At 39.5% G+C, this 243,469-nt stretch overlaps 2 protein-coding genes across 2 annotated transcripts; both read left to right on the plus strand.

Annotated features, from left to right (window-relative positions):
• Positions 1-50,984: 50,984 nt before the first annotated feature.
• wdr11 (WD repeat domain 11) lies at positions 50,985-164,582 on the plus strand. The gene is made up of 29 exons (XM_081351297.1): positions 50,985-51,208; positions 56,851-56,962; positions 68,723-68,876; positions 73,291-73,464; positions 74,658-74,850; positions 92,020-92,185; positions 96,705-96,807; positions 97,358-97,562; positions 104,127-104,227; positions 105,388-105,567; positions 110,111-110,195; positions 123,244-123,350; positions 131,312-131,387; positions 133,974-134,082; positions 135,671-135,795; positions 136,851-136,998; positions 139,790-139,896; positions 140,099-140,213; positions 140,603-140,774; positions 141,489-141,597; positions 143,388-143,450; positions 143,686-143,751; positions 145,524-145,713; positions 149,419-149,514; positions 157,820-157,985; positions 158,586-158,683; positions 161,281-161,426; positions 162,031-162,110; positions 162,763-164,582. The coding sequence occupies exons 1-29, from the start codon at positions 51,111-51,113 to the stop codon at positions 162,972-162,974; spliced, it is 3,756 nt and encodes a 1,251-aa protein (XP_081207423.1). The 5' UTR covers positions 50,985-51,110; the 3' UTR covers positions 162,975-164,582.
• An 804-nt stretch (positions 164,583-165,386) lies between these two features.
• On the plus strand, positions 165,387-224,833 carry LOC308681673 (exportin-5-like). The gene is made up of 36 exons (XM_081350754.1): positions 165,387-165,568; positions 170,298-170,419; positions 171,146-171,218; positions 171,312-171,449; positions 173,324-173,512; positions 173,653-173,679; positions 176,027-176,212; positions 179,139-179,215; positions 180,291-180,320; positions 180,422-180,515; positions 180,607-180,678; positions 180,779-180,904; positions 180,994-181,084; positions 182,043-182,171; positions 185,000-185,070; positions 185,159-185,314; positions 187,823-187,864; positions 187,947-188,036; positions 188,263-188,462; positions 188,569-188,641; positions 193,698-193,879; positions 202,118-202,218; positions 202,673-202,763; positions 202,929-203,074; positions 206,813-206,823; positions 206,930-207,031; positions 208,367-208,514; positions 213,776-214,257; positions 218,514-218,689; positions 221,592-221,695; positions 221,786-221,845; positions 222,163-222,245; positions 222,343-222,450; positions 222,959-223,096; positions 223,630-223,794; positions 224,574-224,833. Exons 1-36 carry the CDS (start codon positions 165,467-165,469, stop codon positions 224,721-224,723), a joined length of 4,335 nt encoding a protein of 1,444 aa, XP_081206880.1. The 5' UTR covers positions 165,387-165,466; the 3' UTR covers positions 224,724-224,833.
• The last annotated feature ends 18,636 nt before the right edge of the window (positions 224,834-243,469 follow it).

Here is a 243,469-nt window from a genome sequence, read left to right on the forward strand (position 1 = left end):
GGCAGAAAGCGATGCATAAGGATGTGTAGTGTAACGACAAATTTTTCCAAAGTGTTAAAGGGACAACTTAATGTTAAAGGGATAGTTCAATTTGAAAGTAAATTTTGGTATGTTTTAGCTTACCTCAAGGGCATCCAAGATGTAGGTGTCTTTTTTTCCGCAGTAGTTTCAATTTTGATATTTTTAGGCCAAACCGTTCTTGTCTGTCAGTCGTATAATGCAGGTCTATGGTCACGGTCTCAAAGAGCATGCACAGAGTCCAAATTAAAACAATTCCCAATCGTCCAAATTAAACAATTCCCCATCGTAAGTACACATTGATGGCCTAAGACACGAAACGAGCGGTTTGTGTGAGAAAACGAACAGTATTTATATAGTTTTTAGCTCTTATGCACAGCCACGTCCAAGTGATCTGAGGGCGCGGGCGCTTCCTGCTGTGTGACGTGTGCGCAGACTGGTGCATAGATATATATACAATAGATGTCGCCTTGTCTACGGCAGTTCATTGGAACGAATGTCTTTAAGGCGACATCTATTGTATATATATCTATGCACCAGTCTGCGCACACGTCACACAGCAGGAAGCGCCCGCGCCCTCAGATCACTTGGACGTGGCTGTGCATAAGAGCTAAAAACGATATAAATACGGTTCGTTTTCTCACACAAACAGCTCGTTTCGTGTCTTAGGCCATCAATGTGTACTTACGATGGGGAATTGTTTAATTTGGACGATGGGGAATTGTTTTAATTTGGACTCTGTGCATGCTCTTTGAGACAGTGACCGTATACCTGCATTATATGACTGACAGACAAGAACGGTTTGACCTAAAAATATCAAAATTGAAACTACTGCGGAAAAAAAGACACCTACATCTTGGAGGCCCTTGAGGTAAGCTAAAACATACCAAAATTTTATTTCAAAGTGAACTATCCCTTTAACAGATAATTGTTATAAACTGGTACTACCAACAAAATATTAGTGCATTCCTGGAACTGGGCGTCATTACAATGGTGTTGTTATGAGTCCAGAACCTATTTGTACTACTGTAGAAGTTTGGTATCATTCTGGGAATTATTAGTGGAGTAATTTACGAGATACATCATAGGATCCATTAGCGCCTGCACTAAGCCATCCGGCTGATATCTCTAAATAAGCTCTAACTTTAATAATGTTCAACCAAGGGGAAAAAGGCTTCTGGGGGGGGGGGTGGTGTTTGGCTCGAGGTCATGGTGCAAAGGACCCTAGGTTGATTTTACTCCGAACCATCCCTTTAACAAAGTGTTATTAAAATGTGTTACACTCATTTAGAACAGCGTATTTTGCAATTTAGATTGCTTTAAAAGATCATGCATCTAGCATTGCTTTGTTTAATGAGGAACTAAAAAATTACTGGAGTTAGGATTAGTTAGAGTTAGGTAAAACTGGATTGTTCACTGCATTATAAAATGATACCAAGGTCTTCAGTCCTGGACAGGTCTCTTTCTCTTGCCCATCTGCCATGCCCTGATATCATTGGTTGATACCATGTTTGCCAAAATATGCAGTATCCATTCAGAGCACACTGTGTGGGATATATTATCCCATAATGCAATGCAATCGACTTGAACTTCTGTTTCCTTAGTGAAGAATGTAACTTAAAGTGATATAAACAATGTTTGTGATTGAAGTCTCATTCTTGACTCATAATTAAGATGACTGGATGACTCTTACTGAATTAAACATACAATAGTGAGGTCCCTCGGTAGGGTCAACATCGCACAGCTGTTCAATCCAACACACAAAATGAATCTATATGAATATGAAGCAGATTCTGCCCACGCATCTCAATTCCCTTAACATCTGCTGCAGAAATTATTCTCAGCTTATGTCAAAAGTGTTTCATTAATTTTAATGAAACACTTTTGAACACCTTTTCAATAACTTTGATGAAGATGGAAATGATCTCTTTAATAGCTGTCCTCATATTGTCTCAGTAGTTGTGTAATAGTAGCAGAGGACAAAATTACTTCTAAGCTTGTGAAAACGATCTATTTTGTGTTTCAGTAGCAAGGCCAGCATGTTTAATATTTTGTGGTATTCCCCTGGAAAAGATGACGACTGATTAGTTTAAGTTTGTTTCAAACATCTTCTTGCTGGATTTATTTTTGGAAGCAAAGAACAAAAGCATCATCCAAAGGACGTTTCCCTGAGGGTATGGCAACACAAATAGTAATGCAAACATTTTTTTCCCCTGGTTGGCATACCTGATTTTCATATTTTAGAGAACAATTGTTGTATTTATATGTTCCAGTTCTGAATGTATTGAAAATAGCATTGAAAAACAACAGTGGTCTAGACTCGAGTGATGAATATATTTTGGTGCTAAATGCAAATAAAGTTACATATTATATAAAAAAATGTTTTTAAATAGTTGAATTTAGCATTGATACATCATGTGTTTGCTGCTCTGCCATCACACAGAAATGATCATTTGTGTTTTAAAGGAATGTCAAATACTTGTATCACCATCTGTAGACTGTACACAATCCTTTTCTTTTTTTCTTTTTTTTTCTGCGGCAAAATGTTTGTGTGAGATACACCCAATAGAACGGACAGCCCAAAACAAATAGAAAAATGCCCATGATTAAATAAGTATTATTAAAAGCTTCCCAAGTACAACACTGAGTTAATTATCTTACACTTTGAACTTCGAAATTAATTGTTTTAGATCAGTGTTACTTATCTTTTTTTTTATTCTCTAAGGATGTACATCCATACATTTACAATTGGTATATTAGAAAATATGAGTACAAATTAAAACATGCACAGTGTTACAGTACAACAACAAAATCCTGCTGATTTAATATCTAAATGGGAGATTCTTGCATTTAGTGCTGTGGAATGTATCTATCATATTATTTAATGTTTTCCTTCATTTTCTTTTGGGATCTGTAACCCATAAAAAAAGAGAATGTTTCAGAAGTAACAAATCTGAGTCATGTACATAATGTGATTTGTGTTGTGCAAAGATCTTTTTATATGTATTTGCAGATATTCAAAATACATAAATACATGTTTATGCAGACATCAGAATGTTCTAGTTTCTACGGCAAGTCCTTCTTTTATACCCAACAAATGTTTCATAGTTGTCTTTTAGACAGAGGAAATGAAGTCTCTAATAGTCCACTGTCATTGAACACGGCATGCCAATTCCATTTGTGACAAGAAACCATTTTATATGGAGAAGCATGCCTGGCTTCAAAAGCACTTTGAATTGTATTTTGATGATTATACTTACATGTACAAATAATTGTAATCAAACAAAGAAGTGAATAAAGAAAAGAAAGTGTGCTTAAGGCAGTATTTTTTCTTTCAACAAACAGTGAAGCAGCTTGAGTTTGTTTCTCTGTGTTCTCATTGAAAGTTGTGATGCATCATGCAACCATAGAATTTAGGCTGTGCTTCTACAAGTCTTCGAGCTCTTCTATCGAGTGTCGCCACTCAATGTTTGATCACAAGTACAATGCTGTACCAGGTGAGCTATCAAGCAAGTTTTCTACATCAAAAAAGCTGGTTATGTGATGCAAATGTGAAAATGTATTGGTTTACAAATGATGCACTGTGTTTTGAGGTTATTGCATAGTGTGAAAAGGTTTCCCCGCCACTAGTGTTCATTTCAGCAGGAAATTGCAGTGAAAAGTAATTTAGTTTACCTTCAGTAATTACATTTATGATTAGCTTGTAGCTTGTGTTTATGCAAGAATTTCAGGACAATCTTCTAATTCTTGTTGCATCATCACACTTTTTGCCGTGATGTCAATTTATAATGATTTTTTTTGTGTGTGTGTGTGTGTGTGTGTGTGTGTGTGTGTGTATGTGTGTGTGTGTGTGTGTGTGTGTGTGTGTGTGTGTGTGTGTGTGTGTGTGTGTGTTGTGTGTGTGTGTGTGTGTGTGTGTGTGCCATAAACAGTCACACTGAATTTTAAGCATGACCATTTTCAAACCTGCATTACTTTGTGACAGACTCATACAAAGATAAGCTGTGAAATGTGCAGCACAAACTATTAAGATCAAACTCAAATAATCAGGGAGCTTGTTAAAAAATAAACTTCAGTAACTCATTTCTAATGCTGAGATCATTCAAAAGGATACACACACACACACACACACACACACACACACACACACACACACACACACACACACACACACGGCCAGAAACAACACAATGCTTGACAAACTTTTCGTCTGGTGTTTACGAATAATTTAGCATCTATCCTACCTGGTGCCTAATAGAATAGACAGAATAGAAATTGTGATCTCCTGAGCTCAGCACTGTTCCACATACAGTATACATTCATAGACTACAATGATTTTGAATTTTAGGACACTATATCACTTGTCAGACAATGTGGAGCATTGATGAAACATATAGTCACTTTATTATTTATTATCACAAATATATGACAAAACATTAATGTTTTCTTTAAAAATTAGGGTTAGAATTTCATTGAAATGCCTGAACATGTCCATCTGAGTTTTTTGGCCAGTGTCATGGAATGTGGTCAACAATTCTCAGCTACGACCTCCCTCTTCTGAGGTGAATGAAATGCAGCATTTCTTTGACAAGGGGAGGCTTGTGGCCTCAAAATTAAAGGTGAATGACACAGACATAGCATCACAGGCATTACTATGTGGTTGTCCTGCATTCTCAATAAACAAGCTACCATTAATCCAAAATGCAGCTGCAAGAGTTTTTACCAGGTCAAGAAAATATGATCATATAACACCAATTTGATCATCTCTACTCTGGTTACCTATTAAGTTCTGGATCAATTACAAAGTATTGCTACTGACCTTTAAGGCCCTAAATGGTTCCGCCCCTGTGTATTTAACTGATGTTATATCGCCCTACAACCCATCACGCTCTTAAAGGTCACAAAACTCTGGGCTTTTGGTAGTACCTAGAATGTCTAGTCCATTAAAGGAGGGAGAGTGTTTTCACATTTGGCTCTGGAATAGCCTTCCTGATAATTGTCATGTTTGGTTGGGTTTTGGTTCAAGTTTATGTTTTCATGTCTTTAATTTTGTAATTTGCTGTGGCCATGTTTCATTTCATGTTTCATGTTCCTGTTATGTGCTTCCCTGTTCATGTGTCTTGGTTCAATGGTTCATTGTTTGATTATGCACAGGTGTTCCTTGTTAGTCATTAATCTCTCTATATAAATAGCCTTCATGTTTCATTGTTCTCTTGTCTAGTATTGTCTTTGTAACCTGCTGTTGGCAAGTTTAAGTCCGAGTTTAAGTCCGGTCAGGTCTTTGTTTATTTTGTATTTTGTACATGTTTGTATTTAAATAAAACTGCACTTTGGTAGTTTCGCCTTCAGTGGACTTGCGTTACAATAATGTTCGGGGCTCAGACACACTTTCCAAGTTTAAATCTACCGGTAGATTAAAGACATTTCTTTAGCCAAGCATTCACAAAATGCATCTCATAACCTTGCACTCTAGTTATATCAGATCAAATGCACATTACTATCTTTTGCATACGTTATGAACAGCAGCTACACTAATTATATTCAATTTGCTTTGTGTCTACCTCCGGATGCCCTTTCCAAGGTAACTACATAGTACTTCTAGCCTGACAAGCCAGACCCATATCAAGATGTTGGGTCTGGGAACACACCATTGGCAGGGCTCAAGCCTCTTTTTGAAAGATTTCAGGTTACCCAACACTTGTGAAGAGAGGACTTCAACAAACACCACTGCCAAATTTTCTATATATTGTAATTATGATCATCACAAGTTTTATTTATTTATTTTTCTCCATTCTGTCACCTAATGGAGTTTTGGTTCCTTGCCACTGTCGCCTTTGGCTTTTGGCTTGCTTAGTTGGGGACACTTAATATTCAACAATATTATTGATCTGACTGCATTGACACCACTATATGTGAACTGAGCTGGATGATGACATCACTGTTTTCTCCAGAGCGGCTATATATATAAATTAACTAAATTAATAACTTTTTACAACAAAAATGAACCATCACTGAAATTACTAAAGCTGGACTATGATGCTATTTCTTCTAGATCTGCTGTACAGCAGAAACAAACTTTGTTGCATTATTTTCCTGTTTTCACTGTAAAGCTGCTTTGAAACAATCTGTATTGTAAAAAGCATATATATAAATAAAGGTGACTTGACTTGACAACTTGTAGTAATTGCCTTAATGAGCATATTGTTTCTGCCTAAATGAATACATGATGTTAGCTAACTGCATGATTTGTATTATCTTAGAACTGTACATTTCTAATTCGGACATATGGACATTACTTGGACGTAATCACCTCTGATTAAATCTAAATTGTCATGGAGAAATTTGAATTGTCTGTAAAGCTGCTTTGAAACGATATGTCAAGTCAAGTCAAGTCACCTTCATTTATTTAACTTTTAACAAAATGAATTGTTTCAAAGCAGCTTTACAGTGATGATAAGAAATTACACAGTAACAGAGATTGTTTTGGCTTTACAGCAGCTCTAGGATACAGTTATTGTCCAGCTAAAGTTAGTTTTGATTGATTGATTCACTTCCGTTGCGAAGATCATTAGTTATCAACTTAGGGGCCGCTAACACAACACCATTCTAACAGAAAACCCTCAGCGCACTCAAGATCGCACTCCCAGAAATAGGTTCCAAAGTGAAAACAATTTTCAGTTATCTCTGCACAAACCTACGCAACCTCTGCGCAAACCTCTGCGCAAACACCGACGTCACGCACATGCGCATCACATGTTCAGTCCATAGGTATGCGCATTTTAATATATATGTGCGTGTAGTCCTTTTGTACAAATCAACCCTCAACAAACTACTTGTCTGACCTTAAAAATACAGAATTATTTATTGCGTCCACGTAGCCACATGGTGACTACATTTTATCAGTACAGAGGTAAAGGGAAGGGAAGGAGGCCTTCAGAGGGGAGAGTCTAGTTGACACTTCAGGACTGCAATGTTTGGAAGTTTTGTTTTCCTCCAGTTGCGTGATAGTTCTAACATATTTGTAACACGGAGTCGGCTTTGCAGCCTTGGCTAAATGGCTTTACACAAGCATTGGCTTTACACGAGACCAGATAATGATCTGAGATGTCTTCGCTCTGCTGCAGAATTTCAACAGCATAAATTTTTTGATAATTTTTTTAAGTTCTCATTTATAAAAACAGTATTTAAGTGTATATACTGTATGACCTTGCCCCTGATGTCATCTGTCAGTTGATAGAAAAATACAGCAGTGATGGGATAAAGACCAGAGGGGCAGTAAGTGGGAATTGTAGAATTTGGAGATGCAGAACTGCTGTGGGTCAATCATCCTTTTCAGTGAAAGGTGCTCATCTATGGAACACCATGCCTGTAGATCTAAAGTTGCAACCAGAACTCACAGTTTTCTCTACAGAGCTGAACCAATGGCTGAAATCTTTACAGCGATGTGAACATTGAGTCTTTTTCAGATTAGTTACGTTATTTTTATGAAGTTGTTTGTAAAGTTGATGTGTTTAGGTATGTCAATATGCCATTGTTGATTTGTTTGGGTACAACATATACACACATGTAAACATGTATGTATTTGTATTTGTTTTGTTTCTTGTGATGATTGTGTTTGTGTTTTTATTTTGGATGTTTTTATTTTATGTAAAAGCCTAACCAGGGACGCGGGACGCAAACTAGCTTTACGCTATATGCCCTATGTACACGGCATCGGTTGTGTAACAATGCCTAGTGTATTGTCCCTGTTAAATAAAAAAAAATAAAAAAAAACCTTGATTCCATGTGATAATATTAGATCTAAAGTATGATTACGACAATGAGTGGGTCTTGACACGTGTTGTCAAACTCCAACAGACTTCAGAATGTCTTTAAATGCCAATCCCAATGCATCTTTTTCAATATCTACATGCATATTAAAATCACCAACAATTAGGACCAGCACAAATCTCAAATGTGATTTATCATTTACACTAGATAGTGTTACATTAAGCATCAACACTTCAAAAGAATTATATTTGAAACTAGACTTCTTAATAATTCTGAAGATATTACTATAAATTACAGCAACACCACCCCCTTTTTCTTTCAGACGAGGCTCATGTTTATAACAATAATCTGGGGGGTGGACTCATTTAAAGTAATGTAATCGTTTGGTTTTAGCCAGGTTTCTGTCAAACACAGCACATCTAGGTTATAATCTGTAATCATATCATATCAAGTGCTTTTGAAGAAAGGGAACGAATATTCAGCAACCCGAGAATTATTATTTGTTCATCTGTATTATATCTGTTTTTTGTTTGTTGAACATCAATTAAATTATTACCCTTTAATGGGTTTGAGAGTTTTTTGTATTTCCTAATTCGGGGATCAGAGTCTCTATATGATGATATCTAGGTGAAAGAGGCTCTATGTGATGGGATTTATCTGACCTTGGTGACGCGAGGCCGCTAGCAGACGGTCGGTTTAGCCAGTCTGTCTGCTTCCTGAGCTGAGGCCCAGATTGTCATGTTTGAGCTCTAAGACTATGTGCCATATTACTAGAGAGAAGAGCAGCACCATCCCAGGAGGGATGAATACCATCTCTTTTCAACAGGTCAGGTCTGCCCCAAAAACTTTTCCAATTGTCTGTGAATTCTATATTATTTTGCGGACACCACTTAGACAGCCAGCCATTGAGGAAGGACAATCTACTAAGTATCTCATCACTCCGGTGAACAGGAAGAGGGCCAGAGCAAATTACTGTGCCTGACATTGTACTTGCGAGTTCACACACCTCTTTAACGTTAATTTTGGTGATCTCCACCTGGCGAGCATCATAGTGCCGATGTTAATAATAATCTTAGAGAATTTACGATTAGCATTAGCCAGCACTTTTAAATTTGCTTTGATGTCAGGCGCTCTGGCTCCCGGCAAACATGTGACTATGGTGGCTGGTGTCTCTATTTTCACGTTCCGTGTAAGAGAATCGCCAGTAATTAGAACCTGTTTAATGTTGTTATCGGAACGGAAGAGCTGTGTTTTGTCCCGCGACTACATCATATGCATTGTGAAAAGCTCTATACAAATAAATGTGTATTGCATTTAACATAACATCATTAGGGGTCACTCATTTTTAATTAAATAACTAATAAACAGTTACTTTTGCTGACAGTTTATTGATTGTTTGTTTTGCCAAGGGTCTATCGTAAAAAAAACATGGCTATTGACCAGTCAGCCCCAAGGACTGGAACAGTCTGTTTTATAATTTATATTAATAGTTTTTTCTGTGATTGTTATTATAGTAACCATTGCTTTCAAACCAATAAATTCCAACAAATATCATTACTAACATCAAACATGACTTCTCCTTTGTGATGGCTTAATTGTAAAACAATTTGGTTACAATTACTGGGGGCCTTTTGAATGAGAGGCCAGAGCATATACATGCAATAGCGCAGTGATCACTTATTTGACTGAAAACTGCGGCTTGATAATTAGATGGGGTATTAGTCAAAAGGGGGTCAATCAGAGTGGATGATGAGGAAGATTTAGGATTACGTCTGGTGGGCTCAGATATAATTTGAGTAAGGTTTAGAGCATCAAACTGTTGCAAAACTGTATCTGGGGCATTGATCATATCCCAGTTTAGATCACCCATAAGTACAAATTCAGAGGATATGTATGGAGCTAGGAGTTGACTAAAAGCTGTGAGTGCAGAGGCTGGATCTAAAGCTGCTCTATAGCAAACAGCAACAGAGAGAGAGAAAGTAGTTGAAAGCCTAGGCTTTAGTGCCAGTAGTTCAAGTTATTTAGGAACTGACTTAGACAGAGCAACAGTACATTGCAGATGATTCTTATCATAAATACATTTCTTAATAAAATCAAGAATCTGTGATTTTTTAATTATCTTTAACCTTTATTTAATTGACAAATGTACAAAGAAAAAAAGTCCAATGTTTTCACTGGCCAAATTAATTGTATTTTGTAAATATAAACACATTTTGATGGCTTTAACACACTTCAAAAAAAGTTGGGAAAGAGGCAAAATAAAAGTGAAAAGTTAAACTCATTTGAAACCATCCACAATTAGCAGGTGAACTGGTAATATATGAGGGTATTGTGTTTGGGTATAAAAGGAGCATCTATCAAAGACTAGGTCTTTGCAAAGATGGGTCATGGCTCACCACTTTGCGCCAAATTTAATGCGGGAATTGTCAAACAGTTCTAAAACACCTTTCTCAATGCAAGATTGCAAAGTATTTAGGTCTTTCACCATCTACCATACATAATATTGTAGAAAGAATCAGACTGTGTAGGGCAAGACAGGAGTCCTCTGTTGAATGTGCATGACCTTTGAGCCCTCAGATGGCATTGCATGGCAAACCGTCATGCTACTGTGTTAAATATAGCCACATGGGCTCGGGAATACTTTGGAAAACCATTTTCACTTAGCACAGTCTGACACTGCATCAAGAAATGCCACTTGAATCTCTGTTATTTGAGGAGAAAGTTATACATCAGTTCTATGCAGAGATGCCCGCAAGTTCTCTAGGACAGAGCTCCTCTCAGAAGATCCAAAACAGTAGAAATGTGTGCTGTGGTCAGTTGAATCCATGTTTCAGCTTGTCTTTGCTTACTCTGAGTTATCAGTCCCAAAGACGAAAAAGACCATCCAGACTTTCTGTGACAGGTGCAAAAGCAAACATCTGGCATGGTACGGTGGTGCCTCAGTGCAAACGGCATGTGTGAAGGTATCATTGACGTCGAGGCATATATTGGGAGTGTACAGAGACATTACTGCCTTCAAGATGACATCTTTCCTGGGAAGCAAGACAATGCCAGGCCTGATTCAGCACATGCTACAACAGAGTGGTCTCTAGAGACTCCACACCATAGAAGGGATGTGCACTGCCTGCCTGCAGTCCAGATCTATCTCTTACTGAAAATGTATGGCCCATCATGAAAAGGAGAATCAGACAACGATGACCACAGACTGTTGAGCAACTGTCTTGTATCAGACAAGATTGGGCAAAAAATCTACTTGCAAAACTGCACTTAGTTTCCTCAATTCCCAAACATTTAAAAAATGTAATTAGAAGTTAAAGGGATACTTCACCTCTGGAAAGATGAATGTGTATTTAAAATGGGTCATTTATGTAGAAGAAATGTGAAATTATTTTTTAATTTGGAGCCTTCTAGACTGAGAAAAGCCAGAAAATTTATTTTTGGCTTATGTGGATGAAAGACAACAACTCCCAGAATGCACTTGCTTCGCTGCCCTAGGAGGCCACTCCCAAGCCACGCCTACCGGTAAGAGCGCGCAGTTTAAAACAACAAGGCTAGGCTACTAGTGAGTCTCCGTGACGAGTCTGCCCAGGATTTCGAGATCGCCCAAAATGTCGGGGATTCGGCTTTTGCGTTTTACACTCGCCGTTCATCATGTTTACTGTTGCGAGCAGGATGAGGCTGAGGGGCGCGGGAGAACGGCGCGAGGCCGGTGGTGTCATTACTGATTGCACCTGTGAGACGCACCGGTCTCGTATCTCTCACGGAGGAGCGGGAATTTTCTTAGCAATGTTAAAACGCACATCAACCGATCACTTGTTTAACGTTCATGTAAACACTACATTCAGATTCACCAATCGGAATGAATTCAGTTAGACTGAAACAAAAGGTGTGCATGTAAACAATGAATGGCGACTGCAGAAAGCAAAAGCCGAATCCCAGACATTTTGGACGATCTCGGTGGCCGGACATGTCCGGGAAAAAGAGGATGGTAACCCCTACTACTCAGCTTTCTCCACAGAACAAGAGCCTGTTAACTTAGCTTCCAAATAAAAGATGGCTGACACTATGTGTACATTCTGTGAGTGAGATCCCACTATGGGCGGGATGAAAACATGCGGGACAGCCCCTACTACTTCTCTCACCTCTGGACAAAAAATCCTCCGATGACCCAAAAATCGTAATTTTGCGTCATCTGAGGATTTTTTTCAGACAAAAAATATGTAAGTCTCAGGGGGATATGACGGTGGAAAGCACGGTAATTCGAAAATACTACAGGTTTTCTACTAATACAAAGCTTAATGCTAAATCCTGAAGTATCCCTTTAAGGTGATGTGACACGGTGGTAAGCATGCCTCTGTCCCAGCTGTTTTGGAGTGTGTTGCTGCCATCAAAATCAAAATTTGTTTATATTTGCAAAATACACTTAAGTTGATCAATGAAAACTTGAAAATCTTCTCTTTGTACTTTTGTCAGTTAAATAAAGGTTAAAGAGAATTAACAAATCACAGATTCTTGATTTTATAGCATTTTAGAAAATATTCTGGATTTGCGGTTGTAATACATGTATCCATGAATCCATAATATCTGTGTTTTTTCTCACCCAACCCGCGTTAAAATCCATGGCCAAATTAGTACCTACTGTTTTTTGACAAACAGGTCGTGTGGTAATTTAATTGCCGTCTGAATCCACATCTCTGAGTTTTCAAGAAGAGATTCAAAATCCACTGTTTAAATCCTTTTTGATCACTGCCGAGCACCGTACGTAAGATGTACACTTTTATTATTGAAATGCTGGAAAGTATTTCCAAGAACAATATTTCATCGCAGCTCGACCTCAGTGAACAAAAATGGGAAAGAGAAGAAAGCACATAAAAATTTGAAATGGTTATTATGGCAGCAATATATGATACAATTTAAAAATATGTAGGCTAGGCTATTATAGGCTATTATAGTTTGGATTATTTTGTATAATATCCCATGAGTCCTAATAAATTCAATTTCAACTATTTCTGAAGTGCTTCTTTTATAAAGAACACCACTTTCTCACATAAACAGTCCCTGCACGAGAGAATAATTGATTCTCGAGCCATCGATATCAACAGATTCAGCAGCATCGCCACGGACAGCACCGGGTAACGTCGCACGTAAGAAGGTATATCTTAAGCGGCTTCCTAAGGCAGGGATCAGCAACTCCGGTCCTGGAGGGCCACTGTCCTGCAGAGTTTAGCTTCAGCCCTGATAAAAACTCACCTGCCTGTATCTATCTAGTAATCCTGAAAACACTGATTGCCTTGTTCAGGTGTGTTTAATTAGGGTTGGAGCTAAACTCTGCAGGACAGTGGCCCTCCAGGACCGGAGTTGCTGATCCCTGTCCTAAGGTATGGTTTGGGGAACACGCCTAGAAATGGTATACCTTCAGTTAAGTTATACCTTAATAGTCTTCGTAGCGCGCTAAGAGACAACGTTATCGGGAAACCTAGCCCTGATCAGTTCTTTTTAAGTAAAACGTTGTATTTTGTGTCCTTTTTGTGTGTGTGTTTATTTTGGCAGCATGTATACCAAAGATGAAAAGTCTTCCAGTAACATTAGAATAACAATAACCTTCAATTCAGGATCAAGTTTGGCTGTTTTAAAGTGGTAGACTGAATAATTTACATTAATTGTGCCACAGTCTTCAATGGTATTCTGTCAATCGATTGCCATGTCCCACCATTCCATTTAAAGGAGTTCAGTTTTCTTCCAGAGGACAAAAAAGGAGCACGTGTTCAAAAGTACTACAAAGCCTGAAGTTTAATGGAAACTGAAGTGGTCTTATGAGCAAAGGTCTGTGTGTATGAGTCACGCTTCAGTATCCATTTCAGCCTCTCTCGTCCCATTCAGAGCTTTCAGCATCTCCCAGTGCAGGCAGACATGGCCTTTAATTGAGGTGGAGTGTATGCTGCTCTGCTCTACTTTGTTTTCCCTCACAGTGACAAAATGACAAAATTGCACAACCTACAGTTGCAAGCTAAAGAGAGATACTAGTTCCTCTTAGCTATATAGCTCCTGTTATGTTTCCTAATACAAAACTAGTAGTGTGTAGTAGTGAGCATCTAAAACTAGGCAAATGCCTCCTCTCTGTGTTTGGGGTTGTTGGAATCTATTCTATTAGGCCAGAGGAGAACTACAGAATCGACTGCATACCAGTCACTCATTGGTCAGCTGCATGTTACATCTTTTTTGTCTCCTGTTACAGACTCTTGTCCTTTATAGAAACTGTTGTACTGTATGCTTTTTATGAGTTTTTATGATTTCTTGGGGATGTTAAATGATAATTAATAGAATTCAGTCATACAAATCAATTACACTTGTAGCAATTTTGGAGTAATTATAGTGCCATATTATTAATGATTTTTATAGTAAATATTATATGACTGATCTCTGTGGAAATTTTGGAGGGTTTGTTGTTTCTCAGAAAGTCATGAAAATCAGGACCTTTCACTGTGTACAGCTCAACACAATAGAAAACTAAAAAAAAAAAAAAAAAAAAAAAATGCTGTTAATGAATACTGTGCAAAGTGAATTACCTTCAGCATATCCTCACTGTGTCAGTTCTGAGCTCACGACAGGAAGTCCCAGGCTAAATGTTTCAGAACTTCCTGCAGGACTTGTGTGTCCAGGAAAACTCTTCCATTCCATTTGTTATCACTGTAATGGAGTGTAGCCCTATGAAAAATTCGGGTATTTCCTAAATCCATTATTTTTATTTTGGTTATTTTCTTTAAAATGTACGTTTCATGTTGTTAAAAATGTTTAAATAATGTTTATGTATGTTAAAAAAAATAAGTTAGTTAAAATTCACTTACCTAAAAGAAAGATCCAATCAGGGGTCAGGGTGAGAGGTCGCGAGGAAGCAGGAAGATAACGTTGGGAGAACGACACAAGAGAAAAGGAGAGAGACACATGAGTGAGAATTGCGCTGTGACTGGCACGGTAAAAATTGGTAAAACACCAAGTTAATGCGTGTGATTGTAAATGTAATTGTAGACTTCATGAAGAGTGAGTTACGGACATTTGACAAAGTTTACAGTGTAATAGTTAAAGCAGCACTAGGTAAGAATTCCGTTTTGGTCAAACAACGACCCCTAGAGTCACTGTGGACTACTTGTATTTAACGATACTGTCGTAAATACCACTCACGCAGAGCAGTTTCTTCACTCACGGCCTGATCCCCTTCCCCCTGTATACCGGTCCCTGTTCAGTCGGATGGAAGCTGTAGTGGAAATAAGGTGTGGCTCCTTTAAGAGCTGCGCGCGCCCTGTTGAACTGTCGCAGTCTGTATTGTATGTGCGCCTCGAACACCCCGTAAGCGGGTTGTTTCTGTTTGATGCTCATTCTTGTGTTTGATGCTCATTCGATTGGGGAATAAACACAACGCGTTACAAATCGTCGGACATCGAACAAGCACAGCTAGCCTCCGAAGATGTCTACTAATCCATCAACAAGAACGCCAGGTGCTTTTTAGCTCACACTAACAAGTGAAAGCTTGTCCGAGTGATATACAATATAAGCAATATAAAGTTACTTACAAGTCCAACAGCATGTGAGGACGTGTTGAGGGAAGTGAGGTAGCCTATGCCGTAAAGCAGTCGAATTTTGTAGTTCTTTTTGTTCTCGGGTTACTACCCGAAACCCGAAGTTTAAAAGTACAATTAAAAACGATACAGACCCCGTCAGGCTATGGCAGACGTGTCATTCAACCTATTGTAAGTCGATGTACCATCACAAGAGTCTTGGAAATATATTATGAAGGTTGAAAAGTTACCTAGTGCTGCTTTAATGGTTGTGAAGGACTCGGTTAGAGTTTTCAATGAGGAGAAAGAGTGGACGGATAGTCAGCACGATTCAGCTATAAAGACTATGCCAGCGAGTAGCCTGCTCGGTTGCCCTTTTGTGCATCGTCTGAAAAAACACTTATCTCCAGAGCCATTCCCTGCTTAGCTGTCGGACGACGTCTTCAACCACCAGCATCGCCAGCACCGCGTTGCCGCGGCGTGGACGACGACAACGACCAGCACAACACAGCAGTGAGTTTTTTTGTTTGCTGCGCAACTGTGCGAAACGGCCATTGTGTTTAAGGTCTCTCCGCTCGCAAGCAACACTACAGGCCTGCAACGTATCCTCATCTGACTGTCTGGGGTATTCATTTTATTTCATTGAGTGGCCACTTAGTCATTTGCCGGCTTAGTTTTACTTTTGGGAACTGAATTGTGTTTCATTTGAATGCACTGTTGATATTTGATCTGTATATATGTACATACTATTTTTCTTAAAGTAAATAGTTAAACGTATTTCTGTGGTAGTTTTGCATTACATTGGGTTTATAATATTGGAGGATTTTGATACTTAATGCAAGCTAATATAATAGTCATTTAAAAGGGGTGAAATATTACTGTAACAATAATGTTGACATTTGACTAACCGAGCACTTGAAATAATTCCCTACAATTAGTGTTATCATCTAATTTAGCAATAAAGACACTGTATTGCCACTTTTCATTCAATTAAAAGCAGTTATCAAGGTAAACGGTTACAAGTAGGTAATAATTAGAGAATTACATTTAGAGCATTAATTTCTCAATAAACAGGAATTCGGGGAGCGCACCCCACACTAATAGCTAGACACGCTAGGGGGCGCTACAGGAGTAACTGTAAATATATATTTGCCTAGGGTATGAAAATGTATCTTAATTAATCTTTCATTAACAGCAACATAGTGTCGGCCCAGATACGGCCCACACCTGGTACGCATTGAATCCACATGTACCAGATGTGGTCAGGATCTGGGCCGACACTATGTTGTTGTCTGGTTATTAAAAGCTGAAGTGTGAGTGACCAAGACACAACTTCTGACTTAACCAAAGGTTTGAGTTTGTGGTGTGAGACCTGTTTGCAACGAGGATTGAATTTGCTTAGCTGGTAATTAAAAAAAAGTGGCTTTGACTTCAAGTCATTGGTAAAAGGTAATTGGCAAAATTTAACTACTTTTACACTGTTGCCTCTGGTTAATTGTTTTAGTCCACGGGTTGAAGCGGCCCCCTGGAATGTAAGTTTTGGGCATGATTGGGTGGGTTTTTAATGCTGATTAGGCGGTTTTGTTTTATTACTCAGACCTGGAAACCCCGGCTGCATCAGTAGCTGACACTAATAGAACACCCCCCAGGTGTGACCATTATCTGAAGCCTGAATAGAGACGTGCCAATTTATTGGATAATGGTGCTGACACAGCCCCTCGAAGCACTGCGTGCTCCATAAAAAGTGCCTGCACCATCACTCCTAACACTCCTAAGGTTTTGAAGACATCAAAACAACCAACTTTAGAGTCAGAAACCTCTCAGGGGCTGACTCCAAAGGCTCAAACGGTAGCCTTGTCATCTTGAGAATCATAGAGTGATAAATTCTCTGAGTTTTGACCCAAAACAGTCTCATGTAAAATAGGCCTAGCAGAATCACCGGTAAAACAGCTACCATGAGACCCAAAAGTCTGCGAATCAGACTCACATTAACGTCCTGCCCTATTCTGAAATGATCTAGACAGGTGTGAAATGATGAAGCACAAGCAGGAGACAGCCGTGTCTAATTCTACCCCTAGAAACACGGTCTGCTGCCTGGGCAGTAGAACAGTCCTCCGGGATTCATCCTCAAGCCCAGACCTCACAAATCATCAAGAACCTACTCTTGATGCTGACACACCAAGTCCTTGGATTGTGCTACAATCAGACAGTTGTCAAGGTAGTTCAGCACACAGGTGCCCTGGAGTCACAAACGGAGCCAGAGGAACAGCCATGAACTATGTAAATGTGCAGTGTGCTAAAGCCCTTTACCCCTTTTCTATGGTTCTATGTCAACCCAGAATGTCAAATTTGGCAGAAGTCTCCCCAGAAGTCCCCCATCATTGATTTGACGGTTGTTGTAAGAGAAGCCACATTACAGGACTATGTGTCAACTATGTGACACTGCCAGAATTTTATCTGAAGTAAAATATGATCGCAACGGTCATTTAATCGACTGTCGGCGAACATGTCAAACTAGTGATCAAAGAATTCAGATTTTGGTCAAGGATCCGAGGAATCTTTTAGGATTCCCAAAATTTGTCTCAGACAATCAAATCAAGCCCAAATTCGTACAGTATGTTACCAACTTCTATTATCTTGTTAGCTCCCCTGTTTGCCTTTGTATGTAAGCCTGCGTTTGCTCCTGTGTAGTTGTCTATCGATGTCGTTTTAAGGTTGGTTGGTCATTATACTTCATCTCTGCTGCAAACGACCATGACAAAAACAAAGCTATACAGAGCTAGAAACGCAATTCACTCAGGCAGGAAACCGCTGTGCAACAGTGAAAACGGGCCGTCCGGAAACAACAAGACCGTGCAGAAAGAATTGAGCAATCAAATCAAGCACAAAATCGTACAGTGTGAACCCGGCTTAAGGCATGGCTTTTCTGAGCCAAATGCCAGGAAGACTTAATCGCCAACCTCAGGTCAATGCTCCTATGTGGTACTGGTACCGCATCTGCAAAATTGCCTTGCAGTGAAGTGCAGCACCAGCCTGACCGGCAGCCAAATATGACTTACCAATGTTATTCTGCAGGGCTAAGATGGCAAGGTAGGCTGCGACTTCCTTGAAAAAGCTAAAGGATGGTGAGAGATAAACAGCAATCATCTTTTCACCTGCTGACATCACCGTATACCCCAGCTCCATTAAACCCACAATGGTGGAGAAGTCAACAGTAGCCGGATTAGTGATTCACTGAGAACGGCTGATACCAAGACCACACCATGTGCTTCCAGGCTGGGACACAGCTCATTATGAGCAAATTCAAATGAAGAAATGCAGCTGATAAGATCAGATGAGAGAGAGATAGAGATAATTAGGTCTGCACACTCTCCATCACCTCAAGCTCAACATTGTACCCCAGAGCCCTATCTCATGAGGCGCCTTGTCAACCTAAAAAAAAAAACAGTGACAGGGAGTGACTGATCTCCCTTCTTTCTTCAAAACGAAGGCAAGCTGACAGCAATGCACTTTAACTTGAAAGTTTTCACAGTGTACTTAATCAGAAGTACCTCTGAGTGCTGCTCGAGCATGAGAAATTCCCAGGCGCTTTACACACTTACCGTGTCTGTCCTCACTCATTATAAAGCACTGGTGACACAGTCCCCCGAAGGGCAGTGTCAGCATCATCAGCCAGTGACTTGGTGTATTTCTATATGAACTTCAGACAATCCACTCAACTTGGAGGAGTTCCCATGGTGTCATCTACTGATGCAGCGTCAAGTGAAGCTATAAGTGTCTGTGACAATTTATTTTCAGTGGGGCACAACAAATCAGTTCCCAAACCTTCCACAAACATTCCAAGTCATTTTATATCAAGAAAAACTATGTATCTTCAAATTCATAAATGAGTTCCAATATAATGAATGGTGCACTTTAACTAAAGCCAATCAGGAACTCATCTGAATTATCATCTTGACTTGAACATCAGTGATGTTCCCTTAAAAGAAAAGATGCATGACAATCTTTCATTTGTCGGTGACTTTACTGTCAAGATCTGGTTGTCCGTGAATAAATACATTTTCTATTGAAAGCATTGCTGTATGGAACATTACGTACATGGGCTGTATGTTCAACATTTCTTTTATGCATTTACACACAACACTGCACAATGAATGCTGCACAGTTCAACTACGCAACATGACACACAGTCTATTCACAATATAATAAAGCATCACATGATCGTGTTAAATCCTAAATTGTCATTACAGAATAAAACTAATTATTTATTTCACCCTGATCAATTAGAACAGTTGATTGATAATTAAAGGTGGACACTCTGATCATGGCCATGTTGTGTGTGTGGGGGCAACACACACGTGTGCTCCAGCCCATCCAGAGTCCAGTGATGTCTCCAGCCCCTGAGCCCAGCCCAGAGAGCGCAGCCGTAATTCCCCCCGAAAAATAATTATTTTTTTGGAGAACCCAGGAAGACAATTTTTTCTCCATGCTGCCAGATCGACGGCTACGGAGGCCGTCCCAGAGCCGTCTGTAAACATGTTAATGTCACATGTATGTTTTGTGTCCAATTGGTTTTCATTGTGTTGTGTTTTTAGTTGGCTTTTCCATATTTTATATTAGTTCAGTCATCTTCGTTTCCCACCTGTTTGTCTCCATAGTTACTGATCTGATTAGAGTTTTCTGTTCAGGTGTTGTCTCATCTATTATCTTGTTAGCTCCCCTGTTTGCCTTTGTATGTAAGCCTGCGTTTGGTCCTGTGTAGTTGTCTATCGATGTCGTTTTAAGGTTGGTTGTTCTGTTCTGAGTGTGATTTGAGTTTGTTTCTGAATAAAGACTGCTGCCCCTATCCTGCTTCCTCTCTGTTGCAACCGACCGTGACAAAAACAAAGCTATACAGAGCTAGAAACGCAATTCACTCAGGCAGGAAACCGCTGTGCAACAGTGAAAACGGGCCGTCCGGAAACAAGACCGTGCAGAAAGAATTACTGTAATTACTTTTCCGTCGAAAAAATAAGGGATTACTCTTGATACTTTTTAGAGAATTAGTACAGTAATCTAATTACATTTTTGAAGATGTAATTAGTAGCTAGTAGTTCATTACTTTTTTAGAGTAACTTACCCAAAACTCCTCCCTTCTCAGACATAGAAGTTCAATCAGCTAGTTCAGTAGTCAGAGCATCAGGGAGTCAGACATTTTAAGGGCTGTCTCAGCTGCAAAATCCTTTCAGTGTACTGAAACATTTGCTCCCTAAATAGTCCTACAATGCACCATGAAAACCAGGAAGCATCAGTGCAATATGTTCCCTTAAAGGGGTGGTAAAACACCTTTTTTCGAAGGCTTTGATTGTGTTTGTGGGGTGCACTGTAACATGTGTTCATGCTTCGTTTTTAAAAATTCGCATTATTTTTCACATATTTAACCATTATTCTACACTGCTCTGTCCCTCCTTGTAAAAACGGTCGGATGATTTCCGGGTTCTATGAAGCCCCCCCTTCAAAATACGCAATGGGCTCAGATTGGTTAGCTGGCCCAGTGTGTTGTGATTCGCTAACCGCCAAGTGCACGTTGTTCGGAAAGGTCACGCCCCCTTATCTTTACCGGTAGTTTGTGCTTCAGTAAATAACGGCGTCAATATTGCCATACCAGTTTGAGCCCGAATCAGACCCAGAGAATGTTAGTGGAGAGGATCGAGCAGAACCTGTTCAAGAACAGCTGTTAAAGGACGTTTCAGAAAGGTATGTTTTTTAAGACTGCAGATCGCTATATGACACTGTTACTTTTGTATATTTAGAACGATTGTAGCTAAATATCTGTCGCCTGAACTATTAATCCAATACGAACACTTAACATTGGCTTTACAACAGTAGCCAAATCAAACACAAAACCATGTTTAGCATGCCTGTAGATAAACAAGCATGTAGATAATACATAACTATAATCAAAGAATAATTTACACTGATCACATAAACGACAACAACCACGAACATTCCAAGTTCGCTACGCTGGTGATATTAAACATACGTTTGTATGTGTTTGTCAGATAAGTATGAATTAACATTAGCATTTAACAAACTGGTTTGTGGAGCCAAACAGAAGTCCTTCGTTTAGCCTACTTCCTTGCTACAACGTACAATTAACAATATGAACTATTACAGGAATTATTACAGGGCCACTGTCCTACAGAGTTTATATCAAACCCTGATCAAACTCACCTGCCTGTAATCTTCTAGTAACACTGAAGACTTTGATTAGCTTCCTCAAGTTTGTTTGATTAGAGTGGAACTAAACTGTGCCCTCCAGGTGCGGATTTGTGGAACCCTGCAATAGATGTTTTTCAAAATACAAACCATTATTTAATTATATTTCAGCATAAACATACATCGCTAGGCAGGTAATGGAAATAATCTAGCTAACATTTATAATTTAGTTACAGATGAAATGTTGCACGTATATGCATCAAGCAAAGCATTTATCATAGTCCACTTGAGAACGAGTGAGTGAATTTGGACGATGAGTGCGCCGGAAGTGCTGCTGCTTTTGCATAGTTTGTGCTTGCTGTTTAATAATTATTTGACACTTAGCAAACTGGCAGCTCCAGTAATAAAATTAATAAACTTATCTTGAACTTTGTCATTAAAACTATAAACCTCAAATCAATTAAAAGGAAGTTATACAGTTTGATATTACGCTGTACCCACATTGGACTAGTGGTTTGGAAAACTGATGGATGCTGCCATCTTGGCAGACGTGGGAATTCATTTGGTGCGCAATTCTCACAGTGCATTATGGGTATTCTCTAGCCATTGAGCGTACATCGGTTTCGGTTGTACACTCGCTATTGCAGTGCATTGTGAGTTTGAATGATCGCACACGATAGCGTCCACTTTGGTTTCGGACACCACTACAAATGATATTGGGGCGATTTCAGACACAGCCAAAATGTGCCTGTTGGGGGCTCCAGTAACAGAGTTGAGAACCACTGCTTTATTACCCCATCATAATGACATTAAAATAAAGAATAAAAATAAAACGTTTTTGATATTTTGTCAGTTCAATACTTTCTGGCCCCACTACTATTCAGTGAGGAATTATAAAGTTTACCAGTATTTGTAAAAAAACGTTTGTAGAAAATTAAAACTCTACTGCAATTTCCCTACTATTTTATGTGTCTTTAGAATGAGTTATAAAACCTTCAACTGAGAAAGTCTATATGTCTATTATTTGGGTTGCCAGGCATTAAGTAAACTCACGCTACCAGTTCCTAGGTGAGGATACAGATAGTTTGTCGTGCTGGGAGAGATGACCCAGTGCAGTGACAGGCAAAGCATTGCAATGCAGCGTAAAGAAACCCAAACTATTCTCTGAGCGTGCATTAGATCCCTACATAAACCTTTGATGGAATGTTCCCTGCCCAGGCAGATGCTGACGTTCAAAGAGAATGGCTTTCATTGCTAATTAAGCCGCTGTTGTGGTGCCCTACTCCATCTACTAAAATCGAAACAGTTTGTTTTTCTAGGCCACTGGTCTCTTTTTCTGCATTCTACTATACTCTTGTGCAGTGTTGAAGAGTCACTAACTAATTGAACTACATTCTTCTGAAGCACCTCACCTGCTATTCCAGAAGAAGCTACTATTTCTAATGAATAGCACTGTACAGTCTGTTTTCCTATTTTTCCATCCTATTATCACACACACTTCTTGACTGAGGCAATAATCAAACATGCATGCCCAAAATGTATGTATCTCTGCACTGGGAAGCACTGGGTATTCATTTATTTTTTCTTTAAGCTCCAAAAACCATTCATCAATTGCAGTCTCTGTGCAGACACCTAACAAAGCAATTTACATATTTTTGGTAGCAAAATACAAATTAATATTGTAATATTTATTATATAACAACAAAATAATAATGTATTTAGTTTGCATAGTATTTTGCAGTTTCATGTAGTGTAAATGTATCTGTTCAAATGCAGTCCCTAAGTGCAATCCCAATTGTGTTCGGCGCACATAAATACTGCTCTAATTGCAGTATATTTATTTTAAAAGATAGTGTACCCTATCCAAATAGATTTTAAAAATATTGAATCACTTCAAATTAGGTGTTTCAGTTTTGAAATCAGTTATCAGTTTTAAAGCAGAATCCTACATTAGTGGTTGTTTTCCATGATGGTGTTTTGAAACACACGGTGACTCATATCAGTGATTTGCAGATGGTTTGGAATTCATAATTTTTTTATGCATCTGTTTTTAAGCAAGTCAAGCAAAAGTGTGAGTTTTATTTGTGCTGCTTACAGCTGATCTTCCCTTGTTCTGCTACTCAAGGACGCAATATGTCTAATATCCTTTACTTCAGTATCATCCATTATCCAGCTATGAATCATGTTACACATAATTCAGAGGAGAACAGATCGCGACTGCCCTCCCGCATCTGCAGTAAGAATTTATAATGCCTCTGGGAAATATGGTCAGATGTAATGGAATGAGATTCGACTACCGGAGAGATATCGTTAAAACATGGTGTTCGCATTTATATTAGTGTCATATGGAAATTCTACACATTTACTTTTAGCCATTCTGAACAAAATTGATTTCAGCCATTGTCACAGTGAGTATGGAGTAACAGATAATTTACTGTGGAATGTTAAGAGAGGTGTTCCCTTTCCATTACAAAGAAATGGGGGCGAATACAGCAGATAAATCGACACTCTGCACAGCTTGGCAGTGTGATGTGCCAGCATACCTAATCACCATTCCAAATCGTTTAGCTTAACTTCGCCTGAGCAACTGCAAGTCACTTTCTGCTATGCTTAAAGCCAAGAGAGCCAACAAAACAACCCTCTGCCAAATCACCCTCCAGCATCTCTGTGTTGGGTTTGTGCTGTGTTGAGGTGCTGGAGTAATCCCTTTAGTCCAGAGGCAATCTGCTTACATGCCGAATGACTTTCCATACATAATTCCATCTTTGCAAAAGAGACTCCACAGAAATGTCTCACCTAATCATAAGGCTGCAGCTGGAAAAGTGCCATAGTTCTGAAAAATTTTTGGGTGTTAAAATTACTTTCCAAATCTATGATGATACTTTTGCAAAATTGAATTTGCTGTAAAAGGTATTTAGGCATTTAGAGTAGGAAATGTGTGTCCTTTTTTCAGTTACTTTTCCTGCAAGAATAGAAGTCAATGTAAGTCCCAAGTTAGCTGGTAAACAAGTCAAGTCTGCATGTGTGAGAATCTGTCATTTGCTTACTTTAAAACAACTGTGCACATCTCTACTCGAGAACTGTTTTCAACACTCAATTTTAGATATTAGATACATGGAATCACATAACACATTTGTTTTCATGATCAGACAGAAACAATGATCTATTCACAATAAAAGAGATCCAATAGAAAAACAACTAAGGTCTATTGACTGTCTAATCTGTAAAGGGATTTGTCCATGGGTTCTCCTCAATTTATTATTTGGTTGAGCAATATCAATAATACTAACGTCCATCTTAGCTCTTAATTATTTATTATTAAATATACCATATATCATATCTCAACGATTGCTTGTATCTTTGCAAAACGTAAACTTTATTATCCCTCAACTGTAATCTTCTGAAAACAACATCAAGCTGCTTTGAAACAATATGTAAGAGCTATACAAACCAAACTGACTTTACTTGACTTGACTTCACCTTTTGTAAATGATGACAGATTTTTCACTTTTGGGCAAATCATTCCTTTAAGCTTGTGTTAAATTAACTAATTTGTTTAAAAAATAAGGCACATACTGGTCTGGTTTTGAGGAAGTTGATTTTATTTTCACTGTTAAAATTTACAATAGTTTCACAAACTGTTCTTTTCCTTCCTACAGTATTGCATTTGTTGAGGAAAAAAGTTGCCATTTTGCAATGCCCTGTCTGTGAGAACTTCTAAAGAGCTTCTCTGAAAAATATCAATCAGCACAATTACCAAATTGGATTGTTTCAAAGATGGACCCATTTAGGAGAGACATGACATGCTGTACCTAACTATCTGAAGTGCCATCAAAGGAACACCCATACTGTGAATGATTATGGTGCAATTACTACTACTTACAATGTCGCACAGAGGTAGAATTGCACCTATGAGAGATATGGTATATGAGCACACACCACAGCCCGCCATTACTGACAAAACAGGGACTTTTCTCTATCTTCCTCTTTATTCTCAAGCTGTAAGAATATACCATCATAGCCAGCTGGGATTGTAGATTAAGAGCCTCTAGCTCTGAGGCATCATTATGGCAGCCAGTTTTCTTCATTAGTGATTAAGAATGAACTCTCGTGTTTCCCACTGCATTCATACAGGGAAATTAATTTACAATGAGCATAAATGAAGGGGCAAATTACAAGCGCTGGTCTATTTGAAATCTTAAAGGTATTGAGAATAACGGTTGCAGACAGGTCTAATACAACATCTGTTTTGTACCCAGTGGTGGTGAATTCGAGAGTCCATGATCACTGTGACCCATCAAAGGACTATCTGAAAGGGAAAATACCCTACATGTTTATATCATAAATTTAGATTATTTATATTGAAAAATGTAATGTATTATTCAAAACCTCACATACAGTGGTTATAAGAATTTGCTTGTTTAATTTCATTCTACTATATTATTATACTGTATTTTAATGTCTGCTTCCTGTTTGCTACTTCATTTCAAATGTGTGTATAGACAGGCATGTAAAAATTGTCTCTCCCAGTATAGGTGGTGAATAAAATAGTAGCAGTGACAATGAGGGAACATTCCAACAATTCCCCCAAGCTTTCCTTCCATCTTCAGCTCTATTAATGCTCAAAAACTGTACCCTCATTGTCTTTCCATTTTTTCTTTAAAAAAATCATCCATTTCATAATTTATCATTTTGACATCCAAATTATTTTCTCACCCTTTTGTTTTCACCACCAGATAAATTTTGCGAAAAGTGCAAAATCTTTATAATCAAGTTTAGTGTAGCATTAGCAGGTGGATAATCCATTAATTAAGAAAAGAGTTAGTTTAAGTAGATCATAAAGTTGTATTAGACTGGTTAAAGGTGCACAACATTTGTCAATCTTTTTGTAGATATTGCTGCCTGATATTGTTTCTAATGGAGAGGCATTTGATTCTGCTAACTTGTCAACTGCCATTAATGTCTTGGTTTTATTTGCATGAATGTTCAATGAACAAGTTTCAAAGAACAATCGTTGATGTGTATGTGTCACATCATACACATGCACACTCACACTCATCATACACATACACTCTCTTCTCGAAAGAAGGGGGTTCAGCGTCTGGACCTCGTGGCTCAGGTCCTGCTCATGCTGAGGCAGAGCGGCGACGTGCGTCATGGGGTTCTCAGATGGAGCTCGCCGATCGCCTTGAGAGGGGTGTAATCCTCTCAGACGATTGGTCGTCTGACGAGGGTGAGCTGCAGGTGGATGATTTTTCTCCTCCTAGTCCCACAGAGAGTGCTCTTCTGGACAAGCAGGAGATGGCTGATGAGGGTGGTGATAATCGGATAGATCCTGAATCCTCTCAGCCACCCTGCCCCGTGATTGCTGAGCTGGTGGATGTTATGGAACGCACTGTGGGCAGGCTTCAGCTGCCGTGGCGGCACGTTGGGGGAGAGATCGCTCACGGTACACTTGACGAACGGTTTCTCCCCGGTCATAATCCACCTGCTCAGGTGAGCCTTCCATTTCTTGGGCCTGACCTAAGGCAAGAGTCCAGAGGCTCTGTCTTCGGACAGACAGGAAGTTGGCCAGACTGAAGTGTCCCATGTAAGTGACGCCAGGTCTGGCATTTCGGGTGAGTATGTTCCCCTGAATAGTGATTGGCTGGCGCTCCTTCGGGTTCCCTAGCCACATTCCCTAGAACGGACTACCCTGAATGTTCCCTGTTAACATTCTACAGAGCCGGACTCAATGATGAACTCAAAACACAACCCCCCCTCAATGGTCCTTAATGGACATTTTGTTTATAGAGTTTATAGAGCTGGCTCTACAACTAAGTGGATCCAGTTTCACAGTGCATGAGGTGGAGGAGGATCCGGTTGTCCCAGAGCTCCTTAATCCGTTGTCCAGTCAAGTCAGTTGGTCTCAGAGCTCCCAAACTCCGGTCTCATCTATGTCTCTCCTGGAATCAGTACCTTCTGTCATTTCCATCCCAGAGCTGGCATTAATAGACTGCCACACCCTGTAATGGGTTCTCACCCACTCTCCTTACACTGAGGTATCTCATTCATCACCGCTCCTTCGTCTCCGCTGGTTCCACCCGTATTTTTGGCTCCTTTGTCTTCCCTAGTCCCCCAAGTCTGTTATCTCCTTAATCTTCTCTGGTTCCCCTAAGCTTCCTGGCCATCTTCATCTCCACTGGTTCCGTACAGCTCCCTGGCTCTGCCCCCTCCATTGACTCAATACACTTCCCTGGCTCCATTTCCTCTGCTGGCTCCACCCAGTCCCACAGCCCTGCAGCCCAACTCCTCCGCTGGGCCTATCAGGTACTGGCTCTGTCTTCTCCAAAGGCTCTGTCCAGTTTCCAGGCTCTGCCTAATCCTCCTGGTCTGCCAGTTTTCCTTGGCCCTCCAGCTCCACCGACGTGACCACAGTCTCCTGGCCAGTCTATCCCACAGTGGACTCTTGGCCACAGCTCAACTCAGCTCCAGCTACACCAGTGTCCATTATCCCTCTGGATCCACCTTGTTGATCCAAAACCAGACAGATCACATCATTCAAATTCATACAAAATCATCACCTCCTTAAAATGGTAAAATTTTCTCAGAAGATGATGCAAGTACATTTATTTGTTATCAATATCACAATACAAAAAACATAAACCTCTTCCATAAAACAATTTCTTATTCTTTCTTTTGATTTTGGGGTGAATTATGACCAACCAAACAAATTCTAGACAGTTTTCACCTAATTCCACTCCTACTCTAAACCCCACCACTTCTCTCAACAATATAACGGCACCCATTTCATCCCGTGAAGAACCACATGGGACTTTCAGAGAGACCCACATCCAAAGAATAGCAATTCCAACCACCAATTAAGCCATCAAAACCAGAGTGTCCATTTCCAGCTATCTACCCATGCCTGTTGTCTTTGCCAAGACTCTAAAAGATGTTGCAGAGCCAGAACCCCCACACCACCCTAAATACTACAGAGCCAAGCAGCACCCACCTCATCTAGTGAAGAAACGCATGGGACTTTCAGAAAGATCCACATTCAAACAACAATGCTACCCACCACCAAGGAAGCCCTTAAAAACAGTGTTCTCTTCCAGCTTCCCTCCCATGCCTGTTATCACTCCTTCACACAAACTCTATCAAACTATAGTCAGAAAAGAAAAACGCAAAAATGTTAACTTCAAAGGTACAACAGCTTGTCACTGGGGAAGTGCCCTTAAAATGACAAGTTTGTACCTTATCAACCCTTAAAAGGTGCATTTTAGACCCTGATTAGTGATTAGTAGGGATGTGACGAGATCTCGTGGCAAGACTAAAATGCAACAAGATTTCTCCTCGAGTGAAAAGCTGTCTCGTCATATCGCCAAGACAGATTGTGAGGGTGAAATTGACCTAGAATATGCCACGGTTGCCACCGCTACATTCACATTACATTCCGGTGCCCAGCGTGTCACCGCCTCCACTGTCGTTTTGCTTTTTTTATAAAAATAAAAACCATTGTAAAATATTGTAGACGTCTGCTCTGCTCACCCAGCACGAGTTTCAGTCGCACACAGTGCAGTTGGAATCACAGTTCACTGATTGTGTGACAATGGCGGACTATTCGTTGTGCAATAGAGCCTAACATATGATAAATTAATGATGATTTGGTAGAATGCGCGCTCAGCACCGCTGCTCCCTATACACAGAGTACGTGCGATTGCGAATTTGAAAGTGAATGTAGTGCTCACTGATGCACTGATGTCTCCCAATATTAAACCTATCTCTGGACTGTTTAGTTGTGGCTCTGGTCACTGTTTTGGTCTCTGTTTTCACTTTGAATATTGAGAGAGTACTCTAACGTCTGAAGAACGACAGACAAGGGAGCCTCCGTTTCTAAACTTTTAATCGGAAAGCAAGAACAACTGTACACAAACGCACCAGCTTAACTCACTCGTTTGTTTCTCTCTACCCGGCCTTTTTCTTTTTCTTAACCCTATAACTGCCAGTGCAAAAAAATCCCCCCGCAATTTCACAACAATTATAAAGAGTCTGTGCTCTACAGAACTTTGATTATCACTTAATAAAACTAATAAAAAACTGTTATTTATTTTTGTTTAATTATGCTGTTTTTATTTCTATGTTCAATTTGTGGAAAGGAGTTCAATTCGGAGGTCACACACAGCCTCAATCAGAAGTTCTGGAAGCTCATAAATGTACAGTAAGAAATCATATGAATTATGAAGTAAAGAAAACCATATGAAATCATACAGGAGAAAAGCCAGTCAGTTGAGTTTGTGGCAAAACCTTTTACAGTGCTTTTATATTGTTGTCTTTCAATGCATTTGATAATTCATACTCATAAAGTAGAACAGAAATAATATTCATTACAAGATTATTAGTTAAAACATTTCAAAATGCACCTGCAGACTGCAGACTCGTCACCCATACAGAAAAAAAAAATATTGAAATATATTTTAAAGTGTCAAAAATATATGTGGCATATATTCCAAATACATTGAAATATATTTGCATTGTTGTTCACTTATACAGTATTTATAATTTTGAAAAATATTCTGAAATATAACAAAAATATATGATGTTAAGTGTGAAATATATTTACATTTATAACATGTAATGTAAAATATATGACAAAATATATGGTCATAAAATGTTTAGCTTGCTAAAGAAGGGTCGAAAATGTATTTTGATCATAGTAATTCCTCTACCTTTTCCCCTATACACAACAGTAGGCTAACATACTGTATTTCACTACTGTATTATGACACACAGCTATAGTAAATACTGTACTTACATTTAAATGACTGCAATGTAAAATGACAGATAGTTGCTTTCCTAGGACTATTAGCCCATATTAGGTGGCACGTACCAACACTAAGTGCAATTATTAGATTTATTGTTGTTTTATTGACATCTTTCCTGAAGTCATTTAAATATTGAAAATATGCAAATTATTTATGATGCAAGTATAACAGTGACACTCCAACAGTGAAGTACACTTAAACATAGAACTCGGTGTCTAACACTGCATACACACACTATTAAATAACTGTATTCAATTCTGTAAAAATAAATAGTTTTTCATATACAATATATACATTTTTTGTACATTTATATACAATATATACATTTTTAAATTTCACATATTTCAAATGAAACAATTTGCAAAAGTTAAAACATGTATGAACATATATGTTGTTAGTAAATATATTGACATACAAATATATTCACATATTTAACTAAAATATATTTTCAAAAAAATATATATATATATATTTACATATATTTAACTAAAATATATTTATTGGTCCAATTTTGAACATTTGCATATATTCCAAAAATATATTTCAAAATATATTCTGAAAATATATTTCAAAAATATTTATTTTGTGTATGGGTAATAAGACAACTTGTTGATTTATATATGGGAGGAGACAGTTATCTAGGACAAACATCTGTAATGACTGGACCGATCAAACACACCATTGTTACACTTAATCTTCACAACTCCTCACCCAAGCAGACTCCGTGATGTCTGGTTGCCCCTCTGTGAATGATCACCCTTTTTCTCGACTCATACACTTCAAAGACACTTGAAACATTGATTGTTCTCAATGAGAGAACAGTACATGCGCGCCGGCAGGCTCCACACACACCGAGCCATGTGTACCTTCCTCGAGCTTAACAGAGTCAACTAACTCAAGTTCACCATCGCTTCGTAACTTCAAAGAGGAAAAAATCGATTGTAACTTCATCACCATCAGCCCGAACTATCGAGACTGTCTCCTCGTCTGTATATCCGGAAGCTTTTCATCAGCTAAGGCAAATGCAAGTATCGTACGATATACTAAATCGCTGTTTAGTTAGTCAAAGTTGTGAACCCCTTTGTTGACAAAGGAGCTTTGTAGTAAGGAACTAATTGTTCTTCCAGGAGGCTAAATGACTCTTTTCATAGCTTCATTCCCTGTGGGCAATTGATGTTGAAAAGACATCAAATTGATGTCAAACATTGACGTCAAAAACCAGGTAAAAAATGCAAATCAAATTGAGGTCAAAACTTGACCTCAATTTGACATCCACATACCGATGTCCAATTCTCGACCAAACACAAAAGTAATAACGACACAAAAGTAATAAAATGCTGAAAAGATGGAAACTTCTTGAGTCTGCCGCCTTAAACTGTTATAGTTTTATAGTTGTTGTATAGTTGTATAGTTATAATGGTATCACTATAAATGTGGGTTACAGCAAAAATGCTGTTTGTAATGAATTACAGTTGTATTTCAATGTTGTTAATCAACAAATCAGTATCATTTTTAGTAAATGTAATAATTACTTCACTGCTTCTATTTCAGCGTAAATACATTTAGAAACCAGTCCAAAATTGTTATTTTCTTATTAAGTTAAAGTCCACCCACGGCGATTGGGCACATGCACAACGGCTACACACAGTTCAAAATGAGATGTGCAAATGGACAAATTTCGATGCCTCAGTTAAGAAAAAATGCTATGTAAACTAATCATACATTAAACCAATTTCAGTGTGGGTATTAACTTTCTCTTTTCACCTAATTAAAACTGAAATACATTGCCTTCCAAACTGACCCTAAAATGATATGCAGCATCTTGATCAAGTCTTGACGAACTTTTGACGTCAAATTGACATCAAGATGGGTTCCTCTGTTCTGTTCCGGTTTTTCAGTCATTTTCACTTTTCATTCTACCCATGTATGCGTGATTGTGTGTGTGTGTGTGTGTGTTTGTTTGTTTAGATTACTTACTGTTTTTCTGTCAGGACCACTATCGTCAAATATAATTGACAATTAGCATACAATTAGGATTGGCGGTATGGTTCTGTTCTGGGCAAGAACTAGCATGAATAAGAGCAATAACCCCCCTCAGGGGAAACAGAACAGAACCAACATGAATGTATTGCAGATATCATTAATTCAAGATTTTAAAGTACAACATCATTCGAGAATTTAGTCTGATTCAAAGGGGAATCAGAAGGCCAAATCCTGACTGAAGAGAGGAGGAGCTGGGGAGGGAGGAGGGTAATTCGCTCCTGAGAAACGCCATATCTGCTGATAATATTGAAGGAGCTTATATATGAATACAGTGATAGGTGTTGTATTCCTATAGGTAGAGGATCAGCTGAGTCACTGGTGCGAGCTTGACTAACGTGACCTGCCAGAACTGACGCTATGCTTAATGTGTTTGTGATTTAGTTAAATAAAACTTTTGTGCACATTCGTGCGAGTTGATTCTGGTCTGCTTATAAATCAATGCCAATTTTACGATTATGATCACAGCTACGTGCTAAGAAAGAGTTATTTTCTGTGGCCATGGAAAATATCCTTTCTGAAGAGTTGATAGACAATCAATACTGAGTGTTCCCTGGACAAACAGAATAATTGATGGAAATGGTAATTCCGATAATTCAGATACATGAAGTTAATTCGATTAACTGATCCAAATATTTACAATTAATTATAACAAGTTATGATTCATTATTCATATTTCCTTTTTGAGCCAAGTTTAAAAACCCAGGATAAGACTATGGGTTAAGAATAGTTAAATGGGCTAAAACATAAGGTTAGAGCCTAAAATAGCATCATGCAACCCATCTCACTACTCGTGTCTCACGTATTTTTCTTGTCCTTCTTTACTCAGGTTTTTCTTTTCTTTTCCATTGAGAGTCTTGTTTTCTAAGTTAAGTTTTATTTTTTGTTATTTGCAGCAAAGCCACAGTCCACAGAATCCAGACACACTCAATTATCAGGAAGACAAACACCTGCCTGGATGAGTTGCTCTTCCTCCACCTATTCACAAGGCACAACTATGGAGAAATAAACAAAAGTGGAAGACAACTTCTCCATTTAAGTCACATACTGGGTCTGTAGAAAGTCAATGGTAGGTTATGAGGGGACTCTTACAGTAGGTACACTTATAGCTCATCACATGCCAGCTGTACAGTAGACTGCTTTATTACAGACCTAAACCCAAACTCTCTGGAAATTGTAAATGAGGGCTCAAATGCAGAGAGATGCTAGAGATTAGAGAGATTATTGAAAATCACTCAAAACTCAAACAGGTGCAATGCCATCATCTCGAACAAAGTAAGGGACAGGCAGAGTTCGTTACACATAATCTGTGCAACAAGGCAATCTGAAGGGTAATCTTAGACATAGACATCAAACTTAATCTTAGACATCATCATCCAACAGGTGATATGGAGCAGAGGAGATGGACCCACTGGTTGATGCTACAGATAACTCATCATCCCATCCATTAAACTGTCTGGAGTGACACAGGGAAGAGACTCAGGGGGGTATATTAATCTGGTACAAGTCGGATATTGCCCACTCCATCAAAATAGTTAAAATAAACCAATTTTATATATGGCTAGAAATGAACAGGAGTAGGAACTGGAAATGAATCAGACAGGGATAACTCGTTTAAACTGACTGAATTCGAAATTAATGCTCACGACCATAAAATCAGAAGATCCTGTCGTGTGGTGACAGACTAACTAACGCCATAGCAACTGGAGAAAGAACCATTAACATGTCGGAAGGACATTTAAAATGGGTTAATACAAGGAAGAAAACAAAAAACAAAACAAAGAAAAGAAAACACAGGACAGAAAGGGCATCTAAACAATCCCAGTCCTGACATATAAGTTATACAGAAAACATTATACATCTTTAATGCTATTGACATAACCTTTTCGCCACATAGACTTTTCACCATCAAACTTTTTATATGTTATACTTTGTCTTTGATAATACTTAGACTTTCCTGTTTAGGCAATGTGACATTTATCATGTCACAGCTTTCTCTCAATCCGGTCTCAGTTCTGTCAGCAGACATTACAGCTGACTAAAACATTTACCCACTAGGGACAAATAGAAACAGAGCTTAAAAAAGCCAGACCTGTCAATCCAATCCATTGCTCCCTAGGCTGAACCATATGGAGTCAGTCGGAATGAGAGACAGCAACTTTTTTAAAAGGTCAGGCGGTTGGTCATCTGAGTTATTTTTCATTGACGAGGTCCTCTAATGGTCCATTTTAAACGTAACCAATTAACCCCATGGATTACATTCAACCTAACAGACCCTTTATCATTACCAAGGGTCTAATAAAATAACAACTGAATTATAATAGGCCGCTTAAATGCAGTCATGTAAATGATGACCTTACTGTAGATGTTGCTTTAAAGTCGTACATAGCAGATCGAACAATATTTTGATAAACATCTAATTGCCCAGGGCAAGGCAGTTTATATCCTCCGTGGTAAATTCACATGCCTTGCTTCAAGTGTAATTCTGGGCTTAATGGCACTGTTGTGCATTAATGCTTCACTCAAGAATCTATGCATTAATTTGGCTCCTGTTCATCAGGCTTAATTATAGCCATTAAATGAATCAGATGAGCTGCTACAGTCAAGGTCACTGGGGTTTTGTATGGAGAAGGCTTAAGTGCACTATGGAGAACAAATGGTTAGTCTAAATTTGTCAAGACAAGAATGAGTAATACATCACAAAGGGCCCTTTGAGCACTCCAAATCTAATGCTGAATAATTAATTATTAAATTCAAGTATGACTAAAAGCAAATGAAAAAATAATCTGAAGTTATGCCTCTAATTTACCATATGGCTCTGAATTGTTTTCTCAACTTTGTAGAGACAAAACCATCAAACTGAATGAACTTTGTGGCAGCAATGCTAAATTAAATGCTTAATTAAACTATTGTTTGTTGCAACTACGCCTTGATTATTGATAGACTTTTTTAAATTATTGATTTGTTGATTATTATTTTTGATTATTATTATAGCACTGACAAGACTCCCAACATTTCTTTCATGGTGCTGTGTGCAAATAAATCCAAACAGAGAGGTTAACAGAATGAACTATCAAGAATAACTTCAATACACACATTGAAAAGAACACAGAAGCTTATCACACAGTTACCGTTAACAATGACCAACACTAAACCGATGAAACCAAGGGCTTACAGACAAAGAGAATACAATCAACAGAACAAGGAACAGGTGCAAAATAAATGAGAAACTATGGTAACAATCAATGAACTAGAACTCAGGCAAAACAGTTTACTCTTACATTTTAATAAAACATTGTGAACATTTTGTGAATAGTTATAATAATTTGTATTTAGCTAATTTAGACAATAATTACGGGGATAATACTCCCTGTAATTCACACCATGGAAAAAGTATCTGCACAGTGAAATCTGAAGATAACTAGTGACATCATCCTTGATCACATACACCTCAACCAGTTTTAGAAGTTAATCAAGGCTATTCGTTCCCTATCGCATTGAAGTTTATGTGGAGGAATCTCCTCTACTGAGTTGAATTAGGTGTGTGTTAATAAATCAGCATCAAATCAACCACCTTGCACAGTTCCCAGAGAAAAACAGATGCTCCATCTATCTGGGGACAGTGGAATTATTGGACATTAAAGAGTCTCAGGTGTGATAAAGCAGGGATGATCCCTGTTGCTGCTGCCCCATATGCCAGCCCTGCCTCAGTGGATAAATCTGAAGTCAGCCATCAACGGTTATGCCATGTTCTGATAATTAGTCTAATAAGTCTTCCAGGATATCTATAAGCAGATGGGCTATATCTTTGCCTGAATTAAATCAACAGCTTCCCTGAAGAAGAAAAAAATGTGACTGAAAAGCAGATGTGTTGAGTAGGATGTTTCTGCCTACCGTTATTTCCCATTCAAGTTCATCCCTTTGCTTGCTGTTCCAAAGATGATGCCATACACACAACTGGTTAAAAGGTGGACACCTTCTATGAGGTCTGGAAATGTAAATACTGTAAATATAGTAAACCCAAACTACACGGAATTCTATAGTTAACATTAACAAAGGATCAGAATACAGTTGCCAGACCTGTTTGGAGTGCTAAATACAGTTCCACAGAACCGGTTTCAATTTTAATATATTTGTCAAAAATGTAATAGTTAAGTTCCCTGCTATCTTGATATGTAGTCCTGTGTTTCATTTCAGTTTGTCGGATACAGTCTTTGCATGTTTTCTGCATAGCTGTTTCATTTTTTTTTTTTTTTTTTTAGATACTTCCTTCTTGGATTATTTCATTTTTAACAAACACTGTTAAGAGACCCAGAGCCCATGCATATTCCCACCATGGAACCTGAGCCGACGCAAAAGCCTTCCACAGACCCCCAGCTTAGGGAACGGTCCGTCCCATTGTCATCGCCCTTTGTATTGTCTGTACCTGAACCAGTTCCCAATGATCAGTCCGTTCTGGAGAAAGAACTCATCAATTTGCCTGTCATGGAACAATAGCCTTTATACCATCCCCTTAAAGTCCTTCCTGCTCCACTGGTCCCGTCCGGCATGTTAGACTCTCTGGTTTTGCTGAGTTCCCTTGTCTTTTTCCCTCCGCTGGTTCCGTCTGGCGTTGGTGGCTCTCTGGCTCCCTCCAGTTCGCTGCCATTTTTTTTTTTCTGAAGACAAACATAAATAATGATGGAAGCCAAAATATTAAATGTCATGAAACAAAGTAATCCACTGCTGACTTTAGCAATCCTTGTTGCATTCAAAAATTAACTCAAGATGTAATAAAGATATCTCAACACGATACAATTCTGGTTCTTTACTATATGGTATCTTTAATGCGCGTTGTGACAAGGTAGAGGTTTAAACTGCCACAAAACACAACCACTAGAGATGGTGGAGCAGGGTTGGCAAAAATGATCTTTTATTCAGCCAGGAACTTAGGATGGGCTAAAGGAATTCAAACACATCTTTTTCCTGGTCCAAAATTGGATCTCCATGTGCAATTTGTTAAATTTTTACCCATTTTTAGGGGTCGAAAACCAAAATGTGGTTCACTTTGCATACATCTGATACTTTTTGTCTGAAGAACAAATGTTGAAGTTAGAAATATATCAAAAAATGCATAGAATATACAGTACCTGCTGAGTGCCAAAAAATATATTTTTCCAAACTTTGTATGCCTGCCCTGTAACTCGAGTGTTAAAGATAGCTAAATATCCTTTTAGATTCTGGTTCTTAAACTTTTCTTTTGTCAAAACTGTTGAATTTTACCAATTTTACCAAATGTGGTCATTGCATACAGCAAACACTTGTTTTTAAAAAGGAATGTCTGAAGAACAAATAATGTTCTTTACTATTACTATTACTATTACTATTACTATTACTATACTATTACTATTACTATTACTATTACTATTACTATTACTATTACTATTACTATTAATGATGTTCCGGAGGTTAGTGAAGAAAGAACTTTGACAATGTTGTGCTGACTTGATGGGCTGGCAGATTTGGGTGCTAATTAACTGATTATTTTAACAGGAACAGTGAAAATTATAAGGAAATGGTCTATAACAATATTCAGTTAATTAAGAAATCATTTTGATGAGACTTGCTACATATTGGGTTACATTAACTAATGGCTTGATCATAGATCATGCATAAAACCATATCAATACAAAACAATGTTCTGGATGTGTGTTCATCCTATGAGCCTCTAGGGAGATCCGTTTGGACCATTCCTCTGATGATACAGTTTGATTTATGAAGATGGGGGTTTATGATCTAACTCTTTTGGTTTAACCAGGCTTTACATATACATCAATACATCTTTCAAACTCAGGCTTGAAAAATTGGCTTTCTCTCCTCTTTTAACCCGTCCGTCAAGTTGTGATGCTGAATGTTTTGAGTAGCGTTTAAAGCAATCTTTCAGATGTAAATTCTTTGTTTTTCCTTTCAGTCCTTTCAGCAGAGCCAATTTTTCATCAGAGGTTTAATTAGCAATTATGCAAAGCCTCATCCCACTCAATGCTTGACATATTGACTCAACATGCATTCTTGGCATTAATGTTAACAATTACAGTTACACAATTACAACTTAATTTAAGGGCAAATATTTATGAATTCATTTGAACATTATTTATTTTTACACTCATTGTCACTTCTTATCACTTTATTATTTTGTTAATTCCTGTTGATAAATGTGCACCTGTTGACGCAGGTGTTGCAAATATACATGAACATACACAGATATTGGTGCAAAATAGGCTATTTATTTATTCAGTGCTGAAAATAAGTTTCTGTAATATTTAAATACAAATTTTGTAAAATTAGTAAAGATAGTAGCGATGAATACAGTTGTCTGAGGAGATGAGAGGTAGCACATTTAAAATAAAAAATAAATAAAAAGTTACAATATTATGTTGTTCCTTGTGGCTGAGAATACAGGGCAGGAGGTTGAGCATTACAAGCCAAGTTTCTTTCAGTCATATTTGTAGAAATAGTTTAGTCAGTCCAATTCAGATTTCTGTAGGAATGCATATTATTCAGCTTCAAGTAAGAATGTAGTTCTGTCAGCTCTGAAAAAAAAATATCTGACCATGTTCAAATGCATTCCATAGATAACAGCACAGGAAAAAGTCTGCATTTTATGTGCCTTTGGTGAAAGGTCTACTTTAAGGTCCGAAATTCTCACACATTAAAAAATACATACAACCTCACGTTGTGTCAATCACATTTAAACACTGCCTTCGAAAACTTTCATCCGTCATAAAAAAATTCGGATCGGGTTTGGTTTTCTGCAGTTTTCGCATCCATTGCAAGCATTTTGAGAGGTGACAATTCAGAGCAACTGAATGACGGATACGGAAAAAAACGCATACGTAAAATTCAGACTCGGTGTGCAAGGACCTGGCTTCGTTTTTATTGTGGAGGACAGTGTCAACAGAACATCGGTTTGTTAAGCCAGCTTTTCAAAAGAGCCTAACAGTATTACCCTGGGACAATATACATGCCAAACCACTCTAAAGCATCACTGTGACTCCTTATTCCCTATATTGAACAAAAAGTGCTTCTTCAAAAGCCTCTTGGTTATTTCTTTGTCACTTTTCATTAATAATGCATTGTAAAAGTTGAATGAGCCCAATACTGAAGAACTGCATAAAGCAAATAGCTAGGCTACCTCTTTTATGCGATATACAACACACACACAAACACACACTATGACAAAATGAAACTGTTATATAATCATGCAGATAATGATGTTGGATACAATGTAGAGTTATAAAGAAAAGATTAGCACTTATAGCCTAATAGGTGTGAATTGCTGAAATTTAAATGTCTGTGCTGATATGAAAGGCACATAAATGTAAATCTAATGGATTAAAATTATGCCTCTGCAATGTTGAAAACTTTCTGTGCTTCAACAGAATGATTTCAAGGTTGTTAAAATTCAGTAATTTTCAATTCTTTCCAAAGAAAAACAGCCCAAGGGTACCACTGGAGATGGCAATAAAAACAGAATCAGTGGCTCCGGAACCACACCAGGACAAATTACTACCACCACAGCACTGTTGTGTCGAGAGAGAGAGAGAGAGAGAGAGAGAGAGAGAGAGAGAGAGAGAGAGAGAGAGAGAGAGAGAGAGAGAGAGAGAGAGAGAGAGAGAGAGAGAGAGAGAGAGAGAGAGAGAGAGAGAGAGAGAGAGAGAGAGAGAGAGAGAGAGAGAGAGAGAGAGAGAGAGAGAGAGAGAGAGAGAGGAAAACCTAATCTCATGCTTTGGGAATGAGTCTGGGGGCAACTTTGCCTCAGATTGCTTCCACAACCTAATTTTCTTCATGGCAGGAGGTATAGTGTTTACTGGATGTAATGAACATTATTTCCGATGAGAGTTTATGTATCCAAATTTGCATATGACCGCATTTAATAATTTTCATATTATAAATGATTATATTTGTCTGTTGTGATGTCTTAAGGCCCTGATATTCACGCCAAAGTTCTTCGTTCTTAGGGGTAAACAGAAATTCAAAATACCATTGCAGCGTTATACTGTTGGTGAACAACCCCATGCATCCCACACATACAGTATGAAAATATGTGCTGCGCGCTTTCCTCTCAGTAATAAAATAAACACAACAGATATGAGAGTGGTGAGAAAACATCAGTAAAGAAAGCATCTGATCATAGCGATGTGGATATGTTTGCTCAAGCTCTGCAATTCATCATTCCATGCAAGTCATGTTTATTTATTTACCTCTTCATACATAATGTTTTAAAGCAAGTAGTTCTGTGGTATTAAAAAGGAAAAAACTGTGTCAGTGTCGTTTTTGAATAGAATTACAAATATTTATTGAAAATGAGATTTTCCCCTACGCACCTGACTTAAGTTTACCTGGGGCATCTCCAGTCGACACCCAAGCGTCTACACTCAACACTTAATAATATGTATATTATACTCTGCGTCGAACGACGTCTCGTCCCTTTTTATACTAGTACTCGGGAACAAGATCTCTAGTGTCCTATAACCTGCAGCGCAGCATTAACTAGACAGACTCCAGACAATACCTTCGAATATGCTTTAATCACGGCCGGAGGATCTCAGACCAATTTCAGAGAGAATCCCACCAGCAAAAATAATACAACAGTTTTTATAGAATAAGAGCATGGCAGTAGTCCAGCGCAGAGGCTACACTTTAGCTACATCCCAAACAAGTGTGCCGCACAAGTCCTGAAAAGTGAAGCCAAGGCATATATATCACCCCCTGGTGGCTATGATTTCTAGATGATTTCTATCATTTTAGGTATAGTTCTCATCACGCAGACCTGTGTTCAATAATAAATCCAATAAGTTTGTTTTTAGTTTGTTTTTTGATGTTATAAAACGTAAGAAACATAAGTGTGTAGTGTCATGATTGACAAGTGTGCTTGCGATTGAGTCCTTTTGTGTGCGTGGGCAGGACCTACAACAGTCTACCCCAGAATTCATTGCGTTCTGGATTACACTTTTAAATGTAAGTATTTGGTTTCAATTTACTCGAATATCTAATGATACAAATGTAAAAATAAAAATGTTCTTTAAAGCGGTACAAATGTTGACATCTTATTAAGATACGATTTTATATAGTTGTATACTCTTTATAATGTACATAAATAGACCATGGTGAACATATTTAGGCAAGTTGTTAACCCTGCGCTTGGTTCGCATTAATTTACATGACAATGGCATTTGTCGGCCTGAAAACAGTATTCAAAGTGCAGGTTTTTGAAGCGATAGCAGTATTGTCTCCATGTAAACTACAAAAACCTAATTTATTGCCAAAGGTGACCTCATGCACATGCGTACTAGGTGTCCAGTCTATAGGTGCGTAGTGTTTCTTTACAAAGTGACATCGCCAACTACTGGCCAGGTAGCAGAATACAGCGTTTTTAATGAACAGGGATCATTTTGGCAACGTTGTCTATACATGAAAACACAAAGGAAAAACTTTCCGTTTTTAGTACATCATTGTCGTGTAAACGCACCCTTAGATGTGGCAAGCTCTTTCAGGACTCTTTTAATTAGCGCTAAACTTAGCAGGCACACTTGTTTCAAATGAATCAATTTCAGAACCCCTTTTGTTCTCTTGCCATCTTTTTGAATCTGTTAAATAAATCGCTTTTGAACTGCATAGTTTGGATTCTGCTATGTGAATTTGGCACAGCCCTAAAAATATTGCTCCATTGCATGGCTTCAAAATGGTTGGCTGTCACGGAAACAGTCAGCCAAGAAAGAGGATGAACTCAACAGCGGGTCTTTATTGATGGGTGAGCACAGCATACAACACAGGTGAGCAGAGACAGAAGGAAATAATTATGTGGATGAATGAAGTATGAAACACAGTCCTTTTACTTGCAGGTGGGGAACAATGAGAAATGTAATCAACAGGGAAGTATAGAGTTACTGTAGGAACACGCAAGGAGAACAGGCAAAGAATTCATGGGTGAATGTACTCGGTATATGCAATACTGATGTTCCCTTTCAAAGGGGAACTCGCACTGCGTCGAATGACACTTTGGGGAACGCCTCAGGCGTGACAGGTGTCTGAAATCACAATCAAATCACGACAATCCTATTGACCGGCGACAGCCCATGTAACATTAACGTGCGGCCTGAAAAAAATCATCCTTGCTCCTCCAAAAATAAAATCCAGCATATTTCAAAATATTTCAAAAAATCAAAACCTGTCTGCCTCTGCTAGAAATCTTATAATGGGCCGTGGTTGGATCTTCCATCAGGACAACAGCCTGACATCAAACATCAAAATCAACACAAAAATGGGTAACTGAGCACAAAATGAAGCTTCTGCCATGACCGTCCAAGTCCCCTAAACTGAACCCCATAGAAAATGAGTGGGGTGAACTGAAGAGAAGCACCAACATGAACTTGTGAATCTGAAGGATCTGGGGAGATCCTGTATGGAGAAATGGTCTCTGATCTCTTGTCAGTTATTCTCCAAACTCATCAGGCATTATAGGAGAGAGACTCAGAGCTGTTATCTTGGCAAAAGGAGGCTGCAAAATAATTATGGCTAGCGTGCTTTGGAGAAAAGCATTTATTTCATTATGTGATTTCCTCCCCACTTTCAATTCTTTTGCTTCAGTGAAAGGTTAGATTTTTGAGAGATTTTTTTTAAATGAAAGATCAAAAGGATAAACAATGCAGATTTATTTTTTACAGCCATTTTTGATCATATTTACCAGGGGTGCCATTAATTCTGACCATAACTGTATATAATGTACAGACTGTGTTTGTCAGCAGACAAAAGCTTTGGTAGTGAAATTACATTTCACAAATAATCTGTTTTTTTAATCGAAAGTTTAAACAAATAAATAAGACAAGAACAGTATGCGAATCTCACGAAAGCACTGAGTTATCAGTGTGGAGCTTTCAAAATGCATCTTTTGTAAATTGTATCACAGATGAAATGTATCAAAGCGATTGAAAACCCTGTAAATTAAAACGGTTAGCTATTGCAGACTCAAAGGCGGCCTTTCTTAGAGCACCGTTTAAGCTGAAAAAGTTGCCATGGTGAGCAAGAGTTCTGTGATCAGTTTGAATCAACCAGCAGCTAATGAACTTTTAACTCTGTCTGATGTATGATTCTTTTTCTCACTGTTCTCATTACGGATGTTTCATCACACACCAGCAGCCGGCTCCTCAGGCTAGCATGGTTATTAAGACCTAAACCCAGTGAGATGAAAAACTAAGAGAAAAAAAACCCTCACTTCTTTGGACTTATTGATTTGCCTTACCGGGGGCGAGGTGTTCGACTGCCACTCTGTTAGGCGAAAGCCACCTACAAGAAATGGATGTTGAAACATGAAAAGAAAGAAAATTGAGATTTACGCTTCTGTGTTCCAGTGTTTTGTATAGAATGGTAGGCTATGGATTCGATCACAGAGAAGTGTCTTAGTCATTTTTGCTCTAAAATTTCTGACGAGTAAAAGCAAAATATGTGTTTTAATAATTGTTTTTGAGAGTTTGTTCAAATATATGATACTAATAGGGATGGTTGACTTATATAGCAAACACAATTTTAACATATTGCTACATTTACAAAAACAATTGACTGTTTTTCAGTAACAAGTCAAAACAAGTAATGACCAGTGCTTTTTGGTGAGGTTAATCCTTCTTTATGAACTCTCATAGGATCTATTGTTTAAACATATAGATATCTTTTGACACTTATGCTGCTTGAAATATAATACTTCTCTACTATATAGTATGTGAAAAAGAGTAGTATGTTTGAATACATAGTAGACACTTTACTATCCCATGAGGCCACAGGAGGGGATTTATGAATAGAGGTGAAGCGATGCAACTGATGCTGGTAGGTCACATGATAATGACAACATGGCAGATGTAATACGACCGAATTTCATTCATACCACCCATATTTATACTATATAGAGCATACCTTTTTAACAGTCGCAAAGTAAATTCAAATTCAAATGTAGTCCCTGCTCAGATAGTATGCGATTTTGGATGCACTGATAACTGCGATTTCAGACTCAGCGTTAGTGTAAGTACAGGTATTTTTTCACAATGACAATTTTCACATGATTTAACACCCAAGTGCACCCAAATTCAACTTATTTCTCTGTGCAGGAGATTTCTGGGTTACTCTTTAGTTACAGTGTAATAATACATTTAAGTACTGAGTAATATCAATTAAAGTTTGGTTTAAGGTTAGTTGAATATTTAAAAAATTATACATATTTGTCCGAAGTAAGTACATGTAACGCATAACAATGACACTGTAAAATTGTAACGTGAATGTTCAGTTTTGGTTTTGTTTCACTGTGTTCTGTTCCTGTTTTGCCTGACTAAGTTAGTTTCCTTGATTGTTAATTAGTTTCGACACACCTGTTTCTGTTCAGTTTGATTACACTCTCCATGTATTTAAGCCCTGTGTTTCTTTAGTTCCCTTGTCTGGTATCGTCTTAGTTTAACATGACTGTATGAGTTTGCTCTCCTACAATCTCCTGAGTGTTCCTTGGCATCTGCAAATTTTATGATGATTTGGAAGAGGACCTTTCCCTGATTCTCCCGCTAGTTCTCCCAGCTCTAAGGCTACGTACAGACTGTCAGTCCAAATCTGATTATTTGTGTATCTGAGGTAGCGCTGCGCTGTTACTAACGGTGGTTGAACTTCACTACTGAAAAGCTATCTGATTCAGAAAACACCTACCACCACGCTACTGAGAAATGTAATTAAACTAGTAGCGTCACTAGCGACGCTACTGCCCAACACTGGATAGTGTGCATAAAATGTCCCTAGTACTCGATGACAGATGACATACTCACCTTTGCCTGTATCACTTACTGAAACGCTTAGTTCCATAGAAGATGAAGACAATGATTCAATAACATAAGATTTAATATAATACTTAGAACAAACAGCCAACATATGAAACAGCGTGCTAACACGAACAATACCAGAACACAACTGAATGAAAAAGAGGAACTTAAATACATGGTGGTGATGAGACAATGACAAACAGCTGTGGTGATTATGAAGGTGTCCATGGTGACTGATCAGTGGTGGCAAATAGAACTAGGAACACACGTGACTAACGAAAACAAACAGAAGGTCCATGAAAACTAAAACAAACAGAACATAATGGTGACCGAACACCCCCTCCCGGTAGGCGCAACCTCACGCTGTAACAGAAGAAGTGAGGGAAGGATGGAGGGGGCTTTGGAGGTGGCCGAGGTGATGCCACAGGCAAGGAGGCAGGAGATGGTGAAGGGATGGCAAAGGGTAGGTATGCCGGCAGAGGAAGCTGGAGGAGGTTCAGGCATAGGGCAGTGACTGGGAGGAGGTGGAACTGAAGGGACCCGGGTGATGCAGATGGTGATGAGAGCCTGGGAGGAGCCTTGAGCAGGGGCGAGATGGTAGATGCCCAGGCCACTGCCAGAAAAGTGCTCTATGGTGGCATCGTTTGAGGCAGAAGCCATGTGTCACGGATACATCAGCGTCAGCGCCAGACCTCTACACTCCGCCCACTCGTTCTACATCCCCTGAGTTCTGATCACCTGCACCTGTCATCATCACCTGTCGCCAATCTCCTGTCACTTCACTCACTGTTTAAATACACCACCAGTTCCCTCATTCAGTTGTCAGGTCTCGTTGATTCAACATCGACATTCTGACTCACTCAAACTGAGACGAAGACATTACCACTTACCTGCTTTGTATACTCACCTGTATCTTCTGATTACTCAGCCTGTCCACCGGATCTTCGGTCTTCATCTGCCCACCTGATTCAGACCGCCTGACTTCTTCCGTTCCATCTCATCCATTGACTCACCCAGATTAGTCCACTTCTCGTCAACTTACCTGCCGTGACTGTTCCTTTGTGCAAATAAACTTCCTTGTAAACTTTACCTGTTTGTGTTGTTCTCAACGTTTCGGAAACGTTGTGTGTTAATAAATATTATTTTTAAATTGCAAGTTACGATTGTGTGCGGGAGTTCCTTATCTGTTAAGATGGAAGAATGTGCCATGGTGGCGTCAGGAGCTCCTTATCTGTTGAAACGACCCATCTGTTTGGTCTTATTATCCTAAGCACCTATCACTTGCAGGTGTGCGATGGAGTTTGTTCACTAACATTCTTCCATCTTAAAAATATATATCAATTACGTCATATGCTCTCAATGACAAATGTAAAACAATTAGTTCATGCGTTCATGACATCAAGGCTAGATTATTGTAATGCTCTTATGGGTGGTTGCCCTGCACGCTTAATAAATTAACTACAACTGGTCCAAAACGCAGCAGCTCGAGTTCTTACCAGAACCAGGAAGTATGATCATATTATCCCTGTTCTGTCAACACTGCATTGGCTCCCTATTAAACATCATATACATTTTTAAATATTGCTGATTACTTACAAAGCAATAAATGGTTTAGCTCCGCAGTACTTGAGCGAGCTCTTAACGCATTATAGTCGTTCACGTCTATTGCGATCTCAAAGTTCTGGCCAGTTAATAATACCTAGAATATCAAAATCGACTGCTGGCGGTAGATCCTTCTCCTATTTAGCACCAAAACACTGGACACGATGGCAACACAGTCCTGAAGTGTCAACTAGTCTCTCCCCTGTGAAGGCCTCCTTCCCTTCCCTTTACCACTGTACAGATAAAACGTTGTCAAAATAGTTCCGGTTCACATGGATACTCTGAAGCGATAAATAATTCTGTATTATACATTTTTAAGGCCAGACAAGTAATTTGGTGAGGTCAATTTGTAAAGAAAGACTACACGCCTGTGCGCATATTTATTCAAACGCTCACACCTATAGACTAAACACGTAATACGCATGTGCATGCCGTCAGCATTTTCACAGGTTTGCGTTTTTAAAGCTTGCGCAGAGATAAAAAAAAAAAAAAAAAAAAAAATATATAGGCTATATATATATATATATATATATATATATATATATATATATATATATACATACAGGTGCTGGCAAATCCAGCAGGATTTGCACCTGCCCACACTGCCAAAATAACCAAAACCTGGTTCAATGACCATGGTATCACTGTGTAATTACTGTGTGATTTCATGTAATATTCTAATTTTCTGGGATTTTGATTTCGTGGGTTACATAAGCTGTAAGCCATAATCATCAAAATTATAACAAATACAGGCTTGAAATATCTCACTTTGCATGTAATGAGTCTATATAATATATTAGTTTCACCTGTTAAGTTGAATTCTTGAAATAAATCAACTTTTTGATGATATCCTAATTTTATGACCAGCACCTCTATATAAATTTTCTTCTTGGAACCTATTTCAAGGTTTGCATTCTCGAGCCACCAGGCACTGTTGTTGTGTGAATGAGCGGGCCAGAGCGCGTTAAGGGTTTTCTGTTGTGTTAGCGGCCCCGAAGTTAATAGCTAATGATCTTTGCAACGGAAGTGAATCAATCAAAACTAACTTTATCTGGACAATAAATTTGAAAGAAAAAGTGATAAAATGATAAAAATGATCAAATAAATGAAGGTGACTTGACTTGACCATGGTGACGGCCGGAGGTGACGCTGCTGGAGCGAGAGCCCACCGCACAGCCAAAGGTCTGAGGTGAAGGAGTGACGACGGAGACCCTAGCGAATGTGACTGAGCCACAGCGACGACCTCACACAATGCTGGTGTGGGTCCAGAGGGCAGGGGGTGAGCTGGGGTGACCGAAGGCGGTGGCAGAGCCTGAGGGATGGCTGAGCGGGCCGCAGATGAAGGGATGGAGGGCTGAAGCGCAGCAGAGTCTGCAGCGCAGGTGTGGCAATGTCTGATGGAGCCGACTGATCAAGGGAGCCCAAAGAGTCCCAATGGCCGATGGTCCAGCGTATGTGAAGGAGTCTGGGAGCTGGAGCGATATCTGCCGAGGCTGCAGGCGAAGTTGTGGGCTCCTCTTTCCCAGGCAGAGAGATAGATCCGTGCCACTGAGAGGAGTGGTGGATTTGGAGGGAGTGGTGAGAGGTGGTGCCGAGTGGGTAAATTGAATGGCTGAGAACTGAGGATGATGGAAGATGGCTAAAATTAGTCCAATGCAAAGGGTCCACTCGTCTATAGTGGTAGGGAGAGGGAGGCTGGGTGGGTCTGATGGGACTGAAGATGAAGAATCATTAGCTTGAAGGGTTGAAAGTGGTGCTGCCAGTCTTACTCTCTCAGTGGCAGGAGGGTGGGCGGGACTCTCCTCCTTGCCCTCCGGTTCCACGGAGGCTCCCTCGCTGGTGGGTGATGCAGCCGGCACGCAAACCTGGTCAGACTCGCGCATCTCAGGCTCCGTGGCGACGTTGGTCACACATCCTCGGTGGCTTGGGCTCGCAACGGAGAAGGGCTCGAAGTCTGCAGTGAACTCAAACTGCTTTGTTCCGACCGGAGGGTTCTGGCTAGACACTGGGTCTGGAGTGGGGTTGGTGACGTCCTCCACGGTGAATGCTGATCCACAGGAAACCCACTCCACATAATTGGCGAAGCTCCCTTGAGGAGGTTCCCCGGACAACTGCTCTCGGGTGGTGATGTTAAGTCCCGCACATAGAAATGCGCAGAGGCAGTCGTCCGGGAAAGTTGTCTGAGGCACAAGATCCAGAAAATCTATTAAATGTTCCTCAAGGGAGCTCTTTCCCTGCTCAAGGCAGAGCAGCTTGACTGCAGGGAAGTCCATAATGGAAAAAAAAAAACTAAAACCGAAACAAAACACAGAACAGAGACGATCAAATAGAACTAGGAACACATGTGACTAACGAAAACAAACAGAAGGTCCATGAAAACAAACAGAACCTAATGGTGACATTAAACCCTGCAGTTGAGTTCATCCTCCATCTGCACATCTGTTGATCCGAGAATTACAAATGTTTCTGTTACAGCTTATATTCATTTCTTTATAAGAATTTTTTTTTTGCAAAGAGGGAAATTAGAAACAATGCAGAAGTTAGCAAAAGCGACTGAATATATATTATTTGCTAACCAACTATTTGTTCTAAGCGTTTAAATATTACATGATCTTCTATATCAGGGTTCTATTAGAGTTGTTTTACAAGCACAGCAACTAAAATAATTAGTTCAATATAATGAATAAATAATCTTTTCATTACACCCATATCCATTACACATTTTGATATAATAACTTTGACATAATTTGTTATCATTGCAGTTTTATAGCTGTTGTATATAATATAATAATAATACATATAATTTAATCAAATATTCATAGTAAAGTATTAAAATAGATCCCTGAAAAACCTATATTCGTCATTCTCTAAACAGCCCATTCATCTGAATCATTCACCATCGTCCTGATTACCTTATACAGTCTCACAACATTGTATTTAGTGAAGTAAAGTTCTTTATATATATATATATATATATATATATATATATATATATATATATATATATATATATATATATATATATATATATATATACAGTATATTGCTACTTCTCTTTAGAGAGGACTATAAAACAACTTGACCAAATGCAAATTAACATGATGTTCCAAAGTACTGGAAAAAAATAATGTACAATAAACTTTTAGATACTTTCTTGTTGGTGTGTATTAAGAGAAAGTTTTATGGTATGAAAAATGTTATAATACTAATTAAATTAAACGATAACTGAAGCATAAATTGTTAATGATCTGCTTGTGACTTAAACAGTAACTAATTTTTTTATGAAGCGCAGTGAGAGCATCTATTATCATTTGGATAATTACTGTTATTGAATAATATCAGTCCACAAATCTGACATGATGCAGCCTGGGATCATAAATCATTTACTGTGTTCATTCATTTGGTAAGAGGAGCGCGACTGAGTCTGGTTTCTCCCAATGTTTTTTCTCCGTTTCTGTCAACTGATTGAGTTTGGGTTCCTTGCCACTGTCGCATTTGGCTTGCTTGGTCTAAATTTTTCTTAATATTATCAATTTGACTGCACTGACACAATCAGATGAGAACAAAATTTGAACTCAACTGAGCTGGATATTGACACCATTGTCTTCTGTAGCTTTATAGAGCTCTGAATCTAACTGATGGATTTTGCTGCATCGAAATGGTTATTCAAATGAATTGAATCAACATTGAAATGACTTGAGCTGATAACAACACTATTGTCGTCTCTAGCGCTTCTTTACAACATAATTTGTCTCGTATTTGGTGAAGCTTGCATCATTGACTCTATTTTCCTGCTCGGTGAAGCGGCTTTGAAACAATCTGTATTGTATAAAGCGAGCAATAAAGGTAACTTGACATTGTACTATCAATCACACATTCAATGACAAAAAAAAAAAAAAAAAAAAAAAATATATATATATAGGCCTGCTAAAAAAAAAGCTAAATAAGGAAGCAAATAACTCAAGTCAAGTGAATAAAAAGGAAGACAAATATGCTATATAAGGCTAATGATTCATGATGCTGAATTTATTATTAGGGTACTGGATCTGGTTAGTTAAAGTGAAATCACACAAAATGGCAAAATATATTCATTTGTGCTACTAGTATGATAACAAAAAAAATAGTTTTTTAACTAATATCTTAATACACTATCAGGGCGGAACTACAGATTTGACGGAACCTTTTCTGAACGGAACAGTAATGGGACGCACCGCAAACACTTCCTAATAACACAGCTCGATCATTCATTACATTTAAAACGAACCAAAACATTCCACTTTTTCATGTAGTTTTGACATATGGCTTCAACCATGATTCCGTACACTGTCAATATTAAACTGGCCGCAAGAACACTGACCGGAACCGTTAATTTACAGAACAAGACAGCAGTGGACTGGTGAGTAGCTTTAGCCTCTGCAGACTGTCAACACATTCAATCATGATCTAACCAACAGAGTTTGACGTTTTCAACAACATCATAATCATCATCATCAACAACAACACATTGCTTTTGTAGACATGTGTTTCGTAGGATATATATATATATATATATTTTTTTTTTATGTTGTTGTTGAAAATAATCTCTTAATGTCACCAATGTTGCATTTACTTAATACAAAATACAGTAAAAACAGTAATGTTGTGACATATTATTACAATTTAAATGAACTGGTTTCTGTTGTAATATATTTTACAATGTATTCCTGGTCAAAGCTGAATGTTCAGCATCATTACTCCAGTCTTCAGTGTCACGTGATCCTTCAGAAATCATTTCTAATATGATGATTTGGTTCTAAAGAAACATTTCTCATTATTATCAATGTTAAACACGGTTGTGCTTCCTAATATTTTTGGGAAACTCCCCCCCCCCCCCCCCTTATTTAGCAAAGGCACATTAATTACATTGTTTAAAAAAGGTAGTAAAAACATTTATGAAATTTATAAATATTACATAAAAGTTCCATTTATAATAAATGCTGTTCTTTTGAACTTTATATTTATCAAACAATCCTAAAAAGCATTCACAAAGTATACATATTTTTTTACATCTTACCCCCCCCCCCCAAAAAAAAAACAACAACAAAAAAAACAATTTGAGCAGCTAAAACTGTTATCACCATTGATAATAATAAGAAATTATCTTAGATTGATTTCTGAAGGATCATGTGACTCTGAAGACTGGAGTAATGATGCAGAAAATTCAGCTTTGATCACAGGAATAAATTGTACTTTCAAATATATTACAGAAACCAGTTAATTTGAATTGTAACAATATTTTTCACAGTATTGCTGTTTTTAATGTATTTTTGATCAAATGAATGCAGCCTTAGTGAGATTAAGAGACTATTTTCATAAACATTAAAAACTTTAATGTGTCCAAACGTTTGACTGGTACTGTGCATATACCGAATATGTTTATACTGAACATACTTTGTGTGTGTGTGTGTATATATATATATATATACACTCACCTAAAGGATTATTAGGAACACCTGTTCAATTTCTCATTAATGCAATTATCTAATCAACCAATCACATGGCAGTTGCTTCAATGCATTTAGGGGTGTGGTCCTGGTCAAGACAATCTCCTGAACTCCAAACTGAATGTCAGAATGGGAAAGAAAGGTGATTTAAGCAATTTTGAGCGTGGCATGGTTGTTGGTGCCAGGCGGGCCGGTCTGAGTATTTCACAATCTGCTCAGTTACTGGGATTTTCACGCACAACCATTTCTAGGGTTTACAAAGAATGATGTGAAAAGGGAAAAACATCCAGTGTGCGGCAGTCCTGTGGGCGAAAATGCCTTGTTGATGCTAGAGGTCAGAGGAGAATGGGCCGACTGATTCAAGCTGATAGAAGAGCAACTTTGACTGAAATAACCACTCGTTACAACCGAGGTATGCAGCAAAGCATTTGTGAAGCCACAACACGCACAACCTTGAGGCGGATGGGCTACAACAGCAGAAGACCCCACCGGGTACCACTCATCTCCACTACAAATAGGAAAAAGAGGCTACAATTTGCACAAGCTCACCAAAATTGGACAGTTGAAGACTGGAAAAATGTTGCCTGGTCTGATGAGTCTCGATTTCTGTTAGGGCTGAACGATATTCTGTTTTAACATCGACATCGCAATGTGCGAATGAGCGATAGTCACATCGCCGGAACATGCGATGTGAAGGGTAGTAGCACCCACAGTGTATTAAGAGAACGGTAGCACACAGTAAACACGAGTCAAAATCAGCTATTTGGGACTATTTCGTCTACAAAAAGGAGGATGTTGACCAAAAAGAGGTACTTTTCTGGAGTGTTATAAAGTTGTGGATGGTTGTCTTTTTTAAAAAGTCTTTTATTTTTCGTGTTCGCATTTATGAGGAAATAAATGCGACCGTTATGAAAGCGGCACAGACTGCTTTAAAACTTTCACAGAGACCTCAAACAGAAAGCACAAAGCCTTTCGTTAAAGCGAATTTCGTTTTGTATTAATTGTATATCCAATTTCCTGGAACTACAATATTGCAGGAGCAGCACGCGCTATAGTGCTTTCACATATACTGCGTTTGCAGTTTGTAGGTTAACCGATCCGCGGCTGTACCAGAAACACATACTCACTATTTTTTTATTTCAAATCCAGAAGTTATCAGCAATTTTTATTTAACTCTACATGAACGCGTCACTGCGTCAGCACCGAAAACATAGAGAGAGAGAGAGAGAGAGATTTTGGAATTCTAATTTTGGAATAAAATATTAAGTGGCCTTTTTGTCACTTGTAATGAAGCTTGCTTATTAGTGAAATTATTAATATCATGGAATGGTAATTATTGACTTTAGCCTGGATTGATGGCTCGCAATATCGCAATATATATCGTTGGGAAAAAATATCGCAATGTAAATTTTTTTCCAACATCGTGCAGCCCTAATTTCTGTTGAGACATTCAGATGGTAGAGTCAGACTTTGGCGTAAACAGAATGAGAACATGGATCCATCATGCCTTGTTACCACTGTGCAGGCTGGTGCTGGTGGTGTAATGGTGTGGGGGATGTTTTCTTGGCACACTTTAGGCCCCTTAGTGCCAATTGGGCATCGTTTAAATGCCACGGCCTACCTGAGCATTGTTTCTGACCATGTCCATCCCTTTATGACCACCATGTACCCATCCTCTGATGGCTACTTCCAGCAGGATAATGCACCATGTCACAAAGCTCGAATCATTTCAAATTGGTTTCTTGAACATGACAATGAGTTCACTGTACTAAAATGGCCCCCACAGTCACCAGATCTCAACCCAATAGAGCATCTTTGGGATGTGGTGGAACGGGAGCTTCGTGCCCTGGATGTGCATCCCACAAATCTCCATCAACTGCAAGATGCTATCCTATCAATATGGGCCAACATTTCTAAAGAATGCTTTCAGCACCTTGTTGAATCAATGCCACGTAGAATTAAGGCAGTTCTGAAGGCGAAAGGGGGTCAAACACAGTATTAGTATGGTGTTCCTAATAATCCTTTAGGTGAGTGTATATGAATATATGAATGAGATAGAGAGAGAGCCTATTTATTGTCTTTACATTCATCATAAGTCAGTGCCAAAAAACAGTGTAGTTAATATTACAAGATTACACACATAACACTCTTGTCTGGTTTTCATTAAAATCCATACGCATTGTTGCTAAATTATGAAAAAATGGACAAAGATTTACTGCTTTCCCAATTGTTCCGTTTCAGTTTTTTTAAACTGATAGCTCCAGATCTTTGCATTCAATTTGTATTCTAATATTTAGAAAAATAAGTAAAGTTGTGATAAGTGCTTGTGATGAAGTAGAATGTTGTTACAGTGAAATCAGTGTAGATTGCAGCAGCACACACACAAATCTCTTATTTATTGTTTGCAGTGCTTCAATTTAGACTGCAAATATGCTTGTATGGTTCTGATAGGGTGATACACACACATATAAACATGATTTCTGAGTTTGTTTGGCATTGCTGATAAGGTTTGAGTTGTCACCACCAGTGTTTCAGCCTCCGGTTACTACAGCGGGGAAGTTCCTGTAATAAATGTTTGTTCCTCATTGTTTCAGTTCCTCAATTTACTGGCCATTATTGTCAATCATAATGCATAATTTCTGGGTTTTTTTGGGGGGTGGATTTTGAGTCAGATACATAACTTCATATTTAGAACATTATTAATTCTATCCTACAATACTGTGTTTTTAATTGTCCATTATTTTGTATTTATGAATGGTGTGCTGGATGTCCTGTCAGTTTAGGCCAGTGTGACTGGAAAACATTGAAGTGCTCTGAAACCTTGAAACCCTTACTTCATCAGATCTGGCTTTAGGTTATTATTTTGTTTGTCTTGTGTACTTCAACAGGCTTTGAGTTCTGGCAAAGATACACTTTCCTTTATGATGTCTGTGCTGCGGGGATAGACTAGGTGAATTTAGCAGTCTGACTTATTGAATATTGTTGATAAGGACCACACAATATTGGAAACAACGGACATTGCGATATACTGTTTTACTGCGATATACTGTATATTGCAATATAAAAAACAGTTTCACTAGATGACTTGAATAGTTTTAATTAATCATTCTAGGATTATTGGGGGGATTTTGTAGGGGAGTGCATTGCAAATAATAAACAAAATAAAAGCATAGATAAATACAATAGAACACAGATACTAATGAAATGAACAGTAAAATAACACTGCATAGTCTTCACTGTATACATTGAATATATTTCATCTTTGTTAAAGCTATGAAAGTGATTTTCTCTTTGTATTTTTTTTTTTTTACATTAATGACAGAGAGCAGCAGGAATCTTAGGCTACTGTCACTTTAAGAGCTAATGCACAGATCCAATATAATAATACACATTAATTTTCTTTCTCAAATGTTTATGTTACCGTAAGCCATAAGCGACTATGTTTACGAGGATAGTCGCCGAGACGGGCACTTTATTGTCCATTAAAGCACGCACACACACACACACACACACACACACACACACACGGAAGAGAACAGAATTAGGTGTTCGTGTGCTTTCTGCACGGCTCTGTTGCACTTAAACTGTTTAAACTGACAGGACCTAAAACACGTGCAAATGATAAACTTTCACTCTATGATGGTTAAACTTCGCAATTAATCTGTGAATCGCGTGCGCTTCGAACCGTGGTGCCTGGTCCGAACGGATCACGGATCAGTTACGATCTCTATACCTGACATTGCGTACATCGCTATATAGTTGTTAGACCGATATATCGTGCAGCCCTATCATTGATCCATGCATTTAAAAAAAAAAATACACTACCGTTCAAAAGTTTGGGGTCAATGAGAATTTATTATTTTATTTTTGGGGGGAAAGAAATAAAATACATCAATACTTTTATTCATCAAGGATGCATTAAATTGATCAAAAGTTACAGTAAAGACATTTATAATGTTACATAAGATTCTATTTCAAATAAATGCTGTTCTTTTGAACTTTATATTAATCAAAGTATAAATAAAAATATAAATAACTGTTTTCAACATTGATAATGATCATAAATGTTTCTTGATCATCAAATCATCATATTAGAGTGATTTCTGAAGGATCATTTGACACTGAAGACTGGAGTAAAGTTTAAAAGCATTAAAAATCTTACCGATCCCAAACTTTTGACTGGTAGTGTATTTGTTGATGGCTTGGTTAGATCAACAGTTTAATTGTCATCTGATCATAAAATGTCTGTTTTATGATGTAACCTTAAAATAACCTTAAATTGGTTGAATCTCATGAAACATTCCAATAACGTGCCTGGGTCATATTTCAACCTATTGTAGGACATTTTGTTTAAAGAAAATGAGGATTTATTGGACCATTACATTTTTTGTATTGCAAATGATTTCTAATTTCCCATTCATATCTGTAATGTGAAAAAAAGCATGAAATAGGCTTTTATTATATCAATTGTTTTGTAAATGTATTTGTGCATTAACTGTCCACATTGTTAGATTCACCCTGGTACTGTTTTCATCTTCCTTCTCTCTTTGCTCAGGGGATGGCAGGGTCTGATCGCTCAAGGCTGTCACTCCAGTATCCTCATCATTGACCCAAATACAGCTCAGACCATTCAGGTCCTGGAGAGACACAAAGCCAATGTGGTCAAGGTGGGTTTTAAATATTTGTTCTTCCGTTTGTCACACATTGTTCACTTGACCCAATATAAACGCTGAATAGCAGATGTGTGCTTTTCTTGGTTAATTTGTTGAAACTCTGACAAAATATTCACCATCAGAGAAATTGTTAACCATGGTAACAAGAATCACTGCAAAAGGCTGTCTACACATTTGACCGTCTAAAGCTTTGCAAGTGACGTAATCAAGTTGGTTTCCCTATTCTCTCAAAGAAACGGGGTTCCCATGGTTACAGAACTGGGAATAGGAGGGAATTAGGTGTGGGTGTAATGACCAAAATCGTATGTCACGTTATGAGAAATTATATTTCACTATAACGATATATATCACCATAGAGTCATTTTTGTTATTTTATTAATATTTTTGTTATTACAAATAAGCAAATTACAAACAACAGGACAAATACAATAGAACAAAGATAGAAATGAATGAAACTAAGTTTTCAAGTACAGTATGTTTATTTAACATGTCATGTAGTAAGAAACACTACAGAAATTGAACAATCAAATTCAAAAATAAAACACTGCATAGTCATTACTGAATGTATCATTTGATTCTTATTAAAGATTCAAGAGTTGATGCATCCTGTCACCGTTTAAACGGCCCTGTCAATCATCTAGTCACAGTTAAAATCATCCACACTCAGTTTGATTTAATTTAATTTCCTACAGTATCGGAGAGAATTGTAGTAGCACGTTGATCTGCCAGTTGTGGGTCTTTCATGCGGAGTGTGTTTGTTTGCACAATGATGCATGTAAAAGTTAATGACCAAACGCATCTTTATAAAAGTTCACAATGCTGTTGCTGATGAAAAACAATGTGGATGACATTGAATAATTTTTTTGGGTCAAATTAGATACTGATTATAAATCACTCAAACCTTCATCTAAACGTCTATACTTTTGTTAGAAAAGGTACCAAAAAAAGAAGACCAAAAATCCTCAATCTCTTTGACAAGAAAAAAAAAACAGACTTGTGAGTGTGACTGACAGGAGCCAGAGAACCCATATTACAAGTGACATCTGAACCCGGAAAGAACTTTCTTTTTCCGATTTGTACTTTATTGATTTTCTCATTTGCAAACAAGAAATTATATAAACCCGCATGTACTTAACATAAACAAACAAAAAATCTGTGCATAAAACAACACAGTTAACCAATAAATGGTAACAATATAATAGTAACAACATAAATAATAAATAAATAAATAATACAGTTTGAAAACAACAACAAAAAAAAAAAAAAAAAAAAAAAAGAAAGAAGGGGTGTTGCCAACATAAGTTCCCACTATAATCTAAATCATATTTACCATGACCGTTATTTTTTATTTTATTTTCGTCCTGCCACATGTTGCTACTACTGTGGGTTACAGAAATGCAAAAACTTTCCCCATTTATCAAAATATACATCAATCCTCCCGTGCACACTATAGGAGAGTTTTTCAAAGGCTGCGACCTGCCCTAAATCTGAAAGCCACTCAAAAATCGGAGGTCTTCCGGAAGATTTCCAGTTTTTTACAATAACACGTCTGCCCAGCATAATGCAGCTCTGTATCCACTGTGATTCATTTTTTTTAACATGACTTAAAGGCCTAGGGTCACCAAGAATGTATAAACTAGGACAGAAATCATACTGAGTCTGTGATATCTTTAAAATATAGTCATGTATCTCTCTCCAGAAATACTGGACTTCTGAGCATTGCCATAAGACATGAAATAGGTTGCCTTCCTCTCTCTGGCATCGCCAACATTCAGGATTATCCTTAAAACCTGCTATAAACAACCTTCTGGGTGTCCAGTAGAATCTGTGTAAAATTTTGAATTGTATGAGACGCGTTCTAATATCTCTAGACATCAATTTTAAATTACCAATGATCCTCCCCCATTCCTCATCTTCAAATGAGCATCCCAAGTCTTTTTCCCAATTTATCTTAACCGCAGAGCTAATATTTTGGCCCATCTGACTAATAAGTAAGGAATAATATTTAGATGCCTCGTGACCAGTGCCCACAATATTCCGGATCATCTTGAGAATGTTTTTACCCCTGGGAACATAAGAGGGGGAGGCAAAAATGCTTTGGAGCATATGTCTCATCTGAAGATATCTCCAGAATTGATCATTAGACAAGATGAATTTTTGTTTAAGTCTTCCAAAAGACATCAATGCATCATCCTCAAAAAGATCTTCCAGAACATTGATATTTTTATTTACCCATTCTTTCCAAAACACAGGTGATCCACCTATTAACAACTTTGGATTGGCCCAAATAGCAGACGAAGTGCTTAGAAAGGGGTCAACCCCTAAAATACAAGAAGTTTTTTTCCAGACTGTTTGTAGATGGGAAATAATTGGATGATTGCGCACTGATAGTGGTAGTTTTGTTATCAGCAAGGACTCAAATGGTAAATGTGGACAAACAGATTTTTCCATGGCTAACCATGGCGGAGCTCGCTCTGGAGGTAACATCCATTGTCCCAGGTGCCTCAAACCAAATGCAAAATGATACAAAGATATCTTGGGGAGACCCAGTCCTCCTCTCTCAACTGGTAGCTGCAATTTCTCTAGCCGCATTCGAGGCTTCTTCCCATTCCACAAAAACTGTTTGCATATCCTATCAAATATACTAAAATATTTTGAATGGACAGAGATGGGCAGTGAGCTTAAAACATAATTAATTTTAGGTATGGAGTTCATTTTAAGTACATTCACCTTGCCCCAAAGGGAAAGAAAAAGTGGTGCCCATCTTGCTGTGTCAGCTGAAATTTTTTCTACAAGGGGGTCAAGATTGACTTTAGCAATATCCTTCAACTGATGGGGGAAAGTAATTCCTAAATATAGAATGCCCTTGTCAGGCCATTTAAATGCACAGGTCTGAAACAATGACTTTGGACAATAAGCAGTCAGGGGTAAAGCCTCTGACTTGGACCAATTGACCTTGTACCCAGAAATCTTTGAGAAATTATTTATCATACTAAGTAGTGCTGGAAGTGAATTAGCTGGGTCCGTGACAAAAAGCAATATATCATCAGCATAGAGCATAATTTTCTGAGTTGAGCCCCCCACAACTACCCCAGGGAAGCTGGCATTTCCTCGTATTGCCACAGCTAATGGTTCCAATGCCAAACAGAAAAGTAAAGGGGAGAGTGGACACCCCTGACGTGTGCCCCGACCCAGTCTGAAGTATGGAGAAATGACACCGTTGGTTTGCACAGCAGCCTCTGGATGTTTATATAAGAGCTTGACCCATTTTATAAATATCGGGCCAATTCCAAAAGCTTCTAATGTTGTGAACAAATAAGGCCACTCAACACAATCAAAGGCCTTCTCGGCGTCAAGTGACACCGCAGCAATAGGAGAGTTATCGTTCCTAACGGCCCACATAACATTAATGAAGCGTCTGATATTATCAGAAGAGTGCCTATTTTGTATAAAGCCGACCTGATCAGGATGTATTACAGTCGAAATGACTTTTTGTAAACGGTTGGCAAGAATTTTAGAGAGTATTTTGACGTCTAGAGGAATCAATGAAATTGGTCGGTAGCTGGAACAGTCGGTTGGGTTCTTTCCCTTCTTTAAAATGACTGAGATCAAAGCCTGGTACAAAGTTGGGGGTAGTACTTGCCTGTTGAAAGCCTCCTCATACATATCTTTTAATAAGGGTGTTAATTCTGAGTAGTAACATTTAAAAAATTCGGCTGTAAACCCGTCTGGTCCTGGAGCCTTCCCTGTTGGTAAATTCTTAATCACTTCTGAAATTTCATCCTCTGTTATGGGAGAATCCAAGAGATCCCGTTGATTCTCACTGAGAAATGGTATATTAAGTCCACCAAGGAAGTTTTTTATTCCTTCCTCAGAGGAACTACTGCTAGAAGTGTATAAATTTAGATAGAAATCCCTAAATGCGGCATTAATATCCATGGACTTAGTTACAAGGCATCTCCCAGGGGGTTGAATAGCACATATTGAGGTAGAGGATTCCCTATGTTTAATATATCTAGCCAGCATTTTCCCTGCTTTATCTCCAGATTCAAAGGATTTTTGTCTAATTCTGAACAAGTCAAATTCAACCTTCTGAGTCAGGATATTATTATATTGATACTTTAGTTGTACTAAGAGTCTAAGATTACCATTGTTCATTTTCTGTTTCAAATTATTTTCTGCTTCTTTAATCCGCCCCTCTAGTTCAGACAACTTATTGCGCTCTAACTTTTTCTTAGCTGAGGCGTACTGTATAATGACCCCTCTAACATATGCTTTAAGCGCCTCCCATGCCACTCCTACTGATGGAGCTGAATTTAGATTAGTAGATAAATAAAAATCAATTTGTTCTTTGAGTAAATCTTTAAATGCTGGAATATGTAACAAAGTGGAATTTAACCTCCATCTGTATGATCTTTTAATAATGTCCAATGGCATAAGATCCAGGAATACTGGTGCATGGTCTGAAATCAATATGTTGCCAATTGTACATTTTAGCAGGGAGGGTACAATGTTTTTAGAAATAAAAAAATAATCAATACGTGAATATGTGCTATGTGGTGATGAAAAGAAAGTATAATCTCTACTAGATGGATTAAGCAACCTCCAAGCATCAATGAGGCCCAAAGAAGTACACACTTGTTTTAACATTGAGGCTGATCTAGGGGTCCGGGTGCTGCCCGAATGACTGCGATCTAAAATAGCATCTACTACCACATTCATATCTCCTGCCCATATGATCGGATAGTCACCTAGATCACTCAGAATGCCTTCTAACGTGGCAAAAAAAATGGGGTCATCACTGTTTGGAGCATATGTATTGGCCAGAATATGTGGTTTCCCTTGTAACTCTGCCAGTGTAACTATGATCCTACCTTCCTTATCATGCTTTTCCTTTATACATTTAAACTGCAAGTTTTTATTCACCAGAGTGATTACTCCTCTACTCTGACTGGAGCCGGTGCTGAAAAAGACATGTCCAACCCAATCTTTGCATAATTTCTGTGACTCCTGTTCAGATAAGTGGGTTTCTTGTAGAAAAATAATATCAAGTTTTCTACACTTCAGACTGACAAGCACCTTTTTCCTTTTAATAGGATTCCCCAAACCTTTAACATTCCATGTGGCAAGACGTAGATTACAACTATTTTGGACTGACTTGGCCAGTTATAAAAAATGTATTACTGATAATCTTAGGAACCCTAACATGAAAGTGCAAACTGAACTGAACCAACCCCCAAACAAAAATAAAAAAACAAAGAACAAAAAAACAAAAATGCAAACGAACACCTTTGTCCGTGACTGCACGTTGAATGTGGTACATAGCTGTCACTGCTGGCAGCACTACATAGCTACAGATAACTGACAACTGAGATCTAAATGCTAAAATAATAAAAGTTATTATATTATTATTCCCTTATTCCCTTAAAAAAAAAAAAGGTTATAAAAAAATTAACTATAGGCGAATTATAACAGGACCATGTAATACAAATGGGAGGCCCGCAAAACCAACATCTGGACGTAACTTATTTGTTTAGGCCCAGTTCAACAACGGTCCTTTAAATATTGTGCCATTTGTAATATACATCCAAAATAATATTACCTTGGTAGTCAGAAAAAAAAGTGTCTCCAGCAGGGTAAAACAAGAAAAATGCAGTCAGTTATTCAGGCCAGTGAAACCGCGTAAACAAAATAACGCCATTAGGTAGTATAGCCGGTGCTCAAAGACTACGAATAAAGGCCAGAGCTTTCTTGGGATCATTAAATCGTTTAGGACCGTCTTTTAAATCGATCCTTAGCGTAGCTGGAAAGAGCAAAGCAAATTTGATCTGACGATCGTGTAGAGCTTTTTTGCATTCCTTAAAGGCGTTCCGTTTCTCCTGTGTAATCTTCGAAAAATCAGGGAATATCAGGATGGAATTGCCGTTCCATTGAAGCTGTCTCTTCTCTCTGGAAGCCCGTAGAATCAGATCCCTCGTTCCGGAACGCATGAATCTAGCAATAACTGCTCGAGGTCTTTCGTTCGGCAGAGGTCTAGGGGCAAGTGCTCTGTGCGCGCGTTCAATATCCCAGCCATGTGATGGAGTTGGCATACCTAGTATCTGAGGTAGCATCTCTTCGAGGAAAGCCTCCATGTCTGTCCCTTCGTTGCCCTCCGGTATTCCTAGAAATCGCAGGTTATTGCGTCTGCTTCTATCTTCCATGTCCGTGATCTTATCTCGAAGCACCTCAATTTCGGCCATCCGAGCGGGGGGGTTGGATTGCAGATCCCTGTCATTTGCCTCCAGAAATTCCACTCTCGCTTCGACATCGCTGATTCTTTCCATTAGTGCTGACAGTTTCCCTTCCATAGAAGTGGTGGCCTTGCGAATCTCTTTCAAGCTTTGCATTTCCTCGGACATTTGTTTTAGTATGTTAAAAATACTCGCGATGTCCTCGGCTACCTTCCCCTTGCTCGCGGCGGGGTTGTCAGAGTTCGTTGGAGAAACTGATGCGTTGTCATCTCCGGCGCCATTTGGGGTCGCATCGCCGCCTCTTAGGGCCTTTTTTATGCTCGATTGCACTGTTTTCTGCTTACAGGCCATTTTCTGTAACTTTAGACTTTTCCCAACTTCTTCCAGAAGAAAAGTTGTCGAATTAACCGTTTAGGATTATAAGTAAGGATAAATAAAATGTGCCGCTACAAGCGGTGTTAAACTACGCTGCCATCCACCTCGACCGCGTCACGTGACTCCGGAAAGAACTTTCTTAGTTTGACATTTGTGAAATAAGTTGTATGGAAAACCTTAAATTGATTCAGACTTATTCTGGCACTGGATGACGAAGAATTAACCCTGACACCACCATTCAAAGCTACGTCCAAGTCCCGTCTCCCATCGATCTTTAAACTGAGAGGTAGATAGCAAAAGAAGGAAGAATTACGATCTATAAAACACAGAGCCATGTTTATGTGTTAGGAAGTTCTCATATAGAGAAGATTCAGACAAATCTGGAAAGGAAGATGAACTAAATTATGCACTTGGTAAATTAGACCTTGGTATATTCAAAAATAAAATAAAATCAAGGTCAGAAAAAGATGCAAAAACTCCACCAATCAATAAATCAGAAAAACATGAAAGTCCTTTTCCCATAAAACAAAAGCTGTGAGAGCACAAACAGATTGCTATTGCAAACAAGACCATAGAGAGAAGAAGCAGCGAGTGTAAAATGTTATTTAAATTGCCTCCAAATCCTAAGAGAAGAGCAGTCAACTGAATTTGTAGAGTAATTTGAGGGACGACTAGATAGGATTGTGCTTCTTACCCTTCACCGATCAATATGAGGATAATTATACAACTGTGAATTTTGCTAATATTTGCCACCCAGCAATTAACCAAAAAATAATGAACCTGGGAAAAAAATGAATCTGCCTTGCCATAAAGCATCTGATCATAGCATTGTGCGGATATGTTTGCACGAGCTCTGCAATTCAGCACTCCAGTCACATTACATTTATACAAATAGATTTCATGAAAGCAAGCAGCTTCACAGTATTAAACACGAAAAACCAGTCTCAGTATTGCTTTCTATTAGAATGACAACTTAAATTTCTGCTATAAAGCAGCTCTCCTGTGTGTTCATGTCTCGCGTCTGACCTCGACGACTGAACAGAAGAAATGAGCCGGAGATTTCCACGACAAAGAAGGCGGAGCCTCTTATAGCCTCATGCCAAAACTGACAATTCGTATCATTGTGGAATATTGCAGTATTTATTATAAATGATTTATCCGTGCACATCATTATTTTTTTTAATTCATGTGACTCGTACTCTTGAATCAAAATAACTTCCCCTCCCTCTTGCCGCAACTATTCTCTTCGCTGGTCACTCAACCTGTCACTCACATGAGATCCACCAATAGCAAACCACAACCATCCAAAATCATTTCCCGCCCCACATTTTTTCTTGCTTGAGAAGCCATTTCACTCGGGTATATAGGGAAGAAACAGTCACAATAAGGAAGAAAAGGATATTGCAACCTCTGTTTCATGGCGACTTTCAAGACATAACCCACTGTGTTTTCATGAATACTCCACACGATGGCCATTTTGACATAATTGTGTGTGTTTTTGACCATTCAAGTGCAATATGTCTTGAAAGAGAACTGAATTTCGGGATCGCATGGCACAGCTGACTCGATTGTGCAAAAAAGCATTCACTGAATGTAATCATAATTCATCATAAACAGAATTAGAAGACATCCTGAAGTAACTGTGGTCATTGCAGACAGCAGAGGCTGGTATCTTTACTCAGTGTTGTGTTGCAGTGCTGACTGAGAGGCTGTAGTTTATTCGAGCTGGTCTGTGTGACTGCAGGCTGCTTGACTCATGAGTTATAGCCTTCAAAGAAGCCTGCATTTGCCAGCAGTAGGGAGCCCTGCTCTCTGACTTTGTTTTCCTTCCCCGCTGTGTGCTTTCATAGTTTATACCATGTGACCACCACCATAGCTGCAAAAATGCAGGCCTATCCACTTTATTCTGCAATGTAGAAGTAAAATATTTCCTATGAATGTACAAAACCTCTGATTCATTAGGCACCTTAGGGAAATATCTAGATGAATAACAAAGTGCAGTAAACGGTAAAAGTATTTGTGCTACAAATCTGTGTGTTTATGATTGCTACAATACATTAAGATAATATAAGAAGTAACAGTTTGCAATATCGAGCCGTTTTGTAAAGCCAAAAATAACTGGAAATGACATTCAAGTTACAAATGTCTGTGCCCACTCTGGCATTACAAATATGGTGGATAAAAGAGCATAATAATATAATATAAATAATAATAAAAAAAGCATAATATTTAATATGTGAAGCCACATTGATGTACTACATTTACTCTGATGTACTGGTCTTTAGCACTTGTGTTTTATTGGTTGTTCATCCAGTCCCTAAGGATTTCATTGTTGTGTTTAGGGCTGTCATAATTCCTCGATTAAATTCAAGAACTCAATTAAAATAAAAAAAACTCAATTGCAATTTACCCGGCAAAATACCGTAATCGCCGCATTAAGGATGAGAATCCATGAACCACATTATTAAAATTTTTTATAAGGCTGCACGATAAATTTAAACCATTTAAAAATCATAATATAGCATAGTGCTATAGTGTGATTCAATTAAATAAGTGTATACAGGGCCTAAACCTAGCTTTTTGCTACACCTGCCAATGGCTGGTGATTTAAGAAAATTACCGGCCATGAAACGTTTTAGGCAAGAACAGGCAGTAATGACACCAACATTTTAGATACCAGTGAAAATACTCAATTATCTAGTCCAACTTCGATAATTTCGAATAGTAATTAGTAATTAACTATTATAAATAATATAAATTTAAAACATTATTAATAAGTAAACAGTCAAAAATAAAATAACAACAAATAATTCAATTAATGCAATAGCACAAAGATACAAATGAAATAAACCGTGCTTTATTAGGTAGGTTTTTCAAGTAGGTCTGACAGTAATTTTCAGCTTTATTTTTAGAAATTTAATCAAATGTAAAATAACACTGCATAGTCTTCACTGTATGAATTAGACATACATAAATCCTTAATTAAATTTACAAAAGTTATTCAGTCATGAGCAGTGAGTGATTTTCTCTGTATTTTGTTGTTTGGTTAACATTGGTTAACAAGGGTTAGTTCACCCAAAAATGAAAATATTCTCATCATTTACTCTCCCTCAAGTTGTTCCAAACTGGTATGAATTTCTATTTTCTGCTGAACACAAAAGAAGATATTTTGAAGAATATGGATAACCAAATAGTTGATGGGTCCCATTGACTTCCATAGTATGTGAAAACAAATTCCCCTGGAAGTCACTGGGATCCATCAACTGGTTGGCTTGCAGGCTGTAAAGGCTAGAAACTAGCATTTTTTTAATGAAAAATAGCCGCCTACATATTTAGAAACAATAGCTACAACATGACACATCTGTAACACAAGTCTATGGGCCTAGCGAAAAATCTATTCCCTTAACAGATCTTTAGAAATTCTACAAGTTAGTCAAAATGTACCATGATAGCTTTTACTAGAATAAAACGTGCTAACTAAGAGTGGTCATGAGTAGTTTAAAAAGCTTTTTCATTTATGTTGGTTAGAGCCCGACCGATATATCGGCAGGCCGATATTATCGGCCGATATTAGGCATTTTCAAAACTATCGGTATCGGCATTTATAACGGCCGATAAATGAATATTTCAAAAATAAAATAAAAACGGACGAAACACCCTTCAACCATGTTATGAGTGTTGGCGTTGTATAGTTTGTCCACCAGAGGGCACTCTACACCGTCCCTGTTGGCAACACTCGTGTACAACGCGCCACACATTCTGCAACCTGCTGATCCAGCCCGAGTCGGGCAGAGAGAACCGCGAGTGAGATCAGCGGTGAACTGTGTTCATGGTGAGTTGGTCACGACTCACGAGACATACATTGCTTGAATAACAATTAAAAGAACATCCCTATCAGTTCTCTTAACTCAAATAAGGATGACAAAATTCGTGACTATCATGTCCAGTTTTGCTGCGGTTAAATAAGCCGAGAGTGAAGCGGAACAACGCGACGTAGGCTATATTCACATAAAATGTTAACACTGCAGTTCACAAAAGTTATCTTTCGAGTATTATTGTGCTAATACTGTTAAATACACACAAGATTTACATAAACAAAGTCGGTTGTCTGAAGTAAAGGCAAAAATTAAGAGAAAATCTGCTTGTCAAATGCGTGTACATTAGACGTGTCGTGCTCAGCTCTTAAAGAGACAGTAGCAATTGTAAACACATTGCCGCTTGTCCTTAAAGGGATAGTTCACCCAATAATAAAAATGATCTCATTATTTACAGGCACTCTAATGTTGTTCCAACTGTATTAATTTCCTTCTAATATTTTTCTAATATTAATAGTTTGAAGAATGTGGGTAACCAAACAGTAGCTGGTCCCCATTGACTTCCAAAGGAGAAAAATATACTATGGAAGTCACTGGGGTACATCAACTGTTTGGTTACCCACATTCATCCAAATAACTTATTTTCAACAGAAGAAAAAACACATAAATAATATTGCTACTGTATTATAATATACACATAAATAATATCGGCCGATATATCGGTATCTGGCTTTTTTTATCGGTATCGGCATCGGCGCCCAAAAATCCATATCGGTCGGGCTCTAATGTTGGTGCAGTATGATGTTTTCTCCTCTTCTCGTCAGTCTTTATAGTTTATGTGGCTGTTTTAGATCATATTTGACTTTCGATGTACCATTTAACAGTAGTACATTTTCAATAGAATTCAAATGAGTCTCACATTTTATCATCAACGTCGCTATAGAAACTGCAGATGCAAATGTTATCACACTGTGTATACAGTGATACAGTTGTGTATCAGTCATATTGGCTTCAGTCATGTGCGCAGATAATTGGTCCCAGTTCAGTTTGGTTAGTTCAGTAATGTTTCCATTACCCATGGTATACAAATTAGGGGGGTTGTACTTGCTAGTTTTGGTTATTGGGAGGGGGAAAGGTTACCTCTACATCCATGCATACTACTCTACATTGAAACTGAATGACTTCTGGTCTGTCGCTTGTCGAGAGATAGTAGAAAGTTGGCTTTAGGCTCTTTTGACTGGACCAAATGCTTAGCAACATGTATACAACCACTTAACAACCAGAATGTACAAGTGGAAAAACTTAGTTGTGTCCTGTTTTCACTGCGTTAGGTGAAATGGTCCAGAGAAAACTACCACCACAGTCTCAGCTCACCCTACTCTCTGCGCCTGGCCTCTGCGGATGCGGCAGGGAAGATCATTGTGTGGGATGTGGTGAGTGGAATGGCACATTGTGAGATCCAGGAACACACCAAACCTATCCAGGGTAAGAACTCTTTTTTACCAAGCTCATGTTAAAATAAACCATCTCTGTGCTGGTTAACCAAAGAATGGGGAAAAACAGATGAGATATTAAATATTTAATATACACTATATGGACAAAAGTATTGGGACACACCTCTTAATTATTGAATTCAGGTGTTTAATTCAATGCCACTGTGTCTAAAATCGAGCACCTATAGCCATGCAGTCTGTATGTACAGCTATTTGTAAAATAAAATGGGTTGTTCTGAAGAGCTCAGTGAATTCAAGTGTGATCCTGTGATAGGATGACACCTTTGCAATAAGTCAGTTTGTGAAATGTCATCCTTGCTAGATTGGAAAGTGGAAGTGTTTAGGAACAGCAGCAGCTCAGCCACGAAGCGGAAGACCATGTAAAGCCACAGAGTGGAGTCACCGGGTGCTAAGGTGTATAAGGGGCTGTTTACACCTGGCCACTTCATGCGTTTTCTCAGATCGGATAGCTATCCGATCGTGAAAAGACCAGGTGTAAATGCCCTCTGAAACGCATTCGAGACGGATTTGAATCCGATCGCTCAAACCACTTCAGGAGGTGGTCTGGGCCGCACTCCAGACGAAACTGGACAAGTGTAAATGCATCTGGTTGTTGAAACCACATATGTATATTGTACTCCTCCCAAAATAATAAAAAAATAAACGTGTGAGAGCGTGTTATAGGCTATATGTTATAGCCAGATATGACGACGCTACTGCAACACGCATCACCGCAGATGAGAAGCTGAGCATATATTCATTAATCCAACGTGCAAACTATCGCAAATCAAAGTGAAAGTAGGTCGTAGACGCTTAACACACAATCATCATCATCATTAAAATAAAGAAATTAAATGATCTTACCAGGGCTGTTACTGCTCTCTCTTATTGCGGTCTTTGATTTTGAAATTTTAGCTGATGATCAATAAAATGCAGTTCATATCTGTTGCTTTCGGTGACGAGCACTCCATTAAATCTGCATATAGCGCGGGAATTGAAGATCGGATTTATATCCGTTTCGCAAAAACACATTTATGTGACCAGGTGTAAATGGAATCGTTTTGAGAAATCAGGTAGCTATCCGATCTGAGAAAACGCATAAAGTGGCCAGGTGTAAACAGCCCCTAAAAGTGGCCAATGCTCTGCTGATTCCAAAGATGAAGAGTTTCAAACTTCATCTGGCATTAAAGGGCCCCTATTATGGATCTTTGAAATTACCTTTCATGTAGTGTGTAACATAGCTCTAAGCGAATGAAAACATCCTGCAAAGTTTTACATCTGAAAGTGCACCGTATATAAAGTTATTGTCTTTCAAAAGTAAGAGTCGACTCTGAGTCAATGAAATTAATCGTTTTTTAAACGAGTCATAAGCCGTTTCGTTGTGACGTCAAGACAAAACGTTAGAATATTGCCCGCCCACTTATTGTGCGTGCAGACACCAGGGATTAACTTGAACACCCTCAAACCTGCAGCTGATTCCTGTGGACACTGGATAGCATCATGTCGAGAAGACGCTGTGCTCTATAATGTGAAGGTAAAGCCAGTTTTTTTTCACTGACCAAGGACAAGCATGTGAAGAATCAGTGGTTAAAGTTCATCTTTACCACGATATCACAGCAGTATAATCCCAAACTTTTGCTGTTTTCCCTTTATTTTACTGACGACTGCTTCTCAAATCTCGGAGTTCAATGCAGGATTCACAAACCGCTTGCTCTTGAAAGATGGTGTTCAAAATACTTAGTTTTGAGTTTTATATTGTGTAGGTCTCCTGCTAACTGGCTAACTCACGTTATCACTGTCTTACATAAATACTTCTGCTAATCAGCTGTGGGCCACTATTACCTATAACTGTGTCTATTAATGCAGATTGTCTGTCGTTCTCACTACTTTAGAGGAAATATTTGTTTTACCAACGTTTATGTTACATCAGATCATTCACGCTAGAGCTCGGCTAATGTATACAGTGTATATGCACTGTTATTGATACAGTTTCCACGTGTTCACCGCAATATATTAGAAAAATACTCGGTAAATAAATTAGTACAAGTAAAATAATCGGTTTGTTGATGGACATGCACTTGTTAATGCTGATGGTGAGGAATTAAGGCCCGTTCACACCAAGCACGATAACTATAAAGATAACGATAAAGATAACTATATATGTGTCCACACCAGCGACCGATAACGGTCTTTTTATTCTAAGCACGCGCGCGCCCGGATGATCCAGGTCCATTTTAAATGCGCGAGACCTTTAAATTAGAATGGATTCTGATTGGCTGTCAGTGTTTTATCGTTTGACAGCTGGAAAAAAATCGTTCTGAAAGTGATCCCAACGATATCGTTCCTCATATCTTTATCGTTATAGTTGTGGTGTGAACTCTGTTATTCTTTAATATGGAGAACGATTTTTAGAATTATATCTTTATCGTTATCTTTATAGTTATCGTCCTTGGTGTGAACGGGCCTTTACAGTTGCAACATCTCATAATGTTAATAGTTGTCATAATTTTCAGTGTGCGGACTTCACACTTCTTTATTTTATAACATCTCATAATGTCCCTCAAACTGAGTAGTGTATCACTGAGAAACACTGAGTCCTGCTTGAGTCGTCCTTGCGATGGAGGTTCGGGTTGAATCGCTATTAATGGGCAGTTTTGATTTCGACGCGCTGTACACGGTAGGCCAATCACAACAGACTGAGCTGTCTGGCCAATCAGAGCAGAGTATATCGCGGAAAGGAGGGATTTAGAGAGATTGATTCATTTGACGAGTCGTTTGAGAGTCATTGAAAAATGTGCAAATATATATTATGAGGAAATTAAACAGTTTTTTTTTTTTTTTACCTTTGATGTATGTAAACCTGTTGTAGGAGACTCCAAAACAACATTAGAAAACTTTAAAATAGCATAATAGGGGAACTTTATCAGCAGAAAAACTGTGCGGCGGGAGATTCATGGAGTGGGTTTCCATGGCCAAGCAGCTGCATGCAAGTCTAACATCACCAAGTACAATACCAAGTGTCTGATGGAGTGGTGTAAAGCATGCCACAACTGGAGTCTGAAGCAGTGGAAATGTTTTCTGTGGAGTGATGCTTCTCTGTTTGGCGATCTATTATTCGGGTCTGGGTTTGGTGGATGCCAGGAACACCTGCCTGACTGCATTGGCCAACTGTGAAGTTTGCTGCTCTACTGGATAAACATTTCAAAACCTTGTGAAAAGCTTTCCCAAAAGCTCTTTGATAAAATTGGAAAACAGAATAAAGTCAGTGATCAATGAAGAGCATGAAATACCATCTTCACTATTAATGTCTATTTATTTAGAATGCTATCAATGTCATTAAAGTCCCTGTTGGTGTAATGGTCAGGTTTCCCAATACTTTTGTCCATATAGTGTATATTAATCATATTATGTATGATTTTATTTGATTGGTTGATATTTATATAGACTTCCAGTCAAAAGTAGTGAATTTATATCATGAATGATCAATGGATTTTTAAATAAATGTATCTATCAAATTTATATATGCATCTTGTTTACTATCAACAGCAGTTATGAATCTTTGGTGGAAGAAAGTTGCTACACACATAAGACAGCTTTTTTTGGGAAACACTTTTCACTATTTCCTTATTTATTGACATACTTGTTCCGGTTCTTATAACCATCCATTTAGATGTTTTGCTTTGTGACGTTATTGCAATTAATTAAGAATTAAGTATGTTCAACCCAAATTCTTATTACCATAATACATTTTATATTTAATTGCCATGATTCACATTCTTGTTGTGATTTTCATGAAATGCTCATTACTGTAATAATGCTGCCTTTGGCTTGCTCAGTTGGGGATATTTTGGGGATATTTAATTTTCATTTTATCAATCAATAAATTCCATTAGAAACAAACCTTGTTGTATTATTTTAATTGAATACTGTGAAGCTGCTTTGATACAATCTGTATTGTGAAAAGCGCTATACAAATACACTGGACTTGACTTGACTTAATATAGTAACTATTTACTGCATTACATCAAAAATTTCTCTAATACAATTATATTTTTACATTTACAAGTAATATGTTAAAGGTGGTGCAGCAAAAACTACCTTAATGTATGAATACATAACAGTTAAAATGTATGCATATTTTTTTTCTATTATACATTTTTCAATACAGTAAAAAGTATTTTTTTTTTGCATTACCGTGATGAGAATTAGGACCAAATTTGTCAGTTGGTGGAAGTTAAGACAGCTTTATTTTAAAGCTTAATTGAGTGTGTTCTTTCTTTCTTTTTTCAAAATTAAAAAAATAATAATTTTACACTGAAATGCCCTTGAAAAGCTTTGTGAGATTCACTCCAATAAGTCTCTGAAACTTCCAGAAAACGAATGAATGAATGCAAATCTCTCCTCAGATATGGACTGGTTGTGGGCTCAGGATGCTTCACGCGATCTTCTTCTGGCTGTCCACCCTCCCAACTATATTGTTCTGTGGAACGGAGACACTGGCACCAAGCTGTGGAAGAAGAGCTATGCTGAGAACATACTGTCTTTCTCCTTTGACCCCTTTGAGCCCTCCAATCTGGCATGTGTGTATTCAGTCACATTTATAATTGTAATTTGTGATGCACAGACGCGTAGATCATTATTAGTGATTTTCGAATTGCATACTAATTCTTCTTTTGAATTTGTTCTTTCTCTTTGATTTGTTCTGATTCTCACAGCTTGGACTCTTTGTTGTAATGGAAAAAAAAATCACTTAGTTCACTTTCAAAAAATTTTTTTTGATAATTTACTCACCCCGATGTCATCCAAGATATCCATGTCTTTCTTTCTTCAGTCGAAAAGAAATTAAGGTTTTTGAGGAAAACATTCCAGTATTTTTCTACACAGAATGGACTTCAATGGCAACCAACTATACCAATGTTCAAAGAAGTTTCAAATGTCCGTCTCAATGCAGTTTCAAAGTCTCTACACAATCCCAGTCGAGAAATAAGGGTCTAATCCAGCGAAACTATCTGTCATTTTCTAAAAAAAATAAAAATAATATATATATATATATATATATATATATATATATATATATATATATATATATATATATATATATATACTTTTTAACCACAAATGCTCGTCGTGTACCATCTCTGAGATGTGCCACGTATTACGTCATCACGGACATTTGAAACTTCTTTGAACATTGGTATATTTGGTTGCCATTAAAGTCCATTCTGTGTAGAAAAACCCTGGAATTTTTTCCTCAAAAACCTTAATTTCTTTTCAACTGAAGAAAGAAAGACATGGATATCTTGGATGACATCGGGGTGAGTAAATTATCAGCACAAATCTTTTTGAAAGTGAACTAATCCTTTAAGGCCCGTTCACACCAAGGACGAACTGTAAAGATATAGGTTTAAATATAGTTCTCAATATTAAAGAATAGCAGACTTCACACCTCAGCTATAACAATAACGGCACAGAGAAACCATATTGTTGGAATAACTTTCAGAACAATTTTATCCAGTTGATGAATGATAAAAACATCCTGCTATAATGAGCTCGAGCATTTAAAGCGGCAGATTCACTTAGAATAAACAGAATGATATCATCCGCTGGTGTGGACGCTATTATAGTTGTCTGTATAGTTATCATTCTTGATTTGAATTGGCTTTTAGTGCATACTGTATGTTTTTTTATAGTTTAATGAACTATAGTTTAACTGTCCATTCGCTCAAGTGTTTCTCTAATGTCTGCCATTTATTCCTTCCTGTCTCTGTCATAGTGCTGACCAGTGAGGGTATAGTGTTCATCACAGATTTCTCACACTCTAAACCACCGGGCAGTGGAGGCAAGAAGGTTTATATCGCCAGTCCTCATGCCAGCCCGGCCCACAGCAAACCTGCCGCGGCTCAACCCACTGGTGCCAAAAAAGCCCTCAACAAGGTCAAAGTGCTCATCACCAATGAGAAACCCACGTGAGTCTAGCACACCCCAGAAACACCATAGCACTCTGAGCAGCACATACCGAATGTTTTAATGACAATTTGAAAGAAGTTGGAAAGAGAGTGTTGAGTATTTCCAGGCCTGTCGTGTGTATGTGTTTGACATTAGATGCATGTTTGACCTTGCATTATCTTTGTTTGTAAGCTGGGTGAGAATGACGCTGGAAAATAGCTCGGGACCCTTGCCTACATCTAGTATTTAACAGTATTTTTAAAGAGCAACCCCTTTGATGACCCCTTTGAAAAATGTATGACACAAAACAGCCTTAACTTGTTAGCCAGCAACCCCACTTTTGAAAAATCCGCAGAGATGGCATACCCAAACTAAAACAGGTACAGTTCATGAACCCTTTGCACTAAAAGCACAAGTATGATCTCATTTGAAAGCTGACACTTGGCAGTTTATTGTAAATTTTACAATGAATTATTTGCATAATGAAAACAATAGTTATAAATAGCTTCAAAATTTTGTAAAGTTATTAGAAATATATTTTTATGAAATATCTTCATGAAAATAAAATTGAAGTTGGCATTGTATCAATCTAGAAATGCACTGCAGCTAAAGCCACGTCTGACCATGTTATATTTCAAATCTGAAGCTAAGTCTAAAGCACTGTATTTAGTTAAATTAGACTTACATTTTTAATTAAAGCAAAAACATGTTAAATTATACAGTGCTGGAAAACATCAATTCTGTTGGTTGGTAGCCTTATTTCTCTGATGTTTGATTTACACAATTTATGATAAAATTCTATATTTCATAAAATGGAACAAATTGTCATGAAAATGTTTTGACAGTTAGAAATGGTATTGTGTTGAAACGGATACTTTCAGAAATTTTTGTTTTGGAAAAGTGCAACAAAACGACGGTGGCAGTGGCGATTTCTTTTTTTTTTTTTTTTTTTTAACCAGTGCGGTGGTAAAGGGCCAACCACTGACAGGTGACACTAATTGTAAAAGGTCAGAAGAGCGAATTTTATCTTCCACACAAGATATGAATAGCTTTTTGATGCTGTGCTGCCGAAGAAAACGAAACCGAATTACCTGCGCCTGTGAAATGCGTTACACAAATAAACTTACCCTAACCCTAAACGTGTCCAACCAGCACAAACTGTGTAAACATTTTGTTTGTGGTGAGATAAAGATTGGAACTAATGAGATAATGTTTTTCTCCTTCGCCATTCTATAAGATGCGAATACAGGGATTAAAAGTGAACAAAAGAAAGGAACATTTATAATCCCCTCCTAAGGGGGACGTGAGTGAGAGTTTGGGAAAGAAACAAGAGATTCCATGTCCAGAAGAACAGGCTAATTCATGGAATAGGTTTTTGTTCAATTTGTGGAAAATCAGAAAACAGAATACTAAACCAACATATGACTTAATTATATTTTAAAGCCAATCCCTAACCCTAACCCTAACCTGTTAGGAGCGCAGAACCTGGTGACACAATTAGTGTGACAACAACAAACCACAACTTGCTCCTCACACAGCGCCTTCAAGATTAAAATTAGCGCTAGATTGATTTGTTTGCTAGCCACAATTTCAATCCCGCATGTAAATGCAGCTCACCGAACATGATGTAAAGCTCCGGACGAGTCGGTTGCGTGCATCCGTTTTTAACGATTCTTGACTGTCATAAAGTCTGACATTAGAGATCCCACAGTGTGACATAGCTTACAGTTGGGATCATGCTCAGTTTCTATTCAGTTTTTATTAATATTTTTGATTTTGAGTTGATGAATTAATTGAATTAATAATGTATTTATTTTACAATGGAAAGGCAGTGCAAAAATGAAAATTCTGTCAGTAATTACTCACCCTCATGTTGTTCCAACCCTAAGACAGAACGTAGGCTCACTATTGGACAGCATCACACACATGACCTACGTTCTGACGTTACAACCCAGAAGCGCTGCGCTGTTACACTACGTGAACTCACTCAGAGGCTCACACAGAAGAAAATGAAGAGTTGAATAAAGTTGTTATTTTTTTATTTTTTTTGCGCACAAAAAGTATTCTCGTCGCTTGATAAACTTAAAGGGTCATTTCACCCATTTGAACATTGTTTTTTATTTAAAGTGGGTCATATATGTAGTCGAAATGTAAAATAATTTTTGAATTTGGTGCCTTCGTGACCGAGAAAAGACAAAAAATAACTTCAGAACGCATTTGTATGAAAGACAACAACTCCCACAATGCACCACATTGCACAGCTCCGCAAGCCACTCCCACTAATCCAGAAAGCGCATATCTGCCTATAAGAGAAATCACTCTTCCGTCTACAAGGCTAGCTACCACCAGAGCTTGAAATTCATTTCACATTCACACAAAATGTCTAGTTAGTTGGCGAACTCATATAGTGCATTACTCCTCGTTTGTATTTCTTTTGAAAAGGTGAATTATTGCATGGTACCTGGATGTTCAGTCAGAACATATGCGGTGCGAAACTAGGATAGTTCACAACACAAACGTCCGTGTCCTCGTCTGATTCAGAGATTTCGTCCAGGAGAAATTGTCATCGTTGAAATTCTTTGCCGCAGACGGACTCTATCTCTGTGTTCGTAGCGGTTCGTAGCTGCATTGTGAGATCACCGGCGCCACCGGTCCGCCCTAACCCGAGCCAGTCCGGGCTCCTCGTCCGCGGCAGGCAGGTCTTCTGCCTCGGCTGCTCTTCGCTATAATGCGGCTTGTAAAGGTAGCCACAAACACCTGATTCAAGCATCCGACTTCCGAAATCCTCTTCCTCTAGTCTATATCATATTGAGCACTCTCCTCCGCTATTGTCATAACTTTACATCTGTCTCCACAGCGCCTGTTAGCTTAGCTTCAAACAAGATGGAGGATATTGCTTTCAGTTTCAGAGAGTAAAGTCCCACCCACTGATCTGTAATAGGTCTGTAGCGTGAGCGCGCCCCACCCTGGGAAAGATGAGAAACTAGTGTCTGTAGTCTTAACAGAAATCCCCCCCTCTAACACTTCCTCCTACAATGACGCAAAATGACGATTTTTGCGTCATTGTAGGAGGAAGTGTAAGAGGTAAATAACAGATTTCTCCCGTCTCAGGGGAAAATGAGAGAGTGTTGCACGACCATTCAATAGAATGACTGGGTTTCTAACAATGCAAAGCTTAATGCAAATGGGTGAAGTGTCCCTTTAAGGTTGAGCCACTGTAGTCACTTGGACTATTTTAAACATTGTCTTTACTCACTTTCTGGGCCGGCAAGTTTCAATTACAGAGAAGTCTATGGAGGAGAGAGACAGCTCTCAGATTTAATCAGAAATATCTTCATTTGTGTTCTGAAGATGAACGAAAGTCTTACGGGGTTGGAACAACATGAGGGCGAGTAATTAATAACAGAATTTAAATTTTTGGGTGAACTAACCCTTTAAGTTAGGAGTAGGAGCAATAAACAAATAAATTAATGTAAAATTTGTAGGTGGCCAAAAGGAGTAGATAACGGATATTGATATATATATATATATATATATATATATATATATATATATATATATAATATGCATTTTTGCATTTATCTGTGCTTTCATATACAAATAGTTAAAAAGAATATAAAGCTTGAGACCCCTGTTTCTGAAGGTAAGAATCGCATCCTGTATGAATGATCCTAGTCTTTTCTGTGATTTCTGCATCTGGATTACCTTTAATGTAATTTTCCATCTATAATGCAGCCCCAGTGCTCAGAGCTACAGGAACACTTTTATTTTCATGCTCCATCATGTTTTCCTGCTAGACTCGTGTGCAGACAGAAGTGGGATGATGAGGCCAGGACACATTCACTTTCAGTGATGGGGGAGTAGTCATGGATCTCTCTCTCTCTCTCTCTCTCTCTCTCTCTGTCTCTCTCTCTCTCTCTCTCTCTCTCTCTCTCTCTCTCTCTCTCTCTCTCTCTCTCTCTCTCTCTCTCTCTCTCTGTCTCTCTCTGTCTCTCTCTGTCTCTCTCTCTCTCTCTCTCTCTCAATCTCTGTCCTTTGACATTCAGTCAGTCAAACTGTATTTGTCTGATTCCTCCTGATTCATCGTTCTGGTCTTCCTCCATCTATGTGCTCATTGTTTTGCTCTATGATGTCAGTGGGAGTTTTTCATGTGGTTTTATTTTCCATCGATCGTGTCTCTCACTGTCTGATTGAATGATAGCAGGTCTTAGTGGAGCACCTCGTCTCACTCTTCTTCTGTTCGCTGCTTTCTTATTAGCAGTCGGGTTTCCCCAACCCACGTCCCATTGCCTCCTACAGTCTGATTGATTCAGCTTATTCCCAGAATTGATTTCCTTCCTCTAAACCAAAAGAAAGCCCATTCAGATCTCATTAGTCCTGCAATTTAGATGGAATAGATAGTGAGAGAGCAACAGACACAACTGTAGAGTGAATTTTAAAGGGCTCATATCATAGTTTTTTTTTCATTCCACTAATAATAGCATTCAAGTTTTGCAACAAAAACAATCATAATTTTGTTTTTCATGACCATTTTCCTCCTTCTTTATGGAACGTTACTGGCCCAAATCAAAACATTCTAGTCTCTTTATATGGCTCGGCTCCCTCCTGTAAGTCTATCAGAACGTTTTGCCCATTTTATCACTAGGAAAATGATCGTAAGTCATTTCAGAAAACTTATAGCACACCTCTCTTCAACAAGCTGCATCCTTTGAGATTTGGTTTATTAAAATCCCTAATTCCCAATTTGAGCAACAGTTTATGCTTGTCTTACACCACTTAAATAAGAACCAGTAAGGAAGTTAATAATGAATGGTTGAAGCCAATAGCCTTGTGCTTAGCGCTCTGACACACACTCGGGCAATCCGAGTTCGAATCCTTGTTGTATTTTCCCATCACACTCTCCACTGCATTTCCTTTCTGCTCTCTACACTGTCAAATGCATTTGCAGTATTTGACCTTTAAGTAGCGCTTTAACCATAGACTTTTAGTAGTCTTATAGGACCTACAGTGCCTTGCGAATGTATTCATACCTCTTTTTTGTTATGTTGCAGCCTTATGGTAAACTGCTTTAAATTACTTTTTTTCACACATCAATCTACACTCCAGACACCATAATGACAAAGCAAAAAACAGATTTGGGTCTCAAGACATTTTGGGTATGATGCTACAAGCTTTGCACATCTGTTACTTTTGAAATGCGACAGTCTCAGCTTTCAAACTTTTTTTGTAACGATATTCAAACAATAAAGGCTGTTTTGTCACTTTTTAATGTGGTGTGTGAAAGATTGATGTAACTCCTCAGTTCAAGCAAAGCAGGAGCGCATGTGAACTGATAATCTCTTCCGCTTTATTAATAGTTACAGCATGAAATAAACATAAATGAACATCAGAAGGTACGTTGAAAGATATAGTGCAACTATATTGTATCTTCACTTAGAAGAGGCTTGAGTCTGGCCAGTCTGCTGTAAAGCCCAGATCGGTGGAGTGTAAGTTTTTCCCAACCTCTATATGTGACCCTGGATCACAAAACCAGTCACATGTCGCACGGGTATAGACCCTTTTAAAGTTGGTAAACATGGTGACGTATTTGTGTGGGCGGGGCTTAGCTGGAGGCAGAAAGATCCCTCTGGCCGCTTCACTAACGCTAGTTTGCAAGTTTTGTTAGCTTGTTTTTTAACAATGACTGGAGAAAATCCGATTTTGTCTTAATGTGCAAGGTCACTCACTGTCCAGGACCGCGATTGTTATTTGCAAAAGTTAATTTTAACGGACGGAACCAGATGACCGTACACGCGCAGTCAATGGACGATCTGACAGGATTAACGTTAACGCTACCTCCGGTTGAGTGGCCTGACTTCTACACTTACCCGATAGAGAAACCGAGGGTAAAGAGAAACTGAGGACATATAAATATATTTAGATGCCTATATAATATAACTATGTGCTGAATGGTCATGTAAAGACGATCCGCAGTTCTGCCTAGCCAGCGCCAAGAAGACAACAATGTAAAGAGTGACACTACGGTGCAATTTTAATGATATGAATATTTTCTAGAAATAAAAATTCCAGATACAGCATACTAATTTTTCATCGATTCTTGCACCCAACAACACAACAAGATGACATTTAATAATAAAAATAATAATTTAAGCTCCTTATTATGTAGCCAAATCTTGCCTCCAGCTAGCGCCGTGACTTAACTGTGACGTCGGCGCAAAAGGGGTCTATATTTGTGGCAAAAGCCAACAATACATTGTATGGGTCAAAAACATTTATTTTTTTGAGTGAATGCAGCACAATCGTGAACATAAATGGACAACTTTAAAGGAGATTTTCTCAATGTTTTGACTTTTTTCCACCCTCAGATTCCAGATTTTCAATAGTTGTTGAACCATACATCAATGGAAAGCTTATTTATTCAGCTTTCAGATGATGTATACATCTCAATTTCCAAAAATTGACCATGTGACTGGTTTTGCAGGGAGCTTGACCAGAGTTACCATCAGCTTCTTGGTCACCACTCTAACCAAGGTCCTTCTCCATCGATTGCTCAGTTTGGCCAGGACAGGTCTAGGAAGAGTCCTGGTTGTTACAATCTGCTTTCATTAAAGGGATAGTTCACTTTGAAATTACATTTTGGTATGTTTTAGCTTACCTCAAGGGCATCCAAGATGTAGGTGTCTTTTTTTCTGCAGTAGTTTCAATTTTGATATTTTTAGGTCAAACCGTTCTTGTCTGTCAGTCATATAATGCAGGTCTGTGGTCACTGTCTCAAAGAGCATGCACAGAGTCCCAAATTAAAACAATTCCCCATCGTCCAAATTAAACAATTCCCCATCGTAAGTACACATTGATGGCCTAAGACACGAAACGAACAGTATTTATATCGTTTTTAACTCTTATACACTGCCACGTCCAAGTGATCTGAGGGCGCGGGCGCATCCTGGTGTGAGACGTGTACGCAGACTGGTGCATAGATATATACACTAGATGTCGCCTTGTCTACGGCAGTTCATTGGAAAAAATGTCTTTAAGGCGGCATCTAGTGTATATATCTATGCACCAGTCTGCGTACACGTCACACACCAGGATGCGCGCGCGCCCTCAGATCTCATGCAGCGACAATGAATGCTTTTACTAAAGCAAGAAACCCAATTAACACAATTCAACACGTCTCCTTTCACTGCAGCCGCAGCTGTGCCACATACATCATCTCTAGCAGAAGCATCCGCTCTCGGTTTTACATGCATTTTTGTAGGACCTTTTGAGTTCTCCCGAGCACGGAAACCCCGGGGATTACGGTTTTCCCGGGGATTTGAAATTAAGGCAAATTGTGTGTTTTTGTGCAAATTCTACAGGAAAGAAAATGCAAAAGCATAAATGGCTCTTGAAAACTTGTTTTGAACAATCAAAAGTATGACATACATTTCTTTAAGGTGATATATACAAAGTATTTTTCATTAAAAATGATTTAAACCCACATTTATTTATTTTAAAATCATGATTTTAATAGTATGAAAATTATGAAAATAATATAATAATATTGAAAATGAAAAAAGAAGAAGAATTTTTGATCATAAAAAAAAAAAAAAAAAACTGTCATATTCAGCACAGAAAAAACGGGGCCCGGGTTAGCCAGAGTTAACTGTATAAGCAAATGTAGGCTAAATACAATGCATATATAGTCTACTCACCAAAACTACTGATTATTTGTACTCAAAATCCATCCTCCTTTCTTTCCTCAAGAAGACTTCAATTACACTGTTGTACAGGTTATCTGTGCAATGCATTTCAGGTCCAACAATAAGTCCCTTTCTATCGCCATCAAGGCTAATGCTGAAAGTCGAGTCTGTCCAGTCTTATTTCTGGCATAGGTTTTAATTCTCTTTAGGGCTGAGAGTGTCCGCTCGACAGAAGCCGTGGACATAGTCAGCGCCAAACATGACGATGTGTACAGCTGGCCCATGCTCTCACAGGGTTTTCTGCTGAGGGAAAATCAAGGAGATCAGATGGACTTTTGTCTTCAAAACGTCATGGCGGACATTACAGTCAGTTCTGTTGACAGATCGAACAGTTTTCCGTGACTCTGTTAAGATGGAGAAGGCGGTATGGGAGGGAATATCCAACCATTCTTCGTGGTCTTGAAATCTATTCCGTATCTGGCAAAGAATGTTGTCCAGAACAGTGCTGTGGAGTTGGTGATAGTATGCACAAAACTCCTTCACCCTTGTCAGACAGAATTGTACATCCAATGTTTTGCTCTGTAGTATTGCAAAAAGCACATCTGAATACTCAAAAATCCCATTAAATGTGTGAAGCACAAAATAAAACTCAAAATCATCCAGATGTGCTTTAAATGCATCAGCACAGAGTCCTCGTCACACTCATCATGATGTTCCAGTATGTTGTGAAACAGCTCCTTTAGGGCAGCTCTCTTCTCTAAAACTGAACTGACCAATCTTGATGTGTATTGCCACCACGTTGGTGCCACATGAGGAAGACGCCGCTGGCATTTCGTCCAGTATTTGCATGCGCCTAGGGGATCTGGGGTAAAATGCAGCTAGGCCATTTAGGTGGGCAAAAAATATCTTGCATTGAGCTTTGAGGCTCCTTGACTCAGTACTAAATTCAGTTGATGTGCATAGCAGTGTATGAATAAGGCCATAGGTGCCCTCTCCTTAACTTTAGATAACATGACAGGTGCGCCATCAAAACACTGTGCCACAACTTTATCTAGACATTCATATTCCTCCACGAAACTGACAATAAGAGCAGCAATGTCATCGGCTCGCTTGCCTCTTGAAACCTCTTCAAATCTGACAAGTCACATAACGCAGTGCGAGCTGCGCTGTATTACTCGCGTCTGTCATCTCGTCCACCATAACAGCGACAAAGGGTGCTTTATTAATCTCCTTTTTATCTCTTCTCCCATCTCTTCAGCAATGCCATTAATCAGGTCGTTTTGTATTTTGCCTGACGTCCCACAAAACACGTTGTTCGTGGACAGGTGGTAATGTAAGTCTGTGTTGTTTTCAGCAAGAAAAGAAAGAAGCTCCAAATAGTTGCTTATATTTCTGGATCCAGCGCTTTCATCGTGTCCCCGAAATGAAAGTTCTTGTTTACCCAAAAATATGACACAATCTATCAATATTTACAATATTTCACTATTTTTCTTCACCTTTTCGTTGTGGAGCTCCGTTTCCCTGCGCACCTGTTCATTGAGCTGTAGATCCACTTGGGTTGCTTGTAAATGTCTGGCTGTGCTTTGGTGTCTTGGTTGGACAACTCAAGTTTGCAAACCCAGTGTGGCTCCAAACACCAAGTGCAAATAACAGGCATTCCCAGCAATGCAATTTGCAGCACTCCTCAGAGGCTCCTGTGCCAAGGGTACCACATTGAAAGTGACGGGTAAACCCTTTCCCCGGCTGGGACAGGCTTGCTTGCTTCGGGATTGGCCAACCTTTCCTCACAATATCCAGCTTTTCTTGAAAAGTCCGTCTTGAAAATGGCTTTGTAAGTAAGCGATCTGCGAATCAATTTCTTCTCCTCTGTCAGACATTGTGGTTTGAAAAATGTAAGAAATTGTAGTCTGCCTCGACCCAGATTCCACTCCTAAATATATTTTAGAATGAGCTCATCCCCAAAATGGCTTACTTATCATAGAGATGAAAGAAAGTCAGGTTATATTGTTTCTTCACCATTTGGGTTGATCACATCCTGAGCAAATGGTAGTCAATTGTAGATTGGGACTGGGTGTGGGACACAGAGAACCTTCTCAGACAATGGGGTGTCACAACTTCATTAACATACAGACCACAGCTGTTACAACAAGGGCAACTTCATTTACATTAAGAGTTGTAAACTGTGACAGGATAAAAGGTTTGAGATTTGGATGTTCTGGGTTCATTCTGACGCCGGTGAACCCAAGGTGCTTCCTGTACCCTTGCCTCTGCTATGCTGTAATAAACTTAATTTTTGAGATCTTCAACATCCACATCATTTTTTCTTACAAAAATAAAAACAGCGATATTTAACTACTACATGAATATATTTTATGTATCTTGTACAGTTCGCTACAGATGCGGTTTGCTAGCTCTGAATACTAGGAATAGTACGCACTCTGACCATCCAATCAAAGGACGTGAAAAGGCAGACGTTATTGTAAACCTGCTAGATGGCCACGGTGTCGCCATCTCGAAATCTGATTGGTTGATTGAATCTGATTGATTGGTTAAACCGCACAGTTTCATTGCCATTCATTTTTAAGCCACAGGCGCCCGCTCTATTGATTCTGAAGGCCTTAAGGCAGATTTCTTTGACCCTGGCAACACATGATGGCTGAAATATTATTTATTCAAAATAATTCCTTCGTTAATAATTCGTTACACATAACTTTATTATATTAAATATTAATCAAAAATGCTTCACACCTTCACAAAATCCACACACCCAACCCAAAATCCACACATTTAACACCGTAAAAATGACATAACAGCTTATAGTGTTTTGACCTCGACAACCCAACTGCATTTTACCGCAAACTTGCGACTAACGTTAGTTAACTTACCAAAGAAGGAGCAATCGCTTGTTTGCTAAGGGTTGGGACTCCAACATTAACACACTGACAACATTGCATTCAGAATAAAAATATTTTTTTGATCTCAGATGATCTCGTTTTCATGGAGACAGACATAAAAGGGAGGGGCTGTGTGTGTGTGTGTGTGTGTGATTGTGTCAGAGACGGAGGGAGAGAAGGGAAAGGAAATGCAGCTGAACGAATATGCTGCGTGTTTTAAATAGCGTAAAAAAAAAAGAATAACGAAACGCAATATGTGGCGGAAACACTGCTTGGTTAAAACTCTCTTCCACAATCTCCACCATCTCCTGCATTACAGTCTATCCTTATTTCTACTAACCATCTGTCTGAGTCTGATACTCCGTAACACATGGGCTCAACAAAAGCGTCAAACATACTTTCCCTCACGGAAGTGGCTTAAGAAGGAAAGGAAGCCACTACACCCTGAAAGACCATCTAAGACCGCAGACAGGTAACAAGAAGGAACAGTCACAGGATAGAAAGGTCTCAACCGTCTCGTCCCATGCATAAAACTAGAAACAAGTGAATGCTTACCCAAAGACATATTCCCTTAAAGACAGACCAGACTTTGGAGGGTGGCGTGAAAAAGGGCAAATACACTTCAGTGGTTTAACGGCAGACTCAGGAGCACGATGGAGCTCTTTGACTGCCTCGGGGGTCAAACCAGCTCCTTTATCCACGTGCTTGAGAATATCTCTGCTTTGTAACTCTGTGAGACAGCCATAGTGTGCAGCATTACCAGCTGCCATGTTAGAGTTCCCAATCCTGCAAGCTTTTGATGGCAGTTGAGGCCAAACTTACAGGAAGAAGCTGGCGAACTTATCCTCGATTGCTGGTATGCTAATATACATCTGATGCACTGAACCAATTTCATTGGTGAAGTCAGAGGTAGCTGCATTAGTAGTATACCAGTCTGCTTCTAAGATCTTGCACTTTGCCACAAGGAGAATGTGAAATGCAGCTACTGAAGTACAAATAATAGCAATGAAATAACTTTGAAGAAAGCACAGGCCATATAAATATCTTCTTAAAGGCGTGATGACGTGGATATACAATACAATGGATTGGCGTGTCTATACAGGCTTCAGACAATCGCTACCACCCATAGAATCAGCCACTATCGTAGCATCGAAGTCAACCTATCAAAGGGAACATAATGTCTGTGCATTTTTAGCTGTAATCATTATTTTTTTCAATTCACTCTGCCCACTCTGTTACAAACACTTTTGTAAACACGGATGATAGTCGGGTCAGCCTTGACTTTGGGTTTTAATGATGCTGTCGCTGTGGGTAGTGTGTATTTTTTCCTCGTTATGGAATAAAGCCTCATATCTGTCCTCTTTTTTTCTCTTCGCAAGCCGAAGGCCACACAAGCTCGAGGGCCCTTTTCAGACACAACTTCTCTCTGTAGCGTAAAATAGACAAAGTGGTTGTTAAAAAAGAACAAGAGTGTGTGTGAGAGAGCAAGAGCATGCTTGTGTTCTTCTGAATGCGCATGTGGGAGTGAAGAATGAGAGACTTAGCTTAGGGGACACTGTTATGGATGACCACAGTTCCTCAGGACCACACACCTGACCAATCCCACGCTCGCTGCCAACCACATACTCCCTGCCAACCCTGACTTACTTCGTGCTCTTTTAGTTCCAGACAAATCCTTTAATCATGATTTTTCTGTCTTGCACTTCCTTTGCTCTGGCATTTTAAGCCTGATAATTTTAAAATGTCCATACAAATAACTAGGGAGTCTGCAAGAATGTTTTCTCATGCGTGCTGTTCAGGCCGGCTTCTTTTTTTGGAGTTGTGTGGTCAAATGTGACAGAGAAATATTTATTGAGATTCACCCCATATGATTTTGACTGATTTTTTTATCATATATTAAATATATGTGCATTACTATAAGTGTACTTTGTTGTTTTGTTTATTTTATTTTTACAAAATGAAACAATTAATAAATGTTTCTGCATGCCAAAGATGCTATCCATAGGGATTAACGTGTTTAACCTGAGACATTTCTTCAACCAAACTCAGGTCATGTTCACACTGCAACAAAATACATTTGTCAGTCCTGCATTTGAGACCTTAACATGGTTGTGTTCACAAACACAGTTTGGTTAATTATCACATTGGGCCCACACTATTTGTAAATTGCTTGTAATTTGTTTATTTGTTATTACTGACTGTTTGCTTGAATGTTTTGAAGCTATATTTAGTTAATTGAAAATTACATAGAAATTACAAACATAAAATTGTTTTTATTTATTATTCCTTTGTAATTATTTAAAAAGTACTTTTAGTAAATAAGTAAATATATATATATATATATATATATATATATATATATATATATATTTTTTTTATTATTATAATTTTTTTTATTAAAATCGTTTCAACTAATTACCTAAAGGCACAGTGTGATAGAGACCCGAACGGTCACGAGGAGAATCGCACCATGAAGTAAAAACCAGGGCGATGTTGGCATCCAAAAAGATGTTTAACAGCAGATGTGCAAAAATGTGCAAATCGATATAAAAGAAATAAAAGATGTTATTAATAAAAACTAGAACTGTTTTGTACTGAAACAGTACAAACTCTCCTCTTTATCTGAGGCCAGAATTTCAGTGCATTTTTGCAGTGCTTTAATAACCTTATTCAAATCTCAAAAAGCATGATCCACCCAATCCCCCTTCCACTAGTGACGGCTGCCTGAAATACACACATTTTTCCGCCTATTAATTGGATAGTTTTTTTTTTTAATTAACTCTTGCTTTACCATGATTAATAAATACACAATATGATTAAGAACAAGAGTTAAAACAAAACAATAAGTACAAAAAAATAGGACGGATAAAACCAACACATACATTTGCACAATATTTCCAGAAATAGCTAAAATGAGCAGTGAGCACTGCAGTTCATGCTCTCCTTAAGGCCACTCCCACTCAGCTAAAACGAGAAATATAAAACAAATAGGAACAGTAAAAACAGTGATGGAAGGCAAATTCAGTGTCTGTCCATCACACAGTATGTAATGAAAAGTATGTATGAAAAAAGTGTCCCGATCAACCCCGAATTCACCCTAAATTTCGTTGCTAGCGGTCGCTTATTCAAAACTATATCAGCGTGAATGAGCATGGATTCGGTGCAATCATGGGAGTTGTCATCTTCACCTCCACAGCTGAAAGAAAGCAATCCGATGGGACTCAGGCAGAAATCATGTTTCATTGATGAGCTAATGTATTAAAGTTTTATTAATGTTACTGTGGTATAAATCAGGGCGAAGAGAGCCGGAGGAGCGATTTGCTAATAAATGGTAAAAATGGTAAATGGACTGCATTTATATAGCGCATTCACAGACCTATGGCCACCAAAGCGCTTTACATATAGCCTCACATTCACCCACTCATTCATACACCGACGGCGGTGTCAGCCATGCAAGGCGCCATCCAGCTCATCGGGAGCAGCTGGGGTTAGGTGCCTTGCTCATGGACACCTCGACACTTGGTCAGGTGGAACCGGGGATTGAACCACCAACCTTCCGGTTTGTAGACAACCTACATGAACCACTGAGCCACTGCTGCCCCTAATAAGAGACAGATACCTGTGCGATACACCGGCCTCGAGTCCCATGGGATGACGACAGTGAAGAGAGAGAGAGGACCAGGCCTGGGATATTTTACGTTGCTGTTTTAGGCCTTGTCCACACGAACATGGGTATTTTCAAAACCTCAGCTTTTTCTATGCGGTTTGGCCGTTCGTCCGCATGCAAATGCAGTATCAGGTCACTGAAACCGAACCTTTTTGAAAACTCCTGCCAGGGTAAGTAAGATTTTCAGAAACGGAGATTGTGGCTCGTGACGTCGGAGCGCGCACTGTTATCTTCTTTGTTTGACGTCAGATTGTGCGCCGGTATCTCCTTTGTTTACATGAGACGAGTCTGTGCAATGGCAGATCTAGCCAACATTTTGCTGCTAATAACAGGGGCTTATCACATGCAAACAGGGCTTATCACATGTATACAGATACATGCACCGTTCTCCCATTATATTGAACAGAGGCGTCAGAAATGCAATACTCCGCAGGACACCACTTATGACAACGCGGTGTTAGCCTACCGGAACGGGTAATAACCTTTTTTCAGGCTTTTGATTGGCCAACATGGCTTTACGGTTAGGGTTATATCACCACCTGTTGGTTTGGCATGCTCTTGACAGCACTTTCATGACATGTTTTTGTGTTTTCATGTGGACGTACATTTTTTTAAACCGTACTTGTGTGGATGAGAAAAACTCTGTACGTGTAAACTAGGCTTTAATTATGCTTATATGCCTCATTCAGCCGCTGGCGCTCCTCTCATTTTGTTGTTTATGTCTATTGCGATTAAAGTTACATTTAACGTTTGCCGGTTCCCGCCTTCTTCCTTCTTCACCTTCGGAAATTGAAGGTAATGACGCAATGAGGAGAGATCGTACACTGGTTAAAATAGCTGATTTCTCTGGATTGTAACATTGTTGGAAACGTTTGGGATAATGTAAGTACTCAAGTCAACAAAATATATAACACTGTGCTAATGGTTTTTGGATATTTTAATACAAAAATCCTACATATAGTGCCTTTAATAAAAAAAATAATAATAAAAAAATGTAGACCAGGAATGGTCACACAGTATCGAAACCGAAATGAATCTTGAGGTGCCTAACGATTCCCAGCCTTACTCAAGTAATGACTGCACTTTTCAGTGTCTTCTATATCAGATGTCCTCAAAAGTTAAATAACCACTAACACAACTTTCAGAAACACCACTGCTTGTGACTGCTTGGGATTCTAATGCAGGAATATTATAATGCCATATACAACTAGGCAAGATGAGTGTTGTTAATAGCTGTTTTTGCATAGTTTTTTTATTGTTGTTTTTTTCGTTCTAGAAACAATTTTGCATTTCTTTGTTCTCATTTCTTTTTTTTTTTCATTCATGTATTTTGAAAGCAACTGGATCACAGCATGTGTAATTTATACATGCTTTTGTTTGTTTCATCTACGGCTCTCCCAGAGACAACATTAGTGTGTGTCAGGGTTGTTATGTACAAGTTTTCAGAGGGAGAAATTATAATTTCCTGGGCTGCAACAACAAATAGATAAAATTGATAATAAACGATAATGGGAAAAACAAACAATGAAAATCGATTGAGTCTGCACGCTGTGCATGGAAAACATCCGCCAGTCACTTTACTTTACAGTCGTGAAAAAAGCATTGCCATGGACACATCTGTACTGGTTCATTTTCTGTTTCATGTAATTACTCTCACATGACAGGCAGTGCATTTATCATTTAAAGACACACACGCATATATAATGTTAAAAGGAATGAAGTGGACAAAAAGAGCATGCAAACCTATTAAAACTAATGTAATGGCAAATTTTTTGTCAGTCTTCACTTAAATGCCACATGATCCTTTGAAAATTATTCTAGTATGCTGATTTGCTGCTCAATAAACATTATTTCTTATTTTTGAAAACATTCTGCTTAAAATTTTCTGTGGAAACTGCGATACATATTTTTTTCCAGGATTATTCAATGAATAGAAAGTTCAAAAGACCAGCATTTCTTTGAAATATGAAACTTTTGTAATGTTATAAATATCTTTGCTGTAACTTTTGATCAATTTAATGCATCCTTGCTAAATGAATGCATTTAAATCACACCACCAGCAACAATGCTAAATCAAGACATAGTGATAATTATCCAACCCCATACATGCAGACACTGGCAATATCAACAACTCAAGTGTTGATTGCTGTATTTCACATGGAATTAAAAAAACAAAACAACAATTGTGCTTCCACTCCTTTATTATGAGGTTAGAATTGTTGCATTATTCCAAATGAATAGATTGAGTTTCACAAACAAATGTAAAGAGAATCACAAAAATGTATCAAATTCACAAATAAATCGATTAAGATCCACAAACAAATGAAAGAGTTTCACAAAAAAAAATGATAAAACTCACAAATAAATAATATGAGATTTGCAAATTAAAAATATATATTTACAAATGTTTTCTGTATTACAAACACAACTCTGCCTGGCATTTATTTGTGAACCGCTTTCTGTGCATTTGTAAATCGCTGCAAATCTATTTATTTGGAATAATGCAACAATTCTAACCCCATACTTTATCTCTTTATGAACTTTTTGATGCCTCAAGGTTGTAGTTACGTAGCTGTCAATGGAGGAACAGAATCTCTCAGATTTCATTAAAAGATCTTCATTTGTGTTCTGAAGATGAACGGGTTTGGAACGGCATGAGGGTGAGTAAATGATGACAGGATTTTCATTTTTGGGTGAACTAGCCTAACCCTTTAATTGAGAAGCACAAAAAGATCAAGTTGTCAGATAGTGACGACACCAATTACCCCACAGCAATTGACTACGCAAGACCATTTACCATTGAACACCTTTGGATAAAGATGCATGGTGATCTGATTTGTGTTGTAGAATTGTATGCAAAAGCTGGTTGGGCCATGTATAAACACTGAAGCAGGATAAATTGATGTTTTAAATGTGACCTGGCTATTTGTGTGTGTTTGTTTGCAGGGCTGAAGCAGTGACTCTTAATGACTGTCTCCAGCTGTCATATCTGCCATCTAAGAGGAACCACATGCTGCTGTTGTACCCCAGAGAAATCCTCGTCCTAGACCTGGAGCTCAGTCAAACCGTCGGAGTGGTCGCCATCGAGCGCTCCGGAGTGCCTTTTATACAGGTGTGTGTGTGAGCGAATGTAATAGACGGCGTGCTTTAATAGAATGGGTACCTTTTTTAGTTTGATAAAGTGATTTTTTTGTGTTTTAATGAACTACATTGTGCCATCTGAAAAAACAGATACAGGGATCTAGGTACAGTACACACAGGGCCTAAAACAATTTTTTTGCCACACCTGCCACAAAAGGAAATTGACCGGCCAAAAATATTTTTTATCAGCCATGACAAAAACAGTCAGTTATGACACCAACATTTTAAATACCAGTGGAAATTCACATTCCTCCAGATACCACAGCTAAAACTACTAGCTTAACTAATATAAATTTAATAGCCTACATTTTAAAAGACAAGTAAACAGTCAGTAATAAAATAAGAACAAACAATCAAATTAAAAGCACAAATAAATACAATACAACACATACAAATAAAATAAACAGTGCTCTTCAGCCAGGTCTAATAGTTTTCAGGTACCACAATTAAATAAAGTAGGCTAATCAAATAAATAACACAGCATAGTCTTCATATCCTTTTAAAGTTCAAGAGCAGTGAGTGTTTTTTCTTTGTCGTTTGTTGTTTGGTTAACATTAAAAATGCAGGATTATTAGGATGCTGTCACTTTAAGACCGAATGCACGCACGGATAATGTGTTTTGTGTTTGCGTTCACTTAAGACATAACAAACTATGTTTACTATGATACTCGCCGAGACAGGCATTTTTTGACATAATTGTTACTCGCCAACTGGCGACTGACACTATTTCATACAGTCGCCAATGCACTTGGCTAGTGTAAATTGTAGGCCCTGAGTACACACATTTACACAAATAAACCAAAAATGAACCAAAAACATGAATCAAAAACATTTCAGTGCAAGACACATCAATTTCTTTGCTTGTCGTGCACCATAAACACTGGTGGCTGTTAACAGACACTCATGCCACACAGATAGTGCTTCTCAAATGAAGAGCATGGGAGACGTGATTATTCTCCTTATGCTAAACACGAGTAGAAATGCTTAAAGAGACACAGAAGACCCTTGACTCTGACACCTCATTTACGGCACTCATTTAAGCAGATAGAGAAGCACTTATCAGAGATACTGCCATACAGACAGAATAATATTGTCACTATAAATATGGGCGAAGCGCTATTGTTCTGTGGTGGCTAAGCCCAAATACGGCTCGAGTGCTCAATGTGGAAAACATTAACCCAAATACATCACTATTCCCGAAAAACCCCCCACAAAAATACTACCTGCAACTGCAGATATCAATAAGCTACTCTCTGATAACTCGAGCAGCAGGCCTGGGAACACTGCGGATAGATACCTAACAACAGTTTTTGAGTAGTATGGAATTTCAAAGTCAATACCGAGCCAAGTGTAACTGTATAAGGAGTAAGTAAGAAGGCAAAGCTTTATATATATTACACCTTTTAAAAATATTGTTTAAAAAGTGCTTTACAGAAGAGAAATACATGTGTGCATTCACAGAAATGAAAATCATACATACACATATGATAGAGATAAGATAATAAAATGAAATACAATAAAATAAATCAAGGAAATGTCCTAGTGAACAAAAGTGTTTTGAGATACTTTTTAAAAGTGCATATTCAGCCAGTCGGTATCGGGCCGATACTGAGCTCATGCTCCGATACCAACAACCGATACCAGGCAGCGTTTGTACAGTACACTTGTGTCCAGACAAAGAAACATGGACCACAGAAAGTATAATGGGGATAAAAAAGAAGGCTGTCTATTAAGTAAATGTATCTTATTAGTGGAATATTAAATTAAATATAGTAACACATAGCTGTGGTGGGCGAGCTGATAAGAGAAAAACGAGCAGTGGATTGAGCGCGCAGCGGCACAGACGAGTACCAAAAATAAAAGTACTGGAAAAAGTGGTATCGGTGCATCCCTAGGGCGGGCTAGCAAATAATCCAAAAAATCAAAGAAAATATGACCTCCTACAATGGGACGTTTCGTGAAACAGTGATTTTGAGAGACGCCCGTTTCCAGCCTCAACATCTCCTAATTTTTTTGATTTTTGATTTTCTGAAGTAAAAATGACACTTTTCAAAGTTTTGATAGTTTCAGGGGGCTAAAATAACAGACGGAGCTGTTTTTACACAAAAAGTGTCTAGAACCGCCCATGTCGTTCATAGACACTTGACACAATGCCCAGTTCATGCATTTTATCAAATTAATTCCATATTTACACAGTAACAGTTGACATCACCTGTCCACTGTTTTTCACAATTATTTACACATATGCACTGTAAACGTGTGACACAAATGGCAGTTGTTTTTAGAATGATCCATTTAAATGTAATTTCTTGAGCATCTATGTGCATTCGATAATGCCAGTGTGTCTTTTGAACTGTTTTATTGTGTGTTGTTGATTAAATTTGTAATTAAACAAATTAAATTTAAAGCTTCCCGCCCTCCCCTCAATCAGAGTTCAGGCAAACATGCGCGCGCACACACACACACACACACACACACACACACACACACACACACACGCACGCACGCGTATGCATTAAGTGTTATAAAGCACTTGTCAGGAAGGCAATTTGCATGACTGATGGTGCAGCTGCAAGCTCTCATACTCTGAATCTAGGTTGACCGTGGGAGCCTGGCATAAGCCAGTAACACACACTGAAGGCTCACACATTCGTCCTAGTTCTTCTCTTACCAGAACCCAAATACTCACAACCAACGCTTGTTTTTAATATTCAGTGTACATAGAGGCAGATATGTGGTCCATTTGAAAATGCAAAACAGATATTGTTAAAAGAACAGTTTACCGAAACATGAAAATTCTCTCATTATTTACTCATTATCATGTTGTTTCAAAACCATATTCATTATTTTTCTTGGACAAGGAGTTGTGTAGCATGCTCCGATAGGAAGGATCCTTGTAATGTTAAAGGAACACGCCGACTTTTGGGGACTTTAGCTTATTCACCGTATCCCCCAGAGTTAGATAAGTCCATACACACCCTTCTCATCTCCATGCGTGCCGTAACTCTGTCTGACGCACCCACCGCTAGCCTAGCTTAGCACAAAGACTGGAGGTAAACGGCTCCAGCTAGCATACTGCTCCCAATAAGTGACAAAATAACACCAACATTTTCCTGTTTACATGTTGTGATTTGTATAGTCACAGCGTGTACAAATAACAAGGTCACATGAGACACAGCCATCTTCTAACCGTATACATACTGGGAACTATATTCTCAGAAGGCGAAGCACTGCTACTTCTGCGGAGTGATTTACTCCAACTCTGAGCGAACTCTCTGCTCCTCACCACAGGCTTCGCATGTGCTGCGATCAAATCACTCCGCCCAAGTAGCAGTGCTACACAACATGTAAATAGGAAAATGTTGGCGTTATTTTGTCACTTATTGGGAGCAGTATGCTATCTGGAGCCGTTTACCTCCAGTCTTTGTGCTAAGCTAGGCTAGCGGTGTGTGCGTCAGACAGAGTTACGGCACGCACGGAGATGAGAAGGGTGTGTATGGACTTATTTAACTCTGGGGGATACGGTGAATAAGCTAAAGTCCCAAAAAGTCGGCGTGTTCCTTTAAATAAGGAAAATCTGCAGTTCTAGCTATGTGGTCTGTGAAATTTAAATGATCGTCAATCACAACTCCAAGGTTTCTGGCTGTCCTGGATGGAGTTATGGTTGACGAACCTAGCTGGATGGAGAAGTTGTAATGAAGCGTTGAGTTGGCTGAGAACACAAGCAGTTCTGTCTTTGCAAGGTTGAGTTGAAGGTGATGGTCCTTCATTCTGGCTGGCTAATAACTGTCAGTGTCCTGGTAGTGGGAAACTTCTTGTTTATTGCCTTTTTTTGCTATCACATATTTTAGTAACCATCATAAATTAGGTATCATCCAGAAGCTTAAATGCTCCAAATCCATCCTATGAAGACCATTTTGAAATTGAACATTGCGTTAACATGGAAATTGTTTAAAACCTTTTAGCGGGCTTAATGTTTGTCATATCTACTTCAAATTTGCAACACAACTTGGTTAAACGTATGACTTAGATTTTTTTATATCAATCTAAGAACTCGTTTTTTTTGGTAAAATATATATTTTGTATATATAAGGTTTACTTCAGTACATTTGCTTTAATGTAAACTTAAACTTCTATAACTTTTTTACATTTTCCTATTTTGAAGTGCAATCACTTCTGCAATAACCTGCTGAGTTTCTTTAAAAAGAGAGCAACCTTAGGTCTGTATTCCAAACCATTCATGAATTACAAACATTTAAGTTCAGATCTGTGCTAAACAGGGGGTGACAGTTAACAGGTTAAGTATTAAAAAATAGCATTAAGATCGACAAAAGAGCTTCATATTTGGTGCTTATATTGCATTACACCATGCCTTATATATATATATATATATATAAATTAAGACTGTACATTTTTGTGATTTATATGATGCCTCAAATTTGGCTGGGAAAACACTGAAGCCTCTAATGCTTTCTGTCTTGTGTGTGTAGGTGATTCCTTGTGCCCAGAGAGATGCTCTCTACTGCCTCCACGAGAACGGTTGCGTCACCCTGCGTGTGTGTCGCTGCACAACACCTTCTCCTAATGAATCAGGCAAGACAGCCTTTGTTCCTTCACATCTGTTCTTCAGTCTGGGGCTGAGGCATATAAGTCATTTTACATCATAATTATGGTATACATAGTTAGTTAGATACTTTTATTGTCCACAAGGTGGAAATTTGTGTCTGGCTTCTCCATACAGACATCAACACAACAAATTCAAACTATATACACACATAACATTTCATCGTACACACACAAATATACATTCCCATATGTACATCTATATATGCCTACAAATCCATGTCTACTTCATTTCAACTTCATGACATTTACAGTTGGGACAAATGACATCTGATTTTGACACATTTTTCCTTGCCCATGGTTGCCTAAAAACGGCTCTTTGACGGTAACAACTGGAATTGAGAGTGTAGGGGATGAGAATGATCTTCTGTAATGCTTTGTTTTATTTGTAATATATGAATATCATTTAGTTGCTTTTGTAATCGTGTTTTCTACATTAAGCACTTTAAATAATTTTGCTTTACATTTAGCACTCAGATTTCCATACCATATAAAAGTCCCTGTTTTGTGGTTGTTCCAGTGACTGACCCAGAGCAGAATGTCCAAGAGTTGGTATACGATCTCCGCTCCCAGTGTGACGCTATTCGTGTGACTAAGACCGTGCGGCCCTACCGAGTGGTGATCTGTCCTGTCAATGAGAACAGTGCCGCCCTGGTGGTCAGTGATGGAAGGGTGATGCTGTGGGAGCTCAAAGCTCATGCCAGCAAAGTTTCATCCAACCTGAGGTACAGTTTTTCAAAACATATTAAAGTACTGAATATGAAAACAATGGGTTCTTCAGTTTCACATAGACAATTAATAAATCAAAAACCCCTGCAAAACCTGTTGGTTGAACTGATTTACAGTGGTAGACATGTAGCAGACTTACAAATTTTACTATAATGAAGGCTTTGCTGATTTTACTTGCTATACTTTCTTGGAGCATCAAAAAAACGTTTAAATCTAATTTAATTAATCGGACTTATTCAGCATATTACTTTCTGACTTAACCAATGGCGTTAGTTTTCGATCTTGTTATTGAGAAGAATATGATTTCACTGGTATTGGTATCGACTACTGAATTTTCATATCAGGACAACCCTACATAAAACACACCAATAAATTCTGATTAGATTTTTTATAGCCGGTTTTTAAAAGCACAATAAAAAGATGCATTTTTATGAAACTTAACATGCCCAAGATATATTTCATCCCAAAATCCAGATAAAAAAATAAATAAGAAGTTATATTTTGCCAAAAGAAATTGAAACCTGTTTGAGGACCATGCTGCACTGTGATATTCCCATGGTCATTTAAAGGGGTCATGACATGGATTTTTTAATTATTTTTAATGTTCCATATATATATGCAGAAAAACAATTATTTTCCACATTCATTCTGACCCTCTATCTGGAATGATAAGTTTCTAATGTCCGGCTCCTCAGTCATTATAATGGCTTCTATTTGATTTTTCCACGACATTCTCATTCAGTGTAGGCATATGTCAGCTGTTAAGCGACTGAACGCCAGTGGGTGGGGCCTATGGTGCGATGATGTAAAACTATTCGTCGATGTCTTGCTCTGGAGGCGGGCATATGCAAATGTATTTTCCCGTGTGATGTCACAGATCCCTCAATATCAAAACAAGTCGTTTTTGGAGCTTGATTAAATAAATGCTTTGTTTATAATGAGGAGGTTTTGAGCTATGAAAAAATATTTTTTTAATGGTACAAAGACCTCTATTATGTCAAAAGATCAAGGCAAATTTGATTTCTCATGTCATGATAACTTTAAAATTCAAGTCATCTTTATTTTAATAGCGCTTTATTACACGGCTCTGTGGAATACTTGTTTCTGATTGGTCAATAGCGCTATCCAGCGGTAAGTTATTCCCAGATAACAACCGCTGAAAACAGCTAACGCAGGCTCATCTGGGTTACTGACGTCAGCAGCGCTATACGCCTACTAGGAACGGTTTTCTTCGTGGATGTTTTGCATTTGATGAGCTAATAAAATTTTAAAACTCAGTCGAATCAATATTTTGTGTACAGTTATTTAATTATGCCATCCAGTATCATGGACTCGCTCTCTCTGGTTTCATACAAATGCAGCGGCTGCCATTTTGTGACTATTGTTTTGTACACAGTTGGATTATGAGATAGAAACAGCTATGATTTTAAAACGGTTTAATCTGAAATCAATATATCTTATCCCCATAATTATTTATGTGGTGAAATGCTGTGTATTAAGCGATATGTATGACTATATACCATATCTCTTAAATGTCCGTTTAGTTTGAACTTGCCGCTGCAACTGCTCTCACCGCAGAAGCTTTGCGTTTAAAGACCTAATAAAATATTTCAACTCAGATCAATATTTCATGTCTAATTATTTAATTATGTGGCAAGTAGCCGTGTAATAAGCGGGAAAATGTACATCCAGCCGGTGGTTCTCTCAAACTAACCCCCTTCAGGCTGATCAAGACCTCTGCTTCGCGTCGGGGTCCTCACCATCCTGTTGGGGGTTATTTTTAGAGAACCACTGGCTGGATGTACATTATCCCTTTGTTGTAAAGTTTTTCTTTCTTCAAAGCAGAGACCAGGAGACAGTTGGGATCGCGTTCAACGGAAGTTATTCTTTATTGAGAACTCCTCTGTACGTGGCTGTAGAAACTTCCAACATGATCTGTCTAAAACATTATACATTGTAGCTATATACATTCCAAGGGGGAGGGATTACATAGAGGCGGGAACTCTGAATAAAGCATGCAAATGAAGTGGGAACACACCCTACTCTGAGTCCAATTGAATCAGCATAACTATTCACATGCTGATACTGGCCAGGAACTCCAATTCCAAAAGCCATCCCAGAGCCATTAAAGACAATAGGTGAAAGTCAATCAACCTAACGACTCAACGTCTGGGCTCCGAAAGGTGAGAATCAAGTGATCTGACTTATTTAAAACACAATAGAGAAAACAAGTCTGGCAGGAAAGGAGACTCTTTGCTGGAGACTCAATAATCATCTGAAATCAGTCTACTAAACTTTATCAGTTTATATACTATTGCAGTGGAAAAACTAAATTAAACTTTTAATAAAAATGTAATCCAACACTTCCCCCTTTGAGAGTTCTAATAACTCTCACAAAAATACAAATTTATACACTTAAAAGTTAATTCTTGTAACTTGTGTAAATTACAGGCACGTGTAACTTATTCTGTGTTGTGTCCTTGATTTACATGAGTGTCATAGTTCTTCTCAAAACCATAACTGTTGACACCTGCGACGCAGGGTGTAAAATGTCATATAAACTACATGATTACACAGAAAACCATGTAGCATAAGAGTGGAATTCTTGAAAGTCCATGGCGCCTGAATAGCTGTGAAGTCTGTTTCCTGTAGCGTCCATTTCCCACGTAGAGTCGCTCTGATGACTCGTCCCTCATGAGGCTTGTTCATGGAAATCTGAGGTGATGCTTTACACCAGGTTTCTGCTTGCGAAGACATCAACACATTCGAGTAACACAAGAAAACAAAGAAACAGCAGAACAGCAATATTCATGCATAGACTTCATCCTTCCATAAGTCATTTGATCGTATAGTGGTTTTAAGTCTGATTTAGACACATAAAGTTCATTCTTGTAACTGGTGTAAGTTACAGGCACATATAACTTGCTCTGTGTTGTTCATCTGTAATTGCATGCTGACACAGAAACAAACATGCAATTTAGGGTCCGTGAATTTTCTGCGTTGTGTATTTTTCATTTTCTTTTGTGATAGTTCGTTCAGCAGTGGGTCTGGTTGTCTTCTTGAGGTTGGGGCTTCATACGCAGATGAGACGGTCGCTGCATATGGATCTTGAAAAAGCCATCAAGTTTTATCTGCACACTGTAAGACAGAAAACAGAAAAACAGAGAGCAGTATTTCTTCAAAACACTACGGTTGTAGCAGTTTAAACACAATGGTTCTATCGTTTTCAGAGTGTACTGTTGTCGTTTCATTCTTTCCCTATTTCTTAATTGATTTGACACCTATGGACCAGTGAGGTAAGGATGGACTAAATGAGGAAAGGCCTATGAGGTAGTGTCTTCACCCTGGATTGGCCCCCGACGCCTGTTGCGTCAGTTCTTTCCAGGGCCCTCACTGAACCGTGTCCTATTCTGTCCCTGTGTTGTGCACACACTGTACAGTGTGTGAGAAAATTGGCACATTTTCATTCTCCAGTGAAACATCAGTCTTAATAGACATCATATAGAGCATGGAGGTCTGATTGTAGTGTTCTGCAGTGTAACATTTATGGCTGTGAGTTTTCTGAATGTCCCCCAAACAAAGGCTGTGACAGTCACTTTCCTTTTGTTCTATTAAACAAAAAAAAATAAGTCTTTCATCTTTGTTGTAAGTTACTGGGGAGATTAAGCAATCACAGCCCAAATTGTTAACACCTCAAAAAGCTTACCCACGAGTCCAGTGACGAGGGGAGGGGTTGCTTCAAAGTAGCAAACAAATGTAGCAAGAGCTGCATAACATTGTTAACTTGTCTTAAGTTATTTTTATTTTTTCGACATTCTTTTCCAAAATGTCCGTGCTTGCCACAGTAAGAACAACTGGCTTCTCTAGGACTTTTGCGTTTCTTTGGCTTCTCTGAGTTAACCTTAAAGGATGCTGCTGCAATTTTTACTCTTGCCTTGACATCAAAGTCTCTTTCCCAAATAGCTAAACTGTCCAAGTTGTCTTGCAGGGTTCTATTTGACCATGTAAGATCTAAGAAAGGCAATGCATTTCTATGTTCTGACAAAAGACCATCGGACCATGTGCGAACTAGAGGACCATTATGACCTAACACTTTCTCTGAAGTGTCGGCAATTCCGCTGTAAGCGGCAGCGGTCTGGCAAAATCTTTCTGTGTACTCACAAACAGTTTCATCCTCCTTCTGTACACAATTAGTGAGCTTTGACCAGTCCACCTTCGGTCCAACAATGTTTTTTAACACTTTAACAACTTCCTCTCTCAATTCATCTTTACTGGCCTGTTGCAGTTCAGAATTATTTACAGCACTTTCAAAATCATTGAATTCTGACTCAGTCAAGATCTGTGATATTAGCTGGGTGACTTCAGCTAGAGTCATATCATAGAGCCGCATTTTGCTGATCAATGCTCTTCTAAACTCAGAAAAATTTCTTTGCACTGATGGCAAACTTTCAGCAATTCTCTCAATCTCTTTAGGACCTAAAGATGTTTTGATTGCTTGTGGCTGCAATATGGGGGTTGCAAATGGAACTGTATCAACACCTTTTCCCTGAGGCTTTTGTCTAGCTACGCACACTTCAACTGCATTTACATCTGTATTGACATTGTCCTCTATACTATCAAAAGACTGTAAATCAGGATAGCTTTCCTCTGACTGTTGGTCTTCTAAATCACATTTGGTTGAGGCTTTGTTATGGCCCACGTTTGTCTTGAGACAGGACACCTGAGTCTGCAATTGTTTGATCTGTTCTTTCAACTTAGCAATACACTGCGCTTGTTCTTGTGCAATGGATAAGCTAAATTCTCGGTGACAACCGATGATGCCTTTCAGATTTTTCTTCCTGATACATGCACTCAACACTTTCTTGCAATCTTCAATTGACCACACTTTCTCTGGATCAATGCCAAATTTCTTGGTTAAATTCAATCTGACTGGCTTAGTCACGATGGAGTCCATGTGCTCTGATAACAAAGACTTGAATTCACTATCTGTCCAAAAAGGTGTAATCTGTCTAGTACTTTTCCTAAACATTTTGTGAATTTTTTTGTTACCACAAACAAACACTAAAAAAAACTTCTCTCTACTGTCTTGCAAACATAGGGTACAATCTTATTAGCACAAGAAGCTAAATCTAATTCTAAAGCTAATTCTCTAGCTTACAGATAGGTCTTCTCTAGCAAGAGCATACACACAATATTAACATGTAACTGTTAATCTTCCCTGCCAACAACAGGGGGTAAATTTCATCTCTAAAAGAAAAACTTTTTTAGAGGCTTATCTTTAGTTAACCAAACTCTACAGCTGTTTGTTAACTTCTTCTCTGAACGGCGCAGAGGAAAACATTTGTACTGGTCTGCATTGGTTCTTTTAATGGAGTGAAACTCACCGAGTCTTTCATTTGTAGAGAAAGATTCCGTCTGGAAAAAAATCAGTCTTTGAGATCTTTTTGGAGCTTGAAGTTTTCAATCTGGATTCAGAAGATTCAGTCTGGAACTCAGTCAGCTTCGTTGAGATCTTTGAGCTTGAAGTTTCAAGATGCAGTTCTTTGAGTTTCCTTTTTCTCCATCCGGGTCACGGCACCATCTGTTGTAAAGTTTTTCTTTCTTCAAAGCAGAGACCAGGAGACAGTTGGGATCGCGTTCAACGGAAGTTATTCTTTATTGAGAACTCCTCTGTACGTGGCTGTAGAAACTTCCAACATGATCTGTCTAAAACATTATACATTGTAGCTATATACATTCCAAGGGGGAGGGATTACATAGAGGCGGGAACTCTGAATAAAGCATGCAAATGAAGTGGGAACACACCCTACTCTGAGTCCAATTGAATCAGCATAACTATTCACATGCTGATACTGGCCAGGAACTCCAATTCCAAAAGCCATCCCAGAGCCATTAAAGACAATAGGTGAAAGTCAATCAACCTAACGACTCAACGTCTGGGCTCCGAAAGGTGAGAATCAAGTGATCTGACTTATTTAAAACACAATAGAGAAAACAAGTCTGGCAGGAAAGGAGACTCTTTGCTGGAGACTCAATAATCATCTGAAATCAGTCTACTAAACTTTATCAGTTTATATACTATTGCAGTGGAAAAACTAAATTAAACTTTTAATAAAAATGTAATCCAACACCTTACTTATATAAGGCAGATTGTTTCAAAGCAGCTTTACAGGGATCAGCAGGGAAATAATGATTCAATGATTCAAACATAGTTCAATGCGGCTGCAAGAGCTCTAAAAAGAAAGAAAAAAATGTAATTGTTCAGCTTCAGTGATGATTCAGTTCCGTTTTAAAGATCATCAATTATTAAATTTGTTCAATTCGGCTATAAAGCAGCTCTGGAGAAAACAGTGATGTCATCTTCCAGCTCAGTTCAGTTCTCGTCACATACTGTCAGTCCAGTCAATAATATTGAATATTAAGTAAAAAAAAAAAAAACATACTGTTATTTAAATTGTGCAGTTGTAGTCAGATTTCTTATACTGTTTATATGTTTGTTTTAATAAAATGTATTGTATTTTTCATGTTTTGTGATCCACTATACATTTTGTTTCTCTCAGTTCTGGCTTGCCTCCTTTGTATTCTCCTGTGAATTTCTGTGGGACACCTTTACGTCAGAATCAAAAATGCATCCCGGATCTTTCCCTGAATACAATGATTGGTAAGATAGCCATCCGACCCTGACCCAAACAAACACACACACACACACACACACACACACACACACACACACACACACACACACACACACACACACACACACACACACACACACACACACACACACACACTCACACTCACACTCACACTCACACTCACACTCACACACACACTCACACACACTCACACACTCTTTTCTTTTCTTCCACATGATTGCCTTATCCTGGCTTCTAAATATAACTCATTTAAACAGTCTCAGGCTTCATTCTCCTAGCCTTTGAGTTGAGGAGATATTTCCAGGCTGAAGACCCTGTGGCCTCACTCTGCTATCTGTCTTTTACAGTATCTGCACATCTTATTTTCCCTTTTAGAAGCCCAGCACTGATAACACTCATAGCCTGTGGCCTGGTTTATCTCCTGTTGTGTCTTTAATCATAGGCATTTGGTGGGCGTTTGGGTCTTAAAAGAAGAGTTCTAAACCTGAATTATTTTCTTTCTTCTTTGGAACACAAAAAGAGGATTTTGAAGAGTTATGCTGGTCACTCTTTTCCAAGCAGTTACAATAAATGGGGACTGATGCTTTCAAGCATCAAAAACAATGCAAAAGCACTATAAAAGCCGTGCACAAACTGAGGAGGACTGTGGGTGTCGGTCAAATATCAAATATTTGTGTACAAGTTAATTTGAATTATTTATTAATATTTTATTTGCAATTGGTTTATATATATATATAAAAAAAAAGTAAGCAGTCAGAAAGACTGAATTTAATGAACTATAATACAATCATTTATTTCAACATTTTAATGTCATTTCAGGCTACATGTTCTTTAAAATCATTAAAAAATCATGCATGTTCATTTTTGTTACTGTTAAATCTATTTACTGTTGCATTAATAAGTTCACATGCCACTTACAGAATCTCTAAAGTGTTAATAATTTTAACAAAATAGGAGGGTCATAAAAATGTGCATGTTATTGTCTTGTACTATCCTGAAAAGGCTATTTTACATAACAGATGTTTTCATATAGTCCACAGGACAAAATAATAGCTGAATTAAAGATCTGGATGTAATGGCCTGCTTCTCTCTTTTCGCTCAGCTGCCTCAAAGAGCTGCTCTGTTGTTTCATTTAGATCAATTATGTGATCTGTCGCTGTTCCAGGTCACAGTCTGATTTCTGGAGTGGACTCCCCGCGACCCCTGGCAGATCAACAGGAGGTACATCTGAAGTTCCTGTTGACAGGGCTGTTGTCTGGCCTGCCCCTGCCCCCCTTCTCCCTGCGGATGTGTCCTCCGCTCACCACCAAGAACATCAACCACTACCAGCCCTTACTGGCCGTGGGTGAGTACTGCACATGCAGAGACCACACACTTTCCCCCTCCATTATATAGCTGACATTTAAAAATGCACACACACACGGTAAAGTACTGGTGTGCAATCTCAACTCTCATCAAATAGAACAGATAAAGACACTTTAAAGACCTGGACAGTGGCTTTGGGTGTTGTTTGTCTGTGTCATGGGCGTCAAGCCCAGAATCAGTTTAGTTTGGCAGAAATGCCTTTTGTCTGTAACTGATCAGGAGTTATTCGGTAAAAGTTGGTTATTCTTAACTTCCTTTAACTTCCTTTTAATTTCCTTAAAATGTCTGTCTTCCCCCTTTCCCTCCTCATACACAACTTCAGTCTATCCTAGAATATATTTTTCTGGTAGCAGTTCAGCTAAAATACGATTGGTCTCTTCATTGCCCTAGCTTTAGAAAATGATTGGCTACAGGAAGTCTATTCAGAGATTATGTTATCAAAATTGATAACAACCCCTGCATCTGTATTATTATCTTTCAATATGTGCAGCATTCAACGAAAAAAGTATTGTAATAAAATGAATTATAGAGAGTAAATCACGGAAACTTCTAAGACTGGCCATTTTAATATCAGCATAAGGTAGGATACATGTTTAGATTTCTCGGTTCATTTACGTGGATTTATTATAGGTTGCCACTTCTATAAACTCATGTGACATTCATTTAAATAAGGTTTTTATAGTATATAAAAATAAATCATTAGAAAACATATGTGATGCTTGCAACCACAGCTCGGCCTTGTGTAACACCCACTTCTAGAAAACACACACACTACTACTGACACATAAAATCACAGAGTCAGGTGTTCAGGATTGTAAGTCAAACATTGTTTAGAAAACTAGTCCGATACAGTCATTCATTTAATCAATTCATTCAAATCACTGATTCGTTCAGGAATGAAGTGACTGCCTAAATAAATGGGCCATTGAATTACTGACTCATCCAATTCTTTTAAAAAGGCAGATTGATTTAGTAAAATAACAGCGGGTGTGTTGCTCGAAGACTCAAAATAGTTCTGCTTTGGCTTTGTTTGGAACTATTTTCATTGTCAAAATAGAAGAAAAAAAAATAACACAATATTAACTTATTGAACTGCTGTATAAAATCATTATCACATTTGCAGTCGTGCTGATATTCAAGAAAAAAAACTACACTCATGCTCATGTGATATTGAGGAACTATGTTATATTATATGAATATTAGATTTTTTGCCCCCATATCTTGAATTTCGGAGGCTTTCTAATTCTGCATTTTAATAAGCTACAACACAGTGAAAGGTTTTTTTTTTTTTTTTTTTTTGCATACTCTGGGTGGGTGACATACTCTATAACATCGGTTTGCACATTGTTAAAACAAGTTTCAATATTATCGTAGACAATACAAATCACACCCCAATATGACACGCTGGTCAGTTGAATGATGGAGTTCAACTATTGATATTCCATTCTCAAAATCACGGTAGCATATCGTGTATTAAGAGTGCACATATTGATGGAGTTTGTTTTTTACACGAGTTACATTTCCAGTCTTTCTGTGAGCGCGACCTGATTTTTTGACAGCAAAGTGAACGAGCCAAGAGAAGCAAATCATATGAGCTGAAATGAAAAAAATGTGATAAAATCTAATGCAAACGTCATTCATCACAGCATTTCAAACCAGCAAGGCCATAGATGTTCCGTTTACTCAATCATCTCTTAATTAAACGTTCTGCAAAGATTGAAAGCTTTGCACAGATATTAAAAACTCAAGAGCACAAGTCACAAAAATATGAAACTTTGTAGACTAATGTATGATTTCAGCTAGCTGTGGCTAAAAATAGAGCTCCAATTGAGTTACATCTGTTGCTGAGTACCAGAGAAACGGAAAATATTTTACAGCTTAAAGACCTCCTAAATATGTGAAAATCTGTTTTATTGCATTGTAGAAATATCAATATGTTTTAAATGAGGTTTCACCCAGTTCGATCCACGGATCTTGCAAATTGTAATTTAAGCTCTGTGATTGGTGGTCTAATTTTCTCTACTTGCCATCTCATTATTGGAGTCAACACAGCGGTCCAGTCTTGATGATATTTTGTAGCTCCTCGAGTGCACTATACATCCAATTGAACAAGCACACTGCAGTTGTCAATACCCTGTAACGAGAATCCTTCTTGACAGATGCATTTCTGAAGTATCTCCATAGTACAGTTTTTGCCTCAGGGAAGATACAGAACTTCAAACTCTCTTTCTGCTTCAGTGCTCAAGGACTGTTTCTGAATCATTCCCAATGGTGGCTTTTTTTAAACCATCTCAAAACTTCAAAGAAGCGATCTTGACGAGAGGTCATCTGGCACTTGAGGGAAAGAAGGTCCATATGCGACATTTGTATGTGTGACATTTGAAGCCAGACAATTGTGCAATTTTGGCTGCATCAGAGTCAATCTGTTTAGTCTACGTACAATACATAATGGCATGCATCTCTCTTTGAATAGACTATGCGCATATAGTCTGACACTGTGGTGCCTGCTACAATTACCCTGTGTACATTATTCTGTGCCAAATGATTCTATGGACTTTAGCAAACATCTCTTTTAGAGTTACTGCATATTTTGAAACGCATCACAGTTTGATTATGGGTTGCACACTAGTCGATGCATTGGGTCTGTGCTGGCTGTTTGCTGGTCACGACTTGGCTTGTTTGATTGTTTTCAATTGAATTTAATTGATGTATAATCACAGTTTAATAAAACACATTAATAAATATGCAGGGATCTATAACTGCAATAACTAGAATCATGATTAATTGATTAAAGGGATCCTATTGAGGTTTTTTTACGTGTTCATTTTTCTTTTGAGTGTAATGTTGCTGTTTAAGCATGAAAAGGCTTTGCAAAGTTCGAAAGCACAGTCCCTCCGGCGGGAGTTTTCTCTATATCAGTGCGCACTGTTGCTGAACTCGCTGAAATGCCTCTATAGCTGGTATGCGCATCACCGTCACGCCCATTAAGTGGCAAAAAGACTGAGCGGCAGCATTTGTTTTCAGTGTGAATGCTGCGGAAAACACACAAAACGCATCTAAAATGGGAAAGAGCTTTGCGATTGCCTGTACAACTAGTTTTGACAAGAAATATGAGGTATATTTTTACAGACTGCTGAAAACTACAGAAAAGAGAAGCAAATGGATCGCTGCAATTCATAGAAACAACTGGATCCAGGCAGTGAAAGGGGGATTTGCAGTATCATTTTGTGTCAATATGTTGAATTTAGGGGTAAATTCATACCCTATTGACATCAATTAAATATTTACCATCTTATTCTGCATAATTGGATGTTTTTAAATGAACACTGACAAAAGCTATTAAGTTTTAAGGCTAGATGATATGCTTATATATATATATATATAACATTGATATAGTAAGTGATCACCTGGATTTAGACCTATATTGTATTTATATAAAGCATTCACAGGCAAATGTGCTTATTTCCCCGCTATCTAAATCAGGCTCATATAAATGTCAGGAAACACGATTCCTGGCTGCATGTCAATATTCATGGATCACTGGATCTTTAAGTTGTAAGGAACACTATATCGAGTCCAACCTTAAGTTTAAACTGATAATCATTTGTTTTATTCAAGTTTTCGCAGTTTCCCCTATTAAATCCAGCCACTCAGCAGCTCTTCTGCCACTCAGTCCGGCTGAGGGAGTGTGTTCCAGCGGGAAAGTGACGTCAATGCAAACCCTCTAATGTAGTCTTGAGTTTTCTTCTGAGAAAGGCATACACAGAATAAAGGGACGGATCCCCTGAGTTAGTAGTGTGTTAAACTGGCGGTTATGGTAATGTACGGGACATTTCCCAAACTCACTCGAAGCGCTTGACCAATAACTACACACTGCTCCAGCCGACCAATCAGAGCACAGTGTGATTTTCAGAAGGAGTGGCTTCATAGAGACAGGAACTAAACAGAGCATTACTGACAGACTGGGAAGTGAGTAGCTGCAACAATGGAGAATATGGGGAAAATAATGTGTTTTTTGAACATTTCAAGTGTGAAAACATTCTAGTAGACCCCTAAAACAAAATCAACACTTCGAAAAAGGCCATAATAGGTCCCGTTTAATAATTTTATCTGCACATTTCTACTCGCTCAAACAAATTAGAAAAAAATGTACCCTCAAACTCAACTGGCATACCACCTCAGCTGTCCCATCACTGAAACTCTCTGAAACACTTCACTACCTCTCAGACTACGCAGTCACTCTTCTCTCATTTTCCTCTCAGTGCTACATCTATCAACCTCCACTGACGGGATGAATGATGTTCTGTTCAGTCTGAGCAGGCTGCGTTATGAACAGTGTCATCAGAAATTACTCATGAAAATGTAGTTTGACAAGTTTTACAATGATTATTATTATGTATTTGTAATCAAAGGAAAGAATTGTTAATGCCTTAACAAGCATAATTCAAGTAATTCAATCATGTTAACTAGCCAATTACAGCATTCATGTGTGTGTGTGTGTGTTTTGCATGTTTACCCATTAGGTACAAGCAATGGCTCTGTGCTGGTGTACAACTTGACCAGTGGCCTCCTGCACAAAGAGCTAAGTGTCCATTCCTGTGAGGTCAGGTAAGAAACCTTTACTCTGTAATAATATAACTACACACCCATTCATGAATAACTTACTCACTTAATACCTAGTTTGATTAAATTTTCACATTAAAATAGACCACTTTTTATGTAACTGACTTAAAGTTATGAAGTCTTGAAAAAAAATCAGATGACTAACTTTAAAGACTGCTCTAAGCAATTTATTCAACGGGATCATGGGCTGTGTCCCACTACACTATGCGCTTTTGGAGCATTCATTTCAGAACCTGATGGATTTTCTCCTTTAGTTTCGTTTAGGCATACGAGCATACAAATCACGCTCGGATCCACACCAAAATAATTGGTTTGAGAGTGCAACAAACTCTTGAGTGGTTTTACTTGTGGTAAGAAAGCTATCAAGAATCACAATGAGTTTTATCTGCCAAGTGTGCACAAACACAAGGAATTTGTTGTGGTTTTCCAGAAGCTCTGGATGCATGCATGCATACAGACATATAGACATATATGACATGACTAGAAATAACATTTAAATAAGACCAAGAAAGATAATAATAATAATACAAATAATAATAACAAAGTGGTATACATCTGGAACAGAAGACTTATGTACAGATTTGTACATTATGTACTGTATATACAGCTGTATAATTTAAAATATGATTATGTATTACATAATATCCAATTATTGCCTCTCTCTCAGGTACTGAGGTATGAATTATAGAAACAGGTAGTAGTTGCTGTGTTAATAGTTTAGGCTGGAGATAGTGGGGATAATGGGTAAAAAACAAACAGTTTTAATGCCTAGATGTTCTAGTGCACATAGATCTGTAATCCAACCTAATGGACCAACGAACCAAGTTGCATCATAATTCATATTGGGAAATGCATTACCTAAACATTGGCAATGTCTAATTCTGACATGCATTAGGTCCTAAAAGCCTCGTTCAGACTGTCAGTCCAAATCCGATTTTTGTGCATATCCTATTGGAATCTGATTATATTTAGCAAGTGTGAACAGCAAAAAATCACATGAAATGTGATTTTTACAAATCCGTTTTGAGCTACATTCATATGTGGTTTGAAATCCTATTGAACATCTATTTTTTTTGTCTGATTTTGCGTGGTTTGTCACTTTCTCACACCATGTGAAACGTAAACATGTCACGTTGTCTGAGGAAACATGCTGAAAGTCGCTGCAGAAACAAGGTTGTGTTGTTACAAAATGCCGGTCGAGCAGAAAATTGCAACAATAATGGAGACATGTTTTAAAACCGGCAGAGACGACAGCACCGAGTAAAGCCACACACATATCAGCCTCCTACATTTCTGTTGTTTTTGGCTAATGTCTACCAACGGCTCAGAAAAAATCTGTAGCGTTGAGCCCTGCTCATCGACACCAGGCTTCTGGAGAGGATGTAGACTCGTACACAGGAGAGGAGGCTGGAAGGTGCAGAGAGATAAAGAAAGGTGTTACATGAATCAGTGGAGAGGAGCCAGAGTAATGTAGCCTATCTGTGTTTACATGGATGAATTATGGACCATGATGGATAGATGCCAATGTGCATTTTTTTTTTTTTTATACAGTGTTCCTATCTCTATCTGGAGCATTGCAGAACCTATGCAGAATGCAGGGTTAGAGCCTCCTGCTGGCATCACTAACACATTTTCACCTATTTTAATTTTCAATAACTACTAGATAGACAGCTATCTAGCGCTAACATGTTTCACATTAGATAGTCGAAAAGTTTTGAATAACAAATGACAATACTGCTTTTGGGACAGCCTGAACATTACATTATTTTATGATTTTGCAGTAAATAATTGGCACACATGAAATGTTCTCGCTGAGTCTTGGTGCCATCTTGTGGTGTAAATGACTGGAAAGCACTGAGGTCGGAAGTGGAACATTTCGGCCTGGATATTCCCACCTCACACCACTCGAATGCGGCATTAGGATCACTATAATCTTCCAAACAGGTGTTTTGGAGCTAAACTCTACAGGAAGGTGGTCCTCCAGGAGCAGGATTAGACACCCCTGCCATATTAATTTTATTTCCAATGGTTTTTCATAGTTTTGATGACTTTCCTATGTGTAAGGAAAACTGTTTCCTGGTCCAAGCCTCGTTTCATTTGAGAATATCTCAACAGCCGTTTATGAGCACTATTTATTCATATCGCACATTAAAGCTAAACTTTAATGAACTCATGCTGTACAACACAGTCTCCAGGCTCACTGCCTCCCAGACATCCATGTTTTAATTATTCAAGGGTTTAGGATTATGACTTTTTGGTAGTATTACATCACATTGTAAGTGTATATTAGCACCATTTGTTGTTTTCTTTTGGCATCTGACCCAAATACGGTGACTCGTTACGTCAGATTTATCAAGTGGATTCTTTTTAAATTCTTTTAAAGTGAATGTCTTCATTGTATACATTTTTGTCTGCTGTAAACGTGTTCCCTAAAAATTATTCCGCAGTGTCTCCAACTTGCATTATGATTCACTGAGGATTGTCGAAAACAATCTCAAGAGATGATGAAGCAGCCCTCCATCTAAACTCATAAAATGAAGTTAATCATTCTGTTCGTGTGTTCACTGCAGAGCTCAGACCCCATGACACACCGGCCGCCCTCATTTTTATTAATTATCTCTCCCTTTATTTAAGCAGGCACCATTTCCCCCTAATAAATTAAGCGAGAGATTTAATCAATTAAGTCGTTAAGCAATTGATTGAAAACAAACACCATCCATTGTCTCTGCATTGTCTCGGCACTTTCTTGTGAAATGGAAGCCTTTCAGAATGTTTGGTTAACTTTTATTAGGGAAGGTTTTAACTGAGGAAGTTTTGTCAACACTGCTCCAATGACAATGAAAATTCTGTTTAAAAAGCATTGTTTAATGCCTTTCTGTATCCTGTATGCAACGTAATCAAAGGCCCCAGTATACTTTCAAGCATAGTTATTTTTTGTTCTTTGCTAGAGGGCAAAAAAAATTGGACCAAGTGACCGTATACTGTTTTCAAACATACAGTCCGCACTGGTGGGCGCAGGGTTTTGATTATGTAAAAATGTTCTGTGTGTTATGCTCTAACAACAAACACACAACAAACATTGGCAGCAGTGTAGCGGCAGAACACACCCACCTATTCACATAATCATCACGGACGAATGGTAGTTCGAATATGCTAGCCAAAGTTTGGCGAGCTGTTTTGAACTACTGAAACAAACTCCAAATGAGCTTTGTTTTGGCCAGATTATGTTCAAAATTATGTCAGTTTGTTGTTCGATTCCTCTTGAAATATATCGGGGCCTCCCCCATATTTTAGGACACCATGATCATGCTTTAACATTGTGTTTGATGGGTAAGTTCACCCAAGAATGAAAATTCATTGTCGTCATTTACTCATGTCGTTCCAAACCCAAAAGACTTTCACTTATCTTTAAAACACAGATGAAGATATTTATAATGAACTTTGAGAGATTTTTGTCTCTCCACTTAAAGTATATTCACTAAGTTCAAAGCTGTCATAAAGACATTGTAAAAGAGATCCATATAAAATGCACATTCAAATTTGGTAATCGGAAGGCAAACCATACTTGTTTTGTGCTTGAGAACAAACCTCATTAGCTACTCGAAAGCTCAAACATGCTGCGTAACACGAGAATGAACCTCATTGGTCCTTGCTGAAGCTCAAACGTGCTGCGTAACTCAAGAATGAACCTCATTGGTTCTTGAGGAAACTCAAACGTGCTGCGTAACTCGAGAATGAACCTCTTGGTTCTTGAGGAAACTCAAACGTGCTGCGTAACTCGAGAATGAACCTCATTGGTCCTTGCTGAAGCTCAAACGTGCTGCGTAACTCGAGAATGAACCTCATTGGTTCTTGAGGAAACTCAAACGTGCTGCGTAACTCGAGAATGAACCTCATTGGTCCTTGCTGAAGCTCAAACGTGCTGCGTAACTCGAGAATGAACCTCATTGGTTCTTGCTGAAGCTCAAACGTGCTGCGTAACTCGAGAATGAACCTCATTGGTCCTTGCTGAAGCTCAAACGTGCTGCGTAACTCGAGAATGAACCTCATTGGTTCTTGAGGAAACTCAAACGTGCTGCGTAACACGAGAATGAACCTCATTGGTCCTTGCTGAAGCTCAAACGTGCTGCGTAACTCGAGAATGAACCTCATTGGTTCTTGAGGAAACTCAAACGTGCTGCGTAACTCGAGAATGAACCTCATTGGTCCTTGCTGAAGCTCAAACGTGCTGCGTAACTCGAGAATGAACCTCATTGGTTCTTGAGGAAGTTCAAACGTGCCGCGTAACTCGAGAATGAACCTCATTGGTTCATGCAGAGGCTCAAACTAATGTCTTCACCTTAAGTGAATCCAAACACACATAACAGAAAATCTACTAAAATCTGTATTAAACACTCATATACTCACTTGCAGCGGCTTGTCTGTATCACCCAAAATATTCATCCAAAACATAAATTGAATCAATAATAAATTATAAATGTGTTCAGCATTCTGTAACACATTTTCAAATTTTCTATGAAATGAAAATAAAGGAGGCATTTATACAGCACTTGTACTACTGTACACCCAAAGTGCTGTACAATCATATCATGGGATCTCTCCTCAACCACCACCAGTGTGCAGCATCTATCTGAATGATGTGACGGCAGCCACAGTACAGCAGTGCCCGTACTCTCACCACACACCAGCTACAGGTGGAGAGGAGAGAATAGAGCCAATTCAGTGGATGGGGATTATTAGCAGGCCACGACTGGCAATGGCCAATGGATGGAAATTGGCCAGGACAATGTGATTACACCCCTACTCTTTTACGAGTAGTGCCATGGGATTTTTAATGACCATAGAGAGTCAGGACCTCGGTGTAACTTCTCATCTGAAGGACGGTGCTTGTAATGCCTCGTTTCCACTGAGCAGTACGGTACGGTACGCATTTAATAATAATAATAATAATAATAATACATTTAATTTGTAAGCGCTTTTCTAAGTACTCAAAGACACTTTACAGAAAATTATAAAACAGATGTAGCAACATAGAAAATTGTAAAGCAAATGTAGCAAAAAAAAGAAAATTAAACACACAATTAAATTAAACATTAAAAGCAATTTTAAAAAGATGAGTTTTTGTCAAGATTTTGAATTTTGACAGGTCAGTGCAGTCACAGATTTTTTGGGGTAGAGAGTTCCAGAGGGTGGGGGCAGCAACAGAGAAGGCTCTATCCCCCCAGGTTCGGTGCTTGGTCCTGGGAGGTAGAGTCAAGAAATTTGCATTGGAAGAGCGGAGGCAACGAGATGGGTTGTGGCGGTGGAGCAGGTCAGTAAGGTAGGAAGGGGCCTGGTTATAGAGGGCTTTATGAGTGAGGAGAAGGATTTTGAATTGAATTCGTTGTGGCACCGGGAGCCAATGAAGGTTCTTAAGGACTGGGGTGATGTGGTCACGGGTGCGGGTGTGGGTGAGTAGACGAGCAGCAGAGTTCTGAATATATTGGAGTTTGTTTAAGCTTTTCAATGTTGTGCCATACAGGATGCTGTTACGGTAGTCGATTCTGGAGGTGATGAAGGCGTGGATGAGGGTTTCAGCAGCGGAGAACGAGAGTGAAGGACGGAGTCGGGCAATGTTTTTTAAATGAAAAAAGGCAGTTCTAGTGATTTGTTTTATGTGCGGTTCAAAGGAGAAGTTATTGTCAAAGATGACTCCGAGGTTGCGACTGTGAAGGGATGGAAACAAGGTGGAGTTATCGACAGTGAGAGAGAAACTGTGAGTGGTCTTGGTGATGGATTTGGGACCGATGATGATCATGTCTGTTTTTTCACAGTTAAGTTGAAGGAAATTAGAGTGCATCCAGGATTTAATGTCAATGAGGCAGTTGGAGATAGTGGAGTGGGTAACGGAGGTAATGGATTTGGTGGAGATGTAAAGCTGAACATCATCGGTGAAAACAGTGAAAGTTTAGACCATGGTGGCGAATGACGTTACCAAGGGGAAGCAGATATAATATGAAAAGGAGAGGGCCAAGCACCGAACCCTGGGGGACACCTTGGGACAGCGGAGCAGTGGAGGAGGTGCAGTTGTTAATGTGAATGAACTGTTGTCTGTCGGTGAGATACGATTGGAGCCAGGAAAGGGCGGTGCCAGTGATGTTGAGGGAAGATTCGAGGCGGGAAAGAAGAATTGAGTGGTTTATAGTGTCAAAAGCTGCTGTGAGATCCAGGAGGATGAGAATGGTGAGATGACCAGCATCAGCGGAGAGGAGGATGTCATTGGTGACTTTAAGGAGGGCTGTTTCAGTGTTGTGTTGCGAACGGAAGCCAGATTGAAAAGGTTCGAACAGGTCATTTAAGCAGAGGTGGGTTTTGAGTTGTTTGGCCACAGTGCGTTCCAGTATCTTTGACAGAAAAGGGAGATTGGAGATGGGCCGAAAGTTTGACATGATGTCGGGGTTGAGTCCAGGTTTTTTAAGGATGGGAGTGACAGCAGCCAGTTTGAGTGAAGGGGGAATTGAGCCAGTGCTGAGAGAGGAGATAATGATTTCAGTGATGAGTGAGGAAATAGCTGGTAGACAGTTCTTGATAAGATATGATGGGATGGGGTCCAGGACACATGTAGATGTTTTCATTCCAGTTATGATTTTGGACAGCTCCCCTGCCGACACAGGTGAGAACTGGGACAGGGACAGAGAAAAGAAGGGAGCGTGAGCAAGTGATAGGATGGGAGTACAGACAGTATTGACAGAGGAAGAGGACAGGTTGTTATAAATGGTGTCAATTTTGGTCTGAAAAAATGAAAGAAAAGAGTTACATTTTTCAGTTGTGAAAGAGTTGGTGGTATTATCACTGGGTTTGAGAAGTTTATTTACCGTTGAGAAAAGAGCCTTGGGGTTGGTGGAACCAGAGTGTATGAGGTGTGAGTAGTAGGTGGATCGGGCAGTCTTGAGAGCTTCTTTATACTGCTCGAGGTAATCTGTATATGCTTGTAGATGAACAGATAAATTGGTTTTCCTATGGAGCCTTTCAAGCTGATGCTTTCGGGATTTCATTTTGCGCAGATCCGGGGTGTACCAGGGAGCAGAGTGAGAGAATGAAACAGTTTTGGTTTTAATGGGAGCCAGCTGATCGAGACAGATGGAGAGTGTTTCATTGTAGTAGTCAGTGAGATCGGAGGGGTTATCAGTCTGCAGTGGGGGGATGGAGGATATTTTGCTAACAAGAGAGGCTAAAAGAGCAGGAGTAGAAATGGATTTAAGATTTCTGAAGGAAATTGACCGTTTATTCTTAGTGGTCATAATGGGGAGATCGATGTTCATGGTGATTACCAGATGATCGGAGATGTTGAGGTTGAGGCTGGAGAGGTGAGATATGGTGAGACCAGTAGAGCAAACCAGATCCAGGATGTGGCCACGGCTATGAGTAGGAAAGTTAACATGTTGGGTAAAGTTGAAGCAGTGTAGCATTTCCAGGAATTCAGTGGCAGATTTGCAGTTAGTATCGATGTGAAAATTAAAATCTCCCAAAAGCAGAACAGAAGGTGAAATGGCAGATAGCTGAGTCAAAAAATCAGATAAGTCAGCGAGAAAGGAAGGATTTGGTTTGGGGGGGCGATAGATTATGGCAGTGACCAGAGGAGTGGGACCAGAGAGTTTGAAAGTGATGTGTTCAAAGGACTGAACAGCAGGGATGGAGATGATGGATGTTTTAATGTCCTTTCTGTACACTGCAGCGACACCGCCTCCCCGCCCCTCAGGTCGGAGTTTGTCCATGTATGTGTATCCTGTGGGTGTGGTTTCGTTGAGTGAGAAGTAGTCCAGGGGTTTATGCCAGGTTTCAGTGATACAGAGGAAATCCAGGTTATTGTCAGTAATGAATTCGTTTAAAATGAGACTTTTATTGTTGAGTGAGCGAGTGTTAAACAAAGCCAGTTTCAGGTGACGTTGCTTTGTGATGGATTGAGAGGACAGAGGAAGGGGGCGGAGATTAGATAGGAGCGCTTGTCGTTTGTTGTGATGACGTAGTGAGGAAGTTGGAATGCGCGAATAAGACCAGATGGATGGAATGGAGTTTGAAGTTGAAAAGTTGTAATTGAACATACGACCAGAGCCTCTATGTGGAGGACGGCGAGGTAGTCCAGATTCTTGAAGGATGTTGATGTTGTCCGGACGAAGGTGGTTGTTGAGTGGGCGGGAGTCGACAGCAGAGCATAACGGTGGCATAATCCAGGCGTGGTGCGCTAGCACAAAGCTAGCGCTAACTTGATCCCAGAAGCCGGGCGTCTCAATTCCAGTCCAATTTCAGCAAGTATGTAACGTTAAGTTCTAAGATTTCTTCGCGATCAGAGTTGTTGATCTGCTCGAAGGCCACGGTTGAGTCGGGCACTTGTTGCTTGTTCTGGTGTTTTGTCCTTCGTGAGATTCCCAGGACAGATATCCGCTTTGATTTTTCATTCATGCGTTATCCGTTGTGAATTCAGTATGAGATGACTGAGAGGATGAATGAACTTGTAGTAATAAAATGAATACTGATTAAGAAGAATTAAAATAGATACACATTAAACATTAAGACATTAAAACAGAGCCGGGCGGAGAAGCGGCAGCCAACATGCGCCAGCGTTTGAGTATTTGCGTTTATTTGCGTTTCCACTATCAAAAGTTGTGAATGGTACCAAAATGCCGAACCGTACCGTACCACTTTTTAGGTACCCTTCCATTGGGGTACCTAGCACAGTGGAACGGTACTAAAAGGTGGAGCTAGACTCACTGCAGGACGTTGATTGGTTGACAGAGAACCGTCACTTGCGCGTGCTACAAGGGGAATGACAACATAAGAAGCGCCATTTTTTAATATACAGTTTAATATAATAATACTGTTACTGTATCACTAAATGTAATTTTAAGAGTTTTTCAGGCGAGAATGTAGTTGTTTAAAGCTCAAATCTGTGGTTTATTTATAAAAATGATAATTTTTTTCCCCCGGTTGTGAGATCCAGGCGTTCAGCGGGGCTCGGCGCTCATGTTTCCCGGCTGGATGAGCCTTTCGTCGGCTAATCTTCTGACGTTCGTCGCTTACTCCGACGGTAGTGGTTAAACATGAGATATAATTCGTCTTGTGTAGACCTAACGGGCGATCTTTGCTCTCGTGAATATATAATGAGTTCCCTGTCAATCGTTTTGGCTGAGGGCTAAGTTTAGTTTCATAGGCTAATGTTATGTATTTAACTTTACTTGTAATGTTAGACTAGAGCGCTGCATTTGGATATTTGACTGAATTGTTTGCTTTATTTCTTATTGTATAGCTTCTTGTACCTTTTACTTAAACTTTTATATAGGCTATTATTGATAAAACTGAAATTTTACAAAAAGAAATATGGTTTCTTGTCATTTTTTTATTACAAGATTATCACTGATGTTTACTGCAACATTTGTACAAACGCATATATTGCCTGGAATATGTTTAATTTTTTTTTATTTAAACGAAAAGAGGTAACGTTAGGGTTGTGTTTTAAATTTCGTTTTGTTATAAATAACGTTAGAATAACGTATAACGTGCAGTGAATAATCAATATGCGTTCCGCATGAACCACATTTGTGTCCCTATAATGTTTAATTTATTTAAATGAAAACGAAAAGAGGCAGAGTGGTGTTTTATAACAGATTTCGTTTTATTGTTGCTTAAAATGTACAGAGCAAGTTAACAGAGGTAACCGGAGTAGCAGAGCGACGCTTTAAGAACGCGCTGTACCATTTGCATGTAGGAGTCGCACATGGCGTGTACAAACTTTGCGTACTTGATATTGAGAAAAGCCTAATGTCAGCGCTTGTCTTCTTGTAACAAACATGTCGAGGAGCAAGAACAAGATCTGCTGCATGTCATCCATTGTAGTTTACTATGTTCTTCTTCGAGCGAAAATGACGTTGATCGAAACACCACGCCTATCAAGTAAGGGTACTGTTGGCAGTGGAAACGCTAGCCAGATCATGGTTAACAGACCCGAACCGTACTGTCCCGTACCGTACCGGACTGCTCAGTGGAAACGAGGCATTATAGTATAGTGTCCCCCGCCACTATAATGGGGCGTTAGGACCCACACAGACCACAGGGTGAGCGCCCCACTCACTAACACCTCTTCCAGCAGAAACCTGGATTTCCCAGGAGCTCTCTTATCCCAGGTGCTGATCAGGCTCAACCCTGCTTAGCTTCAGTGGGCAACCAGTCTTAGGCTACTGCGTGATATGGCTGCACTATTTAAACCCAACATCCCACTCTTGCTTTTCTAATATCTTTATTATCTAAAACTGCTAGAGGGAACCAAAAAAGGATTAAAGGATTGACATCAGTCAGAAAGAAGGTGAAAGCAAAGGTCGGTCAGGGGGGCAGTGTTGGGGAAGGCTTATCTCGTTCTTTTCACTTATTTGTTGGAGGATGTGTGTGGGATTTCTTCTTGTTCATGGTGAAATATAGATGTTAAATGTATTTTCACAATTTGACCGCTCTAGTCACATGGTAATCAATGATCTCCTGCTTTTTTCAATGATGAGTTTGTTGAACCTCATCTTGATGCATAAAATCCTTCAGATGCATTCATTTATTCATCTGTGGCTAAAAAAATTGTCCTATAGTGAGCAGGATATATACAAATTTAGCGTATGGCTTCTACAGGCAGGTACTATATTATTATGCCTGAATCCTCATCAGCTCTTTACAATTTTACAATGTAAATCTATGATGAAAAATGGAACTGCAGCGCTCTCTAATTAAGAGCCATTGGGGCAGATCTCAGACTGCCCCGCTTATTTTCACGTTACCTTTCAGCTATATCTATATTAATCTGCATCAGGCTTTCCTGTAGCTCAAACAGTAGAGCGTTGGCGCTAGCAACGCTAGAATCGTTGGTTCGATTCCCAGGGAAAGCAAGAACTGACAAAATGTAAAATGTGTACCTTGAATGCAATGTAAGTTGCTTTGAATAAAAGCGTATGCCAAATGCGTAAATGTAAATGTAGTTCAGTAACTAGTTGGCATGTCTGTTCTTTGTATCAAATTAATGAAAGTTTGAATGTGAATTCAATAGAATATAAAGCTTACAAAATGTTAATCAAACTAGCGCTAAGACCCAGAATCTACCCTACCTAAAGTTACGGCCAGGAGCCGCTACCGCTCACTTGTCATCATGCCACACATGCACAAAGTCTTAAACTTTCCCCGGCCCTATGCCCTCAATCCATAGAGGCTCCTCATTACCATATCATTTGCATTTTTTTTTCAGGAGAAGTGGCCTAATTAATCAAGTGGCCATTTTATGTCTCATTAGTGCTCTCTTCTTGGATCCCCCAGCCAGGACACACCAGCCCACAGAAAGTCCATTATTCTTTCTGCCTTTCCTGAACACAGACTTTCTCTAGACTCATTGTTTTGTTTTTTTTCGTTTGTTTTTTTTATCAGTCCGGTTCGATTTATAATGAAGGCCTTTCACGTTTTGATTTTTTAAGAGCATAAGTAGGAATTCTGAGGATGCTGTTGTGATATATGTGTTTTAAAAAAAGTGCAGTAAGTGGAAAAAGAGGAAATTTGGAATACACAGTCGGGGTTTGTTCATACTTGGCATGTTTGGTTGGATTAAAATGAACCCTGGTGCGATTGCTCTGTTAGTGCGGTTAATTTGAATAAGTGTGAACGCTGCCAACTGAACCCTGGTGTGCATCTAACAAGTGGACCAGGATCGCTGAAAAGATGGGTCTCGGTCCACTTCCAAACTAACTCTGGTGTGGTTTGAATGAAATATAAACGCAACACAGACCAAAGACATGTAAAAAAAACAACAACAACAACATGATGTCACAAGTTGCGACCCTAAAAAGTACAGAATGCTCATGCATACCTGTTTTCTCTCATCATAGTCGCGATGTTGCTCATCACAGTTTGGTACAGACCATTCGGTACATGGTTTTAAGCGCAGGGTGCAAGTTCACTTAGGTCGTGTCCGAATTCACTTTTGCTAGTTTAACGATGGGAAAAATGGTCGGCGCGCCAGGCGCATGGTCTAAAAGGGTTATCCCTATTCTCTTAATGAGTAATGGGTGTGTTTTGGGATTAACTTGTGTTAAACCAATCAGAGTCTCATCTCCCATTCCCTTTAAATGCAAGTTGCGCTCGCACCATGGCAGATTCGCTATTTACATGACGGAATTTGATAGTGGAAAGACCGAACGCGCAAACGGATCTGCTCGTGCGCGAGGTAAAAGTGCGCAAGCAGACCATCTACAGGACAAGCCGGATTCCACCATATCTTTATGTACAATATTTGGCATGTTTGTGTGCTGCTGTGCGTCCCTGTGTGTTTAATAAGCAAAATGTACGCGTGTTGTGGACCTGCCTATAGACGCACATTACTAACACGCTCTTTAAATAACAAAAAATATATATATATTGCGCCATTGCCTTTAGACCAGGTTTCAATTGGTCAATGGCTCAGTCTATGCCTCAAAATAGCAACGCTCCAACAATGTGCCAGAACACACCTCGTTTTCAGACCAGCAGCCCATGGGCACACAAATGGTCGCAAATGCATTTGCTATTTAAACAACGTGGCGCAGGACGTGAAAGTGATAACTGCGTCGGTCTGAAACTAGCAAAAAACACTTGTGTCGTGCTTGCCGTTGCATTGCGCCGGGTGTAAGATAGGGCCCATAGTCTCTTAAGGAGCTATAACATCTGATATATATTAAAATAAAAGTGATGAAAGTTTTTTATAGCCATGCTCTAATTTTTAAGCTCCTTCCCCAGCCCACCAAGAGTATTTTTCAAAACTAACCTGCAAACAACATTTTCTGTTAAGAATTTGTCATTGTATTGATGTCAAGGCCATGGGCACATTAAAGTCACGAGTTGTCACTTATTTCTAATGTGAGCAGATCAGCCAATCGTAATGTCTTGAATGTACAGTAGCAAAAATAGCAAAAATAATTCTAGAGGTCAGAAAGAGGGGGAGTGGAGATTAATACATTTTCTTCTAATGTTTTTCCCTTGATGTCCTTGTCTCTTGCAGAGGAATTGAATGGGTTAGTTTGACTAGTTTTCTGTCCTTCGCCACTTCTGTTCCCAACAACCTTGGACTTGTGAGGAATGAACTGCAGCATGTGGACTTACGCACAGGTAAAGCACACACACTGACACACATTACACACTGGTATTTTATCCTGATTGTACATTGCTCAATCTCCTTAAAGTTGGGTGCATTCTGACTATCAATGTTCATTGGTATCAGCTGGAATGAATTGTTCTGAAAGTGAATCCAATTATATTATTCCAACGAGTCATTATCATTATAGCTGTGATGTGGATGTCACTGTTTCATTGAACTAGTTATTGTGTGAACGGGTCTTAACTCATCCCACATCACATGTGTGGCTTGTTATTATGGCTCTAAAGAGTGAGCAATGATTTTTCCAGACAGGTGTGAATTACATCTGATCAAAACTCATCAATTTTTATATAATACCTTCAGATTAAAAACAAATGATTATGTCTAACCTTATAGGCCAAGTACATTTCACACTGTTATTGGCTACATTTTTCCTGTATTTGCTTCATATGACTGGATGTTTTGGGAAATCTTATTGGGTCATGTGCATGAACGGTGTGTAATGTCAAGTTAAATACAATTTCATAAAAAAATGAAAATAAAAACATGTTTCAAGACTCTCACATTGTGTTAAATTACATTGCTCTCTTTTTTGTTAATTAAGCTTGTGTATCAATATTAGTTTGGTCATGCAGGCATTGCTTGGAAACTCCAGTGAAAGAACTTAATGAATATTGATGCACTATAATCAGCTTATTCTCTGGATGATGAGCAGTCTCACACTTCAGTGTATCTGTTTTTCAGGCTATAAACTAGGCCTACTATGCAAATGTCACATTGAAATTTAATTAATTCATTAAAGCTGCAAGCAGCATTGATCGGGACCTCGCACGTTGGTGCACATTTGGGGTTCGGGTGTGTTTTTGAGCATTCCTATACCTCTCAACAAGTACTTCCTGTTTCAAAATGCCTGTGAAGAGAGATGTGTTTGAAGTGTGTGAGTGGCGGTAGAAGTGTAGGAGAGATAGCTTGTAGAAGGTGTGAGGGAATCGGGTCTAGAAGGAAGGTTGAAGAAGGTCTTCTGCCTCTGTAAGGGGAGAGGAGGAGATTATTAGCTGTGGATGTGATTAGTCTGAGTTCCCAGATGTGTGAAGTTAAGAACTGACTGCTGATGGTTGTGGATTTGTCTGAGAAAAATGTGCTAAAACTTCAGCTGTTAAAGAGGTGGTGGGAGGTAGTGGAGGGGCTGATAATTCTAGAGTTCCACAGAAAAAGAGAGAGGACCCAGACATACACTTTAGATATACAAAGACGGTGCAATCACATTACTATGAATAGGAAAAAGTTCAATGTGCAATATGGCAGAATAAGTCCCAACTTCTAAATAAAAGAGCCAGTTGCTAGTTGGTAAAGTCATTGCATCACTGCAGCTGCCATTAGCAGCTTCGATTGCCATTGAAACGGTGTTTTGAGATGCGCATTGACTGGTCCAGCCTGAATTATAAGCTTTTTTTTAATGCTATGAGCATTAGAAACAAAATTCATGTCAGATCTTGTTACTGATTTAAAAAATGTTATTTAAATGTGAGTGTGGCAAGTAGTTGAGATTTCAGGATTCCTACATTCAAATAAATAGGACTTGGATTGGAAATAAATTGGTCTTGGACGCTTGAAATATCTGCCCCGAGGGCGGAGGCTTTGCAAATATGGCCGCCGAGAGATTTTGACAGGCTAGCAGGATTGTGTCCTCTTCTGTGTGGGATGTTAGAGTGTTTTTGTAGAGAGGAATGTGCTGAAAACATGTTGAATATGGACACATAGATTATTAAAAAAAGTAAGAAGCAGAAAAAGAAAATAGATACTTAAGTGCGTTGTCTTTGCTTTGTGGACTCACGCAGGTTTTACCCGAGTAGGTCTTGACACAAGGAAAGCTAACTCTGACACGGATTCCAATTAAATATATGGCTCATCAAAGCTTGTGTTAATACCGCTGTTCACGCCTTTATAATTAGCAAACCAAAACGCAATAGCACACGAATGACTTTAATCGAAACTACTGCCTGCGGGACAGTTCGGCACTTAAGTGCAATAGATATAACAAGCAATAAAAATAACGGTAACACTTTACTTAAAGCCTTTATGTATAATGCATTATAAAAGTATTGATGCTTTGTAATGCACTGTATAATGCATTGTATGGTCTAAATAATTGTAACCAGAATTATAATAAATTATATAATACACCTTTAAATGCCAAACAACCAATTTCAGATAACTTACATTATGAATATCTTTATAATGCATTATACATAAAGGCTTTAAGTAAAGTGTTACCAAAATAACAAAGCTGCTTCTTGCTGACAGACATTATTCTGATAACAAACAAATACAAATTAAAATAAAAAATAGGAAAAAGCAATAAACAGTAAAACAAATAAATCCCCTCTAGCAGCAAATATTCATCTTAACGACAGAAACGGGCTAAGCAAACACTTATGTGCTGCTGCCGTCTCCTCTTAATCGCTTTTCCTTGAATTGTTTAAGCATAAACAAACGTATAAAAAAAATAATAAAGTTTTTAAGTATTTGGTATGGTTTGATAAACTCTATATCAAATAGAAAAATCTGAAGGGCTGTTTAAATACTCTTTTTCCACCATATCTTTATGTACACAATAATAATCTTTTACATTGTAATCCTTTTATTTTAAATATATGCCATGTTTGTGTGCTGCTGTGCGTCCCTGTGAGTTTAATAAGCAGAGTGTACGTGTATTGCATTTATTATTTATTGCTCAGTCTGTTTCTGTTTTTTCTATTTCAACAATGCGCCAAAACACACCTTGTTGTCAGACCAGCACACCCATGGGCGTAAATGCATTTGCTATTTAAACAACGTGACGTAGGACGTGAAAATGATAACTGCGTCGGGCTGAAACTAGCAAAAAACACTTGCATCGCGCTTGCCGCTGCATTGCGCCGGGTGTAAGATAGGGCCTTTTGACTTCTTTTCTTTGACTTTCAGATTCCGCAGCTTGTTGTGTTTGCTGGAGCCACATTGACCGCATTATTTCTGTCTCTCTCTAAGCGCCACCTACTGTCAAAGCGTGAATTTGCATTTTTATTCATTCGGTCTCCTTCACTCCTTCCGCTATGCTTCTTGTTTACGTTGGGGTTGTTCACATCAGAATACACATTTTTACCTCTTTACACAGCATATACACAGTGTTGTTAAATTTAACAGGCTGATGCAAAAAGTATTGTAAAAATCAAAACAATTTGTGATAAGGTATCTAGAATCGTTTATGATATTTTGAAGTGCCCATTATAACAATACCATGCATGTTCATTACTGCGATATATCATATTACAGGAGACCAGCACATGTCTACTGAGTTGAAGTGGTTTATATTCATTCTGTTTTATGTTTACAGAACTTTACTTGTTTACGACAGCTTGCTTTTGACAGCCTGATAGAGAGTTTTCTGGGTCATCTGTGTGCGTGCGTGGATTGTGTACGGCATGCAAATCCTGACATGGCCTTTTTATCAGTGTTTTGTTGTTGTTGATGTTGTTAACTCTCCTCCACAGTCTGCACTCTTTTGGTTGATTAGCTCCCTGTCTTCATTAGAACAGGACTTTAATTAGGCCACTCTTTCCCTACAAACTTTGTGTCAGTGAATATCACACACTTGCACACACTTACACAATCCTTCACACACTAGCTAAACACTTGACAATCTGGAGAGCAAATCAGGGCTCTGCAAACTCTCAAATCATTGAGTCGAGAGAGTAGGATATTGCTGAATATACAGGTCAATCGACTTAATTTTAGCACAATATTTTGCATTTTATACATAAAAATCACAGCAACCCACAAAAATGTTTTTTAAGGTACTGAATGTCAACTAAAAAAGCTACTTTTTAAATATTTTTTATGAAATAAACCATTACTATATGTTGTAGATAATCTACAAGAATCTAGAAATATAGTGAAATTAAATTACTTTTATATCATACTGTGTTTTATTTATAGAGCATAAAAAGCATGTCATACATTTATATTTATTTAGCATTGAAAGGTTGCTTACCTGGCTATATTTCATGATGTTTCAGTCGATTTTACACATTTTAGTCTGTCAATAGTTTAACTAGTAAAATGTGTACAAGCTTATATGACAATAATATGTTAACTAATGCAAGTAAGAATAGGCCTAAATGACTTACGATGATATCCTCTGGATCAAGCCACACAGTGCATCCTCCAAACTCGATGAGAAGCAGAGGAATGAAGCTTGATGGTTTATTTATCGACGTGATGGGGGCGTTTACAGGTTTGCGTGCCTCACGTGGACGATTACCGTGTGATTAGCTTATGTTGCGCGTGGTTGTGTTCACATTCAAAATAATGAGCTCGGACGCTGAAGATTGTTGGTTTCATATGTATTACATAAACAGAGAAAATGTGTTTTCCATATGAATTACTTCATTTAAAAGTAGACTTCAAACTTTCTAAAGACTTATCTCTCATGTCTGTGTGGCAAGTATTCGCTGAATTTCGGGAACACTTTTGGACGCATTTCAGAAAAAAGTTCACAGAGACGGCAGAAAGCACACCCTGTTTAATTTCTTTATTTTACAGAAGCACAACGTTTTGTTGTTATTGTGAGTGTCCTCAAAAGTAAACCCTTTACAATTTCGAATGATGTATTAAAAATGGAGTTTTTTAAGTCGATTTAGCTGCTATATGTGGAAAAAATCCACAAAAATGCGCGGGCACGTTTGTCGACCCCAGGGGGTTACTTAAATCAAATAACTTTCAGTGTAACTCAACCACAGACACAAGTTAAACACTGAGTGAAAGTCTTGGATGCAGTTCCAAGCAACATAACATTTTGTGACTTTGATAGACCGTATAAACAGTATACTGTACTGTCAATTATAGCACCCACATAAAAGTCCACAATAAACTGATGGTACTCAAACAGAATAAGCTTTTTACCTCCCATTATTTCTGTGGTAAATTAATTTACTATGGTGCTATTACCATTGTAGTGGACAGCAGGCAGAGAGGATGGAGAATTTTAATTTCCATTTCCACACAACGGTGTGGAAAGGTTTCAATTTGATGGGATTGGAGTTTAGTGGACAACACAAACAAATGCTTTTTGCCTTCAGATAAAGCGACATCTCTCAATCACAGATCGACCCCCTCAATCACAGGAACTGCTTTTCCCCCCAATTCTAATGATCATCAATTCCTTAGGAAAAATTTTCAGGAAAAACTAGTTTTACCATAAGGCTGAAGCCATAAAGAAAGGACAGATCTTCACAATTCTTCAAAGTTCAACATTACGCAATCATGTTTTGAGATGTTTTCAGCACAGTGCCTAGGTTAATCCACAATTGGTTTGAAAAGTGAGCTATGCATTGGTAAAACTTTGCTGTTCTAGCTGTGAACTGTGATCATATACAGCTGGCTAATCAGAGGTCTGTAAAGTGTTTATTGAGGATTTATATGGACATGGTTTTGCGTGTTTTATATAAATTACTTACCTCGGGTATGTGGTCACTCATTTAGAATACGAATTCATCAACATTAGAATGAAGTTAAGAACAAATTCATGTGCGTACGCACGCGTTGTGAATTAGGCGGAAAGGTTTCGTGAGAAGTTCAAATGTGCGTGTAAATATGAATAATGTACGCAATTAATGAATGAGACCCATTGCTCTTAAGTACATCACTTTGCAGTGCAATTTTGTGCTTGAAAGGGACATGCATGATTTATTAACCATCTTTCTTTAAATGTTGCTTCATAGCACTCCTCCAAACAATCAGGTCCGTGTGAAGTATTTGGAGAAAAATGAGCAGTTAGAAAGACAATGAAGCAATAAGTAATTTAAGGCAGTGTGTTACTGTGATTTATTTTTGGGCACGGGATGTTTATATAGATAATAAATGTAAACAAAAAAATAAGCGAGCAAATTTGGACACGGACATATATCCACTTGACAACTTCAACCAATGGACACTTTGTTCCTTTGCGTTTGCAAAAGAGTCTCTTTCAAACCGTCAGATCTGCACAAGGTTCACACACATACAATCCAGTGGCTCTCAGTCCTGGTGTGTCTCTGATTTACCAAACATAATTTATATCATTGGTAGAAGTGCCAAATCCTGAAGATGTAATAAATAAGTTGTCTGCTCCTGCAATTGGTGATTGTTTTGTTTTTTTATTCTGCTTTTTGTTGATTATTGAGGGAATAGTGTGAATGATGAACAAGTGAGAGATTTCAGACACCGGTTGACACCAAAATGGCACAGTTAGTTGTTTTACGTTAGTTTTAAAGGGGTCATATAATGCCATTTTTGTACAAGCTAATATGATTCTTTAGGGTCTAAATTAAAAGTTTGTAATATACTTTAATTAAAAATTCTCATTAGTATTGTAAGAAAACACTAATTTTACCTGCTCAAAAACAGCTCTGTTTTCAGCACGCCGTTTCAGTGCATACAGCTTTAAATGATAATGAGCTTTGCTCACCCCGCCCCTCTGTTCTGTGCGTACACCAATTCTAACACAATAACCACGCGTTGTTCATTATAAACGTGGGATTATGAATTATATTGAGAACGTCGTACATAGAAAACATGCCGTAATGTACCCGGAGTGTAAACCTTAGATGCATTCATCATGAAGCGTGCAGCAAGGTTTGCAAATTTGCAAAGATTAATATAAATACTAATATAAAGGTTAATAAAACATTACACTCACATCTTCTGGAGGTTCAGCAGTAACACGTTGGTACCGATCCGTTTTTTCTCGTTTGTAACGCTGTCTGATGTGAAATGATTCACGCAAACAGGAAAGCACAGATGATCGTGGGGAATCCCCGTGAGGGAATCCCCGCGTCAATCCTTTGGGCATATCGCTTCAAAAACAAAACTCAGCCACTGCATCTTCAATGGCTCAGATTTAGGAACATTCAAATGACTGCTGTGTTCCTTATTACACCGAAGAACAATCGCAGACGCCATTATGCTCATAGACAGCGCTCCAGTGAGGGTATCAACAATGACGCGCGGACTATGATTGACAGCTCGCTCATGAGCGAGGGCAGGTGTGTGTTGAAACGCTGCAGCTGTCAATCACAATCGTGGGAGGGGCGTCCGACCGTGTGACGTCACACGGTCGAACGGCTTGATTTCAGAGAGGTTCAAACATATAAGGAGATTAAAAAAAAACCACTGGATGGATTTTTATCATTTTATGATGGTTGTGTACAGGCACTGCCAACACACATTTCAGTACAATCAACTTGTAAAAGTGCATGTACCATTATATGACCCCTTTAAGAAAAACTCTTTGTTTCCTGCATTTGTTTGCAGATACTGTACCACTTGGTTTGATATTTTGTTTTTTAATTTGATGACATTGACATTTTTAAGTGTGTCTTAAGTGTCCAAATAGTTTCACTGTCAGAATAATTAGGCTGTGTGTCCACCAAAGCATTTTTCCCCCAGAGGCCAGCATCATTTTTATTTTGTTTTCAATAGGAGCGCTGCGTAATTACCAAAGCCAGCAGTGTGACGAGGTGCTGCACGCTTGGTGTTTTCTTTTCTTTTTCTTTTTGCTGGTCAATGAGAGAGAAAAATGTTCCACTATGGGTAAAAATGCAGGACCTGTCGCTTTTTACCCAGCTGTGGACGAGGGCCGGAACAAATATTACATTGACCAACCGTCTCACCCTGCTTGTACAACAATGGCGAATTTACAGAGTATTAATATAAAAATAATGCTTGGAAGAAAGTTTCATTAGCCATGGGTTTACCAGGTAAACAGTTAAACACTACACTTCCCAGCTGGCCATTTTCAGAAGCGCGCCTCAGCTAAAACCACTTTGGTGGACACACGGCCTAAATCTACCAGTCCCATAATTTGTATGTTTCGTTTTATATTTAAGAGAACATTCATTCATTTATTTATTGTTTGTTTGTTTGAATAATTAATGTTTTGTGCTTTCTCTCTCAGGGCGGTGCTTTGCATTTCGAGGTGAGCGTGGGAATGATGAACCAGCCATTGAAATGATTAAAGTGTCACATCTGAAGTAAGTAACATAAATTCTTCTCACTCTGGCGCAAACACCTCAGTGAGCACTTAAACACCTTTCCCTCATTAGTGGTGTCAAATACGGACATGCAAAAACTACTCTCTGTAATTATTTGGTATTATCTGGACGGTGTCTGGGGTGCACGTTCACCATCTCTTTCTACTTCCACTCTCACATTGCAGTACTTCAGCATGGGGACGTCCTGAGTGATGTCTCATTCCTTAACCTTGCAGTAGAGGGGATTTTATTTATTGTTTGCCTTTATCTCCTTTATCACTTTCCAAACTGCAGTTTGAAACCGTTCAGTCAAGCATGAGCAAGTCAGTGTCTGCTGGTTGTCAGCCAACCCTAAAGACACATTTTCACTGTTTACAACAAATGACAGACAATATTGATTTCCATTGGAGAGTCTCACAATGACTGTGTAGCTCTGTGAATGTGAATGTGAATTTTTAGATCCATTTTAAGCTTCAAGTTGAAATATTTACACCGTATTGCAACCCTTACAAATGGGTGAGATGCATTCCATTGAAATAAAGACTATGTGCACAAGGTGAAAATTACCCATAATATTTTTTTTCTTAAACCCTAAAATCCTGCTAGAGTGGATGTTTATGAACAAAGAAGTCCAAAACAATTATTTACATTGTTTAGCATTGTGTAGTAGTGGTTCCTAATATTGATAATAAATTGGCTGGGAACCACTGGTCTAGTCTAGAGCAACACATTACATAAAACGTATGATTAAAATAATTTAATGCACAGCTAGCCGTGGATTATCCCGCTTATACTTTGACTGGAAATGGCCATCGGGTATTTTAGCTATGAATCATTATATCTAGCATTCTGCCTACTTTAAATAAGACAGAGATAAAGTAGTTAAGATTACTTTTTTTTTAAAGAGAGTTTATGTGTGTACTACCTGCATTTGTCTGATGTCTCTGAATTGCTAATATTTTCAGCAACGATGGAATAATGTCCTAAAAAGTGAAGCTGTGAGTGTAATTACTTTAAAATCAGCAATGTTACTCACTTGTTCCTGAGAAATGTAATGTAGCAAATCAGTAGCGAAGCTATTTACCCAACACAGAACGGTGAATAAATTGACTACTAATGGTGCATATGTAATGGTGCAGAAAGGCTTTGTTGCTCAGTCATTCATCTATCCATTTTATTAACCTATGTAGAGACTATGTTTCGGGCCATAAGCAGGAAAACACCCTGGACTAATGGACAGTCCATCACAGAGCTAACACAGCCATACGTTCACACTAACACAAACACACATTCACAGCAAAAAGCTTTGTAGATTTGTACCTACATTCAGACATGTTAAAGTTCCCCTATTATGCTATTTTAAAGTTTCATAATGTTGTTTTGGAGTCTCCTACGACAGGTTTACATGCATCAAAGGTCAAAAAACTGTTTTATTTCCTCATAATATACATTTGCACATCATCACATTTTTCAATGATTCTCAAACGACTCGTCAAATGAATCAATCTCTCTAAATTCCTCCTTTCCGCGATATCCTCTGCTCTGATTGGCCAGACAGCTCAGTCTGTTGTGATTGCGTGTCCTGAGGCTTCCTACACCTTAAACTAAACACAGTAACAAACAATGACGTCGATTTTACCATATCAATGCGAGCGTGAGCCCGATGATGAAACATTGGAAGAACTAGTTATTCAACCCGAACCTCCATCGCAAGCACGGCTCGAGCAGGACTCAGTGTTTCTCAGTGATACGCACATTATGAGATGTTGCAACTGTAATTCCTCACCATCAGCATTAACAAGTGCATATCCATCAACAAACCGATTATTTTACTTGTACTAATTTATTTACCGAGCATTTTTGTAATATATTGCGACCAACACGTGGAAACTGTATCAATAACAGTGCATGTATACAATGTATACATTATCCGAGCTCTAGAGTGAATGATCTGATGTAACATAAAAACATTTGTAAAACAAATCTGTCACATTATAGAGCACAGTGTCTTCTCGACATGATGCTGTCCAGTGTCCACAGGAATAAGCTGTTGGTTTGAGGTTTAAGTTTTCCCTGGTGTCTGCGCACACAATAAGTGGGCGGGCAGTATGCTAATGTTTCGTTTTGACGTCACAACGAAACGGCTTATGACTCGTTTGGAAAACAATTAATTTAATTGACTCAGAGTCGACTCTTACTTTTGAAAGACAATAACTTTATATACGCTGCACTTTCAGATTTAAAACTTTGCAGGATGTTTTCATTCACTTAGGGCTATGTTACACACTACATGAAAGGTCATTTTCAAAAATCCATAATAGGGGCCCTTTAAGAATATTTCTGACTTTAGTTAACTTTAGACCTTCTTGATGTGAGACAACAGATCTACCCACTGAGCCTCTGTCCCGGCCGGTCAGTCAGTTAATCAATGCTAACTTTAATGAAGCCAGATTGTGAAACGGTCTACAGTAGAATTCCAAAAAGTTGGATATGCTTACTTTTAATGTGGGATACTCTTTTTTTTCCAGAAATGTCAGGTATAGTCCAGAGGATGAAGTAAATGTATGTGTACATGGTCTTGTTTAGGCAGTACCTGGTGGTGGTGTTCAGAGATAAACCTCTGGAGCTCTGGGATGTCCGCACAGGAACACTGCTGCGCGAGATGGCCAAGAACTTCCCTACTGTCACTGCCCTGGTACTGTGTCAAACTCACACTGCTGTTCTGCTTATTGCTTAAATAGTTGCTTATTGTTTTGAACTTCTATGTGTCTGTCCGTCTACATTACTGTTTAGCTTTTTTAAGTATGCACTGCAGTTTTATTACAAGTTTTTGAACTGAGAGATTACTCTGAATCTTTCTCTGCAAAGAGACTGGCTTTATCACCACACAAACCCATTGAAGGGCGAAGTCGCTGTGGGGTTTTGACAGCAAGGCCAGTAAACATTGTAATGGCGCCGCTAGCGATGATTCTCAAATAACCCCAACAATAACCTTAGTAATAAATGCAGTCTCTCTCCCGGCAACCTGTCTGCCAGCTCATTTGCATCTTGATTACTTCCTAGGGGTAAAATCTGTGCCGGCGACTTCTAGCGGTCAGAAATTACAGAGTTTGAAGTGCTTTTAAAGCACAGTAATATCTAGGTAGCATCTGGCAGACATAGGAAAATTGGGGAATGTTTGATGCGTTACGTCCCATATATTCCAAAGAGACCAGTTTCATGATTATAAGCAAAAGATTTTTGAAATTATAAGAAAATAGACATTTGCTCTAATCGTGATCAGTTGGTGGCACTGTTCCAAAACTGGCAATAACAAGTTTCATGAAGTAGCGGAGATGCATATTTAACAGTTATATTTGTTGTTGCATTATTCCTTTAACATCCAACCTAAAAAAAATACACACCAGGTGAATTAGGAAACAAACATTTTACTAATAGATATCACCATACTTGATTAGAGAGAGTCTTTTTTATCAGTCCATAAATCAGAAATTACTGTCAGCCAAAAAAAAAAAAAAAACATTTCCAAAATGTAATATAAAATTAGACAAATTATATATGAGCAGACACCTCTGTAAAAACCTTCCAAATATAAAATAAAACTGTAAAGGCAATACTGCATGAATATCTGAGTTTGCTTGAGGGAAAATCCTCATAAACCACTCTCATCTATTACTGATCTCCACAAAAGTTTGTATGCTTCTTCAGAATGATATGTCGCATATCCTAATTTGAACCCCTAATAATAATAATAATCAAAAACAATAGGGTTTATGACCAAATGCAGTTTATGACTAGCCTGGCTCCGCCCTCCTGCGTACTTCCGATCAATTTTATTTCCCTTCAGTACTACGTCTGGGATTGTGGTGTATTCTTTGTTTTTCTCCGGCAAAATTTGTGGCGGCCCAATCAGCGAACAGAGGGAGTGGCTGAGAACGATGACGTTGATGTCGTGCGTTAGTTTGAGTTGTAGGGTTACGTCACGACCAAAGGTTAGCGATTGGTTATGGCAGATCCAGAGTGACTCTGGCAGATCCAATAGTTTTAAACTTCAACAGAATACCCGCCTACAAGGAAGTTAACGCTTGTCAATGGAGAGAGGCCAGACTGTCTGTACAAATGAAATGTATGAGAGTCTGGTAGAACCAGGCTAGTTTATGACCCCCTTCAAAGAAAACATTTAATCCTCCATCATATATTTTCACCAATATTCTTTGAGCATTTGCTTACATTAAAACTGTCTGTGCAGTGACTCATGATAACATTTCTTTGTGTGTAAACAGGAGTGGTCTCCTTCACATAACCTTAAAAGTCTGAAGAAAAAGCAGCTTGCTGCGCGTGAGGCCATGGCCAGACAGACCACCCTCGCGGATGCGGAGCAGAGCAGTGTCGAGTCCTCGGTCATCAGGTCTGACGGAGGCAAAATCACTGTCATCATTAACTCATCTTCTTGTTTTTCCTGGAGAACACACACAAAAAAAAGTCTTATTGAAGAATGAAAACATGCAATGTCAAGCTCCGAAATCTACATAAAAGTAGCATAAAACTCCTGAACTGTATTACAAAACTTCTAATGTACACAGATTTATAATTCATTTGAAAAATGATTTGGACCATTTCAGATCTCTACACTGAAACTGAAGTCCCCTCTCCGCTGTAGCTCAGATGTTATTTGCGCTTACGCACATTCAAACTTGAAGATGCATTGCACCATGTTTGATGACATTGATAACATTGATTCTCCTGTGACCAGCTGTGCCTTGACAAGTTTGAACATGCTGAAGTATGAATGAGATTACAGTGGAGGGGAACACTTTCAGTGCACTTAAAAAACTGACTAAAAAATTTGGATGACTTCAAGTGACTTCAATGCTTTTATTCAACTTTTTGAGCTTTTTGTCATTGCCAACTCTCCACTGTTGTTGTATAGAAAAATGTGTCCAGTATGTTCTTCAGCTTTCTTATTTTGTGTTCCATGAAAGAAATTAAGTAACCGAGGTTTGGAATTACATGATGGGTAAATTATAGATTTTGTACATTTTTTTGTCTTTTTTTCTTTTTGGCTAGACTTTTGCTAGAGTCTAACTTTGATTCACTAATCACTGGTACTTGGTGCTGAATTTCAGGAACATTTTCGGATGCATTTCAGAAAAAAGTTCACAGAGACGGCAGAAAGCACACCCTGTTTAATTTCTTTATTTTACAAAAACACAACGTTTTGTTGTTATTGTGAGTGTACTCAAAAGTAAACCCTTTACAATTTCGAATGATGTATTAAAAATGGAGTATTTTAAGTCGATTTAGCTGCTATATGTGGAAAAAATCCACCAAAATGCGCCGGCACGTTCGTCGACCCCAGGGGGTTACTTAGATCAAATAACTTTCATTGTGATACACACTCCAGTCTAAGTGGTTTGCTGTTTGCATCAGAACTCTTAACAACTCTGTGTTGCTGTCTGTCAGTATGTTGCAGGACGCTGAGAGTAAGTCTGAAATGGGTCAGGGCATATCGGCTCGAGAACACTTCGTGTTTACTGACACAGATGGCCAGGTCTATCACATCACTGTGGAAGGCAACAGCGTGAAGGATGGGGCACGTATTCCACCTGATGTGAGTGTCCTTATGTGTTTTGCTTCTTAGTTCTGATCTACTGTCTTAAAAAACTAATTCTTAATCATAATATGGTAAGTTTCTATTGATATCGAAGGCTATATGCTTAATATGTAGCTCTGATTGACACATTTTGTATCGGGGGTCCCTTGTCAAGGGGATCCTTGCCCTGAAAAACGTTGAAGACCCCTGCTTGGACGTATCATAATTATTTTGATAACTTTTTGTCGTATAGTCTATAGTTGCTTTGTACAAGGATTGATGAAGATCTGGCTAATTATTATTAGTACACGCCCTAATAATAACAATAAACAGAGCAGGTCCAAGAGGGTCTCGCACAATCTGTCCATGGGCCCTTAATATACAGCTGGAAATATCTAATCTATGTCAACTGTCAATGTCACATATAAACATCATCATGACATTTGTCAAGAAATTGCTTGGGAATTTAGACAATTTCCTTTGTTTTGAATAGAACCTAGCATCCATATTACTAGTACATTGGCTATTTATTAGTACTTATAAAATACATATTAATGCGTTATTCTGCCTGACCTTATTCTACATCTCTGAATCCTAGCCAATACCTAAACTCAACAACTAACTAACTATTAATAAAGCAGTGATTAGGTGAGAGTAAGATTAGTAAATAGTGAGAATTGGACCCTAATCTAAAGTGTGACCAAAATGTGGTCATGTATTCAGCAAGTCAGTCAAATGATCTGTATGTTGTTGGTGACAATTCGATATATAAAGCTAAAAATCAGTTTGAAACCATCCTGTACACTTAATTTATTCATCATTTTGAATGCTAGATTTCCTCACACATTTTGTGAGAAAGTGAATGTCGCACCCAGTTAATCCAAAATAATTGTTTAGTACATAAACCTTTTTAGCGCAATTTTCCACCGGACAAAATTGCGATTGTTAACTCATGATTTCTGTTCTGCCTGTGCGCACCAATCTTGCACTTCTATCTACTCCTCAACCAGACCACCTAGAGACTTCGGGTTTTCAGCATTATGTTAAGGAAGGTCTAATCTCGGGAACGCACAAAAAAAAAAATCCAGGAAAAGATTTACTATCTCTTACTATTGTGATCCCATGACGTCAGAAAATTGCGCTAAAACACTCACTGAGTTTTTATTACTTGTTTTTTTTTGTATTCCTGTTTTGTCCCATCACTCAGATAATAATCAGTCATACATGAAAGCAGATTCTGTTTTCAGATTAACAGTCCTAGATACAGAATGTCATGAATACAGCTGTACACACTCTTCTGAATGGATCAAAGGAGTTTTCAAACATTTACGCCTAATGTTGAAAAATCTGCAGTTTTCAACTTTTGAGATGAAAGAGGAGATGGAGAGAAAATTGCTCCCTTCATCCTCATTATCCTTTTATCTCCTGCGGGGCTTTTTTTTTTTTTTTTTTTTTTCAAAAGCCACAATGCCTATTTCTGATCGGTTGTTCAGATCCATTTCACTGTTCGTATTTTGAGTTTGTAAGCGACCCATATACTGTATGCTTTCAGCATAACCAGTGACACAAGAACTCATATTCTTGGTCACCAGTGTCACGCTCCCTGTTCTTTTGTTGCATTAATTCTGTTCATTCAACTGTAATTTCTATTAAAAAAATAAGAGGAATGAAAATACTAAACAAAGATGAATTATATGAAGATGTGAAATGAATAGACTGAGAATTAGATAAAAACATGAGGACAAAGTTTTCCTTTGGGGATAATTGCAGTTGAAAAAATTTAATCACAATATTTAGCAATGTATTTTATTGTAGAACTCAGCATATTTCAAAATATTTAAAATCGCTATGCAGATATAGCATTAAATATGTGTTCTGAATTTGTTTAATCTGTTGGCATTTGTCATCACTCTATGGACCCTATTTTAATGGTCTAAGCCCATGGTCTAAAGCACAGGGCGCAAGTTCACTTAGGGCGAGTCCGAATCCACTTTTGCTAGTCTAACGATGGGAAAAATGGTCGGCGAGGGTTGTCCCTATTCTCTTAATGAGTAATGGGTGTGTTTTGGGATTTTGTTAAACCAATCAGTGTCTCATCTCCCATTCCCTTTAAATGCCAGTTGCGCTCGCGCCATGGCAGATTCGCTATTTACATGACGGAATTTGATAGTGGAAAGACCGAACGCGTCTCCAGAGCACAAACGGATCTGCTCTTGTGCGAGGTAAAAGTGCGCAAGCAGACCATCTACGGGACAAGCCGGATTCCACCATATCTTTATGTACACAATAATAATCTTTTACATTGTAATCCTTTTATTTTAAATATTTGGCATGTTTGTGTGCTGCTGTGCGTCCCTGTGTGTTTAATAAGCAGAGTGTACGCCGTGTGTTGTGGACCCGCCTATAGGCGCGCATTAGACCAGGTTTCAATTGGTCAATGGTTCAGTCTATTTCTGTTGCCTCAAAATAGCAACGCTCCAACAATGTGCCAGAACACACCTCATTTTCAGACCAGCAGCCCATGGGCGCACAAATGGGCGCAAATGCATTTGTTATTTAAACAACGTGGCGCAGGACGTGAAAATGATAACTGCGTCAGACTGAAACTAGCAAAAAACACTTGGCTCGCGCTTGCCGTTGCATTGCGCCGGGTGTAAGATAGGGCCCCAAATGTTTTAGTGTTTGAACTTTGTTTTTCCTTAAAACCTTTTCTTTTAATGGAACATTGTGACAGCTCTATTGGTGTTGTGGCATATTAGCTGTGTGCTATGTCTTTTATGCAAGAAAATAAATGTCTTTTCTCTTTCAGGGCAGTATGGGGAGTATTGCCTGTATTGCATGGAAAGGAGACACTCTAGTTCTGGGAGATGTAGATGGAAACCTCAATTTTTGGGACCTAAAGGCCCGTCTTTCAAGGTACAAATGTATACATCACTAATAACTCTGCAAGTCAAACATGTCTCCGGTCATGTACATGCGTAAACTGATTTAATTGTTGAACTCTTCACCGTACTGAAGTGACACATCATAAGGGACTGAGTTGAGAAAAGTACAACTGTGTTCATCACACACTCTTTTACCGTGTTGATACAATGTCACACACATTTATATTTTTCAGGGGTGTACCTACACACCGCGGGTGGGTGAAGAAGATTCGTTTTGCTCCAGGGAAAGGCAACCAAAAACTTTTAGTGATGTACACAGACGGTGCTGAGGTCTGGGATACCAAAGAGGTGTGTGTGTGTGTGTGTTGTTTATTATATTATGTATTTATTTATTTAAAAAAAAAAAAGCTTCATTTTGCTTCAAGTCCTTATGAAGCAAGTGCCACCATCTTAGCAGTTCCCCATAGCAGCCATTTTCTATCCAGCTGAAAAAGCTCAAAAAATCTGATTTAACTCTTTCAAGGGTTTTTGACAGAATACAATATTTTATATCCTGGGAAACTCTCAAGTGTGTTTGTTGCTATATAATGTATACACAACAGTTACAGTAGTTCCGGTCCTCAAATTGAATTGGATGAGAGGCCTTTGAGAGTGCAGATGAACCACCAGTTTCAGTGTTTGGACTTTTCACTGCCTGTATTTTTCTTGAAAGATAATGCTGTCACACACTCCCTCAGGTGCAGATGGTGAGCAGCATCAGAGTGGGGCGTAACGTGAGTTATAGGATTCTGGATATCGACTGGTGCACGTCAGATAAAGTGGTGCTGGCATCAGATGACGGCTGTGTGAGAGTGCTGGAGATGGCCATGAAGTCTGCCAGTTACAGAATGGATGAGCAGGACCTGACAGGCGAGTGTTTTTGGCTGAAAAAAATGTCACAGTTTCAAATGACTCAAATGGATTTCAATCATGACAACTCTCCCGGTAGTTTATAAAATATTTTATTTATGTAAATGGAATGTACATATGTTTGGTGGACTAGATTTGCTACACTGCTTCTTAGGGCTGCACGATTATGACAAAAATCATAATTGTCGATTATTCCCTTGAAATTGTAATTGCGATTATTCATTATGATTATCACAATTTACATTGAATGTTTTGAATAGCTTTATACCAGTGATTCTCAACTTGCTTTGCCAGGGGACCCAAATATCCCCATGGTCATCAAGCCATGACTAACGTTTTTAGGAAATATATATATATATACACACACACACCATATATGCCTATTACAATACATTTGTTTACACAACAATTGTTGACACACACACAAGTACTGTCCCCCTTTACTTAACATTCACATAAATTGTAAGAATATGACTTCTGCTAGAGAGTGAATGTTTTTGTGTGAACTATCCTTTTAAGAGCACTAAAAGTCAATGGGAAGTCCCCATTAGGATAGCTGATAAATGTGTGGGGGACCAGTCATCCTTCATGTTTGTATGTGCATATGCTGACACTTAATTTATGAAATTTGGTTAAGTGGGTCATGCCATCAGACAGACTTGTTGATGTAGAATAGACTGTGATGTATGCGTGGCTCTGTGGTGTCTGTTTCAGATCCAGTATGGTGTCCCTATCTCCTGCTGCCACGTGCTGCTCTCACGCTGAAGGCCTTTCTGCTGCTGCAGCCGTGGTGCGACACATTCACCATGGACATCTCGCAAATGTGCGTGACGGCTGCATTATTCTGTCACATCCGTTTCCATTCAGAAGTCATTCACAGCACATTTTCATCCAGTCTGTTGTGATAACTATGTCTTCACTGAAACTTTTCGTAACATTTTAGTTTAGGGTCCAGTTCTCACTAATAACTAGTTGCTTATTAGCACACATATTCGTTCTAACTGTTAATTAAACTATTAATAAGCAGTAATTAGGAGTTTATTGAGGCAAAGGACATATTTAGTAGTGAGAATTGGACCCTAAACTAAAGTGTGACGAAACTTTTTTGTTTTTAAATTTTTTTCTGTAGGGATGCACCAAACATTTTTTTGCACTGAGTACAATAACCAGTACTTTCTTTTTGGTACTTGCTGATTTCATCAATTTTCCAGCACAGTACAGAGGGGCTGATGGATTGAAGATAGTCTATTTATTTTCATTAAATGTCAACCCCATTAATAACATCAAATACAAGACACAATAACTGATCACCAAGGCATCATAAAATCAAAATATATTATTTACCCTTACTCTTACAACCAGGAATCATATCATTGACCCAATTAGTTTAGTAAACAGTAAAAATGGCATTGTAATCGAGTGTGCACAGCAGTGACAGGAATGAGCCAACACTCTTTCCTAGTTTTATACACATAAACATGACTTTTCATGTATTACCCGTCCCATTAATAACTTAACATGCTTCCAAGTTGAAGGCTTTTACATTTACTATTTATAATCCTTACTATGTTATATGTTCCCTGCAGTTGCTAAAATGGCATATTGTTTCATATGCATCAATTTGATCCACTTGGGTTGTTTCCTGTTTTAAATATTTACTAATAATTAATTCATATCCATTAAATGAAATTTCCTACAGGGTCCTTGTGATTGTGGAAAACCTGGAAATATCAGGAACTCATTTTGAGTGCTTGTGTAGTGTAAATCCTCCCAACAAACAAGCTGATCATTTCAGCAAGTAGTTCCGGGTCGTTCTTCATCACATTCTGTTTGGAAAGTTGGAAATGTGTAACTCTATCAAAATACGCCATGACATAAGCAATTTTATTATTGTTTTGAAGAACAAGAAATTTAGTTTTTCTTTTGTGATTTCATGCTTCAGAGAGTTTAATATAAATCCTTTTTTACAAAGTTCACAGACATGCATGTCAATATTTCAAAGGGAAATGTGTATCTCTATAAATCCCTTCACACAGATGTATTGTATGATCTTTTTTCTTTATTATTGTGGCATTTAGATACAATTCTGTGAATAGATTTGCAGATTCCTAGAGCGAATACTTGGAATTGTGATTTCCAGATCTGGAAAAGTCATAGAAATGACATAATCCTTTAATAATAAACTACATCATTTTTCACCTATATATTGCCCTTTTCGAGAGATTATATAAAGTCAAAGTCTTGTAGTAGCATGTATGTTACAAATTCTGTTGAATTGAATTCTGTTTATTGGAGAAATTTACACACTAATACTGTAAGTATAATTGTTTGAATAAGTCGAATTAGTTGATGCTTGACATACAAATATAAATTTTCCCCATGGGTCTTCGTTTAAACGATTTGATCATGAACGCCTGAAAGCGTCTTAGAAAAGTCATGGAAATCCAATGATCAATCAGTACGTCTGGTAACCCTTAGTTTGGACAGTTTATTTTTGTTTAGTTGGTCTATTCAAATCTTTTCTTGACATACTTTCTACAGTTGAACAGAAACTTGATTCCAGACAAAAGATGAACTCTTCTGCTGACTTGTATTGTGTGCTTCCATCCTTAGAGACTACAAAGAAAAAGATGAAATCAAGGGACTGATCCAGGAACAGCTCAACTCTCTTTCTAAGTATGTTCACTCCCAGAAATAAGCACAGCACTGTTTCTATAATAACTCTGTAATTCAAGTATGGTATTCAAGGCCATTTCTTTGCCTTCAAAGAAGTACCTATTAATAAAAGCAGGAACAAAATGATCCTCAAATAGCTCACACTGTTTTATGTGAAGAGCTTTTTAAAAGCGCATGCTGATGTTTTCATTCTGGGTCATGTCTAACTAGTTTTTTTTTCTTCTTCCCACTCAAGTGACATCAAAAGTGTTCTCCAGGACCCAAATCTGAACTTGCTGCAACGCTGCCTCCTAGTGTCTCGGTAAGTGTCGATTGAGCAGGGTTGTGCACCAATTTAATTGAGAATGCATTCCAGTTCAGTTTTAAAGGATTAGTTCACTGATATCCTGATAATTTACTCACCCCCACGTCATCCATGATGTTCATGTCTGTCTTTGAGGAAAACATTCCAGGATTTTTCTCCATATAGTGGACTTCAGTGGGGTCCAACTGTTTGAAGGTCCAAATTGCAGTTTCATTGCGATCCCAGTTTCTCTACACGTTGAATAATAGTCTTATCTAGCCAAACCATCAGTCATTTTCTACAAAAAGATAAACATTTATATACTTTTTAAACACAAATGCTCATCTTGCACTAGCTTTGCGATGTTTAGTTTCACAAAGGTAGGGTAGGGCCTAAAACTCCATCTCATTTTTCCTCCAAATTCAAAATCGACATCGTTGTTTTACCCTTTTTGTAAATGGCGTTTGACTTAGGCCCAATCCCAATTCTACCCCTTACCCCTTCCCTTTCCCTACCCCTCTGTTTTGCGCGTTCACGTGAGGGGTAGGGTTGTCTCGATTCTCTTTTGGTTGGAGGGGTAGGGGTAGGGGTAGGGGTAGGGGGAAGGGCCAGATAGCTTTTCAAACAACGATTTTTCGGGACCACACTTCAAACGAAGGGGTATGAGAGATGTCCCTGCATACACTGGCTACATAGGCAACATGGCTGCCCAAGCGAAAAAGGAGACCCATAAATGTAAGAATTTTTGGCATTATTAAGTATTTTAACGACAAATAATCATTTGCTTTGTTGCATTCAATCTTGTATTCATATATACAGTCATGTTCTTCAAAGAAAAGTTTGCAAAATAATCGCTGAAGTTCGCTAACGATAGTCAAGTCAAGTCATCTTCATTTATATAGCGCTTTTTACAATGCAGATTGTCTCAAAGCAGCTTTACAGAGATAAGCGTATAATATAAGGTAACAGAGATTGTTTCGGCTTTACAGCAGAGTTAAGTTATTTCCATCTAAAGTTAGTTTTAATTGATTTGGTTCCATCGCAATGATCATTTGTTATTAAATTAGGGGCCGCTAAGACGACACCATTCTCTCTACACAGACTTTAAACGCGAACCTGTGAGAAATGCTGATGGCGTTCACATGCGCATTTAGAATGGGTTCTAGTCCCGCAACATATTTTCATGTCTGATAGCTGGTGAGTGTAATTGCGGCAGGAAATTGTCTTATCTTTTACCAAATGTCTGCTATGCATCTCCTGTGACGTAGGCGCTAGCGACGATGTATAATGACGTGTAATGGTTTAGGAGTGGTGTCCCATTTCTTAGGGGAATATTTTCACCCCTATGCCTTGCCACTCTGTTTTAAGGGGCAAGGGTAAGGGGTAGACGAAGGGGTATTAAATATAATTGGGATTGGGCCTTAGTCTTTGCACGTTCGCTTTGTAGACATTAGGTCGGTACTTCCGCCTATGTCACACATGACCTTTCAACCTGATTACCAAAGCTATTGCAAAATGGAGAAAAATCCTGGAATGTTTTCCTCAAAAACCTTCATTTCTTTTCGACTGAAGAAAGAAAGACATGAATATCTTGAATGACATGGGGGAGAGTAAATTATCAGGAAAGAATAATTCTGAAGTAAACTAATCCTTTAAATTAAATAGAACCCTGCTGTATTTGTTATTTATTTGTATTTGTAATTTAGTGGTCCAAGCACCTTCACTTTGTTGTTGTTGTTGTTGTTGTTTTTGCCTTGGAGTTCCTCTCATTATTATTAATATTTCATCAGGCTGTTTGGTGATGAATCAGACCTTCAGTTTTGGACGGTGGCTGCTCATTACATCCAGTCCTTTTCTCCGAGCTGCCAGCCCAGCGGACCTGTCCCAGAAGGCCAAGCGGCAGCTGAGGGCCCCCAGAGCACCCCTGGGAGCCACCTGGACATCTGCCATGACACCCTCTGTGAAAGCTCCTTCTTCCAGGTATGAGCTGCTGGCGTACTGAACAATACATGAATATGAGGATTATGGAAGAGGATATTACTGCCTCAGAACCAAGAATGCTTTAAATCCTAGTTGCAATAATTTACGAATTCATACATAGTGATTGTGAGCGAGCACAGATTTGCCTGAGATTTTGAGATTTTGATGCCTAATAGAGACACTTTAGACATGTACCGAGCAACCACCCAAAACACCCTACCATTGTGCCCGCATGAGAAAGCACACCTCACATCTACTGAATGTGCTGTAGTTCTATTCTACAGTTTACTGGATGACATTAATGGAGCATCAGTAATTAGACTGGGATTTGAAGTATACTAGTGAATTGATGACACAATGATTCTTGAGAGGTCTTCAGAGACAGAGGCCCTGAATATTAACACCGCAATATTCAGCAGGACTTTAGGGGTTTAATTATAATAGCCAGTTATTCTTCCTTAATGGAGAGAGACTGTCATGCTGAGTTATTTGTAAATAGTGCAGTTTACGCCTAAAATTAAAAACACTCCATTATACAGAACACATTTGCTTTATTGTGAGAAAAAAAGTACATTATTGCTGCACCATTATCAGCAGTAAACCAAATATGTTTCATATCATTTGTGAGTGCAAAAAAAAAAAAGCCACAGTATGCATTGCTCCTGCAACAAAGTTGTTGTGTGATCGCCAGGGCGTTGTTATGCGGTCCATAAGGAGATCCATGTGGTTATTGAGTATTCTGTGTAGTTCTTATGGTGTTGCTTCAGTATGTGGGTTTTCTGGATGGTGCTAGGTAGTTACTTACTGCTCCTGGTCACATCTGTCTTATATTCCATCTGACGTCCATAGTGCCATAGATTACCAACCCTCATGATGTGTCTTCCTATATGGTTGTTTAAGAAATGAAAAGCAACACACTCCATCAATTAGGGTTAGAAGAACTGTTGCCAAACGTAGAAACATAATAATCACTGCAATAATGATCAGCTGGAAATGTTGACCACAAATACAGAAGTTTTTCCAGATTGTCCGTCACTGCATTCTCTCTGTGTTTACGATTCTTTGGCGCATTTAGCCACTGCCAACGACGCGCTGGATCCTTCACTGAAACTGAATGTAACTCAGTCCCTCTAAACATTTACTCTTTGAATGCTTGCATTGACTAAAGGTTTGCTAAGAAGTATTTCCTACTAAAGCAAGGTGGTATTTGACTCTGGTTAAGCGTTTCCATAGCAGACTGGTGGGAGTGGGCTTGGACGGCAACATGCCCAATGCATTATGGGTGTTGAAGTTTTCCTACTTATTTGTCAAAAGGGAAGACAACAGACATTTTTCTCTGACTTCGTTCTTCAGGTTGCACTGATTTCAAGTTTTCTTTTGCCTTTTTACTGTAGAATTTTTATTGAAATCCAAATTTGGCAGCAGTAAAATACCCCTTTATGGGAAAATGCATTGAAGAAATGGCCTTTCATATTATAACAGATTTGAATTTCGCAGAATGCAGTGAGAATCTAGAATGCGTAAACCCAGCGTGATCGGCTGGCGATTTGATTTCGCCCTGTAGCTCAGGCTGGAAGCTGTACATTTATCTCTGCTGCTTCCTTTACAAATTTGCGTGAACCAATCACAAACTGGCTTATCCACCTGGCGCTCTATTGGCGGGTTTAATCCAATCCAATTCCAGGGCCGTTACGCCTCTCTCCAATTCCTTTTAACCTCTCGACGTCGAAGATGCTCAATGGCTTCTTTTTAGCAAACGCTCGAGTGGGTGTAAATACCACTAACTTTCATGTTTGTTTTTTTGCATAACCTGCAAAAATCGCTTGACTCCATTGCTGCCTCTGCAAACCGCTGTTCAACGCAGTTGGTTACACGTTTCCTGCCTGGAGTTTTCGCATTGCTCTGCAAAGTACGTTACCCGGATTGTTGCGTTTCCAGATAACGATGGATCTTAGCACTTACGAGGATTTTCTGTGAGCGACTTTACGAACGTTCGTGTTCATTTCACGTGCGTTTCACAAAAATGCACTTAGCACGATCGTACGCAGCTGTGCTTTAAGTGCTACTTAAGAGTCGCTGTCCGTGCTGAAATGTCACCGTGTAGAATGGCTTGTAATTGCAGCACACGCTTGCAATTTTAAATGTTTAACCTAACTGTTTTCATCTGATTTGCATTTTCTAAGAGGCCAATAATCTATAAAAGCACAAACCTACGAGGGAAAACACCAGCAAAATGCCTGAACCAAAAAAAAAAAAAGCAAAGAAAATAGCTTTTTTTTTTTAAGAGGAGATTAAGGTAATTTTAGAGGAGGTGGAGCTATACAAACATATTATTTTCAGCAGGTTTAAGGGAAGTCATACATATAAACAAAAACAAAAAATCTGGGAGGATTTTGCTAGAAAACTGACTGCAACTAGGGGCATTAAAAGATCAGGGAAGGAGGTCAGGAAGAAGTGGCAGGGCTTTGCCAGCCTTGCTAAAAGGAAAAGGGCTCTGCAGAGGACAACATTTAATAAAACAGGTGGTGGGACCAATGATGGCCAACCAAGAAATGCCCAATACATGGCTGGTTTTCGTGCATGTCAGCAAGTCATTGACAGATGTTTTTTTTTTGTTCATCCCTATTTTTCCCAGTCTTTGAGGCATATTACATCTTTTATTTATTTTTTCGTTCATTCATTTAATTTTGATTAAAATTATTAGATTAAATTATTTATATGTTTTTGTTTTGTTTTCTGACCTTTTTTAATTATTTAATTTATACATACTATGCCCGTTGATCACGCCTCTTGTGCAGTCGAAAATACAGAACAGACTCCCCAGACCAATGTTCAATCTTAAAAGACTAATGAGACTCATGATCTGCAGGGCCCAATTAGCAAAGTTTGTTTTTCCAATATGTGGTTGAGAAAGCTGTCCGTCTGAAAATGTTATGCTTCTAACAAGCATGTTTTTAAAGACACCATCTATATTTCATTATTTGCTGATTTCCAAGATATTGTGAAATAAAGCCGGCTACACGAGTCACGACTTTCAAAGTGGCTTTGTAAAATCACACTGCATATTTTAGCTGTTTGTCTAACAGAAAACTGAAAAACAGCATAATGAAGCTGTAAGAGTCGGGTGTCATTTGAAGTGTTAATTGATTATTCAAATTAATCTCTGCCTGTTCTCTAGTATTAACATGAGGGGAAACAAATATGACTCTTCCCCCTGAGGGATCAGTAAGGTACATCTATCTTCAGAAACATTCTCTCCACAGGGGAGCAAGAGTTTAATTATTTCAGTCCTGATTGGGCTGCTTAAAATCTAAATATGGATCAGATCAAAATAGGATTTTGTTCATTCTTTTGAAATATAAGTTCTCCTCAAAAGAGTCAGTTTACAAGCAGCAGAAATACGCCTTCATGCAACGCACATTCAGTAGACGTAAGTGTTGTTCACTCTGCTGCGTGTAGTAGCCTCATATTAATAAAAAATCTCAATATTGACCTGAGTTCTGTTTTCGATCATGCACTGTGCATGTTTTTGATGACTTGAGATAGATGCAAATGCACTGGCTAGTAATGTGTTACAGTAATAATATTACTTTCCCCAATAATGGTTTCTGTAATGAACTACTAAAATTTTTGTATTTCATTCAGAACATTCATTTACGGAACACAAAATGACATGCAAATCGTATTTCTTTCTCTGTCATTTAGAGGTTTCAGCTGGAGCGAGTTCGTCTACAAGAAGTGAAAAGGTCCAGCTACGAACACACCAAAAAGTGTGCTGACCAACTGCTGCTGCTGGGACAGGTAAGTACCTGCACACTTCTGATGGAGTTTACATTACGTCATTATCAAAAAAAGAAAAATATTTGTTATTTATATATATATATATATATATATATATATATATATATATATATATATATATATATATATATATATATATATATATATATATATATATATATATATATATATAAAATAAACAAACAGGTTGCCGCTTTTTGCCGTCTCTGTTTCCTTTCAGTGAACTTATTTTTGGAGCAAAAATGCAGCATATAGTGTACTATTTGTTGCATAGTTTTTTCTTTTGTTTTGTTAATCTGTTAACTCTTTAAGGTAAATATACAGTATTTGGCATATTTATTTCCTTTTCTCCAAAATTATTTATTTTTTCGACACCCAAGCATCTCCAGTCGACACTTAATAATCTTTATAGTCTAGCACTGCGTCTACAGTCGACAACTGACTTCGAGTTGGACGACGTCTCGTCCCTTTTCCTATAACACTATCAAAGTGTCTAGTAAGCTTCCCTTACTAACCTGCTGTGCAGCATTAACTAGACAAACTCCAGACAATGCCTTCGAATATGCTTTAAGAATCAAGATTGGTTAAGAATCAACCAGCAAAAAGAATACAACAGTTTTTATAGAATAGGAGCATGGCAAAAATGACATGAAACATTCCTTATTTTCCCTACAATTTGATTGGTTCTTCATATGCAAACCCTTCTCTTACTAGGTAGAAGCAACTTAGATCTCAAATCATTAAAAAAATGGAAAAGGTTAGAAATTCAGTTGATTACTCAATATGTCATGAGACTATTCTAGACTGTTATATTTTTGTTATTACATGGCTTGGTTGAATTCTAATGTAGAATGCGGTCTGTTATTTCTTGATAACAGACCGCTGCTAAGTAAAACACACCGTTGCCATGAAAAACAGAGCGTTGCTATGGACGCAGAATTCTAACCGTAGAGACGGAACAGACTATTTTCTTTAGCGGAAGCAATACAATCGTTTTTAAATCAATAAACTCCTTTTTAAATCAGTATTTTGTGTCAAATTATTGATTTCTTTGGTAGGTCAAGTCAAGTCAAGTCAAGTCAAGTTTATTTATATAGCGCTTTTCACAACACAGGTTGTATCAAAGCAGCTTCACAGTAATAAATTAGAACAATACATCAATGTTTGTTTCTAGTGGAACGTCTACGTTCGGTAATGCTGATCAATAATATCGTTGATTGATTAATTCAATTAAATATCCCCAAATATCCCCAACTGAGCAAGCCAAAGGCAACAGTGGCAAGGAACCGAAAAACTCCATCAGGTGACCTAATGGAGAAAAAAAAACCTTGGGAGAACCCGGGCTCAGTCGGGGGCCAGTTCTCCTCTGGCGTTTATGAACTAGAGGTCGGATTTAACTGTAGGATTAAAAGTATTATATGAATGCCTGGCTGAAGAGATGCGTCTTTAATCTAGTTTTAAACTGGGAGAGCGAGTCTGAGCAACGAACAGTATCCGGAAGACTATTCCAGAGTTTTGGTGCTAAATGTGAAAATGCTCTCCCTCCTTTGGTGGATCTGGATATCCTAGGTATGACCAAAAGCCTCGAATTTAGTGATCTTAAAGAGCGCGATGGATTATAGGGCGATAGAAGATCGGTTAAATAGACTGGAGCTAAGCCGTTTAGGGCTTTATAAGTCAGTAGCAATACCTTGTAATTAATACGGGACTTTATAGGTAACCAATGTAGGGATGATAAAATCGGTGTTATATGATCATATTTTCTTGATCTAGTTAGAACTCTAGCGGCGGCATTTTGGACTAACTGTAGCTTGTTTATTAAGGATGCAGGACAACCGGCTAATAACGCATTACAGTAATCTAGTCTCGAGGTCATGAATGCATGAACTAACTTTTCTGCGTCAGAAACTGATAGCATATTACGTAGCTTAGCAATGTTTCTAAGGTGGAAAAAGGCTGTTCTTGTAACATATGAAATATGATTTTCAAAAGACAGGTTGCAGTCTAATATAACACCCAGGTCTTTTACTGTAGAGGATGAAGTAACAGGACATCCTACTATGTTAAAGTTGTATTGTGAGAGGTTTTGTGGGTGGTTTTTTGAACCGATAAGTAGTACCTCTGTCTTGTCTGGATTTAATAAAAGAAAATTATGCGTCATCCAATCTTTTATATCTTTAACACACTCTGTCAATTTGGATAATTTAGCGTTTTCATCTGGCCGTGATGAAATATAGATTTGAGTGTCATCAGCATAACAATGGAAACTAATTCCATGTTTCCTTATAATATTTCCAAGTGGCAGCATATATATTGAGAATAATAGAGGGCCTAACACAGATCCCTGCGGCACTCCATAGTTTACTGGAGTTATGATAGATTTTTCTCCATTTAAATAAACAAAATGGTAGCGGTCAGATAAATACGATCTAAACCAGCTTAATGCTTGTCCTTGAACACCAGTATAATTTTGTAGTCGATCTAAGAGTATTGTATGATCTATAGTATCGAACGCAGCACTAAGATCAAGTAAAACTAATATTGAGAAACTTTTCATAGGTGTCATTTTCTTGTAAGAAAGAGCCCAGTTGAGCGGACACAACTTTTTCTAGTATTTTAGACATAAAAGGTAGATTTGAAATGGGTCTATAATTTACTAGATTATTCGGATCTAATTGTGGTTTCTTAATGAGAGGTTTTATAACTGCCAATTTAAATGTTCTTGGAACATGACCTAAAGATAAAGACGAGTTAATAATATTGAGGAGAGGCTCTTCCACTACAGGTAACACTTCTTTCAATAGTTTAGTTGGTATGGGATCTAATAAACATGTTGTTGTTTTAGAGGAAATGATAAATTTATTTAACTCTTTTTGTTCTATAGTTGAAAAGCACTGTAATTGTTCTTGCGGCGTGATAATTGAGGCTGAATTATAAGGCGCGATTGAGGATTGAACGTTTACAATTGTGGTTCTGATGTTTTCTATTTTCTCAGTGAAGAACTTCATGAAATCATTACTACTAAACTGTAATGGAATACTTTGTTCAGGAGACATCTGTTTATTTGTTAGTCTCGCCACGGTGTTAAATAAGAACTTAGGATTGTTATGGTTGTTTTCTATTAGTTTGCGTAGATGCTCAGCCCTGGCCGCTTTTAGGGCCTTTTTATAACGTGACATACTGTCTTTCCATGCGATTCTAAAGACCTCTAAGTTGGTTTGTTTCCATTTACGCTCTAAATTACGGGTTTCTCTCTTTAGAACACGCGTAGTACTGTTGTACCATGGTGCTTTACTTTTCTCTCTGACCTTTTTTAATCTAATGGGCGCAACAATATCCAATGATCCAGAGAGAATGGTGCTCATAGTGCTAGTTAATTCCTCAAGTTCATCTGTTTGTTTGGGTTCACTGAGCAGCTGAGACAGATCCGATAAGCTGTTTGAAAAATTATCTATGGTGGATGGAAGGATTGTTCTGCCTAATCGATAACGCGGCGCAGCATGATATATTACAGGAGTACGTAATATGCAAGTTACCATGTAATGGTCAGTGACATCGTCACTTTGTGGAATGATATCTATATCGGTTGGATCGGTTCCATGTGATATAATTAAATCGAGTGTATGATTAAATCGATGAGTCGGTCCGGTAATGTTTTGCTTGACCCCAAAGGAGTTTAATAAATCAGTAAACGCAGCCCCTAACGCATCATTTTGATTATCTACATGGATATTAAAGTCTCCAACAATTAATGCTTTATCGAAGTTAACTAATAGGTCTGAGAGAAAATCTGCAAACTCTTTTAGGAAATCAGCGTAAGGCCCAGGCGGTCTATATACGGTAGCCAAGGCTAGAGATAATAGGGATGTTTTTCTATCATCTAAGAGCGTAACATTTAGTACAAGTACTTCAAATGAAATAAACTTATAACCCGTTTTCTGAGTAACATTGAGAAAATCTCTATAGATTGTTGCAACACCGCCGCCACGACCATTCAGACGGGGCTCGTGCTTATAGGAGTATCCTGATGGAGTAGACTCATTTAAACCGAAATAATCATTTGGTTTAAGCCAGGTTTCAGTAAGGCAAAGTACATCGAAGCTATTATCTGTGACTATTTCATTTACAATAACTGCCTTAGGTGTGAGTGATCTAATGTTTAAAAGACCTAGCTTTAAAAATTGTTTTTGATTACCAATAGCAACATTTTCTGGTTTAATAACAATTAGATTTTTTCTAGATCCTGCAGTAGATTTATGATTTGATCTCACTAAACGAGGAATAGACACAGTTTCTATGCAATGTTCTACACTATTTATATCAGTTAAATTGGTGCAGCAGAGACTATGATTTGGACTTTTGTTTACTAGTCAAAAGGTATTTAACATTTTGGAGATGTTATCTGACAGAAGATCCGATCCGAATCTGTTTGGGTGTAAGCCATCAGCACGGTAAAGCCTAGGACGCTCCCAAAACAGATTCCAATTATTTACAAAGAGAAGTTTCTGCTCATTGCACCATGACATTAACCATTCATTAAGCGCAAATAATCTACTAAACTTTTCATGACCTAGTCGGTACGTGGGAAGCGGTCCTGACACAATAATCGTTATATCAGGCGATGTGCTGCGTACCGTATCGATCAGATTCCTGAAGTCTTTCTTCAAAACTTCCGTCTGGCGCAGTCTGATGTCGGCCCCTCCCGCGTGCAGGACAACGGTTCCGACGCGCTCGTTCAGAATCTCGGGAACGTGAGCAGCGACTTCGGAAACACGAGCACCAGGAAAGCAGTGACTATGCACCTTACTTTTATTTAACGTAACGTGTACGTGTCGAACGATGGAATCGCCGATGATCACAGCATCGCGTTCTGTTTCGCGAAGAGGGGAGAAGCGGTTTTGTGTGGATATCTCGAAAACCGGGAGGGTCGGAGAGAGTTTTCTTGGTCTAGACCTGACTCGCGACTTCCGCTGCGGAAAAATCCAGGCTTCGTGATGGCATGTTGGAGCCGGAGTGAACGAGACCATGGCTGATCGCGACCTCGACGTTCGGGACCGATGTTGAGGAACGCACGGAGTAGACGAGGTCGGAGTCAGCGGGTTAGTAACATTAATCTCTGATTTGTGTGCCTCGGCGCGCGATGTTTCGAGAGCCAAACGCCGGTCTATCAGCTCGGCTTTTCTTACTAAAAGGTCGTGGATCTGTTTCTCAACAGCTTCCAGCTCAGACTGCACCGCGTGCAGCTCAAATGTGTCCTCACCTGCACCAAAAGGTAGACTACTTACATTTGATATATTCGCCATTTTAACAGATGGACAGTAAGTTAAGTTAGCAACGACGCTACCAGTGGTGCTATCAATATTAATACTAATTTATGGCTTAAGTCTTGGATATAATCCGTCTTTTCAGTGGTACGGGTGTAGAGTAGACGCACGATAGGTGAAAAATGTTTGTTTGTAACTTAAATGAGTGCGGAGAAGACGCGTTCAGCCGTGATCCACGGACGTAACCTATAAGAGTATCCAGCGTTGGATCACAAGGCTTGAGACGCGTCTGCTCAACAATCCGCGTTATAACTATGAGGTGAGGAAAAGTAGAAAATGTTCGTTGTAAGTGAGTTTAAAGAGAAATCAAGAATTATAAATCAATCGATGGAGCTCCAAAGACAACAACGCGCTCAGACGCGACGCATGCGCATTCGAAACAGGAAGTTCAGCATTGAAAAACCATAGGTAGCCATGTAATAAGCAGGATAATGTAGAGCGAGGCGGTTGTTATAGCGAATACAGTACCTCCGCTTCGAGTCGGGATCCTGATCAGCCTGTCGGGGTTGTATTCGCTATAACAACCGCCTCACTCTACATTATCCCTTACATATTGTCTAGCCAGCATCTCAGAATTTTTCACTGGTTTCGACACAATCTTCAGAGTACATTTTGTTCAAGTGATAGAGTGTTAGGCCTAAAGGAGAAGTAAGGTTAATTGTTAGAGTTATGATTAGTTTGATATACAATTTACAATTTTATTTATTAAAAAATCCATCACTATATATACGGTATATTTGATTCTGTTTTGGAGAAAAAAAACGTCTCGGTGAATCAAAATCTGTGCAATCACTTACTGTCTGAGTTGGTACTAACCTTGAATTTGAATTTACCTCATGACTGTTAAAAAGTATGTTTAATATAGTATGTGTAACATAGGACAAAGAAACACAAGTGATTAATGAAAAACAAACTTAAAAGTCCATGAACTGAATTAAATTTAACGTAACGGTGTTCGAATTAATGTGTGTAGTATGAATTAAATTCTGACATACTGCATCCGCCATGTTGTTACTGTCACGCAGAGGTGGACAGTAATTTACTTGAGTACTGTACTTAAGTACACTTTTTGAGTATCTGTACTTTACTTGAGTATTATTTTATCTGGAAACATTTACTTTAACTTCACTACATTTGAAAGACAAATATACTTTTTACTCCACTACATTTCTGTCAAGCTCATTGAGTAGAAAGTAACGTCAGTCAGGGGATGATTTTGGTTGCAAGGGTTGCATTTTGTTTGGAAATGAAAGTCGGGTTGACGTCAGAACTCGACTGATGTTGGTTTCTGACGTCAACCCGTCTGCCCAACGTTGGAGATTAACGTCAATCTGACGTTGGATTCTGACATCAACTTGATTTTCATTTTCAACGTTGAGTTTGGTCTTCTAAATGCAAATTTTGTCATTGTTTTGGAGCACATTAGCTTCTAAAACCATGTGCAAATGTACAAGTCACTACCACTGCTTAGTAACCAAATCGCTGGTGTTTCTGACATCACAAACTACCTTGTAACCAATCAGATCAATGTGTGATCGTCAACGAGTGGATCTCTGAGCTGAGTGAGTGAGTGGAGGCGGGGCTCATTTGCATATTCATAGAACCGTGCATACTAAATGAGGCAAGGGTGTAGAGTTACATTCAAGATATTTTCAGGCATAAATATGTAATTTTGGTGATCAAAGATGAGTTTTAAGGGATAAAATGATTGACTAGATGAGGATGTCACGTGACCTACCAGCGTCAGTTGCATCTATTCACTGCCATTCACATATCCTCTCCCGTGGCCTTATGGGATAGTAAAGTGTCGAATGCACACCTCAGAATCTCAGCGAAAGTCATCTGGGTACTTTTCGCTAACTGTTTTCGAATACTACTGTATGCAATTCGGACATAGTACTCTTTTGTCGTACTGTTTTACACATACTATATAGTAGGGAAGCATTCGATTTTGGATGCAGCGTGTGTGTCTCTGCAGCACATGTGCGTTTGTCAATAAGACCCTTCTCGTGATTGCAGAAAGAACATGTACAGGAGGAGATTATTCACTAATTAATTGATTGCAGATGATGTTGTTCACTCAGATGGTTACAAATGTATTGGCCGTTAATATGCCTGGGCGGCTTTAATGGTTAATGGTTCAGTAGTCGTTTTTCCCATGAACAGCACACCTCACACATGACCCTGTTCTGCAGTCTCCTGCCGTCTGCAGGACCTGCAGGGTGGAAATCCATCATTCATAGCTGTCCTTTCAAGAATGCTTTAGAGTGTCGTAAACTATGGGAACTGGAGAACAGTAGTATAAGAAAAACTAATAAGAAAGTGTATTTAGTTGAAAGAAATGAGAGATTACTAGTGGTCTCAAATCTGATGGTAAACAAACATGATTGATTAAAGCCTCTGAAAGTCGTGCATTAGAGTCTTATTACTTTTATCTAATATGGCCAGCCGGGATATAAGATCAATGTTCTATTAATTTAAAGTCCCCCTGTGGTGAAAATCAAGATTTTAATGTTGTTTACAAGTCTGTTGTGTTTATAATATGCTTTAAGACAAACCATGTGCAAATTCATAAGTCACTACCATTGCTGAGTAACCAAAGACAGTCTCAAAAACACGGTTTAAAATCGCTGGTGTTTCTGTCACAAGCGTCTCAAACTACCTTGTAACCAATCAGGTCAACGTGTGATCGTCAACGAGTGGATCTCTGAGTGAGTGAGTGAGTGGAGGCGGGGCTCATTTGCATATTCATAGAACTGCGTATACTAAATGAGGCAAGGGTGTAGAGTTACATTCAAGATATTTTCAGGCATGAAGCTTTTTTTTTTTTTTTAAGCAAAAACGCTTATTTATGTAATTTTGATAATCAAAGATGAGTTTTAAGGGATAAAATGATTGACTACATGGGGACTTTAAATTTAAACCCTGTCAGTTGACTAATAATATTCAGAATAAAAAAATATTTTCTCTTTGTTCATCAGACGGACCGTGCGGTGCAGTTGCTTTTGGAGACCAGTGCAGATAACTCCAGTTACTACTGTGACTCTCTCAAAGCCTGTCTGGTGACCACCATCACCTCATCCGGCCCGTCTCAGAGCACAATTAAACTGGTGGCCACAAACATGATCGCCAACGGCAAGCTGGCAGGTAGAGTGTGAACTGTATGATTATCTTTCTTCTATAGAGCACTGAAGGAGTTTGTCCTTGCTCTTTTCCATACAATGAATACAGACATTTATGAATTGCTGTAAACTCCAAAAAGAACAAAAAAGTACTTATTCACTATATAGGATACAAGCCATACGACAGCATTATGTGAGGAACAGACCAATATACATTACTGTGTTGTATTCTGGGATTGCCTTATCGATAAAAGATACAGCACATAGTCAAAACATGCTATCTAGCTCTTATTTCAAACCAAAAAAAAAAGAAGATAAATATATATTTTTATTCATAAAGAAAATTATTAAATGATATATTGCAAATTTTGCATGAAGAAATGTAACCTTTTGAAATTACTGAAAAATATTTGCATTGTGATATATATATATATGGACATTGTAATATGTCTAGACTTTTTAGACTTTCTAGACTATTTGCTTGTTTGTTTGTTTATTATTTTGTTCGAGTTTGCGTTAATGGGTATTAGTATGAGCTTATTAACTCATGTCAAAAGCACATCAGCCCTATTCCACTTCCAATGCTTCTGACTCTGTTTTATTCTCTCACCTTGTTGACTCTTAGAGGGTGTGCAGTTGCTCTGCCTGATTGACAAAGCGGCGGATGCTTGTCGTTATCTGCAGACATATGGAGAGTGGAACCGTGCCGCATGGCTGGCCAAGGTACCTCAACCAGACACAATCTAGAGCTGGCTGATATATCAACTGTTCAGGATATATTCACTGTGACTTTACTTGATTTGATTAGTTCATATCCACAAATAGAATATTTTGAATCTACAGTATTTATACATATAGAGCTATACATTATATCAGTTCCCAAACTGGGTGGCACATCCGAGTTATTAAAAGGGTGCGGGGCAAGGCTAAGGGATATTGTACAGTCAGAACATTATGCAAAAGAAACCTCTTGTGGGTGATACAAGACCCCACTGCCAAATTATCCTTCTTATTATGCAGCTACTTGCCACATTAGTAAATAATTGTACACAAATTATTATTTTGATATTTTATTTCCTCAGGATGACTCGCAGTCTGTTGTCAGATGTAGCGGTTGTTGTCGTGGAATAATGGTGCGTTCAAGCCATGTCGAAAAGATCGTATTCACAAGTTGAGCGCACATGAACGCCACCACAAAGTCATAAATACGAGTGGGAAGCTTGTGATTTTAAGCCCCGAGAGTTGGCGGCATGTCAGTGAGAAAAATGGTAATTAGCAGTGATATTATCAGGCTTTTTAATTTCCAACAAAATAAGCTAATTTCATGCACAAAATATAATTGCATTGTAATATAATATGTAATGATAAAGTTTACAGCGACTTCATAAATTAATAAAAAAAAGTTAAAAAGCAAAACACGCCTGATGCACAATCTTTGTTCTTCTAGAAGTAGAGTTTAGTTTAAAAACCTTGCTGTTTTATTGTGCAGTTAATTAAGAGTAGGTACACTACCATCTTGCTTCGACGGGAGTGACTTGAACGCACCTGACGTCGTAAACACGACTTCCCAACTTGTAAATACGAACTTCCCAGGAGGACTTGAACACACCATAACAGACCACTAGACCGCACGATTGAAGAGCAGTCATTTAACAAGAACAGAACAAGAACAGAATTGAGTACTGCAGGGAGCCGTGTCAAAATTAATGATAAGAATGGATAGGACTGGCAGTGCCAAGTAAAAATAAAGCAGACGATGGATTTACTTCACGACTTCCATGACATGTCTACACCAGAAGCTAGCGTGATACGCGACCAAAGCAAATAAAACCCATTATAATCAGTGATGCTGTCTACACTGGACGTGGTACGACGCAACTACAAATTCTGACAGTAAACTGATGCCCTGTTCTATTTCTGACGTTCTCCAACTTCTGACACAAAGGTCAAATGTATTTGCAATAGGGGTGTAACGATACCCTCAGGTCACGATTCGATACATATCCCAATACTGAACTCACGATACGATATTATTGCGATACTCCAAAACATATGATAAAAGATTAACAACACAGTTACTGTTAATTAAAATGCTAAATTTGGTTTTACATTGTGTGTGTAAATGAATAAGCTTGGAGTTGTGCTGGAAACTCAATGAACAGGACAATAGAGACACCAGAATAAACATATTCATGATTCTGAAGCTGAAAACAGAATTATTTTAGATGAATATGCTTGCACTGTCACTGACTAGATATATTTAAAATAATGTAGGCCACTTTTTACTGGTAACATAAGATATTTGGCATTATTAGGACCCACAAATATTCCCCCATTGCATTATTATACATTATATTCAACATTATATATAGTAGTTTAATGTAGTACTGACTTAAATTTTTTACGTTTTTTTTATTATGGGGAACTATACACGATGCATATTGTTGCATTTTTGTATTGCAATATATTGGGACACGATATATTGTTACACCCCTAATTTGCAACATTCACTTCATCCAGTGTAGACAGCCTGAAGATGAGAAAATGTGACAAGACAAATGTGATTTCGCCCTCAGCTTTACCAGTAATACGCTGGGTAATTAAGAGAGACCACAGTGTGTTGCGTGCCGTGACTCAAAATATACGCTTCTGACAGTATGAAGCGGAACAGAGAAGCCCGTTGTAGTACTGTATAATTACTATGTCATAAGTAAATCCTATCAGATTTTGCAAGTGAGGTCATGTCTGAGAGTGTCTTTATGTGGGTGCATGTGGTGGGGGGCTTAAAAATATTTTTCTCTACAAAAGGGGGGCCGGCAGGAAAGGTTTGGGAACCACTGCATTATATAGAGCTATAATAACCAGACTTTTGACTGGTGACAAAAAGCCTTTGCAGCTTTTTCTGGCCAATATGACTACATGCATGTATTTAGATAACCAAACAAGCTTTTTTTTTGGTTTTTATGCGGCAAACAGATAAATCTCAAATTGAGGGTGCCAAAGTACTAGACGTGGGAAGTGGCAAAGTGTGCATGGGCTTTGTGAGTTTCCATTTCTCTAAAGTAACAGGTGCACATTATTTTATCTAATGGACTAATAAAACGCCTTCCTCCTGACACTGGAAAATAATGTGGAAGCCAGACAATTAAGTTGCAGTTTGTTGTGATCAGTATGCATCAAATGATCTGTGAATTCTCTCTCTCTCTTTAGGTTGCAGTTTGTTGTGATCAGTATGCATCAAATGATCTGTGAATTCTCTCTCTCTCTCTCTCTCTCTCTCTCTCTCTCTCTCTCTCTCTCTCTCTCTCTCTCTCTCTCAGGTGCGTCTGAACCCAGCAGAAGGTTCAGATGTGCTGAAGCGCTGGGCAGAGCATCTGTGTTCTCCTCAGGTTAATCTGAAGTCAAAGGCCATCCTGGTCCTGCTCTCATTAGGATGCTTTCAAAAAGTGGGCGAGATGCTCCACAGGTGGGCATTGCCATTCATCCATGATAATTGGATTTCTGTTGTGGTTTAGTTTATTTACTCCCACAGGAATAATGTGAAATATACACATAAATAAACAAAATGTTCATGTTGTTCCAAAACCATATGGGAATTATTATTATTTTTTTTCTTGTAACACAAAAAGAAATGTTTAGCAGAATGTTGGTATGGCATCGATTACATCAAACTTGACAGCATATGCCAAGTTTTGAATAAGCAACATTTTGATCTGTTCTTCACTCAAATATATTGTCTTCAGAAGATGTGGATTATAGTACATTATGGTGCTTTTTGGGGGGAAGCAGCGTGATAATTCTTCACAACTTTTCCTTTGTTTGTTCTAAAAGTCAGATGGTTTTGGAATGACATGAGGGTAAATGATTGGGTGAACAAATCTTTTAAAATTGCATAATGAATTTTAAAATGAGATTTTGTCTCAATGTGTCACTCACAATGATGCATTTTTTCCAAACACATACAATATTGATTGACATATCCTTTCCTAAACGCCATTACATTTGAATGTGCATGATAAATGAGACAATGCTCAGATATTTCTCTAATACATCTTTACATTTCCTGACAGCATGAGATATTTCGACCGTGCTGCACTGTTTCTCGAAGCCTGCTTGAAATATGGTGTGATGGAGACAAATGACGACGTTAATATCCTTCTGATGCATCTTCCAGGTTTTCAAACAGCAGAATGCAGCAGGGCTCTATTGAATTTAAAACTAATTTTGCATGATTTTTTTTTTTCTCCATTATTATTAGCATTGTATATACTTTTTTTAAAGTAAAATAATAAAGACCCCATGAAATAATTTAGGTCATGTCTGTTAGCTTTGAGGCTATATGTAATGTTCTCCTAGTAGATTAACCTCTTCAACTCTGCCATCCTTCCCAGTTTTTCTCTTTGACTGTCTCATTTAAAGTAGATGACTCTTAAAGGGATAGTTTAATCTTTGAGGGTCTAAATAAATGCAGTTTTGGCTTCCACTTTTGTAACCGAAGCTGAATGTTGGGAAAACACATGGGAAAACCGAAGTTTCCCATGTAACGTGTCAGTCATGGTCCCTGCTACAGTAGCCACGCCCCCAGACACACGCTATTAGTTGAGCCTTTGGTTCACCTTTAAATATGTTTTTTGAAATTCAAAACACTGGAAAATGGACCACTGGCTTACAACACTTTGCTTAAGTGTCTTGGTAGGTTGTAAGTAGTATCGAGATAACGGTAACTTGATCTTTTGAACTTTTTTTGTTTTTACTTGTGTTCATTTCTGATTCCCAGTCTTCCTTAACCACAGCATCTCCACATAAGCTCATAGGTGCTGCGTTTTTGGACTACGCTAAGCTGCTTCGCTCCATCGGGCTGAAACAGGGCGCTGTGCTTTGGGCGTCTCGGGCTGGAGAGAGAGGGAAGGAGCTGCTGGATGAGCTCTCCCAAACAGAGGGAATTGGACCAGAGCCCAGTCCCAGTGAAGAGGAGGAGAAGGAGGTGGACAGACCTCTTCTCAACATAGACTGAGAGAGGATATGTGATGAAAACCATACAAATCAAGATGCAATATCTTCAAATCTCACCCTTATAACACCCATAAGCATGCAAGTAGTCAACAAACATGAACACGCATATTTTCATGTAGTTTCAAACGGTTTCATAGTTGTCTTTTAAGCCTCTGCGCTGGTTGTGAGGTGTGTTGTATCCGAAAACATTCCCTTAACACACGTTATCCTGCTGTAATGTGTTCCAAACCTGTTCTTGTAATTATTTTATTGACCAAAATATATATTTTCATGGTGATTTAAAACAAACCAAAATAATAGTAATGCCGATAATTAATAAAAGCACATTTTAAGAACCTTTAAAACGGATTATTATGTGTTGGACACTAAAAATGCTTATAATTTCAGATTAGGAAACCATTTATAGACAGAATATAGAAAAGAACTAGATGAATCTCATGAAACACATCCAGTTTCACGCCAAAATCCAAAGAAAGCACTACTAAGCTATTATATTTTTCAAAAGATTATTTATTGTTATATTAATAGTCATGGCTGTGATGGTTAAGATAATCATAGGAATTCAAACCTTTGAGGTTTATTGTATTTCTCTCAGAAAAAAAAAATATTGTATCTTTAGTCTTTAGTGGTACGGCAGCTTGTCACTGGAGCAGAACCTCTTTAAGGGACTTGATCTCTGAAGCTTATTTACCCCTTAAAATGTGCATTTTAGTATATATTACTACTCTAAGCTACTAAAATGCACCTTTCAGGGGGTAAATGAGTTTCAAAGATCAAGTCCCTTAAAGAGGTTCTGCTCCAGTGACAAGCTGCCGTACCCCTAAAGATATCATTTTACACTTTTTTTTTCTGACAGTGTAATTATTAAACATAATATATAAAAATCAGTGCTGTAATCCAGGATTTAAATCTGCATAAATCACTGTCAAATTACCTGTGTGTGTGTTGTTTAAAGGTTTCATTAGCATCACATTTTGAGTTACGTAAAAGGTTATTATATGGTTATTTGATAGTTAAATGGTTCAGATTTAAATCAAAAATGAAAAACAAATTCATAATTCATCCACTCCATGTGATATAATTCAGATGAGTGCTGTTCCTTCAGTAATGCTGCATATGTTGTATATTGTAAAATAGTGAATTTGCCCCATTTTTGCCTCAGCCATTAACTTAACTTTGTTGTTGGATTGCACTTGTTCATGCTGTTGTTTGTGTGATGTACTGTAGACAGTTTAAGTGTGATGTAGTGTTTTGTTTGTATAATGTTTCCACATGGCGCCAGGTCTCCAGAGAGTTGCTGTATTTGGATATTGTCATGTTGAAATGAGATGTGACTACAAACCCTTCATTTTTGTGATGCCACCACTGTGTCTGTGATTTAAAAATGAAAGTATTTTTTAATGACTAATTCATTTGTTGAATTATGATTGTTGGAATGCCCTGCCTTGTTTTGGTAGGCTATGATGATTGTGAGTAACGATTCATGACTTTATCCTTTAAATGTTCCTATTTAAACATAAGTAATGTTCCAGGTGTTTGAGCTTACTGTATGGATATAGGCCTACTGCATGTATATTTGCAAAGTAATAAATACAGCCTGTAGCATCCATTTAGATTTTCTCTATATTTTCAAAACATAGAGAAAAACTTTTTATTATTAAAATAACCTACATTTAAGTTTAATTAATGGGCCATATTTCATATGGAAGAAGACAAAGGCTCATGAAACGAATTAATCATGGCTGACTGCGAAATTATACTTTTGCTTTGGTGTGATGTCAGTAAATCTGGGACTCGAGTACAATACTGCGCCTTTAAATTCACAAACACTGCTTAGTTTTTGAGGATAAACTTCTCCAACAAATATGCCCACTCCAGCTCGGTGCTGCCTGCTATTTATCTGTAGTGATGGGACAGAAACAGGGCTTTTAGAAACTGAATCAACAACCATGATTCGGTTTCAAAGCGTACTAACGACACCTGCTGGTCAAGAAAAGACATCAATAAAACAATAACGCGGGCTAAACTTGCAGAATGGCGCCTTTTTTAAACAATTTCACATATTTTTGCAAATATGACGTAACAATTTTGTTTCTAAATTAAAATCAAAGGATCTGGCATGTTTGAAAACGAAGTGGGAGGAATTTTAGACGGTCACACACACACACACACACACACACACACATCCGAACATTCACAGGTGCACAGGTATAATGCCCAAACTATTGTTGAATGTTATTTAAACTAACTGTGGCATTTATATATACTTCAATAGAACAGAGACAAAAAAAAAAAAAAACCGCATATTCAGCGAAACTAACGTGGCGCTTGTCAATAACATAAAAAAACTACAATAACCAGAGGGCACGGAACTTCCGCCATCTTTATTAAGGCGGTCCACAGACGTACCCGTGTGTTTTAATGCACAGGTGATGAACTAGGAGTGAAGCGTGCTGGTGTTTTACATCCCAGCCGCTGGACGTGTTTAAAGCCATGGCCGAACCGATAGATGTTTTGTGCCATGAGCTTATAAAGGCTGTGAATGTGACGATGGAGGCAGAATCCAGTCAAATATACCGCCTGGAGGCCCTTCAGGTGAATTATCCTCTATCAAATACGATTAAACGGTTATTAGGAATTCCGTCTTGGAGTTGCTTGGTTTATTATTATTATTCTGAAATTATTATAAAATTAATCGCATTTTTGATGGCATTAACATGCTCGAAAAATCATGAAACTTTGCACATGCGTCAGAATTGTCGAAAATGTATTAAACGTGTGGGTTTCAGAATTAGGTGTGGCAAAATGGCTCGATAGCGCCACCTACAAAATTTCAACAAAGCGCCCCTCCCGCTACTTTCACATAACGTTAGGTCTACGAAATTCGGTACATGTAATGTCACAATAATACCTTCAAAAAAGTATATTGGAGCTAAACGCAACAGGAAGTCATCCGTTTTTAATTTCTCCTGCAGTTTTTGCCATTTCCATGTGTCGTATACTTTAACGAACTCCTAAAACATGCAGAAATACATCACGACCTAAATGCAAACCAGTTTGGAGTTCAACAACCAGATTGAATGGAAAGAAGTCTGGAGTTTACCAACTGTCTCACCCATAAAGTTAAAGTTATATGATATAAAATTATTTATTTGATTTCTCAAGATTTTTCAGAGGGATTGGAATTTTGGGGATATTGAATACCTAATATTTAAACTCACAATTTGAAGATCCGGCTATCTGGTTAAGATTCTTATTGTGTAAGAAGAGATTGGAGCAATATTTGGTGATTAATTTAATAATTATGAATGGGAAATACTATACAGCCTACACAAAGAAAAATGAACAAATAGCCTAATAAACCTTATGCAAAGAAAACTGCACACTCTCTTTCCCCACCAGTGTTTTTTTTTTAAGTTTTTGATAATTTTCACAATTTTCATGGCCCCACAGAATTATTTTGTTGTATGAATATATATGTACATTTAATATGTCAAAAGAAAGAAGACCCTCTGCTTTAAAAAAAAAAAGTTTTATTCTAGCTTCATGCATTTATTGTTTTTTATCAACACTTGAATGTAGGTAAGTTTCTCACACACACACACACACACACACACACACACACACACACACACACACACACATATATACATATATATTGGTCGCCACCAAAAATCACGTTTTTGTCAAAGACTACATCGGATTCTGAACAATGATCAAAACGCGGATGGAGTAGAACGAGTCCATCAACACCCCCACATCCACAGTCCTAAAGCTCGTCCTGGGTCGACATTTCATTCAGTAACATTAGACAGTTTTGATTTATTTGCTGTTAGTGTTTAGTGTTGATGATCGCGTTATTTTACATATGCTATCGCTTGTTTCTGCTTCTTATTCACCTGTTTTTTGATCAGGAGATTCTGTACTCTTTCAGAAGATGTGGAGTCACGCCCCCTAGCGTATAACAATGAAAACACTGAAAGCCGTAAAATTCCGTAAATGGCGGGGAATGAATTAAGCACATTTATTACCAACCTTTCGGCACAATAAGGAGCTTTTTGTACCCCATATGGTGTGCGTTTGCTCTGCTGTTCTTTTGAGCAAATAATAAATCTAACATCATATTATTTAAAACTGAACTTCTGTATTATATTGAGGCCCTGAAAGATGCAAGAAATGGAAAAGCAAAACAGATGTATACATTTTTTATATACTTTTCTCTTGGTAATTCCTTGTACATTATCCCCATTATAGTTTTTTGTTCTCTTTTTTTTATCTTGTTGTTTCCTTGATGCTATTAATGTCACAGTTGAAAACATTGTGATCATCTGTAAGTGTGTGTTAATATTCTTTTTAATGCAATAAAAACAACTTTAACAAAGTTCTCCTAGAGTTTTAATCGGATTATCTTCATATTTGGTGAGTTTAATCATACGGCCTTTGTGATGCTAAATTGCGAATATCTTGAGTTTTCGTCAAAAGGAACAAAATGTTTATGTTTCGCCATGAAACAGTAAGTTGCTGTAACTCAGGCAAACAATGTCTATTCTGCCCCAAACTAAACATGTTTGATAAGAGTCCTGCCCTGAACACTGAATGCCCATTTTCAGTTATAGTCATAGCGCCACCTGCTGGTGTTTAACACTGTGATGCACTCCTAGCAACAATAAAAAGTGCCAGCAAGTGTTAAACAGGCTAGCAACACTTAGCTGAGTGTTAAAGCATGCTATTAATTCCATGAAACAGAAAGTTGTTGTAACTCATTCATACAATGTCCAGTCTGCCCCAAACTTAACATGTAACATGTTAGAAACCTGCTAAGACATGCTAGCAACATTTAGCTAAGTGCTAAAGCATGCTATTAATGCCATGGAACAGGAAGTTATTGTAAATCAGGCATGCAATTAGCCTGGTTAAAACCAGACCATTCTCAGTAACTGAGTTATGGTCTGGCAAAGCTTCATTAATAACTCATTTCCAAAGGGGCGTCACCAACGGACGTCGCTCAAATGCCTCTGGGCGCAATTGGATAGACCTAAAACCAATCAGAGCGATCGTCATCGTGTAAAGACATATGCTGCATCCCAATTCGCCTAAGTTACACTACGCCTACGTCATAAAAGTATGTAGTCTTTTTGTGAAGAAAAGGTATTTACTTTTGAATGTGTAGAAAAAAAGTAGGCAAGCTTTGGGACATACTACTTCGTCATCTTTATCGGACGGATCTGTCACGTGCATCCTGTCACGTAAACTGCCCTGTCAGTCATCGTGTCACAGTTAAAATCCTCTATTAAATCTAATTTAATTTCCTACCGTTTCGGAGAGAAATGTAGTAGCACGTTCATCTGCCAGTGGGTCTTTCATGGAGACTGTCCTCATGTGTTTGCAATTTGAATATAATAATGCATTTAAAAGTTGATGCGCTTCACCAACAGACGTCGCTCAAATGCCTCTGGGCGCAATTGGATAGACCTAAAACCAATCAGAGCGATCGTCATCGTGTAAAGCCCGCCCCAACGTTTCTGATTGGTGCCGCGATTTCGCTGGATTAGAAATGGGCTTGAATGAGCTCTTTGCCAGACTACTTGCAGAGCAAATCTAAATTTGCCGGAAGTTGTCTGGGTTTTCCCAGGCTAGCATGCAATGCCCATCTGCCCCAAACTTAACATGTTTGATAAGCGTCCTGCCTGAACACTGATTGCCCATATTCAGTTAGTCATGCCGCCACCTGCTGGCAACAGGAAGTGACATGTTTAACACTGTGATGCACTCCTAGCAACATGATAAAAATTGACAGCAAGTGATAAACATGCTAAATACATGTTAAAACATGCTAGCAACACTTAGCTGAGTGTTATGCAGGTTATTAATGCCATGAAACAGGAAGTTGTTGTTACAGAAACATGCAATATCCAAACTTAACATTTTTGATGAGAGTCCTGGCCTGAACACATCTACATGCTAAAATTTAGCAAAGGTCATAGCGCCACCAGCTGGCAGCAGGAACTGTGGCAAATACAAATGACTTTGACAGTCCTCCTATGTTTACCTACTTAAATGCATATTGCCCAACATGCCCTGTTTTCCTAAAACCACAAGTGGTGTGGCGCTGGTGCGAGGGCCCTTTCATCGCTTCTTGCAGCTTTAATTATGTATGTATTGAAACGTACATCCATATTATGGACGTCACATTAGAAAAACATTGTTTTGGAAACTCCCTTTTTTATTCAAATGATCAAATCATAATCTTATTTTGGTTATGTTTACAGTATGTTCTTATGTGTTGCTTTATAGGCCTAATACTAACCTTAGCGATATCAATCCGGAAGTATAAAGAAGGTTGCACTAGGCGACATTGTGTTAATGAGTATCTCTCATACCTGTACATAAAATATTGTATGCACATGATAATATACTTACTCAAGGGATGCTGCCGAATGGATACAGATAGGCTACATGAATATTATTGGAATTACAAGACCAAAATGTACAAAAAATATACAAAATACAAAAAATTAAATAAACATGTCAAACTAGACCAGTGATTCTCAACCAGGGGACCGGGGCCCAATAGGGGGCCTCAGCAAACTTACAAGGGGGTTGCAGGATGACTTAAAGTTATTTCAATAAAAAATGTATAAAAAAAAAAAAGTTATATTGATATTATCCATATATTGAAATATTATAATTAAAGGGATAGTTCACCCAAAAATGAATATTCTGTCATCTACTCACCCTCATTGTTCCAAACCCGTATGACTTTTGTTAATCTTCAGAACACAAATGAAGATTATTTTGATGAAATCTGAGTGATTTCTGTTCCTCCATTGACAGTTACGCTACTATCACTTTGACGCTTCAAAAAGTTTGTAAAGAGATCGAAAAGCTAAACCATGTGAATCGAGCAGTTTAGTCCAAATTTTCGGAAGAGACTCGATCGCTTTATATGATGAACAGATTTAATTTAGGCTAAGTGGTAGTTGCGTAGCTGCCAGTGGAGGGACAGAAATCACTCAGATTTCATAAAAATATTATCATTTGTGTTCTGAAGATGAACGAAAGTCTTGCGGGTTTGGAACGACATGAGGGTGAGTAAATGATGACAGAATTTTCATTTTTGGGTGAAGTAGGCTAACCCTTTAATTGCATATGACTGTGCTAAGAACTTTGTTTATAAAACAAGTAATTTAAGGGAGATTTTCTGTTCTCTGCTGTATTGAACAGTCACCCCAAAACTGAGGCATACTGATCCATGAATTTTTTGTTGCAGCCCTACTAGATGTTAAGTTGTTAAATGTTTTAATAGGTTTCTTTGTTGTTATAGTTTATTGAAGATTTCAAAATGAAATGTCCCTTCTGCGTTGAATGTGGACTTCAGTTAGCGGAGAAATCACAGACGGCAGTGGTCAGACACTTTGGGCTGCAGATATTGGAGCATGTAGTCAAGTAAGTGTCTGAAACACCTTTGTGTGTGTGTATGTATGTACTGTACATCAATAGCTACTGTATGTTTCCATCCTAAGTTGAGAATTTAACTTGTGTGCAAAATTCAAATAGCGCGTAAAGCATTTGCGAATAAAGCACTGTTTCCACCCCACGTGATCAAGAGACTAAAATCGTCACCTCCTGGGAAACATTATGAGAAGCGCGCTAGCCAGACGGGATTTAAAATGTGTCGACTGGAGACCCAAGTTTGGTTTGAAGACGAAAGCATACAAAGCACAATGTTCTCTCACCATTCCTAATATCTAACACGCACTCACAGTGTTCGGCGTGGCCTTGCGGCCCATTTATCCACCCATAGACCCTCCCCTCAAAGAAATCCGGACAGAAGTGATTGAGAGTGGACAAAAGAGACAGATTAGAACTATCCGGTGTAAACGGGAATGTGTCTGCCTCGTCTAATTGTGATCCAATCGACCAAAACGCGTCTTAATACCAGGTGTAAATTGGTCTGCTGGTTAGTCCAGTTATCCAATCACAAATCCTCTGTGCATCAAGGAGTTTATTCTGTAAATGATTTTCCTTCATAGTTTATATGCATGTCTTCTTATTTGATATAAAAAATATCCACCTCAGTTGAGCGAATGAGTTTTTTCCCAAATTGGGTGGATGGAAACATAGGTATAGTGAACATTGAACACTAAACTGAACACATTCTTCTCTGAACAGGTTTCGGTGGGATAACATGGCACCACATGCAAAGCTCTGGCTGAAGAACTGCATTATGGGCCTGTTGTCAGATGTGAGCATCTTGGAAGTGTCTCTACTCAGTTATCTTATTGCATGCTTTATGAAGATTTCTTATATATTCATATGGCTTAATGTTCTGTTTTAGGGTACAAATCCAATTCTGCAAGAGGAATGTCATGTTAAGGATGCACTCTCACGCATAGTAGTTGAGATGATCAAGAAAGAGTGGCCGCATCACTGGACCGATATGCTGGATGAGATGGAGACCCTGGCTGCTATGGGGGTATCAAGAGTTTTGGCTTGATGTTGTAGGACAGGTCTGCTTCATCCTGCTCCTGAAGTTATGCCTTCCTGTCAGAGTTTAGTTCCAAAAAAGACAAAAGTAGGTGTGCACATCCAAACCCCAGAATAAGACTCTGGTGCAGAAAAAAGGAGGTCTAGAACTTAAGGTCTAGAAAGTTCATTAAAAAACAGGGGCTGTTTTTTTCCTGCTTTCTAATATACCTAATCTCCGTATGTTTTTTCATCATCTCCGGGCTCATTCATATGTAAATAGCTTGAACTTGATTCGTGCATTAGATCGAAAGATCTGCAAAATCCCATACATTTACCCGCCCATAGACCCCTCCCTTCAAAGAAATCAGGACATAAATGGTTGAAAAAGATAGATTAAAACACCAGGTGTAAACAGGAATGTGTCTCCCTCGTCTACTTGTGATCAGATCGACCAAAACGCATCTTAATACCACGTGTAAACAGGGCCATAGTGTCTCAGGCTTGCGGTCCCACTGGACCGGGGCCACGATTAGGGATGTGGAAATGATGGGTTCTGGGTTAGAGTTCTAGGTGTCTGCAACATGTTGACAGCAGAGAGAGTCTGCTTTGATGTTAACTTCCATAGAGTACTGCACAGAATATTAAGAAAATTAAATGCTTTGGGATTTAGCTGGACACGACAAGCCCAAACTAGCCAAGACACCAACACACACACACATTTTTTTTTTATTATTATTATTGTCATTGGCAAAATCTTGAGATATAATTTGTCAAATTTGATACACCTGGTTGGAACTAAACTCTACAGGAATCTTCAGGAGTTAGTGTGAGAACACTCTGTTGATCTAAGCATTTTGCATTCAGATTTAGTAAATAATAGGGCTGCCCCCTAATAGTTGACTAACAGGCTTAGTCGACCAAGATTTTATTAGTCGGTAAGTCGCAGAAAAAAAAACTCCACAGGAAGTGGCGAAGTCACGCAGTCCGTCAGGGACAGATCGTTAACGGCAGGTCATGTTGTAATTACAGGCTGTTTCGGGCAGAAAATCCACACGTTCGCCCATCAACCTCAAATATGGCTTATCATTTGAAACATGTAAGTAGTATAAACTTTGCATGGCTGCTCACTCTAACGTTAGCCTAGATTAAATGTGTGCTATTATTAGGCGTGGTGTTTGCGCGGAGTGTGGAAGCTAAAGTACAGCACACTTAATGCATGACGGATGTGCCGGCGCGATCACTTGCATTCCTTAAAAAACTGTCTTTTTTGGTCATACAGATAAGAGTAATACGTTATTCCAAACTGGAAATTATCTACTTTTATTTTGTAAACTCACAGTAACAACTTTGCACTTGTAAAATATTGAAAACTAATACAATGCGCTTTCTGACGTCTCTGTCTCTCTGAACTGCAGTGTGTCACATAAATGAACCAAAACTCAGAATATAGGATGCTTGCCTCACAGACATGAGAAATATATCCATAGAAAGCTTGAAATATCAAACGATTGTCAACCAATTCAAGTGGAAAACAAATATTATCAGATTAATCCGTATGAAACGTGCATATAGGAACGTCCACTTAATGCGGAGATAACAAGTGAGCTTCGTCAAGGCAATTAAAGGTTCATTGTTATGACATGACTTATTAATATACACGTGCGATTAGTCGACTAATCGCTTAAATGAACGACTAGAATTAGAATTAGAATGAGGCATTTATATAGCGCTTTCATATGTACTACTGTACACCCAAAGCGCTTTACAATCATAATCGACTACTAATCGACTAGAAAAATCTTTATTCAAGGACAGCCCTAGTAAATAATGGCATGTAAAATAATCATTGTCTATTTGAATAATCTATCTAATTCTCTTTAGGATGCTCAGACGGAACTCGTAATGCTTGTCCTGCTGCGGTTAGCTGAGGACGTGATCACATTTCAGACATTACCCACTGAAAGACGGCTAGATATCCAGCACAACCTTATGGAGAATATGGACAGCATCTTCACCTTACTGCGTGGCATTTTGATTCTGCAGCTTCATATGAATGAGTACAACAAGTTGGTGAGTTCTTCAGACATTCATGATGATCATATGCAAAACATTTTTAAATGATTTGTGTGCTTTTTCTACAGTCTGGTGCATGCAACAGAATATTGTCACGTTCATATGATTTGAATAGATTTATTCATGTTGTTTTCTAGAAATGTGCTGCTGGTCTGGATTTGAAGGTGAGTCGGATTATTTATTTTTATTTATCAGGTATAATTTTTTGGAAGGGATTAGTGCTGTTCTTATTTGGGGGGCCAAAAAAGGTTAATTTACAGTGTGAAACATAATTAGAATTTCTAGGATTAATTAATTACCCAGGGTAACAAATGAACAGTGTGAAACATAGATAAAGGTAACCCAGGATTTTAACCCATGATTTTGACTGACTGACAGATCGAACCTGGTTACATGCATGCAAATAGCTAAAACACATTAATGAGAATGGATTTGTTAGCATCTGAGTAAATTTCAAATGAAGTCTGTTGAAAATCTGAGATCTGGTCAACTCTCCTACATCTAACAGGGTTTGTACAGAGATTGGAAAATGCTTGATTTTATATTGGTTATTTATATCCAATATTAGAACCGTTAGGTTTGAAATGTGCTTGAATGTCATAATTCAAAACACGTATTTTTTCTTTAAAGAATGTCCACTGTGAAAATATTAAAGAAGTCATGTATTTTTTATTTATTTTTTTATCCTGCTGTGCTTCTAATATGCATGGACCAAGACCAGCATTCTCTCGAGGCCCACACCGCGGCGTTCCTCGACCTGGCTTGCCTTAACTCTTTCCCCGACCGATCATTGAGTGTCTTTTTCCATACTAGCCTCAATGCGGAGACGAAGGCACGCCTGCCCGGTGTGGGACCTCGAGAGAACTTCAAGGCTTTTGTGGAGTGGGTGTTGGTCAGCTGTTAGTCCCCGTTCACCATCGGCCTTTCAAACGATGGTGAACTCGTGTCCATTCCAGAGCCTTGTCCCAATATGGCCGCCACCATTCTAGAGTCTCGTCCCGCCATGGCTGCCGTTCCAGAGCCTCGTCCCAATATGGCCGTCACCATTCTAGAGTCTCGTCCCGCCATGGCTGCCGTTCCAGAGCCTTGTCCCAAGATGGCCGTCGCCGTTCCCGAGCCCTCTTACAAGTTGGCCACCGCCATACCAGAGCCCTCTGCCAAGATGGCTGCCGCCGTCGCGCTTGATCCCCCGTCCAAGATGGCCACCGCCACACCTGAATCTCCAGTCTCTGTCCTCGTCCTTAGTCCAGAAGTGACTCCAGTTTTCGTCCTCACCCAGAGCCCAGAAGTGACTTCAGTCACTGCCCTCGTCCAGAGTCCTTTGGGGGTTCCAGTCTCCTTCCTTGCCCAAGGTCCAATGGGAGCTCAAGTTTCTGTCCCCGTCCAGAGTTCATCCCAGCGACACCTGGAGCTCCCCAAGATTTTTTTTTGTGGGGGCCATATACCCTTACTGCCGGCTCTGAACAGGTTCCCTGAGCTATCGGCTCCACCCTAGCCACTTAAACCAGCACCACCAGGGCTCCACTATTCCCCCTGTCTCCAGTGATCTCCCTGTCTCCAGCGTCTTCCTCCACCAAGATCTTCGTTTGGACTCTCCCTAACCTGCTCACCTCATCACTGATCTATTGCTAAATAAACTCACTATTCACAACCCATCTTCCTCTCTTGTGTATACTTGCCGTAACAATATGTGTGAATAATCTTTTTATTTTAGTTTTTATTCCCGTCAATTTGGTGTTGATTATCTCTACTGAGGGACCAGAGAGGAGCCTGTTATTTTCACAGATAGAAGTCCTCTATGGTAGCATTCTGCTGTAAAAATTTATTTGAGATTCTGTTGGTTACAGAGCTAGGCCTAGTAGAATTTTCTTTTCATGCATTTTGAGAAATGGACAGATGTAAAATAAGCAAAGCAAATGATAAAAATTAACAATATTGTACAGTAATTGTTTATGATTGATATATTCTCAAATTCTTACAGTAATGTATTTGAGCTTTCCTTGCCCAAACAGTAGAGCGTTGGCGCTTGCAACGCCAAGGTCATGGGTTCAATTTCCAGGGAAAACAGGAACTGATAAGAATGTAAAATGTGTTCCTTGAAATGCAATGCAAGTTGCTTTGGATAAAAGCTCCTGATAAATGTAAATGTAAACGGACAAAAGCCAAGTGGAGGAACTTAGCTTTTATCCGATTTTTCAATATTATCTGTCAGGCATTTTGAATTGTTTTTGTTCATCAGATATGCACCAAATTTGGCTCTGATGATCTTTAGACCATAATTGCTAATTCAATCCGTTCTCGGGTAATGCTTAAACACATTTGATGGAAGGATGCCACAAAGGATTTGAGGCTGAGTAATTGTATTTAAGTTATGTAAAAAAAAAATTGTTTTAATTTTTAAATGCTTTCTTACAGTTTCTTAATGTAATCTATCTGCTCTACATTCAACATCTACTGTAGTAGCGTATTTGTTACATGAAATTAGCTGTGTTTTTTGTCTTTTACTCCTAGACAAAAGCTCACTGGCGAGTTGGTGTGGCCACTCTCAATACTCTGGCTGGCTACATTAATTGGGTTGATTTGAGCCACATCACCAATGAAAACTGCCGTCTTTTGGAGATCTTGTGCCTGTTGCTTAGCGAACCCGAGCTTCAGTTGGAAGCTGCAGAGTGTCTGCTAATTGCCGTTAGTAGGAGAGTGAGTGACTGCTGCATTTACATTATACTACTTTACCTTTTCAGCTGCTTTTCTGAAATAAAATTTTCCACATTAATTTATTTATGCTGCAACTCATTGCTGTCATTGGAGTCTAGTACACTAACACTTTTCTACGGTGGCTGAGAGAGCTCAACGCGCTGCAACTTAAGAAACCACATGCAAATAGAAAAAACAACAACAAATTAAAACATCTTCATCAGTTTTACAACACACATGTGCTCCAAATACTCACAACACAACCAAATACAGAAACGTGCTGCAAAAGTTCACAACACAAACAAATAAAGAAACGTGCTGCAAATAGCACAGAACACAACGGAAATGTTTTCGGGGATCCCAATAAATGACGAACCCGGCTGTGTACAGCCGATGTACGATCATCGGCTGTCCGAATTCACTCACTTGTTTTCATTCACTCCTTCAAGTTAACTGAATAAGTGGACTAACAGGGAATAGTGAAAGAGGGTTTAGGGGGCGATTTCGGATTTAGCCAAAGTAATTTCCTCATTATTTTCACCTGGGATTTTCCCATGACAACGCAGCACGGTGTCCATCAGCTGAATAGCTGTTCTTGAGATAGAAATTTCTTATTATTGCTGTTAACAAAACTGTTGCAAATAAATACAATTTATACAAAAAAGTTTTTATAATATGCTTTATTTATCTGTGTGTGAGTGTCTCAACTTTAAAAATTGCTGTCTCATCTTTGGACCCTACATTACCTTACATTTCTTACCTATGAAACTTACTTAAACATACAATTCCAAAAATGTTACTGATGTATAGATTAATATCTTACCCTCATTTTCTTTTTTCTTTTTTTCTTTTTTTTTCTTTTTTATAGCTCTTTGTTAACTAATACATTTTGCATATTGTATACAAAATTGTATGTCATAAACATGTCATCTCTGTATGTTTTGCAAGAAAAAAAAAGTAAAACAAAAAAAAGTAGACATTGAGCAATAAGCATGTCCCAGCCAGTCACTTATTGGGGTCCCCTGGAAATATTTCCGTTGTGGTCTGCAGCGAGTTTCTGTATTTGGTTGTGTTGTGAACTTTTGCAGCGTGTTTCTGTATTTGGATGTGTTGTGATATTTGGAGCACACATGTGTTGTGAAACTGATGAAGATGTTTTCTTAATTTGCGTGTGTTTTTCTATTTGCATGTGTTTTCTTTATTTGCAGCGCGTTGAGCTCTCTCGGCCACCATACCTTTCCTTTGCATACATGACATTGGAAAGTTTGAAATGTAGCCATTCAGGAAATGTACAATAGGACTCTAATAATAAGACTATAATAATAAGCCTATATACCAAGCCCACTTGCTTTTTTCTGTACTTACTAATTGAGTTTGTATTTGTATGTTCTATGTAAGTTCCACCATTCTGAATAAAATAGCATCTTGATTGTAGGAATCAGCAGGTGATTTTTGCTTCCTTTTACAAAGAAGCGCAATTTGTGGTTCAATGTTGAACAGGGCAAGCCTCATGTCTTTCTTCACCCGGAGCTGATTTCGGTAATTTGTTTAAGGCAGTCAATATATCCGGCCTCGCACAGATAAGTAGAGGCGAAAGGAAGAAGTAATTTCACGGCAGCGTCAGACAACAGGATATTCAGCCAATTATTACATTATTACACTCAAGCAAAACGAAGGGAGAGAGCAAGAGCTATAGAGGTGTCACAATCTGGTGTCATTCTTTAATTGAACTGTCAACTAAAAGGTCTTTTCCAATCTCCAATAGATTACTTATGTGCGCCGAAAGAACACCACCGTCACAGTACAATCATGGGAAAATCTCACAGTAAAACAAGCAGCTGTGCAAAATATGATACAGCGGTGTTTTACCAGATGAGAAGTTTATCTATGTGTCATTAATTATTTTTATAACTATCCACTGTACGTCCGACTGATTGCACTGTATTCTATTTTTCCAACTCAAGTGGCACTGAGAATTGAGTAAGAGACAAACCTAAATGTCCTGGCTCTTCCAAGCTTTATAATGGCAGTGAATGTCCGTTTCTGTTTTGAAGTCCATAAAAGTGCATTCATCCATGATAAAAGTAATCCACACTGCTCTAGGGGGTTAAAAAAGGCCTTCTGAAGTGAAGCGATGCGTTCGTGTAAGAAAAATATAACTAGCTTACGGCAGACGGCCTACGCAAGTCGACTTACTGTAAAGAGTAACACTACGATGTATGACGTAGGATGTAGGAGCAGTTCAAACAAACAGGGCTGGGCAACAAACTCAAGCGCCTCTGACATTAATCTTTACAAATTCTCGTTTTAGACTTCTAATTCATGATTGGTGTTTTGTTTTGCTCTATCCTCTGCGCTTCCGCGTTCATAAGTGCATCAAGTCAAGGGTTATACTCTTCCGCCGTAAATCGATACGTACGGCTGTCTGTTGGAAGCTACAGTAGTTATTTTAGTTGATAAAGTTTTAAATATGGATATTTTTCTTACACAAACGCAACGCTTCACTTCAGAAGGCCCCCGGAGCCGTGTGGAGCACTTTTATGATGGATAGATGCACTTTTATCATGGATAGATTCACTTTTATCATGGATAGATGCACTTTTATCATGGATAGATGCACTTTTATGGACTTCAAAACAGAACCGTCCATTCACGGCCATTATAAAGCTTGGAAGAGCCAGGACATTTTTTTATATAACTCCGATTGTATTCGTCTAACAGAAGAATGTCATATACACCTAGGATGGATAGAGGGTGAGTAAATCATGGGCTAATTTTCATGTTTGGGTGAACTATCCCTTTACTGTCAAGCCTCGACTAGCAGCACTATGTTGCGTGAAGTTAATTTTAGTGCTATTTAGTGTCAAGAGTTTATGTTTGAGTGATCAGTTGAAGTGTTTTTGACTGAGCAAATTATTTTCTTCCACAGGGGAAGTTTGAGGAGAGAAAGCCATTTTTGGTACTCTTTGATGATGTCATCATGAACTATATCCTATCTGCTGCACAGTAAGTAAACATTTAAGCTTATTCTAAATCAGGGTTCCTCAAACCTGGCCTTGGAGGGCCACTGTCTTGCAGAGTTTAACTTAAAACGTGATCAAACTCACCTACCAGCAATTTTCTAGTATCTCTAGGACTTTTCACACTGCACTTAACCATGAGTTATCGTCGTTCTAAACACTGCTTTTAACCCCAGGTAAAAGAGTGTTTCACACTTGTAATTTAGATGCGGGTTAGGACCGCTTTTTACTCTTGGATAGAAAACCCTGTTCTGGACCCATTTTTTGTACGCGACAATTGGTGTGAAGAAGAGACCGTTTCATTCTTACCTTTTGTAGTTCGAAACATTCACTTGCTATTACAGTCATCAAATATCAGGATGCACAATGCTAGTGTCACGGGAGGTTGCAGGCAAACAGGCGATGAATAAAGTTCCAACAAGTTTAATAACACTAAATATTCCACAGGATGGGCAAACAGGCTGTAGCAACACACACTATACATCGACACCACCGAACACTGAACCTATATACAGGTGGTAATGATGGTGACTGATGAGCTGAACATAATTAGTGTCCGTGACAACAAATGAGGACAAATGCAGATGATGACAAAACATAACGAGTCCAAACTAACATGAATGTGACAGCTAGAGCCTTTAAGTAAACAGGTCACGTGCTGCTTTTGTCCAGTCAGTGACACTGCCACCGCGAGTATGCAAATAAGGACGTTAACCCATGGTTTAGGAATGTACAATGTGAAATGTTTCCTTATGAATACCCAGGATTAATTGTTAACTCCGGGTAAATTATGAGCAGTGTGAAACGTGAAGCATGATAACCCAGGATTCCGTTTACCTGGGGTTATAGAATGACCCAGGGTTAACTATGTCAAGTGTGAAAAGACTTCTGAAGACCTTGATTAGGTTGTTCATGTGTGTTTGATTAGAGTTAAAACTAAACTGTGTAGGACAGTGGCCCTTCAGGAACAGATTTGAGGAACCCTGATCTAAATGACTTATACTCTAAATGATACTGTTCGAATGACTGCATAATGCTGTTTGGATTTTATTTTACTATAGGTCGGCAGATGGTGCAGCTCTGTGTAACCAGTGAGTTTACATTTTTCTATTGAAACCAACTCAAGCTTAGTTTAGAACAACTGAGTTCACTCCTGTTAGTTTTACCAAAACTGTCCATCGTCCAAATTCAGATCATCGGGTGCCGTTGTGGAAAGAAGATACACTTTTTTGAAGAGGCTGTGTCAGGTTCTCTGTGCCCTGGGTAGACAAATCTGCTCTCTAGTGGTGAGGTGGTCACATGAGCATCACTGTTGTGTATCATTTATCCTTTTTTCCTCTTATGAGAAATGCAGAATATTTTTATGTTTCTCTTTAGTGTTTTGGAGTTCCTGTTAACCTGAATAAATACATGGAATCTCTTCTTGCCTTCAGTACTCATCCCAGCCAGGTTGAACTGCATTACAGCTACTCATTGGTCAACCTTTAAAATTTTTTACTAAATCTTGCATTTCATATTTAATCATGTATTTATATATTACTCTAAACAGTTTCTGAGGTCGTCCACGCAAATGACCTGGGGAAACTTATTCCGACATGAAATTATTTCGAGAGATCCTGTAATTGGCCCAGTGGCCATAAAATATTTAAGATCAGCAACGATCAATCTTGTGAAGGTAAGTGCTGTGTATCCCAGACACAAAGCAGTTTTGAGTAATTGCTATCATACTTAATCATACTTAATTGCTCTGTTTGCCTTTTACAGACTGGGTTTCCCTCCAAGAATGATTGTCCAGCTTGTGAATTCTCCAGAGTGGACTTTGATAGTGATGAAGATTTCAACTGCTACTTTAATTGTGAGTTATTGTTTGTTAGTAACTAGTAAGTTAAACGTACTGTTATCACATCAGTTTTAAAGGTTATGCACACTTTTAAAAGTAAATCAATGCATTGCAGAGCAATTCATGTTGATTAACAGCAAGAATCTTATTTAGCTGATGACAACGTGACAACACAGAAACCCAGTTACTGACAACATTGCTTATTTTAATTTTATTTTATTTTTTTCAAGTTTTCACTTTGTTTTAACAATACATTGTTTCACTCTTGTACTGAGCATAAACTAAACATATACAATCCTGTAATTATCTGATTATAATTTTCCAAATCCTTTGTTCTGCTGAAGTCAGTTCAGTGTTGATTCAGTTTCTGTGTAAAGATCATCAATTACTAAATTAGTTCAATTCGGCTATAAAGCAGCTCTTCAGTAAACAGTGAAGTCATCTTCCAGCTCAGTTCTCATCAAATAGTGTCAGTGCAGTCAGATCAATCTGTAGCTTGTTTCACCACAGGGAGTGTGTGTGTGTGTGTGTGTGTGTGTGTGTGTGTGTGTGTGTGTGTGTGTGTGTGTGTGTGTGTGTGTGTGTGTGTGTGTGTGTGTGAGAGATTAAAGGTTCCAGACAGTTATTGATTTTGTACCTTCTGGTGGTACCAGCTGGTTCTGCCCATTCACTGACTGTAGAGGACAGGAGAGAACATGAACTTGTAGGCGGATGATGAATATGATGTGATTGAATTTGATGTGGTTAGGAAAATTATAAACAGAAGAAGAAAAATCCCCCACCAACCAGTGCATGTCCTGTGTGATGTGTAAAGTTATAGCAGAAATAAAATGGTTTGAAAATGATCACAAAGAAAGAATATGAATACAACCTATATTATTGTATTTTTAAAGATTATTGATATTTTTTTCTTTCTCTTTCTATAAAAATGCGCAACTGTTCAGTTTACCCCTTAACAATATTTGTTAAACAGCTTTCAGGGCTCATCAGGTGGAAGCAGTTCGTCTGGCTTGTAAAATTGTCCCTTTTGAGGCCTTTCAAATTGCAAGGGAATGGGTGCAGTGTCAGATCAACACACCTATAGATGCTGGAAATACAACATGTGAGTATTGTTGCTACATTTTCTTATGGTAGGTACTCTTTAATCTGCCAAAAGTTTGTGCTGTTTTTGTAAATGTGCTGCTGCTTTCTGATTTTTAGCGCAATTTTCCAACGGACAAAATTGCGATTGTTAACTCATGATTTCTGTTCTGTCTGTGCGCACCAATCTTGCACTTCTATCTCCTCCTCAACCAGACCACCTAGAGACTTCGGGTTTTAGGAAGGTCTAATCTCGGGAACGCACAAAAAAACAAAAAAAAAAAAAACCTAAAAAGATTTACTATCTCTTAGTGTTTTGATCCCATGACGTCAGAAAATTGCGCTAAAACACTCACTGAGTTTTTATTACTTGTTTTTTCTTTTGGTCACAACTATGCTAGTGTGACGCAGATTCTTCATAACCAGTTCAGAGCCCTGGTTCATTGCATTGGAAACATTATTTTAATGCAGCGATTACATAATGAGGTAGAATTCTGACAAGAATTAGACCTGTTTTTCAGACACACAGCTATAATAATTTAACCTCAGGATATGCCAGGTTCCAAACGTTTTTTTAAATTTCTCCAAAGAATCACTGTAGATCAGAAAAACATTTCATAAACAATAGTCCATCACATTTTTTTTTTTGGTTTGTGAGACCATCATACAAGTTATATACAAAGTCTGTCCTTTTGAACAAATTGTCAAAGAGTGCATCAAAAATATGTAAGCTTCTGCTTTATCAGAGTGATCAGTCTTTTTTTTTTTTATCCAGTTAACTATGCACATTTGAACTTGCCTTGTCCTACACAATTTCAGTATGTGGTCAAATTTATAAATTGGGGATTATTCTATGTACATGATCAGCCACAACATTAAAATCACAGACTGGTGAAGTGAATAACATTGATTATATTGTGTCAATGGCACCTGTCTAATATACAGTATTAGGCAGCAAGTGAACAGTCAGTTCTTGTATTTCATGATTTGGAAGCAGAAAAAATGGTCAAGCAAAATGACTCTGACAAGGGCCCTACAGTGATGGCAAGATGACTGGGTCAGAGCATCTCCAAAACAGCAAGTCTTATCCCTGGTACACTTTGTATTATTTTGAGCTGTCCTCGACGAAAGATGACCAATCGTGGTGATTTTCTGTGGTCGTGGCTCCTAAACCATGGTCCTACGTCGTACAGTTAGAGAGGTTTAAAGACGCCCTTTTCCCTAGCCACAACTGCATCCATGTTCTCCCCTTTCGCTTCTTCTTATTTCTTTTAGCGCGAATAAAGAACACAATTGCCAAAGTGTGATTCATCTTGCTATATCTGAGATCTTTGTTTACCACTTGCACATGCTGATGACATTTTATTCTTCTATACAAACTTGCATCATTCAATACGTGTCATCATCGTACAGTCTACATACATGTCGTACACAAGTTTATTATATCCATGTCGTACAGTATGATTTGTAATGATATTATAGGATTGCCGAAATCGCACAGTCTGTAGCAGGCATTATGGGGGTTTCCCCAGTATTCAGTGGTTGGTTCCTACCAAAATTAGTGCAACAAAGGACAACCGGTGAACTGGCATCAGGGTCATGGCTCAATCATGCACAAGGGGAGTGTCAGAACTGGTCAAACAATCCAGTCCATTGAGGCCCCACTTCGCAACTTGCAGGACTTAAAGGGAACCTATTATGCAAAATTCACTTTTATAAGATGTTTGAACAAAGATGTGTGTCCATAGTGTGTGTAAACAACCAGCATACAATGGTGAAAATCCACCCAAATACTTTTTTTATAATACCCATATATCATTATCAATCTCTCAGAACAAGCTGTGTCAAATTTTCCCCCCCTCCTACATAAGAGTAGGAAACCCTGCCCAAGACTGGTGACGATCTGCGGGCATCCTAATACAGTTCCCACACGAGCACCTATACAACAGTTTATAGATTAACATGACGGTACAGGCTAGTCGATGAGATGAATAAACGTAATTTCACAACAACTAAGTTACATAAATGTATCCACTAACCATTCAGAAACGTCCATGTGCAGTCTAAAGGTGATGATACACAGGGCAACTTTGAGCAATGTTGCTGGGCAATGTTGCCGTCAACGGGCAACCAGATGAGACACAGGGACCATGACCGATCTAAATTATCCAGATAGAAATTTATTGCCCATTTTCAATGGGAAAGTGCCCAAACAACAATCGCTCGGCAAGATTGCCCAGCAACATTGCTCAAAAAGTTGCCCTGTGTACCATCACCTTAACAGTTGCAGCCTCTTCCTGAGACTGTCCATCTGTGTCTGACTCCGGTTAAAACATGTAAGGCTGCATGTAAGGCAAAACATGGTCACATTTAAAGCGTCCGCTCCTAATATCTTGGTCCCAGATACCACAGGACACACTCAGATGTCTTGTGGGGTTCATGCCTTAACACATCAGAGCTGTTTTGGCTGCATATTGGTTTTAATGTTTTGTCTGATCAGTGTACCTATGTCATAACGCTTTGATTCCTTGTGGAATGAGACTGAGTTTGATTTACATTCTGAAATGAACAGATTCTCATTCATGAGGAGGCGCCTCATTTGTTTACAAATGTTCATGTTCATTCATTTTATTCATAGACTTAAAACACTGATATTCACATTTGAAACACCATAATAAAAATTAAGTGCCACGATGTTGGTTACCACAGACAATAATCGATTGATGGTAATCGCTGGTACTTATGTATTACCTTAGAATGTTCCTTTAACATGCCTACATTTGTGTCTTATTGTTGTCAGTTGAAGCTAAGATAGAGAAGGTTCTCTGTTCTGCTCTGTCCCCTTCACAGTTCAGTGGGATGCCATGACTTTCTTCACTGAAAGTGTATTTGGACAGCTCTTCAAAATCCTCAAAAAAGAGGCAAGACCGTCCAATTTCTTTAATGGTGCAGCAGTGAGGGATTTAAAGCAGATCTTATCATTGAGACTTTTTTTTTCCACTCCTGTAGAAACTTCCCATAGACCAGGGCATGGAGCTGCTGCAGATGGTTGTAAACTCTGAGACAAGAGATCCTCTCATTCTGTACTATGTTCTTACCATCATATCCACTCTTTTTCCCTTCGTCAAACACCAACCTCACTTCCTGCCTCAAGTACTCTATAAGGTAAGAGATATAATCTGGTGTTTCAAAATTGTAAAGCATTAAGGTTCGGTCATATTTACTGTTGGACGGCAACATTTTGCACAGGAATCTGCACGATCAGACGTTTTGCTTAAAGGAGAACTCCGGTCAATTTTAACATTGAGCTCATTTTTTTGTAAATTTGGAGTGCTGTCAATACAGAGAACAACGACAAAAATCGGTGTTGCCTACATCATGTTATCCTCACACATCTTACAGTATATTCTACAGTAAAAACTATACCCAAATCTAGTCAACAAAATGTTGTCTTTCATATTTCGCCTGACTGTAACGTTGTCTTTATGAAATATTAGGGCATATAAATGTTCATTTGCAGTTTAATACGTTGCTTATACAAATAGCCTACATTTTATTTCAACATATTTCAGTAATTTTTTACTCGTCTTAGTATAGCAATACAGTTTGCTAAAACATGATCATTCATTCACACACACGATTTAAATTTAAACTGTCTTTTGCGAGCTGTGGTAAACAGCGCACATCTCTGCTGTTCATTCATTCATAAACAGAAACCCGATTCACGTGAGCAGGGAAAAAAGCTTACTACTGTATTCCTCAGCTCAGTCTGATCCTTGCTCCTCGAAATACCCGCACTTCTGAGGGACATTTTCCATTATTATTATTCCTCACAGCGCTGCGAGACGGTGTAAACAAGTAATGTTCTGAATAAACTTGTGTTTTCTCGAGCTGATGGGGGCGTTCACAGGTTTGCGTGGATTGCCTCAGCCATTTGCGTTTGAATAGCGCGCGCTCTCCGTGGGCGGAGTCGCATTACATTTGAATCAGCTGTAATGAGCTCGACTGGAATCGCTCTCTTTTAATACAGATTTCACAAGATGAGAATATTTGTTTTTTATATAAATTACTTCATTTAAAAGAAGAGAATTCAAGCTTCATGCCTGTGTGTCTGTATGTCTGTTTGACTGTTATTGTTCATTTTCGGACGCGTTTCAGAATGGACTACACTGACAGAGAAGGCAGAACTCGCTTCGTGTTTATTTTTCTTTATTTGGCAAAAAGCACAACACTTTGTTTTTATTGTGAGTGTACACAAAAATAATACACATTTAACAGAATCGATTGATGTATTAAACTCCCATGGAAAATCAAAGTCAACAGAGTATTTATGAGTTTCTTTTACACTGATAAAAAAAAAAGCGAGCTGGTATTGCCGGCGATACCGCCGACCTCTGGGGGTTAAGAGCGAAAAAGTTCCAAATGCAAATTTTGCTCATGTTCAAGTTGGTCACATGAATTCACCACACTGACCAACAGGAATCTGCTTGGTTTGAGCTTCTGTGTGAGAATGCTTCTTTATACATCTCTAAACTATTGAAAATGGGCTTCTTTTTTTCCGCCCGGTTTTGCTAATGTGATCACACCTTTATTGATTTGAAATGCCGAAATAAAAGCAAAATGAAAAACTAACAAGGTGAAAAGCAGTTCACCTTTAGGTATAAACATTTTTTCGTGCCCGAGATGACAGCAAAGTGCTTTGCACACACTAAAACACCATCTTAACCCCTCATTTAGGGGTGGGTGTCGAACAAATTGTAGTTTTAGGATGTTTCGTTGTTTGAGTCAAATTACTTCTTTTTTTATATATATATATACCTGTGGCTTGACATTAATGTTTTTGCTCACCAGCCCCTGTGGCTAGTGGTTTTCCAAAGTTACTAGCCACTCAGAATTTTCACTGGCCACTGGGAAAAACTGCCATATAGATATTTTTAATGTTATCTCATAATTTGGCAGCAGGTATATTAAGCTAATGCACCCACTCATACTGTTACACATGTATTTTCTTTCTCAACTGTTTACGTTTATTTAACACATACCTGACTGTGTTTATGTGAATAATCGCCAAAACCGACATTTTGACATTATTTTGTGTGTATTTTGACTAAGTGCGATAAGCAGCGAAAAATAACTCAATTTAGCACTGAGAGGCGGCTTTATGTTCGCACACTTTGGGTGTGAGCACAAAATTTGTGGGAATGAGTAAAATTATGTGCAATACGCACACTCCCACACTGAAATTCAAGCCCTGTTACACCGACAATATTCATCAGGAGTAAATGAAACGGGTGAGTGAGGGGAGGCGGGTTTGTGTGTAACTGAGCAAGAAAGCGCAGCTGGTATCATGTATCTATTGTATCTATCTGCGAAAAATGTCATCTCTCTTGCTTGTGGTGCAGTTATATACGGCTTATGATCTAGAATCAATCAATCAGTAATATGTGAGTTTGAATCTGGTTAACAATGTTTTCTAAACCCCTATATTCTCTCCCCTTCTCCCCATATTTTTTTTTGTCCTCTCTCTGCTGTTGTATTTATAAAAAGTCTAATGTCATGCATTTACATATTGTTTACCTATAGTTTTTATGTATTAATAGCCTGTATTATGTTTTATTTAGTGCATTATAGATTCGTTAAAGACCTACCAACTTATCTTTTTTCCCTTCTAAGATATTTACTGCCATCACGTTTGAATGGGTTGATGAACGCAAGGTAAGGTGCCCATTCTTGTAAACAAATCTGCATATCATTCTCTAATCAAACAGTCTTGTTGACGTTCAGTGGATGTGTTCAGGAACCTCAAACGCAACCGCTTAAGAACGTCAGAAGACATGCCTGTTCTTCCATCATTAGGATGTGTCAAGATTATTCTGACCTTATTCTGGTAAGTTAAAGCATCCAGGTACAAAAAATAGTTCTCCATAATGCAAAACATGCTATTTAATTGTAGTTATATTTTGTTCTGCTCGTTTTAATGCTGGAAAATGATATCGAAATAGATACTTTTCAGTTTGATAAAGGATTTGATATCAGCCTTAAGATGATGATATATTAGTATTCTCTTTTGATATAAACGCTAACTATAATAGATTATTTTTCATGCATTGCAGCCATGCTTCGATATGATGTATGAGCATGTGAAGAGGTTGTTCTCAAATGAGATGCTGCTGACACCGATAGAGAAGTGTGCTCTTATGGAAGCCCTGATACTGATCAGCAATCAGTTTAAAGACTATAACAAGCAGAAAGCCTTCCTGGAGGAACTCATGGCACCTGTTACTGCCCAGTGGCTGTCAGAGGAGATGAGGAGGTATGAATGGATGCTGTTACCCAGACTGGCCTTTACTGAGTTTATTAAACAGATGTTGAAATGAATGAGTGATGTGTGATCCTTCTTTTATTTCTGTGTTGTGTAGCGTGTTATGGGATCCTGCTACCTTCTTGGCATATGTTGGTGCCGAGGACCAGATGGGTATCAACAGGTCACGGGTAAGTGTGCCCTAGGGATGCATGATATATTGAAATAAGATGAATATCGCTATATGGCTTAGTGTGATTATCATATTGCTCAGGCTTCAATTTAATGAATTAAATATATGTGCTGATCAGATACAGAGTGAAACACATCATTTACACATGTAGTTCATGATACACTGTATTTTTGTGTCTCAGAGCAGCTTGGTTCATTTACCGTGAATGAGACACTTTGAGCATGTAAATGAACATACAGTGCCTTTACTCTGAAAACGGCAGTGCATTTATTTATTTGCCGGCAACCCATCAAAATGAAAGCTTGATGGTTTACCGTTTGATAATGAAGAAATCAAGACATAACTATTAGTGTTGTAATTTCAGAATAAAATATGATTCATTTTATTTTATTATTTTTTATAGTATAATATTATTATAATATTTTTCTTATTTTCTTAAAAGTATTTCATAATAATCACAATATCTGCAAGCAGCTCAAAAGAATGGGCACAAAGAAGTCATGCAAGCATGTCTGGGAGCTTCAGAGCAATGAGTGATTAAAAAATGTCTATATTATTTTAGTCAAAATGGCTTAAAAAAATCATAAATACAATCACTTGAAATATGAACAAATTGCTCATCACTTTCAACCAATAGGTGACGCTGTTACCTAATGAATGTTATGGTCAGTGTGAGGAGACAATGACACAAAAGGTTTGGTGCCAATATGCAAAAAGTTACAGCCTCAGAATCACCTTGGCATCATGCCATCAACTTTGTTTATGCATTATTCAAGAACGGTTTGTAAAAAGCTTTTTATATCTTTTTGCCAACATGGTCTGAAGATGATCTGAGATGATTTTTGGTGAAAGCAAATTTGGCATTATTGGTATCATTGTTCTTGGTATGACTCAAGGAATCATTAAAATAGGCTAAATTAATCAAGAGTTTTGAATTTCATTATAAATTTTGACCAGAAGGTCTTAATGACACATACAGTTGTTTTTTTGTTGTTGTTGTTTTACAATACGTTAATGTGTTCGTAAAATTCTGCATTTTATGACAAAATTCAAATTGGCTTATATGAGAAAACTGCATATCATTCGACTCGTTATGCTGCACTGAATCAAAAGAGTGTTGGGCAAACTGTTCAGAAGTTAGGAAAAAAATATTCTTTTATTTTAAATTAGTGGGTGGCGCTGTGCCGAAATGCTGCATGTAGCCTCAATTCATGCTTATGATGACATGTACCAATGCTCATCGTGATACGCTAAAGCGTTGCAGAGAAATAGCCTCGCACCATTTTGGCATGCTCTTCGTCAAATTCATTTTCCGCTTTTGGGTTTAGAATGGTTGGGTTTATCATAAAGCTTTTAATACCTTTTTGCCACCATAGTCTGAAGATGATGTGAGCCAATTTTGGTGCAAATCTTGTTTTAGTTTGAATTGTTTCTTGTAAAGAATAAACCCAAGTTTCAAAAAACAAAACAAAAATTCAAGTTTTTCCAGACTCGTCCAACACCGCTTTCCAGAAGAGGGCGGAGCCTTTGCTGCTCTTGCCTCGGAATACTAGTCTCTGCCAAAAACTAAAAAATCAGTTTGGTTTTAATTATCATCTCTTTCGTGGTCACGCTCATGTGACATTGCAGTTATTTATCATCATGAAAGTGTTTTATCTATATGCATTTTAAAGCTATATGCCATATCAGTCTAAACTTCTGATATATGGTTTTCTGAGCGCACACATCCGAAGCAGGCACGGAGAGAGAGCTGGATGTCATACGGCGCATCCCGTGTGCATTAAACTAATTTCTCTTTCACGTCTTATTGCGCTTTAACTGTAAAATACACACAAGATTATGTAAAAAACGTACTTGGTTACTAACGTAACCTCGGTTTTCTCTAGAAGAGGGAACGAGTACTGCGTAAAATCTTACGCTAGGGGAAAATCTCTTTTCCTCGAGATACTGAAGCCAAAAATTATCCTTAATTTTGAAATAATGTAAAACGTGTTGCGGCAGTATGCAGACATAGGCAAGACGGCTCGCGCGCCTATTGGCTGCCCTGCGGCAACTGCAGCAGCCTATCGAGAGAGGCCCTTTGTGACGTCAGAACCAATGGGGACGCTTCGCGCCCACTGCGTCACGTCCCGCCGAAACGGGGCGTGGCTTGGGCCTATAAATACAGCTCGACAGGCTGGTAGAATCTGTTTTTTCATCGCCGAAGCGAACCAGAGCGTGTTGCATGCATGGCAAAGATACGCAGTACTCGTTCCCTCTTCTAGAGAGAACCGAGGTTATGTTAGTAACCGAGTACGTTCTCTTACGAAAGGTCTCTCGTACTGCGTAATATCTTACGCTAGGGGAACACAGTGTAAAACGCCGTGTCTGCTGAAATCCAACACCAAAGTCCCAAGGGCAGGTGGCCGGGGCTCATATACTGCAGGGAGTCCAGGAAAGAGGGGCTAGAATAGCATCATTCCCATAACAAGTAGCATCCTATGAGGAGCAAGTTATATCAACTAGGGCTGGGTATTGACACAAATTTCACAATTCGATTCGATTTAGATTCACAAGCTTGCAATTCGATTCGATTACGATTACGATTCGATTCAATATCGATTATTTTGGATATCAGGTACAATACATTGCAAATTTTCTCAAGGAAAACAAATCTCTTAATGCTGTAAACCATGGGAGTCATTTGTAGCCAATAGGCTTCATTAGCCTACTATAATATTGAAGGTAAAAATTAACTGATGTATACAAACACTTAAAATACACTTTTATTTATTTTTATAATAATAAAGTTATATGAAATTCTATAAAATTTTAAATGATGGCTGTCATAAAAAACTTTCCATATTTATTCAAACATGCATTAAATATTGAAGAACATTAAAAATTATAATGAATATGTAATATGGTGCATATTTTTAACCAAATGCTCCTCAGTCCTCTGTAGAGTTAACTTTTCTAGCTGACTAACGAGTTTATGGTCAAGTCAAGTCAAGTCAAGTTTATTTATATAGCGCTTTTCACAACACAGGTTGTATCAAAGCAGCTTCACAGTAATAAATTAGAACAATACATCAATGTTTGTTTCTAGTGGAACGTCTACGTTTGGTAATGCTGATCAATAGTATCGTTGATTGATTAATTAAATTAAATATCCCCAAATATCCCCAACTGAGCAAGCCAAAGGCAACAGTGGCAAGGAACCGAATGGTCGGTTATGGTCACTGGATATGTTTTTTCTGAGGTAAATGTGACGTTACATGACATTGTTTACTAACGTCTTTGCACGGTTGAAACACTGATTGAGCGATTCCATGAGACATGATACGGACTTCGATAAGTTGTACTCTATCTTTTAACACACTTTCAGATGCTCATTCATGTTTATTTCGCGCTGTAACTGGTATTATTAAGGCGGAAGAGTTACTTCCGTTGCTTCGTTGCTTCTCTTGAGCTGAGCTGCGTCGGAGCGATCTCACGCCACAGCGCCAAAACGGTAATTATGTTTTTGAATTTCGTAAGAAAATGGACGTAATTTGAAATCTGAGACTTTGTTTCATATCAATAATAACAAAGCACAAAGATTATTGCGATTTATTGGATGGGATGTGCGCAACAATGATCCATTCATTCATCAACTGAAAACAGGATGACTAATCGATTCTTGGGATTTAAGAATCGAAATTGTTTCATAAAAATGAGAATCGATTAAAATCGAGAAATCGATATTTTTTACCCAGCCCTAATATCAACAGTGTTCCACACAGTCAGGGCGAAAGAACTCGGCCTGGGTTGGTGAATATTATGGGTCTTACACACTGCCCATAGAGTTATTTAATCGATCAGTGAGCGGTGCTTAAGCAGTTTCAGTAGTCTGAGCCGGTAGCATCGGGGCAGACAGTACTGATTTATTAGACCGAAAGCAACTTAGCCTGCAAGGTGGGAACCCCTAGGTTATAAAACCTTATAAATGTAGACGGGGAGGCCCAGCCTGCCGCCATACAGATATCCTGCAAGGCAATCCCACTAGACCAAGCCCACGACGAGGCCATGCCTCTTGTGGAGTGCGCTCTGACACCTAACTGTGTACAGCTCACTATAGTCCATCAGTAGTCATGGGCAGGGCCTACGCATTTGCGACTTCACATGCTAGAATCTGCAAACAGCTTGTTCTGAGACACTGCCTATAATTTATGGGAATTAAAAAAAGAGGAGTTGGTGGATTTTTACCATTATAGGGTGTTTGTTTACACACACTGCCGACACATTTATGTTCAAACACCATGTACAAGTGAATTTTGCATAATAGGTCCCTTTTAAGTGTAAGTAAACTGTTGGTAAATAAGTTGCATGTGTAACAGTATATTGGATCAGTGTATTCTGTCTTAAAGTGACTGCAAATCTGCTGCTGCCTGTCATTAATTGATAATGTAAATCAAACAACAAAAGACAGAGAAAATCACTCATTGCTCTTCAGTAGATTTGGAAGGATTAATCAATATTTAATTTATACAGTAAAGATTGTGTAGTGTTGTTTTATATATGATTATTTTCTGTTGATAAAAAAGTTTCTGTTTTTTATTGTTATTATTTATTGCTATAATGCTGTATTTGTTAATCTCTAAACTGTTCCTAATCACCTGTAAGAGAACAAATGGAATATGTTGCACATGTTGCTTGCCAATAAATAAGGAGTTGTCAATTCATAATACTTTCTCATCTCTTCATCTCTTTTTTTTATAATTAAAAAAACTTTAAGAATAGTAGAATAGTATAGAATAGTATTTTTTTTTTATTTCAGTGAGCAGTATCGGTGATCATATCGGCCAATTCTGCTTCCAGGTCGGTGATCGACCCCAAAAATCCTGATTGGAGTACGCTTAATCTTACCCATTAATTTCTGGTCTTGGAGACTCTTTTAATGAACTGATGAATTCAATCAGATGTGTTTAAAAATTAGTAGTGTTGGTGTGCCTCCAGGGACAGGGTTGGGAAACACTGGTCTCTAATAGATGTGAATATGAGTGGCTTTGATTGGCTTGTGTCTTTTATGGCAGATTAGTTTTTGTGTGTACACCATGCTTGGAGTTGTGAAGCGTGCTCGGTGGCCTGCTGATCCTGAGGAGGCAAAAGCAGGCGGCTTTGTGATCGGCACTACCTCTGATGGGACCCCCATCTACAGAAACCCTTGTGCAGAGCCAGTGCAGGCCCTTCTGCCCAACCTTTTGGCCCTCATCAGGTACATTAGGTCATTTCTAGAAATTTTGCTTCCAAAATAAGACATGATATGTGGAAAATAATCATGGTTGTGTATACAGTACCAGTCAAAAGTTTGGAAACATTACTATTTTTAATGTTTTTGAAAGAAGTCTCTTATGCTCATCAAGCCTGCAGTTAAAAAAAAAAAAAAAAAAAAAAAACAGTAATATTATGAAATATTATTACAATTTAAATAATGGTTCTCTTTTTTAATATACTTTAAAATGTAATTTATTTTTGTGATGCAAAGCTGAATTTTCATCAGCAAGTACTCTCACTCCTGTCTTATGATCCTTCAGAAATCATTCTAATATGCTGATTTATGATCAATGTTGGAAACAGTTGTGCTGCTTAATATTTTTTTTATAACCTGAGATACTTTTTTCAGGATTATTTGATGAATAAAAAGTTAAAAAGAACTGTATTTATTTAGAATAGAAATCTTTTGTAACAATATACACTACCGTTCAAAAGTTTGGGAACAATAACGTACTTGGTTACTTACGTAACCTCGGTTCCCTTAGAGATAAGGGAACGAGTACTGCGTTGCAAACGCTGAGGGAAAACTCCTTTTCTCGAGAATATTGAAGCCTTTATTTTAAAGCGCATTGCTGCAGCACAGGCGGGAGCATCCAGCTCGCGCGAGCGTGCTGATAGGCTGTGCTAAGGCAACTGCACAAACCAATGGCGGGTTAGCAGAGGCGCGCGAACCAATCAGGGCGCTTGGCGCTCTGCCAGAGTCGAGCTCGCGAAAGCGTGCTGAGCTCGCGAAACTGCACGTGACACAAGAGTATAAATACAGAGAAAATCCGCCATTTGACAGGTCTAATCGACTGAAGCGAAAAACACCTGATGTAAGAGAAATAGCACGGCAAGGCAACGCAGTACTCGTTCCCTTATCTCTAAGGGAACCGAGGTTACGTAAGTAACCAAGTACGTTCCCTTACGAGAACGTTCTCTCGTACTGCGTTGCAAACGCTGTGGGAACACTTTTTAAAACGCCGTGCTATTAGTCTTGTGGCCACTCTGAGTTTCCAGGGAGGCCCGGGAAAATTACAGAGTAGCCAGGATACCAAGACCAGAACATCGGGCCAAGAGATATCCAAATGAACAAAGATTTGGACCAAAGGGCCAGTCATAAGTAAAATCCACAAAACTCGAGGTGACAACCATGTGTCTGAGTCAAGACTAGTCTGGGTCCACAGAGCCAGGGTCTAGATTGAGAGAACTCGTGCCTGCAGAGCAGGGACCTCTAAGTTATAAAACCTTGCAAATGTGGACGGAACGGACCAGCCGGCCGCCGCACAAATGTCTTCGATAGGTATACCGCTCGACCAAGCCCACGAGGAGGCGATGCCTCTTGTCGAGTGAGCTCTAACACCTATGGGACAAGGGAGGCCCAGTGTGGTGTAAGCCAGAGCAATGGCCTCCACTATCCATCTAGACAGAGTGAGCTTCGTGACCGGAAGACCCTTGGTCCGGCCCCCGAAACAAATAAAGAGCTGTTCAGACTGTCTGAAAGAGGCTGAACGCTCCAGATAAACTCTCAGAGCTCTGACGGGGCAAAGCGTGTGAGCATCACTGTCCTCTCCTGAGGTAGGAAGAGCTGACAGAGAAATGACCTGGGCTCTGAACAGAGTTGAGAGCACCTTAGGAACATATCCATGTCTTGGCCTAAGGAGGACCTTAGAGTCATTGGGGCCAAACTCAAGACAGGAAGCGCTGGTAGAAAGCGCTTGTAAGTCCCCTACTCTCTTAACTGACGCCAGTGCTAATAGCAGGGCGGTTTTCAGGGAGAGGGGTTTTAGATCAGCTGACTGAAGTGGTTCGAAGGGGGGGTCCCCTAAGAGCCCGTAGAACCAGGGAAAGGTCCCAGGCCGGTACTGAAGGTGGCCGAGGCGGGTTAAGCCTTCTAGCACCCTTAAGGAAACGAACTATAAGGTCACTTTTACCTAAGGAGGATCCGGCTACCAGTACGTGAAATGCAGCAATGGCTGCCACGTACACCTTGAGCGTGGAGGGGGAGCGACCCGGACCTTTGGTACTTCACAAGTGTGTGGGTCGAGGTTCCGAGAACACTGACCATTTGAGGTGGTAGAGGCGTCTAGTAGATGGGGATCTAGCCTCCATAATAGTATTCAGGACGCCCTCTGGGAGGTCCTGGGGTACCCGTTGAGTGGCCATACATGTAGGGCCCACAAGTCTGGACGGGGATGCCAGATAGTCCTGTTCGCCTGAGCCAGGAGGTCGCATCTCACTGGAATTGGCCACGGGTCTGTTACAGACAGTTGCATCAACTCTGGGAACCAAGTCTGGGGTCGCCAGAGGGGGGCTACCAAGAGGACTGCGCACTCCGTGTTCCTGATCCGTTCGATGACCTGAGGGAGCATCGAGACCGGTGGAAACGCATAGAGGGGGAGGTTGGGCCAGTCGTGGGCCAACGCATCCCTGTTCTTTGAAAAGAAGATTGGGCAGTGACAGTTGTCTTCTGAGGCGAAGAGGTCTACTTCTGCCTTCCCGAAGACCTCCCAAAGTAGGAGAACCGTCTGGGGGTGGAGAGACCATTCCTCTGGGGGAACCTTGCCCCGAGAGAGCATGTCTGCTCCTGTGTTCAACGTGCCCGGCACGTGAGCTGCCCTGAGCGAGCGCAGGTTGGTGTGAGCCCATAGCAGAAGCTGTGTGGCTATGGCAAACAGGTTGTGGGACCTGAGGCCGCCCTGGCGATTTATGTTAGAGACCACTGACATATTGTCCGTCCGGACCAAGACGTGGTGTCCTGCCAGGTATGGGAGGAAGGTTTTAGGGCTAGAAAAACTGCTCTCATCTCGAGGCAGTTGATGTGTAGGCGTTTCTCCGAGCTCGACCAGAGGCCGGAGGCAGGCCTGCCCTCGTACAGGGCTCCCCAACCTGAGTTGGAAGCGTCTGTCGAAATAACCCTCCTTTCTGAGACCACCCCCATGCTTACGCCCTGCTGGTACCAGCTGGCATTCTTCCAAGGGGCCAGGGCTCGAATACAGCGCTGGTCCACCCTGATATTCAAGCGGCCTGAGTGCCAGGCGTGGGGTGGCACCTGAGGTGCTAGCCACAGCTGAAGAGGACGCATATGCAGTAGGCCTAGTTGGAGTACTGATGATGCTGAGGCCATCAGGCCCAGGATCCTCTGAAACGTTCTGAGGGGTACGTAAGAGCCCTCTATGAACGACGTGGCGAGCTGCTGAATTGATAGAGCACGGGCCGATGTGGGCCATGCTCTCATAAGTACGGAGTCGAGAACTGTTCCCAGGAACGTGATACGTTGGAATTCACCCTGAGCCCTAGGCATTCCAGATGGCTGAGGAGCCAGGCTTTGTGAGTATGGGACTCCGCCTCTGACTGAGTCAGTATGAGCCAGTCGTCGAGGTAGTTCAGAATGCGCATGCCCCGCTGTCTTAGGTGGGAGAGAGCTGCATCCATGCACTTCGTGAATGTAGGAGGTGCCAGTGCCAGTCCAAATGGTAGAACTGTGTACTGGTATGTCTGCCCCTCGAAGGCAAATCTCAAGAATGGCCTGTGGTGGGGGTTCACCTGGATGTGAAAGTAAGCGTCTTTTAGATCTACTGAGAAGAACCAGTCCCCTGGGCGAATCTGTGCCAGGATGTGTCTGGTAGTGAGCATTCTGAATGGCCGTGACATGAGGGCCTTGTTCAGATGTCTGAGATCTAAAATGGGTCTCAGGCCGCCGTCTCTCTTCGGGACGAGAAAGTACCGGCTGTAAAACCCTGACTCGCTTTGAGAAGCGGGGACTGTCTCGATGGCCCCTTTCGCCAGCAGACATAACACTTCGGTGCGGAGGACGTAAATCAATGTGCTCCTTACCGAGGTTTGGATAACCGCGCGAGAACGCGGGGGTCTGCGGGTGAACTGAAGCGAGTAACCGCGCTTTATGATGTTCATCACCCATTCTGAAACTCCGGGGATGGCCTGCCAAGCCAGAGCCCGAAGAGCCAGAGGAACTATCATATCTGATGACGGAACGCCCGGAGTCGGGGGTTCGACCTGACATGAACTTAAGTGAGAAGTTTTGCTCGTTTTGTGCTTTTTGTGAGTCGCTGTTAACCCTCTGGGGACCAAGAACGCGCCGGCGCGTTTTGCTCGTTTTTTTTTTTTAGCAATGAAAATAAACACTAAATGCTCTGTTAATTTTGATCTTTCATTTTCGTGTAATACATCAATCGATCCTGTTCAGTTTCTATTTTTTTTCTGTATACTCACAATAAAAATAAAGTGTTTTGCTTTTTGACAAATAAAGAAAAATTAACATGATGCGATTTCTCCCTTCTCTCTGTCAGTAAACTCCCATTTGAAACGCGTTCGAAAATGATCTATAACTCCGCGAAAATTCAGTCAAACAGGCAAACAGACCCACGGGCATAAAGCTTGAGATCGCATCTGTTAAATGAAGTCATTTATATAAAAAACAAATATTCTCAGCTTCTGTAATCTGTATAAAAAGAGAGCGAATCCAGTCGAGCTCATTACGAGATCATTCACAGTAATGTGACCACTCCCCGCAGAGCGCGTGCTATTCAAACGCAAATTCTGAGGGGTGTGAAACGCCCACATCAGCTGTAAACAAAGCGCGTCGCGATCGAGTGAGGCATAATATAGCCTACCTTTTTCCTTTGAGGAAAAGATTCCTCAGAACAGTGCTGATATGAGGAGCAATATCTCCTGATATGAGGAGCAGATCCCGCTGAGTAGTGAGGTAGGCTGTTTTCTTTTCTCACGTGTGGAATAACGTTATGGAATAACGTTAGTGTAGGCCTATGCAAACCGCAAAAAGATGAATCGCATTTCTATAATATGACTCGCCTTTCTGTGAGATGAATGTAGGGGACATATTTGTAAAGACTGTTTAGCCTAAATATGAATCGCGCGACTGTGTGTGAAAGAATAAACTGCTTTGCTATAGCCTACTGAGATGAGTAAAAATCGAATGGAATAATATTGTTATGTTGAAATAAAATGTATTTGTATAATCAACGTATTAAACTGCAAAAAAAAAAACTATTTTTGTCAAAAATAAATTCATAGACTAAGATGTTAGATGTTCCAATGTTGGCTATATTCAAACTAATGAATACATATGATAAAATGTAGGCCTATAATCTTTTTTTTTTTTATATAGGCTATATATATATAAAGAAAGAGTACAGTTGAAATATTGTTGAAATTGTAATTATTGTTGTAATTGTAACATTTTTAATAAAATAGTAAAACATATTTACAAGAGAGATGTAAGCGAAATCTTAAATGGTCTATATAAGTCTTCTAAATACATCTTTTGTCCTTCCATTGTGGCTCAGTCAGTGTCACACCTGAATGAATGGCTAATTATGCAGAGTCATTATTCAGAGTGGGTGGGACACCTTAATCTAAGGTGTAAACTACTCCTCCCCCTCGCATATTGCCTTTCCAAGCAAAACCTGTTTTACACCATTTAAATCAATGTATTTTTTTTTGTGAACGATAAAGCAAGACTATTTTTACATCATTTTAAAGCTAGAACTAAAAGGGAAAACATCCATTAGTCAAAAGTCTTGTGGACACATATTTAATATGTGTTTTGTGTTCTTAATTCAGCAACTTTCATTTTAATTTTTTCCAATAACCACGCATAAACATTATTCTCTTAAAAATACAAACATCTACATACACGTTGCTCGCATATTATGGTAGCCCTGTTTGTGCTATATAGAGTGAATTTACACCTTTGCCATTAACATGTTTATAATTAACTGAAAAAAGCACAAATGTCAAGGCATGTCAGAACATCTCAAGGACCCCAAAAACAGCTTGGTCCCCAGAGGGTTAAAACAGCGTTTGGGTGAAGGGGTGCGTGACAGGTGATGGGCCCATGTTCTGCATTTAAAACTGCTCCAACCGCCTGAACTGAAGAGGGGGCTGTGAGTAGCACTCGAGCGATCTTCGGGGCATTTTTGCCCGCGGCGGGACATTGACCCCTCTTTCTGCCGGTTAGGCCGGCTTTTTGGGCTCATGGTCGAGCGTGAGCTTCGGCTGAGGCCCCTGGCGCTTAGGGAACGGGTACCGTTTCACAGGCTTCAGGTGCTGGCTGCTTTCAGCCGCTGGGCGGGGCTGGTGAACCTGTGACACTGACCTCTCCGGCCGCGGCGTGCTCTTGGGGCGCCGTGGAGCCGTGCTGGAGCGTTTGGGGAGGAAGTGCTTCATCGCACTTGAAGCTTTCTGAGCTTCAGTGAAACGCTCTGCAAAGCCGTTGACAGATGGGCCAAAGAGACCAGATGCTGAGACGGGAGAATCGAGGAAGGCGGTTTTGTCTGCGTCCCTGGTCTCGGTCAAATTCAGCCATAAATGGCGCTTCAAAACCACCAGGCTGGCCATGTTGCGGCCTAGGGCTTGAGCAGTGGTCTTTGTGGCCCGTAGCGCCAAATCCGTAGCACGTAGCACTGAGGTCCTTAAAAGTGTCTGGTTCAGGGCCCGACTCATCCATAGAGCGGAGGAGCTTAGCCTGAAACACTTGAAGCGTCGCCATGGCATGTAGTGCAGAGGCGGCTTGACCGGCGGCAGCATAGGCGCGGCTGGCTATGGCCGAAGTAGTTCTGCACGGCTTGGATGGGTGCACCGTCTTCGACCTCCAACTACCTGCAGTGGGAGGGCATAAGTGCGCGGCGACCGCTTCCTCAAGTGGAGCCAGAGTCACATAGCCCTTTTCCTCAGCGCCGTCAACAGTGGAGAGCGTGGAAGAGGCAGATGAGCGTGTCCGCGCTGAAAAGGGCGCGCGCAAACTTTTAGTGAGCTCTTCGTAGACCTCAGGGAGAAATGGGGCGGCGCGCTGACGAGGGGCCTGTTGGCGCCCCGGCAGGTAACATTCGTCGAGGCGGCTTCTGGTGGGTTCAGCTGGGGAAAGCCAGTCGAGTCCCAGCTCGTCTACAGCGCGAGACATGACACGGAAAAGTTCACCGTCAACACTCGCTCTAGTGTCAAGACGATCAAGCTGAGAAGGGGGGCAGGGTCCGCGGAGCCCGACCACTCCTCACTCTCAGATGCCGCCATCGAGACTGCGTCATCCATGTCCTCAGCGGATCCGCCGAACGAAACCTGAGGGGCGTTGGTCGCTTCGAGCAAACAGGACTGGAGAAGAGGGCGTGGGCGAAGCACGCGGAAGGACCCGGCGTGCATTCGCTGAACTCACCGCGTTCAGGAAGCCTCTGATCGCGCCGCTTCTTCCTACGGGGCTCACGGGCGCCGAAGACGGAAGATGGGCGGGTTCACTCTCAGAAGTAGCAAGATCGAGTCTTGAACGGAGGATAGCAACTGGCATCCCGTCGCAGTGAAGGCAGCCGCCTTTAGTGAGCGCTGACTCTGCGTGCTCAGGGCCGAGACAGGCAGCACACTGTGTGTGTCTATCAGACACGTGCAGGGGAACCCCGCTGGAATCACAGATGGTGAGCGGCATTTGAAACAACGCCGCGCGCTGTGAAAACAGCGATTTGCTGTTTCTAACCCACCATTGATTTGTGCAGTTGCCTTAGCACAGCCTATCAGCACGCTCGCGCGAGCTGGATGCTCCCGCCTGTGCTGCAGCAATGCGTTTTAAAATAAATGCTTCAATATTCTAGAGAAAAGGAGTTTTCCCTCAGCGTTTGCAACGCAGTACGAGAGAACGTTCTCGTAAGGGAACTATTTTTTTTTTAAGAAATTAGTACTTTAATTCAACAAGGATGCGTTAAATTGATAAAAGGTGATGGTAACGATTTATATTGTTAGAAATGTTTTTATTTTGAATAAATGCTGTTAACGTTTTACTCATCAATGAATCCTGAAAAAAGTATTCCAAAAAAATATATTAAACAGCACAACTGTTTCCATCATTGATAATAACTGAGTATCAAATCATCATATTAGAATGATTTCTGAAGGATCATAAGACACCAAAGACTGGAGTACTTGCTGATGAAAATTCAGCTTTGCATCACAAAAATAAATTACATTTTAAAATATATTAAAAAAGAGAACCATTATTTTATTTCACAATATTACTGTTTTTTTTTTTTTTTTAACTGCAGGCTTGATGAGCATAAGAGACTTCTTTCAAAAACATTAAAAATAGTAATGTTTCCAAACTTTTGACTGGTACTGTATGTACTGTTTTTCAGCTGTCATAACAGTGTAAGTAATTGCATGTTCTTCATCCTTTCAGGACCCAAAACAGCTTGTTCTTGCCAGAGAACGTCAACCGGCTTAGCAAGACCTTTACTAGATTCTATGATGATATGGAGATAGAGAAGAACTCTGAATTGGGTAGGTTTCTATTTTGTCCTGTCCTGATACAAACACCATAATTTAGGTTTTACTTTTACTGGTTAAGTCAAGTTATATTACACTTTATATAGCAGCTTCACAGTAATAAACAGGAAAATAACAGTTACTTTTGCAGATTTCATCAGTTGAGCTGTAAAGCAGCTTTACAAAAGACAATAGTGTAATTTATTCAGCTCATCAGCAATACAGTTTAGTTCAGTAAAGGTATCAGTGTTGCAGTTTATCAATTATGAAACAATTTCAATTCAGGTATAAGCAGCTCTACACAAGACAAGTGTCATTTATTCAGTTATTATTTGATATTATTATTAAAATTGTGTTCTCATCCACTAGTGTCAGTACAATTGAATCGATGGTATTACTGAATATTAATTGTCTTTTAAAAGCCAAACCCCGGTTATCTTAAAGAAATTACTCCTGTTGTTTCCTACAGGAATTCCTCAACCAGTTTTAGATTCCTATGACGCTCCATTGTACAGAAACATTGTTGAGCTAGGCTTCTTCTCCTCACTCTACAGAAACTGGTTGGAACAATCAAGTTCAATGATTGATTTTTCTTCTTTTTTTTTTTTTTTGTTTAATAGAATATTTCTCCTCCAATAACAATAAAAGAATAACTCTTCTCAAATGGTGTAATCTACTTTCCCAATCCTGTTTACCCTTTTCTCTTTTTCTCATTTTCTTTTTAGTTACCAACTGCTTGGGAATGCTGGTCCCTGCTTGCAACAAGACTTTTATGCAATAGAAGGCTTGGCAGAGCAGATTGTTGGTTCCATCTTCATCCATCTAGACAGTGTTCCAGACCACAGGCTCCGTCCCCTAGTCCATATCCTTTGTATCAAATATATCTATATATATTTATTATTTATATATATATATATATTAGAGGTGGGCATAGATTATTTTTTTTTAATCTAGATTAATATAGATTAATTTTGAAATTAATCTAGATTAATCTAGATTAAAATGGCTCATTTGAATTCTGGCGAAGGCATTCAGAATATGTGTGCTACCCAAATAATGACTATAAAAGTAAGTCTTTGAGAACGGGTTTCTCAAGCCAGGTGGCGCATTAGACCAGGGGCTCATCTCCTGTTTCCAAAATGCATCACAAACTGCTTGAGAAAGCTGTTCTACTCATAGACTGTAAAAAGTTACTACTGTACTGTTACCGTCCGTAGGCAACATTAGGTAGGCCTATGTTATTATAACCTACTATAGGCTATCAATTAGGGATGTTTACTTAAGATGACGACGAATATGATGCGTTGCAGCCGGGTGTACCTCGCGATATTTTTTTTATCGCGCGAGCCGACAACGGCCCACCACTAATATATATATATATATATATATATATATATATATATATATATATATATTAGTGGTGGGCTGTTATCGGCGTTAACGCGAGACTCTTATCGCGCGATAAAAAAAATATCGCCGTTAATCTATTCTCCAAGTTGGGTTGGGAGCTGGCTCAAGCTACACAAGCTATGATGACGCAATCTAGCCGCGGCCGCGAGGTACACCCGGCTGCAACGCATCATATTTGTCGTCATCTTTAGTAAACACGGCTGAAAGTGAAAGCTGGTGTAAAAGATCGGTGCAACATCCATTATTTGGACTTGGTTCGGATTTAAGCCGTCCGACGTAGACTGTGTGGTGTAACAGTTCGGTAAGTTAACACACGACTAATCCGTTCTACCACCTCAAATTCAAAACGAAACATATCACTGAATACCAGCGCGCGCGTATTATTCCCAATATATCTTAGTGGTGTAGAACATAATCTCTGTCTGCGCCCGATTTAAAGAATCGTTGTTGGTTTCTTTTTAACTGAAAAGACATCAGTTAGAATATTCTAATTTTAAATTTGGGGTTTCATAAGCTCCAAGCCATAATAAACATTAGACCTACTGAAGTCTCTGCAGCTAGTGTACTTAAATTTTATTTATCTGCAAAATTATGTTGTATACTTACACAATATATGTTCTCAAAACTACATACACCCTTTAAAAAAAAAAAAAAAAAAACATTTAGCAGTTGTTTAGCAGGGTCTGTGTAACCTGTTCTGAAATGGTTTTATTATAATATCGTTATCGCAAGAGGCTGCAATGTATATCACAATATGGATTTTAGGCCATATCGCCCATCCCTAATTGATAGCCTATAGTAGTTGATAATAACATAGGCCTACCTAATGTTGCCTACGGACGGTAACAGTACAGTAGTAACCTTTTACAGTCTATGAGTAGAACAGCTTTCTCAAGCAGTTTGTGATGCATTTTGGAAACAGGAGATGAGCCCCTGGTCTAATGCGCCACCTGGCTTGAGAAACCCGTTCTCAAAGACTTACTTTTATAGTCATTATTTGGGTAGCACACATATTCTGAATGCCTTCGGCAGAATTCAAATGAGCCATTTTAATCTAGATTAATCTAGATTCATTTCAAAATTAATCTAGATTAATCTAGATTAAAAAAATTAATCTATGCCCACCTCTAATATATATATATATATATATATATATATATATATATATATATATATATATATATATATATATATATATAATTTTTTTTTTTTTTTAGATAAATATGCTAAAAAGTAGAGCTGCACGATTAAGTGCAGACAGTATCATTATTTCTGTGTTACAATAATCACAGAAATACTAAGTTAATAGTTTGGATATGAACACAGATGTCTAAATAGAGTAAATAGAGCTCTAAATCACCACTTGAAAGTAACTTGACACTTTTTATCATTCATTCAAAACACTTATTCATCCAGTAATGAATTATTGAATCATTAAATCAAACTGAGTGTTAAAAAAATATTAATTCAAATTAATTAAAAAAAATTTTAAATAGACTGCAGCAATTAACATTTTGTCAAAACCACTAATAAATGACATGTTATTTTGTTTAATTGTCTGTTTCAGAATCGTGGGAGAATCGTGATCTCTATTTCAAACAAAACAATTATGATTCTCAATTTATCCAGAATCGTGCAGCTATATTAAAAAGTGAATTTTGTCGGTAACTCAATAATAATGGTACCTTAATAATCATCTATTATTACCTAAATTAACATATACTAACACAACTAAATTAACACCATGAGCTTCTAATCAAGAATGAATAAAGAACTAACCTTAACTACTGACTGGTGTCATTTTGATTCATACCTGAATAACGACCACCGTAACTACATGTTAGTACATGTTTAATGTACATTGTACATAATGTCGATAGTACATGTTTAGTTAATAGTGAATTAACTATTAGCTCCCTCAAGTAAAGTCATGACACAATAATGCATTAACAAGGCTTGAACTCACAGCGCTTACAGAGGAATATACTGAAGCAATTGAGCCGCTCCTCACTTTGAAACATTATTGTTAGCACATTATAAACATCTACGTTTGAGCAGATATCCACGGACACTGTATTTCATAGTAAACACTGGTCTAAACATTATAATATTCATCATGTTAATGTAAACACTTATACTAGCCTACTTTTATATCATGCTGTATTTTATATTATGGGGCATATAAAAATCCTTATGTCGTACATGTATATTTATTTAGCATTTAAAGGTTGTGTACCTGTCTATATTTCATATTCAACGTTTCCTTCGATTTCATAAATTTTAGTCTGGCACCAGTTCTACAATGTGAAGTTTATGCAATAATAACACGCTAAGTAATATAAGTGAGAATACATTTCTTACCTTAAAAATCTTTCTTAAAAGAGTATCCAAGGTAAACTCTCAGCGTGTACTCCAAACTCGATGAAAAGCAGAGGAATGATGTTTGATGCTGTGTTTTGAGGCATTAACGGGTCCGCTTTCCTTCACGTGGACGATTAGCATGTGAATCGCTTGTGCGCACGTGGGTGTGGTCACATTAGAGATATTGAGCATAGGCTTGAAAAACTGTACCTCTGATTGGTTTCATATGGATTACTTAAACAGAGAATGTTTGTTTTCGTTTTGAATTAGATAATTTAAAAGTAGACACTAAAAGTAAAGATATATTGCTCATGTCTGTGTGACAATTATTCGCTGAGTTTTGTTTCAGTTTAGAGACGTGCTCCAGGAAAAAAGTTCACAGAGATGTAGAAGCAGAAAGCAAACCCTGTTTAGTTTCTTTATTTTAAAAAAGCACAATTTTTTGTTTTGATTGTAAGTGTACACATACAAAAGTAGACCTTTTACAGTATATTTACTCATATTTCTTTTATCTGTATGACTATAAATTACGGATTATTTTAAGTCTATTTTGCTACTATGTGAAGGAAATCCAGCAAAACGCGCTGGTGCGTTTGTCGACCCCTAAGGGTTAATGCAAAACAATCATGTCACAAAGCACCAGATGGAAAAAGTTACTTTCAAACTTTCAAACATGTACTAAGGTAATCATTATTCGGGCATGAATCTATATGACTCTGGTCATAGTTAGGGTTAGCTCTTTTTCAGTCTTGATTAATTTTTAAGTATCCATTTAGGTATTAGTAGGTGATAATTTAGGTGCCCTTGTTATAAAGTGTTACCCATCTGTCATTCTCAGACTTGGATTATGTAAGTGGCATCAATAATGTCAATAGATTTGGATTCCTGTTGTAATTGACTCTGACTCATTGACTGTTGTCAAGGTACAGTTTGTTTTTGTTTTCCTTAATGTCTTTCACGCCTCTTCATGAAGCAGCTGGTCATGTCCTGTCCTCATGAGTACTATGACAGCCTCCTCTGTCCCTTGTTGGGTCCATTTTTTGCCTTTCTACTGCAGGTAAACTTCACATCACACCCAATAAATGCCTCATTTAAATACAGGCGTTGTTGTTATTGTCATAAACTTGCTACACACTGCAAGTGTGTGTGCATTAGGGCTTGGTATTGATACAGATTTTACTATTCGATTCATAAGCTTTTGATTAGATATTGATTCATTTTAAATATTTCAGGTACCCACCCACAAAAAAAGAAATATATATATATATATATATATAATTATTATTATTTTTTTTATATATATATATATAGGCTATATTATAAATTTGCATTGGTATTAGCTGTACACAATTTTCTTTGGAAACTAAAAAAAACAAAACAAAAAGCAATATTTAAATAGCTAAATGGACCATTTAAATAGTTTTTTTGTTATATATCACAACTGTGACTTTGTCTATATTATCATTATTTTATGTTGCTTTTCTCATTGTGTCTAAAAACTGTAAAATTGCTGTTGAATTGCACTCACTGAGTGCGCCTGCAAGTCATTCACTTGCTGGACTGTTGATAAAGCCTGCAAAAGGGTATTCTTAAGCGAAAGTGGCCACAGCTCGGCCGACTGTACCGGCTCTAAGGGCAGGCCTCAGAGAGCCCTGAGGACTGTGGAAAGGTTCCATGTTGGAATAGTAACGGGACGAAGCGGTTTGATTCAGCCTTATGCCCCCCTTCAAGAACCGTATTACAACCGGCCACTAGAGCGTGGTTCACTGCGATGAAAGCCACATAGGCCTTGAGCGTGAAAGGAGTGTGCCCCTTATCCAGCAGCTCCTGCAGGAAGGATAATACTAGAGTAATGCCATAAGACGAGGGGTCTTCATTCCAGATTGCGCACCAGTCAGAGAAGACAGACCACTTAAGAGACATTTAGTAGACAGACTCTAGCCTCTGAGATCATGCTCAAAACCCTTGCGGGAAGGCACACATGCTCCTGTGGAGGGGCCACACATGGAGGCTCCACAACTTAGATTGGAGGTGCCAAATCATTCCCTTCACCTGGGAAAGGAGGTCCTTCTTCAGGGAAATCGTCCAGATGGCTGCTGATGGCTGCTGTACCATCTCGGGGAACCACGACTGGTTCCGCCAGAAGGACTGAGCATCCATCCTCCCTGACTCGTCGATTGAACTGAGGTAGCAGAGCGATTGGGGGAAAGATGTACAGGGCCAATTTGGGCCACTTGTGGGCTAGTGCATCCCTGTTGGCAGTCCTTGTCCATGTTGTCCAATTGGACTAGGACATGGTGTCCATTTAAGTCTAGCAGGAAGGTTTTGAGTTCCAGTTGATCTGCCTTTCCAGGATTGACCAGGAGCCGGACGTCAGCCTGCCCTCACACAGAGCTCCCCAACCTATGTTGGAAGTATCTGTTGTGACAACCCTCCTCCAAGTCTGGATCTGCCCGTTACATATGAGGGTCCTTCCAAGAGCCTTGACACAGCCGTGGATCACCTTGAGACGGAGGCGTCTGAGACGCCAAGCGTGGACTGTGACTTTGAGACAATATTGGAGGGGCTGCATGAGGAGCAGGACCAACAGAACCACAGAGGGGCCCGGCATTAGTCCCAGCGTCCTCTGAAATGTCCTGAGGTGAAGTGAAACCCTGACTTTGAATGATGCCGTAAGCTGCTGAATTGTCAGAGAGCTTTCCGGTGCGAGCCAAGCCCGCATCTGTTGAGACCTGCTCCCAGGAAGGATATTTGCTGGATGAGAGACAGAGTGCACTTGGAAAAATTGATCCTAAACCCCATGCATTCCAAATGACTGAGGAGCAGGGATCCTGTGCGTATTCAACTTGTCTTCTGACTGGGCTAAAACGAACCAGTCGTCGAGGTAATCCAGGATGCGCACTCCCCTCTGTCTCAGTGTGGAGAAGGCCGCATCCACTCACTTTTGTGAGCTGGTGGGACTGTCTCTACGGCCCCCTTTGCCAGTAAGCTCTCTACTTTGGACCGGAGGACCAAGCTCTCTAAGCAGGGAGGTCTGCGATAGAATTGAAGCAAGTAACCTCATTTGATTACATTCAGAACCCAACTTGACACACCGGGGATGGCTTCCCAAGCATGAGGACGGCAAATCGCTTCACTGGGGCACGGGACTGACTCTCACTCATTGAGAAGAGAAGTGCTTTTTTTAAAAAAAGTGTTTGGTTTTTATTTTGTACGCAATAACAGCGGCGGGTTGCATGGGTGTGTGAAGATTCCGTGGAACCTGGCCCAGTTCTTACAACAAACACACAGTCTCCAATGCCCGGAACTGAACAGGGTTTGGGAGGTGAACATGGTCACTTTGGGGGGTAGTCCGGCCTTGACTGGACTTAGCCCCCCTCCTCCTTTTGCCCAAAACATCAGGACTACTTGGTCAGCTCTAAATGGGTAGCACTTAGCTGGGTGGAAGCACTGCTTCACCTCGGGTTCCACATTGGGCTGATGCTAAGCGGGAGCTTGATGGTGTGCTCTTGAGTCGATGACGACTTGGGGCGAATAGACTGCTTCAGTAAAAAATGGCGCACAGCCTGAGACAACTTCCGAGCCACCATGAAACGCTCAGCAAAGCTGTGCAGAACCGAATAGGCCTGAGGGAAAGACAGGGGAGTCAAAAAGGGCTGGCGCTTTGAGCACCACTAAAAAGGCCATCACACAGCTAATCGCCTGAGCTGTTGTCTTAGTAGCGCAGATAGCGAAGTTGGTTGCGCTGCGCAGCTCCTTGAAAGCTGCAGGGTCTGGGCATGACTCATCAATAACATGGAGGAGTTTGGCTTGAAATACTTGAAGGACTCTCATCGGATGGAGAGCCACAGACAGGCCAGCTTGACAGGCCACAGAGTAGGTTCTGCGACGGCCTCCTCCAGGGGTAAGCTTTCGACGCTGTCAACAATAGTGAGGAAGGGCGAAGCAGAAGAGTGGATGCAGGCCGAGTAGGGGGCGCATCACAACTGGTAAGTTCATCAATGAACAAATGGGGTAGGTTCCTGGTGGGGGGCTGGGCTGATGGCACCTCGGCTGCAGGACCCATTACTCAAAGTGGCTGTGGGCAGGCACTTCCAGGGCGATTACTCCAATCCAAATTTTCCAACAAGTTCAGGCCCTTAACATCACCTGGCTCATTAGGGGTTAGGGAGCAGAGTCCTTCATGAAGTCCGAACACTCCTCTGTATTTAAAGCTGCCATTGTCATTGGCAAATTCCACCCTGGAACCCTTATTAGAGACCAAAACGCTCGTACCAGACAGGGCACTGGTCTTCCTGGAGAAGAACACTGGGAAATCCCCTCGCTGCAGGGAGTGAGGCATGCAGTATATGGACCAGCATGAGCTCACTTAGTCCCGTCCACTCAGCCCTGTGACTCCATTGTTTCTTCCTCTCAGGCTCCTGAGTGCTCATTCAAGAGTGCTCATTGTGCCACACTCTTGGCGCGGCTCTTTTAGAGTGAAATATGCTCTATTAGTCTCACCGGATAGCCGCAGGGGAGAAGTGCCATTCTTAGCTACTGAGTTGTCAGGGCTGTTCTCAGCTGCAGTGCCGTCAGCGCTGTTCTCATTTGCCAAGCTGTCAACGCTGCTATTCCGCTACTGGGGCTTGATTTGACAGTGAGCAGAAAGGCTTCTTATCTTGTCTTCTTCGGAGTCAGCTAAGAGAACATTTTCGCGCTGAAGGAGAAAGATGATGAGAAAATAGAATTCTCAGCCCGCTTATAAAAGACGGGCTGAAGCACCATAGGTTTGTGCAGTTACACATACGTGATTCAATCAGGCTTCATTATTCTCAGAGGAAAGGAGTTTCATATTTCATGGTTTCATATTTCAATAAAAAAAAAAAAAATCTGCAATTGTAACTGCAGTGTAAATGCATTTATTCCACCACTAAGCTACATTCTGTGAGCCACAGTCTCTATAAAATACAACTAAATGTCACTTCAGATGCAGCTTCTGTGCCTCCTCTGCTGTGCACAGATGTTTTGTTGATAATGATTTAATTTGATTGGTAACAGCCCTATAGTGTCTTATGGCTCTTTTTTACTTCATGATACGACTCTGCTCGCTTTACTTTGGCTCGGTTTGCTTTTCCACTGCAGTTTAATACTGCTTCAATGTGGGTGGGATTATAGACTGATCATGAGTTGCGCTAAATCCAAATGTGGTCCTAAATAAAGTACCAGGTATTAGGTACTGTACACACTGGAAAACCCCCTAAAAGTGAGCCGTACCGAGCCGTACCATGCAGTGGAAAAGCACCATTTGTTTTCTAATTTAATTTATTAATTAAAAGTGAATTTCAAATAAAACATTATGTATACTTCTAATGAGGTCAATTATAAAGAATAAAGAACATAAAGAACAATTGCTTTATAAAGGTGCTCCTGGAAAGAATTTAAGGGAGCAGAATCATCCCTTAATGGAAAAAATAATTTGGCGCTGCTGTGAAACTAACAATTGCTAGAAAAAATATGCACATTTTTAGGAATCAGCTTTCCATGATAGGCCAAGGTTCTAGCAATATTTTCAATATTGCACACCCCTACTATGAAGTTTGAAGGTTGCACAGACACTTCACTGTTATTTTACGTCCTTTAGTAATTTTGGGTGAATTGAAACAACCAATATTGCTTGTAGCACAGGATTTGCCTAATGCTATCTCTCATATTTTTTGAAAACAGAGACTGAGCTTTCGGTGGCAGATCATCAACCAAACGACCAGTCTGAGGTAAGATATTTTAGTGTTGCATAATACTATGAATATTTGTGTACAGTTCTTGCCACTGGTTCTTTTACAGTTCTTTTAACACCGCTTTCTTCTCACACTTTTTGTGTGATACCCCTGCCTCGGGTGTGTGTGGTTGAGATTGAAAGAGAGAAACTGCAGTTGCTTAAGACTGACATGAGTTTTCTATTCTCTCCGAACCTGACTGAAGACCCATTAACATCACCAGTGTTTGACTTTGTAGCTGCATGTCGCTTGTCTCCGTAGTTCATGTTACTTACAGTGGGGAGAACAAGTAGTTGATACACTGCTGATTTAGCAGGTTTTCTTACTTACAAAGCGTGTAGAAGTCTGTCATTTTTATCATAGGTACTCTTCAACTGTGAGTGGCGGAATCTAAAACAAAAATCTAGAAAATCACATTGTATGATTTTTAAGTAATTAATTTGCATTTTATTGCATGACATAAGTATTCGATCACCTACCAACCAGTAAGAATTCCGGCTCTCACAGACCTGTTCGTTTTTCTTTAGAAGCCCTCCTGTTCTCCACTCATTACCTGTATTAGCTGCACCTGTTTGAACTCGTTACCTGTATAAAAGACACCTGTCCACACACTCAATCAAACAGACTCCAACCTCTCCACAATGACCAAGACCAGAGAGCTGTGTAAGGACATCAGGGATAAAATTGTAGACCTGCACAAGGCTGGGATGGGCTACAGGACAATAGGCAAGCAGCTTGGTGAGAAGGCAACAACTGTTGGCGCAATTATTAGAAAATGGAAGAAGTTCAAGATGACGGTCAGTCTCCCTCGGTCTGGGGCACCATGCAAGATCTCACCTCGTGGGGCATCAATGATCATGAGGAAGGTGAGGGATCAGCCCAGAACTACACGGCAGCACCTGGTCAATGACCTGAAGAGAGCTGGGACCACAGTCTCAAAGAAAACCATTAGTAACACACTACGCCGTCATGGATTAAAATCCTGCAGCGCACGCAAGGTCCCCCTGCTCAAGCCAGCGTATATCCAGGCCTGTCTGAAGTTTGCCAATGACCATCTGGATGATCCAGAGGAGGAATGGGAGAAGGTCATGTGGTCTGATGAGACAAAAATAGAGCTTTTTGGTCTAAACTCCACTCGCCATGTTTGGAGGAAGAAGAAGGATGAGTACAACCCCAAGACCACCATCCCAACCGTGAAGCATGGAGGTGGAAACATCATTCTTTGGGGATGCTTTTCTGCAAAGGGGACAGGACGACTGTACCGTATTGAGGGGAGGATGGATGGGGCCATGTATCGCAAGATCTTGGCCAACAACCTCCTTCCCTCAGTAAAAGCATTGAAGATGGCCGAAACACACAGCCAGGGCAACTAAGGAGTGGCTCCGTAAGAAGAATCTCAAGGTCCTGGAGTGGCCTAGCCAGTCTCCAGACCTGAACCCAATAGAAAATCTTTGGAGGGAGCTATGAAAGTCCGTATTGCCCAGCGACAGCCCCGAAACCTGAAGGATCTGGAGAAGGTCTGTATGGAGGAGTGGGCTAAAATCCCTCTGCTGGGAGCGCAAACCTGGTCAAGAACTACAGGAAACATATGATCTCTGTAATTGCAAACAAAGGTTTCTGTACCAAATATTAAGTTCTGCTTTTCTGATGTATCAAATACTTATGTCATGCAATAAAATGCAAATTAATTACTTAAAAATCATACAATGTGATTTTCTGGATTTTTGTTTTAGATTCTGTCACTCACAGTTGAAGAGTCGGCAGTGTATCAAATACTTGTTCTCCCCACTGTATGTTGTTTATCTCATGCCAGCTTCGGTTACTGAAGTACAATCCAAAATTCACTGCATTTAGGCCTTCAAAGATTAAACAGGCACCTGTTCAGTATTTTAGCTTTCTCAAGGACTCAGACCAGAGTGACCAACTGAGTGAAGAAACTATCAAAGGCCTTATAAGCATAAACAATACCTTGCTTCCTGGTAAGCTGAAACTGTAGTGCCTGCAATTTTGGGGATTGCTCCCCCTTCTGATGTGGCCTCTAACAGTCAACGAGGTCCCATTACCAAAATCGAGAAGCTGGAGAGAACAGTCGGTTCTTATATTAAGAAGTGGCTTGGAATCTCGCGTTGCCTCAGTAATGTCGGCCTTAATGGGAAAAGTGCCAGAATTGCCTGTCTCTGAAGAATATAAATGCACCAAAGTGAGACTGGACATGACACTGACCGAGTCTCAAGATGCTATAATACAAGCGGCTGCTCCCAGACTGGCAACTGGGAGGAAGTGGACCCCGACCGAGGCCATACAGCAAGCAAAATCTGCTCTCAGGTATGGAGACATTGTAAGACTGGTGCAGCAGGGAAGAGGGGGTTTTGGACTCGGGACAAGCCGACCCAAATGGTACAAGGCAACATCTCCCCAGAGAAGAAAGCTGGTAGTAGCCAAGGTCCAGCAGCAAGAGGAGGCAGAGAGATGCACAAAGGCAGTCTTAAACAGGGACAGTGGACTAACTGGGAAAACCTGGAGAAACGTAAGCTCACCTGTAAGGATCTTAGGGAGATGGAAGGAAATGCAGACTGAGCTACAAAATCAGAGCTGTTGTTCCCACACCCAAGAATCTAAACCAGTGGACTGGAGAAGATCCATAATGTCCTCTGTCAAACCCCTGCAACACTAAGGCACATCCTTGTCAGCTGCAAAACCAGTCTTTCCCAAGGCTGTTACACCTGTGGGCACAATCAGGTACTGAGATAACTGGCGATTATCCTGAAAGGTAGGAGAACCACCACCAATACCCTTCCTCCTTCCAAAGCATGGATTCTCAAAATCCACCGCCTTCATAAGTGCAGGACAACTTTCAGTGAAGCCAACTACAAAAATGCAATCTGGGCACTGCCCGGGACTGGAAAATACAAGTTGATCTTGACTGGAAGCTCAGTTTTCCACCTGAGATTATCACATCTAACCTAAGGCTGGACCTGATCCTGTGGTCAACCTGGCAAAAGTCAGTTTATTGTGGAGTGCATGCCATGGGAGACTACAATTGGTGAAGCGAATGAACGTAAAAGGCTAAAGTACTCAGACATTGCAGCCAAAGCAGTACAACGGGGCAGGCGGATCCAGTTTCTCCCAGTAGAGGTTGGTTGCAGAGGTTTTGTAGCAACAGCAACAACCAGGCTAAGGAAGAGGTTGGGAGCCAGATGACAGGCCTTCCAACAAGCTGTTAGGTCACTGCCAGAGGCTGCTGAGCAAAGCAGCAACTGGCTGTGGCTAAATTGGAAGGATCCCAAATGGGCTACAAAACTACCAAGAGGGGTAAAAGCAGAGGGTTAGCTCACCTGGGAAGCCAGGTGTCGCTGTTGAGCCCTTTGGAGGTGTCGTGGGCCTATTAACGAAACACCAAGGAAGGAGGGAGCCCACCTGATGACCCCAATGAAGTGATTACCCCTACCCCCCACTCAAGATGTTAAGAAAGTGCCGATTATTCTAAGGCAGTGGTTCTCAAACCTGTCATAGAGTGGTGGTGGTGGTATTCCAGGACAAGCTGTCATGACAGCTCTCAGGAGATTGGTATGTTAGTAGATATTGGCATGGTAATAGATATGGCAATGTTAATGTATTTGGTCTTAGGGGAATAGATCTGCTACGCTCCAGCTGCTGCAGAGCAAGTACCGATACTTGCTACTAGGGCTGTCAAAATGGCTGAAAAGCTCAATTCGAATTTCTTTCTTAAAAATAAAATTATATTCAAATTCTAAAGGAAGTACTTAATGTTAAAGGAAAAAAGTACTGAATTGTCTCCTACGCCCACAAGTTGACGCAAGCGTGCACAATAAACAAATATAAACCAAATCAAGCATTGCATATTTTATTGAAATTAAATGACATTCACTTTATAAAGTTCATTAACTTTTCAAACAATTGTTCTTAAATAAAATATAATTTCCCTAATGACAATGTGCAGGCAATGAAAATTAGGCTACGACACTGCATTAAAACTGATCCAGCTGATGAAAACACACACTCAGCTCTGACCAATGTGCCTGCCAAGTACGGTCAAGTATGTCTTTGCCAGCCACGCAATATGTGAATACATACCGCACGATTTTTGCCACCAACCGAGATGGTTTTGTCAGCAGGAAGCCTTTTTCCACCATTTATCAAAAAAACAAGGTAGCCGCACCGCGCTGTATACTGTACAAGTTAACATAAAAAACCTGCGTCAGTTACGTCATCATCATGTCTCACACACCTCTTGACACACCAAAAATTCGAATGCAGTTTTTGCATTCGAATGTGTGTTGTTGTTTTTTATTATTTTTTTACAAAAATTCTAAATTCTAATTATTTTTTGACAGCCCTACTTCCTACTCGAATACATGCACAGACATTGCTGTGAGTCAAGTCACCTTTGTTTATATAGCACTTTTAACAATATAGATTGTTTCAAAGCAGCTTAACATTAAAAATAAGAAAATTAAAGTAACAGAGATTGTTTGGGCTGTACAGCAGCTCTAGAATAAAGTTATTGTCCAGCTAAAGTTAGTTTTGATTGATTCACTTCCGTTGCAGAGATCATTAGTTATTAACTTAGTCAAGTCAACTTTATTTATATAGCGCTTTTTACAATACAGATTGTATCAAAGCAGCTTCACAGTGATAACATGAAAATAATAGAACAAAGTTTGTTTCTAGAAGAAAATTGTCATCATCCACCATAGCTAAAGAAAACGTCTCATGGTTACTTGCGTAACCTATGTTCTCTGAATAGGGAACGAGACGCTGCGGATAGCGCAGTGGGATATTCTCTGAATGTGCCGATTGTCTGAAGCCCTATAGAATCACGCCAATTCATTGGCTGATGGCGCTGGCGCAATCTGCCTCCGCCCCGACGCTCTTACGTCGCATCATCATGTATGCGCGCGCGCCATCTTCTCCTCAGATTTCTCTGCCGAAAAGAAATACTGTCAGCAGCGTGAGGAGCTTGGCAGCTGACGCAGCGTCTCGTTCCCTATTCAGAGAGCATAGGTTACGCAAGTAACCAGAGACGTTCTCTTTCATAGGTTCACTCAATGCTGCGGATAGCGCAGTGGGAACGGAATACCAAACTCGCCAAGCAATGAGCGCTGCCATGACTGGCACCAATAAAACAATAACCATGAAAGGTTCAAACAGAAAGAACCTGGGAACCCGGAGTCATGTCAAGTCTAAATATAACTTCAAAGAACGCACTGGGCAGAGCAAGTTAAGCTTCCTATCTTCCTCAGAAGAAAGAGGAGGGTGGAAAGCGTTAAGGTTAACAACCTGAGAGCGGAACGCTGTGGAGAGAAACTTGGGGACATACCCTGGCCTCGGCCTCAAGGAAACCTTGACCAGGCCGGGAGCGAAGTCCAAGCATGACTCGCTAATAGAGGGAGCTTGTAAGTCCCCTATACACTTTAAAGAAGATAAAGCCAACAAAAGAGAAACCTTAAGAGTCAGAATCCGTTCCGGAGCTGACTCCAAGGGCTCGAAGGGGGCCTCCGTCAAACCCTCTAGGACGACAGATAGGTCCCACGAGGGAACTCTAGGGGAGCGAACCGGTTTCAGGCGCCTAACCCCACGCATGAAGGCCGAAACTAACCTCAGTTTACCCAGGGGAATCTCGTCCGATTCTCTATGTGCCGCAATAGCTGCAACGGAAACTCTGAGAGTGGTGGCAGCCGCTCCGGAGGTAAACTTCTGCAGGAATTCCGGCACTGAGCCAACAGGGCAGTTAACTGGGTTCCTATCATGTGCTAAGCACCATGTCTCTCAAACCTTCCGTTTGGAGGAATATAGCCTCCTTGTAGAAGGGGCTCTAGCACTTGCGATGGTCTCCTGAACGTCAGTTGGGAGATCAAAACCTAATGCCGACGGCCTCTGATCGGCCAAACGTACAGTTTCCACATGTCTGGGCGAGGATGCCATATCCTGCCCTGAAGTTGGTAAAGCAGGTCCTCTCTGACTGGAATCATCCAGGGGAAGGATTCCAGCAGAGGAATTAGCTCCGAAAACCATGGCTGAGACGGCCAGAACGGGGACGGCATGCCTGTCCAGGGTGCGCGACCGAGAACCCCCCTGTCGGTTTACATGGGACACTACTGCCATGTTGTCCGTTCTGACAATGACATGGTGCCCTTCTAGAAAAGGGAGAAAGTGATGTAAAGCCAGGAAGACAGCTCTCAGCTCCAAGCAGTTTATGTGCCAAGAGAGGGTCTCGCCAGTCCAGACCCCACACGCTGGTCTGCCCTCGAAAACCGCTCCCCAGCCAGTCAGAGTGGCATCCATCGTAATCATCTGGCGACCGAATACCGCACCCATGCTGACCTCTTTCCGAAGAAAAAGGGGGTCCCGTCAAGTTGACAGGGCGCGAAAGCAACTGCGCGACACCTTCAAAAGGCGAAGGGCTGGCCCCGTGGGCCGAACCCCTGAGAGCTTCATCCATCACAGGAAAGGTCTCATGTGGAGCAGACCCAGGGGTAGCACAGGGGAGGCTGCGGCCATTAGACCCAGTAGCCTGCGGCAAGTGCCCACAGAAACACGATGGTCTAGCGTGAAGCGGGCCAAACATGTCTTCAAACTGGAAATCCGTGCAGGAGCCAAGTGGGCCTGCATAAGAACGGAATCCATGTGCACCCCCAAGAAAACTGTGCGCTGAACTGGAGTAAGAACACTCTTCTCCGAATTCAACCTCAAACCGAAAGACTGAATATGACGCAGGACATTGTCCCTGTGGTGGGTAACTAACTCCTTGGACTGGGCTAGGATGAGCCAATCGTCCAGGTAATTGAGAATACGGATGCCCTGGAGCCGCAATGGGGCCAGAGCTGCATCCACACATTTCGTGAACGTTCTCTGTGCCAGAGCGAGGCCAAAGGGAAGGACCATGTACTGGAATGCTCTTTCTCCAAAGGCGAACCTGAGGAACTTTCTGTGTCGCCGTACGACCTGGATGTGAAAATAGGCATCCTTGAGGTCTACTGTCACAAACCAATCTCCTGACCGAATCTGAGATATGATGGCTTTCAGCGTCAGCATCTTGAATTTCCCTTTGTAAAGGGCGAAATTTAGCCGGTGGAGGTCTAGTATGGGACGCAAGCCGCCGCCTTTCTTCGGGACCAGGAAATAATGGCTGTAGAAGCCTTGTTCGATTTCCCCCGAAGGAACCTCCTCTATCGCTCCCTTGAGAAGGAGGGAAGAAATTTCCTGCTGTAGTACAGAAGCCTCTGTGGCGCTGTCGACTACAGTAGGAAAGACCCCGTTGAAGCGGGGGGGGGGGGTTGCGGCAGAACTGAAGTGTGTAACCGAACTGTGCGAAGACTCCAAGGCAATACCCCCGGTAAGCGCTCCCATTCTTGAAAGAAATGTGAAAGAGGAAGAGGGGTGTTGCAATGTAGACGACATACTCGAGTGAGGGTGTCGTGTTGATAACCGTGGGGTTGAGTGGTTGGCTGTGTAGGAGAGCACCTGGCGTCCTGACACGTGATGGGAGGAATCAATGCTGGGGTCGGGGTGACCGGGCCTGTCTGCTCCAGAGGAAAACGAAAAGTGTCTCTGAGGATGCGACCGGTAGTTATAAAGTGTGTCGGGGGTGAGGGGAGAGAGCAAAAGGCGTCTCCTTCCTCCCGTGCCGGACTGAGCAGAGACGGTAAATAGGGCCTGCACTTCGAAACACTCTGGGTGGCGGAGGTGACAGGGTAAGGGAAGGAGAGCTGGTTAGAGGTGGGCCTAAACGCTTGCGCGGTCTGTCCCAACCTCGAGGATGTGGAGGAGCTCTCCTTTTCCTGATCAGAGGTTCATTAACGGCTCGAGGCAGCTGGGGTGGTCGGTTTGTCGGACCGCTTCAGCTGCAGACGCTTGTGAGGCCGTTGACGGGGGAACGGGCGACTGCGGGCTCCCCAAACCATGGAAGGTGGGAGATGCGCCGGGTCACTTCTCCTAGAAGGGAACTCCGCTCTATCAGAGGGACGTTCTCTGGGTCGAGCAGGGGAGGGAACGGAGGATTCCCTAACCCTCCTGGGCATGAACTGCTTAAAGGCGGCCGACTGAAACTTGGAGGCACGGAATTTCTCGACCACCGTGTTGACCGCCTCCCCAAACAAACCCGACTGGGAGATAGGGGCGTCAAGGAGGAAAACTTTCTCCTTGTCGCGGATCTCGGTGAGGTTAAGCCATAAGTGGCTTTCCGCAGCAACCGCACCTGCCATCGAGCGGCCTACAGCGCGTGCGGTATGCTTGGTGGCCCTTAAAGCCAGATCCGTAGCCTTACGAAGCTCTTTCACAGCTTCAGGAGTCACACCACTACCCTCATCCATTTCTTTTAGAACATCCGCCTGGTAGGCCTGAAGAATGGCCATAGTGTGCAGGGTCATGCCTGCCTGTCCAGCCGCCATGTAGGATTTCCCGATAAGAGAGGAAGTCCTACATGCTTTAGAGGGAAGGAGGGGACGTGACTTCCAAGACGGCGCAGACGACGGAGCAAGATGGCTGGCCAAAGTATCCTCAACCGCTGGAATGGCGGAATAGCCCTGTTCCACAGAACCTACTAGGTGGGTGAAATCAGCGGCTGCCGCATTAGTGAGACGCGCAGAGAAAGGCTGAAGCGAGCACAAATGGCGGAGAGCAACGTCGATACTCCATTGCAGCTTCACTGGAAGGAGAACTGAGTTCCACTTATGCAGTCGCTGAAGTGCAAGAAGAAGAAGAGGAAATCCGTTTTTCAGGCTAGAAAAATCGAGAGCGAAGGGTGAAGTGACCGCTTCGTAAAGGCAGAGAAATCTGAGAAGATGGCGCGCGCGCATACATGATGATGCGACGTAAGAGCGTCAGGACGGAGCCAGATTGCGCGAGCACCATCAGCCAATGAATTGGCGTGATTCTATAGGGCTTCAGACAATCGGCACATTCAGAGAATATCCCACTGCGCTATCCGCAGTGTTGAGTGAACCTATGAAAGAGAACATTACCCTTAAAATAAAATAATGTTTTTTTACATGTAATCCCATTGAATGTGAATGCTATTTTACTTTAACCTTCTCATACATAGTTTAGACTGCATATACTCACAGAGATACAAAAAATAGACCATTTTCTTTTGCACAGACACAACTGCATAACGCTCAAGCTTATGCTTAATCACTCCACAAGACTATAAACATGACGCTAGTTTAACTGTATTGATTTTTCTTTTAGCGTGACTCAGGCAAAACGAGCATCTGAATCAACCTCACACATTTAGCATAGCTAATGAAAACAAATAAAATGATGTGTCATTAGAGTTGTACCGCTAAATATGGTGTTATTTAACCATATTTATGATATTGAACACCGTTTAAATCGCAAATGCTTATAACTGCTTTCCTTTCCATGCTAACAGCATATAAAACATAATAACATACAATGACCGCTGCTGCTGCATGCAGTAAACACTCCTGCTATATCCTTCAGTGATTCACTCAAGCACTTTTGACATGACGCTATTTAAAACATTTCTAACATAAAGCTAGTTAAAACTTGTAAAGATCGCTCCATGTGGGAATTAATAACCAGACCACTCTATATGCATAGAGATGTTGAATAAAATGTAAATCACTTATTTTAGAAGTTCAATCCAGATGTGTTCTGAAAACGCGCTGCATACTGAATTTTGAGCCACAGCTCATTAGTCGCTGATGCAACAGCAACCAATCAGATGCGCTATGTAGATAACCGCAACATCTAGAGTTTCATGCCAGAACTAGATATTGGCGTGAGAATGGCAACATACTAATGTATGTTTAAATAGATTGTCTGTATGTTCTCAAGTCGATATTATTATTAATAATGGTGTTATTGATGTTTTAGTGCTCAGGAGGAGGAGGAGGCCTATGAGGAGAACCATGTGACTCCGGAAATGGTGGAGGAGCAGCTGTTGCGGTTGGTCACGCGAGAGGTCATTTGCCTTATAAGTGAGTTTCCCTGATGCATGTGAAGCATTTCAAGTTTTCTTCACTTTTTACATATACAAAAGAAGAAAAACTTTGTAAATGTGTTTTCAGGTGTGACTTGCATTACAAGAAAATGTCCAAAGTTATCTGCAAACAAAGAGGACGCAGATGGTGAGTTAATGATCACATTCTCATTATTAGTTTTGGAACTAATAATGTCATCATTAGCTAAAACACATGCGCAAGTTAGTTACTTTACTTTCTGAACTCGTATGGACCAGAGTGTGAGTTGCTTTCATGTGCAACCGAACCGAACTTAGATCGCCTCCTTCAGCTCCCTAGTCCACATAACAGCGTTCGCATTACCATTTATTTATTTTTTTTCATATGAAGCATGTACTGTTTCAGACTTAACTGGTAGTTTGAAAGCCTACTGATTACTGTGATGCACTTCTTCTTCTTTTTCCCTTTTTCCATCTTCTGTTCAGGAGGCAAGGGGATGGTGTTGATGAATTCCTCAAAGGGGATTCATGAGCTCTCAGAATTGGGCAAGCACCTTCTCCAAAGTGAGGTAATTAAACAAATTTAGTTTTTTTGAGGTTCCATCTGTTGGCTTCTATAGCTGAGCTCTGTGATCAGAGTAATTTTTTTTCTCCCCTCCTTTTCAGGATATTTATATGAACCTCCTGACTATATGTTTTAACTCCCTTTCCTGGAAGGAATCTGTAAACTGTCAACAGACTGCTGGTTTGCTCTGCTGGACTTTGCTAAAACAGGTGCTGATTCTTCCTGTCTGTCTCTGTTAGGGATAGTTCACCCAAAAGTGAAAATTCTGTCATCATTTACTCACCCTCAAGTTGTTCCAAACCTGTATAAATTTATTTATTCTGCTATAGATAGATATTTTTGATATTTTGAAGAATATGGTAGCCAAACAGGCCCAGGGCCCTATTGATTTCCATAGAATGGAGAAAAAAATACTTTGGAAGTCAATAGGGACTTGAACCTGTTTGGTTACACATTTTCTTCAAAATATATTCTGTTGTGTTTAGCATTCATACAGTTTTGGAACAACTCGAGGGTGACTAAATGATGACAGAATTTTCATTTTTTGGTGAACTATCCTTTTAATTAAATGTTCAAACATTCAGAATTCGTCACAATATTTCTGTCAGTCTGCAAATGAGGTTAGAATTGAATTCTAAAGATGCCAGCTATTTTATATATGAATCCTTTGCCTTGTGAAAATACTATGTGTGTGTATGTGAATGAATTCTTGTGCAGGTGCTTGGTGGTAACCTGCTTCCGGAGGCTGTGACGTGGCTCTTCGCCAGTGTACTGAAGGGTCTGCAGATGCATGGTCAACACGAAGGCTGCAACATTGCACTAACTCAGCTGGCCTTGCTGATCTACGAGGCTCTAGTGCGTCATTTCAGCTCAGCTATCATAGCTTGCATGTTTCTCAGTATGGGAAGCACATTTGTACATATATTAATGCTGCACCACTGTAAAAAGTATGTACTTTTGTATAACCAATGTTACTATTAGTACAACTTCATTACATCAGTAAAGTTGCATTCAGTAGTTTGGTGCAATTTAAAAATACAGCTTAAGAAGTAAATTGTGTTTTTGTGAAGTCTCATCCAGGTCTTAATTGTGTACACGCACACCTCCCTTTATTTCTCCATGTTGAAATTATGCTTCAACTCTCAATGACACTCTCTATAACTATTATCAGTTTAATTTTCATAAAAGTCAGTGACGATCATGCTGATCCACGTAGATGGCAGTGCAGCGTCTAACACCACTGTGTTATTGGTACTTCAAGTACACAAAGAACAGCGATGTTAACACTAGTTAAAGTACTACTGAATGCACCTTTAAATGACCATAGTAGTGACTGAATGGATCGGTGAGAAAATGTAATTATTTTTCATTCTAATATTTCTCTACAGAGGCCCCGATACGCTGAGCTGCGTCTCATCATGAATCAGATCCCTGATATCCAAGTTGATGCCCTGGAGCAGTTTGATCAGAAGGACATCCAACCCGCTGTATCAAAGGCAGGAGAGAAGAAAAAGAAAGAGCAGTTTAAACGGCTCATTGCAGGCATTGTTGGGGTATGGCCACGTTTAGAATTATTAAACATACGTACTGAATGTAATGTTTTTTTTTAACAGAGCAACGTCCGAGAAATCACCCAAAACATCCTAGCAACAATGCAGCAGTAAGCTAAAAACCCAGAGTGCAAGATTCAGGTTGCTCCATAGGGAAATTGATTGTTAACAATAACTTACAAAACTTTAAAGACATATCTGTTGGTTCTTGTATCCAAAGGTTCTTAATCAATGGTTTATGCTTTTGGAATCCATTCAGTTTACATTATTCCCTCTAATAATCGTGTTTTACAGTGGAATTTATTCTGAAAAACTACATTACCCATGATGCTGTACTGAAAATTCAAACACTTTTATCAGGTTTCATAAATTGGATGTGTGACTCCTGATGCAGCGTTGAGTGAACAGGGAACATCTTGGTTTTAGGTTCCCTGATGACATGGTGTCTAAGAGGGCGATGTTAGATGTTAAAAAAAAAAAATAAGGATCATCTAATCATCCACATGGACCATTGGTGCTTGGACCCTGATGATGTTAACCTGTATCGCTCAGCCCTAATCAATCACACAGTTGAACTTAGAAATATGAAAACATGAAAACAAATTATGAAAGCTTTATTTTTTTTAATACAAAATTAGTCTTAAATTTGCATAAAAAAATTTCCTGGTCTGCTAAAATGATGTAATATCTTTGATTTATTATATGCAATTTTATTTTAATAAAATGTTGACATTTGATTGAAAACCTTTAATCAATTGGTCCATTTGTGTGTGTGCTGATAGAAACCCCTAGGACAGCAGTTCAAGAAGGAAGTACACATCCGAAACCTTCCATCTCTGTTTAAGAAGCCAAAGCCTACGAAAGATGTGCTGGAGAACACTGATTCTGCAGGTCTGATCGCTCTATTCTCTCCTGACCATGACCATTGCTGAGGGAAGCACAGCTTTACAACACCCTCACTTCATTGAGCCTCTTGAGTGTAGTACAGTATCCAGTCTGAAAGGCCTTTTTAAGGCAATGCTGGTTTATTGAAATGAGGAAAGACAACAAGAATGTAATTTGGGTGCTCATTGTTTCTCTTTTTTTTTGTATGGATTTATGTACTGGATCTGTATAATTGTTTAAAGAATATTAAAAAATTTCTGTTAGAGTACCTCATTAAAAAACATTTTTTGAAGATTAAGAAGTTTTGTTAATTATACAGTACCATACCAGATTATGTAAAAAGTGTTCATTTATACTCTTCAGTTTTTAATAAATGTATACCTGGACAGTTTTCAGTGATTTAATTAACTCTTTCCTCAGTTGTGAAATGTAAAGTCTGCGTAAAATATTTTATTACAGTGACAAGCCTATATATTGTGTTAGAAATTCTCCTACGCACCTTACTTAATTTAAACCAGGTGTCCCCAACACCTGCAATATTATCCTCAGGTGACTCCCGCTCTGACCGTGTTTGGTAACCCCTAACGCCTAAGAATAGCTAATCTGACCACATTGGAAAACCAAATGCCTAAGACTATAAATACTAGTATTCTGACCGCATAAGATGCCTAAAAATTATAGCTATCTGACCACATCGGTAACACCAGATGCCAAAGAGCCTCACATTGAGTCAGATGACATCTCGCCCCTATGTACACTATCACTTGGGAATAAGGTCTCTTGTGTTCCACTAACCTGCTACGCAGCAGTAACCAGTTAGACTCCAGACAATACCTTCGAATATGCTTTAATCACAGCCGGGAGGATCTCAGACCAATTTCAGAGAGAATCCCACCAGCAAAAAGAATACAACAGTTTTTATAGAATAGGAGCATGGCAAAGGTGACATGACTCATTCCATTATTTTTCATTATTGTATAATTCAGCAAACCCTTTACTAGGTAAAAGCAAATCTAGATTTATTGATTACTTAATCTTGTTATTCAAAGTCCTGTGTTTATATACTTAGACAACTGTCTAGTTTTATTTTCCCTTTTGATATATGCGGTCATGATTCAGACACACTTTGGCCCAAGTGTTGGGAAATTTTCAATAGCATATAAATGTTAATCCTGCCAGAAAAAGACATGTTAGTTATGATTAATTAAAAAAATGTCCTAACATTCCCCCCTCTGATCATTTCTGATCATCATCCTTAATACTTCAAATTAATTTTACATGCTTGCATGTTTTACATGCTCTTTACTAGAGGTGTGACAAGACACTTATCTCACGAGACAAGACACAAGATTTTGTTCACGAGAATGAGACGAGACAGATTTTATTTATGTTACACAATATTTTGTAGAAATACTCAATAGTCTGCAGGTGCATTTTGAAATGTTTTAACTAATAATCTTGTAATTATGAGTGTCATTTCAGTTCTACTTTGAGTATGAACTATCAAAGCATTGAAAGACAACAATATACAAGCACTGTAAAAGGTTTTGCTACAAACTCAACTGACTGGCTTCTCTCCTGTATAATTTCACACGAGTCTTTTCAGACCTTACTGTAAATGAATTATGAACTTCCAGAACTTCTGATTGAGGCTGTGTGTGACCTCCTAATTGAACTCTTCCACAAATTGAACATAAAAATTAAAATCAGGGTGCTCTCGTTTTACTTTCACTTTCGGATTCGCGATCGCACGTACTCTGTGTATAGGGAGCCGCGGTGCTGAGCGCGCATTCTACAAGATACAACATTTATCAGACAACTCGTGCTGGATTAGCAGAGCAGACGTTTACGATAGTTTACTTTTTTATTTAAAGGAGCTGTATGTAAGAAATCTATTTCAATTAATCATAAAATGGCCCTGATGTGTCACTAGACGTTAAGAAATCATGTTCATTTTAAATACTTATATCACTGACAACAGTAGTACGGCCAGGATATTGTCATTTAAAAAGTGGACTTGCAGCCCTCAACTGATGTTGATGTTGTCATTTTGTGTTTTGGCCTGACGTGCCGCCCTCCACCTATCTACCAATCACAAAGTCAGTAGTGTTTCGGGATCCGGGTTGCCAGCTTTGCTCTAACCTACCCTAACTCTAGTCGGATACAAATGTCAAACGTTACTAAATCAAAAAGACCTCGTTATAATTCAGAAATTTGTCGTGACAAAGTCCGAAATAAAACCAGAATTTGTATTGGAGATGCTTTTGAAAGATGGAGACGGCTGAAAACGGAGAAGAATTTGAACACAGACACCAACGTTGCTAATTTTCTCCTGGACAGGTAAGATTAATCTATGCTTGGCTAACGTTAACTTGTACTTGATGTCAATGGACATTTCATATATTCATGACAGTCGAACAAAGTTATGCATGTTCGTGCAAAGTAACGTAACATTAGCTCACATGGATGTATGCTAACATTAGCAATGCATTATAGGAGCCGTTTCTCTGTCATTATGCTAAGACGCTGAGGAAAACAACATTAGCACGCCCATTATGGCAATTTGAAACGTAATTGAGACAGAAGCCTAACTTTACCTCAGAAAAAATTATTCGTCATTCGTTCTTCACGTACAGTATATCGTGGACTAAGTTACACATGCTGCAAGTTGACCTGTATGACCATTGAAGTAGCCTACGTTTCTGCTGAATCCTGCAGCTTATCTGGCAACCTCGAGTCAGGGGGTAGGGGGAGGGGATACACCGCTCTATAGTATTTTTAAAGTGATTGCAGTACCAGTTTTGGCCACAATCCTACATACGGTTCCTTTAAAAAAAAAAACAGCGAAACGACAGTCAAGGCGGTGGCACGGTGGGCACCGTGATGTAATGTGAATGTAGCGGTGGCATATTCTATGCTAATTCACCCTCACACTCCGTCATGGCGATATCGCGAGACAGCTTTTCACCCTACTCTTTACCGAATCTAATTAAAAGTCACTGATATATTGTGATTTGATGCCACCTGATATCTCTCATGTAACATAAGTTTAACATCAATTTTCATGTTTCAGAATTTTCAGCCAATAGTACAAAGATATTCCTACCATCAGCATCCTAAGTGGGAATGAAAATACAACCAAGTTTCCCAATGTTACACACATCATCGTATCCCAACATTCTATCTTCAAACAATGAAAGAGTACAAAACCAAACACTCCATAGTACACTGTAAACCCTAATGTTGTTATTAATAAAGAAATCAAGTTATCATAAAACCACATTAGGTCTGTCAATTTCCCCATTACTTAACTTATTAGGGTTTATAGTGTAATTGTTTAAAATTAACTCTGTATAAACAGCTCTTGCCATGAATAGCCTCAGCTGCTGACATGGCATTAAATCTTAAACTAACTCAGAGCCATTCTGGGTAATTTGGAGAAGTCGAATAGTTCATAATGGATCAATTTATCCACATCATCGAAAATCTAACTACATTGCAAATGTCCAAACTGATCTGATACATGTTTTGGTCACAATTTTCTTGGTCTAGGTTTTAGCTTTGTGCCCCCTACATAACTTGATTTAACTTATAACTTCAGCAATGTGTTGGATATTTGGTTATGCTATATGACCATAACTAATTGTAATAATAAATAATACAATTAATTAAATAATAATAAAAATTAATAATAAAATAGAATTAAAATGTGTTTCCCCTTACAAATCAATCTTCTATGTCAATTTGAAGGTTGCATTATGATCTCTAAAGAGTTCCTACAAACACAGGTTGTCTTTCCTGTGACCAATAGCAGACTTCACAGATTTAGAGGATCAGTCAGATTTTAATTTTGCCATGTATTGCGAGTATTTTTGCCAGGTATTTTAATCAGATTGCACAAGAATATTTGGACCTGGTCCGGGGAAACAACTTATCATACATTCTCTTTTATTTAGAGTTATTGTTGCACCTAAAGTTATAACGTTTGCATTAAGATTGAGGATAGTTCTTCAATAATAATAATACCTAGATTATTATTTTTACAATAATGTACCTTGTCCGAGTCCCTGCAGGTTACAGCAGGGCTCGGCAAGTAAGTTTGGGACCGGGCCAAAACATTTTTTTAGAAGGATTAAAAAAAGGATAATTTAAGAAATGAATTGATGAAAAATGCAACTAGAATTGCCTGTGACAGACTGTTACAGTGTCTTTTGTGACTAGTAGTGAGCTGTTACTCCGTGTTAAATCCTGTAGTAGGACGGTCATTAACAAAAAGCCACATTTGTGTAGCTGTGTCCGGGTTTTACTGTAGTGACACGTAACCTGGCAAGTATCTTCATTCACCAACTTGCAACACAGACCGCCTTGCTGAACCACACATGTGGGAGATGCGGAATGTTTAAAAATAAAAAGAGGACTTGAATAAGCCCATTCATGTTTGAGTCATGTTTTATTTCCTCTTTCCATATTGTGAATAATAAATGTGTATCATTTTAATTTCCTTGTTACACAATGGAGCCTAACTTATTGTAATAATTATTTGACGTACCCTACTTTTTTTTTTGCGTGCTGGAGGTAAGTTACACTTAGTAAGTTACCATTACGTCGTGTGCAGAGTGATGCTGTTGATGCTGGTACAGCTAGTGAGAGAAAATGGCCCTATCAAAGGGTCTAAAGACAAAAGTTGACATCGAAAATAGGGCATACAACTATGCATTCATCCTCTAGGTTTGTGAATGCAACGTCGGTGTGTCGATCTTATCTGCAACAAAGCGATCCACAGACTCTTGAATGTCTTTCAGAACTTTTTGAATAAAAAAAGCTCAATTCATTTCAAAATAAAACATTGCTGCAAAAACATTCTTGTACTTTTATTTTGAATGCAAAATCATTAAAGTTATTGTGAGTAACTGTTGCTGTCACGACAGATCTATTTCAGAGATTTTCCTCTTTTCAGTTTACATACTTGAAATGTTTTCAAATGAATCAGTAACTAATCAAATCATGATATCAATATCAATACTCAGCCCTATAGTTTGATTGACCTCGAATAAAAAACAAAAACATCACACAAATAGATTCTTCTGATAAGCTTAAACCTTAAGTCCACATCTTTTTCCGGGTGATTTATTACAAGACATTGCAATGGACTTTCCCTTGTTGGCAAGGGAGGGCCGTTACTAGCACGTGCACTTGATCCCTCACTTTATGTTGTGTGGGGTTGCTGAGGCTGGTTGGTGTAGTTTAAGGTGAGAGGCTTGAACCCAGATGTCACACTCTCCAACCATTTTGCTGATCATTGCAAGATTTTCCCTAAGATCACAAACCGCACCCACTGGTCCTTATGGTGGAGTGAACCATTTCCTGGCTGCTATCACCTGTGATTAAAGTCCCTGTAAAGGCAATTCTAAAAAAAAAATTCTAAACACATTATAAATGTTAGAAATGTATTGCTAAATCATATTACAAAGATTGTGAACTGTGAAGTACTGAATTGTGGAGTTAGACCGTTAAACAGTTTTTCACCGTTGCTGTGTTCCAGATTTTTTGGGCGGGGCTAAAACGGGGCTCGTGACGCACTGGAGCCCCTGAGCTCCTGGACACGCCCCTACTTGATGACGCACTGGAGCCCCTGAGCTCCTGGACACGCCCCTACTTGATGACGCACTGGAGCCCATTCACATCAGTTTGCAACTCAATCGCGAGTTACTGTCAGTACTATTAGTTACTAACGTTACATCCTACAGTTTGCTAGCTAGCTATGCCTTCGTCACGGAAATGCGTATTACCTGGATGCGATCACGTACAAAACAGATCGGTGTCCTTATTTAAATTTCAGAAAAACTGTCATATCAACAAGAGGTGGATTAATTTTGTGAAGAGCCACCTTGATGGAGAGCTGAGGATCACCGCCAAAACCCGCCTCTGTGGTGATCATTTTACACGGGATAGTTTTATAAACTTTCGTCGGAGACAACTGGGATACATTCACTGATAATCCGCTGTTACTGGTGAATGTGGGCGAACCGACTATCTCCCGCCTCGGCCTTCATTCTCCTGTCGTGCGGACAACTGGTGCCATCATCGGCAGTGCGTGCCCACCAATAAGTGTAAGTTGCCTTGTGTGCTTATGTTATAATTATAGTAGGTAGTCCAGGCTCGAACATGTATAGCTTTGTAAAACAAATTAAGCTAATCCTTTCCGGCTGTAGCGGTGACAGTTGAGTGTGGCGAGTCAACGGCAGCGAGCTTTCCCACGAGTGGGCGTGGTTTCAGTGCAGCCAGCAGACACGCCCCCAGCTTTTGAGAGCAGAGACTACTGCTCATTTTTTCAAGATTTTGATCGCTTATTTTATGTGCTTGCCGGCTTTTTGATCATTCAAATTTGGCTGGGTGGCTAATAACATTTTTCTGTGGTGTGACAAACTCAGAACACATACTTAATTTTGACTTTACAGGGACTTTAAGTACTTTTTTTAGTGACAACATTTATTAACTCATTTGCTTACCTGGTTGTCCTTTTTGGTGTGACCTTCTGGAAATTGCATGTGGGCAGAGGGCTGTCCTGGCTCTTATACTTCCATTGCCATCAATACAATGAGTAGGGCTTGAACCCATGTCATTCCTATTTTCTGCCATGCACAATTTTGGGTTGTATCATCTGATTTGCATACTATTTTTCCATCTTGTGGATGATAGGCACAATTAATTTCAAAGCAGGGAGTCTGGAGCCTTAAAGGGGTGATTGATAATGATTTCACTTTTCTAACTTTAGTTAGTGTGTAATGTTGCTGTTTGAGCATAAACAACATCTGCAAAGTTACAACGCTCAAAGTTCTAAAGAAACGTGGTTTCTTCTAAAGAAACCGTTTTTAAGGACTACAACAAACATCTGGTAGGGACTCCACAAGATTCCTCCTGGGTTAGTGACATCACAAACCTTAAAATTTAAATAAATCCTGCCCCCGGGAACATGTAGTCCATGTTGAGAAGAGGAAAAGAGTTGTTGTAGTACAGCACATTTGTGAGTCCGCTCAAGCTCTTGCATCCGTCTTTTCACATACAATACAGTACGTAACACAAATGCAATAGCATGTCACTCTTTAGGCATCTTATAACAGTTCCCACACGAGCGATTTTATAGATTATCATGACAGAATATGCTAATCAAAGACTTGAAGATATTAACTCCGCATCAGCAACATAAATTCATCAACTAACCATTCAGAAACGTCCTGTTGCATTCTACATGTAGTCACTTCTTGAGTCTCTCCATCATTGTCCGACTCTTTTTATAAGTGCTTGTCTGCGTGAGGTAATCAGAGCTGCTAACACACACAAGCTCTTGAACTTCTGCCCTCTGTGCCAGGAGGAGCAGCGCATTTGCATTTAAAGGGACAAATACAAAACAACAGGTTTTTGCTTACCCTCAAAAAGAGACAATTTTAACATGCAGTTAAAAATAATCTTTTGGGTATTTTAAACTAAAACTTCAAATACACACTCTTGGGACATCAGATACTTATTTTACATCTTGTGAAAAGGGGCATACCACCTCTTTAAGTTGGCTTGATTCCCAAGTTACGCCCTGTCAAACATCCACAGGAGCCCCAACACGGCTTCCTCTCCGAGTTAATCCCGATGAAACCTGGACAGGAATTGGAGGTATCTCGGGACCAGCAGGTCTCCGGGGCTCAGGACTCTCGGGTAAGTAGAGTCCCTCTGGGACATCTCCATGGCTAGAGTCTCAAGCCCCAAGTTGGCTTCCTTCTTGATCTACACTCGGTTATATATAAGATGCTTTTGGAGAAAAAAGGCTATATCTCGAGAAGGGAAGGTCACAGTGGCTCGGCCCTCCGGGTGGTGAGAAGTCCTTCAGTGTGTTATATTGTGTCTCCTGTGAGATGTACTGTAGGTTTTACCTAACAAAACCGCTGTAGTTATGAAATATAACCCACAAATTGATTGTCCACAGACAGCCTACAGGGGCCCTGTCAAATAAGTTACAGCCGGGACTTCACCAACTGTGACTTATCTGACAGATCCTCTGACATGTATTGTAGCTTTGTGGATGGCCCCAAACGCTTCCGGGGAATCGGACAATAGAAGCTGGGTTCAGGGGTGGTGTCAAATAGGCACTTAGTGGACCACTGTACCCCATTTGAAAATAAAAATCCACAAGGGTCCCTTTGGACCCTCTTTGCAGGGCCCTCTGGGGGATCTAGGAACACGGGCATTTTACGCGTGGGTTGGGGGAGTACCTGGATGAGGAGTCACAAGTTTTATTAACTAAATCACAAACATAACTAAACTAAACACATACATAAATGCATAGGTAAAATGGTGAGTGACAGAATGGAACCGGAAGCTGAAAATGGAACTATGGGAAAGATCCATTTAACTATGAAAAGAATCATCAGCTTATCATTTTCAGAGTACCTCATTAAATGTATACTTGCATGGCCTTTGCAGCGGAAACATTTAATGGTTCCATGAGTCTCAATCGATTTCTTTGCCATTGAATGAAGAAAAGTTGGTGAATTTGAGTGGTTGGTTTGACTTTGTTCTGGTTGAAGGTTTTCTCTCTCTCCATGAGCACATGGCTGAGCACATGCAGATTGTGACCTGCCGGCTCTGGGCCGGAGAGGCCACACAGGCAACCAAGGAGTGAGGAAGTCGGAAGAATTGATGTTTGCCCATTCAGTGATGGTACAGTTGCAGTTTTCTTCTGAGTTGGATTGAAGAAAATACAGTCTGACTACTTTGGGAGAGTGAAGGCATAGCAAGCTATGGTCACGGCCTGCCACATCAACCCAAAGAAGCAGCAGTAGAGGCCAGAAGAAGAGGAAGATGGAAGAGCTTGTGTAGCGACCATTTAAAGCCTATGAAAGGTCCCACCTTTCAGGGTTGGCTCAACCAATAAGAAAGGGGGAATTTCCAAGCGGGAAATTCCTCTGTTGGTAGGATTTATGACTTTTTGTTTTAAGCGTGCTCCTTTGCATTTGCAGCTGGATTGGTTGCTGATGAAGAAACTATGAAAGATTCTTGAAATACTAATATGTTGCGAAGCTATCAACATATCATATACACAATCATTTCAATCTTTTTCTACCAATTTATAGAGCCCAAACATTTTTTTTAGTGACTATTGATTCTATTGTAAAATACACAGCATCAACAAAATAATAGTATTAAAAGACATTACACAAGACAGTAAATCATTCACAAAATTTTCTGGGATGCATGCTCATTTATAGATCAATTTGTCGATAAATGAATGCAGGAAAGTCTGTTGTAATGTCTGTAGGTTCCTATGGCCGAGGTCCTGACCACATGACCACATTTTTCACAGCAATAAAAACATCTTATCTGATCGTCGCCCTGGCAACTGAAACCTTTCCTGCTCTCTTGTCTCTTTTAGGGGGGATGTTTCATTCCTAAGAGTGGGCTTTGAAGCTTATTTGTTAAATGTAACAAATAGTTATGTCTGATTGTCTCAGTCGTTACAGCTATCATGAAATCAGTGACACTTTACAATAAGGTTTCATTAGTTAAATTTGTTAACATGAACTAATAATGAACTGCACTTCTAGAGCATTTATTAATCTTAGTTAATCTTAATTTCAGCATTTACTAAAACATTATTAAAATCAAAAGTTTTAGTTGTTAACATTAGTTAATGCACTGACTGTGACATAACATGAACAAACAATTAACAGGTGTATTATTATTAACAAATACAGTAACAAATGTGTTTATCAAATCTATTATATTTATTATATTATTATTTAGCCTGGCAAGCCAGACCTACATCAAGATGTTAGGTCTGGAAACTCACCATAGTCACGGCTCAATCCGAGGGGTGGGATAAACGGCTGTCTTTCAAATTCCCTCTACACGCAATAGGACAGCGCTTCAACCAACCAGAGCGTTTTCCCAACAGCGGAGCTTAGTTGATAGATTCAACTTTTGCCATATCTGGCCGGCAAAACGACGAACACATCTTCCTTTTTTTTAAGAATGACTTAAGTGCCGTTCTTTGCTCTTTTCTCAAAGAAAAAAATAACTCCAAGTCCTCCAGAGTCGCGGCCAAAGTCGATTCGAAAGACCGTTGTTCTCCATCAGCCGCCATTCTTTGTTTTCAAGTAGCAGCAGCCAGGTAACCGTCGCAACTCTGTCGTGTATGTTAAGCCCGCCCCCGCCTACTCTATACACAACGTGATTGGCCTGACCCAATCTGGGTTTTTGCAGCGAGAAGGTTTATTGAGAGTTGCTAGACGTACCTGGCTGTGAAATACATTTTGCTGCCGCTAGGGTGCGTCTAGATTTCTAGGCTAATTATTATTATTATTTACAATTATCAGATAGGGGCACAATACATTTTGAGACAATTGGGTTACTGGGCGCCAGCAAGTCCCGAACAACAAGTCAGTCCATCTCCTAAAACCAAAAAGACTAACACACCAGACTGATCTCATGAAATGGCGTATGTATGACACGCCAATTCGATTTCCATTTTTGGCGTGCTATCAACACGCATAATCGCTTTTTAGCGTGTTTATCAACGCCGTTGACTTAACGTTACATTACTGTATAAATATGACCTACCCCAACTCCGTCCCTAAACCTACCCGTCACTGGGGTTAATAGCATGTATAGAGTATAAATGTAAGATCCCTTAACTGTACTCCCACACCTAAACATACCCATTTTATGGACAATATTAAAATGATAAAACGTAATGGACAGGTATGTAGGAAAATGGCATTTTTATGAACAATATGGCATTAAAACATAGTTTGAGCCACGAATCCTACCCCTAAACCTAACCATAACCATTTTTAAAAACTAACTAGGCAACAATTATAAAGAAAAACAACAGACAGACGAGTATAATCACAATAATTTAATATAACCTTACAACACAACATCGATTCACAAAATACACCAATTTTATTAGCTTGATGTAATCCAAACCTTCAGAATCAATTATTTGCAAGAAAAAGATCCAAACTCAGCCCTTTTATCCAGTAATCGTCATCTTGACCGTAAACGTCAAACCCCGCGCTTGTTATGAATTCAAATTCAAAAATTGCGCCCTCAAGAAGTGTTATGACAGGTTACTATGGTTACGGCAGTAATATCAAACGCTCATTGGCTCTCGCCTCGCCTGCTTCGTCACAGATTGCGTCATGCACATTTGAAATGAAATGAAGCGCGCACTGCCGCGCAGCCCTCAGAGCAGCGAACCGAACCGAAGACGGATTAACATTTTCATGGATTTGAATTAATAACTTAAATTCTGCTTTGTTACCTCATATACAAAACCACTGCCAGAGAGGACTGCGACACATCGTCACGTGAACAACTTTTGGTACCGATTTTGACATTTTCTCATTAAATAAATTATTGTGATTATACTTGTCTGTCAGTTGTTTTTCTTTATAATTGTAGCCTACGTAGTTTTAAGAAATGGTTATGATTAGATTTAGTTTATTGGCGTAGACATACACGCGGAAGATGACGGTTCGTTTCGGCGTAAACATACACGTGGATAGCTCAAAATGCGTATAAATAACACGCCACTTTTGACTTGAAAGTGGCGTGTATGTTTACGCAAAGTCATGATGCCATGTTGAACACACACACACCGGCACACTACCTCTTCAAGGTTGGATTTGGCCAGGCTCTAACTATGAAATGGCGAAATCTGAAAATCTATGAAATCTGCGTCACGTCCCGCCGAAAACGGGCGTGGCTTAGGTCTATAAATACCGCAGCAGAGTATTCTCAAAACATCAAGATAATACGTTCTTTCTATCAAGGAGAGAACACTTTAGTCTAAATGGAAAAGTAAGGCTTTAACTGAGAAATGGTCCCTTAAATTATTGACTTCAATGACCATAGTTCCCTTTCATTCAGTCACTACTGTCAGTGAATGACTTGGGTTATGCTTTGGGTCTGCGGAATTTGCATGCCGCAACTCCGCCCCACCGCGTGGGTATAAAAGGAGGAGAAAAATAAAATAAATGTAAAATCTCGCATTATGTTTTCGCTCCCCAAGCCATTCTGAGATCTTCACTCTTCGATACGAGCTACTCTCCAGGTGTTGGTGTGACAGCAAATTCCAGCGAGTTCACATTGCATGCTGATCTGTGCAGTGATCTGCCAGTCGTGTGTTCTCCCTGGTCGCTTTAGCACTCTGTGGAGTTCTCGCTTTCACAAAAGAGCTAGCGCGTGGCACATCTTTTTTGAAGATGTCTCGCCTGTTCACTTCTGGTTGCGGTCGGACTGTTTCTGAGTTTGATGGGCACAATCGCTGCCTTGTGTGTTGGGGCTTAGATCACGCTAAAGCAGCTTTTGTGGATGAATCATGTTCTCATTGTAAGAACATGACCATCACGACACTGCAGTCGAGACTCAATGACCTCACTAGAGCGAGAGTCCCCTCATCCACACCCCAATCTACCCCCTCTACAGGGGTGGTACTTTGGCTGGTGGACAGGGAGACCTGAGGGTGACTGTGTGGAACAAAGCGCCGACGATTCCTCCTCGGCCCACACCCCTCTCTTGCGTGTTGCAACCCGCGAGCGTTCCGGTTGAAATCACGGGTCCGTCTTCGGGCGCCCCCCGTATTTCATTTGGTGCTCCAGACGGGGAAACTATGTCCATGGCTGCATCACAGGGTGGGCTAGAGTCCTCGGGAGATGAAGACTCTGCTGTGCTGCCACCTTCGGGCACGCCAGCATTGTCCGAGTCAGATCCCGAGCTGACAGCCATGCTCTCCCGGGCAGGCTGGATGGTTGTTTTTTGGGTGCTGCGAGCCCAATACCATTCTTCCCGGAGGTGCATGAGGTCCTGGAAGTCACCACTGTCTTCCTGTGATCACACGAGTCTCTGTACATGAACATGGTAAAATAAAAAAGCAAACACCTTGGAAATGACAGGTATGTTAATCAGGAACTTTTTCAGGAATGGCACAAAGGTGTGTGACTGTTCAAGTCTCTGTCTTTAGATCAGTGTGCTCAATAAAATGTGCCTTTTTTTCCTTCGTTATGTATCTTTGGATTATGTTGTGTTGTAAATAATTCCAAACAATCAAAAAGCCATTCTTTTAATCTCCTCATATTCTTTGTTCAAGTTCCCTCACAGTCCCACCTGATAGGGCCATTAAGGGAGGATATTTGTCTTCCCAGATGTGAAACATCAATATTCATGATGATTCACGCCCTCCTTGCATACAGCTTTCTTACACAAAACATGTCTTACAAATTCATTCAAAATCAATATATTGTTTTATGTGTATGAGTGGGCAGGAGGATTTTCACATACCGTATTTTCCGTACTATAAGTCGCTCCGGAGTATAGGTCGCATCAGTCAAAAAATGTGTCATGAAGAGGAAAAAAACATAAGTCGCACTGGACTAAGTCGCATTTATTTAGAAATTTATTTCACAAAATCCAAGACCAAGAACAGACATTTAATCTGGAAAGGCAAGTTATTCAACTACACAGTAGCACACAGAACAACAGGCTGAGTAGGTGTCCGGTATGTTAACGCAACACATTAACAGTTATTCAGCTACACAATAGCATAAATAACATATAACTGGGAGGCTGAATAGGCTAAATTAACATAAGCCAGTGAGTCCAACAAGCAAGTTACCAGTAAACAAGTTCACTAAGCCCCCGCGATCTCATTCCACATCACTGAATCCATTGAATTTTCTTCATCCTTGGTGTCGCTTCTGAACAACTCCGCCAACTAGAGCGCCCTCTCGCGGCTGTAGTCGGTAATGTTTTCTCTTGGTTCATCTCAGTCTGAATTAATTTTGATATATAAGTCGCACCTGACTATAAGGCACTTGTGTAAAAATACATGTGAGGATGCTTTCAAAAATAAGGCCAGAAATAGATTTTATTTATCAATGAACTTCTATTAACTAAATCAAATCAATATTTGGTGTGACCACCCTTTGCGTTTAAAACAGCTTTTGTACTCGGTACACTTGCACATAGCTTTTCAGGTAGCTTTGCAAGAAGGTTTCTTCAAGCATATTTAGAGACGTTGCCACAGTTCTTCTGGATTTAGTCTGTCTCAGTTTTTTTTCTGTTTCTTCATGTAATCACAGACAGACTTGATGATGGTGAGATCAGATCATACCGGCTGTTGTCAGAATCCAGTGAGTTCTCTTACGAGAGATACTCTCGTACTGCGTAGAATACGCTAGGGGAAAATCCTTTTCCACGAGAATACTGAAGCCAAAAAATTATCCTTTAATTTTGTATTAATGTAAAACGCGTTGCGGCAGCATACAGACATAGGCGAGGCAGCTCGCGCGCCTATTGGCTGGTCTGCTGGCAACTGCTTAAGCCTATCGAGCGAGACCTAGAGTGACGTCATACCCAATGAGGGCGCTTCGCGCCCTCTGCGTCACGTCCCGCCGAAAACGGGCGTGGCTTAGGTCTATAAATACCGCTCGCAGGCATTATATCTCTGATTTTTCATCCTTCAGCGAAGCAACTCGCATCGCTGGATCCGAGAGGAAGCCGCGCTGTCGAAGAAGCATCTCAGCGGGACGAGTCGAAGAAGCTGCTGGCCGCGCCGCCTTCATCGCCTTCCTGCTGCGCTATCCAGCGCCTATATCCTTTTCATTGCAATTGTGTGTGTGTGTTCGCCGGCGCGACTCACACTATCTAAAAGAGCCGCGTCTTTTTCAAGATGCCTGCTTGTGGCTCGTGCAGAGCCTCACTCAGCGACGGGGACCGCCATCTCATCTGCGCTTCCTGCCTTAGTCAAGATCACGCAGCTCTCGCGCTCGCCGATGGCGGCTGCCATTTCTGCGAGCTGTTGCCTTTAGCGACTCTGAGGACTCGCTTGGCACAGTTCACCGAGACTGCGCCCACACCAGCTGTTGTGCCGCGCCGTAAAAAGCGCCGCGCTCAGCGGATCCCGGAGCCCTCTCTCAGCCGTCAAAGCTCGCCGGTGCGCCCGCCTGCTTCTCCGGTTTCATCAGCCTCGCTCACGGACGGACAGCGGCCGCGGTCTGCCGCCGCTTCCGTCGATGACGCTGATGAGATCGACGCGATGCTTCGAGAGGGGGATTCCTGCTCTCTAGTAGCATCAGGCAGTGAGGATTGGGCGGGCTCTGAGGACCCCACCCCTCCTGCCCGTGCTTCTAAGGGAAAGAGAGCGAGCATCGAGGCTGAGCTCATGCGCGTGCTCACTCTGGCCACGGCGAGCCTTGGCCTCGAGTGGAGTACGCCTGAGCAGCCCGCTCACAACCGGCTGGACGGCTACTTCCTGCCCGGGGAGCGCACTTCTCCTGCATCCAAGTCAGCGCCTTTTCTTCCTGAGCTTCACGAAGAAGTCGCTAAGTTTTGGGACTCCCCTTTTTCGGCCAGGACACGGAACTCTGTCTCTTTGGCGTTCTCCGCTGTCGACGATGCAAAGAACAGAGGCTACCACTCCCTGCCGCCGGTTGAAGAGGCTATTGCAGCGCACTTATGCCCGCCCTCCGCTGGACGGCGTGCTAAGATGGCGCTGCCTTCTAAAGCCTGCCGCACGACGTCATCCCTGCTCCGCCGCGCTTTCTCCGCCGCCGGGCAGGCCGCGTCAGCGTTGCATACCATGGCCACGCTACAGATATACCAGGCCGATCTCCTCCGCCAGTTGGACGAGAGAGGACCCGATGCAATCTGTGTCCCGGACTTGAGGAGCGCTACAGACCTCGCTCTTCGCCTCGAAATGATGGCAGTGAGCGAAGCGCTCACGCGTTTCTGTCCCCTCATACAGGGACACCACGTGCTAGTACGTTCAGACAACGTCTCAGTGGTGTCCTACATAAATCGCCAGGGCGGCCTCAGGTCCCTGACTCTGTACAGGCTAACCAGGCGCCTCCTGATATGGGCCCGCAGCAACCTGCTCTCGCTGAGAGCGGCGCATGTGCCAGGCCTCCTGAACATAGGACCAGACAGACTGTCCAGGAACCAAGTTCCGACAGGAGAATGGTCTTTGCACCCACAGACAGTCCAGCTGCTGTGGAAGAAATTCGGCAGAGCGGAAGTAGACCTGTTCGCGTCTCAAGAAAACGCTCACTGCCCAGAATTTTTCTCGAAGAGCAAGGACGCGCTGACCCACGAGTGGCCTCGCCGTCCTCTCTACGCTTTTCCCCCCGTCTCCCTCCTGACTCAGGTGGTAGAGCGGGTCAGGGAAGAAGGATGCTCAGTGCTGCTTGTAGCCCCACTTTGGATGAGCCAACCTTGGTTCCCAATCGTGATGCAGCTAGCAAGCACCGCCCCATGGCCAGTGCCTCTGAGGAGGGATCTCCTCTCTCAAGCCAACGGCTCGATTTGGCATCCTCACCCAGAGCTGTGGTCCCTCCATGTGTGGGCCATCAACGGGTACCCGCTGGCCTCCCACAGGGAGTGCTAAACACTATCACACAGGCCAGAGCTCCGTCTACGCGACGTCTCTATGCCTCAAAATGGTCAGTGTTTTCTACCTGGTGCTCAGCTCGTGGTGTGTCACCCCTGCATTGTGGTGTGACGGAGGTTCTCTCCTTCCTACAGGAGCTGTTGGATAAGGGCAGGTCCCCCTCCATGCTCAAAGTCTATGTAGCGGCCATAGCAGTGTTCTCCGCGACCACGCTCGGCCAGTCTATTGGAAGGAATGATTTAGTTATTCGCTTCCTTCGTGGAGCTAAGAGACTGAATCCTCCCAGACCTCCCACGGTCCCTATATGGGACCTTTCTACGGTACTGGAAGCCATGAAAGGTCATCCATTTGAGCCTTTGCAGGAGATTGATCTTAAACACCTGTCTTTCAAGACGGCGTTTCTCCTGGCTCTCGCTTCAGTGAAGCGCATAGGGGACTTACACGCGCTCTCAGTAAGCGCGACGTGCATGGAATTTGGGCCGAATGACTCTAGAGTCATACTCAGACCTAAGCACGGCTATGTTCCTAAATCCCTCAACACACCGTTCAGAGCACAGGTCATTTCCCTGTCTGCCCTGCCGGTCACTGAAGGAAATGTGGACGAAAGCTCCCTTTGCCCAGTTAGGGCGTTAAGAGCTTATGTGTCTCGCTCGTCTGCTTTCAGACAGACGGAGCAGCTGTTTGTTTCGTTCAGCGGGCGTTCTAAGGGACTAGCCGCCTCGAAACAGACCCTATCCAGATGGGTAGTAGACGCAATAGCGCTAGCCTACACAACCAAGGGCATGCAGTGCCCGTTGGGTGTCAAAGCGCACTCCACGAGAAGAATGGCTTCATCGTGGGCATGGTCAAGTGGGATTGCCTTGCAAGATATTTGTATGGCGGCAGGCTGGGCCTCTCCGTCTACATTTATAAGGTTTTACAACCTGGAGGTTCCCGCACTACAGGCCAGACTACTGTCGGTCTAGTATGGCCAAAATCACATAACTGGCGCTGTCAGTTCTGCAGCTTTGAACATTGTGAGTTGCTCTATGCTGCTATAGGGAAGATAGTGGCTGAACCCCCCCCTCTCTTCCAGGACTCTCTGTGGGTCCCCTGGGTGATTATGTACTATATGAACTCCGGGCTGTCGCCCTTGAGTCTATGGTGTCAGATCCCAGCAAGCACGGCGTTTTACAGTAGGTTCCCCTAGCGTATTCTACGCAGTACGAGAGTATCTCTCGTAAGAGAACGTACTCGGTTACTAACGTAACCTCGGTTCTCTCTAGAGAGAGGAACGAGTACTGCGTATCCTGCCGTGCTTGCATGCGCTCCGGTTGCTTCGACTATGAAAAACCAGAGATATAATGCCTGCGAGCGGTATTTATAGACCTAAGCCACGCCCGTTTTCGGCGGGACGTGACGCAGAGGGCGCGAAGCGCCCTCATTGGGTATGACGTCACTCTAGGTCTCGCTCGATAGGCTTAAGCAGTTGCCAGCAGACCAGCCAATAGGCGCGCGAGCTGCCTCGCCTATGTCTGTATGCTGCCGCAACGCGTTTTACATTAATACAAAATTAAAGGATAATTTTTTGGCTTCAGTATTCTCGTGGAAAAGGATTTTCCCCTAGCGTATTCTACGCAGTACTCGTTCCTCTCTCTAGAGAGAACCGAGGTTACGTTAGTAACCGAGTACGATTTTTGTATGCACAAGGAATATTACAATTAATGGCAAAAGGAATCTTTGGAAATGTAAACTGATATTTCCTACTGACACACTACAGCAAAATATATAAATAACTTAAAACTTAAAACCTTATGGTCTTAAAACCATTTGTTTTTGGTGAAAATACTAAGGTCCCTAAGACTTTTGCACTGGGCTATCTCAGATATTTCAATTTAATGAGAAAGCAAAAAGCAAAAAAAAACCTATCATGAAAATATTTTATATTATTTTTTTTTTAATTAAGTTGCTTTTAAACAACATTGGTCCTGATGAAAACTACCAAAAATATTTTTTGTTTCCATATAGCCACTTGTTTTTATAATAAAAAAAGAAAATTAGTTGTTTGACATATACTAAGCAGATTTGGGGGCTATTCTTATAGTCTCAGATATGTCAATGACTAACAACATCAGCTTTGATGTATTATTTTTTTTCTGCAGTGTCAGATTTAAAATAAAACTACATTTCTCCCTACATCTACACAATTAGAGATGTATCATGTATTCAACTAGCCTGCAGTGCTCTCTAATGCAACAAAAGCAGAAAAAAAGATAGTAATTTTTCTCCATGGGCCAAACCTGAGAAATGGCACCATCTGATAGAAAATAGAATTTCAATTTCTCTAAGGACACATAAGGGTTTAGCACAGAGAGA

Source organism: Scardinius erythrophthalmus (genome assembly GCF_964197995.2).
Source record: "Scardinius erythrophthalmus genome assembly, chromosome: 21".
NCBI classification, from domain to species: domain Eukaryota; kingdom Metazoa; phylum Chordata; class Actinopteri; order Cypriniformes; family Leuciscidae; genus Scardinius; species Scardinius erythrophthalmus.

Excerpts from the sequence above, each read along its gene's own strand:
- wdr11 (XM_081351297.1), top strand. The coding sequence starts at position 51,111 with ATGGCTTCAACCATGATTCCGTACACTGTCAATATTAAACTGGCCGCA. Across the intron at positions 110,196-123,243 it reads GTCCATTCCTGTGAGGTCAG|AGGAATTGAATGGGTTAGTT; the intron begins GTAAGAAACCTT and ends TGTCTCTTGCAG. Across the intron at positions 136,999-139,789 it reads GGGCACGTATTCCACCTGAT|GGCAGTATGGGGAGTATTGC; the intron begins GTGAGTGTCCTT and ends TTTCTCTTTCAG.
- LOC308681673 (XM_081350754.1), top strand. The coding sequence starts at position 165,467 with ATGGCCGAACCGATAGATGTTTTGTGCCATGAGCTTATAAAGGCTGTG. Across the intron at positions 185,071-185,158 it reads TCAAAATCCTCAAAAAAGAG|AAACTTCCCATAGACCAGGG; the intron begins GCAAGACCGTCC and ends CCACTCCTGTAG. Across the intron at positions 187,865-187,946 it reads AATGGGTTGATGAACGCAAG|GAACCTCAAACGCAACCGCT; the intron begins GTAAGGTGCCCA and ends GGATGTGTTCAG.